Raw genomic sequence first — 288,358 nt, 5'->3', positions numbered from 1 at the left:
GGATGTTATTACACACCTCTGGAGTAGGTGTAACTTGAACCCAGGTCCCTCAGTCCAGAGATAGGGACACTATCACTGCACCACAAGGGTGGGGCGGGCAATAAAATTATGTTATAATTTATTGATTGATGAGTGAACAGCTGTTGTGAGTAGAATTCAAGTTATTTTCTAGCAGCTTGTTGCTACTGGCTTCAGCTTCTTTTGTTCGGAATATCTTGTTCAGTCCTTCTTACAAACTTGAATTAGAGGTTTGATTGGGTCCTCAAAAGTTGCAGATAATGAGGAGGATTGTCAAAGGATACAGCTGGATTTAGACAGATTGCAGATTTGGGCAGAAAAGTGGCAGATGGAGTTTAATCTGGACAAATACTAGGTGATGCATTTTGGAAGATTATATTCAGATGTGAATTATACAGTAAATGACAGAAACCTTAGGAGCATTGATATGCAGAGGGAACTGGGTGTACAGGTTCACAGATCCCTGAGAGTGGCAACATAAATGGATAAGATGGTCAAATAGGCATTCCTTCATGCTTACCTTCATTGGCCAGGGCATCAGACATAAAATTTGGCGAGTCACGTTCTAGCTGTACAAAACTTTAGTTAGACCACATTTAGAATATTGCGTGTAGTTCTGGTTGCCACACTATCAGAAGGACATGGATCCTTTGGAGACAGTGCAGAGAAGGTTTACCAGGTTGTCTGGTCTAGATGGTTTCAGTTATGAGGAGAGATTGGATACACTTGGATTGTTTTCACTGGAAGGGTGGAGGCTGAGGGGTGACCTGTAGAGGTCTACAAAATTATGTGATGCATGGATAGAGTAGACAGCTAGAGGCTTTTCCCCAGGGTAGAAAAGGTCAACTACAAGAGGACACAAGTTCAAACCAGAGTGGGAGTTTATGAGAGACGTGCAAGGAAACTTTTTCACGCAGAAAGTGATAGGGGCATGGAATGCACACCAGTGGAGGCAGTGGTACCGGCATGTTAGCAACGTTTAAGGTATATCTTGATGGACTCATGAACAAGAGGCTAACAGAGGGATAGAAACCCCACATGGGCAATTTGTAATGGGTCCAAATAAGTATTAGGAGTCAGCACAGGCCTGGTGGGATGAAGGGCCTGTTCTTGTGCTGTTTTGCATAGTACTGTATAAGTGAGGAATCTTGGGTGGAAACTAAAGAGTCTGTTTGCACTGAACGAATCCTCTCTTGGCCAGCTCTTGTTGACATCTCTGTAAGAACTGAGCCTGGAAAGAGTAATAAGGTTAGGGCTGGTGAAAGGCAAAGCTGCAGCACCGAGGTCCCTGTTATTCACAACGAAACCAAATAAGAATCGTTGCACTGGAAGCTCGTGACACAGTGCCATGCATGTGCCCACTGGCTTTGTGGTAGATTCCCACCCACTGACCCCAAGAAAACATTTGTACAACATGGACACCAGTTTATCAAGTGAGCGACAGAATTTCTTGATCGTGTTCCAATCCAATGATATCCTTCTGCCCATCTTTGCACAAGTGAGGAAGCTGAACCCTCTAGCCATTAATCGATATCAAGTGCTCTTAGTTGTGGACAAACTAAACAGTCAAAGGAAAGCTGAGCAGCTGCTGAGCTCATAACACAGTTTAACCCATCAGTCACTTGGGTTTTTGTTTCTAAAATGGGAAGTGACACCGTGCTTCGATATTCTTGTTTAATCTAAAGTATGGGACTTGTATATAAAGTTTACGATAAAATTAACCAAATGTCAGATACAAGATCATTGAGGGTTTCAGGAGAGAAGTTTATATTTCTCACCCAGCAGAGTATTATATAAATTTCATATTCTAGGCATTGCACATTGTTTTAGAATTCTCTGTCTAAATTTCTCCGTCTCTCCATCTGCCCCTCCTTCTTTAAGACCCTGCTTAGAAAGCGACCCTTTTTTTTGTTCAAGCATTTAGTCACCTATCTCCAATATATCACTCTGTTTCAAATTTTGGTTGACATGCCTTACAGTTAATTAACTTATGTTTTTTTTGCTATGTTATAACAATAAAACAAGCGCAAGTTGTTTGCTAGAAAATAAACAAAAGATACGGCAACAAGGAATGGAATTCAAACAGAAATTGCTGGAAAAACTCAGGTGGTTGGCAGCATCGGTGAAGAAAAATCAAAGTTAACATTTCAGGTCAACTGAAACAGTATGTCTACCCAGGCAGTCCTGTTTGTGGATTTTTGGAAGGAGGGCTGAAACAATGGGTCTGCCCAAAGAATAGCATAGCCAGCTCATAGTGCCAAAATGTTCACTAATTTTCATTCAGGCAAGGAAACCTTGTCTGGCCTACATCTGACTCCAGACCCATACCAACATAGTTGACTCTTAATTGCTCTGTGAGCAATCATGTAATCCCTACACTGTGGAAGTAGGCCATTCAGCCCATCAAGTCCGCACTGACTCATCCCCCAAAGAGCATCCCACCCACACCCACCCCTCTACTCTGTAATCCTATATTTCCCACGGCTAGCCTACGCGTCCCTGAACACCATGTGCAATTTAGCACGGCCAATCCACCTAATTCACACATCTTTGGGCTGTGGGAGGAAACTGGAACACCCAGAGGAAACCCACACATTCACAGTAAGAATGTGCAAACTGCACAGCGACAGTCAGCCAAGGCAGGAATCAAACCTGTGTTGCTGGTGCTGTGAGGCAGCAATGTTAACCACTGAGCCATTGTGACATTTCATCAATGCTGGCTGGCCAGCAATTCCCACATTGTGTGAATGAATAAATAAAGAGAGAAGAAATCTCTACACTGAGATGATTGTGAATTTTAGGAATTCTACAAACCAGGAAATTCTGCGCTTTCAGAGATAATAGGATCTGCAAATGCTGGAGAATCGGAGATAACAAGGTGTAGAGCTGGATGAACACAGCAAGCCAAGCAGCATCATAGGAGCAGGAAAGCTGAAACATCAGCCTTCCTGCTCCTATAATTCTGTGTTTTCAACTGACATGGGCACATTTTTGGAACACAAGTAGAATTGGAGGTTGCGGTGGGAGCAGGCAATTGGGGTAACAGATACATGTACTTACTGAATGATAGAACTGGAGCCAAATGATATCTGGTCTTCTCCAGCTCTTGATTTGCATGTTCTAATGCAGACTTGTCTAGCTGATGGGCCATAATGTGGGTCAAGAGGAGGAAGTGAGCAGTTGATGGAATGACTGGAGGAGCGGGTGAATGAGTGGTTGCAAGGAGAGGATGAGTGAGTGAATGAGTCAGTTGGATGAATGCGTGACAGTGAGGAGTGGGTGCGTGAGTGAGTGAGTGAGACAGTTGGATGAATGCGTGACAGTGAGGGGTGGGTACATGAGTGGATAGGAAGTGGAATGGGTGAGTGCATTGGACTGAATTGGACTTATCCATTGCTTTTCTTCTCTATTTCTCCCACTATGCCCCTCCCCATGGTCCATAATCAGAGTGTGCTCCTTCAGAGGTGAGCCAAGTTTATTGTTACTTTGACAAAATGCTTTAGTGCGGTCTCCATCCCCACCAAATTCCTTGAAAATCAACACTTAGGATCTTGGTTTCTATCTCTGGCTCTGCTTCTTAGTTGAAAAGAGGGGAAAATTGTTTTATTTGCCAGCTCTGGTGTTTGGTAATTTCAAATGATCATTTTTATTAATCGCTCAGTTAAATGATCAATTTATATTTGTATAATCTTTTCCCCCTGAAATATGTGCTTAATGCTGTGTCAAGCCTTGCCATTTCAGGCGTTTGTTCACTGCCCCTACTCCCCCAGTGAAAAGCAATTTGAAATGTGGCTCCTCCCCTCACTGTGTGAAAATGTTAGAAAATTCTGTTGTTATGGAGCAGAATCACGCAGGAAATCTTCAAGAGAGCAGAGAGTTGTCAGAGATCAAGACGAGGAAAATGTGGTATGCAATATGTTTGATTTTTTTTCTAAAGCCAAAAGAGTTGTCCCTGTATTGCTTGAAAGAAGGAGTGGGCACTGTTATGTAACGTTGGTGCAGGAACTTGATCAATTTTCAACTTCCATTATCTGATTTCAATATCTACACTCTTAATGAACTAACATGATTCTTAAAATGAAAACCAGTGACATAAAACGGCCTCAGAAGCCATCTGACCTCAGATGGAGCCAGCTCATGGATCCGTAAATAAATATGAAACAGTCTGAGCTATAATTGTTGTCACTATAAAAGGGAATTAAAACTCACATCATGTCACTTGTTTGATTGCAACCTTTCTAGACAAGTTTCACAAATTGGGAAGAGAGTTTCCTGTAGATTATCCAGCTGGGGGAGAAAAATGAAGCCAGGCACAGGAAAACAAATGAACTATATTTCAGATAACCACATTTCAGCAGAACAGAAGAGGGTGGTAGAAAAGATTTGTAACAGTCAAACTAGAAGATTCTGCCTTTTGTTTTTACTTGGCCTCTTGGAAGACAACGTCTGGTGAAAGCAAATTGGATCATTTCACAAAGAAATCAAAGTTACCTACAAGCTTTGCTGGTGCTGTTGATGTAAGTAATCAATTAAGCAACTGTGATCTTGGGTTAAAATTTAATATTTTAAGTACTTTCCAATTACACATTCCTTTATCTTCTTGTTTGCACTGGGCACTCTGCCCTTTTTAAATTTTAACAAACTATTATGTGTTTGTGTACACTTTGTTATTGGTACTTTTTTTCAACATTTCATACAAAAACGTTTTAATTGGGTCCTGGATTTTGAGCCAGTGAACTATCTTTTAATCGAAGGGTGATACAACTGCATGTTTAAGTCCTTGCTGTGGTCGGCCAAAAGGATTAAAAATAAAGTGGAATCAATTCAACTCTGTTCACCTGGTCATAACAAATGTTAACATCAAAGTCACTGTGAGTTATTTATTTGCATCTCTATATTGTACTTTACAGAGCAATAGAAATTTGTCACTTGGATGCCTTGCCAGTACTTTTCATTACAAAATAGCACACAGTGCAGGGAGAAATCAACAATTAGTGGGGACAGCATATGGCAATTCTTGCTCCATTCACCCTGAGTCTATTGTACACCCTTTACCAGGTATCCCAGCAGTTCAACAATGCTCCTAGAGAAGGGTCACTGGATCCAAAATGTTAACCCTGTCTCTCCACAGATGCTGTCAGACCTGCTGAACTTTTCCAGCAATTTCAGTTTTTGCCTCTGATTTCCAGCATCCGCAGTACTTTCGGTTTCAATTACTTGCTGCATGACTGTTTTTGTTTGTAGTCACAAAAGAATGGGAAATAATGATTTCTTTGGTGTCAGTGAGACAAATTCATTTCAAAGCTAAATCACACAATTTTTTTGGTAATGTCTGACAGTTGAGTTTGTAACAAGCATTCGTTTTGAAACAGTAACTGGCTGCAGCAGGAGGCTGGCTGCCAATCATGCAGATTGCAAGGTTCAGATAGCAATCCATATTCGGTGCCCTTGAACTGTGGGCCCATTAATGTGGCAGATCAAAGCGCTCCCAAAGAAAAGCACAAGCCAATCAATCATTGAAATTTGGGAGTGGTATTTATTAGATACAAGTAATTGTTGCACCCTTCTTTTCTATCAATGTACTTCCTAAAATCCTAATAATTTCTATCCTGTATTTCCTCCTCTCACTCATTGCTAGTTCATTCTCTCTGTCTTTTTTTATGTCTTCCACGTTCATTAACATTCCATACCTTTTATTTTCTAATACTTTTTTCTCCTTGGCACTCCTTTCTCTCTACCCCTTCTCCACTCTCCCATTTTTCTTTCCTTTTACGTGATCTCTCCTTCCTTTTGCTTTTTCCTGTCTTCTTGCTCCCTCATTCTTCTTTATCTTTCTTTTCCTCTGGATGTTCTCTGTTTTTCTGTTTTCCCCTCATTGTCTCTGTTTCCTTTCTTTTTTCTGTCCGTCATTTTTTCCCTCTTTTTTTTCACTTCCCAGCATTTTCCTTCCTTTTTCTCTCCCACCCTTTCCCTCTATATATAACTTTTTCTCATATAATTGCCTTTATCCTCTCTCTGAGAAAGACTGGGCTTTTTCACAAGGCTCTCAAAAGTTCTCCAGCTATTCGGGTGTGTTTTGGGTGTAATATTCATGTTTGTTCCATCAACAGCAGTGTGGCAATATCCAGGTCATCAGTTGTAGTGCAAGAGGTAAATATTGTCTAGGATAGTGGAGGAGCAGCCAGCTGGGAGGCTGGACAGGACCCCAGATTAACACTTCACCTGAAAGCCAGCATAGCATTCCCCAGTGCTGCATAACAAGTATTAGCTTGGATTTTGTATTCAAGCCACAAGTCGAAACTGAAGGTTACCTGTTTCAAGCCTCAGTGGAAGTTAATAGTGAAAACTGGGCTTTATCTATCTCTCTTGCTGATTTTCAGTCTAACCTCCTAATTGTCTGTCTAATGCACAAAAGGGGGTGGCACGAATGATATGCACTTAGAACCATATTGTGCTGTATCATTTTATTTATCAGTAAACTGCCTAAGAGAGTATAGATGTTTGTGTTAAAAGGAACATTACTGGAGGCAGTTACGCTCTAAACATAATGTTCACTCGACACATAAAGTTATGCAAACATTTCTTCCAGGGATCATTTTATTCAGTTGCTGATGTATGTTTCCATGGAGACCTGCTATTTTTGGTCTAACAGTCAACAAATCTCTCGATTGATGTCATTGGACAGTTCTTACATGGTTGAACGTGCTCTGAGCACTGATTAAAATTCAATTCATTTGATTCTTGCGGATTCAAAAACTACAACATGAGATAATTTTCATAGTTCGCTTTGGCAGCTGCTGTTCAATGAAATAGAACATCATAAGGCCGTGTCAGTAATTGGTGGTCTAACTCTAGCTACCAAGAGTGTGAGTGTTACATTTGAAAAAGAAACAGAAGTGGATCATTTGGCCCCTCAAGCCTGCTCCACCACTTAAAAAACACATCATATCTAATCTGAGATAACAAAGTGTGGAGCTGGATGAACACAGCAGGCCAAGCAGCATCTCAGGAGCACAAAAGCTGATGTTTCTGGCCTAGACCCTTCATCAGAGAGGGGGATGGGGTGAGGGTTCTGGAATAAATAGGGAGAGAGGGAGGGGCAGACCGAAGATGGAGAGAAAAGAAGATAGGTGGCGAGGAGAGTATAGGTGAGGAGGTAGGGAGGGGATAGGTCAGTCCAGGGAAGATGGACAGGTCAAGGAGGTGGGATGAGGTGGTAGGTAGGAAATGGAGGTGCGGCTTGAGGTGAGAGGAAGGGATGGGTGAGAGGAATAACAGGTTAGGGAAGCAGAGATAGACTGGGCTGGTTTTGGGATGCAGTGGGGGGAGGGGACGAGCTGGGCTGATTTTGTGATGCAGTGGGGGGAGGGGAAGAACTGGGCTGGTTTTGGGATGCAGTAGGGGAAGGGTATCAATGTGGACTTCACAAGCTTCAAAATCTCCGCCAAAGAGAACAATTTCACACTTTCCCATATTATACTCCATCTGCCAATCTTTTGTCTACACAATCAGCCAGTCTACACTTGCCTGTAAGTTCCTGTGTCTTGTTGACTACATGTATTTGTACCTGTCTTGGTGTTGACTGCAAATTCAACTAGTGGCCCTTCACTCCAATCATTTACATCACTGTTTAGTAACAGTGTACCAGTGTCAGGCAAGGTGTTTCTGTGAAACAAAAAAAAACTAAAATATCTCCTTAATGTCAACAAGGAAATCCCTTGCAGGGCTCCAAGGGAGTAAGGCTAATTATATCAGTTTTTCAAAAAAGCTAGCACAGGCACATTGGGTGAGATCTTGCAGAGGGATGAAGTCCCCTCTGTTGTAAGAGGTGTCCTCAGCGGGAGCTCAATTTTCTTTGCCATCAGTGTTTGTACTAGTCTACAGAAACTTACTATTATCACAGAATACTGTACAAAAGCTTAGAAATGTAATGGAAAAGGTTTACCATGTAAGAGTAAGACTGTAAGTTCTGATCAAGGCATCATAGTTGCAGAGGAAAGGCAACTGGTGACAGATTAAGCTGAGGGTCAGCACACCTCAGGCAAGGAATGAGGCTGAGAAAGCAGGATCTTCGTGGTAACCTGAATCAGGACACAGGAATTGAACCTGCACTGTCAACATCATTATGTGTTGCAAACCAGCTCTCTAGCCTACTGAGCTACAGATCCCCCCCCCTACCCCCACTCTTGTAGAGTACCACCTGAGAAACCCCAGGCTAACCCCAGTTACATTGTTGTTAGCAACAGAGGATTGCCCAGCAGATTTGAGTGCAACAACTATTAGAACTTATTAGGTCCTCCCAGAAATAACCATTTATAGCCTGATTTGTAGAGCTATACAAAGGTTCCATATCAATCTGTTCAGATTAACTGCTTTATTGAACACTCTGCTCTCCTTCCTGGTTCAAATATCGTGGGTAAACCCTCACTGTGCCAATGGCTATCCCTGAGTAATTTGAGACTTGAAGCAGTATTAGTTACTTTACTGCAAGACCTCCCTACCTTTCTCCCATCATTTTGAATGGTTCTCATCTGATGCTACTGTGATCCAACAACAGTCCAGCTACTCATACTAAGACTCTGAATGTTTTTCTTATGTGTGTTCTCATGCCTGAAGACTTTTCCTTTTTATGCCCTTCAATAGCCTTAGCTGACATACTCCATAAATGGCTCTCAGAGCACATATCTGATGTCACCATGAATTGATGCTACTCGCAGCCGTAGGTAGATAAGGAGTAAACACCATACTACACTGAGGCAAACTGACCAACATTTCTAAGTTATTTCAGTAAGTACAGAGGCATATTTGAGCTAGTCATCAGTAATGCCTGCCACAAAAATCTCCAGTCTTTGTGTGACCTAACAGCATCTGATAACACTGATGAAACAGTTCAGTGATTAACATATAGCCATTAATCGCATATACAACATGGTCCATCAGACTCCCAGACCCCTCCCCATGCAAGCCCAACAACCGATTTAATACTGGAAGGGTCAGAATAAGCTTTTTGGCTGACTAATAATTGGGCCTTAGAGATCCAAAAATCCCAAAAGTGTTTTGAGAAGGTTTACCAAACTAATACCTGGAATGGGCAGGTTGTCATGTGAAGAAAGGTGGGACAGTCTAGACGTGTACCAGAAATAGCTCCAAAGATCTGTACCACCACCTTTTATTTACATATGAACACTCCTTAACATTCGTTTTGCTTCATTCAGTGTCACATATCAGAGTGTTGGTATCTCTGACACTTTTTTTTTAATCCGTCGAACAGGGCTGCCTGCTCGGACCAAAATAACAGTCCTGATAAGGAGACTCATATTCTATGAGGTCTAGTTGGCTGATCTCATTATAATTACTTCGATGGAAGATGATCAGGGAAAAGCAAGATTGCGGATTTGAGGTTACGGCTAGGTCAGCTGTGATCTTATTATATGACGGAGCAGAATTGAAGATCTTAATGGCCTACTCCTGCTCCTAAGCGAAATGTTCATAACAGAGACTGATTACTAGCTCAGCAGTAACCAACTCCTATGAATTATAGCCTAGGCAGTAGATGTAATGTAAGGTAAGAAATGACAGCTCTGGGCAAATAAGATCTTTTGCATTTACCTTTGCGGAAATGTGAAGAGAAAGGATTAAAACAAAAAGCAACTGCAAAGGTGTGTTAGTCTGGCATTCTAATTCTACTGAGCAGTGTGTGGTGTGAAGGTCTTAGCTGAAGAAAATCCACTAGGTACCCTGCATTTGCAGGTATATGAAAGAGTCTGTCTCTTGTTAATTGCTGGAAGGACATCACAAGTCAGCAAAGGTACTATTGAAAGGGAAACAGGATGACTCCTTGTAGTCAAGTTGCAGAACCAAGAAACTCCAGACCAATTGCTGAGATCAGCATCATTAGAAGCATTGCATTTTATTTCACCATCCATTCCTTACTGAAAACCTGAAGACAGATTTTTATATGTTTTTCTGAACATCTGTGTTTCCCCTCTTTTTATTTCTAATTTATATGTTTGCATGTTGTATTTTCTTGTTTCCCTCATTTTTTAGGAAGTAATAATGTAGTAACTAACTCATTATTTCCTTAACTCAAGAAAGCTTGGATAAATTGGTCCTTTTGAATCATAAATGCATTAGTGCTAGCAAGCAGGTCCACATGGAAGCGATCCTCTCTGTTAAATTAACTTTGTTGTGACCAACTGAGGTGAGGGTGAAGTGTTGAATACAGAAGGGGAACCAATTCTTCCCTCCTTATCCAGGACTATAAAGATTTGGGGTTTTTTGTCCTGAATGAAACAAACTGGGGACAAGTTGTGACAATCTATATGCATATATGGCCTCTTGATGGGCTTGAATAGTTTTGATTTGGCACTATCACAGAATCATTGGATTGTTATAGTGTATTCAAACCATCAGGAGACCATTCAGCCCATCATGCCTGCACTAAGTCACTAGTGAATGTCTCTACCTCATGCTAATCTCCTGCTTTGGCCCCATTTCCCTTGCACATTATTTTAATCCAAATAATCATCCAATGAACAATTCTGTTACACACTGCTCACACAGGCAAAATTAGGAAATAAATGTGTAAAAACATCTGCGCCGTTTACCCATAGAAAAAGAAGCATGAACCAGCAATGTGGTATGAGTTTAGGGACAAGGAGCTCCAAGTACAGGTAAATTACATGTTTTTCTATTACAGACTGAAAGTGTTCTGCAGCATCTGTTGAGGTATTTTGGAGAGTGGTTGTATTTTCCTCAGGGAACTCTACTCAACAATGCTGGCAACAGTAGATGGCCAGTAATATGTAAGTGAGATGGAGGGGGAGGGGCTGCAGACGTAGCAGTGCAGCTGGGTCTGCAGTGAGTTCTGAGAAAATGTCGCTTGACCCGAAATGTCAACTCTGCTTTTTATCCACAGGTGCTGCCAGATCTGATGAGCTTTTCCAGCAATTCCTGTTTTTGTGCCTTGGACTCATGCTCCTGCCCACCACTTCCCACTGAGGTTAATGTAGAAGAAGAAGGCCTCCATGATCTCTGAGGTGGGTACAATCTGCTGCTGAGAGAGTTTCTCCTCCTTCCCACTCTGGGCATAGCTTCCTCTCTCTACTCCAACCCCAAGTCAAACTGCAGTCTCAGAGGTACATAGGCTAGAGGACCCTGTAGTGTAATTAGCCTTTCTCTTGATAGATGTTCCAGTTCCTTTGACCTCTTGATCAAGAGTCCCATGCCAATTCCAAGTGAATCCAAAAACATGTGTCAAATCCTGCAATAACATTCCCAAGGTATTTCACTAACTCCACAACAGGGAAAAGAAAGTCAAAATGACCTCACCTGGAAGTCTCTTTTAATAGAGTCAGTCGTTGTAGGGAGACTCAAAGAGTTGTAGAGAGATATACAGCAAAAGGAAAGGAACCCTTCAGTCCAACTTGTCCGTGCCCAACAGGTATCCTAAATTACTCTAATCTCATTTTCTAGCATTAGAAGTCCATATCCCTCTAAACATTTCCTATTTCTGTATCCATTCAGATGCCTTTTAAAAGTTGAAATTGTGCCAGCTTCCACCACTTTCTCTGGCAGTTAATTCCATACGTACATTACCCTCTGAGTGTAAAAATTTCCCTTTGGGTCCTTCTTAAGTCTTTGCCTCTCAACTTAAACCTATACTCTCAAGTTTTAGGCTCCCCTATCCTCGGGAAAAGACCCTGACTATTCACCCTATCCATACCTCTCATGATTTTATACACCTCTATAAGGTTTTGAGGTTGAGGAATATGGCTTCTCCTGTAACTGAACTCAGGTCTATTTGGGAATATTTAAGAGAGAGCATCAGCAGAACCTGCAAGGTCTAACCTGAGAGTTTGAGCTCCAAATCCATGTTAGACACTGTTTGACATAATTGACCATTCTTTATGTCTCTAGTGTTCACATGGAACTGACAGTCGGGATGAATTACACATGCAGTTACAGCTGTTTTTAAAATAATTCATTCATAGAATGCTCACGTTGCTGGCTGGACCAGAATTTATTGTCCATCCCTAGTAGTCCTTGAAAAGGTGGAGCTGCCTTCTTAATTTGCTGCCGTCTATTTGATGTGGCTAGACCTACAATGTCATTGGGGGGGGCGGGGGGTAACAACTCTGAAGGAACAGCAACATATTTCCAAATCATCATTATGTGTGATTAAGAAGAAACTTGGAAGTGGTAGTGTTCCCATACACCTGTTGCCTTTGTCCTTCTCCATGCTGGTGGTTATGGGTTTGAATGTTGCTGTCTAAGCAGTGTTGATCAATTTCTATAGTGCATCTTGCAGATAGTACACACTGCTGTCACTGAGCATTGGTATTGGAGGAAGTGGATGTTTGTAGATGCGATGCTAGTCAAGTGGCTGCTTTGTCCAGGATAATGGCAAGTTCATCAATGTTATTGGAGCTGCACCCATCTAGGCAAGTGGGGAGCATACCGTCACACTCCTGACTTGTGTCTTATAGATGATTGACAGGCTTTGGGGAGTCAGGAGGTGAATTACTGGCAGCATGATTTCTAGCTTCTGACATATTCCTGCAGCCATTATGTTTATATGACTGGACCATTTCAGTTTCTACTCAACAGTACCATCCAAATGTTGACAATCAGTGATTCTGTGATGCTAACAGCATTGAATATCACAGGGCAATGGTTAGATTCTGAGATAATGGGAACTGCAGATGCTGGAGAATCCAAGATAATAAAGTGTGAAGCTGGATGAACACAGCAGGCCAAGCAGCATCTCAGGAGCACAAAAGCTGATGTTTCGGGCCTAGGCCCTTCATTAGAGAGCCTTTCCGTCAGCTTTTGTGCTCCTGAGATGCTGCTTGGCCTGCTGTGTCCATCCAGCTTCACACTTTATTATTTAACTGGTTAGATTCTGTCTTGTGAAGATGGTCATTGCCTGGCACTTCTGTGTGCAAATGTTAATTTCTACTTGTTAGCCCAAGCCTGAAATTGATCCAGGCCTTGTTGCATTTAGGCTTGGACTACATCAGTAACTGAGGAGTCATGAATGGTGCTGAACTTTGTGGAAATCATCAGCAAACATCTTACTTCAGACCCCATGATGAAAGGAATTTCATTGATGAAGTGGCCGAAGATGATTGGGCTGAAGTTACTACTCTGAGGGAATTTTTGCTAAGAATTCCTGAATCTGAGATTGCTGACTTCCAAACACAACAATGTTCCTTTCCGTTAGATGTCACTCTCACCAGTGGTTAGATTTCCTCAGATTCCCATTGACTCCGATCTTGCGAGGGCATCTTTATACCATAAGAGACACGAGTGATGGAAAGGTTTTTGGCTCACAATTTTAGAGTTCCATGTTTGTGTAGCCAAATTTCATGGTTTAAGAACATAAAAACTTGAAATACGATGTCAAAGGAATCATTTGAGATCACAAATTTATCTTTATGAGTGATTTCTGCTAAGTGTTAAAAACATCTATCTCAGTGGACACTGCAACAAGAACCACGACAATATCTGTCAAATAGAACAAGTGCAGATTATTATCTTTGAAGTTAAATGGATTCAAGTCAGGTGTGATTCATTGTTTGATATTTTTAGCACACTGTCTTTGAGACAAATAAATTATGGATAGAAAATCATCATTGGCTGTCTGCAGAAAGGCTTAAGTGGATCCATCTTGATGAACTGAGACAATGAAACAGTGTTCTAAGTGACACCATTCAGGTTTTCCAGAACAATTGTTATTTATACTGCCTTCAGTCTAATAAGATGCCCTCAAATGCTTTGAAAAGTGAAAACAAGTAAACAGCTAACCAGACACTAATCAGCGAGAAATGATAAATCTTTTGACTGATGGCAAAATTGAAACGTTATGCTGTAGGGCAGGTTTTGACAGAGAGATGGAGGAGAGAGAAGCAGAAGAAAAACAGCACGTCGCAGAGCCATGCTCTTCGGAACATTGTGCAAGAAATGCAAAACAAATTCCAGGAATCCAAGGAATCTAAAATGAAAGGGCAGCACAGTGGCTCAGTGGCTAGTCCTACTGCCTCACATTGCCAATGACGGGAGTTTCATTCCATCCTCGGGTGAGTGTCTGTGTGGAGTTTGCACATTCTCCCTGTATCTGTGTGGGTTTACTTGGGGTGCTCCGGTTTCCTCCCTCAGTCCAAAGATGTGCAGGGAAGGTGGATTGGCCATGCTAAATTGCCTGCAGTTTTCAGGGATGTGTAGATTAGGTGTGTTAGCCATGGGAACTCCAGGGTTACAAGGAAAGGGTAGAAGGCTGAGTCTGGGTGGTCTGCTCGTCAGAGAGTTGGTATGGACTTGTTGGGCCAAATGGCCTGTTTCCACACTGTAGGGATTCTATGATTCTAAATCCTACCGTGAATTTTCCAAAACAGTAATCCATCAAGATCCAAAATACTCCATATTTTGGCAAGACAGTGCATCAAATGAATAACAGCAGCACCACCAACAACTGAGATTTAAATAGCAGCTTGAATCTATTGAATACATCCCAAGTCACAGCACATCAATATTGTCAAACAAAATGATTTTGAGCAGGGTAAGGATTAATTGGGCCAGATGACCAAAGCTTGGCCAATAAGGTAGATTTTAAGTAATTTTAAGGAGTTGGAGACTGGGGTTGAAAGATGGAGCGGTGTAGGCACAGACTTCCATACTTTACAGTCTACTTCCCAGGTACAGCCACAAAAGTTGTAGGCTTTTATTCCTACTTTACCTGGTCCATCAGATTTGCACTAGATATCGATAGCCCAACGCAGTTCCAGTAAAGGGATATAGCCGATGTTTTTTATTAAAGAAAAATACATTACAAAGTACTGCAAAAATCTTCACAAAATCACAAAATTACTGTGGTGCATAAGAAGGCCATTTAGCCCATCGTGTCTGCATTGGTTTTATTAACTGGTGTCTGTTTCTTGTCTTTTCCCCACATTCCCACACACTGATTCTATCAAACTAATTAGCTAATGCTTCCTTATCACTGTCCTGACAACATCATTAAGTTGAAGAGAGGCCAGCAATCTTTAATATTAACCCATTCAGAACCTTGTACAACAACAATTAGGGACAAAGGTAAACTTTCCCCGTCACACTTTTAAACCTGCCTGTAACATTTGATAATCGAAGTCCTAAGAAATTAGTGTTGAGCTGCCTTCTCAAGCCGTTGCATCCCATTTGATGTGGCCATACCCAGAATGCTGTTAGTGGGGGAGTACCAGGATTTTCATTTGGGGCATTGAAGGAACAATGTCCCATATATCCAAAGCTCTTTATCTTCTCAATAATAGAGGTTGTGGGTTTGAATTGTGCTAAGGATCCTGTGGAAGTAGCTGTTGGGCTTCTCGTTGTTCTGTAACTATGTCTTACTTCTGCATATCTTCTGGAATTGTTTTACAGATGTAACATTCTTCCTTGAAATAAAATCTCTTCCTTTTCTGCAACTTATTCTGAATAAACCTTGCCTACAGTGAGCTTAAAGATAAGTCTAATTGTTTAAAAGCTTTGCAAGCATGATTTATACTGTCAGCAGAGCTACTAAAATTACTCATTGTCTTAAAATTTTGATAAAATTTTCTGCTTGATTAAATAGTTTCTTTGAATGAGTCTTGGTTTCCAAAAATTTAGTTCATTCTTTTTGCCTTGACCCAGGCTTCAATAATGGATCTCCTTCTCTTAATATCACCTCAATAACCTTTGTACATTCTTCTTTAGATTCTGTTTTGGCTTCTATATTTCCTCTGCGTTACATTAATGTTGCTTCACAATGTTCACATTACTGTGACCTCAATGTAAATTACTATTATCACCGTCTATTTTCCCTATTCAGTCTGCAAGTGTATATAGTTTCTCAAATAAATTTCCTTAGCCCACTAAGGATTTAAACTTTACTCGTGGAACTTCTGATGTCTTTTCACTCTCTAGCTCGATGTTGATCCAGGACCATGCTTATAGCACTTTGACAACCAATGGAAACTGTAGCTGCCAAGAGTGTTTTGTGTGCCAGCTACATGTAGTTTCTAGCGCTCATTGCTTTGCACTTCTCTTACCAGGTCTGAAGTGACCTTTTTTCCCCCCACTTGTTTATAGATTAAGCATTGTAGAATCTTTCCACGCATTTGCCAGATGTAGGTCATTTGATTGTTATGCTGCTGACTATCTGCCTGGGCTATTCTTACCCGAAATTCATTCAGTACAGCAAAATGACATTAGAATTGGCACTAAAACAGAAAAAGCTGGAGAAATTCAGCAGGTCTGGCAGCATCTGTGAAGAGAAAACAAAGTCAATGCTTTGGGTCCAGTAGCCCTTCTCCAGAACACTCTGCTTTCTGCTTTTGTTTTAGATCTCCAGCAGCTGTAGATTTTTTATGTTGGTTTAGAATTGGCACTGCTGCCTAACATTTTGTAATAATGTGACTGAATTAAACTTTGATAAGAGTAATACTAGCATTAATTATATAAGCTGGATAGACTCTCAATCTCCATAAGGGAAACATGCTATCACCCTTCTCGTTTTAGTTTGTGGTATATAGGGTCTGCTTAGTGTAGTATGAGATAGGAAAACCATGAAGTAGTCTGATAAGAACAGGCTCTTGTCTTAAACAAGATGGAGTTTATTGCATAAAAGAAGTTATACTGATTTGATAGACATTGCTACAAAGACTATGAGTCTGTCTCCTTTGAGATTAAGAACTGTGCCACCTTTTGCTACCCAAGTCCTTATCACATCATCAGATTGAGTGGAGCTCAGTGAATTTTCGACATCAACCTGTTTCAAGCTATTACCTTGTTCAACTACGATTAGGGACAAAGGTGAACTTTCTACTGTCCACACTTTTCAAACACATCATACTTTTCCGATACTCCTCTGCTTTCATCCCATAAAGTAAGGCTTTCCTATCATAGCCAAAGACTAACTTTGTCATAATTTGTCTTTCTGCTTTTTCAGTGTTACCCCTAGAATATCCCAAGATCTGGCCTTTTCTCACTGCACCGCCGGCCCCTTCACCCCATCCTCTTTCAAGCACACATGTCGTCCACTCAGAGATATCAGCCAAAAACACAGTCTTAAGTTCCCCATGCACTCTGAAACACAATTCTACCTCAACAATCTTCTTTCTTAACTCCTCTGTTTATCAATTGTTGAGTTGGTGGAAACTTATTGGACTCTACGGGACATGGCTAATGCAAAATTTGAAATGGAATTGGACAAGAAGTGCAGTGAAACCGATTGCAAAATCACATGCTTCTCATCTCTAATGCATTTCACAAGTGGCACAATAAGTTTCTCATTTGGCAATAGTGAGTTGCTAATTAAAGGTATTACTATTTATTAAATTCTATGTTAATGGCCCAAGTCATCTTATTAACAATTAGCTGTCTTTCTTACCAAATTCCCTATAAAAAGTTAGATGCCGAGAAACCTTGTAATGGAAATCAGAATGGGTAGCTGGCAGATTCAGCTTGTCACTTGCTCTGAATGGCCTCCATGTTGGATACTGGGCAGCAACATCACAGGGCACGCAGCATGGAGAGTGGCCACATAGCCTATTTCTTTTGGACATCGGCTCTAAGAACCAGCAGTAAAATGGAGGAATATTAATAGATCTGCCACGATATCACTGAGTTGCAGAGCAGACCTGATGGGCTGAATGGCCTAGCTTCCACTGCAAATCTTACAATCTAATGGCCTAACCCTCATGACATGTCACTGCTTCATGCCCAGGTTGCTCTGCATTTCAATGTTGTACCTCAGGCTACAGTGGACACTCTTCCCAGCTTGCGTCACTGCAATGTTAACTGCAGCCCAAGTTCCCAGCCTGCTTCAGTGCAATATTAACTGCAGCACATTGCTCCCAGTCTGATTCACTCCAATGCTGACTGCAGCACACTAGTGCCAACTGTCATTTTAATTCTTCTGTAAGAACACTGTGCGCTCAGGGATACACAGTGAGCTTGTTGGTTAGAATAGGCCGCATCTCTGAATGCTGATCACTAGCACACCACTCACTCACTCTGGTCTTACCTGGATGCTCACAGCATCCCTGCCTTGCCCTGCCTTGCCATGCCTTGCCTTGCCCTGTCTTGCTTTTAAGCATTTTGGCCACTAAGCTAGGGACACCTGGCTCATATTATTTCTGTCCTGCTATACCGTTTCAGCGCAGACACAAATGAAGGCAGTTTGTCATGATCGTCAGCAGTGCTCAGTCAGGATGATGCAGATAGCCTGAATTCAGTGCTAGATGTCACAGTGAGTCAGCTTCTGGAGGTAATCAGATTCGGGATTGTCTCCTCATCAGGGGTGAGGAGCTGAATTTTGGGCAGCCCACCATCCACCTTGAGTCCTTCTCCTCTTTTTGTGGGCAGTTTTCATTGTGGAATGAAATAGCAGCAGATTTTTCAGGAAATGAAAATGGGTGGCACAGTTGCTACTTTTATAGCAGGTGGGAGATGCCCCAGAGTGAGAGCAGACAATGCAGAGGGCATGCAGAGTTAGTGGTGTCAAAGGTTGTGATGGCTAACAAGTGTGTGAGAGAAAGTGTTGGAGTGAGAGTGATAGGGCATGAACCTTGGTTGGAGCTGCATGCAGTAGCAGAGACAGTGTGAGACTGATTTACAGTTGTTACATGAATTGAGATACAGTGAAAAGTGTTGTTTTTATTTTAATTGTGTCATTTGCATGTTATAAAGACAGATCATGCCATGCAAAGTGCATCAGGGTAGCAGAATACAGTGTTATAGCCACAGAAAGAGCGAGAGATCAGAAGTAATATTTGAAATGTCTGTTCAAAACTTTGATAACTGTAGGGAAGAAGATGTTCTTAAATCTATTCGTATGTGTATTCAAACTTTTACATCTTCGGCCCAATGGAAGAGGTTGGAAGAGAGTAGAACCTGGATAGGATGTGTCTTTGATTATGTTAGCAGCTTTCCTGATGCAGCGGGAAGCGTAGACGGAGTCAATGGATGGAAGGCTAGTTTGCAGATGGGCTGTGTTGTATTCACCATCTCTGTATTTTCCTGCAGTCTTGAGGAGAACAAACCACGCTGTGATACATCCAGACAGGATGCTTTCTATGATGCATCGATAAAAATAGGCGAGAGTTCTTGCGAGAGTTCCTGCTGAGGAAGTGGTTGTTGCACTTTCTTGACCATCATGCCCAAGTGGATGAACTAGGACAGATTGTTGGTGATCATCACTCCCAGGAACTTGATACTTTCGACCATCTCTACCTCGGCACTATTGGTGCAGACAGGGGCATGCCCTCCACTCCACTTCCTGAAGTCATTGACCAGCTGCTTCATTTTGCTGATATTGGTGGAGAGTTTATTGTCTTTACACCAAGTCATTCTTTCCAGCCTCTTTCCTGTATCCCGTCTCTTCATTGTTTGAGATCCAACTTGCAATGATGTTGTCATCAGCAAACTTGTGAATGGAATTGGAGAGGAATTTGGCTGCACAATTGTGGGTATATAAGGAGTATAGTAGGGAGCTGAGCACGCAGCCTTCAAGGGCACCAGTGTTGAGGGTTATGGTGGAGGAAGTGTTGTCACCTATTCTTACTGATTGTAGTCTATGGGTCAGGAAATCAAGGATCCAGTTACATAGGGGGAAGCCGAGACCTAGGTCTTGGAGTTTAGAGTTAAGTTTGTTTGGAATTACTGTGATGAAGGCAGAACTATAACCAATAAGTAGGAGCCTGACATAGACATCCTTATTATTCAGCTGTCCCAGGGATGGCTGTAAGGCCAGAGAGATGGCATTTGCTGTGGACCTTTTGCAGCAGCAGGTGAATTTCAAAGGATCAAGGCAATTTGGTAGACTGGAGTCAATGTGACCCATGACTAACCTCTCGAAGCACTTCATAGTTATGGAGCCACTGGGCAGTATCCGTGGAGGCATGCTGCATGACTTCTCTTTAATACGGGGATGATGGTGATCTTCTTGAAGCAGGTGATGGTTATGGTAAGGAGAGATGGAAGATGCCTATGAATACTCCTGCCAGCTGATCCGCACAGGATCTGTGTGCATGTGCAGGAACTCCGTTCAGGCTAGTCACTTTCCAGGCCAGCCACATTCCTTGGTTTCACCCTTAAGAAGGACAATCTAATGTCTGCAGTGGTGACCATACATAAAGGTACATCTGAGGCTGTTGGGCAGATGACATCATGTCACTAACCTTCTGTTCAAAGTGAGCACAGAAGGTATTGAGCTCATCAGGTAGGCATTTCCAATTGCCCACAATTCTGTTCAACTTTCCTTTGTAGCCTGTTATGTCGTGTAAGCCTTGCCACAAACACCAAGTGTCTGTGTGGTTGGCCTGGGCCTCAAGTTCACCTTTCTTTTGCTTCTTGGCATCTCTGATGGCCTTACAAAGACGCTGACTAGATTTCCTGTATAGGCCAGGGTTGCCCAACTTGACCGCCTCAGACCTCAACTTCAGTAGAGAGTGGATCTCCCAGTTCATCCATGGTTTCTGTTTGGGGTACATTTGGATTAAATTCTTTGGCGCACAGTCTTCTACACACTTACTAATGAGGCCTGTGATGGTAGTGGCATACTCATTTAGGTTGGCTGCTGAGTTCTTGAATTTGCACCAGCCCACCTACTCTAAGTAGTCATGTAGAAGCCCTTCTGTTGCCTAAGACCAAAACTGCAATACTTTCTGTACTGGGTCTTCATGCTTCAATTTCTGCTTGTAAGCCTGGAGGAGGAGCACAGCGTTGTGATCAGATTTTCCAAAATGAGGATAGAGGATGGAGCGGTAGGCATCTTTGATGTATATATAGCCATGGTCAATGATGTTCAGACCTCTGGTGGTACAGGAGACGTGCCGATGGTATTTTGGTAGTGAGTGTGAGGTATCGGAGGGAAGATGGTAGCACTTACACTGACAGAGTGGAGAAGGCCTTTCACCTTTTTCCTACCGCACTGGGCATTCCTCCAGACGGCTGAGACCTGGGCAACAACCTTGGACAAGGGTGGCATGGCCCGATGTTGTGGCATCCACTGCCATTCTGCGGCAGAGCACAACCTGTCTCTGCATTAGCCTGTCCAAGAGGTCTTCTTAATCCCCGCCCACGCAACAGAGTGCTGATCAGTGCACCCTGTCTAACACATCCAGGGCAAATGACAGCAAACATGCTGCTCTGGACTGGCAGGGCCTATCTGAGTGCACAACAAACTTTGAAAGATGGCACAGGTGTTAGTGAAACCCAGGATATCCAGTAAGTGGTGCATCATTCCAAGAACGGCACACTGTAAGATGAAGCAGACATCGGACATATATGATGCCATGGGGCTGGGGTTGTAAGCAATGAGGCATGTTTGCTCAACTATGACAAGGAACCTTCCCAGCTCTTGCAGGGGAAAATCTCTCCAAATGTTCTGACTCAACCAAATGTACATAAGATTCATCCCTGTCTGTTGCTTAGTCACTGACTCCATTCTTTACCTTGGCACCTAACAAGACACCAAACCAGATTGCTCAAAACATTGATGTTAGCTTAATCACATATGATGCATTTAGTACTCCTCTGCAGTGCTATCTTACATTTGTGTACTGGAATGTGATACAAAACCATTTCATACTGACCCAGAGACAAGTGGGCCACTAAACAAGACCAACTGTAACTTGATGAATGCGAAGTTTTGATTCCATGAAGTAAAGATACTTGATCTTCATGTATTTTTAATTGAAAGCAATTTCAATGACAGGAATAGCATGAAATGGTCCATTGCAGGTTTTCTTGCTCCCCACACAGACACTCTCTCAGAGCATCTCTCCCTCTGCTTCAAGTGACAAGGAAATTGTTGTAGAAAATTAGTTTTTGTTTTGCAAATGCTTAGTGATTCCATTACCAATTATGTTGCTAATAACCCAGCATTAGCAGGATAGCGCTCTGTCAGAAAGGATTTGAAATGATTTGTGCATGTTGATACAAGGCATGTGGAAACACTGACATAAAAGTAGCATTTGGAATTGGTCATGCTAAAGTCACAGACAGAGGAGAAATGAATATTCTTTCAGACAAATGGGCCGTTTTTAAAGCATTAAGCTTAAAATGTTTAAATAATAAATTACAATACATTATGACTATTGCTTTCCTTAATATGGAATTATTGCCACATTAGGAACTTGCAGACAGTCTAAACTGAAGGAATATTGTGTTCTTAAATCTATGGTGGCCGTGTCACAGCGAGAATTCCTGCAACAGCATAAAATATGAGAATTTGAGCTCTTTCCCCTCCCAAATTCCATTCTAATTAAATGGACTTCACTCATAACCTGTTCCACAAGTTTCTTACTATGTTGAAATTCTACCAGTTTATTCTTCCCATGGCAAGTTTTCATTTTAAACTTGTATTCTCATTTTTGTTTTGTGAAGGGAACCATTTTCCTTAATCAAATTTGCCAATTTTGAAGCTTGCTATCTGAAGTAATAGCTGCTTCACTTTCGTAATCCATGTTGGAATTGTAACATTTAGAATGATACTCTATTGAAGAATTAGGGGACAAATTAAAGCACAGATCCAGATAGGAAATTAATTAAGGCAATTCAGACGATGCATAGTATCCAAGCTGATTAGAAAATTTAATGTGGGGCTTCAAGACTGATTTTGTTAGCAATAGTTTTGATCATTGGGTACTGGCTCCAGCACTCAGGGATGAGGAGCATAGATAGGCTACACTGTAAAGAACCCTGGGTGAAGGGATTAATGACCAGGGTACAATACAAACTCCAATTTCCCCTCCAAGCCACACACCACACTTACTTGGAAATGTGTCACCACTTCTTCTTCCTAATAGCCATGCGGGTCAACCTATGGTGCATGGGCAGCAGTAGTTCAAGAGGGCAGCTTACCACACCTTCTCAAAAGCAGCTAGGGATAAGCAATAATTACTGGCCTAACCAGCAACATCTATATTGCACTGATGAATCTGAAAAATTATTAAAGTTCCATGTTTGCAAAAGCACTAAAACTTTTGATTATGATGATCTTTGAGCTTCACATAGACCATATGATTTAAATCAGCAAGGTTGTCTCAAAGATGAGTTTGTAGAATGTTTTTGTGCTATTTTTCTGGACCATGATGCTACGGACCAACTAAGAATGAAATAAAAACTGGAAAGTGCTGGAGAAACTTAGGACATCTGGCAGCATCCATGGAGAGAGAAACAGAGCTAGTAGTTTGAATCCTGAAATACTGGACTAATATGACTCTAGTTCAATGAGTTAATTTGGATTAGGAGCATTAGCTCAATTTCTCTAGCATTTTATGATTTATTTTCAGGTCAGCAGCACTTTGATTTTATTACAAGTAGGAAGGAGGATATTTTAGATCTAGTATTATGTAGCAATGCAAAGTTCATTATTAACCTCCTCGTAAAAGATCCATTGGGAACATTCTGAGGTTGATTTATTTTGGTAATAGTGTTCTGCCCAAAGGCAGATCCTTGGCTCGTTATCTGCTGTTGGTTCCTCCTGAACTGTTTTCTTGCATTTTGTCATTGCCTTCTCCCTCACCGCTAGAGGATTGAACCAATGCTGTTGGTGGTATTCAGAAACAGAATTCCACAATAAGTTTGAAATCAAGATATTTCAATCACAAGCAACAATATTAAACTTAACCAAAGCCAATCGAACAACAAATATGAGGAATTCTGTTTTTAGGATGAGGTATTAAAACAAGTCCACTGTCTGCCTTCCCAGGTCCATGTAAAAGATCCCATGACACTGTTTCAAGAAGTCTTGGGGAGTTCTACCTACTGACCTGACCAATGCAGTGACAATTGGTAAACCACCAGATGCTCTGGTCATAGTCATAGTCATAGAAATGTATAGCACGGAAGCAGACCCTTCGGTCCAACACATCTGTGCCGACCAGATATCCTCAATTAATCTAGTCCCATTTGCCAGCATTTCACCCATATCCCTCTACAACCTTTCTATTCATGTACTCTTCCAGAAGGCTTTTAAATGCTGTAATTGTGCCAGCCTCCACCACCTTCAATTGTATTTCATTCCATACATGCATCACCCTCTGCATGAAAAAGTTGCTCCCAAGGGTCCCTTTTCAATCTTTCCTCTCTCACCTTGAACATATGTCCTCTAATTTTGGACTCCTCTACTCTGGGGAAAAGACCTTGGCTATTCACCCTAACTGTGCTCCTCATGATTTTGTAACCTTCAATAAAGTCACCCCTCAGCCTTCAATGTTCCAGGGAAAATAGCCCCTATCTATTCAACACCCTCCTGTAGCTCACACTTTCCAACACTGGCAACACCCTTGTAACTATTTGTTTTCTGAACAATTTTAAGTTTCACAGCATTTTTCCTATAGAAGGGAAACCAGACCTGGATGCCGTATTCTAAAAGTGGCCTAACCAATGTCCTGTACAGCTACAACATTGCCTGCCAAATTCTATACTCAATGCATGAACCAATAAAGCCAAATATACCAAACGCCTTCTTCACCATCCTGTCTACCTGCAGCTCTATTTTCAAGGAGCTATGAAGATGCACCCCATGCCTCTTTTTTTGGCAACACTCCCCAAGACCTCACCATTAAGCGTATAAGCCCTGTCCTGATTTGTGCTACATATTCATCGTACTTGAATTCCATCTGACACTACTCAGCCCATTGCCCATCTGATCAATGTCCCGTGGTACTCTGAGATAACTGTCCACCACACAAACAATTTTGGTGGCAAACTCACTAACCACACTAGCGAGTTTTGAGAAGATTTGTTAATTGATTTGGAGCCAATCTACCATCCTCTGAGAAAAAGAACAGGAAATGACATAACCAACACAGGAAATGATATCACCAACCCAAGGAAACCTAAACAGATAAATAGAAAGCGGGACATAACACCAGCGCTTCGTCGGAGGCTCACTGATGCTGTTACCTAGAATGGTGATGAAACGTCTGAAAACTAACCTTCCAGCTCAGCGAGCAAACTCACATCCATCACTAACCACACCTCCTAATCATTTATATCAACGACAAAAAGCAGTGAACCCAGTACCAATCCTTGCAATGCATCACTAGTCACAGGCCTTGTTAAGTAGATGTCCTTCTTTCTTTATTTCCCTTTCCTTAAATCTTTGTTGAGGCATTTTCTATGATTTTGTTTTTAATCTGAACACATTTAAATCGTCTCCTACTTATTTGTTTTTCCATACTGACAAATGGTAATTGCTGAAACATTAAATTTCCTCTTCACATCGCCTTTTTCAAGGGCAACCAGTAGTGAACAATGGATATACACCTCACCAGCAGTTATTATATCCTGCAAAGGAAGCATTCTTTTTTGATGTAGAAACCTGATGTGCATTTCCAACACACTCTGCTCTTGTTTTCAGCACTCAATCAGCAATTTTTAAAAATAGATTTAGTTAGAATTATGATAGAATCTTGAGATTACTAAATGTGCCAGTGTGATGAGCATGAATTGAAAGAGTATTCATGCTGAGCCATTCCTACATTTGTGTTTTTATCTTGACTGACAATCATTCAGGCTCCTGGCTGTCAGGCTTCATAATATTCTTTAGTCAGTGTTGTTAATGACATCAACAGCATTCACTAGTTCAACCAAACAGTAGTTCAATATTGGCAGAAGATGACTGAAAGTACACAATATTGATTTAGCTATTTACGTTAGTTTGAATTTTAAAAGTGGGAGCTTGATTGGGTCACTGTATTTTTAAAAACAGATGATATAAAGAAAAACGCTCTATCTGAGCTATATGATGTCCTAATCCTGCATATGGTGATCTGCTCAAACCAAGTGCATGTCCATGCCTGGAAATGCAGAGTAGGTTTTAACTGTGATTTCTCGTTGAATATATAATTGTTGCAAGTTTATTCATGAGAAATGGCCTGTCGGCAAATTATTGAAGAAGGAGGACTGATGCCTGTGACGTTATAGCATGCAGAAATATTTCGTGTTTTGCCTTTGTTTTATCATTTATTACAATTGTTGTGCTTAAACTTGTATCAAATACTGTGAACCTGACAGCTCAGCTATGAGAAATAGTTACATCTTCATTGCAAAGAATTGCACAATACTTACAGTCACAATGAACACAATTCATTTATTCTTACTCCACACAAGCTTTCTTCCATCTCACTTTAACTAGCTCTACTAACTAATCCTACTTTTCATTACAGTTTCCAAATGTTTACTTAGATTCCCCTTGAATGCATCCATACATTTAACCTTGATTGTCCCTGAGGTGGTGATATGCTGCCTTCTTGAGCCATTGCAGTCCTCAGCAGGTAGGTACGCTCACAGTTCTGAATGAGTTCCACAATTATATTTTACATTCATTCATGTGATAAGGGCCATCACTGGCTAGGCCAGCATTTATTGTCCATCGCTAATTGCCCAGAGGGCAGTTGAGACTCAGCTATGTTGCTGTGGGTCACATGTAGGCCAGACCAGGTAAGAATAACAGTTTCCTTCCCTAAAGGGCATTATTGAACCAGGTGGGTTTTTCCCCAACAATCAACAATGGATTCACAGTCATCATTAGACTCTTAATTCCAGATATTTACTGAATTCAAATTCTACCATCTGCTGTGGTGGGATTTGAACCTGGGTCTCCGAGACATTATCTGGGTCTCTGGATTAACAATCCAGTGATAATAGCACGAGGTCATTAACTCCCCAGGACCTAGCAACAGTCATGCGCATACTTCCAAGTCGAGATGGTGTGTGACTCAGAAGGGACATTGCAGGGATGGTGTCCTTATGTACTTGCTGCCATTGCCTTTACAGTTGGAAGGGGCTGTGTGTTTGGAAGATGTTGTCAAAGGGGCTTTGATGAATTTTTGCAGTGCATGGTGTAAATGGCACATGCTGCTGCCTTTGTGAAGAGAGTGAATGTTGAAGGTGGTGGGTGCTGTTCACCTTGGATGGTGTGAGCTTCCTCAGTGTTGTTGGAGTTTTCACAGGGACAGTGTAGGAGGGAATGAGTCTGGGTGGGATGATCTTTACAGAACCGGTGTGGACCCAATGGGATGAATGGCCTTCTATCACACTGTAGGGATTCTGTGATTCCACAGTTTCACTTATTCAGGCAAATAGATTATTACATTACACCTCTGACTTGTGCCCTGTTAAGGGTGGACAGACTGTAGGGAGTCAGGCAGTTGGAAGCATTTTACTATAATAAACTCCCTGATTTTCAATTCTATCCCACTAGAAATTAAACCATGCAAGTTTTCCTTCTTTTTAATGTGGCTTTATTAGACATTTCCACCGCTAAACTTATTTCTGAAGGAAAGAGCTATAACATAAAAGATTTGTTGTCTTGCACTCATCATAGCATTCTCCTCCAAGCTAACAAAGCTTTCCAGTTGATTATTATTTCCACATTTTAAAATTATATATCCAATACATTTGAACAACAGATGAAGCTAGATAGCCAATTTGAACTGCTACTATGCTATAGCAACATAAGTGATATTCTTCACTGATAGGATGCTGCCATCTAGCCAAAAGGATATTCTACCCATCACGCAAATGATTAATGTAGTATGTGAGGTTCAGTGCCATGGTAATACTAAGTATAAAAGATGTATGCCCCTTCAAGTGCTGGAGACATCAAGTACCACACCTCTTTGTTTGTTAACAACAGGCAGAGAGCTGATTGTATTCAATTAACACATGACTGCCAAACTCAGAACATAGCATTCAACTTAGATGTGACTCAACAATTGGTCATTTTCTGAATAATCAATGTAGTTGCTCTCAATTACAGAAGCAACCAATAAATGATCATCTGCTGGGCTCACGATGTAGCTCACATAAGTAGAAAGTATATGTGTTCATATATAGAGCCTGCAGCAAGAACGGAATAGTACTTTTTTTCAGTTAAGCAGCATTATGGGGAAACAACTGTTAACAGGTGCGTTTCCCCATAACTGACTAGAGTTCACGTATTTTCTGCATTTAAACAAAAGCTGGAGTGATAGTCGTTCCTGAGAGATTTTTCATGGCAGCATCTTGACCAATCAGCGTTCACTTGCAAACCAATCAGCATCCTTTACTCACGCAATAATAATTATTGCTCCATTCAAAATTTGGTATTCTTGTGCCTATCCTGAAGAGCGCAAGAGGAGATAAAACGATAATATGTTCCTTTTTTTTCACAAAACTCAACTTCTGAACCATCAATCGTCTGTGTTAATGATTTCTCATTTGTACTCCAGATCCCTCTGTTAATCTATGCCATTTGCCATTGTATTCAAGGAGTCTAAAGCTTCCTCATGCTTTCTAACAAAACCTATCAATTCATACTTATCTGTATTGACGCTGATTGATAATTACATGGTCATCCTTCAAACTGATTAATACCTTACAGTACTTTTATTGCTGTTATCCTCCATATTAACTATACTCCTTAAGTTAGTGTCACATTCAAATTTTGAAATAATACGCCTGATTCCAAATCATATACGCAAATGGTGAGCAACTGTGTTCCTTGTGTAATTCAGCCCATAAAATACTTCAGTCTCAATCAATTTCTCCTCTCTAAATAAAGCTTCACACAAAAATGAAAGTGGAGACAATAGGTATTCATCCAGAAGCTATGATTCGTTAATAGCTTCACAGATGTGTGCAGTCTACAGTCAATGAAATCAAAACACACAAAGTGATCGCTAATATCTTATCTAGCTTTTTTTGCTGATCTATGAACATTCCTCTGTTCACCTGGACACCTGATTTGAACTCACAATTCAATGGAACTCTATCCAACTTCAGTGTAATACCTGGAAGCCCTGATCTAGTTCCTGGCACTAATTCATTTTCTAATCAATGCAACTGAAAGACTTAAGTTAGCTGATGTTAATGTGCTTGATAGCGATCATTTCAAACAGGGACAGTTTATCAATATTCACATACTCTCATTGGAACAGAGTATGCTGTAAAATCTCAACAACTGTGACAGCATCTGTGGAGGGAGAATCGAAATGTGTGTTTCAGGTCAATGCCATTCCAGCAGAAACATATAATTTGAGATTTAACTGAAGCTAGGTACATGAACATTCAGAGAATGAGAGGCTAAATCACAGGGTCTGTCACTGGAAAAAGAGGAGTAAGTGAATTACAACAAAAGATGATGGTGCAAGGCTGAAGGAGGAAGGCCAGAGTAGATTTTTGGCTCAGTGCTTCCAATCAGGTTGAAAACCTTATTTCTGACCTCTTTGGAATAAAGATTATCCACTTAGCTTTTGATGGGTTGTACCATGTTGGGTATAGGGCAGATTAACGTTGCAGGGAGGTGAAAGGGGTGTTAGTATTCCAGTTGGGTAAGAAGGGGATAGTGTGCCAGTCTGTTGAGGGGAGGTTAGTGTAACAGGGTAGTGTGGCAGATAGAGTCACTGGGTGAGGGTCAGTGTTCCAGGTGGGTACAGGTTTCATGTATCCAGTCTAAGCTGCAGAAATGACTCCCTGGCCATTGGAATATCTGGGTGATTCGCTTTGTTTCTTGCTCCATAAATATTTCTTTCAGAATACTCTGTTTTTATTTCAGACCTCTAGTATCTGCACAGTTTGTCATTTTATTTCAATGTTAATACACTGCCTCCTGCCCTAACGATTATCCAGAAAGTGGTGCAATCCTCAAAGTGTTTTAAATTAGGCTTGTGCGTTACATCATAAGGTTCAAAGAAGGCAGCTCCGCATTACCTTGTCACGGGCAGGTCGAGATAGGCAATAAACTACGGTCAAGCCAGCAATGCCCACATCACGTGAAAGAATATTAAAGAAATGACACTATTCAAAAGGCAAAAAACAATTATTTCACTCCTATTCCATGACGACTGTCTTCTGTACATGCTTTAATGTCAACCTGTTGTCAATAATCAGTAAAAAATGACAATTACCTCATATTGAACAGCGCTCTATAGATAAAAATCTCAGCAGATTAAACATGTAGGCTGTTTTCTGTGACAGAGCTAACACTAGATTGGAGACAAAAACGGAAATTGCTGCAAAAGCTCACAGGTCTGGCAGAGTTAACTTTTCAGGTTGAGTGCCCTTCCTCAGAACTTGATCAGAAATGTTCATTCTGCTTTCTCTCCACAGATGCTGCCAGACCTGTGAGCTTTTCTGGCAATCTCGGTTTTTGTTTCTAATCTAGTTTTAGTTCTGTTACAGAAAACAGGCTACATATTTAATCTGCTGAAGTAATTATCTGTGGAGTGCTGTTCAATACAAGGTTATTGACATTTTTTACTGACTTTTTTTACTGCTGCCAGACCTGCTGAGCTTTCCAGCAATTTCTATTTTAATCTCTGATTTACAGCATCCATAGTTCATTTAATTTTTATGAACACTATTTTAGAGCTTGATGTCATTCACAGCCTTTAGGAAGAAATTGCAGTCCAATATTTATTCATATTTCTGTGCACTTGCCTTTCTTATATTCATGAGTTTAACTTGCAATAAAAGTTGTACTCTTGACATACAGGAATTGTGCTCCCAGCTGCAACAGTGCTAGACAAACAATAATATAGATTTCCACTGGTCGAGGCAGATTGACATGGAGTGACTGTTCTCCATCTATCACTTTGGCAGGTAATAACCATACTTTTAATAAGTTATAATGATGAGTGAGAAGTTAAGAATGTAAATATTTTCACAAACTTTATAAAGAATCACTAGAATGCAACTAAGACATTTCATCGTCCGCAATTAAAGTTGACCAACCTGTTATCTCGCCGTGAAAATCTGAAAGAACTATGGATGCTGTAAATCAGGAACAAAAACTGAAGTTGCTGGAAGAACCCAACAGGGTTTCCTCTGGGTGCTCTGGTTTCCTCCCACAGTCTAAAGATGTGCTGGCTTGGTGGATTGGCCATGCTAAATTGCCCGTAGTGTCCAGGGATGTTTTGGTTAGACATGGCGAAATGCAAGTGTAAGGGTGGGAGGCTCTTTGGACTAGTTGGGCCAAATGGCCTGTTTCCCCACTGTAGGGATTCGGTGAGGTCTGGCAACATCTGTGAAGAACTATCAGAGTTAATACTTCGGGTTCGGTGACCCTTCTTCAGAACCTGAAACTTTGATTTTCTTCGCTTCTCCGCAGCAAAGATTTAAGCAACAGTCTCTTCTGTTCAGTGCGAAACTGAGCCATTTTGGTTCTGTTAGAAGTGACGTCTTTCAAATGCGATCCTAAAATTAAGGTCTTTCATGCTCTTCAAGGGGAAAAAAGAGATCACTGGGTGTTACTTTGATGGAAAGCAAATGTGCACTTTCTGGTATATCGGCCAATTGACCCCTTTGGACGATTTCACTAAAAATGTAGATAATCTGGTCATTACCATATAATTTTGTTTTCTAGGAGTGTGCTTGCTGTGTACATCTTGGCTGTCTTGCTTCCTTCACTATAGCTGTTTAGACTTCAGAAATATTTAATCGACTATCAAGTGTTCAGAATTTATAAAGGTTATTATGTAAATTCAAGATTTTCTATCCGTAAAAGCTTCAATCATTTTGTCCCTCTATAATGCCATCTTGTACATAACATCTTTTGTTTTGTAATTCATTCCCCAATGCAATTCACCTACAGCGCTTGCTGGTGACACTAACTGTGCCTAAGTGTGAGCTCGCCATATTTCACGGTAATGCAAAATGACAGAAAAGGTGATGTGAGTATGGTAATGGCACCCCAAGTCAAATTCTACCTTCTTCAGCCAGACTAGTTACGCAGGGGCAATTTTAACTTTCTTGAACAACCTCGAGTCGGGGAGGGCACAGGGTGCTGCGGGATCCCTTCTTGGGATGTATATGATCAATGATATTGAGGGAGTTTAGTGCAAGAGTGTACCCAATCCTAGTTTGCACTCTGATGCTGAGGTGTCTGATCCCAGGTAGTGTCCAATCTTTGACCCTGAAGGGATGATGAGGAAAGTGATCATGAACCCTGGGTGAGGTTCCAGTCTGGGATTTGGGGGAGGGGTTCAGATGGTGAATAGATTGAGGGTAAGAAAGGAGTTGGGTGGTGAGCAGTGAGTGTAGTTGTTTTATCTGAGGTTTCAAGCCTCATTAAAATAATTTAAAATGTCAGTCTACTTCTGGGACATGTTTCTGTCCTTTGGCAGTTAAACTTCCAACCTATTACCAATCCTTCTCATTTACTGTGATAAAGCTCCTGACACTGTCCACCTTGTCCATACAGAGTGCTATAAATTATTTACAGTGTGGAAGCAGGTCATTCAGCCCATTGAGTCCACACCACCCCCCTAAAGAGTGTCCCACTCAAACCTACCCCACTATCCTGTCTCTGTCACCATGCATTCCCCATGGCTAATCCATCTAACCTACACAACCCTGGATACTGTGGGACAATTTGCCACGACCAATCCATGTAACATGCATATGCTTGGACTGTGGGAGGAAATGGGAGCACCCCAGAAGAAATCAACACAGACATGAGGACAAGTACAAACTCTACACAGCTGGTTGCCCAAGGGTGGAATCAAACCCAGGTCCCTGGTGCCATGAGGCAGCAGTGCTATCACTGAGCCATTGTGTCACACCAGGTTTATTCCATCGACTTGGCTTTCTTATGGTGAATTCTTAAAATGAGCCTTTTGTTGGAAAAGTTGAATTTGGACTTTTTACACCAGAAGACACATTAATGCTTAATTGCATGTTACTGTCTATTCTGCTTTCTTAACTTAAAAAAAATGCATAATTTAAATTATAAAAAGTTCTATTGTAGTTAAAGTGGAAGATGATGTGTTAACATTAGCCAGTCAATGAAACCATGGCTGGTCTTCTGCCTCAACTCCAGCTTCCCACAATATCCTCATGCCTTTTAATCCCCTTAGTATCCAAAACCAAAATATTAGTCTTGAATTCATATGCGGACTCAGCATTTACATTTCTCTGGGGTATAGAATTCCAAGAATGTACAACCCTTTGAGCGAAGAAATCTGTTTTCGTCGCAGCCTTAAATGGTTGATTCCTTTCCTTGAGATCCTCCTGTCATGGTAAACAGCATCAAACCCTTTGTCTCAAAACCTTATTTTCGAAGTTCCTGGGAGATGACCTTTCAGTTGTCTAAAAAGTATACCCAATCGACTCCATGAGTTCATGAAGAACAATATAATCAGTTGACTCTGTACCTGACATGCTAAGCACAGACTCATTAATGCCTTGTATCTGCATGTTTGGATCTTCCCTGTGCAAATCCAAGGCAGAAAGTGGTGTTGTGGCCATAGAATCCCTACAGTGTGGAAGGAGGATATTCAGCCCATTGTGTCCAAACTGACTGTCTGAAGTGCAGCCCACCCAGACCCACCCACTTAGCCTATCCCTGTAAACCTGCAAGTCAACCGATTCTTCACATCTTTGGACTGTGGGAGGAAATTGAAGAACCCAGAGGAAACCACACAGACATGGGGAGAATGTGTCATCCGTGGGTGGGATTGAACTCAGATCTCTGGCACTATGAAGGCAGCATCTCGAGCTACTGAGCCACTGTAGGCCACCATGTCAGTGGATTGGTCATCCAACAATTCAAGTTAATGTTCTGGGGCCATGCATTAGAATACCATTGTGCCTTGAGATAAAATGTAAAATTCAATAAAAGTTTGCAATTAAAAGCTAGTTTTAGTGATCATGAAACCATTGTCAATCATTGTAAAATCTATCTGGCTCAGTAATGTCCCTGAGGGAAGGAAATCTACTACCTCTATCTGCTCTGGCCTACATGTGACACCAGACCCACAGCAATGTGTTTGATTCTTAACTGTCCTCTGGGCAATAAATGCTGGTCTGGCTAGTCATGCTCACACTCCCTATCAAAGGCTATTACATTAAGAATATCAGTCAGTCAATTTTTTTTACACTGAGCAAAGAAAAAGTGCTGAGATGGGCCTTCCACAATCACTAAACCATAATATACCCATTGTGCTGCACTCTTGCTCACATAGCATTAGCAGGCTTATTTTCACCCTCTACCAGTCTGGGATATGTGGTACATCACACACTGTTCATGAAACAGCAACATGACGTTGGTTATCATTTATACCGATTGCAATTTACTGTACAACTCCCTCACAACTTAAAAAGTCTCCATCTCAGTCTAAAGTTCAGAATGCTATTCGATGAGAATTCTGGCAGTATAGACACTTCTGGACACCAACAGGCAACTCAGAAATGGTCCTCCATCAATGCCCTACAACGGCATCAGGATCTTTGGAGACTCTTTTCCCCTGCTGCCTTGAAGTATGAAATAGAATTCACAAGCTCATTTGCAGATATGAAAGTCTAATTCAACCCTCCAATTTCATTCATCTACAAATTCCTTATACCCCATGCAAACACTTATTGCTCCATCAGAAATGGTAAGACACACAGGTAAAGAACCACATTTATTTAAATGCAGTCAGTGCATGAAAATACCACATGCCACTTACAATTTGCCTCTGGATATGTTGTCAATTATTATAAATTTATGTCCTTTCAATAAGATAAATTAGGACTCATAACAGAGAAAGGAAACAATGGGTGCAAAATAATACACGTTTCCTTTAATGTTGTAAAGGCACCACAGTATGGATGCTATGATGAAGACGTTGTAAATTTGCAAATCAATACAGGTAAAGTAAGTATGTGGCCAGGTAAAACCGACAGATGGAATATATTGTGGGAAAATATGCAATTGTTCACGTTGGCAGGAAGAGTAAAAATCTTGAGCATCGTTTAACAGAGAACAGCTGCAGAATTCCAACATGTGAGAGACCTAGGTAATCTACTACATGAGTCACAATAAGTTAGTATGCAGCTACATCAAAGAAGAAGACCAATAGAATGCTATCTTTCATTATAAGAGTAATTGAACATAATGTGAGGATAGTAATGTCTCGTTAAACGTGGAATTGGCGAGACCACATTTCAAAATCTCACATACTGTGTGCACTATTCGGTCTCCTTTATGCAAGGGAGGTAAGTTTATTGGAGACAATTTGGAGGAGATTGGCTAGGCAGCTGGCTAGAATGGGCAGGGCATCTCATGAGGAAATGTTGGACAGGCTGGGCTTATTCTTACTGGAGTTTTGAAAAATGAGGGATAACTTTAATTAAAGTGTACATAATCCTGAACAATCTGGACAAGGTGGGCAAGGAAAGGGTTTTTGCTTGTACATGAGTCTGGGCCAATGGGCACTGTTTCAAAATCCAAAGTTGACCTCTTAGGGCAGAGCTGGAAGACATTTTATTTGTGAACCAGGAGAATCAAAGGCTGTTGGGGTAGATGAGGAAATTCAGAACACACACAATGATGATTTAACTGAATGGTGATGTAAGTTGAAGGGGTCTCATGGGCTACATCTGTTCCCATTTTCTATTTTGATATGCCTACAGAATCCCTACAATGTGACAGCAGGCCATTCAGCCCATTGAGTCCACACCAACCCTCCAAAGAGTGTCCCACCCAGGCCTACCGCTCTACCCTATTCCTATCAACCCTCATTCCCCATGGCCAATTCACCTAACATGCACATCTTTGGGCTGTGGGAGTAAACTTGAGCACCTGGAGGGAATGCACACAGACTCAAAGAGAATGTACAAACTCCACACAGACTGTCACCGGAGATTCAAATCAAACCCAGGTCCCCAGCACTGTGGGGCAGCAACGCCACAGCAAGAGTGATTATCAAATCACATTTGATTCAGAGCCACAGAAAGTAATGTCAGCCAAGGTGACTAAAAGTTTTTGTCAATGAAGTAGGATTTAACAAGAGTTTGAAAATAGGAGAGAGGGATACAGGTGGAGAGGTTCAGAGAATAAAGAGGACGTGTGTTGGAAAATTTGAGAAAAACTGAAACAATAATTCTTGTAATATTGCTTTAAAATGGAATACACAGTGAGTGTGCACTATCACTGAAACAAGTGAATTCATACATGTGACAGAGCAGTAGAAATTGTGTTGATTGCCTTGTGAGATGCACATGCAGAGGTCTCCTGTAACTGAGTCTTCAATACAAGGACCGCAAAGTATTTGTGACCATTGATCAGAATGTGATTAGTAATGTTGTGTGAAGATTTCAATCATACAACAACATTTGGAGGTGATCTTTCTTCTGAACTAAAAGCCTATTTCAGGCTTAATTTCCTTTAATTATTTTTGAAGCTTCATGTATGGAGGCTGTTGAAATAAAAAGGTGCAGTAATAACAGTCAGATTCTGAAAAGTGTAACAGAGAAGGTAAATTGTGCTGCTGGCATTCAACTGGCTAACAAATTGAAATACCAAGAAAACCTGCTCTACTTAAGGTCAGGGTAAAATTCTGTTTTTGGATGTTATTTTTTGAACAGGAAAACCTATAAAGTGGGAAGTATTGTTGGAATTCCTTAGTTGGATGAGTTTTTTTCTTTCCGTTGGTCTTTATAAAAGAAATTGAAGAGGAATTTGTTCCATTTCTATTCATTTACTTTCTGTTTGCCTTCCTGTTTTAGCAAGCTTGCTGATGTCTAATTGTCCTACACTATACAAAACATTCTGGTCAAAAATAACTAGCTCATTACAACCTGGATTATATACAAAATCACCTCATCTGTCTGTTTGTACCAAGCCTGGCAGTTCATTTATCCATTGCGCTATCAGGGAGTAATAGAGTCATAGAGATGTACAGCACAGAAACAGACCCTTTGGTGCAACTCGCCCATGACGACGATATCCGTCTACATCCTCTCTATTAATGTACCCGTCCAGATGCCTTTTAAATGTTATAATTGTACCAGCCTCCACTGCCTCCTCTGGCAGCTCATTCCATATGTGCACCATCCACTGCATGAAAAAGTTTCCCCTTGGGTCTCTTTTAAATATTTCCCCTCTCACCTTAAACCTATGCCCCCTAGAACTGGACTCCCCTGGGAAAAGATGCTGGCTATTTCCCCATATCAATGTCCCTCACAATTTCATAAACCTTTATAAGGTCACCCCCCAGCCTCCGACACTCCAGGGAAAATAGCCCCAGCCTATTCAGCCTCTCCCTATAGCTCAAACACTCCAACCCTGGCAACATCCTTGTAAATCTTTTCTGAACCCTCTCAAGTTTCACAATATTTTTCCTGCAGCAGGGAGATCTTTAATGAAAACTTTAACCCATCCTGCCTGGTACAGTGCCAGGGATATAAATTAGTAGCTCCCAAGGCACAGCCTCCATGACCTGTACACAAGGGTTCCTTTGATGGCACAGTTACTTAATCAATATTTTGCTTGAGTTTTCACAATGGCAGGCATTAGCACCATTCCAATGGCAACAGGTAATGTAGAGATTATAGAACGGGAGGAACGTGGAGCAATCTAGGCAAAAAGTATTTGCCTTTAAAATGGATCGCCACTCGGACAGCACAATCATTTCCAGGTAGAACTCTATTTTAACTATGTTTTGTTTTCCCTCTGGGAAATCAGTGAGTGTTACAATGAAAAAGGAGTTGAAGATTGTTACTTTTGGATAAGGAACAAGCAGCCTCAGCACAGTGCATTGGCAGATAACCATAACCTAGAGATACTCCAGCCAAATATTTCAACATACAGGGAGCAGTACTAGCTTAAAGAATAAAATAGAATGCCCGTCAACATCTCTTCTTCCTCACTCTTTCTTTTCTCACCTTCTCCCTTGCATTTGTCACTTCTCTTCTTCTGATCATCTTTCCTGTTGTCTCCTGCACTCTTCTCCCTCTTATTCTATTAATGTTACATTCATCCTTACTTCCCTTAACATGCCTCTCTCTCTCCTCCAAGCAGCATTCTATCGTCATGAAATGTAGGTATAGATTTTGAGCTCAAATCTCTGAAGTGGGATTCGGAAAGTGAGAATGCTACCCACCAAGTGATGGCTGGCAAAATGAATCCTAGTGCTGTTCCAAGTGAGCTGAACTTTGCAAAATGGTGATTATTTCATCTATCTTGTGTTAAACAAAGCAAATATCTGTTAATCCTCATTTGAAGTGTAAGGGTTTCAGCTAAGGATATAAAGTTAAAGCCAGCTGTAATGCTTCATTTCCACCTCCCTCCACCACTACTTCAGGCACCAATAATGTGTCCCAGCAGGACTACAGGAACAACAATTGAATACTGAAGGAAGTGGGTGAAACAGCAAGTTTTGTAGATACAACTCCATTAAGTAAACTCAGAAGCGATATACAGAAAAGAACAGGCAGCTGAATAAATTGTCCCTGCTCAGATGGCAAGTGTAATTTATTTTTTAAAAATGATCAAATGCAAACTACCAGTGCTAGTCTCTTGCAGTGTATAACTAAAAGGATTAATAAACTCTGGATATAAATGGTCTGTCTTGTCGTCATAGACTAAACTCTGTTCATCTTGGAGATTTGGACTTTGTTTCCTTGCTAATTAAGAGAAAGCAGTAGCACTTGTCTGGTTGCCAGGCACTGACACATGCATCAGCAGAGATTACTTAGATGGTGTATGCTGTCACATTACCTCCCACATGCAGTATTGTCACTACGCACATTTGCAACAGATGAGGCATTATCCATATAATGAAAATTTAGTTCAGAATTGTGTGCCATTTGAAGTGACAATGACCCAAAGACATCAGTTGGAGTACTTAGTAATATTCCTGTGGTCACACAAATCTTTCTCCCGTCCTATGGTTAGTTTGCATACTAATCTGTAAATAGTTTCAAGTATCTAAAGAAATAGTCTGACCCAACATTGAACAATTTGTACCCTACATGGAGATGTATAAGGTGAACATCTCATCCAGAAATTATTTTATAAATAGCCTGACTACTCATGCAGCCCTTGCTCGTGATGCCAAACATCATAGCATTAAGGCATTTTGTTGGTTGGCGTTTTGAACCGCGCTAAGAGCAGTCAAATGGATAATGGCAAAATACTTGACCAACCTCAAGCTTCAGCAAAATAAACAAATTATGGAGAAAGACAACTCGAACTCTGAATTGTTCATGAAAAGTGGAATGATGCAGCTGTTGGCCATGGAAATAACCTTGTGTTCTGGGCTGAAACATCTCAACAAAAGTAAATGAGTTATGCCCAATAAACTGTGGTCCCTCTGTATCCATTTTGGACATGTATCTCGAAGTGGCATGAATATTACTTGCCACTTTTCAGCCCAAGTCTGGATTTATTTTTCAATTATTCATTTGAGTGATATAGGCAATGCTGTCTGGTCAGCATTGTTCATTGCTTATCCCTAGTTGCCCATGAGAAGGTATTGGTGAGTTGCCTTCTTGAACTGTAACAGTCCCACCTGCTATGGTTGACCCACAATGCTATTTTTCTAAATGTTACATTTGGACATGGATTGTTAAAGTATCTGAGGAGTCGCGAATGGTGCTGAACATTGTGCAATCATCAGGAACACCCCCACATCTGACCTTATGACGGAAGGAAGATCATTGATAAAGCAGCTGATGATGGTTAGGCCAAGGGCACTACCCTGAGGAACTCCTGCAGAGGTGTCTGGGAACTAAGACAATGGATCTCCAAAAACCACACCTGTCCTCCTTTGTAATAAAATGTGAGGCTGGATGAACACAGCAGGCCAAGCAGCATCTCAGGAGCACAAAAGCTGACGTTTCGTCCTAGACCCTTCATCAGAGAGCTCTCTGATGAAGGGTCTAGGCCCGAAACGTCAGCTTTTGTGCTCCTGAGATGCTGCTTGGCCTGCTGTGTTCATCCAGCCTCACATTTTATTATCTTGGAATCTCCAGCATCTGCAGTTCCCATTATCCCTGTCCTCCTTTGTGCCTGGCTACCCCAACTCTCCTGCTCTTTCAATATGGCCCTTCAGATTGCTGGCTTTCAAGCACGTACGTATCTCTTCCGAAAACACCTGTGGATCTGAAGAGCTGTAAATATCAGACACTTGACAGTGAAAGAGCACGCTGGGTGTGTGATCACAACTGCATGATGGGAAGGAACGGTTCTTAACAGTTGCTTAATTTTTTCTACTTTAATTTAGTTGAATTGCTGAATGGCCGAACAAGCCTATCATGAAGCAATTTTGCTGATTGTTATCTGGAACTGAATTAAGATCTTGGTATTTAACCTAATCGGGCACTAGGAATAAAGATGTCTTGTCAAACTATTATGTGTGTTGATCTGGATTGAACATAAACATGGAATTAATTAATATTCAGCCCAGCGGGCTATACAGCCATTCACTGGGAAAAGACACAAACTTGCAATTGAAAGAATCATTAATAACCAGAAAGTATGAAGATGGCAATGGGAGTGACGTTCAGCCTCTCCAGCCTGATATGGTACTTCCTTCACTTATGGCTGATCTGCATTACTGATCTGTTCACCTCTCTTAATTTCATAATCCCTTACCTGACATTATCTTCTTGTCCCAGTTTTTAAATCTTCAACAGACTTCCAACTGTTGATAGGGAAGCAAATTTGAGATTTTCCCTATCCTTTTTTATGGAAAGATGCTTCCTGACATCATCCCTGATTAATCCAACTCTAACTTTAAGCCTATTACTTCTTGTTTTGGATATCACTGTCGAGATCATGTCCATAACATGCCTTTCTATGGACTCAATGAGCTGACTTTTTCTCTGCACTTGTTGAAGCACTGATTGTTACAATTTGGTTTTCATTGGAAAGCTATTTACATAACAACTAGTTCCTTACGTTTTGAGCACTTGTTTATATTAAAGCTGAGTAAATCCAAACTTTTGCCAATGTAAAACACCTGTTCCATTATTGCTAAGAATATTCTGCCAAGCAAATACATTCAATGAGATATTAAAAGAAGTTGGACTGAAGGGAGATGAGATAGGTTGAGGCTGCTTCTCAGAAAGCTGAGGGGGATCATATTGAGATGTACAAAGTCATGAGGGCCATTGACAGGGTAGATACGGAGACACCTTTCCCTTTAGGAGTGAGCTCAATAGCCAAGGAGCACAGTTACAAGGCAAGGAGCAGAAGCTTTAGAAGGGATTTGAAAAAATAACCTTTCACTCAGAAGGTATCTGGAAATCACTGCAATGAAAGATGAGAAGAAGCAGGAGTCCTCAAGATATTCATGAATTATTTAGATGACCACTTAAAACGTCATGGCCATAAAGCTACAGGCCAACTGTTGGAAAATGAGATAAGAATATATAGATACTTTGTGACCGGTGCTGACACAATGGGCTGAAGGGCTTGTTTTTGTGCTGTAAAACCTTCATAGAATTTGTTTAAGAATGTATTGGCTCCTATGGACATCCTAAGCAAAAAATAAAACATGATTTTAGAGTGATCAGCCTGTAAGTATTTTTAAACCAACCTGTTCTGACACATATCAGGAGTAAGTAGAAACTGAACCTGGACTACCGGCTTTGAGGTAGGGACACTACCACCACATAAGAACCCTCAGAATCAACTTGTACACTGAATCTGATTACCACTTGCTGTTTGCACCTTTGGTCTTCTCTCCAGAGCTTCTGCCACAGAAAGTGAAGCCTTGTACACAAATTTGGACCAAGAACAAATGGTTTTGGCATATCTGGAGCACATCTGACATCTCCACATCACACCTAGCAGCTGAATAGATTGGTAAGGATAGAAATAGGAACACATGAAGCTCATTTAGCCCCCTTGCACTTGATCTGCAATTCATGTGTCTTTTTTCCTGTGAATATTTATCCAATTCACTTCACTTATTATTATTGACAAAGTATTCTGACGCAACACTCCAGGCTAAAGCTTTAGTAGTCCTGCAGACTCTGTCACTTAAATCCCAGTGGCAAGCTGACATGAATTAAAGGTAAAACATCATACCTGTTGATTGGAACTGAGAATTCAATTGTTTCATCCAGCACTGATTGCCACAACAAGTTGAAAATTCCAACACAGCAGGATATTGTTTTTGTGCGAAGAAAGTCAAGGGCACACAGGTAGAACATGTCACTTGATGGAACTGAGCTAACCCCCACCCCTCCGCATGGTAAAACTAAGCAGTGGTCTCAGACCAATGCCAGCTATCCAGTGAAATGAGAAGAAATCATACATTTGAGCAGCAATAAGACATTGTGATGGATTGCTTTTCACCTGATGAACTGATTAACTTATGTTTCTGATCTTCCAAGTGACAACCTGGATTGATCCCAAGGCAAAAATCTGTTTGCAACTTTGACAGCAATCAGCCATTGAAGATTGACAAAACAAAATATAACAGAACAAATCTGCTTTGGCTTTCAGTCTCTAAATGAGTTCTTCTGCTAACCTTTTGTGCCTTTTATGTCCTGCCTTTAATTTTCACCCTTTTAACTGCCTAATTACAACAAAAATCACTTGCGTCTTGCTGCAATTACATTGAAAATGGATGATGAATATTCAACATTCATCATTTGATTTTAATACCTGAGATTTTCATAAAGTAATTATTGTTTTGAAAAGGACACTACTGACATAAAATGGCTGCTGTGAATTCCTAACAAATAGTCTGGAATATATTAAACCAGTTGCATTGGAAGACAGCAACCCAATGGGGTGTCAAAATTACCTTGACACTTCTCAGCTCAAGCTCAAAAGTTGTGCAGATCATGCTGCATTGAGGCTCAAACTCCTATCTTATCTGAGGCTTTGAAAATAGAACTATATACTGCAGTCATCAATCAACATTCCCAGTGCAGAAGTTTAGATTAGAATAGACTAAAATAGAGTTAGTTGCTAGTTTTGACCAGTGCAGTCTCAATGAGCGTAAGGGCTTTTCTTCTGTCCTGTACATTTCTATAACACTATGATGGAGGGTAGGTCACCGACAAAGGAGATTAAAATAGTTGAGGAATGTAAGTAATAATGTGCAACAATCTGTTACCCTCTACCTAAATCTATGTCAATTAATCTTCTTCAGCAATCTTCTCTATGGAACATTACCAAAAATATTGTTTGACCATCCATGCATACCGGATTGTATTTCCCGATTTACTGTGTCTTCAAAGGATTCTATCAGGTTTGATAAACATGGTGTTCCTTATTTAACTCCAGTTATTTTGTATTCATCTAGATATTTTGTTATTTCATTAGCTTGATTCCAAAATTTTCTCTTTTACAGAATTGAAGCAAATTGGTTTGTCATTTTTCTTGGTAATAGATTCTTGCATTGGGCCCACTCCAATTCTCTAGTGGTAATCCATTCTTACCAAAACCCTGAAATATAATTTTGTGGTTCTCTACTATTATTTATTCATTGCCATTACAACCTTTGGATATATTCTGTCAGGATTCGACACCTTGCCTTCCTTTAGTTTAATTAATTACTCATACTTTTTTGTGATCCATAATTATATCTGAGCTGGTTTCCAACCAATTCCAGATTTACCAACTGTTCAATGGTGTTTCTGCTGCGTAAATGCAAATTAAGTGCTTGTTGAGTATTCCTACCAAATTTCTGTTAATCCGCTGCTGAATCATTCTCTCCTCTCAGGAGTTCCACACACTTCACTGACTGATATATTTGTATTATATTTTACAGCCCCACTCCAGAGATGTAAGCACAAAGTCTCCAGTGACGTACTGAAAGAGTGCAGTATTCTCAAAAGTGTTGTCTTTCAGATGAGATGTTAAAACTTAAAAACACAAGAAATGGAAGTAGAAAGACCTTTAAGTCTTTTGAGCCTTCTCTATCAATCAATGAGATCATAGTTGATCACCTTGATCAAAAGATCCCTTGGAACTGTTTCAAAGAGAACCAAAGAATTTTTCCCTGGCATCATGACTAAATGTTTACGCCTCAACATTATCAATATACTAGAATATCTGGTCAAATATTTTTAACTTATTTTTAACCTTTTAATCTTTTAACCTAATTCTCTAACTGTTATTAGCTGTAAGGATTTTTAAACTTGAAAGCCTATCCTGTTTTAATGCTCTCTATTTAGTTGGAAGAATTAAAAGTCCTAGCTTGATCTCACTATGAATCATAAGTGCCAATTTATTTTCCAGTTCATCTCCATTAGGTTGGCTGCTGGTGACCTGCAATGTTGTGTACAACAATATTCTTAGGTCATAATTTCTGAAGCAAAACGTCCAAAAGCTCCAAACTCACTTCACCAATAGCCAGCTATGAAATGTTGGTGAACTGGTTTATTAGCTGGTGTGCTTCCATCTGTTGTCTTCAGTAAAACATGGATTCAGGAACTCTTAATTTGGCTAGCCTTAGACACTGACATTGTACTTACTCTCCCTCTTGGTCACGTTCAATATTCCAGTAAAACTCAAATCAGTGGCCATTGTCATTTCAGAATAAGTTACATGGGGAACCTGAACTGATGGTCAAGATATCCTGAGAGCACACACTGCTTATGTTTCCTTTTCTCTGTGAACACTATGGCACAGACTGGGTGAGATCTTAGAAGATAGAACATAAAACAGCACAGCACAGGAACAAGCCCTTCAGCCCATGATGTTGTTTCAAACATTATGTCAAATTAAACTAACCCCTTTTGCCTGCCCATGGCCCATATCTATCCATTTCCAAATGTCTTTTACCCTTTATCTCTATCGCATGAAAATATTTATTTCTCAGATGTTACATGATCTTTGTTGCATAGATGTTTAAAACACTGAAAGAGGCCATTTCATTCACGTAATATGCATTGGCCAGCAGAGATCTTGCTGCACAAATTTTCTAGCTATTGTCCTGTAGCCCTACAGGCAATGGCATTCAAGTATATATCCAAATATTGCTGCAATGTTGCAAGAGTTTCTGACTCAATCATCCCATTAGGCAGTAAGTTCCAGGCTTCAGCATTATGTCAATGAAAAGAAATCCTCCTCAATGTGCCTCTTAGTCTTCAACCTCTTACCGTAAAACAATGTTCACTATTGACACTTCTACTGATGGAAAATATGGCTTTCTATCCATCCCATCTATAATTAACTACCCTAATCTTATACATCTCTATCAAGTCCCTTCTCAACCTTTACTGCTCCAAGAAAAACAACCCTAACCTTATCCAATCTTTCCTCACAGCTCTGACCTTCCAGCCCAGGCATCATCCTGATAATCCCCTTTTCGCCCTGTCCACCTCAAACAGATTCTTCCCATAATGTGGTGTCCAGAACTGCATGCTTTATACAATTCCTAAATAAACTCCTTGCTCTTAAATTCTTTGATCACAGCTAATTAAGAAAAAAATACATTTCAGTGTACCTGCCCTGCTACTTTCAGGGATCTGTGAATATGCACATCACATTTATTATCTCCTGAGAAGAGGTAACAAGGCAAGGGGTTACACAATGAATGGTAAGATCCTGGAAAGTGCTAAAGATTAGAGCGACTTGATGTGCATACTCACAGATCTTTACAGGAGCTCATATGGCCCTGTACTCTCACAGTTTCTTCCTTGAATGCCTCTCATTTTCCTGAATGTTTTGTATGGAAGTACATAAAACAAAGAACCACGGATGCAGAAGATCTGAAACAAAAATATCAAAAAGTGATGGAAAATCTCAGAGGATCTGGTAGCATCTGTGGAGAGAAAGCATCAAAAGCAAATCAGATCTGCTCTATAGTCCACATGGCTCAGGGATTAAATTCTCACGAGTGAGTGTATAGCCCTACTCCAAAGATATCAGCTTGGGCCAAACACTGCTTAACCTAGTTAAAATTAGCCTTTTCCCAATTTAGAATTTATACTTCCAGCCCATCTTAATGCTTTTCCATAACTATCCTAAATCTAAGTACTGAAATGCTCCACAACTAAAATGCTTTCCACCTGCTGGATTAATTTCCAATTATTGGGCCCCAGCTGCTCACTACCTTCTTGCACTATTATTACCTTGCTATTCTTATAATTCTAAACTTGAGTAGACATTTGATCCTCTGTCTCTCCCTGATTGTTTGCCTGGGGATAGAAGTAGGAGCGGGTGTATAATGCATATTCAACAGTGTCTCTTTTTTGTTTTTTAATCCTTCACATATCCTCACCGCTGTAATTGATTCCATTATCAAAAATGCAATGATACCTCCCCTCCTTTCCTATCCATCTCTCTGTCTTGCCTGTGTCCTCTATAAACAGGAAAGTTGAGCAGCCAATCCTGCACATCTTTTAGCCAACTCTCGGTTATAGTTCTGATATGACATTCCTATGTGCCCATCTGTGCCCTCAACTCACCTTATTGCTCCTCAGGCCCCTTCTATTAAAAATATATTTTATTTAGCCTCGCTGGACTCACTTCTTACTTATCCAGTGGTTGCTGCCTCTGCCTTCTAGCCTCTCTTACTCATATTTTAACTTCTTATTCTATCTTCTCCTTCTCTGTCCTCTAATCTTCTTGCTAGGATCTGCTAGGTGGTCTTTCCCCACCGTGCCTTGGCAGCAGCTGCCCCAAGCTTTACTGGCTCCCTAAGCACGTAGTTCTGGATGTTAGAACGTGCCAGTCTGCAACACTCAACCATGGTCAACTCCTTTGTTCTAGAAGACCAACATGTTTCAGGCAGACCAAAGAGTGTCATTCACCAAGCTGATGGTCCTTTTGGCACAATCGATGTTGGTCTCAGTGCGTGTCCCAGGGAATAGACCATTGAGCACAATGTCCTGCATCATGGAGCTGCTCAGGGTGAACCTTGTTGGCAAATCTTATTCTTACTTATGTCTTGTGTCCTATTCAGGATGGGCGCTCATCTTTCTGCTTATTTGCAAGGGTCCTCACCTTACATACTCCTGTCACTGATGCTGACTGCCTCTCACAGGGTCATCACTTGAGGAGTGATGTAATCAAGGTCTTTCAAACATTAAAAGTATTTGATAGAATGGATATGGGGAATACATGCCCTCTGGTGGGAGAGTCCAGAACAGTGTGTCAGAACCACTGAGTTCACTAGACAAAATTTATTTTTGAAGGTGAACAAATTTAGTTAACATATGCAGCAAGCAAAGTGCCTATTTATATTCCATAACTACTGGCAACTAATGCAGTATTGACTCACAGTTCACAGGAATCTTGGGCACTCAGGCCGTGTTGGCCCACAGTTTGGAGACTCCACCCAGTAAGAACATGTTGAGTAACAGGAATTCTTGGAATTGATTTAAAATAAAAACCGACAGCAAATGTATTCTGAGACAACCATCTGTGAATAGTCGTAATGTCAAAATGTAAAGGTTATATTGAAGAATGGATGAGCTGAGGGCTTTTATTTTGTTTATGCAGCATTAAACAAGCCCAAGGAAATTCTAAAATAAAACAAGGAATTGCAGATGCTGACAATCTGAAACAGAAACAGGTCTGGCAGCATCTGTGTAGAGAAAGTAGAGTTAATGTTTCGGGTCCAGTGATCTTTCCTTCTGTCAGGTCATCTTTCAAGGTTCAATTAAGATTGTCACAGGCAGCAGCCAATGTGTGAAAAAGAAGGCAACTACTTGATACTCAGCTCAGGGAATAGCACCTTCAATTCTCAGGAGTGGGTGTACAGTCCTGCTCCAAAGATATCAGTTTATAATCGAGGGTAATGCTCTAGAACTGCACAGTCATTGAAAATGTTCAGTGTGTAGACAGGCCCATCAAGTCTGCACCAACCCTCTGAAAAGCCTAACCCAGATCCCTAGGGGTGTGAAGTAGCAGTGCTAACCACTGAGCCACTGTGCTACCAAGTCACAGATGCTGTCTTTCAGAGGGGCTGATTGTCTTCTCAGGTGGGTGTGAATGCTGCAGTACACCATATCAAAAAAAGTGCAGCCAAATTCTCCCCATGTCCTGGCACATATCCCTCAACCAACATCAATAAAAAAAAATTATCTCATTGCTGTCTGTGGGAACTTGCAATGTACACATTCGTTGTCAGTTTAACAGCATTGCACCAGTGACCACAACATAATGTTTACCTCATTGGCTGTAAAACACACCCTGAGATCATGAAACACAAGTTAGTACAAGTCTTTCTCTGTTACTTATGCTGCTTATTTGCAAATGAACCCTTTAATATCTCCGCAGCTTTGTGAATAATTCAACTTGACTGCTGCCTCCCTAAAATTAACATATTTGTGGGGTTTTTGGCAACAAATTTATGCTACGAGGGACAACATGTTCTGCACTTGCAAAACTTTAACAAGACTTTAAAATTAGAGGCATTATTCGTTACAGCTTGAATCAGTGTAATCTTAAAGAGGATCTATATTTATACATGCTGATGTTTATAATACACAATCACATGTACTCTTCATTGATAATTGATTTAACTTACAAGAAAGTTCGAGTGAAGAAGACACTGTACTCAATCTGACCTCACTCTTCGTGAATACCAAAGTTCTTCTCCCAAGAGCCATTTTTTCTTCTGGATGAGCCCGGCACCACAAAATAGCCCACTTGATTAATACCACATCCAAAAGCATCCAATCTCTCCACCACTGATGCATCTATAAAATGCACTGCAAATTTCTTCAGGTCTCTACGGCCAGCAGCTTTCAAATCCAAGATTATGTAGGACAAGGCCAGCAGATACATGGGAACACCACCGCCCGCACGTTCCCTTCCCAGTCACTCACAATCTCAATTTAGGGAGAGGCAATGGCCTAGTGGTATCATCGCTGGGCTGTTAATCCGGAAGACGCAGATAATATTCTGGAGTCCCAGGTTCGAATCCCACAACAATAGATGCTGGAATTTGAATTTAATAAATATCTGGAATTAAGAGTCTAATGATGACCATGAATTCATTGTCAATTGTTGGAAAAACCCATCTGGTTCACTAATGTCCTTTAGGGAAGGAAACTGTCATCCTTACCTGGTCTGGCCTACAGGTAGTATGTGAGCATGTGACTCCAGACCCACAGCAATGTGATTGACACTTAACTGCCTAATTAGCAATAAATGCCATCTGGCCAGCAAAGCCCTCATCCAATGAACAAAGGATACAAAGTAAAAGACAAAGACATCATCCTGGTTATAATGTCGCACTAAATACTGGTACTCTAAAACTAGATACAGCCTCAGCTGTGCAGTTTCAGTACACTCACAATTTAGCACCTCCTTGAAAATTACTCAAGTATGTTCTTCCCACGAGAAACAGGAAAAATACAGCCCAATAATTAAAGTTGCCATAGTCCCAGAAAACTACTGTCACATAACAAGGAGATGATTGGTGGTGGTTTAATCTGAGGATCACCATGCCTCAGACAACGAGAGAGGGTGAGAAGGAGGAACCTTCACAGTAACCTCAGCTGGTGTAAAGATTGAATCCCGCTTTGGCATCAGTTTGTATTGCAAACCATCTATCCAGCCATCTGAGTGAACAAGTAATTACCTCATGATCAATCCACTCTCAATGTATGTAAATGGTATATCCAAATGGCATTTATTCAGCAATAATCTGACTATTGATGTTCAGTTAGAGTTCAGGCAGGGATATTCTTATAATAGTCTAAATTCCAGATGTTAAACAGGAATGAATGCCTTCACTATCAAAGCAGCAATTGAGGATTGTGGTGTCGAGAAGCTGTAGAAAAAAATAGAGTCAATGGGAATCAATATAGGAACACTGCACAGGTTGGAATGATATTTGGCACAAAGAAAGGTGGTTGCGGCTTTTGGAGGCCAATCATCTCAACCCAAATAAGTCACAGCAGGAGTTCCTGTGGGCTGTATCCTCTGCCCAAGAATCTTTTGCTGCTTATCAAAGACATTCCCTGCATCATAAGGTTAGGATTGGGGATTTGATGTCTGCAAGGTGTTCAGTTCCATTCACTCCTCATAAGCTAATGAAAACTGGTGCAAGACTTGGACATGATTCAGACATGGGTAGATATATAGTAAATCATTTTTATACCATGTAAATCATCATCTAAGTAGTGTCTAAACATCATCCTTAACAGCCTATATCATTAACATTTCTTAAACTCCCCAGAACAACATCTTAGCTGTCACCATAGACTACAAAGTGAACTGGGCCAGTTCCTTAAATATCCTGGTTGGAACAGAATGTGGGTTTTCTGTGGCCTCTTCTGAATTCTTCTCTCTCAACCTCTTCACCATTTATGAAGCACTTAAGGGTATGATAGAGCAATACCCATTTATCTGGATGAATGCAGCTCCAACAATATTCAAGCAGCTTGATACCTTCAAAATCTGCATGACTGGCACTTCACTAAACCTCAAAAATTCTATCCCCCGACAAATGTTGCATCACGGTTGCATTCTGTACCATCTGCAACGTGCATTTCAACAAGCCACCAATCTTCCTTTGGCAACACCTTTTCAAATCTCTAACTGGAAAAAGGCAAAAGCATACGTGAGAATAGCACTGGGTCCAAATCTCCAAGTTTCTCTCCAAGTCACATACAGTCCTGATTTGGAAATGCCTATCTCAGTACCTTCATTGTCAGAAATCTAGAGTCATTGCAGTAACATCATTGAATTGACAGCAATGGTTCACGTAGGTTTCTCACTGCCACCTTCCCGTGGATAATTTGGTGCAGCTTTGCTACTGATTCCCACGACAAAAGAATGAATAAATTAAAAAGTTTCATGGGTCCTCTCCTCAACCATAGTTTCAGTTTTAGCAAAGCAGGGAAATACAGGCCGCCATCTGAAATAACTATTGACAGGGACTTTAGATAATTACAACAACGAGGTAAATTCACATTGTTTTAGAGAAAAAAATATTTTTATTTTACAACATTTTTTGAAGATTTAGCAAGCAGGATAGATAACTAGTAGATTAGGTACATTTAGAAGCTCAGGAGGCAAACAACACATTGCCACACAAAAGGATGTTGCACCAAATAGATGCTCATGTGTTTAGGGCTAAGGCATCAGCTTGGGTGGAGGATTAGTTGAAACATTGAAAAGTATAGAATCAGAGAAGGAGTACATAGATCATTTACAGACTGGCAGGCAGTTAGCCGGATCATTGCCTCAGCTTTCTGAATCTATATTATTGGCTTCATAGAAGCGGTTCAGTGACCCTAACCAAGTTTGTTGATGCTACAGGGTTAAATGAGAAAGCAAACTGTGAGAGAACACAAAGAGTCTGCAAAGTGATATAGAGAGGTTGATTGAGAGATCAAGTAGGTGACAGATGACGTGGAGAAATGTAAGGTTATTCATATTGGTAGGACGAATCGAAGAAGACCATATGTTTGAAATAATGACTGACAATTAGTATTTACAAATATCTGGGTCTCTGTGTGCATGGTACACACTAAGCTACCATGCAGTTCATAGCGAGCAAATAACAAGGCAAATACCATTGTTGTTTTTTACTGCTAGTGATGTTGATGCGCAAGAGTAACAAACGTACTGGGCTTTGGTGAGACCACAGCTGGCAGTGCGCGGAAAATTTTGGGCTCCAAACAGATGCTAGGGTAGAGTTCCCTTAGAGGTGTTTAATTAGAGTGATTCCTGGGATTTAGAGGGTTATCTTCTAAGAGATTGAGAATAGGTTCATTATGCTTACCAGTGTTTCGAAGACTGAGAGAACATGTCATTGAAACATATAACATGTTTCTCAGAGGAATTATCATTATAGAAATTGGATGCCACAGATGAAGAACTGGTAGCTGGAGGTATAGTTTCAAGTAAAAGATTGGCTACTTATGAGGAGAAATTTCTTCACTCTCTAATGTTGTAAATCTTTAACATTTCTGACACCAGAGGGCTCTGAATGCTCAGTTATTGAGGGTATTTTTGACTACTATTGATCAATTTTTGAATTTCGGGGGAATTCACACATATGGGGACCAGTCGAGAACATGGGGTTAAAATTGAACAGCAAAGCAGGACAGAGGGATCATATGACCCTCTGCTGCTGCTAATTCTGATGTTTTTAATGTCCACTTATATGTAGCAGTGGGAATCCTGTTAAAGGGCAAGTTTAAAGAAAGATCTCCCAAATGTAAATTAGTCCAAATCCATATTCATTTTTTGCTTCAGCAGTTTCAGTTCAAAACAAAAATTGAATTGATTTCAAGATACATTAGTTAATCCATCACTGCAAGGCACCTATCGTAGAATGTTGCATAGCCATGCACAGCATTTCCTCTGCGGTCAAACATATCTTTAAACATGCCTTGGACTCTGTGATAAAAAGATGGTGAAGTCAACACGGCCTCAGCTGTGAGGAAGCCAAAGAATGTTGCTATGGAGAGAGAATATGATTCTGTAAATCTGGACAAAGCCTCAATAACCTTTATTCTTCACACTGGATTCCAAAGAAATCATTGACATTTAAGGACTTATTGCCATCCAACCAACAAGTGAACAGTTTGGATGCCCCCTGTTATTTTACACAAGCCTTCATGGACACTATGAGCCATTACTGTTACCAAACCTAATACCTCCTTTGACATGCTGCCAGCTGTAATCTTATTCTTCAGATAGTTTGGGTCCTCAATTAAATGCTCACACAACTAAATTGATTACTTCAGTGCCTGTAATGTGGGAATTGTGAATTTGTCAGTAATTTTAATTCAATACTATTTCTTTTAATATTCTATCCTTCACTTCCCTGTTATCTTCTGCATTTGTTTGGTTATTTTTGCTATTACATGATTGTCACGTGTTCCCATGTTTTAAACTAGATTATGCAATCAAATCTGAATTTTATGGTTTTTTAGATGCATAACACTCATTCAACCTTTAGGTTGCAAAAGGTGTTCCTTGAATAAAATGTCAATAATGAAAAGAACATAGTTAATTGTACACCATAGTTCCATTTACTATGATAAAGTTGCTATATTTATAAAAGTTATTGTTGCTCTCAATGTTTAGCTGCTTCCACATTCAGATTTCTTCGCAGTGAAGTCTTTATTGTCCTTCGCTCTGGAAAGATATTGTACTGGCTGTATGATTTATAGAGCTATTTCTGCTGAGAGACACTCCAGTGCAAGATGACGTGTATGTCTTTTCATCTACAACAAGGCTTAAATTAGTAATTGCGTCAAATCCAACAGAAAATTCACAGGTTTATAGGTCTGTATTGCAGAAGAGAAGAGCTAGGTGTTCTCAGGCAGTCTGTGACTGGGGGCCAGATATTTCACTTGGTGTTTCACTAAAAATAGATTATCTGGGCATTAACACTTTGACGGTGTGGAATCAATCTGTGCACAAGTTGTCTGTCACTTTTCCTACATTACACCAATGAACTTCCTTTACACAAACTCCATTAGTTCTGATATGTTTCAGGATAGCCCGAGGTTGTGAAAGTCACTGTAGGAATGCAAATTATGTACTTTCTATACTGGGAAGGATAAGGAATGATTCAGCATTTCCAACACTGGCCCATCCATCAAATTGTGTTTTCTTTAAAGTTATGCTTCCAGTAGCTACCTGCACTTGTTTCTATCCCCATGGCTGGTCTCTTTTCACCGCACCCCTGAATGTGGAGTTTACTGAAATCAATAATCAATCAAGTGTTTTCTCCGGTAATATATGAGAAGTTGGACCTTCAATTTGGCACATTGAGTTTTGTATGATCGAAAGAATGAGGATATAAATCATTGCCGAATTCACTAGCTCAATCAATACCTGAGAAGTGTTCTTCATAAAGCTGACAGTTTCTAAATGCTGTATAGGTTAGAGCACAAGTGGATCAGAAAGGACATTTGGACTGTATAGTAACTTTTGCTGAAATGGTGCTTAGGCTGCTTCGAATTACTTGGTCCATTATTTCAAAGGTCTCATTATCCAGTTTACCTAAAAGAAGGTTGTGTTTCCATCAAAATTGTGCGCAGAGATATCTTACACTTCCATGTTGAGTGCTCATGTTACCGCAGTCAGCTTATTTTACACTGATACCTTGTGCATTGAGATTGTAATGGGATTTTGTGTGATAGCTTTTTGTTTTCACTGAACGTATTTTTTTAACCATGGAACCTTGGATGTTTACAGCTAGAGGAAGGTCAATACATGGGGAGGCAATGGCCCAGTGGTATTATCTGGACTGTTAGTCCAGAGACCCAGATAACATTCTGGGGACCTGGGTTTGAATTCTATCATGGCAGATGGTGGAATTTGAATTCAATAAAAATATCTGGAATTAAGAATCTGACAATGACCATGAATCCATTGTCAATTGTCTGGAAAACCCATCTGGTTCACTAATATCCTTTTGGGAGGGACACTGCCACTCTTACCTGGCCTGGCCTACATTTAACTCCAGACCCACCGCAATGCGGTTGACTTTGAACTGCCCTCTGGGCAATTAGAGATGGACAATAAATGCCAGCGATTCCCTGATCCTATTATTGAATAAAGGAATTGGCCCGATGTGTCTGTCTTGGATCTTCACTGCAATTGTCAAAAATAATCCCACTGGGCTGTCCTCTCTGTATATCCTTCTAACTTGTCTCAGCCAGTTATTTCAGTTGTGTCATGGGTAAGATCACTTACATAATCTCAGTGCAAAAATTACAATATGGGCTGTGCCATTCTAAATCACTAACAATGAGAGTGACAGTTTTCCAGAGAGCACAGATTTTATACCTTCATAGTAATAGCACTGTCCTCTTAATCCATTCATGTTAACAGTAGTAGCCTTCCAAAATCATTGCAGCGCTGTTAGTTGCCTATTAATTTTCACTATGGTAACAATTCAAGCGTTACCAAAAAAAGTACTTTTGCTCCCATCTTTCCATTGTTTTCTCTGACATTTGACAGTACCTTAAGATCTATACTGGTTCTGAAGAACGGGCACTGGACCAAAACATTACCTCTGTTTCTCTCTCCAATGATGCTGCCAGACATGCTGAGCTTTTCCAGCAATTTCTATTTTGGTTTCTGGTTTCCAGCATTGTCAGTCCTTTGGTTTTCTTTAGCCTCAAGATCTATGGTCTGTTGGGTTCATTAAGATATTAATACAGGCACATTCTGTTTATATTCACTAGCACGATAGAAAAAAGATTTGTTACATGATTCAAAATGGCTCATACATTACAAAAAGGTAAATAGTGCATTAGATTACACATTATTACGCTGGTTTTTGGAAGCAAAACACTGATAGTTATAATGAAAGCAAAATTCTGTAGATTCTGAAAATCTGAAACAAACATGTAAAATGAGGAGAACCTCAGCAGGTCTTCCAGTTTCTGTGGAGAGAAAAGCAGAGTTAATGTTTCAAGTCCATTCTTCAGAACAGTTCAGAAGAAGGGATAAACTGGAATCAAAATTTTAACTCTGCCTCTTTCTCCAATTATGCTATGAACTTTAATCTCTTTTCATTAAATTCATATTATCGTTGTTGACTCCCTTTTCATTATCTGTTGCTTGCTCTCTCAAATTTTCTGAGTTATGCTTGAATCTGTCTTCCATAGATACTGGGAGCTATTTGTGTGGAATGGCCTCCAATGTGTGATGAAAATTAGCAGGCTATTCAACCATGGGAGGCCATAGTAAATCAAGGCTCTGTTTTTCAGACGATGGCAACAGAAATACACTTTTCAACTGGATTTATTGGGTAACAGTAGGACAGACAAAGCTTCGTCAAATTCTTCCCAATCTATTTTCCAATGTAATGTCATTTAAACCACTTGAAAATCATGCAACTCCAGACTCCAATGAAAGGAGAGCTACAATAAATCAGCATAATAAAATTTAAGATACAATTGAAGGTCAGGTAATTGAGATCAACATCCAACAATAATAATGGTGTATCACAGAAGTTTGAAAATGTTTAGGGGTTTTAAATTACTTTGTCAAAAAATACTATTATTCTAGGTACTAATGGGCTTTGTCAATGCTGTCACATTTCCTGGTGAAACCTTTATCCTCTTACTGTAAATACATGTTATAATTAGACTATAATTAGACTATCTTCCCCACCACACACACATCTTCTCAATCACTGCTAACACAATCCTACCCTCAGTACTCCTTCTTCTTTGTGCCTCAATTCAATGACTCACTGAGCAGCTCTTTTTCCAAAGCTCCTTATGTTTGGTTACTCACGTCAGAATGCTAGTATACTTTAAGAAACATGCTCGTTATATTATCTATACCAGTGTACGTGACCCAAGGGTATAATGGGCTCATAATCCATTTTATCCCAGGATGACTTGAATCATGCTGCTCTGTTGCAATCTAATAGTTAGTCTGAGCCAAGACAATTATGTGACTGTGAATGTAGTGTCGGCATCTAATAATGAACTATAATGAATGTCTGTTAGATCCTTCAATACCATGATATCCACATCCAACTTCTCATCTTCCAGAAAATAGCACGAGCATTGTTGTTTCTGGTAATATATCTTGCCAAATGCAAATTTACCAAACTCTGCACATCCCATTAATGGTCCTTCTTTGTAGCCTCTGTCCCCATTCTCATGCGGAGTGTGATCAAATTCATTTCATTGCTCCATTTCTTCTTTTCCAGGATTTTTGGAAGTTTATGCTCTTCCATTGCTTTTTCATGTCAGTGGAGAGGTAATGGCGTGATGGCCAGGCAGGGTAAAATGCTCCAGTCTGAACTCCTCTGCTTGCCAATTCTTTTCGCCTTTTCCTTTCTTTCATTCTTTCACTCTCCATCTCACCTTTGCAGTATTCCCTCCACAACCTTTAACTATTTTGAACAACAACTATTTAACTCTAACCTGAAGAAAGGAGTCACCTCCGGTGAACGGGTGGGAGCTGAGCACATGGGCCGTGTTCTGTAGCAGCAGCAGAGTGAGCACAGGCTGGAGCAACGTTGGAGGATCAGAACAAGTCCCTGGAGCGACAGAGGGGCCACGACTCAGAGCAATGGTGAGGCCACCTACCTGGGACATCATGGAGGCCATGTCCTGGAACAACGGATGTCCAAGAGAGGTTTTCAGTGGCAGGCGACTTCAATAAGCTCTGGAGTGCCAGCAGCAGCTGTGTCGGTCGGTTGGCCTGTGAGGCTTGAAGCCTTTGTTTTGCACGTGAAGTAGGCCCCCGACAACAGCATGGCGAGGACTGGTACAGCACAGAGCAGGGCACTCTTGGTGGCATAGTGTAAGCTGGACTCTGGCGGTGGTATAGCAGTGAAGAAGGAAAGGTGGATTGTCTTTGAGTTATCATGGAATCCCTACACTGTGGATACAGGCCATTTGGACCTTCAAGTCCAAACCAACCCTCCAAAGAGTATCCTTCCCAGGCACAGCCCCTATCCTATCTCTGCTTTTCCCACTCTAGACACCATAGGCAACTTAGAAGGGCCAATCCAGCCAGCCTGCACATGTTTGGACTGTGGGAGAAAACCCAAGCAGACATGGAGAGAATGTGCAAACTCCACACAGACAGTTGCCCGAGGGTGGAATCGAACCAGGGTTCCTGGCACTGTGAGGCTGCAGTGCTAACTACTGAGCTACTAATCTAGCGGTTCTTTATTATATTCTGTGATTGGCGCTTATTTAGGTGTGATGTTGCATACTTTTTACTGCATTTTATTTTGAATGGGCATGACAATGAAGGATATTCAATTCAATATTATCATTAGACTATTAATCCAGAGCCCCAGAGACCCAAGTAATGTTGTGGGTCCAAAGCTCCTACCCCCTTCACCCCATGGTTAGTGGTGGAATTTAAATTCAGTTAAAGAAATCTGGAAATAAGAGGCTGATGGTGACCATGAAACTGGTGTCAGTTGTCAGTGGAATAACTTGCCTGGTTCACTAATGCCCTTCAGGGAAGAAAACTGCCATTCTTACCTGGTGTGGCCCACATGTGACTTTTAGCTGCTTGCTGGGAATTTAGGGGTTGGAAATAAATATTGATCTAGTCAATGATGCCCACATCTTGTGAGTGAATTTAAACAAAAACTCATTCTGAACATACACCTCTTTTCCTTCCACCCACTGCTCCACTGATCCTTTCTTCCCTAATTATCTTAAATCTATATCCTCCACAGAATCTTAGAATCTTATTGTCACATTTATTCAAATGAGTGCAGTGAAAAGTTTACAAGTTGCCACTCCAGCGTCATTTTAGGTACAAAGGTGTGTCGGTACAGATTCTTACCTACAAATTCTTAGTGAAAAAAATAGAAAAGAATAAGAAGTAAGAAGTCCACCATTGTGGATCTTGGGAATAAATTCTAACAATAAATAGGATATATAAAATCAATGTCCTTCACTGTGAGCCTCCTACAAGCGAAAATAATTTTCCTTATCCATTTACTGAAATCCCTCATAATTCTGAACACATATACAAAAAAAGCAAACTTGAGTTAAAAAAATTAAACTCAGAATTGCTCATTTCAAGTTGAATGTCTGTTTAATTTAGGGTTGTGCAAAATTGTTTCTAATATTGTACATTAGTTCTAATAATGCTCACAGAGAGCAAAACACTTCAAGTTTCAAGTCTATAATGTTTTGAATGGATGAAAGATGAGTGATCCGAAACATTGTTGGTCTCCATTGATGCTGTCAGCCCAGTCGATTACTTCACGTTTTTCCTGTTTTTATTTCAGGTTTACCCAAAATACTTTACAGACAATGCAGTAACTTTTGAAATATAGCTATGAGTGGGAGACAGCAGCTAATTTAAATAGAGAAAATGACCAAATCATCTGTTTCTGTGATATTGGTTGAAGAATAAATGTTGGTCAGGACAATGTGATAAACTATCCCTTTGTTCATAAAAAAATCTAATGGTGCTTTTAATGGTGCCCTTTAAAGGGCACTTATGTCTCATTCAGAAAATTGTTCCTCCAACAGGGCAACAGTAGATTGTCAATCAAAATGACACGCTCCTGTATCTGGAGGAATGGGATCTAGGATCAGGACCTTGCAAATCATAAGTGGGAATGCTGACCCCCACGCCACAGCCAATACCCAAGAGACAAAATGGTGGCTCCATGGTTAGCATTACGCCTCACAGCACCAGTGGCCCGGGCTCAATTCCACCTTCGGGCAACTGTGCACAGTTTTCTCCCTGTGACTGCGTGAGTTTCCTCCGGGTGCTCTGGTTTCCTCTCACAGTTGAAAGACGTGTACATTTGGTGGATTGGGCATGCTAAATTACACATAGCCTCCAGGATGTACAGGCGAAGTGGGTTAACTGTGGGGAATGCAAGTTTACAGGCATGGGGTGAGTCTGGGTGGGTCAGAGGGTCAGTGTAGACTTGAGTGGCCAAATGGCCTGCTTCCACTCTGTGGGATTCTATGAAGACAGGAGGGGTCTTTGTTTTGCTTATCTATATTTATTATCTTCTCCACTTCTGTCTTAGGAACTTCCTTGGGATTGAGGATAACTTGTTCCAACTCTGGTTCAACATAATATTTTTCCAGATGATCAATTCTGTTCACTTGTAGCATTTACCATTGCTGCCACCAGTATTCCTTTGATATTGCTTTGTCTTGGGTCTAAATATTAGTGATAATGGATACACCACCACAGAGTATCGACAGAGGAGACATGTTGGCTTTGGAGAAGATCCTGTAATTGAATCACCTTTCACTGCAGTGAGATTGAGGGTCTTGCACAGGCACCAATGTTGTTACTTCTTCAGTGTTTTGACTTTCCTGCTGTATAATCCAAATGTCCAAAGTATTTAGGAACATGGGGATCTTTGCTGCCCATTAAACAAAACCTTAGACTTTAGCACAAGATTTTAGTCCTCAAACATTCTTCTCCTGAGTCTACAAACGGCTGAGCTTTCGCATGAGGAGTGGCAATGAATTTTGTTGTTTCCATGTCTGCATTGTTGAGAGGAAGCTTGCGAGATACACAAAATGATTTTAAAAATTCCAGGATCTCCCCTTTGACTTTAATTAATAGAGGAAGATCTTCAACTTTGAGAGCTTTCTTATTCTTTTCTTTTGTTTTTTATTGTAATCTTCTGAAGCTAAATTGTATGGAACAACTGGCCTACAAGATGTAATTTAGGTGAAAATACATAATCGGACAATTTGTCTAGTCATGAGAATTTTTGTTGTATCTTTTAGAAGAACATAACCTTCACAAATGGAGCATGGCTGCTCAAGGAAATACTAGGAATGAAGAACAATTCTGTGCTTTCCCCTCCCCTGATATTTGTATGCTCATACTCGACAAGTTTTTCAGATCTCAATAGGCATACTGATTGAAGTTTCATCTAAACTGTTCCCTTCTGTTTGGTCAAAAAGATCAGGTGAAGTTTGGCATTGTATATCATAAAGAAGGTGCGGCATGTAATGTCAGCACTCCCCATTCCAGGATGAATCTCATATTGGTGATGGAGGAGACTGCACCACCATATTCTCAACTTGAAGGGACAAAATTGTTTTAGCAAAATAACAACCAATAAAATTATATACAATTTAGCTCAAAATTGATCTATTCACTTTTTTAGTCAAACACCTAAAGTTTTCTTAAATATTGTTGTTTTCATTTGAATGAAATACTTGTATTTACAAACTGTGAAAAAATTGGATATGCCATATTGAAAGGGGCCTGCCCATAAATTTGTTCTAAGTGTAGAGGCTAGATAGCCAGAGAAACCCCTTTGTAACCTGATTTACCTGCAATCATGCTCTTTGTAAAAAACATGAAAACATACTGAAGCTGTAAATATCTGAAAATATATCTTCAGTTTTCAAACTGTTCACACTCTACAATGACGTAACCTTGTAGAGTAAAAGACATGACAAATATTGGGAGTAAGATCTGGAAAGACTCAGTTATCTTTTTTCTGCTTAGTGTGCTATCTTCAGACGAGTGCCACACAGTCTGCTATGCCATCAATTAAGTCAGAAGGTTTTCAGCACTGCAGTGAGAAATCCCAGAGGATTTCTATGGGCCTTGCAGTTTCAGACAGGGAGACCGGTCATCATTCATCAGACTCTTCAAGCTGACCAGCTTTGTCAGTTGAAGAACATCATTCTCTCGACAGTTAGATCCATTATCCATTACAGTGGCGTCCACCTGGCTGTCAGGTCTTATGATTAATTCCAATGGCATTTCCAATCTGAGCCCCACAAGCAAGCCAAAAGAGGTCTCATCAACAGGGTGGTCATTCTCACCTCCTTCCTCCTCATCTTGCACAGTTTTAGCCCATTGGAACGCAGCCCGGCAGAAGCAGCTGGTAAGAGTGGCAATCCATCAATATCTGCCATGTCTCTTTCACCAGAGCACAGCCTCCAGAATTATACTCCTGCTTCTTAATGATGGCCTCAACCACCTGAGACATTAGTTGCTATTAGCAGTTGTGTTTTTAAGTTCCCAATCACTCTGTGATTCATTGGCTGGTGCTTCACCATGATATTGGGAGGCAAGAACATCAGTTTGACAGTCTTGAGGCCAGCGAAGTCAGGATGCACGAGGCAGTTGTCTGCAATGATGATAATCTTCCTTTTCTTCCATTGGTGCATTTTGTCCATTTTCCTGATCCACACTTTGGAGATCATCCTGGCAATTTTGTTAGCCTCATAGTGGATGGGTAGTGCCTTTACATTTGCAAAGAAACAAAGCTTGTTGAAATGTCCTGTCATGAATGGTGGCAGCTTTTTAAATGGCATCTATGTTGGCACAGGCCATAGCAGTGGTACATTCCTCGCTTTACATCATTGAGCAGCACTCCAGTTTTATCTGCTTTTAAGAAAATGCCTCATGGTGGTAACTTGTTTAGGATGTGGGTGAGATCGTTTTGCAGCTAAGTGACGGTCATTGCTGTTAGAATGGCTGTACCTTCACTGCTAAGCATGCAGAAGACACTACAATGCTTTATGTTGAATTATCTATCCTCACAGATGGACTCATGTGGCTCGCCCTTATCTCATTGGTGCCTCAGCCTAGATTTTAGACTCCGGTCTCTTGGAAAAAGGTTTAAACCAATAACCTTCCAGGCATAGAAGATCTACCGAATGAGATATGGTCGATATCTTTCTGCTGATCATTATCTCAGCACGACAATGATGTATCACATCACAAACCATTACCACTCCTTCAATTGTACTTTGCAAACCCCTGACTGGATGGATCGGGCAATTAGCCAAGATCTTTTCCCCAGTAGGGGAGTCTAAAACGAGAGAGCATAGCTTTTAGGTGAGAGGGGAAATCTTTAAAAGGGATCTAAGGGGTAACTTTGTCACGCAGTGTGTATGGGTTGAGCTGCCAGAGGAGGTGGGAAGGATAGTAAATTACAACATTTAAAAGGCATCCGGACTAGGATATGAATAGGAAGGGTTTAGAGGGATAAGGTCCGAATGCTGACAAATGGGACTACGTTAATTTAGGATATCTGATTGACATGGATGAGTTGGACTGAAGGATTTGCTTCCATGCTGTACGTCTCTACGGCTTTAACAGTTAGAAGGGCAAAGGCAGAAGATATATGGGAAGCCCACCACCAACAATTTTCCAGACCACTCAGCATTCATACTGAAAAAATGTCATCATTCCTTCAGCATGGCTGGGTCAAAATCCAGGAATGCCCTTTACGACAGCATTGTGGATGGCTCTGCACCCCGAATGCAACAGTTCAACAAGGCCACTCCCCTCCACATTCCTAAGGCTGATAGAAATGGGGTGTCAATGCTGAGCTGGCCTTTGGCAGTCAGATCCCATGAATGAATGAATAAAAAACACACAATCTTGCAATTAAATCCTTTGTGTATGAGCCAATTGGTTAATGCTATTAAATTATGTGGGTGGGGGGGGGATCCATGGGTTGAAAGCAATATCTATCCCTGGGTTTCCTATAGCCTGGAGCATGCTTCACCTTTAACTTTTGCTTTTGGTATTTTTAGCCAACCTACTTAGGGTTGTTATTAGAGACAACAAGGTGTAGAGCTGGAGGAACACAGCAGGCCAAGCAGCATCATAGGAGCAGGAAGGCTGATGTTTCGGGCCTGGGCCCTTCTTCAGAAATGGGGTAGGGGAAGGGGGTTCTGAAATAAATAGGGGGACAGGGGGAGGCAGATAGAAGCTGGATAGAGGAGAAGATAGGCGGAGAGGAGACAGACAAGTCAAAGAGGCGGGGATGGAGCCAGAAAAGGTGAGTGCAGGTGGGGAGGAGATAGGTCAGTCCAGGGAGGACGGACAGGTCAAGGGGGCAGGATGAGGTTAGTAGGTAGGAGATGGGGGTGGGGCTTGAGGTGGGAGGAGGGGATAGGTGAGAGGAAGGACAGGTTAGGGAGGCGGGGACGTGTTGGGCTGGTTTTGAGATGCAGTACAAGGAGGGGCGATTTTGAAGCTTGCAAAGTCCATGTTGATACCATTGGCCTGCAGGGTTTCCAAGCGAAATATGAGTTTCTGCTCCTGCAACCTTCGGGTGGTATCATTGTGGCACTGCAGGAGGCCCAGGATGGACATTTCACCTACGGAATGGGAGGGGGAGTTGAAGCGGTTCGCGACTGGGAGGTGCAGTTGTTTATTGTGAACCGAGCGGAGGTGTTCTGCAAAGCGGTCCCCAAGCCTCCGCTTGGTTTCCCGATGTAGAGGAGGTCACAACAGGAACAGAGGATGCAGTATACCAAATTAGCAGATGTGTTATTAGACACACGTCTGCGGAATGAGAGGTGGAAGGGGCTTGAACATAATGTTTTCTGGCTCTGAGGTATGGAGAACAGTCTGTGCCACAAGAGCCCTCCCTCCAAATGCATTTGCACCTCCTTCTGAATAATCCACCTGGTAATCCTGTGGTGTAACTGCAATCTATATGGCTTTATACAATCTCACATTGCTAGAGACCCTACTAAGAATATCAGTGTCTCCCAAAACAAAACCTACCGCACACAGGATCAGCCTGGCAGGAACATATAAAAACTGAACAAACTGCAGATGCTGTAAATCAGGAACATACACATAATTGCTGGAAAAGCTCTACAGGTCTGGCACCATCTGTGAAGAAAAAAGTCAGATTTAACGTTTCGGTTCTGAGGAAGGGTCACCAGACCTGAAACGTTAAACTCTGATTTTTTTTCGACACACATGCTGCCAGACCTTCTGAGCTTTTTCCAGTAAATTCTGTTTATGTGGCAGGAATATATAATTTTGTGAAACATGTGGTTTGTGTGCAAACAAGCGCATTGGAATCCTAATACAAGCAAAACAACATTACTTGGCCCACCAGCCTGATCTTTGGGCTGGACAAGTGACGCAGACTTTCAGTTTCCATTCAGAAATGAATCGCCGTTCCCACATTTCTTGCTGTCCCGAGTCGACCGCTGAATGACAACAGGAGGGGGTCTGGTTCAAGTGGCGCTAACTGGATTCATTTAGAATCTCGAATGGATTTGGCACAAACCTGGAAAGAGATTGAGAAGAAAAAAAGCAGTAGAATTTTTATGTAGCAACTCCCCACATATGAAACACAAATTGCAACAAATGAAATGATGATTAAATAGAAACACATACACAGACAGACACGTGCAAATCGCGGAATTGTAATTAACATTCCTCACTTGTCTGACTTCACAGTTTGACTGGTTGACGTGGGGAAGGACGTGTCTGATTCGATCCTGCCAATTGATCGCTTGAAACTTGTTTATTTTGTTTTTTTTCCCTCTCTGGCTCTTTCCGTGCCTTGAGTTTGAATGTGCGGAAGCTGCTCATTGAAAGTTTTTTTTGAGGATTGTACATGCGTCAGCTTGTGTTTGTGGCTCTAGTCTGCAGAGTTGACGTTTGTGTGTGTGTGTTGGCTGGAGTGTGAGTTGAAACGGTCCTCTTCACTACCTCAGGACCAGAGAGCGCTCAGGAGCGCAGAAATGGTGAGATTCTCCGCAACTGTGTGAGAGATTATCTCTGACTAGCCCTGGGCTATTGGTAGTGACATGCCATGCACTGATCATTGCAAGGGCTGGTTCAACGTAAGTACATCAGCGATGGAGGAATACCAGACTCTAGCGTATGATACCGCCTTGAGCACATTAGTGGCGGTGCTGGTCTACGTGCTGCTCAAAGTGAGTGTAGACGGTTACCGGCAGTGGCGAGCCCGGGTCAAGGTGCTGATCGTGGGCTCGGGTCCTGTAGGGTTGACCGCCGCTCTCATCGCCGCCCGCTCCGGAAAAGTGCAGCGCCTGGTGCTGCTGGAGGAGCGCGGCCGCACCGCTCTGCTGGCCCGACCCCAGCAGATTGCCCTGGACCCCTGCAGCGTCCGCTTCCTACTCGAGCTCGACGTCGATTTTGACAACATGGAAGGGTGCTGGCACAACGAGCACTTCTTCACCAAGGTCGGGGTCTTCCAGGAATACCTGCTGAGCCTCCTGGAGAAGAAGAAACAGGAGATGGACATCCAGATCTTGCTGGGGACCAAGGTGAGAGGCTACTTTACACTCCTCGGGATGAAGGGCAACTGTACACTTATGGCTGTGGAGCTGGGAAGGGAGAGTGTCAGTCTGGGATGAGTTGGTTGAGGGATGTCAATCAATGGGATCTTTATCTGTCAACAAAGTTAGCGTCTGTCACACCTTCACCAGGCTGTTTGATTTTTATTTTCCAAAAAAAAACCTTTTCTTCTTGCAGTCTTTTTTCCATGTTAAACTTTATTTTTTAAAGTGGGCTTCATAACCGCCATTAGGGAACGAGGTACCTTTTTTTATTCCCAAGAGCCCTACACTCTAGACCCCAAGTGCTACAGTGACCTAGGAGGGAGGCAATTAGGGAGGAGCAATAAATACTGCCTTAACCAATGACACAACCTGCCCATGAATTGGGAAACTAACTTATCCTACTTCTGCTACTAATGTTCACCGGTCCCCGTCAACACTGGCAATGGTGAATCACTTTCATTCCTTGTGACTATACCATGGGTTGTTTTAGGAAGATTGCTTTTGACAATCAAAACGTGACTAATCCATTATCTTGCCTTGTTCGTCAATACCGACCCAATGACTGGATCAACTAAAACCAGTTTTAAACCAGGTGGTGGTATGGGAAAGTGGATTATAAGTGACCTCTATCTGCAAGTTCTTATGGTACCAGCTCTGATCCTGAGGGAGTGAAGTGATTAGACCAAATCGGAATTGCTTTTCCGGTTTTGTTTGAGCTGGGCCACAGGACTGTCTTTCCTGTGCCCTGGATCAAATATCTAACTAGTTTTTGAAATGCAGTGAATACTGTACAGCATCTTCTGGTAATAAATATTGTAATCTACCTTTAGTGAAGTTAACATTTTGCTCAATAAACAGTAAAATTTGAAGAGTGACAGTATTTGCATTCATAACAAGCTATTTGAGTTATATCACTGCTTTAATGTCTCAGCCCTGAAGGGACAGGGAATTACATTATTTTTTAATGATCCTTTTTGACTGTAAACAGATTTTTTTTTTCAAACTGAAGTCAGCCTATTCTTAAAGGGGAATTTTTCTTCCAATCCCACTTCAAAATAACCCACAGCAAACTCTTGAGAATTAAAACAAAATAAGATTTATTAATGCGCACTCAACCTCTGGGCAGGCCTGGCAGCATCTGAGAAAGCTGAAAAACAGTTAACGTTTCGGGTCCAGTGAATCTTCCTCAGAACCTTCACAGGTGCTGCCAGACCAACTGAGTTTATCCAGCAACTTTGTTTTTGTTCCTGATGTACAGTATCTGCAGTTCTTTCGGTTTTTATTGTAGACTGGGAATTAGTTCCTTTTTCAAATCAATACATGATTCTTCCTCGAAATCCGGTTTCAACAGTGGTGATATCAGAGGCGGGCTTGCACCGAGCTTATAACTACGTGCTTTTCCCTGTTCCAATGTTGAAAGCAGACACATTCAGAAATGTATAATTACCTGTAATGCTATTTAAAGACCAGCCATGTGACATGGCTCCAGAATGAACCGGTATGGCTAACTAGGTTATTTTGATGTGTTGCATCAGAGCTACTATGTTACTGGCAATATCTGGGGCCTGTAGCACCACTGTAGGCATGATGATACTTTCTGACTCTCCCTTCTTCATTTTGGGACTGGAGATGAAAAGTCTGTACCCTCGCTGTCTAATTGTCTTTGCAAATTTGTAGCTGTGAAATTCCACAGGAGTGAAGGTTTCTACAAATTGCTGAACATTAGCCCACTTGCACATTCAGTCCTGCTAAAATCAAGTTTTGTTTTAAATGGATCTATTTTCAATGCCTTGAGGAGTTGGTACAACATTGTGGGAGCATGAACGGTAGTGGTTCATGAAGACCTCTCAAGACTCTCTTTCTCAAAGGTAATTAGAGATGGGTATCAAAATGTTGGCCTTTCTAGCGACAGCTACCTCCATGAGCAAAACTGTAGTTAAAATGCTTGCTACATCGTTATAAGCAAGTCTCAGTAAATTGTGCAATGTTGCTTTATTGTCGCTTATCATTACTATCTAGAGCAACTCAATTATTATATTCACAATCAACTGATTTGCTGTGAATTACGGAAAGTTTTTGCAATGTCATTCAAGCACCTCAGCCTAGAAACATCTAACTACATACTTTTCCCTGTTCCAATGTTTTATTTTCATGAAAGCAAAGTATCATGGATGCTGGACATTGGAAATTAACAACAAAGTGCTGTACAACTATAATCTCTGTGGTGGAAGGACCAGTGTTAACATTGAGACCAATATGATTTTTTTTATTTGGAACTGAATAGGGTTGAAAATTAAGAGGTTCTGAGCTATTGGCAAAGGAGGGTGAGTGAGTGAACAGATGATAAATCCAGAGCAAAAGACAAAGGCAGTGATAATGGTTATAGAGGAGGACAGGATTGGAGAATAGGTGTTAATAGTAGAAAGTAGGTCTACTCCATTGAGACATGCCCATTGCAAACTAGATGTGGATGTTGGGGAGAGGGCATAATAAATGGAGAATTGAGTTCATGGCCTGAAATATTTTTAATGCCTTTACTGTAATACAATATTTCAAGGCACTGCAATGTGTTATAAAACAAAACATGATATCAATCTACATCGTGCCAAACTTCAAGTACTTTAAAGATTGTATGGAATGTCTGAAGGAAGACAGATGGGTGCAGATATAGAGTAAGGAAATTCTAGAGTTTTGGACCTGGGCAACTGTGTACAGAAACCAGAGGTTGAGCAATTCAAATTGGGAATGTTCAAAAGGCTGGAAATATGAGCAATTTCAAATCTATGGTTTGGGAGCTGGAAAGGGTGAGGCTGTGATGAGATTTGAAAAATTAAATGAGAATGTTAAAATCGTAAGGGGCTAAAATTGTCATTCCTGAACTCTTTAGGTTTATGAAATACCTAATTTTCTTCTCCTGTCTAATCTATCTTTCTCTTTCTGCTTTTTCATCAATTTGATGCTGATTGAATCCACTTCCTATCCCTTAATCCTGTTTCCTTTATTCTTAAAACTAAGATTAGTTAAGGCAAAAGCCTGTTGCTTAGAACATTCACCCAGAAGTCTCGTAGAGCTCACTGTGCCATTTTTTAGCTCTCATATTCAACAAGTGTGAAGAAGAAACCTAATAAAATTTCTGACCTGTGAAGTGTTCAGTGGGTCAGTTTAAGGTTTCATGCAAGTTTTGCCTGAGCGTTTTGGCCCACCAAATTAGCCTCGCCCTGCACTTCTCCAATGCTTTTGTCATTGCCTAAGCTAGAATCGAGTTGAACAGAGACCACAGTGTGAAAGTGCCAAAACTTAACTGTGAAATCACCAGGAATGGTGCTGCTTCCCATATTGTATTAAGGTAACACTGAGGCTTGCAATTTATAGGGGTTGAAAGACCAGTAATGGTGAGTGTGATAAATTGGCACTTTTTAAAATAACCAGTGCTACTCACTTAACTTTCTAAACATCTCCAGAGCGTACTGTTTCTCGGTAGCTTAGATGTGGCTCTGAATAATTTTAGGAGAAGCGTCCAGGAAGGAAGCTGTATTTATATAATGCCTTTTAAATTGTCCATGTGAAATGATTTGTCGTGTTAGCTGCATTTATGTTAGCAAAATTTGACATTTAGTAAATGGGATGAACGGCCTGATATTTATTTTATAGTTCATTTCGGAAAATGTTGAAATGGAATGTGCTTTGCTGTTCCAGTTTCACTTTTTTCTGATCTGATCCTGGCTTAAAATTTCATCATATGTGTAACATCTCTGACAATTCAGCACCCTGTCGAAATGAATCAGCCTAGATTATGTAATTGAGGGTAGGGAGTTGGCTTTGTACCCACCACCTGCTGAATCATAGGCGCATTCTACTACTGAACCAAGGCTGACACTTAATACATATGTTACAGCATTCACTTCCGCCAGAGTTTTTCATGGAAATGTTGCTCTATAAACACTGTTTGTATCTTCACACTCTTCCGTTAGATAAAACCAACAATAACTCTGTTTGTGCCTTTAGATGGAAAAGACTCCAGGAGAGAAAGAGGTGCTCATATAGGTTTCTGTTTAACATTTACCCCTCAACTGTATTTCTTTGTTTTTTTTAAAAGGCGCTGATCCTTTGTGCCATTGCTTGCTCACATTGCCTTTTCACATTGCCTCCTTCATTTCCCTACCTCATTGTGACTGCGTTTTTGTATGTATATGTGTGCAAGTTAAGGCAGTCCCTGAGATACAAACTAGTCCCGTCCTGGAGTTAGTTCATAAGTCTATCTGTATGCAAGATGGAACACAATACAGTACAATGTAATATAGTCATTCATAAGTATGAACAAATGTTTGCATATCATATCCTTTGAAATAGATATATTCTAGACACCAGATGGTCAGTATACAGACATCTGACTTGGGAAAGAGATTCTACATTAATTTTAAAGGATATCGCTGACAAATTTACTTGGATCATTTTGTATTCTTTTTAATTTCCTTTTCAGAATTTTGAAAGACTGCAATTCCTTTTATTGCTTACAGCCTTCTCTTCCTTTTTAAATTACAAGCTTCTTTTAAAGCCCTACTCTTGTGTTATTTAACTGCTAAGTCACTACCCCTCCTTGCTGGTGCTCCACATTGACAATCTCTGTTCTCAATAAGTAAAGTTGCCTTTGCCTTTGCTAAAATAAATTACTTGGAATATGATATGGCATATTAAGCTGTGACAATGTTTTCTTTACTTACAATGTAATTGGCTAATAGGATTAGTAGCATTTTCCCGAATAAGCAGTTAATTCATTGTTCAGGATCTGGAGGTGGAAAAAGGCATGATTATTTTACATTGGGCAACAATTTTGTGTACCGTGTAAATAACCAGCTCAGGTTTACACAGTGTCTGCTGACTCTTTTTTTTCCAGAAGGGTTTAACTCAGTTGTGGTGAATCTTCTGTATACTGTGACGTGGTTACCTGGCACTGTCATTTTTTAATATGAGCAACATATTTGCCTCAATTTTTAATTGTGGTTCAGTTAGTAGCCAGCATGGAATCAGAAATGACACTCCAGTGCAGAACAGGAGGAGGGCTGCACTGGCACGTTCAAATAAAAAAAAATACATCAAGGAATTATCCCTGGTATGCAGGTAAATATTTATGTCATCCAACATCATGGAAACAGATTATCTGATCCTTGGCACACAGCAACTTGTGAAATATTGTTTTGCGCAAGTTAACTGATGTTTCCTGCATTACAACAGTGAATGTATTTCAAAAGAATCTTCATTCATTGTGACATGCTTTAGGAGGGATTTGATTGGGATCTGCATACTGAATGGATTCTGCAAACTTGCAGGAACCTCTTATCCCTCATCTGCTTTCTTCCCCTAAACTAAGGGAATCTGGATGGTTTCTTTGATATTTGAAATTCCTTGCCTGCACCACCATGCAATAGATTCATTTTCTGATCTGGTATATCCCAAAACATAATGGGAAGCTAGGGAAGAGATTGTGAGACCCCTAGCACAAATATTTGTATTATCAATAGCCTTGGGTGAGGTGCCAAAAGACTGGAAGATGGCTAATATTGCGCACTAGTTGAAGAAAGGCTGCAAGTAAAAGCCAGAGAACTACAGACTAGTGAGCCTGATTGTCAGTGGTTGGAAGGGCTTGAGGGAGGCAGAGACCATTTACACATGGGAACTCGTGTCTTATGAACTTGATTGGAGTTTTTTTTTGAAGAGGTAACCAAGAAGATCGATGAAGATAGGGAGTTGGACGTTGCCAACGTAGGTACTGATGGACTGTGAAGAAGGTTGCCTAAGAGAACCAAAGGATCTTGATCCAGAGCTATTAAGAACTGCAGGAAGCCAGAGTGCATCGATGTGAAGCTGAAAAAGCACAGCAGGTCAGACGGCATCTGATGTGCAAGAAATTCAACATTTTGGGCCAAAACCCTCTCTGAGCTGAGGAGGGGGAGGGAACCCAAAGCAAATGATGGGGGGTGGTGGGACTGGGGGGGAATGGTAGGTGGGATGGTCATAGGTAGTTGCAGGTAGGGATTTATTGTGATTGGTCAGTGGGAACGATGGAGCGGATAGGTGAGTAGGAAGATGGACAGGTTAGGGCAGGTCATGGGATAAGGCTGGGAGTAGAGGGATTTTGAATCAGGCAAAGTCAATATTCAGGCTAATGGGCTGTAAGTTTCCAAGGTGAAATACAATTAGGTGGTGTTCTTCCAGTTTACATTCAACCTCATTCTGGCAGTGGAGGAGGCCAAGGATGGATATGTTGCTATGAGAGTGGCATGGGGAATTAAAATGAATGGCAAGTGGAAGGGCGGGTTGGTTGATGCATGCAGAGCACAGATGTTCCACGGACCAGTCCTCGAGTCTGCGTTTGGTCTCCAACATCAGGAGCAACAGATGCTGTGGATCAAGTTGGATGAAGTGCAGGTGAATCTCTGGATCTGGAAAGATTGTTTGAGGCTTTGGACAGAGGTGAGAAGGGAAATGTAGGGGCAGGTGTTGCACCTCTTGCAGTTGCAGGGAAAAATAGTGGGTGTGATGGAGGATTTGCTAGGGAGTGTAGAGCTGATGAGGGATTTGTGGAATGAATGGTCCCTGCAGAAATTTGATGGTAAGGTCTGATTGTCGGTGGCCGAAATGTCGGAGGATGGTGCATTGGATTTGGATGTTGGTAGTTTGGTACGTGAGGACTAAAGGGACTCTTTTTTTTTTGCGGGGAGGGGTGTTGAGGGCAGAAATGTAGGAAATGGAGATGTGGTTGTCAACATCTTTAATTTCAGAGGAGGCGAAACGATGGTCCTTAAAGTAGGAGGTTATCTATGATGTCCTGGAGTAGAAGCCTCATCCTGGGAGCAGATGTAACAGAGGCAGAGGAATTGAGTATGGGATAGTATTTTTGCAGGAGGGGTGGGTGAGAGCAGGTGCGGTCTTGGGAGTCAGTGTATATGAAGCGGATGTCAATGTTGAGTCAGTTTCCGGAGATGGGAATGGAAAGGCCCAGGGAGGGGAAGGATGTATCAGAAATGGCCCAGGGGAATTTGAGGGTGGGGTGGAAGGTGTTAGCAAAGTTGATGAGCTGCTCAAGCTCCTTGGGGAGCACAAGGCAGCACCAGTGCAGTAAAGTAGAGAAAGAGGTGAGGGATGATGCTGGTGTAGTTGTGGAAGAGGGACTATGCATCAAATCTTACAAAGAGGCAGGAATAGATTGGACCCATGTGGGTGCCCGTGGCCACCACTTTTTGTTTTTTTTTGGAAGTGGCAGGAATCAAAGGAAACGTTGAGGGTGAGGACCAGTTCTGCCAGGGAAATGAGTGTCAATGTATGGAGAAGGAGGAGCAGAGGGCTTTTGGTCCCTCTGTGTGGGGGTGCAGGTGTAAAGAGACTGTATGTCCAAGGTGAAGATAAGGTGTTGGGGACTGGGGAATTGAAAGTTTTGGAAAAGTTGGAGGGCCTGGTTTGTCACGAATGTAGGAAGGGAGTCCCTGGACCAAAGGGAAAAGAACTGAGCTGAGGTAGGAGGAGATGAGCTCGCTGAGGCAGGAGCAGGCAGAGACAAAGGGTCAACAGGGGCAATAGAGTTTATGGATTTTAAGTAGGCCCAGGGACTCCTTCCCAGCTCCCGCAGAGATTTACCTGCATCTCATCCAACCTGATCTGTTGTATACATTGCTCCCGATGTAATCCCCTGTATACTGGGGCAATCACAAAGCAGACGCAGGACTGTTTCAAGTAGCATCTGTGCTCTGCATGCATCAGCCATCCTGACCCTCCCCTTGCCATTCATTTTAATTCCCCCTCCCACTGCCCTGTTGACATGTCCATCCTCGGCCTCCTTCATTGTCAGTGAGATCAAATACAAACTAGAGGAACAGCACCTTTATACTTCACCATGGGAGCTTATAGCCCAATGGCCTCAATATTGACTTCTTCAGCTTCAAAATCCCTCCAGCCCCAGCCTTATCACATGCCCTCTGTCGCTTCCTCACCTCCCTAACCTGTCTTGACCAGTCCATCTTTGTACTTGCCTGTCTGCTCCACCCTTCTTACTGACCAATCACAATAATTCCCAACCTGCATCTGCCTGTCACCATCCCACCTACCCTTCTCCCAATGCTTCCTCACCCCTCTCCCAACCCTGATGAAGGGTTTTGGCCTGAAACGCTGGCATCTCCTGGTCCTTTAGATGCTGTCTGACCGGCTGTGATTTTCCAGCTTCATGGCTGTTGACTCAGGAAATTGATCAGCTGGGTTAATGGCCTGGGGGAGTGGTAGATCGAGCTCAATTTAAATTAAATGTGAGGTGTTGCACTTTGGCGAGGTAATCCAGAGCAGGACATGCACAGCTAATCATAGGTCCATGGGGTGTGTTGTTAATTAGGAGGATCTCTGAATATAGGTTTATAGATCCTTGAAAGAACCATTGCAGGCACACAGGTTGGTGAAGAAGGCATTTACCGCTGTTGCCTTCATTAGTGTTGAAACAACATGTTGCAGCTGTATAGGATATTGGTCAGGCCACTTTTGGAACACTGCATACAATTCTCGTTGCCTTGTTAATAGGAATGTTGTTGTTAAAGTAGAAAGGGTGCAGAAAACATTCACAAGGATGTTGCTGGCAGGCTTGAGTGAAAAGGACAGGCTGGTTAGGCTGGGACCTTTTGCCCTGGAGTGTCGGAGGCTGAGGGGTGATCTTAGAGGCTTATAAAATCATGAGGGACGCAGATAAGTTGAATGGCGGGTGTCTTCTTCCCCAGGGAAGTGGAGTCCATAACTAGAGAGCATATAATGGTTTTGAGAAGATTTGTAGCTTGGGTTGTGGATGAGGTTGTGGACATGCTTGCCGAGCTGGTGGGTTTGGTTGCAAATGTTTCATCGTTCTGCTAGGAAACAGCTTCAATGTGCCTCTGGTGAAGAACCGGTGTTCTGCCCCACATGTTAATTATATGCTTCTGTTGTCTATATGTGATTTCCCTTCCTGGACATAATGGTAAAATGCAAAAACAATGGGGATCTCCAGGCTAGCGTATATACAAAGACCACATGAATGGACCAAATACTCAATTACAGTGGCAACCACCCCAATGCCCACAAACAGAACTGTGTCAGGATACTACTTAAACAAGCCACAATACATTGCGGCAACTTGGAACCACTCAAAGCAGAACAGGAGCACCTTTACGGCATCTTCAAAAGGAATGGATACCTGAAAAACGCAGTCTGCCGTTACCTCCGAGACAGGCCACAACAGGAAAACACAGTACGATCAGAATCACTAATCACCCTAGCATACATCAAGGACACTTCAGAAATGACGACTTGGACCCCTAGGTATCCGAGCCCACAAACTGCCACCCTACGACAGCTACTGACCAACTTAAAGAATCCCATACCCAAAACTGGGGTAATATACAAAATACCATGCAAGGACTGTGAGAAACACTGCATAGGCCAAACCAGAAGGAAACTGACCATACAGATACATGAACATCAACTGGCCACCAAGAGAGACAACCAATTCTCACTTGTCTCACCACACGTGAACAATGAGGGACACAAATACAATTGGGATAACACATCGATAATCACACAAACCAGACAGAGAATTCTGTTGCCAGGGAATTCCTGGAGGCCTGGTATTCCAACCAGAACTCCATCAACAAACATTGAATTGGATCCTGTGTACAAACCACTGTGAAACAGAACTGGTAGTATTAAAAATCACCTCGGCAAACCGAGGAATATAAATAACAAGTGGGACGGAACACCAAAGCTTCACCAGAGGTGCAGTAGCTAATTTTTTTTTTCACTTGTGAATGTGTGCGGCACTGACTGGCCAGAACGTTACCTAGCAGGGTGACTAAACGTTTGCAACCAGAGGGCATGTTTTAAGGTGAGAGGTGAAAGATATAAAAGGGACCTAAGGAGAACTTTTTCACACAGAATGGTGTGTATGGAATGAGCTGCCAAAGGATGTGGTAGAAGTGAGCGCAGTTACAATATTTAAAAGACGTTTGCACAGGTATATGAACCGGAAAGGTTTAGATGGAAATGGGCCAAATGCAAGCAAATGGGAATAGTTCAGCTTGGGATCCCTGTTTGGCTGTAATAGGATAATGGCAGCACTGACACTCCTGATGTCCACTTTCCTACCTTTTCATGTAAGCCTTGATTTGTTTTTTTCCCTAATTGCCAAGAATCTATATATCTGTGTTTAAATACACATGAGGACTCTGCATCCCCACAATGCTCTGTTGCAAGGAGTTCCAAAGTCACTCTACCCTCCAACAGAAGTTCCTCCTCATCTTAGCTTTAAATTTGTCTCAGAATAAAAGGGAACCGTGCCACCGGTCCTAGATTCTCCCATGAGGGGAAACATCTTCTCAGCATTGCTGTCAATCTCCTTAAGAGCTCTATATGATTCAATGAGATCAACTCTCATTCTTCTAAACTCCAGTGAGTAGAGGCCAAACCCATTTAGACTTCCATCCTGTCTTGGTTTTGTGTTGTTGTTTAGCTCCAAATTCAATGTGTGTGGCCAGATCATGCCATAAGAGTTGACTAACTTGTTACTGCAAGGCATAAAAGTTTTAATGATACAGCAATAGTGGCCTTTTGAACTAATAGTAAAGATATGTTATCAGTGCCTAACATGGAAGTAGCTAATTTTTTTTTCTCATTTGTGAAGGTGTACGTCACTGACTGGCCAGAATTTATTGCTGGTCCTTATTTGTCCTGGAGGGTGGTGGTGAGCTATCTTCTTGAACCGCTGCAGTCCAGCCCTTAGGGATGGAATTCCAGGTTTTTGACCCAGTGACCGTGAAGGAATGGTGATATGTTTCCAAGTCAGGATGAGGAGCGGCATGGAGGGGAACTAGCATGTGGTGGTGTTCTGATGCCCTTGTCGGTTGCCCTTGTCCTTTTTGAGATGGAAGTGATTGTGGGTTTGGACCACAGATGTTTGAACTTTTCCATTGCATCTGGTAGTAGTAGCAGCAGTAGTGTGTAGTGAGCATCGGTTGTGGAAGGAGTGGATGCTTGTGGATGTAGTGCCAATCCACTGGGATTCTATGTCCTGGATGTTGTCAAGATTCTTGAGTGTTTGGGACTGCACCCATCCAGGCAAGCGGGGAGTATTCCAACACACACCTGACTTGTGCCTTATACATGGTAGATAGGCTTTGGGGAGTCAGGAGCTGAGTTACTTGCCGTAATATTCCTAGCCTCTGATCTACTCCTGTAGCTGCTGTTTATCTGGCAAATCTGTTGACTTTCTAGTGACTGATAATCCCAGGATGTTGATTTGTGGGAGATTCTGTAATGGTGACTCCATGGATCATCAAGGGACAGAGTTTGTTCCTTATTGGTGATGGTCATAACCTGCCATTTGTGTGGCATGAATGTTACTTGCCACTTGTCAATCCAAGCTTGGATATTGTCCAGATCTTCTTGTTGCATTTGGACTTGTATCTGTGTCCTTTTGTATCTGTGGAGTTGGGAATGGTGCTGAACATTGTGCAATCATTGGCAAATATCTCCAATTTTTATGATGGAGGGAAAGTCATTGAAAGTAGCTGAAGATGATTGGGCCTGGGACACTACGCTGAGGATCTGCTGTAAAGATGCCCTGGAGCTGAGATGACTGACGTCCAACAACATGACCATCTTCCTATGTGTCGGGTATGACTTCAACCAGCAGAGAGTTTGCCCCTGATACCCATTGATTCCAGTTTTGCTCAGGCTTCTTGATGCCACACTCAGTCAAATGCAGCCTTGATATCAAGGGCTGTCATTCTCCCCTCCCCTCACCTCACCTCTGGAATTCAGCTCTTTAGTCCACATTTGAACGAAGGCTGTAATGAGATCAGCAGCTGAGTGGTTCTGGCAAAACCCAAACTGGGTGTCACTGAAAACTGCTGCTTGAAAGCACTGTTGATGACACCTTCCATCACCTTTACTGCCGATCGAGAGTAGACTGGGGAAGTAGCTGGTTGGGTGGGATTTAACCTGCTATTTGTACACAGGACATACCTGGGCAATTCTCGGGCAATATAATTGACAATGTATTTTATTTCGCAACTGAGATGCATCCAGGAGTATGCCCCTCCCTCAACTTGATTGAAGCACCAGAGTCTCATACATTGTATTAATGAATCAGTTTCTTTCAAAAGAAAGGTAAACCTAGCGACTGCACATCTGAGGAGAGAGACGAGTTCATTGTCCAGTCAAGTCCTATATTTTATTACAACAAAAGTCTTTGCTTCGGACCCAGCCTATGTATTTTGGGAAGGGTTGTATTTATTTTCAGAGCTATTTTTACCCAAAAGGTCAGCCCTGAGAGATCTATTCATCAATGTGGATTTCAGCAGCTGCTGTTTGTACAAAACTTGAATATTGCTGAAAAGTGATATGTTGAATCATCGTTTAGCCTTGGAGAATTGCCTTTTAAGCGCTGGTCTCTGGCTCCAAGGTCTCTGTAGGATAATAGCTGCCATCTGTTTAGGAGAGGTGATCGGCCTTAGATTTCTAAGAATGAAAAGGATAAAGGATTGTTTGTGTGGGGAAATGTAGTTGGGCGTAGTTTTCTGATACACTTATTGGGGAAAGTGAACAGACTGGACTGTCTCTGTCACATTGCAGGTAGTACTTGAGACTGACCTTGTTTGATTGGAATAAGCAAACCTCTGAATGTGAAAGCATTGAAGCGCAAACCTAAGCTTATCCTCCTTTTTAAAAACAGCCTTGCATTAATTCTCCTGAAAGCAATTGTGCTGGTAATGTTTCCATAACCTTAGTTCAACTAGCTATTATTTCAGATGATATCTGCACTAATCTGTGTAATGTAGCTCTCCCACGTGTTAACATTGCTCTGGCTGTGCAATAAAAAGCCTTCTGAGCCGATCCACAATGATCATCAACTTTTGAAAGTTCTGAGAAGTCATCACATCCATTGTTCTTAGTTGAGAATGATATTTACTGGTCACGAATAGTGAGTTTAACTTTCTAGACGTGTGAGCAATAAGTTGTCACTGAACTAAATTGTTGTGTATGATCTTTAATTGTCACATGTCGTGGAGTTTGTGCCTGATGATGAATAAGTCTTCTAGTTTCTTGACTTCAAAGGGGTAGTTTGATTTTTTTCTTCCTCCTCTCATGAGGTAAGCTGTGTTCTCTAAAGTTATGATGTTGAATGGAATGATGACCATTTATCTGGCAATCAGATAGAATGAGATAGGAGTACAGGAAGCAGAGTTTCACACTCATACACTTGCTGGAACATGTTCTTGTGCATTATAATTGTGAAGAGAAGGAATGTTCCCTAATAGTTGTCACGTTCTACTATTCATGAATTCTGATTTTTGCTTTTCTCTGAATGCCTTTACATTATCATTGAGTCTTATCATTCTGGAATTTACAAGTTAATTGTTAACAAGGAAGTAATCCTGGATAACAATCCAGGCTTTCTGTGGTTATGAGCCTGAGCAAGGTCCCAATTTGGTCTTGTACTTGTTTGTACGGTAATCCCTTTTTATAAGTCTGGATACTGTTGCTTTCTGAGAGACTGCACTAATTAGTGGAGAGCGACTGGGTCAGCAACAATATTCCCTTTTAAAATGGTATTTTTTCTAATTCATTTTACCTTCTCACATTTCTCTGCATATGGCTACAGACATGTATCCAGTAGTTAACACAAAAGGCATGTGTTTTACTTTCCAGATTGCTGCACCATTGTGCAGTGCAGCAGGAATTTCCGTGAGCAGTAAAAGCATTGATTGCATTTATGGTTTTATTTTAATTTGTACAATGGGAGATTTTCAATGCACATATTCACAGTTCAAAGTGACAGCACATACAGTGAAATCCTGCAGTCCTCAGACTGCCATTCTTCTTTCCAATAATTTAAGTAGAAAATCAGGTTCCAAGGTTGCATGTTTCTTAATATACTCCTATTTTGTCAGGAGTATTGAATTGGAAAATATCCCCTATTGCGGTCTTGTATCTTGTACCATGTTTATGACTCAAATGTAAGCCAAGACATATTGGAACTCCAGATTTTCATGTGTACTTCACAACAATCTGTCGTGTTGTTAGGTTAATTAATTTATGAAAGGGCAGAGACCAAATGATTCAGATTGTAAAGGCAGTTTGAATGCGAATATGGTAATAATTATAATCTTCAATCAGTGTTCCTTTGCTTGTTCAGACAAATTGCAAAAAGCAATTCTGTTAATGAGCTTCCTTTTGGTTATCCTGAATCTCATTGACTTATTTATTGTGAATGCCAACCAGATAAGATCTAATTTGTAGAAAAGAATTTGAACTTGATGGTGTCAGGGTACAGAATTAAGATGGCACCAGATCTAATTTTTTTTTTGATTTACGGTGACATTAGTTCATCTCCATAACACTGGAGCTGAATATCTGCAGAAAACTGACATTGATTATGTTATTGATAGTCTCGATTTAAATCAAGTAATTAAACTATTTAGTTTGAATTTTATTCCTTTGCTCCACTCCTTTTCTAAATACTGGAGTAAGGATTTTTAAAAAAATTACAAAATGGTTTACCTACCAAGACGGTGTCACCAGGCCATTTAGTTGCTATGAGCTTTGCAGTTGATTTCTGATCCTCAGCTGAACTGGTGTGCCTACCTGTGGCTGGACAGTAGTCAGATGCAGCAGTAAAAGTCAGATTTTGTTTTCTTTTTCACTTCTCAGTCTAGTTATCCTGAACCTAGAAATTTCATCTTGCGTGAGGGATTTCAAGATGATGGGGTGTATTTTTCAGGTGAGAGGAAAAAGATTTTAAAGACATATATGGGACAAATTCTTGACAGAGGGTGGTTTGTGTGTGGAATTAATTTCTGAGGAAGTGGTGGGAGCAGGCACAAGTACAAGATTAAAAGACATTCGGATAAGTGCATGAATGAGAAATGTTTAGAAAGAGATGGGTCAAGTGCAGGTGGGCAGGGCTAGTTTAGTTTGGGATTACGTTTGGCATGGACTGGTTGCATTGAGGGGTCTGTTTCCCTGCTGTATGACTCGATGACTCTAAGTGGCTCCGATAACACCATTGATTTTGAAATAAAATTGCACATAATAGCACAAGGATTCTTGGTTAGAACGGAGAGGATTGGGTAATTTCTTTGTCAGTCAGCCTTTGAAACCACGTTATTAGGCATGATTAGATTTGATTACATAAGTTAAGCAGATAGAATCAATGATCTGGAGGCATAGCTGGTTAACTCTTTACTACATTACTACTGCCTTCAATAATAATGGCATATCTTTAAAATTCAGTTTGTTACTGTTATAGCTGTTCATTCTCTACATCTCCAGTTCGTCTGGAGATGTTCGTCTCCAGATGTTGTGATTGTTGAGTCAGTTACAATTTGAATTTTGAAGTAAGCTTGGAAGTGGGTAGTGCGAAGCTGGGAGTGCCGGTAAGTGCACTATTACTTTTCTGAAGACCCGAAACGTCAATTTTCCTGCCCCTCTGATGCTGTTTGTCCTGTTGTGTTCATCCAGCTTCACACCGTGTTATCTCCATTATATTTAGTTTGGTTTCAAAACTGATGATACCTAATTATATGCTTGTGATGGCCTGATAATTTAGATCATTGAAGGAGAAAAAAAATTTGAAGGGTTGGTTGTAGATGAACAACTTAGCATTAGATTTAAGCAGAAATATTCACTCTCTTTGATTAGAGCATTGATTTTATGGATATCCTTGAGCCTTCAACAATCATTTAACTGCTTAACGTCATGCACAGGATTTGAAATTGACTCTGTCCTTCAGCCCATAGTTGGAAACCCAGTAATGTCTTTAAACAAAATGTCTTTCTAATTGTTTGGAAAAGTCATGACTGAAAAGAGATCAACTGTTTAAATACTTTTCTAATTGCAACAACCTGTCACAACCTGACATTATGTAACAGGCAAATGCTCCCATCAAGTGAAGGAAAAAGAAACTTCTACATGCACTAAGTAAATCATTCAGAATTTATTGTGACCACTTTCATTATTCACTACATTTCTGGCAGATCCAAGAACAAGTCCGAAGTTACTTCTGACTATCCAACCGGTTCATTTTCCTGTTGCCTCATAAGTTCGTAACTTCTAACAGTCTTTAAAAGAAACTTTCTTTTGTCTTTTTATGGTGCCTGTGCAGCCTGTTTTCCATATCTGACTTTTAATCAGCAAGGTTCATCTTCTTAGCAACTTGTTCCTTTAAATCTCAAAGACCCGTCTGTTCAGTTCCCTTCCCTTTCAAACAGAAAACAGCCACTAACTCAACTCCTGGCTCTTATTCTGTTTCTCTCAAAACAGTTGTCTCTTTTTCTGTGTCAAGTATGGTATGGAGCTGGAGGAACTGTCAGACTGACTCCAGCATCTGCAGCTCTGGTTATGAATGTCTCCTTTTCTGCTAGTTATTACGCACTGTATGAATGTGGTCAATTGAATTGTTTAATCGTTTTCTGTTTGAGTTTTACTCACATGGCAATATGATCACATAGGCAGGCACTGAAACTAAATGCTTCCACAATTTCTAATTTTGTGAGGAGTGAAGAACCATTTAAATATCTCCCAGTCATCTAAAGGTCAGCAATTTAACATGGTTTAAGATTAATATCAATGTTTCTGTTCTGTTTGCAAATTGTGCTAATTTTGAGTCACGTACCCATGACATGCAGGACCAACGTAGTTGACAAAGTACTTTCCAATGACTGCAATGAATATTACGTTGGCCAGACAAGAAGAAAACTAGCCTTCAATATACATGAACATCAGCTAGCGGCAAAACAACAAACTTTCCCTCATCTCAGTGCAGTCGGACAATGACGGCCATCAGTTTAACTGGGACAACATTATCACCTTAGCTCAAGCCAACCATGGACATATATGGGAGTTCCTAGAGGCCTGGTTTTCAACCCATACTGCAATCGACAAACGTGAAATTAGACCCCATACACAAAGCTGTGCGAAAAAAAAGAATTGGAAATGACATAACCCATCCCAGCAGGCCAGATCATATAAACACCAAGTGGAGTAGAACAACATCGCTTCGTCGGAGGCCACACTGATGATGATACTTACAGTGAGACAAAAAGATGAGAAAGTTGCAGGTAAAGGCAACAAGAAAAAAAAAATCAGAATATCAAGTTTAGACAAACACAATCTGCAATTACAAATGTGCAGTGTGAGTTTTGCAGGACAATCTAATGTCTAAGACCTCTTCTACCTGTACTGCAATTCCATATTACAGAACCCACCACATGCCACTCAAGAACATGTACATCTTTCTGCTCCTGCCTCAAAATGTCACTGGGATATCCTGCACTTGAAGTTACAGACTGTGTCTTTTTGCCAAAGTTTTTGTGTGCAGTAAATCAAGTCTATTTTGTGCCTTTTTGTTTCAAGAAGAAACGTCAGTATGATAACGAGCCAGCTCAGTGAGCAATAAACTCATCCACAATCCGAGCTACAAATCTTCACAAGAATCTTAAACTTTATTTTCTCTGGTTTCTGCTTGAGCTTTTTTTCCTGGTGCTGAATTCTAACAATTTTCCTTGAAGTATTCCTTTTGTTAGGTGGTCCAATTTCATGAAGTTGAAAATGGCCAAATCACAAACAAATAACTTTAATATGTATCTTGTCCACCAGTGAATAATCATTTTTTTGACAGACTACAAAAAAAACTTTACAGGTGTATTTACTGCTTGTTTTGGCATGGAGGAGTCCATTAATTTTAAAAACAAGCTTTTCAAACATCCCTACTGATATCCTTACGTCAAATGACCACATTGAATTGAAACCTGCGAACAGGAGAGATTAGTGGAACATGAAATGATGTCTTTGAGCTGGGAAACTTAACTGGAATTTGGTGATTCATTTGTGTTTCGTCAATTTTGTGTAACTGTGTTAGCACTTCTATATCCAAGCAAGACTTCTCCTCTAAATAAAAGACCAAGAGAACTATGGATGCTGTAAAACAGAAATTGCTGGAAAGGCTCAGCAGATCTGGCAGCATCTGTGGCGAAAAATCAGCGTTGACATTTTGGGTCCAGTGACCCTTTTTCAGAACTGGGCTTCTGCCGTAATGTTTGGTGCGCTATATTGCCATTTTTTTTTTGTTTTGTTTGCATAAATGTGTGACAGCTGGAGTCACTTCAGATCCATTTCCTTGTACAATTCATTTCAATAAGTCTCTTTTGGAACTTTTGGAAAATCAGTCAGAAGTGAAAATATTGTGGAAATCCACAAAAGAATGAGAATTAAGCGTGATTTCAGCAACTGCAAATGGCACACAGTAATGATTCCTGGGAGAAGAATGTTAGGAAATTCTTCTGTCAGAATTGCAGGCTTGTCTGATTACATCCATGTGAGCATGTTGACATTATTTGACATGAAACAAAAAGGCGCAAAAATAGACTTGATGTACTGCACACAAAACTTTGGCAAAAAGATGGTCTGTAACTTCAAATGCAGGGTATCCCAGTGACATTTTGAGATAGAAGCAGAAAGATGTACATGTTCTTGAGTGGCATGTGGTGGGATCTGAATATGGAATTGCAGTACAGGTAGAAGAGGTCTTGGACATTAAATTACACTGCACATTTGTAATTGCAGATTATTGTTTGTCTAACCTTGATATTCTGATTTTCTTGTTGCCTTTACCTGCAACTTTCTCATCTTTGTCTCACCAGCTTGGCATGCCACATTTAAAAGTGCTGTGACCCATGTTCTCTCACACTGCCCTTTCTTCCAGTCTCCTCACTTAACTCAATTGCACAAATTCTTACAGTTCAAGAGATGAAACCCTATTTAGAACACAGATTAACCAATTGTTTGTAGGATCTAACTTCTGACCAAAATGCTGCTGTATATGTAAAGTTTAACCTGGTATTCACTACATTGGGATATTGGTGAAGGCTTTGCATTGAAACAATGGGCTTGCTGTTGAGACTAGCACTTGATGATGTTTGACAAAGGCTGCAGCAGTGATATGAGAGAAAACCATTGTTAATGTGGTGAATTGTGTCTGGAATACACTGCCTGAAAGCACGATGGAAGCAGATTCAATCAAAAGATTTGGCTGAGAGCACAATCAATATTTAGAGTGGAGGAGTGGGCAAAGTTGAATAACCAAGCTGATATGAGCAAGATAAAACCAGTCATCTCTCTTGTGTGGTCTCTGCCCTGCGCACTTGAATGGTTGTGGTTCTTTTGGATTGGGAGATTTTAAACCAAGTTCCAAGTTGCCTGTTGATCTATGTTTCTTCTTTGAAAGGCCTGATGATCCCCAAGTCGTCAATGCTCTTTCAAACAACTTCATTTTGAAAAGGAGACCAGACCATTCCAGTCATTATTGCTCGAGGGCCAATGATACAGAAGGGCAGTTGTCATCTGTTTACTAACAGCAATCCTTTGTGAACATTGGTGAAGGATGTTTCTTGACATTTAAGACTGTCCATGATAACTTGAGTTCCCCTTGTCTCATGCAGAATGACAGACTCCAATTCAAAATAAGAAAGATTTTACCTTTGGAACATTTCTGGAAGTCTCAAAGTATTTTACAGCCGGTGAGGTGCTTTGGGTGATCACTGTGGCATGTACAAAGTGCCTGGTGCCAATATATATGCAGTAATGTGGAACTGGCCACATTTTTATATTGTAAGTGAAGGACCAACTAACAGTAACTCTCCTCACCTTTCAAATGATGCTGTAGAACCACTTTTTTATTTCTATTCAAATCAGGGAGACAAAATGAGCCAGGGTTTAACATCCAAATGATGACTGCTACAATAGTGCAGTACTTCAAGTGATCAGATCTGGATAACTGCTTACTAACAATGTTTGCCAATTAAATAATTTGTTTTGAGGCACCTGGGTTCCCAAATGGATGTCTGGCTCAAGTAAGGAATGCCTTTGCTTTGTTTGGATAGAGCCAAACTCCATTATTTTTTCCTTGTTACTGTACAGAACTGAACTGCTTTTGTGACACATTTTATTCATAAAGAAACAATTTGACATAAATCTGTTTGGCACGTCCTTGGGACTTGAATTTGTATCAGAAATGGGCCACCCCCTCTTTCCCCGTCCCATACTCCCGCTATTGTGGCAAGTACTAGGTATATATTCACAGATTGTGGTGTAAATGTTTGCCTCTGAGGAGGGTTGGAGACCGTTGTTTTGATGTTAAGGCTTTCACCACCAATAACCCAGTGTCGTAAATGCCAGGCTGAACTTTATATATACAGCAGTGTTTTGCTCAGAAACAAGATCCTGCAAAAAAATGAGGCGCGCAGTTGGTTAATCTGTGCTCGAAATGGGGTTTCACCTCTCGGATTGTAGGAATTTGTGCAATTGCGTTGTGAGGAGACTGGAGAAAAGAGCAGTGTGGGAGAACATGGGTCGCAGCTCGAAGTTTTAAAATGTTGCAAAGTGTCATAATGACAAAGCACAGGCATTTAACTTCAGAGATAATGGGAACTGCAGATGCTGGAGAATTCCAAGATAATAAAATGTGAGGCTGGATGAACACAGCAGGCCAAGCAGCATCTCAGGAGCACAAAAGCTCAATAGCTTTTTCTGTGTTTTTTTTATTCTGTAAATTTCTCTGCAGTTTCTCCGTCTTATGCATTAAACAAATAGGTGAGAGTTGATCGCAAAATTTCAATGTAATGACTGCATGGAGTTCCTGATTGTGACGGGAAGCTGAACTGACGTGCGCTGGTGTACGTGTGTGTTTGTATAGCTGTTGACACAGCAATGTTGTTGAAGCTATCTGGTAATACAAGCTTCTCACGTCAACGAGAGAAATTTCCAAGTCTGGGTCCTCAAGGGGAGATTTTGTTTGTTTAAAACAAAATTTAAAAAAAACTCTGCTGATGACTCAGCGAATTTATAGTGCATGGCTAATTAAGTCATAATGGATGAGGATGTTTCCGAGGCTGCTAGTTGGGTCTGTGCAGAGTTCGCTGACTCTCATTTCTGCAGGTGCTCATGGTCATGACAATAATTGTTGCTGCAATTTGGCATGAAATCAGTAGCTGGAGATTCTGACCCGTCACCTCTCTCTTAACAAAGGCGGGAAGGAGCAGTAAACTGTGATCGATGAAATACTCGAGATATTGGAGTGAGGGCGATTATGCAATTTCATTTTAGCAGCATAAGATATCCTTGTTTAAAATATTCCGTTAGCCTTCAAGGAGTCTCAGATTCATGTTTCTCTTTTTTTAAAAAAATGCCTTTTAGTCTGCTCCCAGACTGGTGCTAGGCACAGTTCTGTGCTAGCTTGAACCTCTCTTGCTCTCATCGGCTTTCCGCTAACGCGTACACTTGTGGTTAGCTCAGTTGGCTGGACACCTGATTTGCGATGCCAACAGCGCGGATTTAATTGTTGCACCGACTGAAGCTACCTCGAAGGACCTACCCCTGGACTGCGGCATGGTGCTTCTCCGTTTATGCACTGTCACTCTGCCACAGTTGCTCGATAGGCATTGTGAATCTTCGTGATTTACTTTCGTTTATTTCCCCACCTCCCCTTTGCCTGCCTCCTTTCCTAAGAAGGGATCGTAGGACCAGTTTTTTTGTTTTATTTTGTTTTGAGTTGGTGGAAGTTTTTTTTTAGCTGAAGATCAGAATTGGGCATTTTTTGTATTCAGTCTCGGTCAATATGTCACCACCCTAATTATCATGTGTAACCAGAGGTGTAAAGGTCTTGCATTTCAGCCTATTCGGGAATCACTTGAAGCATGGCATTCTCCACTAAACTTGCTGCTCTGTTTTATCCTAATAGTTTAATATTAGACTAAGGAATGAAATGTTTGCACAGGACAGCTGTAACCAGCGTTTCCTCAAAGGAGAATGGGCTGGGCATCGGTTCTTATCAAGTGTCATACTGCTTCATGACTTCCACTTCCGGAAGCCGCTTGCTGTACATTTTTCTTGGAAGTCCACGCGGAATGAAAAGAAATAGGAGGGAATATTGTTTGTACTAAATATCTGGATGCCTTTAATACTACAATATCCACACCAGTTTATGTTATGGGAGTATGTTAGGACTTCTGCATCAAGATAAATCTGTTGGAGGTAAATTATTAACTTGCCTACACGTTTTTCACGATAGTTTAACAGCTGTTGAAGAAATGAAATGCTCAGTTTAGAAACAGTCTAGAGGTTTCCAGATGCAAGACCTTTATTTTACTACTCACTCTCTTGCTCAACCAGTGCCCTCCCTGGCATTGAGGCACAGCTCAATGCAGTTGAAATTTGTGCTACATTTACCAAAAAGACAGCTTTTAGGAAGTTTTTGTTTGGCTGTTGAAAGTGTTTTAGTCCTGCACGATGGTCCATGAAACACTAAAGTACTTTTTTGCATTGCCTCACTATGGACAGGGATAGACTTGCACTAAATTTCATTCCCATTTATTCTGCGGCCTTTCTCCAATCTGGTCTGTCAGGGATGGAGAACATGCTGAGGAGTACTTCCTTATTTGGGTGTTTTTAGATGAGGAGAAATCTTTCGTAAGTTCACCAAGTAACAGTTCTAGCATCTCATTGGCATGAGTACATCGGCTTTCTTCCCAAAGCAGTGAACTACCTTACAAGGATTCCATCTGAATGATGACAGACCACATAATGGGAGTTGAAATCAACCCAGTAAAAAGTACAAGTACAGAGAACAGCCTTCCCTTGTTTAACCCTGCTGGACCAAGGAGATTTGGAGATGTGTAGTTTCATAATCCAAACTGCCATTAGTTTTCTATCGGTTATTTGAGTTGTATTTGGAGTAACAATGAGGATCAGGAGCCTTTATTGATTCATTTTGATGGGTTATTGCTGGCTCAGCTGGCATTTTATTTCCTGTTTTTAATTACTCTTCTTAGCTGATGGTGAGCTGCCTAAATGAATCACAACAGTCCTTCGGTTTAGAAACATCCACAGTACAATTAGGGACTTCCAGGAGCCAATAGAACATAGAAAATGGAACATTACAGCACAGTACAGGCCCTTCGGCCCTCGATGTTGTGCTGACCTGTCATACCGATCTCAAGCCCATCTAACCTTCACTATTCCATGTACGTCCATATGCCTGTCCAGTGACGACTTAAATGTACCTAAAGTTGGTGAATCTACTACCGTTGCAGGCAAAGCGTTCCATTCCCTTACTACTCTGAGTAAAGAAACTACCTCTGACGTCTGTCCTATATCTTTCACCCCTCAATTTAAAGCTATGCCCCCTCGTGCTCGCCGTCACCATCCTAGGAAAAAGGCTCTCCCTATCCACCCTATCTAACCCTCTGATTATTTTATATGTTTCTATTAAGTCACCTCTCAACCTTCTTCTCTCTAATGAAAACAGCCTCAAGTCCCTCAGCCTTTCCTTGTAAGACCTTCCCTCCATACCAGGCAACATCCTAGTAAATCTCCTCTGCACCCTTTCCAAAAATTCCACATCCTTCTTATAATGCGGTGACCAGAACTGTACACAATACTCCAAGTGCGGTTGCACCAGAGTTTTGTACAGCTTCACCATAACCTCTTGGTTCTGGAACTCGACCCCTCTATTAATAAAAGCTAAAACACTGTATGCCTTCTTGACAGCACTGTCAACCTGGGTGGCAACTTTCAAGGATCTGTGTACATGGACACCAAGATCTCTCTGCTCATCTACACTGCTAAGAATCTTACCATTAGCCCTGTACTTTGCCTTCCAGTTACTCCTACCAAAGTGCATCACCTCACTCTTGCCTGCATTAAACTCCATTTGCCACCTCTCAGCCCAGCTCTGCAGCTTATCTATGTCTCTCTGCAACCTACAGCATCCTTCATCACTATCCACAACTCCACTGACCTTAGTGTCGTCTGCAAATTTATTAACCCTTCCTTCTACGCCCTCATCCAGGTCATTTATAAAAATGACAAACAGCAGTGGACCCAACACCGACCCTTGCGGTACACCACTAGTAACTGGTCTCCAGGATGAACATTTCCCATCAACTACCACCCTCTGTCTTCTTTCAGCAAGCCAATTTCCAATCCAAACTGCTATATCTCCCACAATACCATTCCTCCGCATTTTGTACAATAGCCTACTGTGGGGAACTTTATTGAATCAATGTGGAGCGGAACAAACAGCTGCTCAGACAGTTTCAGAAGCAGGAAAGTCAGTGTTCTGGGCTGAAACCCCTTTTTTGTCCAACTCGTTTCAGACCTCACCAGCAGAAAGATATTTTCTTCCCCACCCCTATCTGTTTCTCACAGGAACCGTTCACCTTCGCAACTCCCCTGTCAACTCTCCCCTCCCCACCAACCTCTCCTCCATACCCAATACCTTTTTCTGCAACAGTAAGAGGCACAAAACCTGTCCCCCCCACCCCAGCTTCACCTCCAACCAAGGCCCAGACAATCCTTCCAGGTCTGGCAGAAATTCACCTGAAGCTCATCCAATCTGATTTATTGCATTTGTGACTCCTGATGTGATCTCCTCTGTATCAGGGACATTACACACAGACTGGGGGAGCAGTTCACTGAGCATTGGCTCTCTGCACACAGCAACCAACCTGACCTTATGGTTACCGTGTATTTTAATTTCACCTTCCATTCCCTGGTGACATGTCCATCCTTGGCCTCTTCCACTGTCAGAATGAGGGCACATCTAAACTGGAGGAACAGCACCTCATATTTCATCTTGGGAATTTATGGCCCACTGGCCTGAATATTGACTTCACCAGCCTTAAAATCCCTCTGTCCCCAGCCCGATTCCAAGTCTGGCCCTCCCTGACCTGATGTAACCTGTCCATCTTCCTACTCGCCTATCTGCTCCACCCTTCCCACTGACCAATCACAATAACCCCCTACTGCATCCTCCCATTAACCACCCCACCTACCTATCCCAGCTCCACGCACCACCCCCCCCACCCCCCCGTCCCCTTTTTACTTCTGGGCTCTTCACCCCCACTCCCTAGTGCTGACAAAGGGCTTTGGCTAGAAACATTAGACTTTCCTGCTCCTCTGCTGTCTGACCTGCTGTGTTTTGTCCAGCTCCACGTTCATTCACTCCGTCTTCCAGCATCTGCAGCCCTTACTGTCTCCCAGGGATTTCTGTGATTTTTTTTGATCTGGTGAAGGTGAAGTAATGGTGGCACATGCCCAAGTCACAATGATGAATGGCTTGGAGGGGAACTTGCAAGTAGTAGTGTTTCCATAATCGTCTTGGTGTTGGAGGTCATGCCTTTGGAAAGTGCTGTGGAAGGCGTCAGGGTGAGTTGGTGCAGGCATCTTGTTATGGCTCGCATTGCTTTCACTGTGTATTCATGGTCGAGGTAGTGAATGTTGAAGATGTGGCTGGGGTGCTAAGAAAGCAGTCCTGGATGATGTCAAGCTGCTTGAATGTTGTAGCAGATGCTCCTGTCCAGGTGCCACGCTCCTGACTAGAGCCTTTGAGGGTTAGGCTTAGGTTTAGGCAAAATGGCATAGGAGTTTTGCGCTATAGATTTGCTCACCTCTAGTTTTGTAGTAATTGTATTTATGTGGCTAGTTCAATACAGTTGCTGATCAATGGCAACCCCTAAGATGTTGACAGAGGGGACTCTGACAGTGACACCATTGAATGTCCGGGAGAACTGGTGCAATTCCTTTCTGTTTGAGGTGCTCGTGGCCTGAATCTTGCATGGTGCAACCATATCTTTCCACTTAGCAACTCAAGCTTTGATATTGATCAGGTCTTTCTGCATTTGGGCATGGATCACTTCAGGATCTGAGGCATTGCACAATGTTCAGCACTGTTTGCAAACAGTGGCGAATATCCCCACTTCTGACCTTTATTGTGGAGGGAAGGTCATAGAAGCAGCAGAAGGTGATAGGCCTAGGATGTTACCCTGAGGGATTCCTGCAGAGATCTCCTTGGATTAAGATGATTAATCTCCAAAAATGACAATCGCCAACAGAGGCATGTACCTGTATGATAAGAATAATTAAATGTTGCTGCAGTTAGTCACCCTGTGAAAGGCTTTGGGCCGAGCAGAAAGAGATCCTGCAGTTAGATTCAGAACATTTTACAAGGTATCCGAGAGCACCACTTTATTTCCTCTGATGTTGCCTGGCCTGCTGTGTTCCTCCAGCTCCACGCTGTGTTGCATCTGCAGTTCTTGCTGTCTCTGGAAGGATATTTTGATGTTTTATGGTCGTTATTTGCCAGGATGTGAAACAGAAGCCAAATTGGAAATTTATGAAACTGGAGGACTCCTGCACATACTGATTCTGAACAAAACAAGTGTCGGTGGAAAGACAATAGCTCCGCTGCTCTCACTCAACGAACATGATTTAATGGCAATGACCAATGCGCTGGTGCCAGTATTTTACTGCTAGTAAATATTTTCATTCGTTGTCACTTGTCACTACAAAACAATCTCCAGTACCTATAGGGCTATGATATGAAGATCAGAAACCCTTTTTCTGGTGCACCAGTTGGGTCTCTTTTTTTTTGTTCTTTTTTTGTTTTTGCATTTAATGGAGTAAAATTCCTCACCTGTCACAACTTAAATTCTGGACATACTCAGCAGGTCTCTTACTCCTCATTCCGACTCCTTTTTTTTTCCCTCTCTCTCTGCAGAAGCTGTCATCCCTAGTTTTCCATGATCTGTGTTGCCTTCCCTTTTTGTTTAAGCAAAGACCTGTAAAACCTGGGAGTGAAACCTACTGGTCTCAGTCGTCTTTGCACAATTCAAAACGTGGGTCTAGCATGAGCAAAACTTTTATTTGCAAGTATTACTCGTTGATTTTCTTTTTCCTGCTTTTACGCTGACCCTGCAGACGTGAATAGTGTGAAGTCAATTTTGTTGCACAAATTTTTCTTTGGAGTTTGAAGGTTTTTAAAAAAATGCATTGTCTTTCTATTCACTGCAACAAGAGTTCACAGTTTCGCTGATTTGCTTTTACTATAGTGCTTGCTGGGGTAACCCTGTGTAATAGTTTGCAGTAAATTAGCTGGAAAGAAAAATGTGGATGAAAATGAAACTTTGAGGTTAGCAGTAAACTGCAATTCTATATTGATGTCTCCAGTTGAAGGCAGCAGAGCACAGTACCTGTACGGTCCTCGTTTGTTTCAGGACATGTTGTTAACCTGCACAGACAGTGGACAGGTTTAGTGCATGCAGGCTGTTAAAAAAGAAGCAACAAATACCCATGTGGCAGGAGCTCAAAGAGTGCAATTTCTTTACAGTGATGTTTCTAAGTGGGAATTTCTTAAAAGTGGAGTCCCAGGTAGATAGGACAGTGAAGAAGGTGTTTGGTATGCTTGCCTCTTATTGATCAGTGCATTGAGTATTGGAGTTTGGAGACCATATTGTGGCTGTACAGAACGTCGGTGAGGCCACATTTCGAAAACTGTTCAGTTTTTTGTTTTCACTACAGTATGAAGGATGTTAAACATGAAATGGTTCGGAAAAGATTTGGAGGGACTTTGCCAGGATTGGAAGGTTTCATCTGTAGTGAGAGGCTGAATAAGTTAGGGCTATTTTCCCTGCTGTGTCAGAGGGTGACCGTTGAAGTTTATAAAATCATGAGTGACATAAACAAGGTAAACAACCCAATTTCTCCCCCCCCCCCCAGGGTAGGGGAATCCAAAACTAGAGGACGTATGTTTAAGGTGAGAGGGGAAAGATTCAAAAGAGGCAATTTTTTTTCATGCAGAGGGTGGTGTATGTCTGGAATGAGCTGCAAGAGGAAGCGGTGGAGGTGGGTACAAGTACATTGAAAGGTACCTGGAGGGGCTTAGAAGGATATGGGTAAAATACTGGTAAATGGAACTAATTTAAGATATCTGGTTGGCATGGATGAGTTAGACTGAAGAATCTGTTTCCCTGCTGTATAGCTCTATGCCTCCGTGGAGTACTTATTTAGCTTCTCTGCCATAATAATTATTTCCTAATTATAAATTCCCCTGTTTCTGCTGTAATGGACTCCGATTTGTCCTTGCTAATCATCTCCATTTTTATTTTATCGTAGAAGATTTTAACAACCCGTTAATTTGTTTTTTTTTTGTCACGTACTGAAATACAGTGAAAAGCATTGTTTACAGGTGTTTCAGGCAGATCACAGCAAGCAAAGGATGTACATAGCAAAATGACTTAAAGGCATACGGGTTACATTGCAGGGTTTGAGGCTACAATCCATTCAACAATCTAATAATGGCCAGAAAGAAGCTGTTCCTGAATCTGCTTGTGCATGTTTTCAGGCTTCTCTATCTTCTGGCTGACAGAGGTTGTAGGAGGAGGTCATTACCAGGATGCGATGGGTCTTTGATATTGGCTGCCTTTCTGTGGAAGTGAGCTATGTAAATAGAACCCATGGATGGAAGGTTGGTTTCCATGATGGTCTGGGCTGTGCTCACCACCTTCTGTAGCTTCTTGTGGTCCTGGGCAGAGCAGTAACCATACCAGGCCGTTATGCACCCAGACAGTATGCTTTCAATGGTGCATCTGTAGAAGTTGGTGAGGGACCATGGGCTGTGTTCTCCTCCATTCCTTCTGAAGTTGATGATTAGTTCTTTAGTTTTGCTGACATTGAGAGACAGATTGTTCTCATTGCACCACATCACCAAGCTCTCTATCTCCCTTCTGTATTTTGACTTGTTGTTAGCTATCCGTCCTGCTCTGGTGGTGTTGTTGGCAAACTTGTAGATGGTGTTAGTTCAGAATTTTGATAAAACAGTTCTGTGTGAAAAGGGGAGTACAGTAAGGACACATCTATGGGGGGCTCCAGTGATGAGTGATATTGTGGACGAGGTGCAGTTTTCTATCCTCACTGATTGCGGGCTGTGGATCAGAAAGCTGAGAATCCAATTGCAGAGCGTGGAGCTGAGACCAAAGCCTAATCCTTTGAACAAATAATATTCGTTACTTCAGTTGTCAGCATTGTTCTTTTTTTACTCTGGATGATTTTGCTGAAAGAAATGTACAAATCATTAATTTTTTAAATACTGTCTAAACCTTCTAATACATTTTTCCAGTTCACCATAGTCATCCTTATTCATATATCTTCACAATTACTCTGTTTAGATAAAACACAATTGTTTCAAATGGAAAATCACTTTGTGTTCTTGTTGGTCAGGTTCACTTGATCGGATCGGGGCAAGATCATTTGGAGCTAGTGTCAATCTGATTTTTAATGCAGTGAGACCTTTTTAAACTGATTAAGTTTTAAAATTGACTGTAAGTCACTATTGTTATCACAGATTTGTAATAATTGTCCAGAAAGCATCAGCTCTGTCTCTATTATGCAATATTAAAAATAGAGTAATGAGTTTCATGTACTTTGCCTATAAATGATGAACTGCACTCCACAAATTATGCATTTTGGGTCACTCGACCCAAAACGTTAACTTTTTTTTTCCTTCACAGATGCTGCCAGACCTGCTGAGCTTTTCCAGCAACTTCTGTTTTTGTTCCTGATTTCCAGCATCCACAGTTCTTTTTGGTTTTTCTTAACTATGCGTTGTATGTGCTTTCTGCCCCTCTTGCTCCCAATTATTAATTCATTGGGAAGAGACAGTAATCCAGCTGAGTATGAGTTCAATTAATAATTTGTTAGTGTACTTTTTTTTGTTCTGTAATTATCATTCCATAGCAGAGGTGGGAGGAAGAAGTGACTTGAATAAGCAGAGAATATTAGAACATGAAATTAGTTTGTGAGGACGTACAATTTTATTTTTTAGACAAATGGCACCTTTCTTTAAATTTCAAGTGCTTTGAGAAGAGATTTTGGGTTTTAGCTAGTGTAAGATGAGTTTGGCTAGAACTTAATGCCAAAGTAGAAAAGGTTATCGTAAGTTTGATTGACTTGATGTTCCATGCTACATGAGAGGGAAAGGGATTGCCTCGATCGTGCTCTTTATAAATGTGTGACCATATAAGCTTTAGTTGATCATGAATAGGTGAACTAATTTAGTATATTAATTATTCAGTGTTTAATTTGTCAGCTGCCTTCTAAAGTATGAGACCCAAAGTAATATCATCACTTTTGTGGTCTCAGGCATTGGTTTCTGCTGTCACTAAGACTCTGATTTCATTATTGTTGACTGTCAAGGACACATTGAATTGTTTGGATTGCTGTTGTACTCCATCGTAAAATAGTCTTCCCTTAATCTAATTACTCAAATAGTGTTAATGCTGGAGTAATGAGTTTCGTGGACTTTGCACATTTGTATGCAATGCGCTGTGCATGACCTCCTATGGTCTCCCCGCTCCACCTAACCTGTAAAGAAAGGGTTAATTCACCAGGCAGAGACAGTAATCCAATCGAGCATTAATTTTTATTTTCAATTTCTTAAATGTACCACCATTTGGAAGTTGAGTCGGGAGCATTCAAGGATAGCAAGTGAAACCGCGACACCATACTAGCTAAGTCAGAGCCATAGCCTAATACAGTATGGAAACAGACCCTTTTGGTCCAACCAGTCCATGCTTAAAGTACTCCCAAACTAAACTAGTCCCACCTGCCTGCTCCTGGACCATATCCTTCCAAACCTTTCCTGTTCATGCACTAATCCAAATTAAATGTCATAATTGTACTCCCATTCACCACCTTCCTCAGGAGGTTCATTGCACATGTGAACCACTGTCTGTTTTTTCAAAAAAACAGGCTGTCGTTTTTTTTATTCTTCTCACCTTAATCTGCCCCTTAGTCCTGAAGTCCCCTATCTGGGGAAAAGACAATTACCGTTATCTCTGTCAATGTCCCTCATTGTATTGTGAAACTCTACAAGGTCACCCGTCAACCTCCTGTGCTCCACTGGGGTGGGGGGAAAAGTCCCAGCCTGTCCAGCCTTTGAAAACTCAAAACTTCCATTCCTGTCAACATTCTGGTAAATCTGTTCTGAACCCTCTCCAGCTTAACATCCTTCCTATAACTAGATGACCAGAACTGGACACGGTATTAAAGAAGAGACCTCACCAATGTCCTTTACAGCCTTCCCAACTGCTGTGCAGAAAGGATTGCACAATAAAGGCAAGTGTGCCAAATGCTATTTTAACCCCGCTGTCTAAGTGTGACACAAACTTCAAAAAATATGTACCTGCACCCCTAGGTCCCTTTGTTCTACAACACTATGCAAGGCCCTACCGTTAATGGTATAAGCCCTGTCCTTGTTTGTTGTACCAAAATGCGATGCTTCTCACTTATTCAGATTGAGCTCCAGCTACCTTTTTTTTTCAGCCATTAACCCATTTGATCCAGATCCTCTCTAATTTTAGTTGCCTTCACTGTCTACCATGCCAACAATTTTGGTGTCATCCATAAACTTACTAAAATTCTCATCCAAATCATTAACATAAATGACAAACCAAAGAGAACCCAGCATGATCCCTGTGAAACAGCGCTGGTCACAGATCTCCAGTCCAAAAAGCAACCCTCCACCATCACTCTGTGCTTCCTACCATTAAGCCAATTATGTATCCAATTAGCAAGTTCACCCTAAATCCCATGTGACCTAACTTTACTAATTCATCTACCATGGAGAATCTTGTCAAAGGCTTTGCTAAAGTCCAAGTAGTTGATGAGTTATTTAGTTTGTTATATTCATTGGCTCACAAAATCAATACCCTTGCAGTTATTTTGAAAGCCATGTAAAGCAGAACATGCTGAACCTAACCCAAAATGGGCAGTGCCGCCATCGCCTTGGTCTGCAGAATCAGAATGGCCGATCTGTGTTTAAAGAGACATCTGTCTCAAACTCCATAAGGTTTACTTTTGATGCTGTTTGGAACTGTGTTTTGCTATTCACTCAGCATGTTGTCAGTTCTCTCTCAAGTTTATATGACCTCCATTATTTCATGGATACTTCCAACTTTGTTGAATCTGAATAAACTTCGTCTGTTCCCTCATCAAAGCTGTGAAGTTTTTTTTTACCCCTGTGTACAATCCCAAATAGGTGAGTAAACCTGAACATAAGGTAATTTAAGCAGAATGCATGCACAATAGCCTATATCTCAGTTATCTAGTTCACAAAAATGCATATATGTCTATTTCGAATGGAAATGCAATTCTTGCCTGACACACTTGCTTTTTCAGGAATGCAGTTCCATAAGGAACGTAAGGACAGAAATGAGCTTGTTCTTTGACCTTTGTTGGATTGAAGTTACTGCTTAATGGTTGAATCTCGGAGTATGATTGTAAGTGATGCTACGGAGGGACTAAATCATATTAGACCAACAAAAAGCTGTGTCTTTTGTGCAGTTGGGATGATTGTGGTAGCAAAGGCAATAATCTTTGACATGTGATAATGGGAACTGCAGGTGCTGGAGAATCCAAGATAACAAAGTCTGGGGCTGGATGAACATAGCAGGCCAAGCAGCATCTCAGGAGCACAAAAGCGGCCTAGGCCCTTCATCAGAGAGGGGGATGGGGTGAGGGTTCTGGAATAAATAGGGAGAGAGGGGAAGGCGGACCGAAGATGGAGAGAAAAGAAGATAGGTGGAGAGGAGAGTATAGGTAGGGAGGGGATAGGTCAGTCCAGGGAAGACTGACTGACAGGTCAAGGAGGAGGGATGAGGTTAGTAGGTAGGAGATGGAGGTGTGGCTTGAGGTGGGAGGAAGGGTTGGGTGAGAGGAAGAACAGGTTAGGGAGGCGGAGACAGGCTGGGCTGGTTTTGGGATGTAGTGGGTGGAGGGGACGAGCTGGACTGGTTTTGGGATGCGGTGGGGGAAGGGGAGATTTTGAAGCTTTTGAAGTCCACATTGATACCATTGGGCTGCAGGGTTCCCAAGCGGAATATGAGTTGCTTTCCTGCAACCTTCAGGTGGCATCATTGTGGCACTGCAGGAGGCCCATGATGGACATGTTGTCTGAGGAATGGGAGGGGGAGTTAAAATGGTTTGCGACTGGGAGGTGCAGTTGTTTATTGCGAACCGAGCGGAGGTGTTCTGCAAAGCGGCCCCCGAGCCTCCACTTGGTTTCCCCAATGTCGAGGAAGCCACACCGGGTGCAATTGATACAATATACCACATTGGCAGATGTGCAGGTGAACATCTGCTTGAGGTTGCAGGGAAAGGTGCCGGGTGTGGTGGAGTTGGAGGGGAGTGTGGAGCAGAGAAGGGAGTTGTGGAGAGAGTGGTCTCTCTGGAAGGCAGACAAGGGTGGAGGTGGAAAAATGGCTTGGGTGGTGGGGTCAGATTGTAGATGGCGGAAGTGTCGGAGGATGATGCGTTGTATCCGGAGATTGGTGGGGTGGTGTGTGAGAACGGGGGGGATCCTCTGGGGGCGGTTGTGGCGGGGGGTGCGGTGTGAGGGATGTGTTGCGGGAAATGCGGGAGCCGCGATCAGGGCGTTCTCAACCACTGGGGGGAAAGGTGCAGTCCTTGAAGAACTTGGACATCTGGGATGTGCAGGAGTGGAATGCCTCATCGTGGGAGCAGATGCGGCGGAGGCAGAGGAATTGGGAATAGGGGATGGAATTTTTGCAGGAGGGTGTGTGGGAGGAGGTGTATTCTAGGTAGCTGTGGGCGTCAGTGGGCTTGAAATGGACATCAGTTTCTAGCTGGTTACCTGAGATGGAGACTGAGAGGTCCAGGAAGGTGAGGGATGTGTTGGAGTTGGCCCAGGTGAACTTGAGGTTGGGGTGGAAGGTGTTGGTTAAGTGGATGAACTGTTCGAGCTCCTCTGGGGAGCAAGAGGCGGCACTGATACAGTCATCAATGTAACGGAGGAAGAGGTGGGGTTTGGGGCCTGTGTAGGTGCGGAAGAGGGACTGTTCCACGTAACCTACAAAGAGGCAGGCATAGCTGGGGCCCATGCGGGTACCCATGGCCACCCATTTTGTCTGTAGGAAGTGAGAGGAATCGAAAGGAAGTTGTTGAGGGTGAGGATGAGTTCGGCTAGGCAGATGAGGGTGTCAATGGAGGGGGATTGGTTGGACCTGCGGGACAGGAAGAAGCGGAGGGCCTTGAGGCCATCTGGCATGAGGAATACAGGTGTATAGGGACTGGACGTCCATGGTGAAAATGAGATGTTGTGGGCCGGGGAATTGCAAGTCCTGGAAGAGGTGGAGGATGTGGGTGGTGTCACGGACGTAGGTGGGGAGTTCCTGGACCGAAAGGGGAGAAAATGGAGTCCAGATAGGTGGAAATGAGTTCGGTGGGGCAGGAACAGGCTGAGACAATGGGACAACTTTACTGAAGAAAAAAGTTAGAAGTTACAGTCAGCAAGTGAAAGAAGGAAAAGATGTGGACTTCATGTTTGGGATTCTGCAGTTGGCTATGCTTCTTTGAAGGCAACTGCGCTACATAAATTCTGTGTAGGGGAAGCTGAATAGCCAACCGAAGCTGAATGGATGTGTACTGTCAAAACTAGGAAGGGAGTTCTATGAGTTAGTGGACACTTAATTTGGAGTTGGGATTCAGAAGTCCTGGAAAGAGAGCTGTTTTTTCTTGAGGGACACCATGAGGGGCTCAAAAGACCTGGAAGCATTCATACTTTAGCACAGTTGAGAAGGGAATTGAGAAGGTTGCAAGCTGTCACTCGATCTCAGTTCAGTCACTCTTCTGAACGGTCATTGCAGATTACTTAGGCTTCAACAACAATGATGATGCATTTACCAGACTGTCTGATTGAATTAAAGCGTACAACTTGAGTGACACAGTAACAACTGGTTAAATGGCACTTTACAAGTACTATGTCTGAACATGCTTCACAGGCATGGCAAAGAAAAAAAATTAACACCTACCCTTGCAAGGTGTTATGTAGATTGTCTGATTTTATAAACTGGGCAGGGTGGATCTTAAAGTCAATAGACAATAGATGCTGGAGTAGGCCATTCGGCCCTTCGAGCCAGCACCACCATTCATTATGATCATGGCTGATCATCCACAATCAATAGCCTGTTCCTGCCTTATCCCCATAACCCTTGATTCCTCTATCTTTAAGAGCTCTATCTATCTCTTTCTTGAAAGTATCCAGAGAGTTGGCCTCCACTGCCTTCCATATATCCCCCACTCTCTGGGTGAAGAAGTTTTTCCTCCACTCTGTTCTAAATGGCCTACCCCTTATTTTTAAACTGTGTCCGGACCTGCCCATCAGTGGAAACATGCTTCCTGCCTCCAGAGTGTCCAATCCCTTAATAACCTTATATGTCTCAATCAGATCCCCTCTCGTCCTTCTAAACTCAAGTGTGTACAAGCCCAGTCTCTCCAAACTTTCAACATATGATAGTCCCACCATTCTGGGAATTGACCTTGTAAACCTATGCTGCACTCCCTCAATAGCAAGAATGTTCTTCCTCAAATTTGGAGACCAAAACTGCACACAATACTCCAGATGCAGTCTCACCAGGGCCCTGTACAGCTGCAGAAGGACCTCTTTGCTCCTATACTCAATTCCTCTTGTTATGAAGGCCAGCATGCCATTAGCTTTCTTCACTGCCTGCTGTACCTGCATGCTTGCTTTCATTGACTGATGTACAAGAACACCTAGATCTCGTTGTGCTTCCCCTTTACCTAACTTGACTCCATTGAGATAGTAATCTGCCTTCCTGTTCTTGCCACCAAAGTGTATAACCACACATTTTATCCACATTAAAGTGCATCTGCCATGCATCCGTCCACTTGCCCAGCCTGTCCAAGTCACCCTGTATTCTCATAACATCCTCCACACGTTTTACACTGCCATCCAACTTTGTGTCATCAGCAAATTTGCTAATATTACTTTTAATGCCTTCGTCTGTATCATTAATATATATCGTAAACAGCTGCAGTCCCATCACCGAACCTTGTGGTACCCCATTGGTCACTGCCTGCCATTCTGAAAGGGACCCATTTATCACTACACTTTGCTTCTTGTCAGCCAGCTAATTTCCAATCCAAGTCAGTATTTTGCCCCCAGTACCATGTGCCCTAATTTTGCTCACCAATCTCCTATGCGGGACTTTATCAAAGGCTTTCTGAAACCCCAGGTACACTACATCCACTGGTTCTCCCTTATCTATCTTCATAGATACATCCTCAAAATATTCCAGAAGATTAGTCAAGCACGATTTCCCCTTCGTAAATCCAAGCTGACTCTGACCCACTCTGTTACTGCTATCCAAATGAGTCGCCCACCACTGTCAGGCTAATAGGTCTATAATTTCCTGTTTTCTCTCTCTCTCCTTTCTTGAAAAGTGGGGCAACATTTGCCACCCTCCAATCTGCAGGAACTGATCCAGAATCTATAGAACCTTGGAAAATAATTACCAACGCGTCTACAATTTCTAGAGCCACCTCCTTAAATACCCTGGGATGCAGACCATCAGCTCCTGGGGACTTATTGGCCTTCAGTCCTAACGGTCTATCCAACACCATTTCCTGCCTAATATAAATACCCTCCAGTTCGTCCATTACCCTCGGTCCTTCAGCCACTATTGCATCTGGGAGATTGCTTGTGTCTTCCCCAGTGAAAACAGATCCAAAGTACCTATTCAACTCTTCTGCCATTTCCCTGTTCCCCATAATAAATTCACCCGTTTCTGACTTCAAGGGCCCAATTTTAGTCTTAACCATTTTATTTTTCTTTTCACATGCGTAAAAAAGCTTTTACTATCCTCCTTTATATTTTTGGCCAGTTTGCCTTCATAGCTCATTTTTTCTCTGTGTATTGCCTTTTTAGTTATCCACTGTTGCTCTTTAAAAGCTTCCCACTCATCTTTGCTATGTTATACTTCTCTTTTATTTTTATACAGTCCTTAACTTCCCTCGTCAGCCACGTCTGCCTCCGCCTCCCCTTAGGATCTTTCTTCCTCTTTGGTATGAACTGATCCTGCACCTTCTGCATTATATCCAGAAATACCTGCCATTGTTGTTCCACTGCCATCCCTGCTAGGGTATTGAACCACTGAACTTTGGCCAGCTCCTCCCTCATAGCTCCATAGTTCCCTTTATTTAACTGCAATACTGACACTTCGATTGTCCCTTCTCCCTCTCAAACTGCAGATTAAAACTTATCATATTACGGTCACTACCTCCTAATGGCTCCCTTACTTTGAGGCCCCTGATCAAATCCGGTTCATTGCACAACACCAGATCCAGAATTGCCTCCTCCCTGGTAGGCTCCAGTACAAGATGTTCTAAGAATCCATCTCAGAGTCAATCCACAAACTCCCTTTCTTGGGGCCCAGTACCATCCTGATTCTCCCAGTCTATTTAGTCACTCTGGCTTGATCAACAAGTTTCATTTTTGCAAGTCGTTTACTGTGGTGGTCAGTCACTGGACCACCTTTTATAAAATGCTCAATATACTTTAATGAAAGAACATCAAAGTTTATTATACTATACACAAGAACTCCTTGAAACAGTCTAATTATAAATGTTAGAAATTAAGATTTCAGTAATTTTTACCCTCGGCAACAATTTCAAAATATTCAAATTTCAGTGAAGGGTCACTCTGTTTCCACTTCTAAAATTCAAAAGGCATGACTGTAACTGTGTTTTGGCAACTTTTGTTTTGGCATTCACATGCTGCAACTTCACTGAATGTTTCTTCCTTAGACGTTCTCTTAAATTACTAACGCAGCTCAATTTTGTCTTCATCTGGGTTCTTTGAACTCCTGCCACATTTTTCTGACAGGCATTAAGGAACTTGAACTGCTGAATTGCACTGCTACTTCTGCAGGCCATTTTATCTCTTAATACTGTGTTCCTCTTGCTGAATGAAACCTGAATGCTGTCTGACCTTCTGGATGATTCTGCCCTTTTTTCAAAGAATGTGTTTTCGCCTTTGCCATTCGACATCCATTAGAGTTTTGTTTTTCTCTATCGTTGTTTCTTAGCGTTGAACTACTCATGGTGAGGATTTCAAAGTATCATTCAAATGCATATTAACAAATTTCCGGACAACTTTCCTAACTTTAAATTTAAACTAAAGTTCTCTCCCTTTCTTAAAGTGTACGACACAAAATTGGAAATCAAACTTAAACAGGACAGAACTATGTACAGTTTTAAAACCAAAGTTTCCAAACATTAATGATCGTAAGACTTCATAGAGGCAAATTTAGGGCTGATGGCCAAAATCTTTGGTCTTTAGAAGTAGGATTTAAGTAGCGTCTTGGCAAGGTTCAGAGAGAAATCGAAGGAAAATAAATATTTTATACTCATGAAAGGTTGAATTTTATGTTAGTCAGTAAACACTGTTCAAAAGTAAAGTACTTCCCAATGTGATACAAAACTGGAGTCGAGAGATGTCTAAAATGTATTGGCAAATTTGTCTTGTGCGCTGCTGCTTGCTCAATACGGAGAAATCCTTTTGGTTTGACTGAAAGATACTAATCCCATGAGCTACTATATGGATACTTTTGATATATTAAAGTCTTTGTTTTACCGCTGTCTTATCTCGTCCTTTTGGAGCAAAGGACGAACCAGTTTTAGAATTATCCAAGTCATAACAGAATTGTGTGAGAGGTCTGTGAGGAGGAGGGGAAGGTGTGAAAATCATAGCTAGTATAGATCTGACTGTGGGCCAAGAGTTGCAAATATTTAATTTCCTTCCAAAGGAGCTGGTTGACTAGCAATCCATCAGTGGGGTCTGCCATATCAGTGTGTGCTGCCCTAGTGATCTCAGAAAATAATTCTATCATCCCAACAAAGAGAATAAATAGAAACAAGACTGTAGACCTTTCCTTTAAACTTGGAGTAGCTCCAGTTGGTTGACCTCAGTTGAAAGCTGGAAAAGAACAAATTATTCTGCGGCTTGGTGTGCTTGCTTGTGGGCTACATCAGCTGTTTTTAATTTTATTTCTTTAGCTTTGAACTCAGGAGATTGTATAGAATAGAGGTAAATACCAAGTTGGTCACCAGCTGCAATTTATGATTCTTCGATTTGCCTTTAAATTCTTTTGTGGGATGTGAACATTGCTGACAGTATTTTATTCATCATCTCGAATTGCACTTGAACATTGTGCTACAAGTCCATTTCAGAAGGCAGTTTAGAGTCAAGTACACTGCTGTTGGTCTGGATTTGCATACGGTCAGAGTGGGCAAGATTCCTTTCCCAAAGGGGCATCTGTGAGCTGGAGAAGGCTTCGCAGTAAATAAACATTAGTTTCAAGTTTCAAGTTCTTCATTTTTAAGACTAGTTTTCAATTCCAGATTGTTTTGGAATTAATAAACTGGATTTAATTCCCACCACTTGCCATGGTGCGATTGGAACCAGTTGGGTGGACTTTTAGCTCACTCATCAAATAATGTTACATCACATTCATCCCTCCTGTAAAAGAATGAGTGATCAGCTTTACCATATTATAATGCAGATACAAATTTACCCACATCTGGGATCTGACCTGTTTTCCCATTTTCTCCATCCTGGTTTTCTTTCAACGTCACCTCTTTAAATGATCACACCCCGCTTTCATTCCGTCCCTATTATGTTCTATCAGTCTTTGTAATAGAGCATTTGTGACAGCTGGACTAGATTATGCCATTTCACAAGCAAAGGAGAACATATGAGTAAGTTTTATAATGCAGAAACACTGGGTTTCAAATCTGGGTTTCTGAATTACTAGGCCATCACCTCCCCCATTGGTAGAGAAGAGGGGGCAAGCCATGTGTATATATGAGATAACAAGGTAGAGCTGGATGAACACAGCAGGCCAAGCAGCATCAGAGGAGCAGGAAAGCTGATGTTTCGGGCCTAGACCCTCCTCCAGAAATGGGGTAGGGGAAGTGGATTCTGAAATAAATAGGGAGCCGGGGGGGAGGTGGGTAGAAGATGGATAGAGGGGAAGATAGGTGGAGAGGAGACAGACAGGTCAAAGAGGTGGGGTTGGAGCCAGTAAAGGTGAGTGTAGGTGGGGAGGTAGGGAGGAGAGAGGACAGACAGGTCAAGGGGGCGGGATGAGGTTAGTAGGTAGGGGATGGAGTGGGCCTTGAGGTTGGCGGGAGGACAGGGTAGGGAGTCGGGGACAAGCTGGGCTGGTTTTGGGATGTGGTACGAGAAGGGGAGATTTTGAAGCTAGTGAAGTCCACATTGATACCATTGGGCTGCAGGGTTCCCAAGTGGAATTATGAGGTCCTGTTCCTGCAACCTTCAGGTGGCATCGTTGTGGCACTGCAGGAGGCCCAGGATGGACATGTTATCTGAGGAATGGGAGAGAGAGTTGAAGTGGTGCGCGACTGGGAAGTGCAGTTGTTTAGTGCGAACCGAGCGTAGGTGTTCTGCAAAGTGACCACCAAGCCTCCGCTTGGTTTCCCCAATGTAGAGAAGGCCACAACGGGAACAGTGGATGCAATGTACCACATTTAGCAGATGCGCAGGTGAACATCTGCTTGATGTGGAAAGTCGTCTTGGGGCCTGGGGTGGGGGTGAGGGAGGAGGTATGGGGTCAGGTGTAACACTTCCTGCGGTTGCAGAGAAAAGTGCCGGGTGTGGTGGGGCTGGAGCGGAGTGTGGAGCAGACAAGGGAGTCATGGAGAGGGTGGTCCTTCCGGAAAGCAGACAAGGATGGAGAAGGAAAAATGTCTTTGGGGTCAGATTGCAGATGGTGGAAGTGTCGGAGGATGATGTGTTGGATCCGGAGTTTGGTGAGGTGGTTCGTGAGGATGAGGGGAATTCTTTTTTGGTTGTTATTGCGGGGAGGGGGTGTGAGGGAGGAGCTGCAGGAAATGCGGGAGACACAATGGAGGGCGTCATCGTCTGACACTTTGGAAATCTGCGATCCGACCCTACCACCAAAGACATTTTTTTTCCTCCCACCCTTTTCTGCTTTCCGGAGGGACCGCTCTCTCGGAGACTCCCTTGTCCACTCCACAGACCCCTCCATCCCTGCCACACCCAGCACTTTTCCCTGCAAACGCAGGAAATGCTACACCTGCCCCCACACCTCCCCCCTCACCCCATCCCTGGCCCAAGAAGACTTTCCACATCAAGCCAATGTTCACCTATACATCTGCTGATGTGGTATACTGTATCTGCTGTTCCTGTCGTGGCGTCCTCTATATCGCGGAACCTTGGGGACCGCTTTGTGGAACACCTCCGCTCGGTTTGCAATAACCAACTGCACCTTCCAGTTGCGAACCATTTCAACTTCCCCTCCCATTCCTCAGATGACATGTCCATCATGGGCCTCCTGCAGTGCCACAATGATGCCACCCGAAGGTTGCAGGAACAGCAACTCATATTCCACTTGGGAACCCTGCAGCCCAATGGCATCAATGTGGACTTCACCAGCTTCAAAATCTCTCCTCCCTGTACCGCATCCCAAAATCAGCCCAGCTTGTCCCAGCCTCCCTAACCTGTCCTTTGTCCCACCTATCCCCTCCTCCTACCTCAAGCACCACCCCCATCTCCTACCTACTAGCCTCACCCTGCTCCCTTGACCTGTCCGTCCACCCCGGACTGACCTATCTCCTCCCTGACTCCCCGCCTCCACTCACCTTTACTGGCTCCATCCCCGCCTCTTTGACCTGTCTGTCTCCTCTCCACCCATCTTCTCCTCTATCCATCTTCTATTTGCTCCCCCCCCACTCCCTATTTATTTCAGAACCCTCCTCCCCTTCCCTATTTCTGAAGAAGGGTCTAGGCCTGAAAAGTCAGCCTTCCTGCTCCTCTGATGCTGCTTGGCCTGCTGTGTTCATCCAGCTCGACATCTTGTTGTTTCAGATTCTCCAGCATTTGCTGTTCCTACTATCTCAAATATTTTTGTAAAACTACTCATCAAAATAACAACATTTAAGACTCCAGTACTTTTTTTGGTCGGTTTTTCACATCTGACTGCCGCACCAAGTTTAGAATCATTGTTATTATTTCAGCAAGTGTTTAAATGCTGTTCCTCATTGACATTCCCTTTCCTGTGTCAGAGGTTTGTGGATTTAAGTCTGAAACTGGAGTCCTGAGGGCAAAAGCCGTCCCTACTACCTACCATGAGGGTTCACCTCTGCCATTCTGACAGCAGTCTACGTACCACCCTGTGCAGATACGTAACCTGTCCTGGATGAGATTTACATCACCACAAATCACTAGAGACAAAATTTCACGAGACTCTGTTCATCCTGATCGGTGACTTCACCCAAGCAAGTGATGTCAAAGTACCACCAACGCATCCCCTGCCCTACCAGGGGACCGAATATTCTGGACCTCTGCTCAACAACAATCACAGAAACCTGCCGCTCCATGCCCTGCGAACAGTTCGGGAAATCGATCACAGCACTGTGTTCCTCCTCTCGGCTTCTGTTCATCAGCAGGAATGGGAGAAACCTTTGCAAAAAAAGCACAGTGCTGGTCCGAAGCAGCGGAAGACAATCTCTGGGACTGTTCGGAATTGGAGGACTGGAACGTGTTCAAATATTCATTGGAAAACCTAGACGAGTATGCCACCACTGTCACTGACTTCATGACCGAATGTGCGGAAGACTGTGTACCAAAGAAGTCAATCCAAGTGTTCCCCAACCAGCAAACCTTGGATGAACCAGGAAATCCACTCCACACTGAAGACCAGATGTGCACATTCAAGTTGGGTGACCAGGACCAAAACAAGAAAATCCAGATATGGCAAAGCCATCAGGGAGGCCAAGAGACAGTACCAGACCAAATTAGAGGCTCAGACCTACCAAACAGACTCTCGCCATCTGTAGCAAGGCCTAACCAACGTTATGGGGTACAAAATGAAGCAGAGCATGACAGTAGACAAAGACCCATCCCTCCCTGATGCTGTCAGTCATTTCTATGCTCTGTTTGAGCAGAATGCAAGCAGCGTGGTCATGCCTTCCCTAACAACCCTGGATACATCTGTTCTCTCCGTCACTGCTTCAGACGTCAGATCAGTTCTTCCTGGGAGCCACCCCGAGAACAGTGATGGATCCGGACAGTGTCCCGGCTAAGCACTCTGATCCTGTGCGGACCAGATGGTGGAGGTATTCACTGACATCTTCAGCCTCTCCGGCCGATGAGCCGAAGTCCCCACCTGCTTCAAGATGACCACCATCATCCCCGTACCCAAGAAAACACATGTATTGTGCCTAAATAACTGCTACCCCAGTAGCTTTGACTTCAATAATCGTGAGGTGCTCCGAGAGGTTGGTCATGGACTGTATCCACTCCAGGTCTCCAAGCCCACTTCGAACCCCTACAGTTTGCTTACTTTCATAACAGGTTCACAGAGGATGCCACATCCCTGGCCCTGCACTCATCCCTGAAACATGTGGACAACAAAAACACCTACGTCAGACTACTGCTCGATGACTACAGCTCTGCCTTCAATGCTGATCTCAGTTCCACCTTCCAACTGGACCCTCAGCTTTCTGACCCTGAAGAAGGGTCATACCCAAACCGGTGACTGCTCCTTTCCTCCAGATGCTGCCTGGCACACAGGCAGTTCTTCCAGCCTCCTTTTTGACTACCTTGGGTGGAGACTGTTGGGATGCGCTATGACTTTTGCGTATCAGTGAATGTGAGACTTGTTGTTGAACGTAATGGTTTTGAAGGGGTTGAAGTTCACGTTATATTGGACCCATTCATTCTAGTGATATTTCACAGTCTGATGGGCCAGAGAAGGTGTTCGAAGAGAGCAGATGTATCTGTACCAGCTGACTACTGTCTTGGCCATAATGCCTGAGCAAACATTGTTCTTTTCACCATCATGCAATAAACCAGGCTGTTATCTAAAACATTGACTCTTCTGTGAATAAGTCAATGTTGGCATATCTCTACTGATTATAAGTAGACAGGCCCAAGACAGAAGGATAACTGGCAGCAAACTACGTGAAACAACTCTACCCATTCACATACTAGTAGAGGCAGCAAATAGCCTTGTGTACTGGGAGTGGTCATCAGGGAAGGTGTCACAGACTATGTTGTGGACCAGTTGTATTCGTCAGCGGTGGACAACATCATAGTTCACTCTTTGAGTGTGTTTAAAGTAGGTTGGTAGATTTCTGATCATGTGCCATGCAAGGTTATGGCGATGGGGTGGGTAAAAGGCATCAAAGCTTTTGATCTTGCATGCTTGATGGGCTGAATGGTTAACTCCTGTGTTGCTGTGTTCCTAATACAGGAAATCTGGGATGCCAGTTTCTTATTTCAACTGGGTGACCTTTGGTCATGTTTCCTGAATTAGCGAAGATGTTTGCGGTATATTCATGTTTGCACAGATATGAGCAGGATTCAGGAATCAGCTGAAAGTAGCACTCGCTCTCCCTCTTCTCCTGTATGACTGTATGTTTATGTTTTAACAGTAATGTTCTAGCAAGTCTGAAAATAAAGGCCAAACCTCCCAATTGAATATATTTTGAAACTTGTACGTGGCAACAATTAATTAGTGCAATCATTCCTGCCACTAACTTTTTTTCTTTTGTTTGTCTTCCCACTTCTTGTACCTCCTCTTTATTTCAAATGGGAGAAAATTTGTTAGTCCTTCTTGTAATCCATCTTTATCTCCTGCTAAGGTTAGGAAATCTGCCCACCCCACTGTGGGAACCTGAGAAATTTTAGTCAGATATTTTGTGAGCAAAATTATTGTTGGAAAGATTAGTTTCCAGAACCACCTTTTATCAGTAACTTACTGGCAAAGAAAGTTGTTTCTGTCCTCAAATGTGCTGAACCATTGAGAACTAGATTCAGCTGGATAAATAAATGTGAGGAGGGCACAGCTGAGATTCAGAATTGTCAGCCTGACTGATTAACAGCTTGTGTTTCTGACCAAGCAGGATGGCCACGTAAGATTTAAATAATTGGTCCATTCATCAGGTTACCAAAACTATTTATTTATAGAGGAAGAACCTCCCTGGAGCCCTGATCAGTAAGTTTACCTCTGGCAACATTGCTCTAATTGAGCAATTGTCCTATTGCCGATTTTGATCTTGTGTTCAAAATAGTGGCAGTATTTGATTACAGAACAATGCTAATGCATTTGAGTTGTGCCAAATGATTAAATTCTAAGTAATTTATGTAAATTCCTGATTGACTTTTATGTTATTGCTGCAACTAAACTCATTAGTTTCTCAAAAAAATGAATTATTGGGGCCAAAAAAGTTGAATTTTTTTTATGGACCTTCACAATTTATTAGGGAGGCAGTGGTGCTGTGGAATTGTTGCTGGACTGCTGATCTAGAGCACCAAATAATGTTCTGGAGACGCAGATTCGAATCTTGCCATGGCAGATGGTGGAGTTTGAATTCAATTTTTTAAAAAATGCCTGGAATTGAGAATCTAGCCATGAATTTATTGTTGAGTTGTCAGAAAAAAACCCATCTGGTTTAATGCCCTTTTTTAGGGAAGGAAACTGCCATTCTTATCTGGTCTGGCCTATATGTGACTCCAGAACCACAGCAATGTGGTTGACTCTGAACTGCCCTCTGGGCAATTAGGGATGGGCAATAAATGCTGCCTTGCCAGTGACGCTCTCATCCCATGCCGAATGTCAAATTTCAAAAAAAATTCAATGAGCCTCCAAACTGTTCATTAAATTTGAAACTCAAGGAATGAGGTCAACTCTTTTTAACGTGATTTGAGTGGTAGAAGACATTAGAAATAATGACTTCAAAAGACAGTCTAAATTGGACAGAAGATACTGGACATCATATTGAGATTTAGGGATCTTATGCAGTTGTAGTGTCCCTACCTCTGATCCAGGAGGCCTCTGTGTTCAACCCCCACTTGCTCCCAGTAATATGTAATAAAATTTTTGAACAGGTTAACTTTTTTTGTCCATAATTGATCTAAACTAAAACAAACCGATTTCCCCTAAGGATTTTTTTGAAAGAAACCATATTCTTGGAACAGTGGAACAGTGGGTAAAATTGTTATTTCCACACCCCCCCCCCCCCCAAAAAGTCAGATTATACCTAAACAAGATGGTTATTTTTATATTGAGTGCCTTTTGTTTTGACGAGAATGTTCAGCTTTATCTTATGTAGAGAGATTTTTCAACAAAACCATTTTAATGTACTTCCCTTTCAAAAGATGAGTGCCCCTTGGGTTGGGGAGAAATTGGTTTTCAAACTGAGTAGCAAAATTATAGAGTGACAATGGGAACTGCAGATGCTGGAGAATCCAAGATAACAAAGTGTGGAGCTGGATGAACACAGCAGGCCAAGCAGCATCTTGAGCACAAAAGCTGACGTTTCAGGCCTAGACCCTTCTTCAGAGAGGATGATGAAGGGTCTAGGCCTTTTGTGCTCCTGAGATGCTGCTTGGCCTGCTGTGTTCATCCAGCTCCACACTTTGTTAGCAAAATTGTAGATACTGCTTTATAAATGTAGAATTTTCCTGCGGCACATGTAGCTATTCTCTTTTGCTTTGTTGAAGTCTCATTCTTCCTCTGCACTGTGTGGAAAACCAGCTTTCACTGAAAATATTTTGCCCTTATTTCCCCTGTTCCACCTTTTGTCAAACTAGATAGACACACGCAAACCTTTCAGTTTGTCTTTTCTGTAGTGACCTTGGGATAACCCAAAGTGCTTTTCAAGCGATGAAGCGCTTTACAATCAAATCACTGATGCAGTGTAGGGAAGTGACATCCAATTTTGACACAGCAAGCTTCCAGAAACGTCCAAGTGATAATGCCAACATGATCTGCTATTTTTATTGGTGTTGGCTGAGGAGTAAATATTGACCAGGGAGTGCACTGTTTTGTTCAACACTATCCAAAAGGCTTTGACTTTATCTTTTGACTTTATCTTCTGTGAAAGGTGGAGGGAATTTTACAAGAAGTCTTTAGGCGAAAGAGCTAAGGTACCAGATTCATAGAACAGGCATGTCTGATTTGAAACCTCATCTCCTTCTCAAAGTCCTGCTCTACATTTAATGATAACCCTTAATAAACAATGATGCTGAACTTATCTGATTACAGCCTTCCTTTTTTGTAACCGCAGCAAATGCTGATCAGTTTTAATAATATATGCCAACTGGCATGGTTGCCATGGAGATTTGGATCTGAGTTTGACCCTCTGTTTCCAGAGACTGCAGTGAAATCTGATGATTTTAATTTCTTTTGACAGCTGACTGGATCAAAGGCCTTTCCACAGCTTCTTAATAAGCAACTGAATTGACATACTTTCATCCGATTTTTATTTTTTGCTTTTTTTTGGTGGTAAATATGCAAGTAACATCTGTTTTGTTTCTCCTTGTCCTCCCCCACTCTCACCCCCAAACCCTAACCACCTTCATCTAGTTCACTGAGGAATACCTGAAGAAGATCCCAACGTGTGAGCTGCCCCGTGTGATTGTGGTTTGTGATGGTTCCTGTGGTGGTTCAAGCTCTGTACTTGGAGTCAGCTCAGACTACATTGTGGAGTCCTGCAACGCTTATGGTGCTAATGCAGCCATAGAGAGAGCAGACCAGCGACAGGTATGGAATAATTTCCTGGTGACTTTTATTTTTTCATCCCTGTTGTTTCAGCAAGTTCACAATGGCTTCTTTCACTCTACTGTCCTGGTACACAGCTAAAGACTGCCCCCCCTTCTCAGAGACACCATCACGTTTTTGTTTTGGTTCCTGTCTGATGTCTCCCATGCAATTGCTCACTATACCAGGAGATGCAGGGATAACTGTAGGGGTCTTCTGGAACAGTGGTAATGTCCCTACCTCTGGATCAAGAGTTCTAAGTTAAAGTCCTGCCTGCCTAGGATGCAAGACCTACTAAGTTGATTTAGGAGCATCCACTGATTTTGAAGTATGATGGCTCCATAGACTGTAGAAAGTAAAGAAGCCACTTGCAACTGTGTAGCTTGAGGTCTCCTCTTTATGCGTGCTATGCAAAGCTGGTTCACTTGATTTGCTTCCCCTGTGAATAGTTTAAAAACTGCCAACTACACACACACCAACAAGCTGTGACCCTTTTTCTAAATCAACTTAGTGTTAGCTTGGGGCATTACACTGAGTACTGTCGTCAGCTTGGTCAAAAGAAGCAATATTAAAAGGATCGAGTGGAAGAAATAAGTCATGCATAGTTCCCTGTCACACCCATGTGATTGTGTTCACCTCTCTCGCCCAAACACATCTGATTTCCACCTCCTTTCCCTATTATGATCATTTTTCTTTTTATCCCCCCTCACTCCTTGTTGCCCTCCTTCACTTTTTTAAAATTCATTTGTCGGATGTGGGTGTCGCTGACTGGTCAGCATTTGTTGCCTGTCCCTCGTTGCCCTTCAGAAGGTGGTGGTAAACTGCTGTGGCCCCCTAGCTGTCGGTTGACCCACTGCTATTAGGAAGGCAATTCTAGGATTTTGACCAGCGACAGTAAAGGAACAGTGACATATTTCAAGTCAGCATGGTGAGTGACTTGGAGGTGGTGGTGTTCCTATGTATCAACTGCCCTTCTCCTTCTCGATGGAAGTGGTCGTGGATGTGGAGGGTGCTGTCTAAGGATCTTTGGTGAATTTCCATAGTGCATCTTGTAGGTAGTACACGCTGCTACTGCTGAGCATTGGTGATGGAGGGAGTGGATGCTTGTAGTGTCAATAAAGCGGGCTGTTTTGTCCTGGATGTTGTCAATCTTCTTGAGTGTTGTTGTGGCTGCACTCATCCAGGCAAGTGGAGAGCATTCCATCACACTCCTGACTTGTGCCTTTATAGGTGGTGTGACAGGCTTTGAGGAGTCGGGAGGTGAGTTACTTGCTGCAGTATTCCTAGCTTCTGAGATGCTCTTGTAGCCGCTGTGTTAATGTGGTGAGTCCAGTTGAGTTTCTGGTCAATAGTAACCCCCACGATGTTGATAGTGGGGGATTTGGTGATGGTAACACCATTGAATGTCAAGGGGTGGTGGTTAGATTGTCTCTTATTGGTGATAGTTATAGCCTTACATTTGTGTGGTATGAATATCACTTGCCATTTGTCAGCCCGAGCCTAGATATTATCCAGATTGTGTTGCATTTGAAGATGGACTGCTTTAGCATCGGAGGAGTTATGAATGGTGCCGAACATTGTGCAATCATCGAAGAACATCCACGCTTCTGGCCTTATGATGGAGGGAAGATCATTGATGAAGCAGCTGAAGATAGTTGGGTCTGAGACACTACCCTGACGAACTCTTGCAAAGATGTCCTGGAGCTGAGATGATTGGCCTCTGACAACCACAACTGTCTTCCTATGTGTTAGTTATGACCGCAACCACTGGAGCGTTTGCCCCTGATACCCATTGATTCCAGTTTTTCTAGGGCTCATTGATGCAACACTCTGGTAAATGCAGCCTTGATATTGAGGCCTGTTACACTCACCTCACCTCTGGAATTCAGCTGCTTTGTCCATATTTTACCCAAGGCAGTAATGAGGTCAGGAGCTGCGTGGCCCTGGCCAAACCCAAACTGGATGTCACTGAGCAGATTATTTCTGAGTAGGTGCTGCTTGATAGCACTGTCGATGATATCTTCCATCATTTCACTGATTCTATCAAGCTAGTACAGCTCAGAGTCACCATGGTGCACCTTTTATCTTTAAGGTGGTATATGAATGAAAGCTTATGTTCCAGTACACTTCAGTGACTTTTTCAATCTCACATAGTAAACCAACAAATACAAATGTAACTTTCCTCTTATTCCTGAGATGGCTCTTCGCCTTTAAGAAAAGCTGGAACTCATCAGCTTGTTCTGGGAAACAAATTTTAATTATATTAATGATATTGGCAGCCTGTGTCTCTTCACCTGGATTTACGCAGGCTGTTAGCGCATTCTTAAACCATTCTATTTAATCCGATTACTGAACTCTTCGAAATCTGAAGGCGGGAGCGCATGTTAGTAAGATGGTGGAAATGGGACACTTGCCTTTATCAGTCAAGGCATATCTTCCACAGTCTGCTTTTGTGATTTATGTTGGAGTTGTACAGAACTTTGAGACCACAGCTGGGGCAGTGTGTGCAGTTCTGGTTGCCACCTTACAGGAAGAATGTGTTTGCACGGTAGAGGGTATAGACAGAAATTCACCAGGATGCTGCCTGGGAAGGAAAGGTTGGATTGGCTTTGGTTGTTTTTATTCAAGCAGAGAATACTGTGACTTGAGGTGAAAATGATGAAGAGGGGCATGGACAGAAAGTGTAAGGAGCAGCTGTTCTCCTGTAGTCGAAGGCTTAGTCTTGGGACACTGGGCTCAGGGTGAGGTGTAGGTGGTTTTGGGGGAATGTGAGGAAAGGCCTTTCCACCTGGAGGGTGGTGATAGCTCGGAATGTGCTGCCTGGGAGGATGATGGCGGTGAGTCACCTCACAGCCTTTAGAGAGGACTTGGATGAGCACTAGGCATTCCATTTCAAGTCTGTGGGCCAAGTGCTGGCAAATGAACCACTGCATTTCAAATAAAAAGTGTGTCGTATCTCTTTATTTAAATCTTTCACCTCTTGCCTTTTAAAATTTAAAAAAAAATGCCCCTGGCTTTGAAATCCCCTATTTTAGGAAAAGGACACAGGGTGGCAGAGTGGCTTAGTGGTTAGCACTGCTGCCTCACACGCCAGGGACCTGGGTTCAATCCCAGCCTCGGGTGACTATCTGTGTGGAGTTTGCACGTTCTCTCTGTGTCTGCGTGAGTTTCCTCTGCAGGTATTCCAGTTTCCTTCCACAGTACAGAGGTGTGCAAGTTAAGTGGATTGGCCAGAGATGTATAGATTAGGTGGGTTATAGGGGAATGGGTCTGGGTGGGATACTCTGAGGTTCGGTGTGGACTTATTGGGCTGAAGGGCGTGTTTCCACACTGTAGGGATTCCATGATTCTACAACACCTGCCATTCATTTTATCTTTTGTTTTGAAATTTGAACTTAATTACTGACTTATTGCCTAAACGTTGGTCCAAACTACAAATTGTACATAACATATGAAGTAAAACTACCACCTAATGAATATAACAGGAGGAACTACTCTGCAGGTGAGGGGCACCCCAAGGAAAGTCTGTTGGAGCATGATGAATTAGTTGGTTCAAAAATTGCTAGTATTGCCAATACAAGTCCATATCTATCGCAGATTGTGAATATTGGGTCAAGTTGTTTTATGTGCCTTTGCAGAGGAAGACAAATTGAATGTGAAAGAGAGTAGAAAGGCAGATGAATTAAAGCAGGAGAGTAGGGGGTAGTGAAGCAGCAAGTAAGTCAGTAATATTTTGTTACATCAATGTGTCAGTTTAAATTACACCCTACAATACTTTGTGACATGTCTTTCTTCCCCACTGCCTTCTCAATATCCCATTGATCAGTAAATTGTCGGTATGATTTTGGCTGACAGGTCAATGTGGTGACAGCTTCCTTAGATGCATGTTTCCTTTCGATGAAGTGGGGGAAGTTCTGTTGGGTTTTCCAAAGACCCACATTTGCTACATTTCATTGAGAGGCATTGGATCAGCTTTCTATACACTGAAAGCTAGCTGTATCAATTGTAGCACTTTTGAGCTCTCCACTACTTCTCTGTAATAGCACCTCGGCTGGTATTCTGGTTTGAACCAATAATTAATTCCAGCTAAGTTTGAAGAGCAAAGACATGATGTCACTCCCTACTACAAGTTGCATCTCCTTGCATCCAGTTTCGCTCTGAATCTGCCCTTTCCAACATCTGTTGGCCATTTAATCTGCCTGAACCTGATTAGTCACAGCCGTTGAGTACCCACGAGCCATGCACTGACTTTGCAATCTAACATTGCACCAAAGGGTTTTTGTGTTTAGTTCAATAAAGAGCAAGAGAATAACTAGGAAATGAGCAGGACCCATGAGGGAACATAGGAGTCAATGTGTACGTGGGCTCACTCCTCCACGAACATTTTGAGTTGGTCTTCACAGTGGGGGAGAAAAACAACACTGATAACTGCAGGACCAAGACACTTAGGAGAGAGAGTAGTAATAGCTGGATTAGCAGATTTAAATGTGGATAAATCTGCAGGCCAGGATGAGCTGTATTCTAGGCTTTTCAAGCAGTTGATGTCAGGGGCTTTGCAGCAATTTTTAAAGCCAATTTCGAGCCATAAGTGAGGTGTTGGTAGATTGGTGGGGACAGCAAGCATTGCCCTGCTACTTTTTTTTTAGAAAGAAAGATAGACAAAGAAGTTCCAGGCCAATTGGTCTAACTTCAATATTAAGGAAGTTAGTGAGTTTTGAGAAGAATTTTGGCTCAGGTTGAGGTTCTGGACGTGAGTTTGCTCGCTGAGCTGGAAGGTTAGTTTTCAGACGTTTGGTCACCATTCTAGTTAACATCATTAGTAAGCCTCTGACGAAGCGCTGGTGTTATGTGAGAGATAATGAGAACTGCAGATGCTGGAGAATCCAAGATAATAAAGTGTGAAGCAGGATGAACACAGCAGGCCAAGCAGCATCTCGGGAGCGCAAAAGCTGACGTTTCGGGCCTAGACCCTTCATCAGTCTGATGAAGGGTCTAGGCCCGAAACGTCAGCTTTTGCACTCCTGAGATGCTGCTTGGCCTGCTGTGTTCATCCAGCTTCACACTTTATTATTACGCTGGTGTTATGTCCTGCTTTCTATTTATATGTAACACAAACAGATAATTAGAAAGTGGGACATAACACCAGCGCTTCATCGGAGGCTCACTGATGATGTTACCTAAAATGGTGACGAAACGTCTGAAAACTAATTTTCCAGCTCAGCGAGCAAACTCTCATCCATTTAAGGAAGTTTTTTGAGCTAATTCTGACGCGCAGAGCGTATATGTTTTGGAGGGGCGTGGATTAATCAAGGTTACGAGCATGGATTTGCTAAGGGAAGCCTGTGTTTGACAAATTGCATCATTTAGTTTTTCAACTAGGTAATCCATTTGCTGTTGTCTATTTAGACGTTAGCATTTAAAGAAGGTTCTCCATAGCAGTTGGTCAAAAAGAATCCAAAATTGCCTGAGGTAGGGTGACAATAGTAGATGGATGCTTCTGTGACTGGAAGTCTGTTTGCGGTGTGGTTCCACAGGGTTTGGAGCTGGGATTGTTTGTGTTGTGCATTATGGTTTGAAATTTAAATGTCAGAGATTTGACCATAATGTCAGTGGATGATCCACATCGGTAGGGTGGTAAACGATGAGAAAGATAGCCATAAACTGCAGGAGGGTATCAACAAACTGGTCAAGCTTGCATAACACTGGCAAATGGAATTCAACTCCAAGACTGAGATATAATGCACTTGGGGAGGGATGTGGAAGCAAGGGATTACACAGTGGCTGATAGGACCCTCAACAGTACTGAGGTTCAGCAGGGCTTTAAGGTGCATATCCAGAGATCATTGAAAGTAGCAGCACAGGTAGATGACGTGGCTAAGAAGGAATGTGGAATATTTGCATTTGTTAGCCAAGGCACAGAATACAAGAGGAAGGAGGTTTATTGCTAGAATTGTTTAAAAAAAAAAGCACTGCTTAGTCCATGACTCGAATACTCTGTGCCGTTCTGCTGGTTACTTTTATAGGAAGGATATAATTGCATTAGAGAAGGAGATTTACCAGGATAGTGGCCTCGGCTGAAGGGTCTGAGCTAGGGTTGAAGATTGGGCTTGTTTTGCTTGGAGTAGTAAAGGCTCAGGAGAAACAGAAGAAATACTGATAGAGGTGTATATGATTTGAGGAGCATTGATAAGGTAGCCAGGAAGGCTACCTTATTATTTTTCATTTGAGGGGTCAATGACCAGAGAACAAGTGGCTTTGTTTTGAAGAGGTAGAAAGTTGAGAGACGGTGCATTTCTCCTCTGGTAGGAGTCTGGAAGTGACTGCCTGAAAAGGTGGCTGAGTCAGAAGCTGTTGTAACTTTTGAACAAGATTTAGATATCCCTTGTGTTGACACTGCTTCCAATGCTATGGGCCAAAAGCTGGAAATTTAGATTATTGTAGTTAGATCTTTGATATGGACATGATGGCATGGGCAGCCACCTCTTGTACTGCAAAATCTTGCGAGTCTAGACTAAAAATTCTGGGATATTTTTTAATACTGAAAGTGTTGGAGGTTGAGGGGTGATATTATTGTGGTGTAGATCAAGTAAGTGACAAAGGCCTCTTTCCTAGGGTAGGGGAGTGCAGATATCGAGGGCTTATTATAAGGTGAGAGGAGAAATGTTTAAAAGGGACAAGACGCTGAGACACGCATGCAACACCATACACCACGCACTGTCTGTTAAATGAACTGCCAGTGACAGTGGTACATGCAAGTGCAGTGGCAGCTTTCACAAGGTAGTTGGATAAATACATAAATAAGAAAGATTTGGAGGGAGGTGGGACCAGTTTAGTTTGGGAATGTGGTCGGTGTGGACTGGTTGGATCCCCAGAGGGTCTGTTTCATAGAGACATAGAGTAACACAGCACAGAAACAGACCCTTTGATCCAACTTGTCCATGCTGACCAGGTATCCCCAAACGTATCTAGTCCCATTTGCCTGTGTTTGGTCCATATCGCTCTAAACCATTCATAATCATGTAGCTGTCCAAATGTCTTTTAAACCCAGGCTGTATGACTCTCTCCGATGCTAAATTTCAACACCACCTCAAACTTAAAAACCAGGTGAATGAGAACTTAAATTCCCTTCCTCTTTTAAATTTCTTCCGGCTCAAAGACGATCACCTTCTTCCTTCCTCACATCTCTCCATTCTTCTATTCTAACCTCTTGTGAAATGCTCCTTGGTGTTAGCTGGCATGTCTTCAGTTGCTGAACTCTGGTGTTGTCAGGCACTGCTTCTTCGCAGTAAAACTGAACCAGAAATCCCCAGTTGAGGCACTGCAGTTTTGAGGGGAATGTTAGCCAACATTTCTGACAGCGCATTGTTCTACTAGCACTGTGCTGAAGCATTCCTTCACCTCATATCCTGCAGTCCTCCTGCAGGGCTTGAAACCACAGTCTTCTGACCCAGAGATTAATGGTACCAACACAGACAAAGGTTTGGCAGACCTTTCCTTGTGCAGCTACATGTTTCAAAAGAACAAATTGACACAGATCACATTTTGAGGGTTACTTTGTTTTTAAATGTGTTTCTTTCTAAGCATCTTATTGTCCATTGTTAGTTGTTCTGGGAAAGTGGATGTGGGATTTGTGGGAGGGGGAGGTACTGGCAATGGCTTGAAACATTCTAAGTTAGTGGCTTGCCAGGTCACTTTGGAAAGCATTTGGAGTCGGGGAAAAAAAACCATTTAAAATATGGACTATGATGTTGACCCAAACAAGTAGAACCACACGCTTCTGATCCTGACGATTACAATGAACAAGTTGAATTCTCATGACATTTCAGCCGTCTTGGCCATTTCCTTGGATTAGTTGAGGGTGACGTTTCTGTGCCAATTGCACTCATAAATTGCAAATAATGCTGCCTTACTCCAAACAATGTTTTAAGGAGTTTTGTTTTTAAATATATATCCCCATCAAGGCTCAGCTCTTTGAAACAAGGCTTTGAAGATGAACTTTAGAATGGTTGCAGTAACACAAAAGGTTTCCCAGGATTCTGGCATGTGGATCCCCCTGATCATTTAGTCTTCTCACATCAAAGGTGTTTCATGCACGGTTGGCAGGTGTAGAATTGCTGCATGTTGAGGTTTGGTCCAGAGTCCAGTTGGAATTAATTGGGCTGTCAACTGAAATCTATGTGGGACCATGTTTGGAATGGTTCTTTCTCACCTAGCATAAAGCTGCACATCTGGTTTTATGATGTCCATGACCTGTTCTCTACTATCTCTCTCATCGCCACTTGCCAAATCTGCCTGTGTTTGACACCCAGCCAAGTGTAATATGCAAATTGCACCTTTCTTCGATTAAACTCTGAGAAAACCAAAGACATTCTCTTTAATTCACGTAATAATCCCCTGTCTCTGTTCCTATTCTAGCAGCCTGGCCAGCGTTGCTCATTGAAGCTGGATGTTTGCAAGCCTTAACATATTAAAGGACATGGGAGTAGGAAAGGGCTGGAGCGTGGCAATGATTTGTAATGCTCATTTGGAGAGCTGGGGCAGACGTGATCAACCAAATGGCTTTCTTCTGCATGGCAATACTGCTGTGATTCAGCTCAATTTGACCCTGCTGAACCATTCGATAATATCATGGTTGATGTATTTATGATCTCAGCCCCACTTTCCATTTCCCCTCCCACCTTGAGTCCCTTTTCAAACGAAAACCTATCTAACTCATTATTGAATAAATTCAATGACCCTGCCTCTACTACTTTCTATTAAAGAACTTCACAGATTAACTGTCTTAACTGAGTTTTGTACCCATACTCACTTTGCCACAAAGACCACCCCCTTATACCTCACTAACAATGAGCTGTTCTCTCCCAGCCTCAATCATCTGTCCAATCTCAGACTTGTTTATCTCCAGACTTGATTACACTATTAGCAATGGAACAGGATATTCTCGTTCTCCAAACACCTCAGCGCGCATAAAACTCAGCTGCTAGTATTCTGTGCCGCATCCCCGGGCTTTTAGTAACCCCATTTTAATGCTATTCCTTTCGGTTCAAAGTTAGTAATTACCTATTCTGATTCTACTAATCATCTTTGGCAGATTTTAAATGATAAAGAACACAAAATATGCAACAGCAAACTGATACTTATTTGATTTCCATATGATGCTAACCTGCATTTATATGGCTTGATATGTAAAATTGTTCTTCAATTTCATGACATTTTGTACACTTCTGAGTCTCATCATGTGGAGTCATTGGTTATCTTAAATAACTAATCCTAGACCATTACATGAATAGCAACAATGCATATTTAGCATCTTTTAAAGATTTTTGCAAGAAGAATAGATACTGATCAGCCATTTGGAAAAGAGTAAAAAGATGGAAAGCATTGAAATTGAGGATAGTGCTAGCCAGAAGGGATTTGATCATGAGGAACTGGAACAGGAATAGACTGTTACGGCCCTTTGAATAGCAGTGTAGACTCTAGGATTATGGCTGATTTGATATTCCTTGCATCCTCTCCGATTTGGTGAGCATTCTGGAGACTGGGGCCAAAATATCTCAAGATTGGGCCCAAAGTAGACATTTTGAAGCATTTAAATGCAACAGTTTTGGAGAGGTGAAGCTTCTGTCAATGAGGGCGTAGCTGCCCAAGATAGAACAACTGAAATCTGGAATAGAGGAGGCAAAATTGAAGGTAACTGCATTGAGTAGTGAACTGGGAGGGGTGAGGCCAGGTGGGGATTTGAAAACCAGGCTGACTTTGTAAATTTAGGGCATGGCCTGACAAGGAGCTGGGTCAGTGCATAGGTATGAGTGGGACTGATGCAAGATAGGATAGGTTTTGTGGGACTTCGGGTGATTTCCAGTTTAGTGTCAGATGGTAGGCTGACCAGGAAACATTGGAGTAGCCAAGTCTAAAAGTAACCAAGCCACAGTTAAGGGTATTCAAGGAATTTGATTTGAATGGTTCATAAACTGTTGTAGTGCACTAGTAGTTTCCTCACCTCTTGAGCCAGGAGGCTTGAGTTCAAGTCCACCTGTTCTAGAAATGTTGCACGACATCTCCAGACAGGTTGATTCCAAAAAAAGTTGGTGCCTAACGACACTTGTGGTAATGTCACAGGCTGTGAGCCAGGAGGCCTTTGCTGAAGACCCACCTGCCACCAAACAATACTAATGACCTCTCTGAACAGACTGATTTAATAATGCCTTGATAGTACATAGTTCAACCTGTTCACATCAAGTTCCCTGCGTTTGACATTTTCACAAAGATAAAGTCTTAGCTCTCTGCCAAATGGTAACTGAGGTGGAATGGTAACACACTCTGCAAGATGAATAAATTTGCAGGTTTTTGAACTGTTTTGAGGTTTGCTAAATCATCTGCAAAGCCTGATTTATTATTCTCCTGCAGCATTTGCTTTGAGCGACTTAATAAAAGACACTCTCCACGAGGCAGCATTTGTTTGACATGGATTCAAGTTGACTTGTCTGTAGTGAATACAGACCAATGGTTAACCAATCATTAAACAAACTAGAAAGGTCCCTTCCATGTTTTGTCACTGAATTACGTACAGCTTTCAGTGAGATTTTCGTCAGTGAATTTGTCAGTTTTTTAATCTCTGGATTCCAAAAGCCAGCAAAGAGACTTGACATCGCCGCTTGTGTGTCAGCGTGGCCTTCAGCTATATGAAGAAAATTCTTTGTTAAAAATCTTAAACTCGATACCAAGCACTGGTACTGTATGCATCGGACACATGGGAAACATGCAACAGATCCCTTTAAATCCCTTGAGAAATATCACCGCTGATGATGCCGCGGCAAAACCCTTTAAATTTAAATGCATTTTCCCCTTCCTAGCCAACGCCTGACACTGATTATGGTCAGTCAGCTGTGAAGAGTGAGTCACGTTGTCCATGTCTGTGTCTGTGGGAGTCGGTGTGGTGGCGGATGAGGAGGAGACGAGAGACAACCCACACCAAGAACATCCTGAAAGTCTTCCCGAAAGTTGAAATAACCCATTCATTAAAACTCTTGCCAAGTCTGCATAAAATGGAGAAGCATCTGGAGAATTGACTTAAACTTGTTGCCCAGGAGAGATTAGGGTATTTAAAAACCTGCTCTAACTATTGTATAGCTATTAAACTGAACCCCTGCTTCATTACTGACTGTAATATCCCTAACTAAATGTCCCTGGCCTTAAGAAGTCATGGACCCTGAACAACCAAGAGCTGATAAACCAGAGCAGAAAGAAATCAGCTATTGGAAACATGATGGCTCAGTGGTTAGCACTGCTGTCTCCCAGTACCAGGGACACTGGTTCAGTCTCACCCTTGGGCAACTGTGTGGAGTTTGTACATTCTCCCCTTGTCTGCATGGGTTTCCTCCCACAGTCCAAAGATGTGAAGGCCATATGGATTGGCCATGCTAAATTGCTCGTAGTGTTCAGGGGTGTGTAAATTATGTGGGTTTATAAGGGGGCGGAATGCTCCAGGGGTCAGTGTGAACTTGTTGGGCTAAAGGGCCTGTTTCCACACAGTAGGGATTCTGTGATCTATGACATGATAAAAGTTGCTGGAAATCACAGTAGGTCAGGCACCATCCATGAAGAGAGAACAAACTACTTTTTCAAATCTAGATGACTATTTATCAGAGCAAGAATTGGGATATGATGGACTGAGAATCCCCAGCCGTCGCCCAAACCCAAACTGACAAGCTGCATAGCCACTGGGCTGACCACTGTAGGCCCTAAATCATTTACTGCCATCTTGTCCACTTCTCACATCCGTCCTAGTGCCATGCTGGCCTGTTTCCTCTTTCACAGGAGCTGTCCGAGTGCACTGTTGAACATTGAAATCATAAAACTCATCCCACTAACTGCTTCTAAAAGGGACATGGATTTTATTGATACTCTGACAAGTTCACAACAGGAGGCCCTTGTCAAGGAATCTCCAACTGTAGAACACATCTAAAAATTGTTCGTTGACCAGGGTTCTTCCGAATAATTGAGTCCCTCAATATATTTTGCCTTGCATATAACTACAAATCCTAACTTCAAGATCCCATTAACCTGATTTGGCAAAAGTTGAGCTCTTGTCGGGGTGGAGGTAGGGTGCCAAGTGGATGTTTCATTGGCTGGACTGTTCTGTGTTACAGACTGTAGCTCCAAAGTTTAAAATTTTGTTATTACTGAATGGATGTGGATAAGAACAAGTTGACCCATCATTGGAAGTTCAGTTGTTTTCCAGTCTTCTCTATTAATTTGATCTGTCCATGACTTACAGGATCACTTGACTCTGATTTTGAAGTGCGGCTCATCCATGAAGCTGGTGGCTATTTCAAATGTGTTAGTGCTGAAGGAATTAGAAATGGAGAAATCCAACTTTTTTAAATTTGTTATTGCATTCGTGTCTCTTGAACTGATCTCCCTGGTGATGCTTTTATCTTGGTTTGACAAGGCTGAGTAGCAGCGTTGAAATATAGTTTGTGCATTCAAGGGCCTAGTGCCATTGTCTTCCCAATCTCGCTAACTGGCAGGTGAGCTATTTCATCGCTGTGTGAAAAAAAATTGCGAGTATGAGCTAAAGCAAGAGTTGATAATTCCTTGACACTGACTCTGTTTCCTGGTTTTAATGTCTTTACGTTTAAAAAATGGTAATTTCTGTCTGTAGATGGTGTTGTTTATTCCACATGTCTCCTGGAGTTCACCTCAATCTGTGGTCAGGTGATCATTGCTGCTATTTTAGATTCATGTTTTAAAGTGATGAGCAAATGAAGCAAGCACGGCGTGAGAGGGAAAAATCCCTTAATGAGTAGTTATGGTATGGAATGCACTGCCTGGAAATGTGGTTGAGCCAATTCAGTTGACTCATTCAAGAGTGCATTGGACACTTACTTTCAGTGGGAAAATGATTTTCTTGTTTTTATTATTTTTATCATTTACTCTAACCTCTCTAGCTGCTACATGAGCCTCTGAGGTCTGTGCACTGGGTGTTTGGAGAAATCAGAAATGAATGCAGTTGCTCAGCTTAGGGCGAATGTTGATCGCAGCTCACTTGTAATGCTGTAGGAGGTTTGTGAAATAATGAAGTTTAATTCTGAATAAAATTTTAAGACGATGGATAAATTAGATAAATAATTACATCGAAGAGATTTATTTAGTGTAAACAAGTGACTACTTAATAGAGTTTTCTATCTTTAATAAGACATGATATAAATGCAAATCTTTTATAGATCCAGAATTTGCTGGAATAAGGCATGACTGTGATATTCCAAGATGGACTAATTCTTGTACACTTCAACTGACAATATTTTGTTTGAGTTGCTGTGTGATAAGAGCAGCAACACATCTGACCCATTTTTCTAATCAATCTGTTCAGAGATTTGAACCCATATCTCAATTTGGGGGTGGGGATACTGCCACGTGTGCCACAAGAGAACCCTTTAGCAAAACATCTGAAAGCTTGGTAATAATGGGACCAACAGTGTACCCGCTTAATCACGAAACTTTAAGAATTGATAAATTCACATAGGAGGGAAGACAAATATAAGCTAGGTAGAAAGAGAAATATGGGGGAAATGAAGTTTTTGGTTTAAGTGAAGAGGGTCAAAGGAAGCCTTTATTCAATTTGTGTTTGTTTTAACAGTTAAAACCATCTTCAAGAAATTAGATGTCTCACTTAAAATTATGCATTTTCTAGATGGAAGAAGTTTGGCAGTCATTGAAATTTGTAACTCATTAAAAAGGTACTTGGGCTTTTATTTAGCGGCATTTGTGCTCTTTAAAAGGTAATTAAAAGACTAATGCAGCACCTTAATGAATCTGTGTTTGGGTAGTAAGATACGATCAACATCTTTTGAGTGAACAACAATTGACTTTTTCAAATATAACAAGAGAAATTCTTAATCAACTTGTTCAGACATATTATGAAACACCGCTGCAGGTAGAACTCTAAACTGGGGCTGTTCACCCATTGTTGGATCCACTACTATGCTGTCACGAGCTCTCAAACATAATTGTATCCAGATGGTGGATGTGAGGACGTTTTGCTTGGAGCCTTGTTGAGCCTGGTAGTTCCAGATGATCAGATGTTGCTACGACATAGCTCCTTGGTTGGTAGCTTTAAAAAAACTCTCACGGTGATAGTGAAATTCAGTCAGTTGTGAGTGATAGCACTTCCAGATATAAAAGAAGCAAAAAATAAGACCGCTCCAATTACACACACTCATTTGCTTTACTACAGTAAAGAGACTTGCACCTTTTCCTGTTGCAGGATTGAGGGCAAGCTGCCATTATTCTCACAGCCACTGGTGGATTTCTGTAAATGTGTCAACAGCTCGTTCATTCACAGAGTATCTCTCCCTCGTTACAAGTTGTGGCTGATTGTTGTACCTTAACAGCTTAAATGCTATTACTGGTCCAGATTTCACTGAGTATTTCTGTTTGGTGATGTGCACTTGTTGAATTTTCTGCTCAGTGGCCTCTTGGAGAGAAGTATGACATAGGGAAAGACTTGCTTGAGAGAGGAATGCTGTAGAATGAGAAATCATAAATTAAGCACAAAATTTAGGCTGACTCTACACTGCAGAAGCCACAATGCTGCATCTTAACACTCGCTGTGACTTTGGACTGTTCCAAAAGTTCCTCTTCAACTCATAACGTACATTTTGAACAGTTATTAGCAGGACTGAATTTGTCCCGAGCAAGGTTAGTGTAACAATAGCAAGGTCGCCTTCTCTTTTTTACTGATGCGTTTTGAGACCTAAGTATTGACGAAAGCAATTTTTTCTGCGCTTCTTTGAATTATCCCTCTGCTATTTCCTGTCTACCTTGCGCTTCTATTCGGGGATCAGTGGGGGTAAGTTGTTGGAGGGGATTCTGAGAGGTAGGATATACATGCGTTTGGAGAGACAAGGACTGATGAGTGTGGGAAATTGTATCTTTCAAACTTGATTTAGTTTCTTGAGGAAGTAATCGAAAAGATTGGGGCAAAGCAGCAGACATTGTTTACTTGGACTTTAGTAAAGTCTTTGACAAGGTTTTGCATGGTCGACTGATCAGTAAAGTTGGATCACGTGAGATCCAGGGGAGCCTGCCAATTACATACAAAATGAGCAACAATAGAAGACAGAGTGCTAGTAGAGGGTTGTTTTGCAGACTGGAAGTCTGTGACCAGTGAAGTTCTGCAGGGATCGTTGCTGGGTCTCCTGTTGCTGCCATTTATATAAACGGTTTGGATGAGAATTTAGGAGGCATGGTTAGTAAGTTTGCAGAAGACGCCAAAATTGAAGTAATAGATAGTGAAGAAGGTTACCTAAGATTACAAAAGGATCTTGATCGATTGGGCCAATGGGCTGAGGAATGGCAGATGGAGTTTAATGTGGATAAATGTGAGGCATTGCATTTTGGTAAAGTGAACAAGGTCAGGACTTGTACATTTAGTATTAGGGCCCTGGGTAGTGTTGTGGAATAGATATTTGGGGCTTCAAGTACTTGGTTCTTTAAAAGTTGCAAACAGCTAAACAGAATGATTAAGAAGGCATTCGGCACGCTTGCCCTCACTGCTTCATTGAGTATAGGAGTTGGGATGTCATGCTGAGGTTGTACAAAACATTGAGGCCTATTCTGGAGTACTGTGTGAAGTTCTGGTCGTTCTGTTATGGGAAATGTATTATTAAATTAGGGTGCAGATTCAGCACTGAGTTGAGGAAGAACCCCTTCACTGAAAAGGTTGTGAATCTGTGGAATTCCCATCCAGTGAAGCAGTTGAGGCTACCTCAATGAATATCTTTGCGTAAAAAGCAGATCTTTGAACCATAAAGGAATTCAGGATTGTGGTGAACAAATGGGTAAGATCAGCTATGATCCTATTGAATGACAGAGCAGGCTCAAGAGGCAATACTTGTGCTCAGACATGTTTTTATTAAAGGAATTAGCTCAATATTTCTGGAACTGGAGTGTTTTGAGTTATAAGGAGAGGCCGGAACTGTTTTTACTAGAGAGTAAGAGGTTGAGGGGTGACCTTGTAGAGGCTCATAAAATCATGAGGTATACAGATAAGGTGAATGGTAGGTGCCTCTGTCCTAGCGTAGAGGAGTTCAGAACTAAAGAGTTGAGAGGAGAAAGATTTAAAAGGTACCTGAAGGGCAACATTTTCAGACGCTGGTTCGTATGTGGCATGAGCTGCCAGAGGAAGTGGTAGATTCGGGCACAGTTACAGCATTTGAAAGACATTTTGAGCAGGCTCACGAATAGAAAAGGTTTAGAGGGATATGGGCCAAATGCAAGCAAGTGGGGCTAGTTTGAGAAACCTGTTTGGCATAGACAATTTGGACGGAAGCGTCTGTTACTGTGATGTATGAGTCTGAAAGCTTGGTTGTAGTTGAACATTCCTGCTGTTGAAGATTAACTTTCAGCTGTGTAGATGACAAGATTGTGCACGAGGCTTCCACTGAGAACCATTTCCCATATGACCTCTCATAACTTGTGCAGACTTTACAGTTAATAGTTAATATTAATCAATGAGTAATACTGTGCTACTTGTCAACTTGCATCCAGTGCATAAAAGTATCAGGAATTGAAATAACGGTCTTTTGTCTGAAAGATTGCCTGTGGATCCATTGCATTGTTCAATGAAGGAGGAAATCCATATTATGTGCACACATTTAAAAGCTCTGCAGCTTACCTGGTTCATTTCAATTCTTTCATGCCTCCCACCCCTTTGGAATTGGATTGAGAAGCTAATAATTCTCCATTATAACAGACAAATTGCTGGCAAAACTCAACAGATCTGATAGCATCGTGGGAGGAAGCAGAGTCGATATTTTTAAGTATGGTGACTTTCTTTGTCATCTAAAGAGTCACCAGATGTTGTTAACTCTGGTTCCTCTCCACCCCGATGCTGTCAGACCTGATTATATTCAGCAATTTGTTTCAGTTTCAGATCCCCAGGGTCTGCTGTTCTTTTTGTTTTATATAAAAATTCCATTCTGTAAGGATAAGACCCATTTTTCTTCGTACTGAGAGGCTAAACATACATAGAGTCATTGAGTAATACAGCATAGAAACAGGCCCTTCGGCCCCAACTGGTCTTTGGTGGCCACTCAGCAAGTTCCAGTTGCCTGTGTTTGAGCCATATCCCTCTAAACCCTTATTGTCCATGTATCTAACCAAATGCTTTTTAAATGTTGCTATTGCACCTAACTCAACCACTTTCTCCAGCAGCCCATTCCACATGTGCACAAATCTCTGCCTGAAGGAGTTGTACCTCAGGTCCTTCTTAAATCTATCCCCCTCACCTCAAAACCGTGTCCTCTATTTTTCAATTCCTGTCTCCCGGAAAAAGACTATATGCATTCATCCTATCCATGCCCTTCATGGGAGAAACAAATGGAAAAAATGCAGGAAGCAGCTAACTTGGAATGTTGCTGTCCGAGGTGCACAGGAGTGGTAAATGAGTTTGGCATGTAGAAATTCTGCAGGACATGTCAACCTGTGGGAGGAAATGATTCATCTTTGGGCAAAACTGCAAGAAACTAAATTTGTGTATTTTGCCTAAAAACTCCAAGATGCTTCACTGGAACTTTGAGATTTTGAAAGGTCCTCCGAGGGTAAAGATAAACCCTTTTACATCATCTCATTTTTGAATAGGTATCAAAGCTAAACTTTCCCCCAGTAGTCTTTGCTCACCACCAAAGTTGAAATGAAATCCACGAAAATTTCAATTCCCTCCTCGGATGACTGTCCGTGTGGAGTTTACACATTCTCCCTGTGTCTCTGTGGGTTTCCTCTGGGTATCCACAGTCCAAAGATGTGCAGGTTAAGTAGATTGGCCATGATAACTTGCCCATTGTGTCCAGGCCATGCAGGTGAGGTGGGTTAGCCATGGGAAATGCAAGGTTACAAAGGGTAGGGGTGCCAGCCTGGGTGGAAGGGTTGGTGTGGACATGGGCCAAATGGCCTGTTTCCATACTGTAGAGATTCTATGATTTTGAAATATATCTGTTTTACATTTTTTAGGGCAACAGGAAACAATAAATAGCTCAACTCCAAAGACTCAATTGATAAATTATTACTCATTGTTTATCCATGCTAGCTGATGCCACTGTAACCTTCCAAATGCTTGGAATTGAAGTGGTGACAGCTGTAGAAACCCTGGTGATGGCCTTTTTCAGAAAATTATAAATTCTAGCCTGGCTTTAGCAACCAGAATCACTCATTATTCACATTGCTGCTTCTTTTTTTTTTGAGTGATTCACAGCTGCATTTCAAGAGTGTAACATTAGGCAGAACATCTAGACAATGCAATAATATTGCGCTTTTCTTTGAACTTGTGAATTATTTCACATTTTGATCTAAATTGATGAGACAAAACCATTCTTTGCTTAGGGGATTTTGGCTTAAATAATCTTCCTGTGGAAGTTATTGGATTTTGGGTTGCTGGCTCTGATTTTTGTGCAGCATTAGCGAAAACCCAAGGCGTACACTTGCACTGTTCCGTGACTGAAATTAAACAAAATATAAACATTAAACCTCATTTTTAGCAGCAGGCATCAAAGAGACATAAATTATGAACTTTCTACCCCTGTCACAGCATGGCATTGGCCTGAATCAAAGTTTAAACATTTCCGAGATAACCATGATACACTGTTCTGTGTGTGTTTGGATCTCCCTGCAGTTTTTAACGTGGTTGATCGTATCATACCACACCCTCTTCCACCCTGTCTCGCCTCTGTGGCCCAGCTGGGAGGAAGATTTCCCTTGCCTGACTCCATTTTAATCAGAGAATCTTGCAATGGATTCCCTTCCCTCTCACTACCTCAATACAATATGTTCTTGACTGCTCCCCTTAGGTCCCGCTCAGCAAAAGTCATCCAAAGACATGACATTTAACAATTGTTGTTGGCAACCACTGGCTAAGGAGTCCCATTGCCCACCTAGGACATTTCGTGTCACTAGGAATGGGTTCAGTGGGTCCTTGTGTGTCCAAAGAACCTGATCCTAAAGCCGCATCTCTGTCCTTGCATTTGGCAGGTATTACCGGGAAGTGAACTCGGTCTTTGGCCTTGAGCGCACTGGCATTCCTTTCTCTGATTCCTTGTCTGTACTTTTTCTGACTGATTTGGATTTATTATTGTCACGTGCGCTGAGATAGTGAAAAGTATTGTTTTGCATGCTAACCAGACAAATCCCAAGAATGCCAGGTAATAGGCCAGAATCCAGAATATAGTTTTATAGCTACGAAGAAGGCCATAGGCTCATACAGCATGGAAAAAGAAGCTTCAGTCCAAATATTCCACAAAAACCATGTTCTAAAACTAAACCAATCCCATTTGCCTGCATTTGGCCCATATCACACTCTAAACATTTCCTACTCATGTACTTGTTCAAAGTCTCTTAAGTGTTGTAACTGTGCCACATCCACCACTTCCTCTGGCAGCTCATTCCACAGAGGAACCAATCCATGTTTTTTTTAGAACATAGAACATAGAACATAGAACATAGAACATAGAACATAGAACATAGAACATAGAACATAGAACATAGAACATAGAACATAGAACATAGAACATAGAACATAGAACATAGAACATAGAACAGTACAGCACAGAACAGGCCCTTCAGCCCACAATGTTGTGCCGACCATTGATCCTCATGTATGCACCCTCAAATTTCTGTGACCATATGCATGTCCAGCAGTCTCTTAAATGACCCCAACGACCTTGCTTCCACAACTGCTGCTGGCAACGCATTCCATGCTCTCACAACTCTCCGTGTAAAGAACCCGCCTCTGACATCCCCCCTATACCTTCCACCAACCAGCTTAAAACTATGACCCCTCGTGCTAGCCATTTCTGCCCTGGGAAATAGTCTCTGGCTATCAACTCTATCTATGCCTCTCATTATCTTGTATACCTCAATTAGGTCCCCTCTCCTCCTCCTTTACTCCAATGAAAAGAGACCAAGCTCAGTCAACCTCTCTTCATAAGATAAGCCCTCCAGTCCAGGCAGCATCCTGGTAAACCTCCTCTGAACCCTCTCCAAAGCATCCACATCTTTCCTATAATAGGGCGACCAGAACTGGACGCAGTATTCCAAGTGCGGTCTAACCAAAGCTTTATAGAGCTGCAACAAGATCTCACGACTCTTAAACTCAATCCCCCTGTTAATGAAAGCCAAAACACCATATGCTTTCTTAACAAACCTGTCCACTTGGGTGGCCATTTTAAGGGATCTATGTATCTGCACACCAAGATCCCTCTGTTCCTCCACACTGCCAAGACTCCTATCCTTAATCCTGTACTCAGCTTTCAAATTCGACCTTCCAAAATGCATCACCTCGCATTTATCCAGGTTGAACTCCATCTGCCACCTCTCAGCCCATCTCTGCATCCTGTCAATGTCCCGCTGCAGCCTACAACAGCCCTCTATACTGTCACCGACACCTCCGACCTTTGTGTCGTCTGCAAACTTGCTGACCCATCCTTCAATCCCCTCATCCAAGTCATTAATAAAAATTACAAACAGTAGAGGCCCAAGGACAGAGCCCTGTGGAACCCCACTCACCACTGACTTCCAGGCAGAATATTTTCCTTCTACTACCACTCGCTGACTTCTGTTGGCCAGCCAATTCTGTATCCAAGCAGCCAAGTTCCCCTGTATCCCATTCCTCCTGACCTTCTGAATGAGAGTACCATGGGGAACCTTATCAAATGCCTTACTGAAGTCCATATACACCACATCCACAGCTCGACCCTCATCAACGTTTCTAGTCACATCCTCAAAAAACTCTAAGGTTTGTGAGGCATGACCTACCCCTCACAAAGCCATGTTGACTGTATTTGATCAAGCCATGCTCCTCCAGATGGTCATAAATCCTATCCCTCAGAATCCTTTCTAAAACCTTGCAGACGACAGACGTGAGACTTACTGGTCTGTAATTGCCGGGGATTTCCCTATTTCCTTTCTTGAAGAGAGGAATTACATTTGCCTCTCTCCAGTCCTCAGGTACGACTCCAGTGGAGAGCGAGGATGCAAAGATCTTCACAAGTGGCGAAGCAATTTCATTTCTCGCTTCCCAAAGCAGCCGAGGACAAATCTGGTCCGGGCCTGGCGACTTGTCAATCTTAATGTTTGACAAAATTTTCAGCACATCAGCTTCCTCTATCTCTATCCATTCCAGCATGCACACCTGCTCTTCAAAGGTTTCATTCACTACAAAGTTTGTTTCTTTCGTAAAGACAGAAGCAAAAAACTCATTTAGGGCTTCCCCTACCTCCTCAGACTCCACACACAAGTTCTCTATGCTATTCCTGATCGGCCCTACTCTTTCTTTGACCGTTCTCTTATTCCTCACATAAGTGTAAAATGCCTTTGTGTTTTCCCTGATTCCTTCTGCCAAGCCTTTCTCGTGCCCCCTCCTGGCTCTCCTCAGACCTTTTTTGAGCTCCTTCCTTGCCTGCGAGTAATCCTCTCTCGCTGAACTTGACCCTAGCTTCCTTCACCTTATGTAAGCTACCTTCTTCCTTTTCACAAGAAGCTCCACTGCTCTCGTCATCCAAGGTTCCTTTATCTTACCCCTTCTTGCCTGTCTCAGAGGGACATATTTACTCATCACTCGCAACAACTGTTCCTTAAACAGTCTCCACATGTTTATAGTTCCCTTACCATGGAACAATTGCTCCCAGTCCATGCTTCCTAGCTCGTGTCTAATCGCGTCATAGTTTCCTCTTCCCCAATTAAATATCCTCCCATTCTGCCTAATCCTCTCCTTCTCCATAGCTATGTAGAATGTGAGGCAGTTATGGTCACTATCACCAAAATGCTCTCCCACCACAAGATCTGATACCTGCCCCGGCTCGTTTCTGAGCACCAAGTCTAGAATGGCCTCTCCCCTCATCGACCTGTCAACGTACTGAGTTAGGAAACCCTCCTGAACACACCTTACAAATACAGCTACATTCAAATCTTCTGCTCGAAGCAGGTTCCAATCAACATTAGGAAAGTTAAAGTCACCCATTACAACAACCCTACTGCGTGCACACTTTTCCAAAATCTGCCGACCTATGCTTTCTTCAATCTCCCTGCTGCTATTGGGGGGCCTGTAGTAAACCCCTAACGAGGTGACTACTCCCTTGCTGTTCCTAATTTCCACCCACACTGACTCGGTAGGCAGATCTTCCTCGACAATGGAAGCTTCTGTAGCTGTGATACCCTCTCTGATTAGTAGTGCTACACCCCCCTCCTCTTTTTCCCCCCTCCCTATTCTTTTTAAATGTCCTAAACCCTGGAACATCCAGCAACCATTCCTGCCCATGAGAAACCCATGTCTCTGTTATGGCCACAACATCATAGCACCAGGTACTGATCCATGCTCTAAGTTCATCACTTTTATTCCCAATACTCCTTGCATTAAAGCAAACACACTTTAACCGATCCCTTGGTTCCTTCCCACTAGCTGGTCTACCTCTTGCTACTGCCTCACCTGCATCAACTCTCACCTCCGGTATACAGCTCAGGTTCCCACCCCCCTGCCATACCAGTTTAAACCTTCTCGAACTACTCGAGCAAACCTTCCACCCAGGACATTGGTCCCCTTCCAGTTCAGATGCAACCCGTCCTTCTTGTACAGGTCCCACCTTCCCCAGAAGGCATCCCAATTATCTACATATCTGAAGCCCTCCCTCCTACACCAGCTGCGTAGCCACGTGTTCAGCTGCGCCCGCTCCCTGTTCCTCGTCTCGCTATCTCGTGGCACTGGTAGTAAACCAGAGAACACTACTCTGTTCGTCCTGCTCTGCAGCTTCCATCTTAACTCCCTGAAATCACTTTTTATATCCTCAATCCTACTTCTGGCTATATCATTAGTGCCGATATATAACACGATTTCTGGCTGTACCCCCTCCCCTTTTAGAACCTTATACACCCGATCGGAGCCGTCCCGGACCCTGGCACCAGGGAGGCAACATACCTTCCGGGAATCCCGATCCTGACCACAAAATCTCCTGTCAATTCCCCTAACTATCGAGTCCCCTACCACGAGTACTTTTCTATTCTGCCCCCTTCCCTTCTTTGCCACAGTGTCAGGCTCAGTGCCAGAGAACTGACTACTATGGCTTTCCTCTGGTAGGTTATCCCCCCAGCAGTATCCAAAACGGTATATTTATTGCTGAGGAGAATGCCCACAGGGGATCTCTGAACTGTCTGTCTGTCCCCTTTCCTCCCCCTAACTGTAACCCATCTATCCTTGTCCTGAGCCTTAGGAGTGACCAACTCCTGGTAACTCCTCTCGATTACCCCCTCTGCCTCCCGAATGATCCGTAGTTCATCCAGCTCCAGCTCCATTTCCCTAACACGGTTTTCAAGGAGCTGTAGCTGGGTGCACTTCCCGCAGATGTAGCCAGCGGAGACGTGTGCCACGTCTCCCAACTGCCACATTCTGCAGGAGGAGCAAGCAACTGCCCTAGCATCCATACCCCACTTATCTGAACACCCACTCAGTACTAAAGTTAAAAACAAAAAATCTGCCAAGTCCTTTTTAAATCATTTTCCTCTCACCTTTTTAAAAATATGCGCCCTTGTTTTGAACTCCCCCTTTTTAAGAAAAAGATCTTTGCTGTTCGCCGTTTCTGTGTTTTTCGCGATTTTATAATGCTCTAAGGTCACCCCTCAACATCCTACACTCCTGCGGGGGAAATGTCCTGTTCTATATGATTAAATCAAACCTTCCATTCCTGGCAAATCTTTTATGGGCCCTGTCCAGTTTAATAATGCTGTAACAGGATGACCACAAGCGTGCACAGCACTCCAAAGGGGCCTCACCAAAGGCCTGTTCAATTTCAACATGACGTCCCAACTCCTATACTCAAAGGTCTGAGCAATGAGAGCAAGCATGCTAAACACTGCCTTGATCACCCTGTCTATCTGTGACACAAATTTCAAACAATTATGTACCTGAACCCCTAGGTCTGTCTGTTCTATAACACTGCCCAGGGCCCTACCATTCATTGTTTATGTCCTGGCCTTGATTGTTTTATAATAACGCAATACCCCATGTTGATCCAAAATAAACTCCATCTAGCGAGTTTTGAGAAGATTTGTAGCTCAGGTTGAGGTTCTGGATGTGAGATTGCTCGCTGAGATGGAAGGTTAGTTTTCAGACGTTTCGTCACTTTTTTTATTTGAAAAAGTATACTTTATTCAAAAGATGTACATAAAATAAAACATTTATACACCTACCCAGTCGTGCAAGCCGCTCCGGGTTACCCAGGGGGTATGTACACCAACTAAAGGAAAAAAAACAAAGAAGGGAGAAAAAACAAAGCAAAGAAAATACCCGCTGGGGAAGGCGCCAGCTGGGCCCAGTTACCAGATAGGGCCCTTTTTCTGTTCTGGACGAGGGGTTTCATACGGTCGTCTTTCCCCACCGTGCCTTGGTGGCGGCTGCCCCAAGCTTTAGCTCATCCCTCAGCACGTAGTCCTGGACCTTGGATTGCGCCAGTCTGCAACGTTCGGTCGGGGTCAGTTCTTTCAGCTGGCAGACAAGCAAGTTGCAGGCAGACAAAAGAGCGTCCTTCACCACATCGATGGTCCTCCCAGGCACAGTTGATGTTGGTCTCGTTGTGCGTCCCGGGAAACAGCCCGTAGAGCACGGAGTCCCGCGTCACGGAACTGCTCGGGATGAACCTCAACAAATACCACTGCATCCCCCTCCAGACCTCCTGCGCATAGGCACACTCCAGAAGGAGGTGATCGACAGTCTCATCCCCCTCGAGGGCAGCGTGCAGTGGCGCAGAGATTCCGGGCATGCATAAAGGATCTCACCGGCAGAGCCCCTCTCACCGCCAGCCAAGCAATGTCCTTGTGCTTGTTTGAAAGTTCTGGCGATGAGGAATTCTGCCAAATGACATAGGCAGTCTGCGTGGGGAACCACACGACGGGATCCACCCTCTCCTTTTCCCGAAGGGTCTCGAGGATACTACATGCTGACCACTGCCTGACGGCCTTGTGGTCAAAGGTGTTTCCCTTCAAAAATTTCTCCACGAAGGACAGGCGGTACGGGACGGTCCAACTACTCGGTGCGTTCCGCGGCAACGAGGCCAGGCCCATCCTTCGCAACACCGGGGACAGGTAGAACCTCAGTAAGTAGTGACACTTTGTGTTTGCGTGCTGAGGATCTATGCACAGCTTGATGCAGCCGCACACAAAGGTAACCGTCAGGGCGAGGGTGGCGTTCGGTACGCCCTTTCCCCCATTTTCCAGGTCTTTGTACATGGTGTCTCTGCGGACCCGGTCCATCCTCGACCCCCAAATGAAGTGGAAGATGGCCTGGGTGACCGCAGCGGCGCAGGTCCAGGGAATAGGCCAGGCCTGCGCCACATACAACAGTACCGAAAGCCCCTCGCACCTGACAACCAGGTTCTTGCCCGCGATGGAGGGGACCGGAGCGTCCACCTGCCCAGCTTCTGCTTCAATGTGGCGATACGCTCCTCCCAAGTCTTAGTGCACACCCCAGCTCCACCGAACCAAACACCCAGCACCTTCAGGTAGCCTGTCCGGACGGTGAAGGGGATGAAGGAGCGGTCGTCCCAGTTCCCGAAGAACACGACCTCGCTCTTACCCCTAATGACTTTGGCACCCGAGGTCAGTTCAAACTGGCCGCAGATGTCCAACAGCCTACTCACCGACCGACGATCATTGTAGAAGACGGCGACGTCGTCCATGTACAGGGTGGTCTTGATGTGAAGTCCTCCGCTGCCTGGGATAGTCACGCCCTTCAGGCTCATGTCCTTCCTGATGGAGGCGGCGAAGGGCTCCACACAGCACACGAACAAGACAGGAGAGAGCGGGCAGCCCTGCCTGACTCCAGATCTGATGGGAAAACTGTCCGATTCCTACCCGTTGATCGAGACTGCGCTAACTATGTTGGTGTAGAGCAGCCGGATCCAATTGCGGATGCCCTCCCCGAACCCCAATTTGGAGATGACGTCCCTCATGTAAGCATGAGAGCCCCTGTCGAAGGCCTTCTGGTGCAGGCTGACGAGGCAGGTGTCCACTCGCCTGTCCTGCAAGTGGGCAATCGTATCCCTGATGAGCGCGAGGCTCTCAGCGATCTTCCTGCCTGGCACAGCACAGGTTTGGTCACGGTGAATCACCGACTCCAGGACAGACCTGACCCGGTTGGCTATGACCTTGGCCAGGATTGTGTAGTCCATGTTCAATAGTGAAATGGGACGCCAATTCTTAATTTCTTCCCTCTCCCCCTTCCTCTTGTAAATGAGGGTGATGATGCCCTTCCTCAGGGACTTGCACATTTCCCCTGCCCGAAGCGCACTATCGTACACCTCCAGCAGGTCCTGGCCGACCAGGTCCCACAGAGCGGAATACAGCTCGACCGGTAAGCCCTCACTCCCGGAAATCTTATTCCTCTCCAAGGACTTGAGGCCTCTGGTCAGCTCGTCCAGGGATATCGGCCGGTCCAGCCACTCCCTCGTGCCGTCGTCTAAGACCTCCATGATAGACGACAGGAACGACTCGGAGGCCGTGCTGTCCGTGGGTTTTGTGTCGTAGAGTCCGGCATAGAAGGATCTGCTGATCCTCAAAATGTCGGGCCGAGACGACGTCACCGAGCCGTCGTCCTCCTTCAGCCGGCTAAGCACAGAGCTCTCTTTGTGCACCTTCTGAAAGAAGAAACGCGAGCAAGTCTCGTCCTGCTCCACGGAGCAGACCTTGGATCGGAAGATTATCCTGGAGGCCTCCGCGGCGAAGAGCGAGGCTTGCTGGCCCCTCACCTCGCGGAGGTCCTCTGTGACATCAGCCCCCATCAACTGCAGAAGGAGCAGGTTCTGCACCCTTTTCTGGAGTCGCGACAGCCTTCCCCGCCTCTCTCTCGCCTTCCAAACACCCTTGAGGACAAAGAACCTCTTGATGTTCTCCTTCACCATCTCCCACCAGTCACCCAGAGACTCAGAGAGGGGTTTCACGGTTCTCCAACCGGCGTACTCCCTCTTAAGCTCCTCAACGTTCTCTGGGGTCAACAGAGTCGTGTTGAGCTTCCACGTCCCCTTGCCGGCCGGCTGGTCGTCCTGTAAGTGACAGTCGGCCATCAGGAGGCAGTGGTCAGAGAAGAACACCGGCACGACGCCAGTGGACCTGACCGAGAACGCCCGTGACACAAACAGGAAGTCTATCCTTGAGCGAATAGAACCGTCTGGCCGCGACCAGGTGTACCTCCGCTGCACTCCGTCTGCAGGGGTGCTGGAGACGTCGAGCAGCTTGGCGTCCTTCACCGTGCCCATCAGGAATCTGGACGTGACGTCCAGTTGACGCCCCCCACCCGCTGTCCCCACACCGGATCTCCCATCTGCATCGATGATGCAGTTGAAGTCTCCACCTAGGACGACCGGCCTGGACGTAGCCAGCAGGGGTGGAAGCCGCTGCAGGACGGCCAACCGCTCACTCCGTACCACTGGGGCCTACACGTTGATCAGCCTCAGGGGAGCGTTCCTGTAGGTGACGTCAGCCATTAGGAGGCGCCCCCCCCCCCCCCCCCCCCCCCACCACCTCCTGAACTTGAGAGATGGTGAAGTTGCGCCCCCGCAGCCGAATAGCCAGGCCCGAGGAGCGACAGTCATTACCCCCCGACCAGATCCAAGGCCCACAGGTCCAGGCGCCGGACCATTGCCCGTACCTGCTGAGGTGCTGTTTCCTGCACTCCTGCAGAAACAGGAGGTCTGCCTTGATGGTGGTCAGGTAGGCCAATGTGGACACACATCTCGCGGTTGACTTGACGCTGCGCACATTAATGCTCGCAATTCGTACCCCCATTGTGGGCAGTGACCGCAGTACCCTCCCCACGTACAAGGTCCAGCCCCTCTATCTGTCCCTTCATGCCCATTGCCCGGGCTAACTGCTGGACGCTTTCCGGGCTCAGGAAACCGTCCGTGCTGCCTTCCGGGTGGCATCCCCCCGACAGGGGTGCGGAGGCAGGAGGGTCCGGCTCTGGGTCAGGCTGGGTACGCGCTGTTTCCTCCTTCCTGCCTGGAAGTTCCGGGGGGCTCTCCAGGGCCCCTGCGGCACGTGACTGGGTGTCGGAGGGAGCCTCAGGACGCCTCCCGTCACCTGGAAGCGGGGTGCTGCTTTCCTTCTCCCTTGAGATCTTTAGCTTCTGCTTTGGGCGGGCCCTCTCCAAATCTCCCTCGTCAGAAGAGCTCTTATAGCCCCCCTGTAGCTGCCTCTTTCCCCCCCCCCGCCTGATGGTTGCGTTTCCTGGGCCCGCCGACGCGCCTACCTCCTCGCTTTCCGGACCATCGAACACTCCCCTGGGTCGCCTGTCGCCGCCTCCATCACCTCCGGGTTGTCGGGGGGTGGGGGGAAGCGGAGCCTGGAGGGGCGCTTTGCAGGCCAGATGCCAAAGGGGTCCACGATGTCAGTTAGGTCCCCTTCCACCTTCACGTACCTTCCAAGGAAGGTCAGGACATCAGCTGCTGGCACATGCGGGTTGTACATGTGTACAGTCACCATACGGCTCCTCTGCGCTGGCATCACAAACAGCGGGACAGCGGTCAATACAGAGAGGGGTTCGTGATGCCAGCGCAGAGGAGCCGTATGGTGACTGTACACATGTACAACCCGCATGTGTCAGCAGTTGATGTCCTGACCTTCCTTGGAAGGTACGTGAAGGTGGAAGGGGACCTAACTGACATCATGGACCCCTTTGGCATCTGGACCAGCAAGAGGCAGGTCAAGGTGACGCTGAGGATGGGCGCGGACGGGAACATCGTACACCCACCGTCCAGCTTCGCGATCGGCGGGAGCAAGGGCTACCTGACCTACGCAGGGCAACCTAAAGTCTGCCATGCCTGTTTTAGGTCAGGTCACGTGGCGGCCGACCGCAAAGCCACCATCTGCAGGAACTGCAGGGAGGAGGGACACCTTGCAAAGGATTGCCCACAAGAAAAAAGCTGCAACCTTTGCGGGGAGGTGGGCCACCTCTATAGGGCATGCCCACGGCGGGGGACCACCTACACCCAGGTCGCTGGCAGGGGCAATGCGGGGCCAGCCCCCCCCAGAGGAGAGGAAGGCACCAGGGCCCTGCAAGGACCCCACTAATGTGCAGGAGGGTCAGGTCGTGCAGGATGGCCCAGCCCCGCAGGATGGGCCCGAGGCCAGCAAAGCACCCCTCCAGGCTCCGCTCTCTCCCAACAACCCAGAGTCGATGGAGGCACGACAGGCGACCCAGGGGAGTGGACGTCGTTCCAGAAAGCGAGGAGGTAGGCGCGTCGGCGGGCCCAGGAAACGCAACCATCTGGGGGGGAAGAGGCAGCTACAGGGGGGCTATAAGAGCTCTTCTGACGAGGGAGATTTGGAGAGGGCCCGCCCAAAGCAGAAGCTAAAGATCTCAAGGGAGAAGGAAAGCAGCACCCCGCTTCCAGGTGACGGGAGGCGTCCTGAGGCTCCCTCCGACACCCAGTCACGTGCCGCAGGGGCCCTGGAGAGCCCCCCGGAACTTCCAGGCAGGAAGGAGGAAACAGCGCGTACCCAGCCTGACCCAGAGCCGGACTCTCCTGCCTCCGTACCCCCGACGGGGGGATGCCACCCGGAAGGCAGCACGGACGGTTTCCTGAGCCCGGAGAGCGTCCAGCAGTTAGCCCGGGCAATGGGCATGAAGGGACAGATGGAGCGGCTGGACCTTGTACGTGGGGAGGGTACTGCGGTCACTGCCCACAATGGGGGTACGAGTTATGAGCATTAATGTGCGCAGCATCAGGTCCACCGCAAGATGTGTGTCCACGTTGGCCTACCTGACCACCATCAAGGCGGACCTCCTGTTTCTGCAGGAGTGCGGGATACCGCACCTCAGCAAGTACAGGCAATGGTCCGGCGCCTGGACCTGTGGGCCTTGGATCTGGTCGGGGAGTAATGACTGTCGCTCCTCGGGCCTGGCTATTTGGCTGCGGGGGCGCAACTTCACCATCTCTCAAGTTCAGGAGGTGGTGGTGGGGGGGGGGCGCCTCCTAGTGGCTGACGTCACCTACAGGAACGCTCCCCTGAGGCTGATCAACGTGTACGCCCCAGTGGTACGGAGTGAGCGGTTGGCCGTCCTGCAGCGGCTTCCACCCCTGCTGGCTATGTCCAGGCCTGTCATCCTAGGGGGAGAGTTCAACTGCATCATCGATGCAGATGGAAGATCCGGCGTGGGCACAGCGGGTGGGGGGAGTCAACTGGACGTCACGTCCAGATTCCTGATGGGCACGGTGAAGGACGCCAAGCTGCTCGACGTCTCCAGCACCCCTGCAGATGGAGCGCAGCGGAGATACACCTGGTCGCGGCCAGACGGGTCTATTCGCTCAAGGATAGACTTCCTGTTTGTGTCACGGGCGTTCTCGGTCAGGTCCACCGGTGTCGTGCCGATGTTCTTCTCTGACCACCTCCTCCTGATGGCCGACTGTCACTTACAGGACGACCAGCCGGCCGGCAAGGGGACGTGGAAGCTCAACACGACTCTGTTGACCCCAGAGAACGTTGAGGAGCTTAAGAGGGAGTACGCAGGTTGGAGAACCGTGAAACCCCTCTTTGAGTCTCTGGGCGACTGGTGGGAGATGGTGAAGGAGAACAGCAAGAGGTTCTTTGTCCTCAAGGGTGTTTGGAAGGTGACAGAGAGAGGCGGGGAAAGCTGTCGCGACTCCAGAAAAGGGTGCAGAACCTTCTCCTTCTGCAGTTGATGGGGGTCGATGTCACGGAGGACCTCCGCGAGGTGAGGGGCCAGCAAGCCTCGCTCTTCGCCGCGGAGGCCTCCAGGATAATCTTCCGGTCCAGGGTCCGCTCCATGGAGCAGGACGAGACTTGCTCGCGTTTCTTCTTTCAGAAGGTGCACAAAGAGAGCTCTGTGCTTAGCCGGCTGAAGGACGACGGCTCGGTGATGTCGTCTCGGCCCGACATTTTGAGGATCAGCAGATCCTTCTATGCCGGACTCTACGACACAATGCCCATGGACAGCACGGCCTCCAAGTCGTTCCTGTCGTCTATCACGGAGGTCTTAGACGATGGGACGAGGGAGTGGCTGGACCGGCCGATATCCCTGGACAAGCTGACCAGAGGCCTCAAGTCCTTGGAGAGGAATAAGACTCCCGGGAGTGAGGGCTTACCGGTCGAGCTGTATTCCGCTCTGTGGGACCTGGTCGGCCAGGACCTGCTGGAGGTGTACGATAGTGCGCTTCGGGCAGGGGAAATGTGCAAGTCCATGAGGAAGGGCATCATCACCCTCATTTACAAGAGGAAGGAGGAGAGGGAAGAAATTAAGAATTGGCATCTCATTTCACTATTGAACGTGGACTACACAATCCTGGCCAAGGTCATAGCCAACCGGGTCAGGACTGTCCTGGAGTCAGTGATACACCCTGACCGAACCTGTGCTGTGCCGGCCAGGAAGATTGCTGAGAGCCTCGCGCTCATCAGGGATATGATCGCCTATGTACAGGACAGGCAGGTGGACACCTGCCTCGTCAGCCTGCACCAGGAGAAGGCCTTCGAAAGGGTCTCTCATGCTTACATGAGGGACATCCTCTCCAAATTGGGGTTCGGGGAGGGCATCCGCAATTGGATCCGGCTGCTCTGCACCAACATCGTTAGAACAGTCTCGATCAACGGTTAGGAATCGGACAGTTTTCTCATCAGATCTGGAGTCAGGCAGGGCTGCCCGCTCTCTCCTGCCTTGTTCATGTGCTGTGTGGAGCCCTTCGCCGCATCCATCAGGAAGGACGTGAGCCTGAAGGGCGTGACTATCCCTGGCAGTGGAGGCCTTCAAGTCAAGACCTCCCTGTACATGGACGACGTCGCCGTCTTCTGCACCGATCGTCGGTCGGTGAGTAGGCTGTTGGACATCTGCGGCCAGTTTGAACTGGTCTCGGGTGCCAAAGTCATTAGGGGTAAGCGCGAGGTCGTGTTCTTCGGGAACTGGGACAACCGCTCCTTCATCCCCCTCTCTGTGAGGACAGACTACCTGAAGGTGCTGGGTGTTTGGTTCGGTGGAGCTGGGGTGTGCACTAAGACTTGGGAGGAGCGTATCACCAAACTGTTTCAGAAGCGGGGCAGGTGGACACTCTGGTCCCTCTCCATCGCGGGCAAGAACCTGGTTGTTAGGTGCGAGGGGCTTTCGGTACTGTTGTATGTGGTGCAGGCCTGGCCTATTCCCTGGACCTGCGCTGCTGCGGTCACCCGGGCCATCTTCCACTTCATTTGGGGGTCGAGGATGGACCGGGTCTGCAGGGACACCATGTACAAAGACCTGGAAAATGGGGGGAAGGGCGTACCGAACGCCACCCTCGCCCTGACGGCTACCTTTGTGTGCGGCTGCATCAAGCTGTGCGTAGATCCTCAGTACGCAAACACCAAGTGTCACTACTTACTGAGGTTCTACCTGTCCCCGGTGTTGCGAAGGATGGGCCTGGCCTCGTTGCCGCGGAACGCTCCGAGTAGTTGGACCGTCCCGTACCACCTGTCCTTCGTGGAGAAATTTTTGAAGGGAAACACCTTTGACCACAAGGCTGTCAGGCAGTGGTCAGCACATAGTATCCTCGAGACCCTTCGGGAAAAGGAGACGGTGGATCCCGTCGTGTGGTTCCCCACGCAGACTGCCAACGTCGTTTGGCAGAACGCCTCATCGCCAGAACTTTCAAACAAGCACAAGGACATTGCTTGGCTGGCGGTGAGAGGGGCTCTGCCGGTGAGATCCTTTATGCATGCGCGGAATCTCTGCGTCACCGCACGCTGCTCTCGAGGTGGCTGCGGCGGGGGGCGGGGGGACGAAACTGTCGATCACATCCTTCTGGAGTGTGCCTATGCGCAGGAGGTCTGGAGGGGGATGCAGTGGTATTTGTCGAGGTTCGTCCCAAGCAGCTCTGTGACGCGGAATTCTGTGCTCTACGGGCTGTTTCCTGGGATGCACACCGAGACCAACGTCAACTGCGCCTGGAGGACCATCAATGCGGTGAAAGACGCTCTTTTGTCTGCCCGCAACTTGCTGGTCTGCCAGCTGAAAGAACTGACCCCAACCAAGTGTTGCAGACTCACGCACTCCAAGGTCTAGGACAACGTGCTATGGGACGCGCTAAAGCTTGGGGCAGCTGCCGCCAAGGCGCGGTGGGGAAAGACCACCGTATGAATCCCTTCGTCCAGAATGGAAAAAAGGGCCCTATCTGGTAACTGGGCCCAGCTGGCGCCTTCCCCAGCTGGTCACGGGGCCAACTGGGACTGTGCGGGGTGACGACTGCCGGGGTATTTTCTTTGCTTTGTTTTTTTTCTCTTCTTTTGTTTTTTTTTCCTTTAGTTGGTGTACGTACCCCCTGGGTAACCCGGAGCGGCTTGCATGACTGGGTAGGTGTATAAATGTTTTATTTTTTGTACATTTTATGAATAAAGTTTTTTTTTCAAATAAAAAAAAGTGACGAAACGTCTGAAAACTAACCTTCCAGCTCAGCGAGCAATCTCACATCCATAAACTCCATCTGCCACTCCTCAGCTCATTGACCCGGTTGATCAATGTGTCCTTGTAATATTTGATAACCTTCCTCACTGTCCATTATACTACCAATTTTGGTATAATCTGCCAAATTACTAGCCATTGCCTCTTATATTCTCATCAATTCATTATATAAATGACAGACAAAAGTGGACCCAATACCGATCCCTGTGGAACACTGCTGGTCACAGCCCTCCAGTCCTCTGCCCTCCACCACCACCCTCTGTTTTGTGCTGTTAAACTAATTTTGTATCCAATTAACAAGCTCGCCCTGAATCTCATGTGATCATGCAGAACCTTGTCAAATGCTTTACTAAAGTCTGAGTAACAATGCTTGCTGCTCTGCCCTCAGCATTCGTTTTGGTTATTTCTTCAAAAACTCAAACAAGTTTTTGAGACATGATCTCCCTTGCACAAAACCATGCTGACTATCCTTAATCAGTGCATGCCTCTCGAAATCCTATCTTTCAGAATCACCTGTAACACCTTACCCAGCACAGAGGTTAGACACACAGGTCTATAGTTCCCAGTCTTTGCTTTACAGCCTTTCTTAAATAAACACAGGATGTTAGCCACTCTCCAGTCCTCCAGCATCTCACCCATGGTTATAGATGATCCAGATATTTCTGTTAGAGGCCCTGCAATTTCTTCCGTAACTTCCTACCTCATCCTGAGGTATGGTTGATCAGGTCCTGGAGATTAATCCATCTTTACTTTTCTGAGGCCTCCAGTTCTTCCTCTTCTGTGATGCAAACTTTTTTTTTAAACATCAGTATTTATTTCCCTGTGTTCTCTAGCCTCCATTTCTTTCCCAACAGTAAAAATGATATGAAATATTCATTTAATACCTCTCCCATCTCCTGCGTGTCTGCACAAAGACAACTTCTTGATCTTTAAAGGCCCCTGCCTCCTCTCTAGTTGCTTCTTTGCTCTTAGTGTATTTGTACTTGTAGAATCTCTTTGGAATGTCTTTAACCTTATCTATCAAGGCTATCTTATATCCAGTCTTTGACTTGCTGATTTCCCTCTTAAGAATGCCCCTACACCCCTTATACTCTTCAAGAGATTAGTTTGATCCCGGTTTTTTATATCTAACATGATTTTTTTAATTCTTGTTGAGAATCTCAATATCTTTATTCATCCATTAATCCCTAATCTTACCAGCCTTACCTTTCACTTTTTAACAGGAACATAATCTGTCTGAACTCTCATTGTCACACATTTGAAAGCCTCCCACTTGTTGGTTGTCACTTTAGCTGCAAGCAGTCTACTCTAAATAACTTTAGAAAATTCTTGTCTCATATTATTAAAATTTGCCTTGTTCCCTTCAGTAACTTTAAATTTTGTAGAAGGCATATCTTTGTTAACTTTTTTAAAACTAATAGAATTATGATCACTAGTCCCTCCTAAAGCTTCAGTCTTGAACCACTACCATTCGTAGTCCCACAGTGTCATGTCATGCCCTCAAGGCATTGAAAGGGATCCATTTTTTTTAGGAAAAGCCTTGACTGTAAAGTGGATACTTGCTGGAATTAGAATGTGCAAGGTCCAGCTTTAAAGCTAACTCTTTACTGTTGTAAAATTTCACAGCTATAATTGCTGAGGCAATGTAGACACAACTAGACAGTGAGGGCACAGATATCTCATCTCATCTCTGATCCTGAACTGATAAAGGGAGAGTCTGAAAACCTTGCTAGGCCTACAGTGGTGCTAGAGGCCCCAAGACACTTTTTTTTTGATACAAGTTGTTAAAACTATCAAGTTAGCAATACTGATTAATGATCCATGTGACATGACTGGTCTTTTAAATAGCATGAATTATATTTTTCTGAACCCATATCTGTCGGCTTCCAGCATTGGAACAGGGAAAGGCAGGCAGTTACCTGTTCAGTGTAAGCCTGCCTCTAATATCACCACAGTTGAAACCTGATTTCTAGGAAGAAACTTTATTGATCTGGAAGATGAACTAATTCCCAGCCTAAACAAATCATTCTGTGTGTATACTTGATATGCGTCAAAGCTCTTACAAGTAATAAAGGAAATGTGCAGGATCAGTCTACCACAAGAACTGTCACTGGACATTGATTTATTGTGTTTTAATTCAAGCAAATGAAAGCTTATCTCTCTGATTCAAGTTCTTCCAAATAATTTTTATTAATTTTCTCCCTTTCTATGTGTGTTGCAGTAACTTTCCAGAGTTGAGAGCACATTAGTATTAAGATGAAATAGGATTTGTTAAAGAGTTTGCTGTGGGTCATTTTGAAATAGGACTTGAGAGTTTTGAGGAAATATTCCCTTCTGAGAATCGGCTGAGTTTTTGTTTTGAAAATGTACACCTTGGTTACTGTCAAGAGGACTGCCACAAAATAATTTATTTCACTGTCCCCTCTCGTCATTCCTCCCCAGTTGTAAACCTCGAATTGAGACACGAAAGCAGTCATTTAGTTCGAATTAGTTCCTACTATCTCTAATTCAAATTAACTGTTTCTTGATTTAAAAAGTTAACTTCAGCAAAGATGGTGACAAAATTTATTGACAGAAGATGCTAGTAGAGTATTCACTGCACATTAAAAGCAAGTTAGGTATTGAACCAGTGTACAGGAAAGACAGTCCTGTGGCCCAGCTCAAACAAAACAGGAAAAGCAATTCCGATTCAGTCTAATCACTTCACTCCCTCAGGATCAGAGCTGGTACCATAAGAACTTGCAGATAGAGGTCACTTATAATCCACTTTCCCTTCATATGCAGGTCCCATACCACCACCTGGTTTAAAACTGGTTTTAGTTGATCCAGTCATTGGGTCGGTATTGACGAACAAGGCAAGATAATGGATTAGTCACGTTTTGATGGTCAAAAGCAATCTTCCTAAAACATCCCATTGTATAGTCACAAGGAATGAAAGTGATTCACCATTGCCAGTGTTGACGGAGACCGGTGAGCACTAGTAGCAGAAGTAGGATAAGTTAGTTTCCCAATTCATGGGCAGGTTGTGTCATTGGTTAAGGCAGTATTTATTGCGCCTCCCTCCTAGGTCACTGTAGCACTTGGGGTCTAGAGTGTAGGGCTCTTGGGAATAAAAAAGGTACCTCGTTCCCTAATGGCGGTTATGAAGCCCGCTTTAAAAATAGCCCTTGTCTAACTTCCATGGAAGGAAGACTGCCAGAAGAGTGTTTTTGTGGGAAATAAATCAAACAGCCTGTGGCAGAACATGTGGCAGATACTAACTCAGTTGACAGATAAGGATCTCCTTGATTGATTGACATCCCCCAACCAAGTCCTCCCATCCTGGTTCCAATGCACTCTGTTTATTCTCCAGGAAGTTGAGTGCATATTCCTAGAAGACCCTGACCCTGGTGAAGAAGTGCTTGTTGTGGCAACACTCTTCCATGTTCTCAAAATCGATGGTGGCCTGATTTTGGATCTCTGTACAAGTTTTCTCCTCCATTTCCCTCTGACTATTGGTGAGCCCACAGCACAATCCCATCAAGTTGATCTTCGGCTTCGTATTTCTCAGTTCCACCTGTATGGCTTCATTAATGATCCCTCAAACATCAGAAATAGGTTGCTAAAAGACATGAGTCTTTTTGAGGCTAATGCCAAGACTAATTGTTCAGTTTGCTTCCTTGAAGTTGTGTTTGAGGCTTGAAGATTCTCTTCTGAAATTGCTTGATAGAGCTGTCCTTTTTCACCACCCTTCTCAACTCCCTTCATCTAGTCTGTCTTCTGAGACTGTTCTTCAGTGTTGGGATAGGACCATAGTGACAGGCATAGACTGTACCACTCCAAGTTAGCCTGTTCGACCATTAATGATTAATTGTTGATCTGTACTGAAACCCCATTTCTATGACTAATTCACAACCTTTGCTGTCTTTACCTATATTTTTAAAACAACTGCTGGAGTCTGTCCTGAACATTTCACGATAGTTTGATGCACAGTTTTCCAAGAATTGTTGGCAGAGGTTTTTGGTGATGAGATGTTTTGTGTCCTAAAGGAAGATTTTGCATTTTGAGCTCCTTGGCTGGGCGTCCAAAACAGGCCCAAGGAAGTCATGTAGCTGAAGGAGACATTGTGGCCAGTCTGTGCTCATTGCTATTTTGGACACTCAATCTGTGGATCATGACATTTCATGAGGGATTAATATTGGTTCCTACTACTTGTTTGAAAATAACAGCATGGGTTTATTCTACATCCATCTCGTATTGTTGCTGGTTCCCAATTTCATGTCTCATCTGGATGGTAGTAATGCAACACTGCAGGAACCCTTGTTACTGCACTAGTTGGGTGCACGTGAAAAATATGTTACTGTCTGTGAACTGCATTTGAACCTATTATTTGACTCTAACGCGAAAGTGCTACCAACTGAGTGATGGCTAACAATAGTATAGCTTTGAGAGTTGTTTCTCAGGCAGTACAACATACTTGGAGCAATAGATCTGCTGAAGACCTTTTGCAGCAAAGGTATTGACGGTTCCAGTTTGCAAGTAATTTCTGCTTAAATTTGTAGAATTGTTTTTGCAGCTGCTCACCTCAGAGGGCAGACAGCTTGATGGTGTTCTAGTGCCTATTTTAAATAGAAATAAGATTCACTGTTATCCATGAATCTCAAATTCCTTAATTTTCCTAACCCTTATCTCCTGCTTTGAAGGTCTCCCTGACCTTGTCATTCTCTATCTGTAATTTTCACTAGGCCTATGCCCCTCATTTCTTTGTGTTTCTCTAATTTTAGGCTATTGACATCCCAGAATTTAATTGGTCTTTTGCCAACATCCTTACTCTGAGCAGTCTTGACCCTAACTTGTGGAAGTCCCTGGCTTCACCTCTCTGTGCTCCTTCTCATGTTTAAAATTTTGCTCCTTGAAATTTACCTCCTTTTAAACAGGCTCTTGGCCACCTGTCCTCAATGCTCTTTACGTACCCCATTCTCGATGTGGTTTGTTTTTAACTTGTGGAGTGTATGGGATGTTTTACTGTAACTACTATATAAATGGGAGTTGTTGAGGGTGATACCTTGGCCAGAACACCTTTTTTTGTGTGTTTCTGGAGCCATTAACCTTCGGAAGAGCAATGGATTAAAACTGGGTAAAGTGTGTGTCAAGCTCCTTCCTCAGTGGAGCATGCACAAATATGACTGTGATCTGAACTTAGTGTCAAAGTTTGAAGCAACTTGCTCTTTTGCCAAAACTATAATGTTGTTCCCTGCTAAAATGGGTCACGCAGTTATAACTTAAATACGTACAGTACATAGCGTCCTCTGCAGCTTCCAAAATATGCTCTTGTACTTCGTCCCGTGACGCACCTATGACTGGACATTACAAGTGGAACACCTAGAGAATGACATTACTATCCTTCGCTCATGGCTTTCTCAAAACAGACAGAAGGGAACCTTGCTATCTGTTTTCAGCACATCGGGCTGTATGGCTGCCCTGACAAAGTGGAGTGCTGTTCCTTTGATCTTCCATCACAGATGTCCAACTGCTGGTAGATCAAAGACCACAAGGGGATATTAACAAGCTCGAGATATCAACTCCTATTCTCAAGCTGTCTCGGAAATTAACCCTGTTCGCACACGGATGCTTCATCTTGCAATGTATTAAACCAGTCCACAATTGTTGTTGTGTTGTATTTTGTGGATTTTTTAAAATTTATTGCATTGCCATGATTTTTTAGGAGGCAAACCCAGTTGCTCTCTGAAATATATTCTGGCCTTGTCTCAATGTTAAGCTTCTGGGCTGTTGGCAATCATACACACCAGTAGCTGGGTGCAGTGTGGGGAGTTGGGATTGTGGTTTAACACATCTTCCAGAAAGAAGAAGCAGCAAAACTTGAAAGTGATGAAACTGGCTGAAATTTGTCTTGTGTACCTTAATGGAGCTTCATTTCAGACTTGCACTGTTCAACTTTTACTCAGCCTTTTCCTCTCTCACCTTCTTCTCTGAACCCTATTCTGAAAGTTTGAAAATTCAGCATGGAGAATTCGTAAAGCTGAGAGAGAAATCAAGTTGATTGATCTATAATTGTGCATGTTATTATAACATGAGCCAAAAGAAAGAAGCATTTTTACCTTAAAGACTTGGTATGAAATCCAGAGGTGCAAGATTGTCCTGTGATGGGAGCCTTAGGCAGTCTATGCTCTGGTGGGTGCCCACAGCAAAAAGTGCTTTGTGTTTGATATTAAGCTACTTGATTCAAAGACCACACCATGATTTGCGTAGAAAATGGAGACACAATTAGCCACTGGTGCTGCACCCAAATTATTAAGTCAATGAAACACTTTAAGAATACATTGTCACTGTTAGCATGTGGAAATTGCAGCAGTGAATTTTCATCTAACGAGATCCACATTCCTTGCACGTGGTATGGTGACTCTCAGACGAAACTCACCACCATTTATCTCGCTCATGAGAGAGCAGCTCTAAGATCCTCCAGGACTATTGTGAATTTACCTTTATTTTTTAAACCCTAATGAAGGGTAAGAACCTGTTCAGCTGATGTTTGTTCGTAGCCTATCTTCTACCACAGACTACTGAACAGCCAGTTCGAGTAGTATAGGACTGAGGATTTGTGGCAGCACTCTACCCCAAACAAAAGCCATTAATATCCAGGCATTTCATCACCATTATAATAACTCTTGCCTGCCTTGCTGGAGTCTAGATCAGCCTGTTAGACTCAAGAGTAGAAACCATATTGTTGGCTTTGGAGAGGATTTTCTTTCCTGTTTGACTTTAACTCTTGCCAGCACTAACACAGTAAGGAGGCAATGGTCTGGTGGCATTATCGTTAGACTATTAACGCAGAAACTCAGCCAATGATCTGGGTACATGTGACTCTAGACTGACAGCAATGTAGTTGACTCATAACTGCCCTCTGGGAAATTGGGGACGGGCAGTGAATGCTAGCCAGTGACGCCCTCGTCCTATGAATGAATAAGAAAAAAAACTTGACCGTATACTTTAATCAGCAGCCGAGGAAAACTGCACAAAACCCAGCATCAACAGAGTTAACATCTGGTCCAACTGATGCGTTACTAAGATATGACATGAAAGCTTAAGAGAAAGTTAGTTTTTGCTGGAAGGGCTCTAACATGCAAGCATACTTTCCAGTGCCTCTGATTGCGGACAGTTTTTAACTTGTTTAACTATGGTGAAGAAACCCGGTGGAGGTCTTTTTCTTGAAGAAAGGCACTTATGATTACGCTCATGAGCATTTTGTCTGGCAACTTGCCTGTTGGCAGCAGAGCCAGTTAAATTACAGAAAAATAAATGATAAATAAGAGTTGATTTTGATCCATGTTAATTTATTATGCTCTGGATTGTGAAAGAATGGCACTTTTGGCTTTAGTAACTGCTTGTTAGACTGTCAAAGAATGAGAAAGATATTTGATCGACAGCAGTGGGAGCAAAACAGTGAGAAATGTTTGAACATTTTTGCTGACGGAAGATAATGATCAACACACATGATCTGAGACTAACTCTATTTGTAATCTTGTTTCGAGCCAAAATTCTTGAACACCTAGGGTGCTGTTTACTCCTGTTTCTATCTTTTTTTCCACTTAGCTCCTTAAGTCTATTCTGATACTCAGTTAGATTTTGTATTTATCTGATTTGTGGGATGAGGATATTGTTGGCTGAGACAACTTTCATTGTCAATCCCATGTTACACTTGAACTTATTAGATTGCTAGGTCATTTCAGAGGACAGTTAAGAGTTAACTGCATTGTTGTGGGTCTGGTGTTGCATATAGACCAGACCAGACAAAGATGGTAAATTTCTTTCACTAAAAGACATTAATGAACTAGATGAATATTTATGATCATGGTTATACTATCCCCATTATATTATCTATTTTGTTTTCAATTTGCAGATTTTATTGAGTTCAGGTTTCAACAGGATAGCACAATTCAGAAACCCCAGATGGCAAGAGATGTCAAATGTTTCTTCAAAAAGGAGAAGGAATCATATGTAAGGTTTAGGAAACAAAAATCAAACAAGCCTTCATAAAATAAGCAAGAAAGACTCAAACAAGGAATTAGGAGGGCTAAAAGAGGCCATGAAATGTCCTTGGCAAGTAGGATTAAGGAAGATCGCAAGGTATTCTACTAGAAGCAAGAGGGCAGCTGAGGAAAGGTAGAGGACATTCAAGGACAAAGGAAGAAATTTTATGCATGGAGTCAAAGAAATTGGGTGCCATCCTTTTAATGAATACTGTGTATCAGTTTTCACCAAGGAACAGGTCATGGATGGTAAAATTAGGGACAGTGTGTTGATATTCTGCTGCATTTGGATGTTAGAAGGTGTTAGTGGTGGATGGCTGGATTCAATTCCCAGAACTTGATGGGATCTATCCCAGGATATGAAGGAAGGTAAGGGAGGACATTTCTGTGGCATTGACTGAGATTTTTGTATTCTCCTTAGCTACAGATGAGGTCCCATAAGTCTAGAGCATAGCCAGTGTTGTTCTTTTGTCTAAAAAGGACAGCAAGATAATTCAGGAAATTATAGACCAGTGACTACTTGCATCAGTGGTAGGGAAGTAATTGGAGAAGATTCTTATGGACAGGATTTACAAGCATTTGCCAAACAAGGGACTTCTTAGGGGTAGTTTTCGTGGTTTTGTGCAGATGCGGTCTGATTGAACAAATTTGATTAAGTTTCCTTTGAGGAAGTAAAGGAGATGATTTAGGGTAGGGCAGTGGTTATTGTCTATGTGGACTTTAATAAAGCATTTGACAAAGTAAATCATATGGGATTCATGGTGAATAGGTAAGTTGGATGCAAAATTGGCTTGGTCATAAATAATTTTTGAGACTAGCTAAGAGGAAAAAGGAAGCATACGTAAGGTCTAGGTGACTGAAGACAGACAAAGCTTTGGAAGAATATCAGGAATGTAGGGCAAATCTGAAATGAGGAATTAAGAGGGCTAAAAGGGGACATGAGATATCTTTAGCAAGCATAGTTAAGGAAAATCCCCAAGCCTTTTATTCATATATAAAGAGCAAGAGGGTAACTAGAGAAAGGATTGGCCCACTTAAGGACAAAGAAGGAAAGTTATGCGCTGAGTCAAAGAAATTGGTGACATTCTTAACGAGTACTTTGTATCGGTATTCACCAAGGAGAGGGACATGACGGATATTGAGGTTAGGGATAGATGTTTGAATACTCTAGGTCATGTCGCCATAAGGAGGGAGGAGGTTGGGTATCCTAAAAGGCATTAAGGTGGACAAGCCCCCAGGTCCGGATGGGATCTATCCCAGGTTATTGAGGGATGCGAGAGAGGAAATAGCCAGGGCCTTAACAGATATCTTTGTAGCATCCTTAAACACGGGTGAGGTCCTGGAGGACTGCAGAGTTGTTAATGTTGTCCCCTTGTTTAAGAAAGGTTGCAGGGATAATCCAGGTAATTATCAACCAGTGAGCCCGATGCCAGTGGTAGGGAAGCTGCTGGAGAAGACACTGAGGGATAGGATCTATTCCCGTTTGGAAGAAAATGGGCTTCTCAGTGGTAGACAACATGGTTTTGTGCAAGGAAGGTCATGTCTTGCCAACTTAGTAGAATTCTGAGGACGTGACAAAGTTGATAGATGAGGGAAGGGTTGCAGATGCCATATACCTGGACTTCAGTAAGGCATTTGATAAGTTTCCCCATGGGAGGCTGATGGAGAAAGTGAAGTTGCATGGGGTCCAGGGTGTGTTAGCTAGATGGATTAAAAAAAAACTAGCTAGGCAATAGGAGACAAAGTAGTAGTAGAAGGGGGTTTCTGAAATTGAAGACCTGTGACCAGTGGTGTTCCACAGGGATCTGTGCTGGGACAACTGTTGTTTGCGATATACGTAAATAATTTGGAGGAAGGTATAGGTGGTCTGATCAGCAAGTTTGCAGATGACATGAAGATTGGTGGAGTAGCAGACAGTGACTGTCAGAGATTACAGAAAAATATAGATTGGAGAGTTGGGCAGATAAATGGCAGATGGAATTCAATCTGGGCAAATGCGTTTTGAAGATCGAATTCAAGAGCGAACTATACAGTAAATGGAAAAGTCCTGGGGAAAATTAATGTACAGAGAGATCTGGGTGTTCAGGCCCATTGTTCTCTGAAGGTGGCAACGCAGGTCAATAGGGTGGTCAAGAAGGCATACGGCATGCTTTCCTTCATCAGACAGGGTATTGAGTACAAGAGTTGGCAGGCCCTGTTACACTTGTATAAGACTTTGGTTCAGCCACATTTAGAGTACTGCGTACAGTTCTGGCCACCACATTACCAAAAGGATGTGGATGCTTTGGAGATGATGCAGAGGAGGTTCACCAGGATGTTGCCTGGTATGGAGGGTGCTAGCTGTGAAGAAAGGTTGAGTAGATTAGGATTATTTTCATTAGAAAGACAGAGATTGAGGGGGGACCTGATTTGAGGTCTGCAGAATAATGAGGGGTATAGACAAGGTGGATAGCAAGAAGCTTTTTCCCAGCGTGGGGAACTCCATTACTAGGGGTCATGAGTTCAAAGTGAGAGGAGGAAAGTTTATGGGAGATATATATGGAAAGTTCTTTACCAGAGGGTGGTGGGTGCCTGGAATGCGTTGCCAGCAGAGGCGGTAGATGCAGACACAATAGTGTCTTTTAAGATGTATCTGGATAGGTACATGAATGGGCAGGGAACAAAGAGATATAGACCCTTAGAAAATAGATGACAGGTTTAGGCAGAGGATCTCGATCAGTGCAGGCTTGGATGGCCGAAGGGCCTGTTCCTGTGCTGTAATTTTCTTCGTTCTTTGTTCTAATTATGGAGGGGTGTTTTCTCACCGGGGCTCTGTAATCAATGGTGTTCTGCAAGGATCAGAGCTGAGACCTCTGTTTGTAGTGATATATAAATGATGTTGATAGCCTGATTAATAAGTTTGCAGACAACACAAAAATTGGAGTTGTGGATAGTGAAGAAGATTGTCAAAGGATTCAACAGTGTATAGATGAATTGGAAAGTTGGTGGAGAAGTGGCAGATGGAATTTAATCCAGACAAATGTGGGGTGACATGTTTTTGGAAGGTCAAATGCAAGCGGGAAGTACACAGTAAATGGCAGGATCGTTAGGAGCATTGATAGAGATATCTTGGGGTACAAGTCCATAATTCCCTGAAAATAGTCACCCAAGAAGATAAGGTAGTGAAGAAGGCGTACGAGATGCTTGCCTTCATCACTTGTGGCAGTGAGTATTAAAGTTGTGAAGTCATGTTGCAGCTGTGTAAAACTTCGTTTAGGCAATGGTTGGAATATTATGTGCAGTTTGGTCACTATGCTTTAGGAAGGATGAGGAGGCTTTAAAGAGGGTGCAAAAGAGGTTACCAGGATGTTGTCTGGTTTGAAGTGTTTAGGCTGTAAGAAGAATTTGGACAAACTTGATTTTGCTAGTATGATGGAGGCTGAGGGATAACCTGATAGAAGTATATAAAATTACGAGCGGTATGGATAGGGTGGACAGTTGAAGTTTTTCTCCTCGTGTGGAAATGTGAAAAACCAAGGGGCATAGGCGTAAAGTGTGGGGTTGGGGGGACGGGTGTTGGGTGTGAGTGGAGTTTAAAGGAAATGTGCAAGGAATGTTTGTTTTCAATGTTACAGGTGGTGGAATCAGTGATGATAACCAAGTTTAAGAGACATTTGAGCAGGCAGAGAATAGAGGGATATGGACCATGTGCAGGAAGATCGGAATTAGTTTAGAATGGCATCATGGTTGGCATTGAGATGGTTGTCTGAAGGGCCTGTCACTGTGTTGTATTGTTTTATGTTCTGTGTTCTATTTGCACAACTTTTTGTTGATTGGAGGAAAACATTGTGCTACGTGGGTGGCAGGGCAACGGAGAGCTGGGTATGGGGAGGTAGCAGGGGAGGATTGGATGGTAGAGTTGAATGGCCAGGCACGAATCCGATCCACCTTTGGTTTCAGCCATTGATAATGTAGGATGGATGTGCCAGGAAGTTGGCACTGATGGGTCCCTGTGGAACCTCCATCTGTCAAGATCCTAAGAGGCCACATGCTGTTGGAGATTATCAAATCCGAAGGGACAATTGCCATTGAACAATGGATCTAACTACCATTGTGAGTTAACTGCACCAGCCTCTGCTATCAGATAAGGAAATGGTGTTTACTCATGATCAGAGTCTGGGAGAAAGTAGCATTGAAAGAAGTTAGTGGAAGATCATGTTTCCATGCCTGTACAATATTATAATGAAGTTAATGTGTCAATGTATGAACTAATAGACTTATTTGATGTAAATATTTGTGCTGTTTTTTTCTGCATACCCGGCTGCTAGCTGATAAACAGGCAGGAAGCGCCAAAGCTGAAACTTTGACTTTGGTCAAACAACACCAGCATATGCATTGATTATTTCCCCAGGTTATTGTAGGCCCACTTTAATGTTGTTAAGTATTCCATTTTGATTTTGGAACATGACGTATTTGTATCTCGGAATTCATCCGTCTTTTTTTTTCTTCCCTGCACCTGGAATTGAGCATCCTTTAAATGTAAGAGTGAGCCATGCAGATTGTGATTGAGAGCTGCATCTGAAGGGAGACCCCAAAGCGACCTGGTAACATTGGCTAACTCACTTTATACCCATCACAATAAATCATCACTTTGTAAAATCTGCACTTTTAATATTTTAAAAAAGCATACCTATCTAATTTTCCTATTGATGGCATTAAAATCTGACAGACAACCTTTACTGTCTTGCTGAGTTCATCAGTTCCTGTTGCTGGCCTCAACATGGTGTCACAAGAGTATATTTGATCAGGGATACTTGTAGAGGAAGATGCAAGTCTATTGGGCAAGGTACAGGAGAATGTAAGTGGTTTTGGATTGCTCTGGCACAATCAGAACGGCCAAGTGCCCTCTGTGCTGGGAAACAGCTGTAACATCTCTGAATACTTCTCAAAAGGATTAAAGTTCCAATTCATCCAGATTCATCAAGTATTTAACTGATATAGTGTTCTTTGCTTTTTGTTGCCATTCTTTCCACTCATCTACAGTTGTGGGGGGTGAAAACTGAGTCTCTCATGACATTTGAAGCCTGCCAATTTTGCTTTCATCCAAACTTGAGCAGCATCTTTCATTCTAGAAATATATACACACACAAATAAATCCTGCAAATATGCATTTCATACATCTATTTTTCCATGGTTGCTCCCTTTTTAGCTTAATTGAACTGTCTCCAAACCCTTGCCATGTTCCCCATGTGTTTGCTGTCTCTGTATCATTTGGCTGTCATTTGATGTTATTTATATTTTGTTCTGTACATCTGCACTGTTTCACTCTCTTCTGCACCTCAATCAATGCAGTGATGACCTTGGCATCCCATACATCCACGTGTGCGAAACAAGATAATACTTGTAAAAAGTGACATTATTTCTTGTTTCTGTTCTATAAATAGAGCTAGCAACAAATAGATCATACTTCTGGAACTTTGTGTAAATATTATGTTGCATGGAAATCTGTGTAAAGAGCCAAATGTAGGTATGACCTTGTCCTACTGCAGATATAATCTAGTCCGGTTTGTAACAATTTATGATTCTAAGCTCATGTGGCTCGGTGCTCCTAAGTACGCTACTTTGAGGCATGAGCGATGTTATGTTCCACTGGTTGGAAATCTACACAAGTCAATCCCATGCCAGCTTGTTACTCAAATCCATTCCAATCTTTCTGGTCTGTAGCCCAGGCACTTAGACCAGACTAGACGTTGGAGTAGAGATTCTAATTACTCAAATGATAAACCGACTCTATTGACTGAAACAGCACTTTTGTTTAGTCATGGAATGTAAGCATGACACAGTGGCCCCAAATGTGCTGATGAGCTGCTTTATTGAACCATTGTAGTCCTTGTGATGTACTCCCATAACAGTGACTTTGAAGGATAGTGTATGATTTGAAGTGGAAACTTCTTTACTGCTCATTTTCCCATGTGAATTCAGTTCTGAGGAAGGATCACCGGACCCAAAATGTTAACTCTTTCTTTTTTTTTGTTTTCCTTCGTGGATGCTATCAGACCTGCTGAACTTTTCTAGCAACATTGATTTTGTTCCTGATTTACAGCATCGGCGGTTCTTTTGGTTTGAATTCTGCCCTTTATCATTTTATGCAATAGAGTTTGCGGCTTTGACTTGAACGAATATGGAAGTAACTATTTTAGCCATTTACTGCCAGAGGTGACAGGATAACATAAAATACATTTTGGGCCTTGCTTGTGGCAGCCATAAGTGTTCCCTATTCCACTATCACCCTGCAATGAAAAGAAAACTTGCTGCTGCTTTTTTTCTTCCTTGACTCTAGCCCTCTACACCACTATCGTGCGGAGACGATATCATGAGCATGTCTTTTGAATGAAATATGTTAATTGAGGAAACAAAACATAGTAGATCAGCAATAATAAAATGTGAGGCTGGATGAACACAGCAGGCCCAGCAGCATCTCAGGAGCACAAAAGCTGACGTTTCGGGCCTAGACCCTTCATCAGAGAGGGAGATGGGGTGAGGGTTCTGGAATAAATAGGGAGAAAGGGGGAGGCAGACCAAAGATGGAGAAAAAAGAAGATAGGTGGAGAAGAGAGTATAGGTGGGGAGGTAGGGAGGGGATAGGTCAGTCCAGGGAAGACAGACAGGTCAAGGAGGAGGGATGAGGTTAGTAGGTAGGGGATGGAGGTGCGGCATGGGGTGGGAGGAAAGGATGGGTGAGAGGAAGAACAGGTTAGGGAGGCAGAGACAGGCTGGGCTGGTTTTGGGATGCAGTGGGTGGAGGGGACGAGCTGGGCTGGTTGTGTGGTGCAGTGGGGGGAGGGGAAGAACTGGGCTGGTTTTGGGATGCAGTGGGGGAAGGGGAGATTTTTGAAGTTTGTGAAGTCCACGTTGATACCTTTGGGCTGCAGGGTTCCCAAGCGGAATATGAGTTGCTGTTCCTGCAACCTTCGGGTGGCATCATTGTGGTACTGCAGGAGGCCCATGATGGACATGTCATCTGAAGAATGGGAGGGGGAGTTGAAATGGTTCACGACTGGGAGGTGCAGTTGTTTGTTGCGAGCCGAGCAGAGGTGTTCTGCAAAGCGGTCCCCAAGACTCCGCTTGGTTTCCCCAATGTAGAGGAAGCCACACCGGGTGCAATGGATACAATATACCACATTGGCAGATGTGCAGGTGAACATCTGCTTGATATGGAAGGTCATCTTGGGGCCTGGGATGGGGTTGAGTGTGGAGGTGTGGGGGCAAGCGTAGCACTTCCTGCGGTTGCAGGGGAAGGTGCTGGGTGTGGTGGGGTTGGAGGGCAGTGTGGAGCGGACAAGGGAGTCGCGGAGAGAGTGGTCTCTCCAGAAGGCAGACAAGGGTGGGGATGGAAAAATAGCTTGGGTGGTAGATTGAAGCCAGTTTTTTTCTCTTTGCATGTCAAAACCTGCTCCCGATCTACTGAAAGGGGAGAGAAAATAGCTGAAGCGTAGTTTTTCTGATCCATGAGTACATCTATGTGAAACTTCGAAGATGATTCAGTAACAGCATTTGATAATCATGCCTGTTGCAGCTGGAGTGAACATTTTGGGCAGTTAATGGGGATGTAATGACAATTCGTTTTAGAGAGTCAGTTGATATGTTGCTGAGTAAATGTTTGAATTACCGGCCCAGACTCCCAAATTTGTGCATATTATGACAATTCATTTGATTTGCAGTAATTTACTTGAGGAAGTTCATTACATTGCTAGCCAGACATTCCTAGAAAACATCCAATTCACATCAAAAGATAAATGTTATAAGTGATATAGCAATTATTATTGAGGAAGGAAAATAAAATGTGGCTCACAATAGCAGATGGTGTTCCAATCCCGTCAATGACAGGCATTTTAGTATAAAACTAAAATAAAACTGCATCAATGATTTAATATATGGAATTGAGTTTTAGTGATCACTGGAGTGGGAGTAGGCCATTCATTCCCTTGACCCTGCTCCATAAAGAAATCCCAAGTGGATGCTAAATGGGCCAATTCCTGTGAAGATTTTGCAGTTTTCTTCTGAGAAAGCAAAAAATTTGGCTGTGTAGCAAAATATTTGGGCCTTGGTGAAGTTGAGCTCAGAGTTGAGTTTGCACAAATTTGCGTCATGAACCAAAGTGCTGGTTTCCTGCTATCATCCTGCCTTCCTATCAATTTTCTCCTGGGCAGGATGGGATAGGTGTGGGGCACAGCCGGGCTACCAGGCTACAATTTGTAGATAATTAATTCAGTTTGTCTAGAGCCTATTCTCAGAGGTCAATTCAAATTTCCAGTGTCCAGGTTCTCTGAGCAACAAGGAACAATGTGCAATGAAAGGAATGTGACCGTCATTGACTCAGTGGACACTGTATTTTCAGTTTATTCACTGCCCTAGATGGGGAGCTGTCCCTATCATATCAATACCCTGCTAGCTACAATCAAATGGCCCAGTGGGATGTATGGTACACCCTAGTCAATCATTGACAATCAAGGACCAAGCAACAAAGCAAGACTTCATTGGTGTTTCATAAAAATGCAGCAATGGAAAGGACTTACAAACCTAAGTACAGCTAATGCTCAGAACACCAAGCATGACTGATATTGCAAAACAACCAATTGTCTAACTGATCTGGGGACAAGACAGCCATCCTTAAACCAATGAATGAGCAGTTAGAGAACTGCCAAAATTGTGCACAGGCCAGAGAGTGCGAGTTAGAATTACAAGTACTTTAATACTAGCAGTGTTTTCTAGAATATACAACCAATTCAGATCATGTGTCATTATGGGTCATGGTGATACATTGTGAAGGTACAAAAGCCAACTTGCAACAATATTCAATGTACCATTCTCTCTGAGAGAATGGGCAAGAAGAATCAAACTATGACTATGTGGTGATGTCGAGGGGCAGCAACTGACAATAAGGCAACTAGATTGTCAAAGGCATGCAACACAAAGCAACATCAGATGCATATATGATCACCAGATCAGGATCAGTTGTCAAATCTCTGAAGCATTTCATTTGAGGTTTAAGGTCCTAATCTTGTAATCTTTGTTTTGTATCATTTTTAAATTGTTGACACATGCCTGTGTACAACCCTGTGTATATTTTGGGATAAGTTTCTGTCACGTTTATTTTTATCAAATTTGGTATCCCTTTAAAAGGCGGGCTCATCACTGCATTGTAGTGTGAGATTTAAAGGTATAAAAGTCTTTCATTCCACCTTACCTCTGTTCACCTGAAGCATGCCACTCTACTTGAAGCCTGCTCCTCTTTTATAATCCAACGTGCGTATGTGCCTGAGGAGAATGGAGGATATCCTATTAACAATCCAACTTCATGAGGCCATCTGCGATTCTCCATTCAGTGGCAAACTTACCCTGTGCCTATTAGTTTAAATTACTTCCAGGAAACACTACCCATACTTCACCCTAGCCTACCCCAATCATCAACCCTTCATTTAAAATTAAAGCAACAGTACACAAAGAAAATATTTAAGCTTGCATTAGACAATGGGTATAAATTAATAATTTTTTTTAAAAAAAATTCAAAATAACTGGTGTACACATGCAGCTACCGTCCTGAGCACAAGGAACTAGATCAGATTGAGATGTTTGGTCAGCACAGACAAGTTGGACCAAAGGGTCTCTTTCTGAGCTGCATGACTATAGCAATGACCTCACCAGCCATAATGCATTTCCATTGTATACATACAAAACTGGAATATTTGAATCAGGGAAGTTACTACCCTACTTAATGCATCTGAGATCACAATCCCAACTTCCAATTTAACAGTTGACTGTGTTCATTATGGGAACATGCACTGTTTCTCCCCCATATGCTAGCTCATGACTTTAAGCTAGAGATTGCATGTTCACTTTGAAGAAATTCACTACCTGTGATATTGTGTTTTTCTGTTTCCCAGATGCTTGAGTATTCCTGTGTTATCAGTTTTAAACTGTTGTGCCTCTTCTTTCAGCCTGTTTTGTTTCCTTTCCTCTGTCCACTTGCAGCTAGGTCTACCATACTGTCCTACCAGTGAAGATTGAAGACTCCAGGAGCAGTCCTTTCTCTCCAACTAGACATTGAGCAAACGCTGCCAATTAATCTTTTCCTCTTGACCTAACTGTCTCATACAACATAGCCAAATTAACTGACATCAAGTAAGCCTTGTCTATCTGGATGGAAAGGACTGTGTTTCCATTGACTCACTCAACTCAGCCATTTAGTTTCCCAGCATTTCCCTAACCACAGGCTGGTTGTCTCCCTAGATTGCTACCTAGATGACATTTCCTCACATATTTGCTTCCTCTTGCAATAAAGACTAATGTGGCATTTGACATACCAATTGCTTCTCATGCCAACATGTTAGGTGTCAATGCTTTATGAACAAGAATACCCTGATCTGTCTCTAGAACGATTGATTTGGATCCAGCCAAGAGAAAATGCAGAGGATGAAAGTCTGTATGATTATTCTCTGGAGGTTGCTTTCTGTGCCATCCTGTTGAGCCAATGCCTTCAAAATCATTAAGTTCCTGCACGCACATCTCCCTCTTGACAATATCAAGCAGAAATATTAATAACCTTACCGTCCCTTAATCTGCCTCAACAGATATAGATACAATCCAGATGCTTCTCCCATCTGTTTAGTAAGCAATCTTAAATGAACCCAGTTGCTGCAAATGTCATGTATGTTTAACTGTGGTCATCTGGTTTACTGCAGACTTTATCTGACAAATACAAGAAAATCATTTAATTTCACAAATGTCTGTGAGACAAAATGTAATTGTGTAGACTTGGAGGAAGCCAAAAGGTAGCAACAAATCTATTTACCTTTTTATCTGTTCTAAACACTGAAAACTTTGACAAAATTTGGCCACTTTGGTATAAAAATGCTACAAGCAACTTCCGTGGGTTAATGACAGTTCTAACATTTTATTATCTTTCTGCTTCTATGCAGGTCCCCACTCCAGAGATCCGTGCTCACAGTTTGTACTTTGACCTATCTGCTTATGGGGTGGAGTTCTCCTCCAACAACAAGGAAGGCTCAGAGTCCTCCACTTTGAGGCCAGGCTCTCACCTAAAGATCTATGGCACTTTCCGCAACCGCTATATGGCTCTTGCTTGCCCAATGTCGGACTCTAAAGTAGTTAAATTTCTCCGTCACACACCTAACTCATCGGTGAGTGGAATGTGTTAAGAAGCTTCTTTAAAATTTTAGCCAGTACCTGACATTGTGCTTGTTTGCCACCTTTTTACTTTGTGTTCTCCTGGAGTATTTCAAGTCGTCTCACTGCTTTACTATCTCTCATGTCACGTTATCAAATTTTTAAATTGCCCAGCTCTGAAACTTACTTTGCACTTAAGCGTATGGCACCAGCCCCTGATTTTAAACCTTCTCCAAATTGGCCAGTATTTGTCTACTGTACATCTTCATTGTATTTTCTTAAAATCTTTAATTGGATGTGGGTGTATTATTGCCCTCGGATTGAATGGCAGCAAGACCATTTCAGAGGCAGTGAAGAGCCAACCATGCCTCAGTGGGCTTGGAGTCACTGTATAAGCCAAACTAAGTATGGATGACAAATTTCCCTGCCTAAAGGTCACTAGTGCAGATATTTCCCCACCAACCTGGTCAGAGTTGTTATTGCACATATGTGGCTTGAAGCCAGGCCTTCCACCTTAGAGGTGCTACATCACAAGGGCCAGGACATTAGTGAATTTCACGACAATCAGCTAAAGTTTCATTGTCACTGTTGCTACGAATAATTTTCAGTTCCAGATTTTATTGATTGATTAGGATTGTTTTTAAATTTAACCAGTGGCATAAGCCTAGGCCTTTGGATTGCTAGCCTAGTAACGTTGCCATCAAATTTTTTCTCCAAATTTCTGACAAACAACTGTCTCCATTATATAGAGACAGCAGGAACTGCCGATGCTGGAGAATCCGAGATAACCAGGTGTAGAGCTGGATGAACACAGCAGGCCAAGCAGCATCAGAGGAGCAGGAAAGCTGACGTCTCAGGTCTGGACCCTTTCCTGCTCCTCTGATGCTGCTTGGCCTGCTGTGTTCATCCAGCTCTACACCTTTTGTTATCTGTGTCTCCAGTATTTTGCTCTACTCTGAGAAATACTATACATTCAAAAGGTTGTCAAAATGGCTTCTGAAAGTCCATTTATATTCCTTAGAAATTATGAAGTTATAGAAAAGTTACAGCTTGGAAAAAGATCATTCAGTCCATTGCATCTTCACTGGCTGAATAAAACAGCTTTTTCATTCTAAAACAAAAACAGGAAATGCTGGAAAAGCTCAGCAGCATCTGTGAAGAGAAATCTGAGCCGATGTTTCAGGTCCGGTGAGCGATCCTCAGAACGCTGAGGCTTCGGAGGAAGGGTCACTGGACCCAAACTATCAGCCCTGATTTCTCTTCACAGATGCTGCCAAATCTGCTGAGTTTTTTTTCTAGAAATCCATTTTTGTTTCTGATCTTACATCATCCGCAGTTCTTTCTGTTTCTCCTTTCATTCTAATCACACTTTCCAGAACCTGATCTGTAGCTTTGCAAGTTATATCACTTTAGATATAGATCCAGGTTCCTCTTTTTTTTGAAAGGAGTTGAAAATTCCCACCTCAGACCACTATACTAGGCAGTAAATTCCAGACATCTGCCGCCCTCTGGGTGGAAAAAAATGATTCCTTATGTTGCCCCTAATCCTTCTACCCTAATTCACCTTAAATCTGTGCTTTCCAATAGTTTTCCCAGGAGATAATGTTCTGCTAAGGAAAATAAATCTTCCCTTCACACTATATCCAAGCGCGAGATGACAATAACAGCCTTTGTCACATCAAGGGCACATTTGACAAATGGCGGTCCAGGGAGCTCTGGGAAATCTGGAATCTGTAGGTATCAGGGGCACATCTCTGCTGTTTGGAGTCATACCTGACACATTGGAAGATGGTTGTGGTTATTGGATATCTGTCATCTCCACGCCAGGGCTTCTCTGGAGGAGTTCTTCAGGTAGTATTCTAGGCCCAACTGTCTTCAGGTGCTTCATCAATGACCTTCTCTCCTCCATAAGGTCAGAGGTGGGGATGTAAACCGATGATTACGCAATGTTCAGCGAGCTCCAGAGCTTACCTTGGAGCATCTGAGTGCAGGGTCGGAGTGGACTGAAGGCTGGACGGAAGCTCTGCACTGAGCTGCTACACTAATGTCTATTTGAAATTTCCTACTTTAATTTCAATCCTTTAATGATGTTTTATTTTTAACTTCTTTTCAATTCTGTTTATTGTTCTGCTGCATCCAAGATTGTACCCAAGTACTTGTCACCATAAGAAGGCAGATATTGTGAAAACTTTTCATTGTACTTGCTCAAAGAAGCACATGTGACAGTAAAAGGATATTCTATGTTCTATTCTATATTCAGAGCTATTTGTAACTCCTCAGATACTGAAGCAACCCTTGTTCAAATGCACACAAGATTTGGACAATATTCAGGCTTGAGCTGACAAGGGGCAAGTAACATTCGTGCCACAGAAATGCCAGGCAAAGACCATGTCCAATAAGAGATAAGGTAATTCCACCCCTTGACATTCCATGGTCTTACCATTGCTGAGTCCCCCACTGTCAACAACCTTGAGTACACCACTAACTAGAAATTCAACTGGACTTGCCAAACACATTAGTTACAAGAGCAGGTCTGAGGCTAGGAACACCAAGGTGAGTGACTCCCCAAAGCCTGTCCATTATCTACAAATCACAAGTCAGGATTGTGATGGAAAACTCCCCACTTGCCTGGATTCATGCAGCTCTAACAAACACCCAAGCTTGTCACCATGTAGGGCAAAGCAACCTGTGTGACTGCCACCAGATTCCCAAGCATCCGCTCCCTCCACCAACACTCAGTATCAACAGAGTGTACTACTTACAAGATACATTGCAGAAATTCACCAAAGATACTTAGACAGACAGCACCTTCCAAACCCCAAAACCACTTCTGTCTAGAAGGACAAGGGCAGCAGACATATGGAAGAGCACCTGCTAGTTCCCCTCCAAGTATTTTGCCACCCTGTCGTGGAGATACATTGCAGTTCTGTCACTAACGATGGATCAAAATCCTGGAATTCTCTCCCTAAGGCCATTTGGGTCAACCTACAACATGTGGACTGTAGCGGTTCAAGAAGGCAGATCACCACCACCTTCTCAAGGCCAACTTGGAATGGGCAATAAATGCTATCCCAGCCAAGGATGCCCATATCCCTTGAGAGAATTTGTTTTTTAGAAACCCTTATTTTGCGCACCTCAACTAAATCACCTCTCCACCTCCTCTGCTTTAATTTCTAGCCTGTTCCATTTTCCCTCAGTGGTAGTTTTCAAGCTCTTGCAGTATTCTAAAGATTCGCTACTCCCTTTTGTTCTTCCTGCAATGTGACCAGAACTGTGCACAAAACTGTAGCTGTGACCTAACCATAATCATAGCATTACGTCCGTGTTCTTGTATTCACTGATGCAAAACATTCCATGTGCATTCCTTACCATCTTACCTACCTTCCTCCCAACTTTAGATAGCCTGTTGATATGCACTCCAAGGTCTCTCACTTCCTTTATCCCTCTCAACATTTATTCTGTATAGCGTATCTTGCTTGTTTTGTTTGTCCCTTCCCAATACGTAACTTAGCGTTTCTTTACATTGAATTCAATCTGCTGCTTTTCCATTCACTCAACTATACCATTGATATCTTCCTGCAAACAACAGTTCCTGCCTTCGCACTTAACTCTCTAATTTTTGTCATCTTCCAACATTTCAATCATATTTCACACATTTTAATGTAAACCATGAATATCTACCATAAACAGCAAAGGCTAAACACTGAGCACTATTAAACACAACTGGAAACTGCATTCCACTTACAAAAACATCTGTCCACTAGTAACTTTATTTCTGTTTACTGCCACTGGGCCAACTGGCCACATTCCCCTTTATCCTAAGGGCTGTAACATTTCTGGCCAATCTGCCATGTTCGACCTTGCCAAATGTCTTACTAAAATCCATGTGGAACATATCAATGGCAGTACTGTCCTTGTTGATCTGGGGGGAAAAAAAATTCAATGTTAGTAAGGCACAACCTTTCCTTACCAAAACTCTGTTGACGATCCCTGATTAATCTGTAACTTTCCAAATAAAAGTTGTGATGCAAAGTGCTTATATTACGAGCTTTTGTTTTTGGAATTTTGGATTTTGAACAACTGGCAAATGTATTCTTTGTATAGCTTAAGCATTTCTACAGCTATGATTTTTTTTTCAAACGTAATGATTTTGGGAAACTTGCTGGACAGTAATGTAGTTTTTTATATATATTAGGAGACTCTACAAGAATGTAAGATAACTCTGTAGTCCATTAGGCTTTCAGATAGAAGATTCTGAATTTTTCTGGGGCTGAGGCTAAATACCCATACCTTGAAAACTTATAGGTTTCAGTTATGTACATTCAGAAATTTTGACAGAAGCTGGATTTGTAAAATAAGTACAGGTGAGAAAGCCATGTAGTTAAGAGATTATCTCTGTGTAAGGAGTTTAATTTAAATGTTCCAGACCAGGATTGTTTGGTTCAAACCATGAAAGGGTAATGTGAAGCTGAGAAAGTCTCAGCTCAGTTTTAAGAGGACATTAGGAAGAGGCTATCACATTCTCAAAGTTGGGCATTGAAGTCACACCAAACTGAACCTTGATGTGAAATAGAAGTGTATTCTCCCTGGTGTACTGTAGAGGACGGCTTTTGGAGTAGGTGGGATTTATCTTACGTGACTTTCAAATTCTTCAAAAATACTTTTTGATTTTATTATCATTTCTTTTGCAGAGCAAACTTCTTTTTCATTGTTAAAACCATATCTACAGCATTGCATGCTTGTTGTTCAATGAAAGACAACCTTGTAAAAACAAAACAAAAAAAATCCACCAAACCTGGGATTTGACTTGCCCAGTAACAACAACTGCTATCATTTCCTTGTTAATCCCAAGAAGTTACCCAGAAGCATTATCAAACAAAACCTGACACTGAGTCACATCAGGAAAGTTTGGGCAGATTTCACAACATGTCAGAATTTAACTATTATTTAAAGGACGGACTGGATATTTATAGAGGGAGTTTCTTACCTGAGCACCTGCGAATAATGCAGAGTTTAAAATTTGGCAATCTCAAAGCCAGAATTGGAGGACCATCAGATATTTCTGAGCTTTTCTGGGCTAGAGCTGATTAGAAATGTGGAGAATCTAAAAACAAGACATTCTTCATGTTGGATACTTTCACTGTCTGCATCTGAGATACAGAAGGCTCACAGACTGATTCCCGGGATGGCAAGACTGATAAATGAAGGCAGAATGTACCAACTGGGCTTGTATTCACTGGAATTTAGAAGAATGAGGTGGATGGCTTAGAAATATATAAAATCCTGAGGGGACTGGACAGGCTAGATGTGAGACAAATGTTCCCAGTGTTGGGGAAGCCCAGACCCAAGGGTTATAGCCTAAGAATAAGTGATAAACCATTCAGCGCTGAGATGAGGAAGAATTTCTTTATTCACTTGTGAACTTGAAGAATTCTCTACCATAGGAAGCTGGGGCTGGTTTGTTACGTATAGTGAAGTGGGAGCTAGACATAACCCTTGCAGCTAAAGGGATCAAGGGGTACAGAGAGAAAGTGGGAGTGGAATACTGAAATTACATGATCAGCAGTGATAATGTTGAATGGTGGTTCAAGCTCTAAGGCGAATGGCTTACACCTACACCTGTTTTCTATGTTCCTTCATTTCCAAAAATTTCTAACACTGATAAAGTGAGTGTTTCTTCATAGCTGTTAGAGTGGGATGCATAGTTACAGGATTGTAGATGGTCTTCCATTGCTATTACAAAATACAGATTAAATGTCAAATTATCATTTCACAAGCAATCACTGCCCTTGCCATGATGACCCAGATGATTCATCTCTTTAAAAAAAAGTATCTTTGCTGCAGTTATTTGTCCTGAACTTTCAGTACAAATAAGATGTTACGAGTACAGCACAGTCACTGCCTCATGGTAAAACATAATAAATAGGAGCAGATGTTGGCCATTCAGCCCCTCAAGTCTGCCTTGCCATTCAACAAGATCAAGACTGAAATAAAACCGCAAGTGCTGGAGAAACTCAGCTGGTCAGGCACCTCATTAGAGAGGAAAACTGTTAACATTGTTGAGTCCAGTGACAATTCAGAAGAAGGATCTGTTCTGATCTAGGGTCACTGGACTTGAAATGTCAACTTTTTTTTTCTCTATACAATTCCACCCTTTTGTGCTAGCTCCCCTCAACCCTTAACTCCCACAAGAGGAGAAATCAGCAGAAATTCTACTTGAGTTGTCATTGTTTAACTCGCAGAAAAATGCAAGCAGCAGTGGAAGTCTTCTTGAAATGGGGGGAACTTCCTTCACCCAGAGAGGGTAGTAAACTTGTAGAATTCAATACCACAAAAAGTGGTGATGACCAATCAGTTAAATGTTTTCAAGAAGGAGTTAGATATAGCTCTACGGGCTAAAGGGACTAAAGGCTATAGGTGAACTAACTCCACAGAGGCTGGTATCTACCAGGTCACCATTTATTGACACATGCACTGTACTTTTGACAATGGTCGAGCTTCCTCAGAGCCAGCTCTCAGTGAACAGAACCCCCAACACTCCTATTTCTGCCTGTCATCCAGGGCACCCTGATTGGGGCTGTTAACCTGGTCCAATCAGGGAACTCATTCTATGAGGTCCACCTGGCTGACCTTGTTACAAGTTCAATGGGTGGCACTGGAAAGTTGATTAAATTGCAACAGAAAAGTCTTTATATTAACCAATGTTCTGCCCAGTGTCAAGACGGCCACTATCCCATTTCAAAGTTCCAATCCACTGTTCTAACTCACTAACCAAAAAATTTCTAAAATATACTTGTGTCACCTCCAGGTTTGGTTTCTCTCCTTTAGAATCATAAGTAGAAAACACAGATAAAAGAAATAGAGAAACTAGGGTGGTGTTTCAAATTAATGGCCTCTCACCAGAAGTTTTAAGTTTCTTTAATATTGTCTGTCAATTTGATGATTAATACAAAATTTCACATTCTGAACCCTGTCTTGCACAACCTTCAGCTGCACTCCCGATTTACTTTCACCTTGTAGTGATTCAACTTCGAGGTCTTTGTCTTAAAATCACTTCACATTCTGCCTCCTCCATTACTTCCCATGGTACAAAATTGCAGCTTAAATGGTGTTCCTTCTCCAGCACCATTTATTGCCTGCGATTTCATCTCTTCTTCCACATCTGTTTCATCTTGGTAGATTTCTTTCCTGCTTTCAAAAAGTCTGTTTCTTTGATTATGCATCCTGTCTCTCTTCTAGAATGCTCCAGCATGCTTTAAGTGATGGGGTGCTATCAAATTAAGCAATTGTTATCTACACACCCCAAATATTTACAATGTTAAAACTATCCATCTTGCCCTTTTCTCCTTCTTAGAAGAAGGAAGCTAAATTACTGCTCTGGTTGTCATAGGCAGCTCAGTGTTTGATGTTACAGCACGCTTCTGTCAAGCTTTGAAGTGTTTTTGAATAATATTTAGCTCTTGAGGGCTGTTGCATGAATAGTGAGTGACTGACAGGAGTTAACACAATATCTGCTTTTAGTTTAATAAATATTGCAGCTGCAACTTGGATTTTGTTGGCAGCCTGCCTAATTTTAATTTCATCTCTCACTGTTAAACTAATGTGACGCTAATGCATAATGAATTGATTAAAGACTGGTTCCTTTTCTTTTCATTTAACTCACTGATGCGCGTAAAAAGTAAATGCAGCTTATTTTCATCCACCCAGCTTGACAAATTTGTTACTCATTTGTCAATAATGATATCTTCCAACCTATTCAGCACTAGATTATTGATATTCTAGTTACAAATTGGTCTGTGACCAGTTCCCTAGTTACCAGGCAGCACTCAATACTTGGGAAGTGACGCAGCTCGTGATGGTCAAAGATTTCTATAATTCGGGCTACACGATGTTGAAGGTTGTGTTTGTTTGTGGTAAAAGAGAAAAGTTGATTGATCTGTCATTTAATTAATCGCGCCAAAACCCTGGTCTTGGGCTCTTGTTGGGAGTGCTCAGCATTTTGTGTTGTGAAGTAAACTCAACAAATTAACCACTGGCCTTGATTTTTTGAAGGTATGTGTTGTGGCCCCATACTGGCTTTGTTCCCAGCATTTTTTTTCAGGGCCTCAGTGACTGATGTTCTTCATGCTAGGCACAGACTTTTCTCCCCCCTACTTGCTTGTCAGCAATGAAATAGTGATCTGTGTGGCGAATGACCACAGCACACAAATGGAAGCAAGCCGCTCATGATGTTTGTGTGTATGCCTCATGCAGTGTTAATTTTACTAATCAGACAGTTAACAAAGCCTATAAAGTGGCCCTAAGGTGCTTCTTGCAATACGTAACCACTTATGGATCATAAAATCCAAACCTCACCTGGGCCCAACTGACCAGATGTCAGCTGATGTGTCTGAGTGAACAGTCAGTGAGGTCAAGGAGAGAATTATTTTGTCATGGCTAGATCTCCAAACATAGATAATAACAATGGGAATAGGCCATTTGGCTCTTCAGGCCCGCCCCATCGTTCAATATGATCAAGGATGATCATCCGTTTCAGTGCCATGTTCCTGCTTTCACCCCATTGTAGTGATTGTAACGAGGCCAGCCAGGTGGACCTCATAGAGTGAGTTCTCTGATTGGACCAGGTTAACAGCCCCAATCAGGGTTCTCTGGATGACAGAAATAGGACTGTCGGGGGTTCTGCTCTCTGAGGAAGCTCGACCATTGTCAAAAGTACAGTGCATGTGTCAATAAATGGTGACCTGGTAGATACCAGCCTCTGTGGAGTTAGTTCACCTATAGCCTTTAGTCCCTTTAGCCCGTAGAGTAATATCTAACTCCTTCTTGAAAACATTTAACTGATTGGTCATCACCACTTTTTGTGGCATTGAATTCTACAAGTTTACTACCCTCTCTGGGTGAAGGAAGTTCTCCCCATTTCAATCCTAAATGGCATACCCTGTATTCTTAGACTGTAAGCTCTAGTTCTGGATTCCTTGGTCATTGGGAAAACCCGACCTGTGTTTGCCCTGTCTAGTCCGGTTGGAATTGAACAGGCTTCTATAAGATCTGACCACCTCCTCACCCAATTCTTTGAATTGCAGTGAATGTTGTTTGTCTGGGGCGAGCGGGTAGCTATCAACGCCCGGTCCAAAAATATCTCAATGAAGTCAGAAGGACAGGGCCATTGATGTAGAAAGTTACAAAATATTGAAGTGGTCTTTCAATGCAAGACCTGTTCATTAAAGGTGCTGAGTGTTTTGAATTTCACTCAGGCATTTTCTTTGATCGTGATATTTCCACCTGTATTTGAATTCATTTTCTGAATTTATTTATTTATTTTTGATTACTTTTAAAAATTATAACCACTAGCTTTGGTCTCCTGCATTAAAACAAACCTCTTCTCAATAACTACTTTGAGTTTCTTCAAAGTTCTATTTTCATCCTGAAGTAACACTTCTAATCATAATGTCTGACAAAGCCTGAACCACCCCTTGATCTCTTACATATTGCCTACTTGTGTGACTTTGTGTATATCTCTATGGCCGTGCGGTTTTCCAGCATTATCATCAGGAAATCACACTCTGGAGTCAAAGAAGGTGGTTTGATGTGCTACATCTGCTTATAAGATATGTGCTACCTCCCTGGCTTCAAACCCATTTTTCTCTGTCCTAATGGATTCTGCTGATCATGACATTTGGATGTCAGGTGTTGTGCTACTCTTCTTAGCTCCGAGCCTGCTATACCTCTGTCCTCACCTGACCAAAGGGAATTTGTTACAAACACACAGGATGCTGGAGAAGCTCAGCAGATCTGGCAGCATCTGTCAAGACCAAAACAGAATTGACATTTTGAGTTAGCATAATTCTTCTTCAGAAACTCTGCACTTACGAGGAAGCCTTCTACCAGACTGAGAAGATTAACTCTGATTCCCTCATCGCAGATGCTGCTAGACCCTGCTAAGGTTCTTCAACATGTTGTTTCAGATTTCTACCATCCTCAGTATCTCGCTTTATAAAACAGTTTGTGGTCTGACTCTACTTAGTCCCAATAACTATTTACTTCCACATGTATAGAACACTGATGACTGTTCTCTTGTGCAGTTCCTTCATTACTCTTGTGAGTGTCTCAGTATCATGAGACTGTTGTCAGTTTCTCCATTATGCGTATAATCATCATTAACATTTTCATTCTCATTGTACTACCATTCAAAAGTTAATTCTCTGAATATTTAATGACTTCTGCAAGACATTCAACAAAGTGTCTCTCAGGAGGATTGATAGTTCTATGAAATACTAAGAGGAAAATTACCGTATTATTATTGACTCATACAGGAGGCATAGGGTTTTAGTGAATGGTTATTTTTCAGATTTAATGATGGTTTGCAGTGCTTCTCCCCAGTACATCCTTAAAGGTGACTTTGTTGTTTATAAAACCATATGGATTACTTTGCTTTTCAAATAGTGGAACAGAGCATAAATGTAAAATGATTGTAGCAGAAAAATTCACCTTGGAACGTATAAGACCAAAGAGATGGTTGATTAAAGATGCTCAAGGTGAAGAGAGAATTGCAACAGGTGGAGTATTTCTTTTTATGATGGTGTCCTGGTATCAAAATCATTAAATCAAATCAGTGTAGTACGTAAATGAGAGTGCCTAGTGTCCAGGGCTGGAATCTGGACTAAAAGGTTGGTGAAAGTTGATTCCATTTATCACGTTATAAAGAAGTTGGATGGGTCCTTTAGGTAGCTTATCCATTCTGGCCAAAAAGTGGGAACGTTGGACTACCTGCAGCTCCTCTGCAACCAGAACAGTTACAACTGTTTGTGTGGTCTCTCGTTTTTTTTTCAGCTGTAAGAGCTGGATTCTTATCCCCAAAGTGAAATGAAGTAATGGGAATATTCCCAGCTTGATCTACCATCCTTGGAAGAAATTCCTACAATGGTGAAACTTTCATTGTGGAGAATGATGTGGGTGTGAGTTATAGTCTTCTAAGGCCAGTTGACTCTGGAAAGAGATGAGCACTGTAAGAAGGTATGTTACTTCAAAGGAACAAAAACAGAAGTTGCTTGAAAAGCACAGCAGGCCTGGCTGCATCTGAGAAGAATAAAATCAGAGTTAACGTTTCAGTTCTGGTGACCCTTCCTCAGAGCCTGGAAAGAAAAACAGAACTGGAAGACGTGTCAACCACCTAAGCAAACTGAGGCACTCAACACTAACAATCGGGACAGAACACCAATGCTTCACCAGAGGCGCAATAACCATGTTACTGAGCAGGGTCTGCAGTCAAATACACTGTCTCGGCGAGCAACTCTACAACTTCATGTTGTGTTAATTTTTCTTCCTAAAAGCAATTCTCTCCCTGATGTAGATTCACAAGATTAAGATGCCTCCAATCCAAATGATGAGTAACTGGAGAATCTCTCCAACTCTACCTGTTGGTGCAGTTTCAAATAAGCTTATGTGCTGGATATGTAATTCCAAATTTTCATACAACAGGAATTTTCTTTCAATACTCCTTGTAATGCAGCCTCCCCACTAGCAGATTGCTTTGTTATGAGTTATTCTGCAGTGCAAAGGAACCTTGCCATTGTAACCAGATTGCATACAGTCTGCAATATGTTTCATTTGTTCTTCAGCTTTTCAATACATCAGTGTGTTTATAAGGAAAGTCAGTTGGTACATTGATGTCTTTTTAATGATCAACCCACTTCCTTGTGAACACGGACGTGCTGAACCAGTTTGACTTTTAAGCGCCAGATTTACTTAAACAAGCTACGTGGACAGCTAGTGTGAAAACTGTTGAAATGGAGCTTATCCATTAAAAAGGCACAAACAAAATTCAGTTTTGTACATTGTGTGAACATTTAGAGGATGGAAACTTTCATAAACTTTCTTAATGCAATCAGTACTTTGTTATTGGTAATATTAAACCTCTCCCTGTGTTTCAAGGGGAGGCATTCGCTCTAATGAATTTATAATGTCACTGGTGCACCATTGTCTAACTCAAAGCAATCCAGATAGATTGTGTGTGAATGCATGTGCATATGTAGCAACTTTATTCGCAAGCATCTAAGTCTGTGCTTTGAAATGTCTTCTCCATCTGTCTTGCTCAAATATCCAGCTCTTTCAGATTTGTTATTTCACTGTTTTATTGTTATTGATATTGTTATTTGTTATTTCACCCAGCAGGGGTGAAATTTAATTCCATTACACTGAATAAATAGAGGGAGTCTTTCCCACCTCTTCTAAGCAGTGGCCCCTTAATGTTGTAGAAGCAAGAGGCTAACAGGGTTCAAATAGTACCACAAGATCAGATAAACTCTTGATTGTCAAACTATGAAAACCAAAGACCTTGCGAGCAATCCACCTTTCGCAACTTCAGGATGCCCCAAACCATTTTGTTCCTAATGAAGTTGCATATATTTTGTTCACTTGGAGCTTTCGTACACCTGTACCAGCAGAGAGAGTCTGCACTGAGAAATAAAAAGGAACCATTGCTCTCACATGCAATTAGGAATTCAGCCTATCTCTGGTTATTTCTGTTCCATGAACATCACATGACACACATTTCTGCTGTAGTTAGTGCTTATATGTAACAAATGTGACCGCCAATTTCCAGACAACAATATCCCACAAACAGCAATGCACAGAATGAGCAGATAATCTCTACAACTAATCCAATGTTGTCATTTTTGTTCAAGCATAAATACTGATAAAGAAGTCTCCTACTCGTCCACAAAATAGTGTCATATTTCACAAGCATCTCCGGGCTAGATGAGGATCCCATACAGAAAATAAGTGGATTTGATTTCAAATCCTCTTGATAAGAGTGGGGCTACATTTGGAGAAGTACATTTTTCTGGGTGGTTTGATAGAGCGGTCCAAAATGATCAGACATCTGGACAGATTAGAGAGAGAATGCTTCCCACTAGTAGGAGGATTGAGAACCAGATGAAACTGAGTTAATGCAATTAGCAAAAGACACACTGGTGACTTTTACATGTAACGAATGGTCAGGATCTGGAATGCGTTACTTGGTGGATACAGCAGAGGTAGAATCAACAGAAACATTCAAGAGGGAATTGGATTATTATCAAAAAGAAAAGAAAATTGCAGGCCCAACTGGAGAAGGTGTGGAAGTGGGAGAAAGTGTGGAAGTGGCACAAGGTGATTTGCTTTTCAGAGGGCCAGCACAGATGCAATGGGTTGAATGGTCCTCTACAGTACTTCAAGCATTGTGATTGTGAGATTTCACCCTTTTGCCAACACACCTTTCCCTAGTTTACATTTTCATCTTTCAGCCATCAACTCACCTGTGCACACCTGAAAAGAATAAAAGTTATTGCAGGATTTTCATATTATTTTTAACACCATGCAAACCGCATGCTTAGAATTCACGGACTTCAAGCTTGACACGGTCACCGTGACCAAGTCAATCGTTGTTTTGTTTTTGCAGATCAAACAAAAAAAAGAGGCAATATCATAGTATGATACAGTGCAGAAAGTGGCATTTGGGCTACTGTGTTTTCTCTACAACAGACAGCCAAAAAAGGTCTTTAGTTGCTTGTTTTGGGTGTTTGGTTAGGTAAAGGATAGAGTCAACTTGTCTATTACAGGATGGTGAACTCTAATTGCATATTGTAAACAGAGCCAGTTTCAGCTTAGACACATTGCTTAAAGTAACTCTCTTTGCAACATCCTAGTTAGATTGAAAAGCAAATGTTTACAAGAGGCAGAGGAGGAGGAGGTGTGGGGAAAAGGAGGGAGGTGGAATATGCATTTGAAACTTGACTGTAACGACATTCAACTTGGACATTCCCTTTTAAATGATTACTTGTCTCAACTAATTGTGCAGAGAAAGTGTATCACTACAAGTGTGGTCCACCAACTGTAAAGCTCCTTATCCTAGAGTGAGCCAAGCAAGTTACAGGATACTGCTTAAAATGCTCAAATCCCCCAACGTAAATGGGCCTAGCTTTCTGATACATCCTACGCACAGGTAATTTCAAGTCCTAGAGTAACAATATTCCCACAGTGGGGTGACTTAACATGTATTAACATGGGATTTCCCACAGCACGAGTGTGGATGCAATGAATGATGACATGGATAAAGTGTAAGCACGTGTACTGTTAAAGCGGAGAAAGATCTCGGAATGATAAGCAGTCTTGCGGTCATCTCTGATGTGCGGTAGGGTGACTTGTGGGTCTGGCCATGTTCTGTCTGTCACGGAGATAACAGCGGATTGTGCTTTTCATGTATCTATTCCTTCTCGGTCCACTAGATATCAGGATAGCCACAAATCAACAACCACCCTGCAACAGCTGATGACAAATGTAAAGGATCCCATACTCGTTATCAGTAAAACTAACATGATGTACAAAATACCATACAAGGACTTTGAGAAACACTATATAGGCCAAACAGGAAGAAAACTGACAACGATGATACACGAACACCAGCTAGCCACCAAGAGACATGACCAATTCTCACTGGTCTCAATACACACAGACAAAAAAGGACACGAATTCGACTGGGACAACACATCCATAATGGCACAAGCCAAACAGACGTGCCAGGGAATTCATGGAGGTCTGGCATTCCAAATGGAACACTATCAACAAAGACATTGAACTGGACCTGATATACAAACCTCTGAAAAACAGGACCGCAAGTAATACCAACCACCCCAGCAAAACGGGGCATGTAAGTAACAAGCTGGACAGAACACCGATGCTTCCCTGGCGATGTACTGACGTTGTTACCTCACAGGGTGATGAAACATCTGCAACCAAACACACTGGCTCGGTGAGCAAGTCTACAACCTCATCCATGATCCGAGCTACAGATCTTCTCAAAAACTTTAACGTAGCATGTCAATTACGAGGACAAAACGAGAACTGGCAATTACCCAACCTCAAGCTAGAGGTGTAATTAGAAGTTTGTTTTTTTTCCCCCTTATTCTTTTTTGATGGGATTTGAGCATTCCCCTTTTCTTATTGCACATGAACTGACAGACTTGTTAGGCCATTTCACAGAGCATCTAAGCAGTAACCAAATTTGTGGAATTGGAGTCACATGTAGGCTAGACTAGGTAAGGACATTAGTGAACCAGACACAGTTTTATGACTCTTGGTGATAGCCTCACTGAGACTAGTTTTCAATTCTAAATGCTTATTTATTGGCTTTAAATTTCACCAGTTACCATTGTGAGATTTGAACCTGTCCTCAAGTCATTTGATTGGGCATGAGAATTAATAGTTTTGCAATAGTGCCAATATGCCACTATCTCCCCAAAAGATTGGTCTTCTACACTGTTGCAAAATCTCTCTTACACACTGCTCTTTCCTGCCATGTTCGCTAGATCACTTGTTGAGACGTTTTACCTTAAATATTGTCTCCTTTCATGTTCAGGGCATTGTGGCTACAATGCATATTATGTGTAGGATGCACAGCAGGGTTTTGCCGTCCCCCATCAACACGTTCCAAACCCATAACCTGTACCACTCAGATGGGTGAGGATAGCAGACATGTGGGAAAGCCATCACCTCCAAACTCCACACCAAGTCACATAGCTCCATCCAGTTCAGAAAAATGAAAGGTAATAATATTCAAAATTGCAAAATAGATGCAGAAAAGGATGTTGCCCCTCATAGAGTGGAGAGGGTGTCCAGAACCAGGTGACACAGTCACAAAATATGGGGAAATTTCTTCACTGGGATACTGGTGACTCCTTGGAATTCTCTGCTCTGGATTATCGTGACTTCCGCTACAGCATAGTGGCCCGTGGAGTCTGCACCAACCCTCTGAAGAGTATTCTACACAGACCAATGCCCCCATCCCCATAAACCAAACCCTGCATTTTCCACACGCTGTGGAAGAAAACTGGAGCACCTGGTGGAAACCCACGCAAACACTGGGAGAACGTGCAAACTGCACACAGCTGTCTGATGCTGGAATGGAACCCGGGTCCCTGGCCCTTAGAGGCAGCAGTGCTCACCACTGAGCTACTGTACTGCACCAGAGGTGTGCATAGAGTAAGTTGTTACGTACGTTCAAAACTCCAAACAATGGATTTATACATAGTGAACAAAAAGGGTGAAAATGCTTGCTGTTCCCATTCCCCACTTAGTGGTTCTTGGGCTGTTTGTGCATTTTTATTCATTTCAAAAACAAAATCAGTCAGTGTTTTGGCTCAACTGCAAACTTATTGTTTATTAAAATAAACCACCTGATGCCCTGATTAAAAACCTCTGAGCTGGTCAGAATGACACAATAGCTTAGTTGATTTGTCCGATTATAAATCCCTCCTCATCTTAAACCTGGCTCCCACCAAAAACCCACCAAGTCACCGTAATTTGTAAGAAAACAAAACATATCCCAACAGATTGTTTTTTTTTTCTGCCTAAATCTTACTCCATTCAGACCCGGAACACTTAGATTTGGTTGTTACCCTTAAATTACTTTGCGTTTGCAGCCAGTTTTCTCCCACAATGTGTGGAAAATGCAGGGTTTTGTTTATGGGGATGGGGGTATTGGTCTGGGTAGGATACTCTTCAGAGGGTTGATGCAGACTCCATGGGCCACTATGCTGTAGTGGAAGTCATGATAATCCAGAGCAGAGAATTCCAAGGAATCACCAGCATCCCAGTGAAGAAATTTCCCCTTATTTTGTGACTGTGTCACCTGGTTCTAGACACCCTCGCCACTCAATGAGGGGCAACATCCTTTGAACATCCCTCTGAATTGGCTCTTTTCTTAAAACCAACCACATTGATGGTCTTTGTGGAGAGAATTGTAGCACTGTCAGCCAGGTTGACCATTCCTGACCTTCCTATTTCCTGCAGACCCTTCCAGACCAAGATCACTGTGATTAGGCTGGCACACGCGGATCGCAATATGGCTGGGCCATCCAGCATTGATTGTAAACCTGGATCGGGCTGACCAGTCCTGACCCTTCCTCCAACTGTAGTGTGAAAACTTTCACCTTTTTTATGCTGGGTGGCATATGTGGGAAGTATGCTTTGTCTCTGAGTCAGCTATCAGGCTTGCGTCTTCCCCCTAAGGTTTAATGGCCAAGGAAGATACATTCGTAATCTCGCCAGGCATTTTGTGTATTGATTGGTGAATCCTTCAAACACATGACAGTGGTAAGCAGCCAGATCCTAGAAGATTCTTGGTCAACGATGGGAACCTCTTGTCCCCATGATCTATACCTATACTACAGTACAGGTTGTTACACACCCATTCCACCACCCCACTGTAAATGCCCTGGGGACTAGCCAACATGCAAATTGGAATGGACTTGGAAGTATATCGCTGTTCCTTCAGTGGGGTTTGGTGATAATACTGGAATTTCCTCCCTAACAGCACTGGACAGGAGACTACAATTATGCGAGAAGGCAGCTCACGACTTCACTAACCTCTATTTCCACACCATTTGCCTGCACTGTCCACTTAAAACTTGTGGGATTGACATTCTCTGCAGCTGGACTGTGCAAAATATGATGGGAAATTTAAAAAAAACTTTCTCAAGGGAAACTGAGGACAAGGAATTAAGGCTGACCCAACTGGCAGCACTGATCTGCAACGAGTGAACAAGAAATTGTGTTGGGGGCAAGCATGTTTTTGTTGGAGGGATGAAAATTAAATTGCTAATGACTATCTATTGCCATTGAGGCCCAAAATATATTGGAGCTGAGCCTTCTGCTCACAATCTGTCATAGAGACTCCTTTGAATTTGGACTGTTAGTGTTGTTTAAAGTAATGCATTGTGAACATATAAAATCTGCAGCCTTCAGAGAAATTAGTATATTTAAAATTTATATCTTCATTTCACAAAACAATTAATCTTCAGTTTCTTTTCAACATTTTAATAAATTGCTTCATTTTCAAGTTTGCAAATATTAATCTGATAATTGGTTGTATAAGAGAGCTATTTTTCAGCCATTGTTTTTGTTGAAGTATTTCAAATTGTTGCTGGATGCTTCGGGAAGGAATAGTATTTAAAACAAATGTTCTGGCTCTCATTTTGAACCTCTATTAACACGCATGTAGATTTTTATTCTTGTGTTGCTCCTGGACAATAACTGAACACAAGCAACAGCATGTGGCTTTTTTTAAAAAAAATCCATTCATGAGGTGTTAATGTTTCTGGCTGGGCCAGCATTTGTGGCCCATCTGTAATTGCCCTTGTGATGGTGACCTTCCTTCTTCAACCACTGTAGCCCATTTGCTGTAGGCAGGCCTACAATGCCATCAGGGACAGGGTTCCAGGATTTTGTCTTACCTGCACTGAAGGAATAGTGATGTATTGTGAAGTCAGGATGGCCAGTGGCTTGGAACGTGCAGTTAGTTGTATTAACATGTTACTCTTGACCTTCTCAATGGAAGTGGTCGTGGATTTGTAAGGTGCTGTCTAAGGAGCTTCAGTGAATTATGTTTGTAGATAGTGGACTCTGCTGCTACTGAGTATGTTTTGGTGGAGGGAGTGAATGTGATACCAGCTAACTGGACTGTTTTGTTGTGAATGGTGTCAAGCTTCTTGTGTGTTGTTGGAGTTGCATCCATTGAGGCAAGTGGGGAGTATTCCATCACAATCCTGACCTGTGCCTTATAGAGGGTGGGGTAGGCTTTGGGCACCAAGAAGAGAGCACTTACTAAAGGATCTCTTGCCTCTGACTTACTCTTGTACCAAAGTATTTATTGGGTTAGTCCAGTTCACTTTCTGGTCAGTGGAAACTCAGGATGTTGATAGTGGAGAGATCAGAGAAAATCATTGAATGTCAGGGAACAATGGTCAGATTCTCTCTTGTTGGAGATGTCACTGGATAAGTAAGACAGAGACCCATTCAAAAGCTCTGTTGTCATTGATTCAAATCTCACCATGGTAAATGATGATGTAATTTGAATTCAATGAAATTCTGGAATCCGCTTAATGGCAACCACGATTGAAAGGCCCCAGCGGGTTCAGTATTGTCCTTTAGGGAAGAAAATGACCATCCTTACCTGGGCTGACTTACATATGACTCCAGACCCACAGAAATATGGTTGACTCTTAACTTGTCTCTTGGCAATTAGGAATGGATGATAAGTACGAGCCTCAGAGCAATGCCTGCATCTCGCAAATCATTTTTTTAAAAATTGAGATTGCCTGGCTTTTGTTCATCATGAATGTTTCGTCGAATCCCTACAGTGTGGAAACAGGCCCTTCAGCCCAAAATGCCCACACTGACCCTCAGAGCATCCAACACAGATCCATCCCCCTATTGCCTACCTAATCTACACATCCCTGAACACTATAGGCAATTTAGCATGGCCAATCCACCTATCCTATACATGTTTTGGACTGTGGGAGGAAACTGGAGCAAATCCATGCAGACATGGGGAGAATGTGCAGACTCCACACAGACAGTCGCCCAAGACTGGAAGTGAACCCAGGTCCCTGGTGCTGTCAGGCAACAGGGCTAAACACTGAGCCACCATTCCACCCCCTTATCAGTTTCTTGCCACTTGTCAGCCAAGACTTGGCGTTGTCCTGGTCTTGCTGCATTTTACATTTGTAACGTGATAATGCTCCTCTGGATCAGTGAGTTAGATTATCAAACACAATTTACCACTGCTAGATATGGAAATATTAGGACAGGTGACCAAAAGTTTAGTCAAAGGGATGCGCTATAAAAAAAGAGAACTCAGAGAGGCATAAGGAGACAATTTCAGAGCCCTTGAAACATTATTTTTCTTCTGTGACCTGATTTTAAAGCCTCAGACCTTGTGGAATCCAGTTTGGAAATTTTGGAGGTTGTGACTGTTGTTTGGGTGGGAGGTATTGGGGAAAGTTGGGATTTGGGAAGTTGAGTACACGGGTGTGGATAGTGGACATGATGAAATGATAGATTTTCTCTACCACAGGCACCAACCTAATCCTAGGTGCTTTCAAACTAGCAATCAGCTCTGGAAGAGGGCATCTGAACTTTCAGATATTGGAGTCGTAGAGTTGCACAGCACAGAAACAGACCCTTTTGTTCAACTCATCAGTGCTGACCGCTTAGCCCTGATTAATCTTGTCCCATTTGCTAGCATTTGGCCCATATCCCTCTAAACCCTTCCTGTTCATGTACCATCCAGATACCTTTTAGATGATGTATTTGTACTAGCCTTCCAACACTTCCTCTTGCAGCTCATTCCATACAAGCACTATCCTCCGCATGAAAAAGTTATCCCTCAGGCCCTTTTTATTATTTTTCCCATCTCACGTTAAAAGTGTGCCCTCTAGTTTTGGACTCCCCCATCCCATGGAAAAGGCCTTAGCTATTTACCCTGCCCATGACCCCTCATGATTTTATAAACCTCCATAAAGTCACCCCTCAGCTTCCGACGTTCCAGGAAAAGTAGCCCCAGCCTAGTCAGCCTCCCCCTATAGCTGAAGCCCTCCAATCCTGGCAACATCCTTGTAAATCTTTTCTGAACCCTTTCAGATATCATAACATCCTTCCTAAAGCGTGGAGATTTGAGCTTTGTGGCAGCCAACACCATCTTGAAGCTCATCATTCAACGACCTTGTCTCATTGCCAAGTTGATCGACAATGGAGAAGTGAGGAAACTTGAGAATTTGCCTGAATTGTAAAAGTATAGCACCACCAAATAACACTACCTGTTGTGGCAGGAGGTTAGAGAGACTGAGATTGGAGGAATTTAAACATTTAGGTGTGCATTTTCTAATGGAGGCACTTGACATGCTCAGTTTAGACAGTTCATTTTCACAACTTATTAAAATACAAACTCTGAAATGAATCTTTTTCTTAAAATGAATGTTGTGCTTTTGACTGAAGGTCAACTGACCTAGCGTGTGTATTCAAAAGCTGTTTTACTGTCTAATAGAGGCAAAATAAGCTACATTCCAGATGAAAAGATGTGAATTACATGTGCCCTGATAGCATCAGGGCTATTTAGCAAGTGTTGTCCAATTGTACTGTTTAATCAAACAGCAGATGTATTGCTTTGGGTTTTGTAATTGTGGCTTAGTATAGTTTATACTCCGTTTTTTTTTACAAACTATCACAGGAAGGTGTTTTTGGTCTGTCCAGTGTCTTATCTGAAATGTAGTCATTACAGTCAAAAAGGCAAGTTTCAAGGACAGAGCTGTGGAGAAGTTTCGGTTGGGAATTTCTATCATTAGGACCTTCATTGTTTTGCCATCATCGTGTTAGCAATGTGCTACCAAGTTAATCGAAGTAGATGTGTAGCTTTCACGTCAATCTGCAAATCCATTGATTTGGAGTTGCCAACTATCAAATTTTGTCAGAATTTGTCAGGAAATTGGCAATGACGACAGCTGTTGATAGAAGTGCCCTCTGTTTTTGTATCTTTCCGTGTTTGTCAGTAAGTGACTGAAATAGCTTCACAAGACACAACAGCTTTATCTCTCCCATGACTGTGGCAAAAAGAGTCAAGCCGTTGTGAGTAGTTGTTTGCTTTTTAATCTTCTTTGCTTTCTCTGCAAACTCATTCCAGATATGGAGCCCCAAAGGGCTCAGTGTAATTTTATAATAACTGCCTTTCCCAAAGTTCATTGGTTCAATGACAATTCGAGTAGATGGAAACTTTGCCTTAGCAATCAGCCTCCATGCAATTTATAAATTAGACATTGTTTGAAATAATTGGCTTTTTGGCAGACCACCCCAGCAAAGGCACTGAAGATGGAGCATTTTGGCTGAAGATCTCTGTGTAATGGTTCTAAGATCAAACTTTTCATCTATCCCAAGATTGCAAAGAGCACTGAAGTAAAAGCTTCACTCTCTCAAACGCTCAAGCAATAAAGAGAGGCTTACATTTGTATGCTATCTTTTCGTGATGCAGAAAGCCATTCCAAAGCGCTTTACATTCAGCAAAGTACTTTTTAGTTGTATCAAAGAAAAAACCACAGCCAAGTTGTGCACAGAGTCATCCCAGAAACAGCAAAATGTCAATGGACATAATCATGGTGTTGGTTGTGGAATAAATGTTGGAGCTGGTACACTGTGGGAAAGCCGAGAATGAGAGGTCAGACCCCTAGATGAACAGGGGACCAGTTAGAGATGGAGCGTTTCGGGTTAGACTGGAATGTGTGGGCAGGTGTCTGGTCGAGCAGGGTGAGGAATGGGTGCTTTCTCTAACAGGGTATGAGGTCTAGTGTCTGGTCTTGTGGATTGGGAGAAGACCAGGTTTGTAGGTCACAGCCCATCAGGTACAAGGAGTCAGGATGAGGTGCATACTTTGAATCTACTTGATCCTTCTTAATAAAGGATCATCTGAGAAAGTCAAATCACGCCTACTTTTACAAGCCAGTCAGCCTTCAGACTTTTTTCTGGGATAATATTAAATGCAGCAGGACTCCCAAGAGTCTCCAATTTAAGTGGATATTTTTGGAGAGTTTCAGGAATGTGAGAATTCCCACTGAAATCTTCAGTTTCTTAGAAAACTCTTCAGACTGCTGTGTCAAGAATTTCACAGGGTCCCAATGCACAACTCGAGTCAGTGTTGCAGAATCAGTTGTTTAGCTGTCAGAAAGCCCAGGTCCTAGTTTCTTTTGCAACTAAAGCTGTTTATTTTTGTCTGTTACCATTGTGATGGTTTGTGATGACTAGGCTATTAGAACAGTTTGACTTCCACTCAGCTGCAGATCATTGTAATAGAATGGGTGTGCGGAAAAAAAAAACTCTAAATTTGAAAATCCATGCCAAAGCCCCAAACAGTTTGCAAACTGCCCTGTAAAGCTATTTCTTCAACTGTTTGGAGAAGGGTCGTCGCTAACCGCAAAAGTGGGTGTGTTGTGCTGTAATGGTTTCTGATTGAGAAGATTAATTTGCATTTTAATTTCTTGTTCGAACTTAAAGATTAACTTTAGCTCCTGATGTACTTAGGGGAAAATTTACACGAAAAGAAGTCACTGACCTGTCAACTCCGTTTTGCTTTGAAAGTAGTGCCCATTTTTGATATTGTCCAAAGACAAGGTATCCATTTTAACGTTGTATTTTATACACCTACAATGAGTGAAAATAGATTAACTTTATTACTTGGAAATCTTTACAAGAGTTACGCCAAGAGAGAATTCTCACAAACAAAATGCACTTTTCCTTCTTGCAGATAATGAGGAATATATTCCATCAATCATTCAATGCGTACAAAACCGATATAGAACCCAGGGTGAATGACTTGACAATCCACCTCCTGCAGTGCAGCCGAAGACTATTTGAGATCATGCTGTCACATAGAAGGGTCACAGCAGCCTACATCGAAGGAGATAATGTTGCAGTCACCATAGAGGGAGAAGCAGCTAGAGTCTTAAACTTTGATACAGGTAACGAGACAACTGTAAAGTTGAGGGGGGAACCATCATATCTCTGTGTTTTCCTTAGGGTTCTGCAGTCAAATGCAGAGCCGGAAGATTGTGGGGACAGTCTGATTCTGAATTGGGTCAGTCTATGTCAGTTGATGCAGTTAGAAATCTAAGGCTGGCTCAGGCAAAACTAATTTCCTTCTTTCTCACCATTCCACTGGCCCCATCTTCAACCAGTGATCTTGCCTTTTTGGGACACATGGATGTTTATTTGATGGCATGACATAGCTTCATTTCATAGGTCGAGTGAACCGCACCATCCTGGGCTCATGCGCAAGGGGGAGAAAAGCAGTATGCTTTCGGGGGGTGGGATTCAGAATCACCACTGGTGTCAAGTCCACTGTGTAGAGGTGGGATTTTAATCCTCAAGGGTTTGATTCAATGAGAATTCTTTGTTTAAAAAAAAAACCGAACTAGCTGCGGATAGGCTACTGAATGCTTTCATTGGAGAGACAGAGCAAGTGAATTTGAGGTAGCAGAGTAGCATCTAACCTGCTCACAGCAGCTGGTTCAATCAGTAACATCTTTTGAGGGGGTCTCTAGTGAGATAGTTACTTCTAACTTTCTTAACACTTAACTTGGAAGATAATATTGGGAGGAAATCTGTTGAAGATGTTCATGCATCTGGACAGAATGTTTTGGGGGACGCCTACAGTGATGGAGCAGACGAGAATTGGAAGACCATTGATTTAATTGGGAATAAAGCGATGGTGAGGCGAATAAAATTTTAAGTGTGTGATAAATTAGAGTGTGGAAAACATCGCCTGTACAGTGATAAATTCAATAGTTATCTGAAGAGGGCGTTTTTTTTTGTGGAATGTGTATGTCACTGACTGGCCAGTATTTATTACCTGTCCCTAGTTGCCCTTTGGAAGGTGGTAGTGATCTGCCTTCTCAAGCCACTGCCAGCCGTATGCTGCTGTAGGTGTATCAACAATGCCTTTAGGGAGGAAATTGCAGGAATTTGACCCGGAGGCAGTGAAGGGACGGTGATATATTTCCAAGTCAGGATGGTGAGTGACTTGAAGGGGAACTTGCAGATGGTGGTGTTCTTATGTATCTGCTGCCCTTGTTCTTTTAGTTGGAAGAGGTGTTGGTTTGGAAGGCGCTGTCTAAGTGGGACCAGGTGAATTGTTTTTGCAGAGAATTATCATGGACATGGTGGGCCAAATGGTCTCCTACTGCATTGTAATTGGTGGTCCCTGGATTCCCAGACCTCCGGTAGGAGGAGCAAAGATTGGTGTGATCCTGTGGTTATGTGGATTAGCAGCTCAGCTGTGGGCCAAATCAAGCAGGGACTTTGCAGGAATTTGGGGAAGTCTTGAAGTCCATTCACCAGTCAAAAAGCAGAACAACTGTGTCTGAGAATGAATCAGTCAGCCATTTAGCTCTGAAGAGTGTGCTTGAGTGAGCAAGTTGATTAGTGTGCACTAAGATAGTGATTGATATTGAAAATATAAAACACAGTCTTTACCCAAGTCATTAAACGAAGCTCCTATCCCCAAGTTCCTGTTAGAGCTTTGGGGAGTTCCTCTGGTTTCCTCGCATAAAGTTATGTCACATCACTAAAGCAAATCTCTTGGTCATTTATCTCATTGTTCTTTGGGGAACTTTACACACAAAGTAAGTCTGAGTCCAACCTTACCAGGAACTGCTGATGCTGGAGAATCTGAGATAACAAGATGTAGAGCTGGATGAACACAGCTGGCCAAGCAGCATCAGAGGAGCAGGAAGGCTGGCGTTTCAGGTCTCGACTCTTCCTGCTCCTGTGATGCTGCTTGACCTGCTGCGTTCATCCAGCTCCACACCTTGTTATCTCATGAGTCTAATCTACAACTGTTTGGTTTTTTATAAAAAATGCAATTATCTGTTCAGGCTTTTCACGGGATAAGCAGGTGCTATATTAATAGTGTAGAATGTAATAAATAATGTTTTTATTGTACATGAAGTCTTGATCCGCATACCTTTGATAAACTACTTTTGTATTAATGGGTAGTATCGTCTGTTGCATACACCTGTCTGATCATTGTCATTTTGCTCTTGATTTGATAGAGACATATCTTTCTGCTTGGTTGCAGGTTGTGGAGTGAACCTTGGATTGAAAGGCTTGGAGTCCTTGGATGAATTTATTCATAAAATGGCAACAGCAGTTGACCAAAGTGATGTTTTCGAAGCACTCTCTGAAAAGATAAGACACTCAAAACAAATTGCGGAGGATTTCCGCCTGAATGGCTTGACTGCGACCATGTTTCAGTGAGACAGCAGGGAGGAACATGGCCGTGGAGATGTTACAACTGCCAGCATGGATCAAGAATGAGCAACATGCAAGAAACTTTTGAGCTTGTCGTCCTATAGCTCGTGAAAGATTGTCGACAGAAGCAGTCAGAGTAAAGTGGGTAGGCTTTGGCCAAAGTGTAATGAAGCTTAGAGGCTTCATTTTGGGTTAAAAGCACAAAGCTAAGAATATAACTGGACACCCAGAAAGTTATTCACATTTACATCTAGTTGCAGGAGAGCATCGATTGTGAAGTGCTTTAACCTAAAATTTTCAGAGTTTACATTATAATGTTACTTGCTAATAAAAAGATTCTCTAGACCTGGAGGTTGGTTCCCTAATGATTAGTTCGTGAAAAGCTCATCCATGTGAGGGTTTCTGAATCTCATTTTCTGGTACTCATGAATTGGATCAATCAGTAATAGCCGTCAACTTTTCCTCAAAATCCATAAACCTCAATGTTTTATTTGCAAGGTCCTGCAGTCTATTTGTAAGACATTGAGGTGTCCAGAGACTTAGTATTCCAAGATGTACGTCTACGGCATATCCTCAAGAAAATCCATCATGTAGAGTCTAATGGGTTGACAATGCTGATTGAGGTTACTCAGTTTTATGTTGTATTAGACTAGAGGATATAAGAAATAAGAATCATGGGATAATTGTGTGATTGAGAGCATGGGGTCTGCATGTTATGTATTAGGATAAACTAGTTGATGTGCTTCTATTTATTCAAGAGGACCCCATGTGCTAGAATAAGGTGAATACTCATGAGATATGTACCATCAACATGCTTCAAAGCACAACACCAAGAGCTTACATTTGTATCGGACTTGTATTATAAAATGTCCTCAGACATTTTTGCAGGTGTAATGAAAAATAAACTCCAAGTCAAAGAAATAATGGAAACTTTGGCGGGAAATCTATGTTTTAGAATGGGAAGGGGTAAAGGGTATAAAGAGTTCATTCCAGTTTAGGCAGCAGAACAGGTGCTGTCAACAACAGGGCAAAAGAAGAGGAGAATGGACAAAAACCCAGTTTTAGGAGGATGGTGGGATATCAGAAGGGGCTTTGAAAGGCTGGCAGAGGCAGTGGTTAGGTTTGGGGCTAGGACAACAATGCTATAACTTGAACACTAGGATCCGAACTTAAAACTGAGGCATGGGAGTCTCTACAGGACAGTGAGAATAGGAACGGTGATCCAGGACATGGATAGCCGAGTTTCAAGAGTGTGGAAGTGGGATGATGACCAGGAAAGCATTAGAACCGTAGAGTCTATAAGAAACAAAAGTGTGGATAAGTGTTTCAACAGATGATGGACTGTGACAACTCATAGCAGGTGGTAGAAGTAAGTCATCTTTTGTGTTGGAGAAGGGATTTCCCCACAGTTCTCAAGCGTTCATTGTGGTTCATACCTCATTAGATCAAAGTGTTTGGGGAAAAGTGTATCTTCGCCATACAGCCAGCAGCAGCTCAAAAAACCTGTTCTCACGATACGTTCTCAGGAGCAATGAATACTCAATTTACAAAAAAAAAAATGGTCACAAGATTAAAACTCAGCTGAGACCAGGATTTCAAGGTGGCAAATGGTCCAGTTCAGCACAAGATGGTGGCCAGGGTATAAAGCTTGCAGCAGATGTTCAAGGCGTTGGTTTTTCCAACAGGTACGAGAATCAAGGAGAAAAGTCGGATCACTATTTAAGTGGGAAAGGGGCCAAGGATGCATAAGGCGGGACATGAATGGAGTTCCGAGAGGGGACAAAGAAATGTCCTTATTCAGGGCTGGAATAGGAGCAGGCCTCAAGGGAGGTTTGACGTGATAGGGAAAGAAATCAGTAAAAACATCAGAATGGATGGATTGGAGAGTGCGGGTTGCAAGTTCTTCGTTTGTTGAAGGAAAATGTTGGTAGTGAGGGGAAGTTGAAAATAAGGGTATTCTTTGTGATTAGTTTTTATGTTAATGACTCAACTCTGTGGTGGGAAAGATCTCATTTATTCTCCAGCACAATGTCACCACATTCCACCTCCATAACATTGCTACCCCACACAAAATCAGGCCCAGTCTTCTCGTCCAGTTTTATTTTCAGGCAGAGCTCAACATTTTTTGTCAGGAGATTCCAAACAAGGCTACATGAAGTGTGGAGCCATTTTTAAAATATCTGATAGTTCCTTGTAGTGCAGAGTAGATGCAGGAAGACAAACCTAGCCATCCCCTACCATTTCTCACAGCAGTCAGTTGCCTCTATTCTGTGTGATGTTACACCTTGAGCATCACAGATATCACAGCTTTTGTGAAAGGATAAGTGTAGAGTTGGTGTACCAGCTGGATAGGATGCCAGGAAAGTACAGAGTCTGATGTGTGGATTTCCATAAGGTTAGGTGACCAAGTAGTTGATCATGTGTGAGATGACGATGAGAAGATAGATATTAGATTTGGCTTTGATCTAATGCTATTGGAGTTGGGTTGGATCCTCTGATAGTGCAGGATGCCCCAATTCAGGGAGATGTAGGTTTCTAGGAGAGGTATAATTGGGGTGATTATGGAAGGTTTGGGGGCGTGGGTTCAATTTAATGATTATTTTAAAGTTATACCAAGTTTTCAATAGTCCAGCCTTTCCTGAGGAACTATGTGCATAACTGTGGAGGAGCCCTGTGAATTCTGTGATTGCATGGAATACTTTTAAAGTATTCATTTCATTTCAAGATTTGCCTTAGGAATCATAATTCTCTGGGCAATTCTCCTGGAGCCTGCAACATTGGGGATTTCATGGGATCCCAATGAGCAATTTCCATCTACACTGCAGATTGGAAAACTGAGGTCAGTATCCGCTTCAGGATGCGCTTGGAGCCGTGGAATATTTAGACAGAGGGATAGTGAGTGTAATATTGTTTGATGTGCCTGATCTGATGATGAGTCGGCTTAAACTAATACAGCATTTAGAAAATAGGTTCAAACATTAGCCCCTTCAAACCTGCTCCACTATTTAGTATGTTCATCCATCTTCTCGATTTCACCCCACACACTCACTTTGTTACCTTTGGATCTGAGAGCTATACCTAACTCTTAGAAAACGTGCAATGTTTTGGTCTCTACTAGTCTGTGTGGCAAAGAACTCCACAGACTAACCATTCTCTGGGTGAAGACATTTCTCCTCCTCTCAGCCTGAAATGGTCTACCCTACATCTTTTGATAGTGACCCCTAGCTCTGGACTCCATGGCCATCAGGAACATCCTTTCTGTATTTACTTTGTCTGGTCCTGTTAGAAGTTTGATAGGGCTTTTATGAGATCCCTCCTCATTCTTTTAAACTCCAGGAAATACAGTCCTAACTGATTCAGTCACTTCATTCATCATGTGCCAGCACCAAATGAAGTGATACTGAGTGCGTGAACGTAGGTACCAAGCCAGTGATGTTGGCCAAGCTTGGACAAAATAAACATTTTGAGCACGTGGTTGGGAATGGATGATGAAATACAGCAGATTTGTGGGGATAAAAAAAAGACGTTGAACTATTAGATGAACAATATATTGAATTAATAGAATTGAACATTTTCGTGGGATGTCATATGGCAAACTGTTATTGTCCATCCCTTGTTGCTGTTGAGAAGGTGGTGGTGAGCTGCTGTTGATCCACCGTGCCATTCAGGAAGAAATTCCAGGATTTTGACCTTGCAAAAATGAAGGATTGATGATATGTTTCCAAGTCAGGATGGTGATTAGCTTGAAGGGGAACTTGCAAGGGCTGGTCTTCCTGTGTGTCTACTGCCCTTCTTGTTGGTAGCAGTTGTGGATTTGGAAGGTGCTGCCTAAGGAACCTTGGTGAATTTCTGCAATGCATCCTGTAGCTAGTACATACTGCTGCTGCAGAGTGTTGCTGGTGGAGGGAGTGAATGTTTGTGGATGTGACGCCAATCAAGCGGCTGCTTTGTCTAGGTGGTGTCAATCTCTTCTTGAGTGCTGCTGGAGCTGTACTCATCTAGGTAAGTGGCGAGTCTTCCCTCACACTCCTGACTTGTGCCTTTGTAGATGGTGGACAGGCTTTTACTAATCAAAGATTCCGAGCCTCCGACCTGCTCAGGTAACCATAATATCTATGTGGCTAGTCCGAGTTCAGTTTCTAACCAGTGGTATCTTTCAAGATGTTGATAATGAGTATACTTAGTAATGGTAATAGCATTGAATGTCAAAGGGAAATAGTTTGAATATCTCTTTTTGGAGATGGTTATTACCTGGTAATTGTGTGAATGTCACTGGTAATTTATCAACCCAAGCCTGGACATTGTCAAAACTTACTGCATTTGAACACGGGCTACTTCAGAATTTAAGGAGTCATTTGCACATCATTGGCATTCATCAGCAAATAGAAAACACATCTCTCAAAATCTGGAATGATGATCAGACCTTTTCTTGGAAAAGCAAGCTTCCTTCGTCAAAATTTCACTTGATTGTAAAATGGAAACCAAAAGAACTGCGGATGCTGTAAATCAGGAAAAAAACAAAGTTGCTGGAAAAGCTCAGCAGGTCTGGCAGCATCTGTAGAGGAGAAAACAGAGTTAACGTTTCGGGTCCGATGATCCTTCCTCAGATGCTGCCAGGCCTGCTGAGCTTTTCCAGCAACTTTGATTGTAAAATGATTTGTTACAAATATCGCTCATTTCTTGTCACCCTTTTATGAAAATGAGAGTCTTAGTTCAGTGAAGATGAATCATTGCCCTGCATGTGGAATGTAAGTACAGATGGATTTGAGGGTTGGATGTTAACTGGCAAAAGACACAAATGATTGAAATTAAAACCAATGTTGACCTATTGTTGGTAATGACACATTAAATGGTATTTTTATTGTAAAAAATGTGTGTCAGCTAATGCTATTTGCAAATTGACAACATGGCGCTCTTGTTTTTCATCTCCACTCTTCCTCTTCATGATGACTAATTAAATCATAAGTGAAGTGTAATGAGGGGCAAGCCCCTTGAACATAGCTGGTTGAGGGCACAGATTTGAGTGGTTAAGACTGGCAATGATATGAAGGTACTGATGTTGAACTGGGGTAGACAAATTCAAAATCACACAATACCAGGTTCTGGTCCAACAGGTTTATTTCAAATCACAAGCTTTTGGAGTGCAGCCCCTTCGCCAGTTGCGGTGAGAGGAGAGCACACAGACACAGAGTTGGTAGGCAGAAAGATGAAGGGCAGAGAAATCAAAGGATCATACAACTGGAGTGAGTGGAGTGACCATACCTAAAATGGCGGACTGACTGTCTCCTTTCGAATCTTTAATCATTCACACATTCCTACATTCTAGAAATTGCAAAAGCAGGATATGGAGAACTCTGTTAAAAAGGAGACGCAAATTTCAGTTGATTAGGATGCAAATCTGTTTCAAGCCACTACCCCGAGATAATTAAAGATTTCATCAATGTCTGCTTAACTTTCCAAATTTTGAACCGGCAGAGCAATAGTATACAAAGGGTGACGTCTCAGGCCAGACACTGAGTTGTAGGTGAGGTCTTGTCCAGAATCTGTGTCCATGTTTTAACCTGGAATCAGGCTGGTTTTAGTTTAAAAGCAGGAATTTATAAAATGACACATTGACTGTGACCACAAATTGTGTATTTCTTGAACAAAATAGAATGTATCTGCATCTTGGATGAAATTATTCACCCCATAGGTTTGTGTATGTGTGTGTTTCAGACACAAACAGTTTCCCTACAGCATGGAAACGGACCCTTTGGCCAACCAAGTCCACACTGACCTTCAGAGCATCCCACCCAAACCCATACCCTTGTAACCCACCTAATCTACACATCCCTGAGCACTATGAGCAATTTAGCATGGCCAATCCACCTAACCTGCACATCTTTGGACCGTGGGAGGTAACCGGAGCACCCAGAGGAAACCCACACAGACACTGGGAGAATGTGCAAACTCCACACAAACAGTTGCCTGAGGGTGGTTTGTTTGACAGGCAGTATGTGTGTATGTGTGAGTATGTAATGCCATCCATGCTGTCAAGACCAATCCAAACATTGTCTTCTGGTTTACTGACAAGGGAGGGACCATCGTCATACAGAATAGTACAGACTACTGCAAGGAAGTGTACTGACAGCTGAACAGCCAGGATCACTACAGACAATCACCAGCTGATCAGACCAAAGAACATTCCTGCCAACTAAACAGATTGATCAAGACTTTTGATCCAGTTCTTCAGAATATCTATACACTCTCATCCTGTGTACTTCCTGCGTTGGGGACTTCTACTGCCTTCCAAAGATACACAAAGCCAACACACCTGGACGTCCCATCGTATCAGGTCGTGGGACCCTCTTTGAGAACCTCCCTGGCTATGTTTAGGGCATCTTAAAATCCATCATACAGGGAAACTCCAGCTTCTGTTGCAACACATTTTACAGAAGCTCAGTACCCACAAACCAGTCGAACCAGGAACATTCCCCATCACAATGGGCGTTTCAGCGCTCTACACCAGCATCCCCCATGACAGCAGCATCACTGCGCCAGCCTCAGAACTCAATACCAACAACTGCCAATTTCCAGACACCATCCTAAAACTCATCCAATTTATCCACGACCACAATGCCTTCACCTCCGACAGCCAGTTCTTCATCCAGATACATGGATCAGCCATGGGGACCAGATTTGCTCCCCAATATGCCAATATTTTCATGCACAGGTTTGACCAAGACTACTTTGCTGTACCGAACCACCGAGCAACGCTATTCACCAGATGCATTGACAACATTTTCTTCCTTTAGACTTACGGCGAGGAATCACTGAAACAACTACACAGTGATATCAACAAGTTTCACCCCACCATCAGACTTACCATGGACTGCTCTTTAGAATTAGTCTCATTCTTGGACACATGCATCTCCCTCAAGGACTGACACCTCTGTACCTCGCGCTACACAAGTCCACAGATACCCTCACTATGCTGCACTTCTTTAGTTTCCACCTTAAACGTATTTTAAAACAGCCATCCCCTACAGACAAGCACTGTGCATACACAGGATATGCTCAGTTGAGGAGAAACATGATGGAAACCTGAGGGCTTTGAAGGAAATCTTCATAAGAATGGGATAAGATGCAGAACTCATCAATTGTTAGTTCCGATGGACCACAATGAAAAACTGCAATGACTTCCTCAGAAGACAGACACAGGATACAACTGATAGAGAACACTTCATCATCCAGTACTTCCCCAAGACAGAGAATCTACACCTTGGTATTCGCAGCCTTCAACATGTCAGAGATGATGATGACCATCTCTCCAAGATCATCCCTACGCCTCCACTTCTCACCTTCAAACAACTGCCAAACCTTAAACAGGCCACTGTTTGCTGCCAACTGCCCAGCCTTCAGGACAACTTTGACCACAACACCACACAACCCCGCCATGGTAACCTCTGCAAGACATGCCAAATCATCGACATGGACACTTCCATCACACATGGGAACACTAGCCATCACGGGCAAAGGAGACACTCAAGTGACTTGGCCAGTGTTGTCTATCTCATACGCTGCAGGCAAGGATAACCTGAGGTGTGGTGTATTGGTGAGACCATACAGACGCTACAACAGATGAATGGACACCACACAACAATCACCATACAGGAATGTTCCCTCCCAGCCAGGCAACACATCAACTATCAAGGACATTCAGCCTCCGATCTTCAGGTAAGCGTCGGCTAAGATGATCTCAAGATACACAACTCAGTCACTGAGCAGAGACTGATAGCCAAGTTCCATACCATGATCAACCGTGATCGTAGGTTCATGACATGCCACAGGTCACCCCACCACACTATTGTATATCTGTGAAATTATCCTGCGGTCCTGTTTTGACACAGCCACCTTGATAAATTGTTATGCTTTTTTTACCTAAATTAGTTTGTACCATTTTGAAGTACTTATCAGACGCTTGCTCTCTCTCTCTTGCGCACACACACACACACACACACACACACACACACACACACACACACACACACACACACACACACACACACACCCTATGGGCCGAATCATTTCATCTGAGATGTTTGTTTATTTGCAGATGCATTCTATTTTGTTCAAGAAACACACAATTTGATGTCACAATTAGTGTGGCATCTTATAAATTCCTGCTTTCAGTCTAAAACCTGCCTGATTCCAGGTTAAAATTTTGACACAGATTCTGGACAAGGCCTCACACCTACAACTCAGTGTCTGACCTGAGATGTCACCTTTTGTATGTTTCTATTGCTCTGCCTGTTCGAAGTTTGGAAAGTTAGGCAGACACTGGGAGAATGTGCAAACCCCACACAGACAGTCGCCTGAGGGTGGAATTGAACCTGGTCTCTGGCGCTGTGAGGCTGCAATGCTAACCACTGAGCCACCGTGCTGCCCCGGGAGTTTATAAGCTCTGTGTCTGCGTGTTCTCCTCTCACTGTACCTGACGAAGGAGCAGCGTTCCAAAAGCTTGTGATTTCAAATAAACCTGTTGGACTATAAGGCCAGCAATGGGAGAGAGGTATCTCATCCTCATCAGTTATTATCAAGAACACTGCTTCGGTGATTGAATAATACACATTCTATGTTTAGTGTATGCTATCAGAGGGATAGTCTGTGATTCCTGTCTGTAACTGGCTTATGCTACAATACGTGTATAAATCAAAATATGTTTCAATTGCATGTGCTAATGGAAATTTTGCCTGGTGTTTTTGGTAATCCCAACTTTTCCATTGCTGTTGAAAGTCATCGTTCTGCAGTGTGATCTCCTATCAATTAGCCATTGTGAGTTCACCTAATGTTAAGGCATCAGACAAATTGCAGGTTAGCCTGTATGACAGAAACATTTGCAAATCATCAAAAGACTGCTGAAAGTTGCTGTAAGAAAAATTCGTTAATTTTTTTTGTATCCCCCATTAAAATTTTTAGATCCAGACTGGCAAAGATCTGAACATAAGATGTTCCTAAAAATAAATTACAAAACTATTTCAAGTAGAATCATAGATTATCTACATTATAGATAGAGGTCGTTTGGCCCATCGTGTCTGCACTGACTCTCTGATAAGCATCACATCCAGAAGCACACCTCCACCCTAGTAACCCCCAGGAGGTTAGCTCATCCACCTAACATGCACATCGTTGGGCTGTGGGTGGAAACCTGACTGAAACCCTCCCAGACATGGGAGAATATCTGTCTGTGTGCAGTTTACACATTTGCGTAGGCTAGAATCAAACCTGGATCCCTGGCACTGTGATGCAGCAGTGTTAATCATTGAGCTATCACTCTGTCTGAGAAAGGCATGGGAAAGAATTTTAAATTGAAGCTAACCTCTATAGTTTGAAGATATTAAAGTGTGATTTGAGTGGGTGGTGCTCTAAAAATATGATCATTTGCATAATGCACGTTTTACTGCCTAACTTTCAAACTAGAACTGGATTTTTATCTCCAAGTTGCCTCACAAACCACTTTAAGAAACTGTTCTTCCAAGGGAAGGAGATTGAGGGAGATTGGGTATTGGAGACATTTTTTTAAAAAAATCACAGGACATGAGTTTCATTTGCAAACCCAACATGTATTGACCATTCCTAATTGCCCTTAGGTGATGCTGAGTCATCATCTTGACAACAAAGTGGCTTTTTATCCATTTCACAACATGTGGATTCACTAATAGGCCAAATCAAGTAACATTGGGAGATTTCCATCCCTAATTGGCATTAGCGAACCTTGAGTTCCACCCAAAAATTTTGCGAAGTGATGATCTAGTGATTTACATCAAAATTGCTACAACAACAGTTCTTTGATATTTACTCAAACCCACTAATGAGGTTAAAAAGTTAAAGTTACCACCAGAGAATCCATGTGGGCTTTAAAGTCCCTGTAATATTGCATTACTGCAAAATAATCAGGTACTTAAAAGTTTGAGTGTAAATAGAAGCACACACAAGCATGTGCACATAAATTGTTATTTAAAAAGAAATGCTTCCATCTTTCTCTCTGATATATATCAGCAAGTTATGATGTTGACCATAACTCTCTGTTTTACACTGTAAAGTACCTGCTGATAGGGCTTCAGTGTGGAGGTGCATAGTCTTAAATTGGACTCAATGTTTCTACTATTTTTTTAAAAAGAGCCTATGTACAGTTAGCAGATCTCAAACACCTGAGAATGTACTTCGGTTTAGGGAAGAAAATCCATCCAAGTATTCCCAATCACAAACCCGGATTATTTGTTCCAACTGCAAGCCAGGAATGATCTGATTTGGGAAGGGGTGTGATGATCTCTGCTGCTGTATAGTCCCTTTCAAGACATTGCAAGTGCAGTGGTCATGAGGAGATGTGCATGAGGGCAGCAGCCATTAATTTCTAATTTCAGTTGTGAGCAAAAATGTGCCAGACTCAAAATATTCCCCTCTCCGTAGATGGTGTCAGACATGTGAGGTTTCTCAAAGCATTGTTTGTTTCAGATTCCTTGCATCCATAGCACATATTTGGTCATTTTTAGAACTAAGTTTCACAGAAGATTTAATTACTTTGGCAATTCAGTTCAGACAAGCAGTCGTTAACCTGAAATGTTAACTAAGTCATTCATTCAATCAATTCATATGACATTATAATATGATCATGGGTTTCCATGTCACATTGTACATCAAAGAATTCCCAAAACATGCTGTTGAAATATCAGTGCATAATAAGCTATTGAAGCATCAAAGTACTCCCACTAATTTAGTTAACATTGCATGGAATGTGACTGTCAGCTGCTTGTGCATCCCTATCTTTGGCATTATCCAGTGAGAGCTACTTTGATATTAGACAGCAGCCTTTCCATTGCAAAAAAAATTCTTGAACAGCATTTTTTGCCTTGGAAAATTTTCTGTGTGCAGTGCAGCTGTTGCGTCTTAGTGCCAGCTGGATTTGTGGTTGTTTAGCTTTAAAGTTACAGGGTTAGGGTGGAATTATATGTCACTGCCAGGCCCAACTTATTTATAGATAGTGGACAAGGGATTAGAGTGTATAAAACAGAGCAGCTGGGAAGCCATTCTTACCCAGAAACAAGAACAGAAATTACTGGGAAAGCTCAACAGGTCTGGCAGCATCTGTGGAGAGAAGTCAGAGTCAATGTTTCAGGTCGAGTGACCCTGCCTCTGTAGCGCTCTGCGGTAGTGACTCTACCTCTGAGCTATGAATACAGGGTTCCACCAGCTCCAGAGATGTATAATAACATCTCTGATAAGATTAATTAGAAAGTATCTAAATGGATTCCAACTGCCCTAGACTGTCATGAGCCAATTAAAATGACTATAAAAACAGTTAGACTACCAAGTACACAACACTGCCTCAGGAATCAAGTTTGAAAATGATTTACGTGATGAAGTGGGGTGTAGTAGAGTGGTAGTGTCACCAGCTCTGATCCAGCAAGGTTTTGGTTCAAGTCCCACCTGCTCCACAGTTAAGTAATAACATTTCTGGGGGAGGTTGAGTAGAAAATATGTAATAGTTCAGGTTGAAGCAGATGAAAGAGGCCAAGATGAAAATGCTTAAGGAAGGGACTGGTAATCTTTCTGTCTAATATGTGCAAACCTCCAAGATGTGACCCCGCTGTATCCCTCAGTTTGTAAAGCCAAATACCCTTGTCTTTTCCTTAGGGTCCCTGCCCTTCTCTGAACAATGTGAATGGACTCATTTTAGTAACTATATTGTCTTCTTCCTTGGACTTCCTTATTGAGGCCATTCCAGAAATTCTAGTTCTGCTGGAACTACTCCACTGTTAGCCAATCAAATTGATTTGTAATCCTTGAGGGGGAGACTTCCATAGCATGAAGAGTAGAAGCCTTTCTCTCAGCTTGTTAAGGCAGCCCCAAATATATTATTGCAAAATGGTAGCCTTTCTTTAAAGTCAGCCAATAGAAATGATGGTGGGGGTCAATTTTACAGTTAACCAGGAGCTAGTAAAGGTTTTATTTCTACATTTTACTGGGTAGCTCTCCAGGTAGTCTTTAGAGGGTTCTATCTGACTGACAGTTCTAAATCAAAATTGGAAGCTTTCTGGGAGGGTTTTGGATGCCAAGAAACTGCCCCCCAGAGATTTAAATGTCCCAAGTAATTGCCATGCAGTCAGTGAGTTAGGAATTCCAAGGTGTCCCAGTGCTCATCTGTCAGGTTACAACTCGACTCCAACTATGACACATAAAGATTTGGGCCAGTGGTGCAGACATAGAATTTGCAAGCTTAATACAAGCTGAACTTTTACTTGAGTATTTGACATTTTAATCTGAAAATTAAAAAAATGGAGTTCAGAGATCATTAAAATCACTGAAATGTAGCAGGATCAATATTGTTGAATGAGAGAGAGCTCAAAATGGGACATATCGACCCAATCCATAAATTGTCGGGTCAATTGGAATAGAACTTAGTGACAAGGACATAATACCACTGAATGTCAACATAGATTGTTTGCAAGAAAATCTCTGTGCTTGTCTGTCATCACCTTAAATTGACCCAATCTCTCTTGAGTTTAACTGTTCTTTACAGGAAGATGTCAGATTGTGCCAATGTGCTTTGAACATGCACAAATCAGTGAACTCCTCAAGACCTTCCAGTTTTTCAAACAAGATAATAATATCTGAACACTAAGAATGCTCTTGGAGGTCAACATGTTCCCAACAATGTCCACAGTTTAATATCAACCTTTGCCAACTTTATGCTTCATGTGATGTGATGTCCCTCATTTGGGGCTGTATTGATCAACTGATACATAGTTTTTGACCATATTGAGTAAATTGTATGAATTTCACTTTCTTCTTAAAGGGCCATGATTTATTTTGCTCTCAAACCCAATTGAAACAAGACTATTCTCGTTTCTAGCTGAGATAATGGGAACTGCAGATGCTGGAGAATCCAAGATAACAAAGTATGGAGCTGGATGAACACAGCAGGCCAAGCAGCATCTCAGGAGCACAAAAGCTGACGCTTCGGGCCTAGACCCTTCATCAGAAGAGTCTAGGCCCGAAACGTCAGCTTTTGTGCTCCTGAGATGCTGCTTGGCCTGCTGTGTTCATCCAGCTCCACACTTTGTTATCTCGTTTCTAGCTCATCCACTTTAAGTACTCATCAGTCAGCAATCCTCAGGTGCTTATTTGTGCTTTCGCTCTCAGCTTCTCACAAGGTGACACATACAGTGCCTCAAATGAAATAGTTTCCAGTCACAGGTGGAATCATGTGCAGCATCCCACCTACCCCCCCACCCACCATCCCCACACCACCTCTGAAATTGATGATTTGGTCATGGGGTACTAAATCTAGTCATTCTAATGCTCATAGTCAGGAGTTTACCATGTGTCTGCTGCTCTTAATCCAGGGGCCATTGGTGGTTTAGGGTAGGGAAGAGGAGTTCTCACCATGCAGGAAGCCACAACAGGCAAACCCTGGCATTTTTGTATATAGGCCCCTGAAGGGTGTTCCTTGTTCAAAGGATTTAATGTCTGATCAAAGAGTACCGCATTAGAAAGAGGAGTAAAATTATCTCCCCCATTCACATTCCATAAAGTGACTTTTTACTGTTAATAGGTGACTCTATGATTGTGCTTCAGGAATCTCGTAACCAAACCTGCCTTCATTTCATATGACCTTCAGATCTAAGCATAGGAGGAACTCTTACAAGCCAATTACAGTAATCAGTAAGATTATGGCTGAGCTATGAATGACTTTACCTTCACTTCCCTGCCTGTTCCCTATAGCCCTTGACATTTTTCACGACCAGCTCAATCTTAAATATATTCAATGATGCTTCTTTTTGCAGATCTTTTGCTGCATTCCCCTTTGCAGAGGAGAATTCCAAAGATTAATGACTCCGCGTGAGAGGAATTTTTTTCTCAACCCCATCTTTAGTGGCAAACCCTTTATACTTAAACTGTGTCCTGTGGTTCAGAGATCCCACAATGACACACTCTCAGGCCTGTTCCAGATCTCGCAGGTGTCAGTAAGAACATCTCTCTCATTCTTCTGCTTGAAGAATCTTCTCAACTTTTCCTCATAAGAAAACTCTTTCATCCAAGGAATTAGCCAAGTGAACTGTCTGTGAATTTTCCAATACAAGCCTCTCCCTTGCTTTATTATTTAAATATTAAACAGCAAACACACTAATCCAGGTGTAGTCTCTCCAGTACTCAATACAGGTGTATCAAGATTCCTCTATTTGTCCATCTCTTATGCAATGACACATGGCATTCTATTTGTGTTCCTTTCTTCTTGCAGTAGCTGCACAATGTTTTGTGTTTCATGTACAAGGAATTCCAAATGACTCTGCACTTATTGAGGGGTGCACGTTTTATCTATAAAGGCAGTGACTACAAATATATCTTCCACATTGTGCAAAGCCTTGTTGAAATGTCAGAGGATTGGCTTTACAGCTGGAAGCTGGTAAGAGACCCACGGTAGTGAACTGCCATCCCCTGGAATCCAGGCCCTGGGGAGTGATACCACTTTTTAAGAGTTGTAGGCCTTTTGAAGGCCAATAGTTATTGCACTCGAGTGTCACTGTGGGGTCTGTACCTGCAAGGTCAACTCCACTTCTGCAGTGTCTCAGACTTGCAGAGGACCCAGGACACAATGGATGAATGGAGGAGGGGGAGCTTTGTGAGGTGGGTGTCGGGAGATATTCTGGTGCAGCAGGAGCAGAGGTTAGCTATCACTTCCCTGCTTCTTCCCAGTGAGAGAGGTTCCTCCTCTACCTTGGGGATGATATGCAACCAACACACGCCACAGATGTCATATACGACAGGCCTGTCTGCAGCTGGGATAATCCTCGCAGAAGTAGGATGAGACTTTTAGGAGGTAATCAATTCACCACTTCTGGCCCTCAATTGGCAGTGGGCAGGGAAAACAGACCCTGAGACTTCCCAGCCAAAGGTTACTTCTAGTGGAGGTGGATATTTTGAGCATTTCTCACTGCTCACCATCATGCTCCTTAGGGATCTCTGTACAATTGCTCATTGTGGTGTAGCATTGCTGCCAGCATCTGCTTTTAGGGTAGGGATCTAAGGATCTACAGAACTTGCAATCTTTGATGTGGGAGAGGAAAAACACTTCTTAGTCATAGAGTTGTACAGCATGGAAACAGACCCATCTGTCCAACTCATCCTTGCCGATCAAATAGCCTAAATAAATCCTCTAAACCCGTTGTATTCACATACCTATCCAGACACTTTTTAAGTGTTTTAATTGTACCAGCCTCCACCACTTCCTCTGTTAGCTCATTCCATACATGCACCACCCTTTATGTAAAAAAATTTGCCTCTTAGGTCCCTTTTAAATCTTTCCCCTCTCACCTTAAACCTATGCCCTCCAGTTTTTGACTCCCAACCCAGGGAAAGCGCCTTGTCCATTCACCCTATCCATGCTCCTCATGATTTTATGAACTTCTATAAGGTCACCCCTCAGCCTCTGATGCTCCAGAGAAAATAGCCCCAGCCTACTTCTTGCTTTCAGCGGTGGCAGTGGAGAGAACGCGAGCCAGGGTGCAGTTGGGAAGGTAAGGCTCTTCCCGATAAAATCTTATCCCATGCAGCAACAGCCTTCTGGCTTTCAGTGGCAAGCATGGAGAGAACACGAGCCAAGAAGGAACTAATATATTATGGCATTGGCGAAACCCAAAACACTACACGTGTAGTGTCTCCCACCCACCCATCCTCCTCCTCTAACAAAAAAAAAGACTGTGTGGAGGATCGATAAGATGTGGCTTTTTTTTCATTCTTCTGGAAATCCAGGGTAGAGGGAATGGAAGCTAGGACAGTTGCATGCTCTTCTTGCAAGATGTGGGAGGTAAGGGTCACTGCTGGTGTCCCCTCTGGCTTCACCTGCGAGAAGTGCACACAACTCCAGCTCTTCACACACCGCATTTGGGAACTGGAGCTGGACCTGGATGAAATCCAGATCAATGGGGAGGCTGAGGGGGTGATAGAGAGGAGTTAGAGGGAGGTGGTCACACCCAAAGTGCAGAAAAAGGGTAGCTGGGTGACTGTCAGGAGGGGGAAAGGGAATATGCAGACAGTGCATGGATCTGTGGCTGTTCCCCTCAATAATAAGGATACCGATTTGGATACTGTTGTGGGGGATGACCACCTAGGGAAAGGCCACAGTGGACAGGTCTCTGGTACAGAGCCTGGCCCTGTGGCACTGAAGGGAAGGGGGAGAATAGGAGATCAATTGTAGTTTGGAATTCAGTGGTAAGAGGCACAGACAGGCAGTTCTGTGAACGTGAATGAGACGAACGGATGGTACAGATGTCAGAGGTAGTTTCTTTACTCAGAGAGTAGTAAGGGAATGGAACGCTTTGCCTGCAACGGTAGTAGATTCGCCAACTTTAGGTACATTTAAGTCGTCATTGGACAAGCATATGGACGTACATGGAATAGTGTAGGTTAGATGGGCTTGAGATCGGTATGACAGGTCGGCACAACATCGAGGGCCGAAGGGCCTGTACTGTGCTGTAATGTTCTATGTTCTATCTATCTAAATGTAGGTTGCCAGGATCCATGATGCCTTGGATTGTGTCTACAAGATCCTTAAGGGGGAGACAAACAGTCATGGTACACATCGGTACCAATGACATAGGTAGAAAAAGAACTGAGAATGTGAAAAATGAGTACAGGGAGTTGGGCAACGTTGGATTTGGTGCTTGGCAATGGACTGGGCCTAGTGTTAAGCCTGTTGGTAGGAGAGCATTTTGGTGGTAGTGATCATGATTCTACTACTTTTACAATAGTCAATGAAAAGGGAAGGTACGTATAACAGGGTCAGGTTTATAATTGGGGGAAGGGTAATTATAAATCTGTTCGGCAAGAACAGGATAACATAATATGGGAACAAATACTGTCAGGGAACAGCACTATTGAAATGTGGAAATTGTTTAAAGGAAGGCATACTGCGTGTGCTTGATATGTTTGTCCCTCGCAGAAAGGGAAGATGCGGTCGAGTGAGTGAGCCTTAGTTCTCAAGAGAAGTCGAATGACTGGTTGAGAGGAAGAAGGATGCTCGTGTAAGGTTGAGGAAACAAGGATCGGAAAAGGCTCTAGGGGGATACATGTTAACCAGGAAAGAACTGAAGAAAGGGTTCAGGAGAGCTATAAGGGGTTATGAGAAAACCTTGGCGGATAGGATCAGGGAAAACTCCAAGGCTTTCACACGTCCATGAGGAAAAAGAGAATGACCAGAAAAAGGGTAGGGCCAATCAAGGATTGTAAAGGAAATTAGTGCATGGAGTGTAAAGAAATAGGAGAAGTCCTTAATGAATACTTTTCTTTGGTATTCACAACTGAGAAGGACCTAGTTGTAGAGGGGGATAGTGTAAAACAGGTTGGTAGGCTAGAGGAGGTGGATGTTAGCAACAAAGATGAATTAGGAATTTTGTGGAACTTGAAGATAAATAAGTCCCCAGGGCCTGATGGGATTTATCCAAGGATTCTATGGGAAGCGAGGGAAGAGATCACAGGGCCTTTGGCAATGATCTTTTTGTCCTCGCTGCCCGCGGGGGTAGTGTCGGAAGATTGGAGAGAGGCAGACGTCACTCCCTTGTCCCCAAAAGGGGATAGAGCTAACCCCGGAAATTACAGGCCAGTTAGTCTTACTTCAGTGGTGGGCAAATTATTGGAAAGGGCTCTGAGAGATAGTATTTATGATCACTTGAATAGGCACAGCTTGATTCATGATAATCAGCATGGATTTGTGAGGGGTAAATCATGCCTCGCAAACTTTATTGAATTCTTTGACGAGGTGACCAAATACGTGGATGAAGGTAGGGCAGTGTATGTGAGAAACATGGATTTAAGTAAGGCGTTTGATATGGTTCCCCATGGTAGGCTCATGCAGAAAGTAAGGAGGCATGGGATAGGGGAAATGTGGCAGATTGGATTCAGAATTGGCTGACCCTTAGAAGACAAAAGGTGGTCGTGGACAGAAAATATTCAACATGGTGCTCAGCTACGAGTGGTGTACCACAAGGATCTGTTCTGGGTCCTCTTCAATTTGAGATTTTAGTAAATGATTTGGATGTAGGAGTGGAAGGGTGGACTAGTATGTTTGCGAATGATACAAAGATGGGTTGAGTTGTGGGTAGTGTGGAGGGCTGTTCTAGGTTACAAAGGGGCATTGATAAGATGCAGAGCTGAGCTGACAAGTGGCAGATAAAATTTAACCCTGGAAAGTATGAGGCAATTCATTTTGGAAGGACAAACTTGAAAGCAGAATACAGAGTTAACGGAAAGATTCTTGGCAGAGGGATCTTGGGTTCATGTCCACAGTTCCCCAAAAGCTGCAACCTAGGTGGATAGAGTTGTTAAGAAGGCATATGGTGTGTTAGCTTCCATTAATAAAGTGATTGAGTTCAAGATCAGTGAATTAATGCTCCTTGTTACCTCAGCTATACAAAAGCCTGGTTTGGCCACATCCGGAGTACTGTGTCCATTTCTGGTCGCCTCATTACAAGAAGGATGTGGAAGCGCTGGAAAAGGTGCAGAGGAGATTTACCAGGATGTTGCCTGGAATGGAGGGAAGGTCTTACAAGGAAAGGTTGAGAGAGCAAGGGCTTTTCTCTCTAGAATGATGAAGGATGAGAGGTGACTTGATAAAGGTGTTTAAAATGATCAGAGGTATAGATAAACTGGACAGCCAGAGACTTTTTCCTGGGGTGGAGGTAGCTATCATGATGGAGCATAGTTTTAAAGTGAGTGGAGGTAGATATAGGGGAGACATCAGAGGTAGGTTCTTTACTCAGAGAGTGGTAGGGGTGTGGAACGCGTTGCCAGAGAGGGTAGTGGAGCCGGCCTCATTAGAAGCATTTAAGCGGCTATTAGATAGGCACATGGATGATAGTATAAGGTGGGGGGGGAGGTTAGATAGACCTTAGGTTTAGGGTAAAAGTTTGGCACAACATCGTGGGTCAAAGGGCCTGTTCTGTGCTGTACTGTTCTATGTTCAATGTACTCAGCATTTCCCCTATTAGTCACATCCTCCAACACTAGCAACATCCTTATAAATCTTTTCTGAACCTTTACAACATCCTTTCTCTAGCTGGGAGATCAGAATTGCATGCAGTATTCCAAAAGTGGCCTAACCAATGTCTTGGATCGTCACAACATGTCCTCCCAACTCCTAAACTTAATGCACTGAACAATAATGGCAAGCACACCAAACCCTTCTTCACTATCCTTTCTACCTACTTTCAAGGAATGATGAACCTATGCTCCAAGGTTAAATCAAATTCCATCTGCCACTGCTTGGCTCATTGGCCCATCCGATTAAGATTCTGTTGTACTCTGAGGTAATCATCTTCACCATCCATTTCACCCCTAATTTTGGTGTCATTTGCAAACTAACTAACCATACCCTGTATGTTCATACCCAAATCATTTTTTTAAATGATAAAAGGCAGTGGATCCAGCACAGATGCTTGTGGCACTCTGCTGGTCGCAGGACTCCAGTCTGAAAAGCAACCCTCTACCACCTCTGTCGTCTACTTTTGAGCCAGTTCTGTGTCCAAATGGCTAGTTCTCCCTGTATTCCTAGTGATCCAATCTGGCCAACCAGTCTACCATAAGGAACCTTGTCAAGTGCCTGACTGAAGCCCAGATAGATCATGTCCACCGCTCTGCCCTTATCAATCCTCTTGGTTACTTCAGAAAACTCAAGTTAGTGACACACGATTTCCCACACACAAAGCCATGTTGGCTATCCCTAATCAGCCCTTATCTTTCCAAATACATGTAAATCCTATTTCTCAGGATTCCCTCCAACAACTTTCCCACCACTGATGTCAGGCTCACCAGTCTATACCTTCATAGATACCTTTTCCTTCACAGATGCTGCCAAACCTGCTGAGCTTTTCTTGCAATTTCTGTTTTGTTTCACCGGTCTATAGTTCCCTGGCTTTTGCTTACCATCTTTCTTAAATAGTGGCACCACGTTAGCCAACCTCCAGTCTTCTGGCACCTCACCTGTGGCTATCGCTGATACAAGTGTCTCAACAAGGACCCCAGAAATCACTTCCCTAGTTTCCCACAGAGTTTGAAGGTACACCTGACCAGATCTCAGCGATTTATTCACCTTTATGTATTTAATTCATCCAGTACTTCTTCCTCTGTAATATGGACATCTTTCAAGATGTTGCTGAGATAATAGGAACTGCAGATGCTGGAGAATCTGAGATAACAAGGTGTGGAGCTGGATGGACTCAGCAGGCCAAGCAGCATCAGAGGAGCAGGAAAGCTGACGTTTCGGGTCTAGACCCTTCTTAAGAAATAGGGGACGGGAAGGGAGTTCTGTAATAAACAGGGAGAGGGCAGGAGGCAGATTGAAGATGGATAGAGGAGAAGATAGGTGGAAAGGAGACAGACAAGTAGATTACAAGAGAGTTGCAGTGGGAGAGATCCCCTGAGGTTTGTCTGGAGGGTGGACGGTAACCTATTCAGGTAGGCAGATGTTGCTGTTTATTTCCCCATATTTGAATAAGAAGAGACTCTGAAACTTTATTTCATGCTAGCAACTAAGTACAAGTTACACTGGTGTGATGCACACTGTTCAAAAGACAATGTAGAGGACCTGGATAGTAGGTCTTACTCTTTTCAAGGTCTTAAGTAGTCCTCCTGTTTGCCCACGTGACATCATTAAGATGGGTGGGTACTTAAAATACTTCCCAGTATTAAATCGTTCCTATCCCTACACTCTTACACAACATTTTTCCCCACTCCCCAGCATTTTTCAATCACTAATGTAATAACAATTGCATCTCCTATTACCCGAAGTCTTACACTTCACAAATTCACACTGTCTGGAAATTTCACTATTCTCCCAGAGTTTGGACTGGAAGCTTGGTAGGGCTTTGGGTTGAAGACCGTGGGCTTTGATCCTGTTTGTGACAGTGTGAGGTTTATGATTCCCTTTAACTTGGAGGACCAGCCATCTCATGTATATCCTTCATGAAGGGCAAATGGTTCTGCTGAAAAACATTTTCTTGTTGCTTTTGCAGTTTCCTGAATCACCCAATCAAGTAATTTCATCTTTGTATTGCCCTGGATCTCTGAACAAGGCAGATTCCTCGTGACTACGGCATGGTGGCTCAGTGGTTAGCACTGCTGCCTCTGAGCACCCAGGGACCTTGGTTTGATTCCGACTGCAGGTGACTGTCTTTGTGGAGTTTGCATATTCTCCCCGTGTCTGCATGGGTTTCCTCTGGACGCTCCGCTTTCCTCCCACTGTCCAAAGATTTGCAGGGTAGGTGGATTGGCCATGCTAAATTGCCTGTAGTGCTCAGGGATGTTTAGGATAGGCAGGTTAGACTTGGGGAATGAGTCTGGCTGGGATGCTCTTTGGAGGAGTGGTGTAGACTTGTTGGGCTGAACAGCCTGTTTCCACACTGTAGGGATTCAATTCAGTGGAGACAATGTTCCAGCTGGGCGGCATGGTGGCTCAGTGGTTAGCACTGCAGCCTCACAACACCAGGGACCCAGGTTCGATTCCAACCTCAGGCGACTATCTGTGTGGAGTTTGCACATTTTCCCCATGTCTGCGTGGGTTTCCTCCAGGTGCCCCAGTTTCCTCCCACAGTCCAAAGATGTGCAGGCTAGGTGCATCAGCCATGCTAAATTGCCCGTAGTGTTCAGGGCTGTGTGGGTTCTAGGGGGATGGGTCTGGGTGGGATGCTTCAAGGGGCAGTGTGGACTTGTTGGGCCGAAGAGCCTGTTTACACACTTCAGGGAATCTATTCTAATCTCTGAACATTGGCTGCTCGTTCTCAGTCTTGTGTCAGCTTGTATCTATTCTCAATGTTGTGTTGAAATGTGAAAACTCTTTAATTTAACCTGTTGATGAGCTTGAATGCTTTCATTCAGCCTCAACAATGACAGGATTGAAGAAACCATTGTGTTCTCTTCTTCTGTCCTGTTCTTTGAGAATTGCTTGGTTTGATCTCTATCAATTCTGCTGACAATTCTTCCTGAAAAGAGAAGGAAATAAAATTCTCTGATTGAATTTATATCTACCAATTCATCTCTGCATTGGAAATCAGGCCAGAATATGCCAACACAATAGGCCAAGCAGCATCTCAGGAGCACAAAAGCTGACGTTTCGGGCCTAGACCCTTCATCAGAGAGGGGGATGGGGAGAGGGAACTGGAATAAATAGGGAGAGAGGGGGAGGCAGACCAAAGATGGAGAGAAAAGAAGATAAGTGGAGAGTAGAGTATAGTTGGGGAGGTAGGGAGGGGATAGGTCAGTCCAGGGAAGACAGACTGGTCAAGGAGGTGGAATGAGGCTAGTACGTAGGAAATGGAGGTGCAGCTTGGGGTGGGAGGAAGGGATGGATGAGGGGAGGAACAGGTAGGGAGGCAGAGACAGGCTGGGCTGGTTTTGTGATGCAGTGGGGGGAGGGGATGAGCTGGGCTGGTTGTGTGATGCAGTGGGGGGAGAGGACAAACTGGGCTGGTTTTGGGATGCAGTGGGGGAAGGGGAGATTTTGAAGCTGGTGAAGTCCACATTGATACCATTGGGCTGCAGGGTTCCCAAGCGGAATATGAGTTGCTCTTCCTGCAACCTTCAGGTGGCATCATTGTGGCACTGCACGAGGCCCATGATGGACATGTCATCTAAAAAATGGGAGGGGGAGTTGAAATGGTTCACGACTGGGAGGTGCAGCTGTTTATTGCGAACCGAGCGGAGGTGTTCTACAAAGCGGTCCCAAAGCCTCCGCTTGGTTTCCCCACTGTAGAGGAAGCCACACCGGGTACAATGGATACAGTATACCACATTGGCAGATGTGCAGGTGAACCTCTGCTTAATATGGAAAGTCATGTTGGGGCCTGGGATAGGGGTGAGGGAGGAGGTGTAGGGACAAGTGTAGCACTTCCTGCGGTTGCAGGGGAAGGTGCCGGGTGTGGTGTGGTTGGAGGGCAGTGTGGAGCGAACAAGGGAGTCACGGAGAGAGTGGTCTCTCCGGAAAGCAGACAGGGGAGGGGATGGAAAAATGTCTTGAGTGGTGGGGTCGGATTGTAGATGGCGGAAGTGTTGGAGGATGATGCGTTGTATCCGGAGGTTGGTGGGGTGGTGTGTGAGGACGAGGGGGATCCTCTTTGGGCGGTTGTGGCGGGGCCGGGGTGTGAGGGATGTGTTACGGGAAATGCGGGAGACGCGAGATCCCTCACACCCCAGCCCCGCCACAATCGCCCAAAGAGGATCCCCCTCGTCCTCACACACCACCCTACCAACCTCCGGATACAACGCATCATCCTCCGACACTTCCGCCATCTACAATCCGACCCCACCACCCAAGACATTTTTCCATCCCCACCCTTGTCTGCTTTCCGGAGAGACCACTCTCTCCGTGACTCCCTTGTCGCTCCACACTGCCCTCCAACCCCACCACACCCAGCACCTTCCCCTGCAACCGCAGGAAATGCTACACTTGCCCCCACACCTTCTCCCTCACCCCCATCCCAGGCCCAAGATGACTTTCCATATTAAGCAGAGGTTCACCTGCACATCTGCCAATGTGGTATACTGTATCCATTGTACGCAGTATGGCTTCTTCTACATTGGAGAAACCAAGCGGAGGCTTGGGGATCGCTTTGCAGAACACCTCCGCTCAGTTCGCAATAAACAGCTGCACCTCCCAGTCGCGAACCATTTCAACTCCCCCTCCCATTCTTTCAATGTCATGTCCATCATGGGCCTCGTGCAGTGCCACAATGATGCCACCCGAAGGTTGCAGGAAGAGCAACTCATATTCCGCTGTGATACCATTGGGCTGCAGAGTTCCCATGTGGACTTCACCAGCTTAAAAATCTCCCCTTCCCTCACCGCATCCCAAAACCAGCCCAGTTCATCCCCTGGCCCCACTGCATCACACAACCAGCCCAGCTCATCCCCTCCCCCTACTGCATCCCAAAACCAGCCCAGCCTGTCTCTGCCTCCCTAACCTGTTCTTCCTCTCACCCATCCCATCCTCCGACCCCAAGCCGCATCTCCATTTCCTACCTACTAACCTCATCCCACCTCCTTGACCAGTCCGTCTTCCCTGGACTGACATATCCCCTCCCTACCTCCCCACCTATACTCTCCTCTCTAGCTATCTTCTTTTCTCTCCATCTTCGGTCCACCTCCCCCTCTCTCCCTATTTATTCCAGAACCCTCTTCCCATCCCCGTCTCTGATGAAGGGTCTAGGCCCGAAATGTCAGCTTTTGTGCTCCTGAGATGCTGCTTGGCCTGCTGTGTTCATCCAGCTTCATACTTTATTATCTTGGATTCTCCAGCATCTGCAGTTCCCATTATCTCTAAAATATGTCAACTATTTGTTCATCCAACAGTATCGCAATCTGATGCATCTTCCACTACAGCTGAGTGAATTACGTCAGTTTGGTATATTGCTCATCTCTCATTCCTGTTATCTGGTCACAAACCTTGTTGATCCTTACAGTCTGAACTCTCCTCAGTCTAGGATAGCAGTGGAAATATTTCTGCCAACTCACTGCAATCACAGCTTTCACAATGGGTGATGAAGCTCTCAATGACTGCGAAATTCCTGGCTAGCACAACACTGACTGAACTCTGGCTCTACCTCTGGCAAATCCCGGGTTTCCCTGATGTGTCCTTTCTGGGGCATTTCCCTGAAGTATTAAAGGGGACAGACTTAGAGGAGATCTAGCAACTCAAAACTGGGCATCCATGATACTCTGTGGACCATCAATAACAGCAGAATTATGCTCCAATATAATCTGCAACATCATGGCCTGCTATATCTCTCCCGTAACCATACCCTTCAAGCCAGGGGATCAAACCTCATTCAATGGAGAGTGCAGGATGTCCATGATAAGAACTGCACCAGGCATACATGAAGATGAGGTATTAACCTAATGAAGCCCCCAAAAACAGGACTAATTGCGCGCCAAACAGTGTAAGCAGCAATTGATAGACAGAGCTAAGTGACCCTGCATCCAACGGATCGGATCTAAGCTCTGTCGTCCTGCTGCCTGTGGTTATAAATGATGGTGGACAATTATAATCAACTTACTGGAGGAGGAGGCTTCATAAATATCCCCACCTTCTGTGATGTAAGTGTCCAACACGTCAGTGCAAAGGACAAGGCTGAAGCATTCACAGAAGTCTTCTGTTGCAAGTGCCAAATGGAAAATTTACCTCAACTTCCTCCAGTGATTCCCAGCATTACAGATACCAGCCTTCAGACATGTCAACTCATTCCAGGTGATATCACAAAACAGTTGGAGACACTGGATACTGCAAAGGCTATGGGCCCTGACAACGTCCCAGCAATAGCACTGAAGACTTGTGCTCCAGAACTTGCTGCTCCTGTAGCCAAGCTTCTAGTACAATTACAACACTGGCATCCACGTGACAATGGGAAACATTTCCCAGGTATTTCCATATCCAAAAACAGGACAAATCCAACCTGGCCAATTACTGTCCTGTCAGTTTACTTTCGATCATGAGTAAGGTGATGGACGGTATCATCAGTGGTTCTACTGAATAGCACCTCCACTGCAACAACCCGCTCAGTGACACCTAGTTTGAGTTCCACCAGGGTCACTCTCCTCCTGACCTCATTTACAATCTTGGTTCAAACATGGACAAAAGATCTAAATTCCAGAGGTACATTAAGAGTGACAGCCCTTGACATCAAGGTTGCATTTATCCAAATGTGACATCAAGGAGCACCTAGAAATAGGAATTGTGATCAAACTCTTCACTGGTTAGAATCACACGTGGAACATGAGAGGATGGTTTTGGTTGTTGGAGGTCAGTCACCTCACCTCAGGACATCACTGGAGGAGTTGCTCAGGGTAGTGTCCTAGGCCCAACCATCTTGAGCTGTTTCATCAATGATCTTCCCTCTATTGAAAGGTCAGAAGTGGGCATTTCTACAGATGATTGCACAATTTTCATCAACATTTGTGACTCCTCAGCTCCTGGATCAGTCCATGTTCAATGCAACAATATTAAGGCTTAAACTGAAAAATGGCGTGCAACATTTCATAGAATCTCTATCGTGTGAAAGCAGGCCATTCAGCCCATCAAGTCCAAACTGACTCTCTAAACAGCACCCCACCCATGCCCACTCCACTATCCCATCATTTAACCTTGCATTCCCCATGGCCGGTTCACCTAGCCTCCACATCTTTAGATTGTTGAGGGCAACTGGAGCAGCCAAAGGAAACTCACGCAGACCCGGGGAGAATGTGTAAACTTCACACAGATAGTCAGCCAATGCTGAAATCAAACCCTGGCCCCTTGCCCTGTGAGGCAATAATACCAACCACTGTGCAACGCACAAATTCCAGGCTATTACCAACACCAATAAGGTACAATCTCACCATCAACCCTTGGCAGTCAATGTTATTACCTTCATCTGAGCCCCAACTATCAACAGTCTTGGGGTTACCATTGAACAGAAACTCATCTGGTGTAACTACATAACCAGAAAGATTACAAGGGCATCTCAGAGGTTAGGAATATTGTGGCAAGTAACTTACCTCCTGACTCCCCAATACCTGTCCAGCATCTACATGGCACAGGTCTGGAATGTGATGCAATACGGCTAACTTGCCTGGATGGGTGCAGCTCCGATAACATTATCTTCCCGCATTATCTTCTCAGGATGAACCCTGTTACTTACAGCCAAAGTAAACAATTCCCATTTCCTAAATGGCTTTACTGAATGAATTTCACTGGCTGCAGCTTTAATAATAAGGCTTGTTTCTCTGGTTGATTCCCACTGCCCTAGAAAATGCTTCCCACTTTTATTCTGGTACAAGTCATGGATCTCCTAGATTTTCTGCAGTATTAATGAAGTCTGCTGACTTTTTTTCTTCTGTTGGATATTGTCTGTTAATGCTTCCAACATGTCCCTGTCTGGCTATGTGATGCCCATGGGCCTGTGCCCTCAGTTTGAATTGTTTTCATGGCCTTTGCTTTCCCTTGCTGTCACCGTTTCTTGTGGTGTATTTTCTTGCTGTGGCAGCAGTGCTAGTTCTGAGCTGTAAGCATGATGTGGACGTGCTGGCGTTGGACTGGGGTAGACAAAGTCACACAACACCAGGTGTTAGTCATAAGCTAATCACAAGCTTTCCTAGCATTGCCCCTTCCTCAGGTAAAGTCTGACTTTGCCTGACGAAGGGGCAGGCCTCCAAAAGCTTGTGATTTCAAAGAAACCTGTAACCTGGTATTGTGTGACTTCTACCCTTGAGCTGTAAGCATTATTTTTTTTCTCATCTAGCTGTACCAGCCTGTAACTCTGTGCCACATTTTTGTCAAGTTGACCTTTGCCTAGCAGTGATCCTAAATTTACTCACAGAGCCTTCAATGCCCATTTGCTCCATGGCTGAACCTCTATTCATAACAATCTCTTACAGATCACTGGCACCCCATCCTCTGTGTAGCTGCCTAGGAGAGACAGTATTCGAGCTTCAGGGTGTTTCTGCCTCTCCTGCTACAGAGTATCTCTCAGCAGGTCTGAAATGTTTTTAACCTCGACTGTAGATTCTACCTTTGTTGAACCTTGCTATGAAAGTTTCTTGTGATGATGCTTCGGCTTTAAGAGGGGTGTTTTGTCCTGGTTTCTTTTAGGGAGAGATTGGAGACAGGAGGAAAGCAGTCTATGAGGAGATAAACAACTTGTGAGGCCTTGGTTTTTTTTAAAAGTTGGAACAATAGAAGCAGCCTGAGTAGGTGTGGTCAAGCCCTCACGGAGCCAGGAATTTTAGTTGGCTATTGGCAGTTGCTGTTGGCATCGTAAAGAAATCAAAGTTTTTTTTCCCCTGTCTCAATTACAGCCAAAAGCTGGAGTTGGGGTGGGTGTCTTCTCTGGCTGTTTTCTGAATTTGCCTTTTTGCCAAAGGGTGTGGTTGTGGGATTATTTAATAATAGTTGCTGTATATTGTCCTCTTAAGTTTTCCAACAGAGTCACATTATTCTAATGTCTTTGTTTTGTTGTATTTTAACTAATGTGTTTGAATAAATTATGTTTTGCTTAACATCAGGTAGTTTGACCATTCAAGTTCCATCTGAAACACAGCACTTTACATGTGACTTTAAAATCAGGAAAAAGTTAGGGTCTAGGCCACCTTCTTTTTTGAGGGGGTCTATTCTGATCTATAAAATGTCTTTTGTAAGGTGTTTTGATGTTCAGCTCTTCCTGTTACTGACTTTCTGCGTAAGCAGGATTCTTAAAGCTGTAACTGGAGAAACTTCCAGGCCTGTAGTACTGCTAGGATGCGGAGATGACTTGGAATCCACCATCACTCACCATGTTGTAGGGGCAATCTGTACCATGGACCACAATGTTGTATGAGGTTCTGCACAACTGCTCACCATGGGATAGGCTTGTTGCCACTCTCTTATTTTAGGTTATGGATTTACTGGACCCACTTGTCCGATGAAACAAGGATCTTGTCTAAAAGAGGGTGTCATTTATTGCATACGAGAGCTGGCTGCAGGCTACACCAATTTGGAAGTCTCTGCAGCAAGATCTATGAGGGGACCTTGGTCACAGTTCCTCAAGCATGGGACCCAGTATAAGACCTGGTGGCATCAGCAGTAGATGCATCAGTGAGGTGGGCCTGAAGAGGACTCATGGTGGTGGCACAGTCGAGTTTGGGACAGTGCTGTATCCGGCAGCATCGGTGGCATCTGCATTGGTGAAGTCCAGCGAGGACTCATAGTGCCAAGGGTGTACTTGAAAGCAAGATGATGCCAAAGAGTGGTGACAATATTTTACAGAGACATGGCGAAAGGGCCCCGTGCTTGTTCACCTGGCCTTTGATCCATGATGGAGCATCTAACAAAAAGGGCTTTAAAGTTGGATACTTCCTTTATTTCTTTTTTGCCTTCATATTCTATGTTTTGTTTATTTTTCTTTAAGATTGTGCTGGAGAGTGGTGACACTATACAAGAGTTTTCACTGTATTTTTGTAACAGGATACACATGATAATAAATAAATAAAATCAAAAGGTGTTAAGCTCTTGCCTCACCAAGTTAGTGGGGGATCTCAAAAGTCAGTGCTTAAGGCCCTTCTCCGGGCTAGCACTTTCAGATTCTTATACCCTTACACATCACCGAGGAGGTGCCAGCGTTCAAATAGGATACAGCCCACCTAAATAAGTGCCTTTGCCCCCTCTAAGCTCCTCATCAACCAGTAGGTTCTACCTTAGCTCTCAGTCAAAGCTTCTTTCATCACAGTTAATTCATGTTGTCTTGGGCAGACTGAGTGCGTCGCTCAATTTTGCTGATGCTAAATCTAATGGAGACCTTGAAAGTGAGAGACCCAGGACCTGTGTGACCCTTTAAATAGCCCAGACAGTGTAGCAAACAGGCTGTGCACAGAAATGAGAAAACATTGACTATTATTTGAATAAGGCAAAGAACTGTGGATGCTTGAGATCTGAAATTAACAAACACTATCATTAGATTATTTATTTTTGATAAATAAAGGTTTCTAAAGAGATTTTGCAGCAGGAATAGTTCAGTTGTTGCTATAACAAATAATACTGCAGCAGTGAAACCAATGCTCATAGCATGGATCAAAGTCCACTTAACGACCTTCACAATTACTGTACCTTTTAAAACATTATTCTAAGGAAAATTGTGAATTAAATTTGAATGCCATGTAAGCTACCTGTTACTTGTGATTAACTAATGTACCATATAAACATGCCTTTAGCAACCAATGTTTCTCCATTATAATCATTAAATTCTCATAATTTCCTTAATTTGCCTGTAAGGATTTAATTAATCGTCTCCTTCAAACATTATTCCTTACAAAGTGCAGAGCTAACAGTGTGAGGACCCAGAAAAGCCACGTGTGTGCTGGAAAACTGTGACATACTTGTTACCGCAGAAAGAATACTAGGCCTTTGGCAATAAACGGGTAAGCAGCATGCGAGAAAAATGCAGAACTCAGCCTCCAGGATTATTCCCAGGGATGGAGCTGGGTCTAGTGCCTGCAAACTGACCATCAGAGATGGGATAAACAGTCAATAAATTGCAAAACTTCCACCAACATTGGAGTTGTCCCAGTGCGTCATGGGCTCTCACCCAGATGGAAATAAAAAAACAGTAACGTTAAAAATGAACACACTGGCCATACTGGAGCACTCTTCTAAGGTATGCCAGACTAATCAGACCAGTATGTCTCTTCGTAGGTTCCACTGGTTTTATCTCCTGGGAATGATGGCTGTCCCTCAGTAGTATCATAGAGTTATAGAGGTGTACAGCATGGAAACAGACCCTTCAGTCCAACTTGTCTATGCTAACCAGATATCCTAAATTAATCCAGTCCCATTTGCCAGCATTTAGCCCCGTATCTCTTTCTATTCATGTACCCATCCAGATACTTTTTAATTGTTATAATTGTGCCAGCCTCCACCACTTCATCTGGCAGCTCATTCCATATGCACATCACCTTCTTCATGAAAAATATGCCCCTTAGGTCCCTTTTAAATGTTTCCTCTCTCACCTTAAACCTATTCCCTCTAGTTTTGGACTCCCCCACCCTGGGAAAAAGACCTTGAAACTTCACTGTAGCCATGCCCCTCATGATATTATAAACTTCGATAAGGTCACCCCTCAGCCTCCAATGTTCCAGGCATACATATTTTCAAGCCAGAAAGGGGCATGTCTTGGGGAAGGCGATCTTGTTGTTGATGGTGCTTCCATGTAAATGCTGACTTGGCCACTCTGGACAGTAGACATTTTGGAATGAAAGGTGTTCTGGAAGGACCCTTTGTGTGTGACTGTTGTGAAGCCTATAGATGGTACACACTCAGCCATTGCATATCTGTGGTGACAGAAGTGAACATTGGAGGTAGTGATGGCCAGCTTTGCCCTGGGTGATGTTCAATTTCTTGTGTTGGTACAGCTGTTGTAATTCAGGCAACTGGGAATTAGAGGAGCTAAAATTATTTTTCCATGGGACATGAAAATCAATAACAAGGCCAGAATTTGTTCTCCATCACTAACTGCTTTTTAAGAGAGTGGCTCTGAAGTAACCCATTTTCAGAACTATAAGCAGCTAGGAAAAGGTGGTATCCATGCTGATGATGGGAGGACAGAGGTGAAGGAGAGAGGAGTCAGCAGATAGGTAGAGATGGAGCCCAGAGAAGGAGAGAGAGGTTCCTCCAAGGCTCTGATTCCATTGCACAATAGCGCTAATGCTTGATTCCCTGGCCCAACAAGAATCTATCTATCTCAGCTTTAAAAATATTAAATCATGCTGCCTCTATTGAATGCTGAGGTAGAGCATTTCAAAGCTGCAAGGCCTTCTCAGAGAAAATATTCTTCCTCATCTTTGTCACAAAAGGACAACTCCTAATTCTAAAGCTACGTCCTTGGACATGACACAGGGGAGGTGCTGGCCTTAGTGGTATTATTGCTGGACTGTTAATCCAGAGAGCCAGATCATGCTGTGGGGGCCTATGTTCAATACCTGCCCTGACAGATTCAGTAAAAATTTGGAAATAGGAGTCTAATGACTGTGAATAGATTGCCAGGAAAAAAACACATCAGGTTCACTAACGCCGTTCAGGAAGGGAAACTGCTGCCTTTTTCCTGTCTGACCTCTATGTGATACCAGACCCACAGCAATGTGGTTGATTCTTCATTGCCCTCTGGATAACAAAGGATGGGTAATGAATGCTGGCACCTGCATCCTGTGAATGATTGAATAAAAAGGAAACATCCTTGCCAAATTCCCTCTTGTCAAGTTCATTTAGGATCTTATACACTTGAATCAAGTGAGACCTCAGTCTTCTAAACTCCAGTGCAAGTCCAGCTTGCCCAATCTATCCTCCTGATGTAACATCTGGTGAGAAAATAACAGAACATTTTGCAGGTGGAGTCAGTGGAAGTTGAGTGGATGCAGAAATTTGTTGAATATTTGCACCTGCAAAGGTTAGTATGTGTGAATGGCTTTTCCTGCGATGTAATTTCTATTATGCAATTTTGAGTGACCTTATGAATCAAATAAACAAATAAAGCAAACTAAAGCACTGACCCAGGTTGTCTAAGTTAACATTCAGAGCTAACTGCAATTTGAGTCTTGTTTCGGCCAAATTAACAGGGCTGGATAGGCCAGGCATTTATGTACTAAATCAACACTCAAAGCCGCGGAGTGTCTTTGTGTGTGTTGATTAAACATGAATATATGAAAAGCACTTTGTGATTTTCCAAAGCCTATCGTATTTATGCACTGCTTTGGTTTTGACGATGTGTACTGCTAGTCTGACAACTTAATTGTACAATAGTCAAGAGGTTTTATTATTTGGGTTGCCTGTTACACAAATATACTCAATATTTAGATTCAAGTACACAGGACAAAAGTAATATCAACATTATGCTGTGCAGGCTCTTCAAAAATACTACAAAATTAACCCCATTTACCTACTCTTCCCATATATTTCAGCAAAGGTTTCCTTTTTAAACATCTATACAATTCTCTTTTGAACATTTTTGTTTCTGCTTTCACTCACCCTTCATACAATGTATTTCCAGATCATTATAAGGGGCTGAGACAAAGAAATACACCTCATCTCCCCTGTCAATTTTCCCTATTATTTTATCTTACTCACCTACCAATAGAACCAGGTTTTCTTATTGACTTGTTATTTTGAAAATTTCAGCCTCCTCTTAACCCCCTTGTTTCTCCATTTAATTTGAAGCCCCTTAGTTAGTCAGGAGGGTGACCTACCCAGATGAGGGCAGCTCCAATTACATTCAAACTTGAAACCATCCAGGACAAAGCAGCCCACTTGGCTGGCGCCACATCCACGAGCATCCATTCCCTCCACCACTTATGCCCAGTGTCTACCATCTACAGAAGGCACTGCAGAAATTCAATAAAGCTCCTTGTTTTTAAACCCACAAATACCACTGGCTGGAAAGGCAGCCGATGCATTGAAATGCCACCACTTGCAAGCTCCTCCCTAGGCTAATCACCACCCTGCCTTGGAGAATATAGCCGTTCCTTCATTGACACTGTTAGAATCCTGGAACTCCTTTCCTAAGAGTAGTGTGTGTTCTACACCAAATAGACTGCAGTGGTTCAAGAGGATGGCTCACCACCACCTTCTCCAGGGCAAGTAGGCATAAGAATTTAATGCTGGCCCAGTCAGAGGCAGACTTAGGTCATGAAATGAAGGTTAAGGTAAATTTCTGTACCAGTTGGGCGAATCCCATTTGCTAAGTGAATTGTGTCAATTCTCAGAAAGACCATATTCCTCATTTCAGAACATGATAGGTATACTTCTGCTATTAGTTATTTGGTAGAGGTTACAGTGAGGGGTATGACTTATTCTAGTTGATTTCTGTTGTTGCAAATTACCTCATGGAGGTAAACAATTTAAAAAAAAAGACCAGTTGGTGTTCATGAGTTCACAAGCAAGTGGATTTTCAATTCAGTTCACCATTATGACTGCTCGCAGATGCTCAATGTTGTTGTCAGGTCTGGTTTTATGTTTGAACTTATTAATAGGCAAAGATTTGAAGCACAGATTATCTGGTCATGCTCAATGCTATTTTTAATAACCAAACAAATGTCAGCTGAGGCTCTGTTCACAGATGACTGGATCTGGAGAATGCATTACGCGGACACATGCACTTTGCTCCTTCCCTCCTGTTTTAAGTGAACCTATCACATGAGCAAAGCCGAAGGGAAGACCATAGAAATGAGAGTCCCTGGAGCTAATCTCTGATTTGATAACTTCAATCATTAGCAAAGCAGAGAAGCAGCTTCTTGTCAGAAATGTAATATTCAATAACCAAATGCACTGTATCTTTTGAAGCTGCTGTACTTTTAATAATTATGTAATCATGAATTTGCAAAGCTGAAAGAAACTAGCAATCACCTTTGGCCAAATTCTAACTGGAATTGCAGCTGAGGGTTCACTTGAAAACAGCAGAGAGGTATGACAATGTAATAAAATGTGAGGCTGGATGAATACAGCAGGCCAAGCAGCATCTCAGGAGCACAAAAGCTGACGTTTCGGGCCTAGACCCTTCATCAGAGAGGGGGATGGGGAGACGGAACTGGAATAAATAGGGAGAGAGGGGGAGGCGGACCGAAGATGGAGAGTAAAGAAGATAGGTGGGGAGAGTATAGGTGGGGAGGTAGGGAGGGGATAGGTCAGTCCAGGGAAGACGGACAGGTCAAGGAGGTGGGATGAGGTTAGTAGGTAGATGGGGGTGCGGCTTGGGGTGGGAGGAAGGGATGGGTGAGAGGAAGAACAGGTTAGGGAGGCAGAGACAGGTAGGCAGGCACTTCACCAACACCTTCCACCCCAACCTTCAGTTCACCTGGGCCATCTCCAGCACATCCCTCACCTTCCTGGACCTCTCAGTCTCCATCTCAGGCAACCAGCTTGTAACTGATGTCCATTTCAAGCCCACCGACTCCCACAGCTACCTAGAATACACCTCCTCCCACCCACCCTCCTGCAAAAATTCCATCCCCTATTCCCAATTCCTCCGCCTCTGCCGCAACTGCTCCCACGATAAGACATTCCACTCCCGCACATCCCAGATGTCCAAGTTCTTTAAGGACCGCAACTTTCCCCCCACAGTGATCGAGAACGCACTTGACCGCGTCTCCCGTATTTCCCGCAACACATCTCTCACACCCCGCCCCCGCCACAACCGCCCTAAGAGGATCCCCCTCGTTCTCACACACCACCCTACCAACCTCCGGATACAACGCATCATCCTCCTACACTTCCGCCATTTACAATCCGACCCCACCACCCAAGACATTTTTCCATCCCCACCCCTGTCTGCTTTCCGGAGAGACCACTCTCTCCGTGACTCCCTTGTACGCTCCACACTGCCCTACAACCCCACCACACCCGGCACCTTCCCCTGCAACCGCAGGAAATGCTACACTTGTCCCCACACCTCCTCCCTCACCCCTATCCCAGGCCCCAAGATGACATTCCACATTAAGCAGAGGTTCACCTGCACATCTGCCAATGTGGTATACTGCATCCACTGTACCCGGTGCGGCTTCCTCTACATTGGGGAAACCAAGCGGAGGCTTGGGGACCGCTTTGCAGAACACCTCCGCTCAGTTTGCAACAAACAACTGCACCTCCCAGTCGCAAACCATTTCCACTCCCCCTCCCATTCTCTAGATGACATGCCCATCATGGGCCTCCTGCACTGCCACAATGATGCCACCCGAAGGTTGCAGGAACAGCAACTCATATTCCGCCTGGGAACCCTGCAGCCATATGGTATCAATGTGGTCTTCGCCAGTTTCAAAATCTCCCCTTCCCCTACTGCATCCCTAAACCAGCCCAGTTCGTCCCCTCCCCCCACTGCACCACACAACCAGCCCAGCTCTTCCCCCCCACCCACTGCATCCCAAAACCAGTCCAACCTGTCTCTGCCTCCCGAACCGGTTCTTCCTCTCACCCATCCCTTCCTCCCACCCCAAGCCGCACCCCCATCTACCTACTAACCTCATCCCACCTCCTTGACCTGTCCGTCTTCCCTGGACTGACCTATCCCCTCCCTACCTCCCCACCTCCCCACCTATACTCTCTCCACCTATCTTCTTTACTCTCCATCTTCGGTCCGCCTCCCCCTCTCTCCCTATTTATTCCAGTTCCCTCTCCCCATCCCCCTCTCTGATGAAGGGTCTAGACCCGAAACGTCAGCTTTTGTGCTCCTGAGATGCTGCTTGGCCTGCTGTGTTCATCCAGCCTCACATTTTATTATCTAGGAATTCTCCAGCATCTGCAGTTCCCATTATCTCTGACAATGTAATAGTTGTGTCACTGGACCTGTAATACTGAGCCTGAGGGTTTAAATCCAACTATGGAGCTTTCAGAGACTGTAATGGAATATAGAAGTAAAAAGCTTGTTGTGATAAAACAATGAATCAATCAAATTACCGTAAAGGGAAAAAAGTTTACCTGTTTGTTTCTTAGGATGGCAGGCCTGACCTATAAAGAGAGATTAGACTGGCTAGTACAACATTTACAGCAGTGTTAAAAGAATGAGGGGAGTCACATAGAAACCTATAAAATTCTAGCAGTATAAGACATGATAACCACAGAAAGGCTGTATCCAGTGACTGGGGAATTCCAGAACCAAGAGTTAACGTTTAAGAATACGGAGTTGGCCATTTAGAAATCAGGCCAGGAGAAATTTCACACAAAGCAGTAGATGCTAAAACATTGCATGATTTCAAGAAAGAGTTAGATAAAGCCCTTAGGGCTGAAGGGATCACAGGATATAGGGGAAAAGTGGGAAAAGGCTATTGAGTTGGATAATCACATTGAATAGTGGAACAGGCCTAAAGGGCTGAATGACCTGGCCTACTCCTGTCCTTTTCTTTGCGTTTCTTCGTCACCAAGGAGCCTTTTGAGTATCAGAGTGGTGCAATTTCTCTTCTTGTTAACCATTTGTATTTTTGTGAATGCCTTGAAGGAATGATGAACATCAAGTGTTCATGAACAAATTTGCAAATCACCTAGGATGTACCTTCAACGTAACTGGCCTACAATTATGTCAGGAGGCAATTTTTTGCTCTTCTTGTGGGGAGCCTTTGACATCTACAGCGGAATACTTTCATTTGTACATGAGGATGTATAAAGTGTGGAGTGAAATTGTTGCATCACAAAAGGGAACATTAGATCCATCATGAACATTCTGGCTAATCACTCCTAGGTCATTCATAATTGACATATAATTAGTAAATCTTGAAGTCTTCTTTCCCCTTCACTACCTCCAGCTATTAATACATGACTTTTAAACAGCACTAAATTCTTTCTATATTCTCAAACTTCCCCATAGGGCTGCCCTCGAACCTTTGCCTTCCTAATTGCTTATTTGCCGAAATATTTTTACAAACAACACGGTGTGACTTGCTATATTTTCTAAATTTTCTTAAGAAGGGTCCCGACCCAGAATGTCAGCTTTCCTGCTCCTCTGATGCTGCCTAGCCTGCTGTGTTCCTCCAGCTCCACCCAAGTTATCAATGATGATCATGCTGTCTAATGCCATTGGAATATTTTCCCTTTCAAACTCTGGATGGCTTGTCACATACACAAATGCTAGCATTGGCAGTGTATGTGTGTGTGTGCGTGAGCATGATTGCATGAATGAGTGTGTGTGTAAGAGTGTATTGTGCGGTGGGTCATCTGTTATGTTGAAGCCATCGTTATGGGTACCAAACTTGACTATCATCCTCTGCTCTGCGACTCTGTGCTTTGTGTATCCCGAAGTTGGCTTTGGAGGACACTTACCTGAAGACCTGAGACCAAATGTCCTTGACTGCTGAATTGTTCCCCCAGTGGGAGGGAACATACATGTCTGCGATTGTTGCTTGGTGTCCATTCATCTGTTGTCATACCATGTGCATGGTCTCGCCAATATACCATGCCTTGGGGCATCATTGCCTGCAGCGTATGAGATAGACAACATTGGCCGAGTCACACAAGTATCTGCTGTGTATGTAGTGGGTGGTGTTCCAACGTGTGATGGTAGTGTTTAGATTAGATTAGATTAGATTCCCTACAGTGTGGAAACAGGCCCTTCGGCCCAACAAGTCCACACCACCCCTTGAAGCATCCCACCCAGACCCATTCCCTATAACCCACACACCCCTGAACACTACAGGCAATTTAGCATGGCCGATCCACCTAGCCTGCACATCTTTGGACTGGGGGAGGAAACCGGAGCACCCGGAGGAAACCCACGCAGACACGGGGAGAACGTGCAAACTCCACACAGACAGTCGCCCAAGGCTAGAATCAAACCCGAGCCCCTGGCGCTGTGAGGCTGCAGTGCTAACCACTGAGCCACGATGATCTGACATGTCTTGCAGAGTTTGCCATGGCAGGCTTTTGTGGTGTTGTGGTCGATGTTGTCCTGAAGTCTGGGTAATTTGTTGCAAACGATGGTCTGTTTGAGATTTGAAGTTGTTTGAGGGTGACAATTGGAGGCGTGGGAAAGATCTTGGCAAGGCATTCATCATTGTTGATAATGTGTTGAAGGCTGTGAAGAACATGGCATAGTTTCTTAGCTCCCAGGAAGTACTTGATGATGAAGGGTACCCTACTGCTCTATTGTGAGGTCATCCTTCAAAGCCTTCAGGTGTCTGTCTTATTCCTCCTCATCCGAACAGATCCTGTGTATGCACAGGGCTTGTCTGGAGTAGATAGCAATTTATTTAGGGTGCAGCTAGAGAAATGCAGCATCATGAGGTTATCTGTAGGCTTGAGGTAGAGTGAGGTATTGAAGTGTCTGTCCCTGATGGAGATGAGTATGATCAAGGATGAGACTGATTCTAAAAAGTAGTCCATGGTAAGTATGATGGTGGGATGAAGCTTGTTGATATCACTATGTAAGTTGTTTCAGTGATTCCCCACCATGAGCCCAAAGGGAGAAAATGTCACCAATGTATCTGGTGAATAGCATTGGTTAGAGGTTCTGTGCAGCAAAGAAGTCTTGGTCAAACTTGTGCATGAAAATGTTGGCATATTGGGGAGCAAATTTGGTCCCCATGGCTGTTCCATGTATCTGGATGAAGAACTGGCTGTCGGAAGTGAAGACGCTGTGGTCAAGGATAAATTGGATGGGTTTTAGGATGGCGTCTGGAAATTGGCAGTTGTTGGTATTGAGTACTGAGGCTGGCACTGTGATGCTGCTGTCATGGGGGATGCTGGTGTAGAGTGCTGAGTTTCTGTAAGAAATCTATCGTGTTGTGACAGAGGCTGGGGTTTCCCTGTATGATGGATTTTAAGATGCCGTTGCAATAGCCAGGGAGGTTTTCACAGAAGGCCCCGTTGCCTGATAAGGCAAGATGACCAGGAGAGTTGGCTTTGAGCATCTTCGGACAGCAGTAGAAGTTCCCTACATGGGAGGCACACGGGATGAGGGTGCATAGGGTACTCTGAAGGACTGTATCAAAAGACTTTGACCAGTCTGTTCAGTTGATGGGTGTGTTCTTTGGTCGGATCGGCAGGTAGCTGTCTGTGGTGTTCTGGGTTGTTCAACTGGTGGCACGCCTCCTTGCAGCAGCGCGTTCTATTCTGTATGACGATGGTTTCTCCTTTGTATGCTGGTTTGATGACAGTGTTGCGACTTGTCTTGAAAGCACGGATGGTGTTGCGTTGTGCTTGGGTGATGTTTTGCATTGGGTGCACGTTTTTATGAGTGCAGTTGATGGATCTGGTATTCATGCATTCTCTGATGGCTTGAGCATACCTGCCCGGTCCCCCATGGATCTCTCTGTCAACTAATCTGGTTTATGTTTCATTATGCCTGCTGCTGACATTGGAGCCTCACTCTGAAAGCTTGTGTTTTCAAATAAGCCTGCTGGATTATAACCTGGTGTTGTGTGACTTCTGACCTTGTCCACCGCAGCCCAACACCGGAATCTCCACACCATGCAGAATGAGAGCACTAAAAGAATGCAAAGTGTCAGAACCACTGGTGCTAAGGGAAAAGCCATGAGCGTCTCTCTTTGTGAACTAACTGATGACTATGCAAACGTGGAACTTTCGAAGGTAAGGTTCAGGGCATACAATGGAATGATACTCAGAAGTGAGCACCTAATACAATGGGAAGGTCAATTGTCTGCAGCTCCAGGTGAGAGACAGTCAGCAAAATTCACACATCTCAGGTAAAACATGTCTAAAACTGGGACTAGTAATTCTGCTCTTCCCAGCAGAGTTTTGTAACATTTAGCTGGGTGTCAGGCCTTTGGTGCTAATGCACATATCCGGAAAAAGTACCAATATATTGGTGCTAACACCCAGATCCTGAAAAAGTACCAAGACGCCAGCACAGGTTTTGGATGCCTGACTGATGAAGAACATTACAGCCTGAGGCTAACTCAGCACTTGCTGAGGAGAGTTTCAACTGCCCTCAAATCCAGCCTGAAAGATTGAGAACCTGAAAAACAAGGTGACAGCTCCTCTAGGCTGAATTAGCAGTATGATAGCAGTAAAGAGAACTGGGCTTGCAGTATAAAACACTTTTGTGCTTTTTTTTCCCCTTAATCTTTCATGGGATGAGGGCATTGCTGGCCAGGTGGCACTCATTGTCCATTCCTAATTGCCCAGAGGGCCATTGAAAGTCAGCCACATTGCTGTGGGTCTGGACTCAAATGTAGGCCAAACAAGGGAAAGATGGCAGTTTTCTTCCCTAAAGGACATTAGTGAACCAGTTGGGTTTTTCCTGACAATGGATTCATGGCCATCATTAGCTTCTTAATTCCAGATATTTTAGTGAATTCAAATTCCACCATCTGCCGTGGTGCGATGTGAGCCCAAGTCCCCAGAATTGGGCCTCTGGATTAACTGTGCAGCAGTAATACCACTAGATCATTGCCTCCGCTTTCACATCTGTCTGAGCAGGTAGATCCCAGTTTAATGTCTAATCTGGAAGATGGTACATAGACCTGCACAAAGATCCCTCAGTACTGCACTGATTTCTGTGAGAAGGACTCGAACCCAAAACTTTGTGAGCAGGAGACCAAAAGCTCTGTTATGTGCAGAAAGCAGTTACATGCCATCATCCCAATGTCTGACAGGGTAGTTTAGGAGGAAACTTCGCAGCCTTTAAAAAGTACCTGTATGAACACACAAACTGTCATTAAAGGCTATGGGCCAAGTGCTGGAAATTGGGGTTATTGTAGATAGGTCAGCACAGACCCAATGAGCTGAAAAGCCTCTCCTTGCTACATTACTTTATGACTCTACAGCCCCAGTCTTAACAGGGAACATGTGGGCACGCACTGTGCCTGTATCAATTCAACTGAACAGATGATGGTGACAAACTGCTCCAGCTCTCAAACCAAAGATCTGATCAATCTGAGTCAACCACTCTGGCTGTTAACTGTCAATTATTATTTGGTGTATTCTCGAGACAAGAATCCACTTGCTAACCAATGTAGTATAAATCTTGGTTTCTCTTTTGAGCTGGTATTCTTTGAGCCACAAACTTATTGAATGGTGGAGCGGGCTTGAAGGGACAAATAGGATACTCATGCTTCTAAATCCTGTATTCTTGAAACATATAAAAATACAAGCAGAAGTAGGCCATTCAGACCCTTGAGCCTGCTCAATTATTCAAGATGATCATCTCTTATGGTCTAACTCAATACCCTGTATCTGCTTTTCTTTCATATCCAGTGATCTCTTTAGCCCTCAAAACTATATCTAATTCCTGCTTGAAAACATTTGGTGTTTTGACCTCAACCACTTTCTGTGGCACGAATTCCATAGGCTCACCACTCTCTGGGTGAAGAAATTTCCCCACATCTCAGTTCTGTTTTTAACCTCATACCCTTAGACTGTGACACCTGGCCCTGAGCTCCCTGGCCATCGGAAACATCATCCCTGTGTCTACTTCATCTAGTCCTGTTAGGTAAAGCTGCCAGGGTTTTATTAAAACACCAAAGAAAGTCTATCCCTCTAAATAAATCATGTTCAGATTAATTCGCAATGTTCAATATGCTGCAGACAGCTGCAAACTCTCAGTAAGATAGGAGTCAAAAGCGATGGAGTAATTTAGTAGCAAGTTAACTTTTTGACAAAAATTTGGTACATGATCAATCCTTAATTTAACATTGGAAATCACTTGTGTATTGTCATTTGATATCAACACCATTGGGCAGACTATTCCACTCTCACTCCAAAGAATTTGAAAGTGTTGCTGACTAACCAGACTTGCAATCCCGGATGAGCAAGAACATATTTGCTGAATGTTTTCAGTGTTACAAGGGACTTGTGCCAGCTGTGATTAATGCATATCTCCTTAATCCACATTACTTTCTGTTCCTCCTCACTTGGATGTTGGGGAGCCAGGGGAAGGGACTGGGGATGAGAGGTCAGGGCCAAACAAGGGTGGGCTTCCATTAACATGCAATCTGCACATTCCTATCTGACTTACCGTAGGTATACCAGAGATAGGCAGGGGGAACCTTCATCCCTTTGTCGAGGGCGCCCTGTTTCAAAAGTTCCTATCATTTGTAAAAATAAAATACACCCGTGCCTCTAACCAGTGGACTTTTGCCAAACTGGACAGAATTTGTCTGACGAACGTGATTTTTTTTCTCTCGCGCTGAGTTTAGATTTAATGAGGCCCAGCTGGCACACTCATAATATCGTTTCAGACCTCAGTGCAGTCAGTCAGAATGAGTTAGCACTATGTTGTTAATACTGGAAGAAACAGGGGGAAATTAATTGCATATTACAGATACATGACGCGCAAGACATCCAAATCTGCATGCGCTGCGACATTTTGATCCTGCTTACAGCTATTGAGTTATTTGATCTTTTGAGAAGGAGTATAGTTATCTTAATGAAGGAGTTGTTTAACTTAGTTGGCTAGATGGCTGCTTTGCAATGCAGAATGATGCCAACATTATGGATTGAATTCATGTACAGGCTGAGGTTACCATGACAGACTATATGTGGTGATTCACAGTTTAAACCACCACTAATTGTGTCTCTCTGATGAGAGAGCAGCCCACTGGTCTCCTAATATTTTGGTAACTTTATTCAACTTAATTTGCAAACGGTACTGTTAGTACGATGCAGATTTCTGTCTGTTGTACGTTGCCCATATTCTTTCATGGGAGAAGCAATGGGAGCTGTATTGAGAAGCTGCTCCCTCATCATTTTCCCCAGTACACCCTAACCATGGCTGCCACTCATTGGCAAAGATGATATGTTTTAGAAGGTAATGGCTCTCAAAGGTCGAATGCTGGAGACTGCTTTAAGCCCCACCCAAACTAATAGTGTCTTCAGCAGAGGATTGAAGTGTCCAGCCTTAGTTCCAGATGGGGTTAGACACATTGCCCCTGGCTTCTGTTGGTTGAAGCGAGAATGTTTAATAGGCCATTGTGACCTTTGCCTATGGAGACAGAAACAGAGTTAATGTTTCAAGTCCAATGACTCTTCTTCAGAACAATGTGGTGGCAACTTAATTGTGGATTTGAAACATGAAATGGGCAAGCATCCGCTGATAAAATAATCCAGGAAAAAACCAGAGGAGTTGGGCTAGTTGAATTGCACTTGTAGAGAGCCAGCATAAACTCAGTAGGGTGGGTGGCTTCCTTCGATGTTGTAATAAATTATGATTCAATTGATGAGGAAAGTCTCTTGAATAATTGTGTGGAATTTGAATTAATCCCTTTCAGTGTAAAATGATACAGATTATATAGCCATAGAGCCATAGAACTCTGCAGCATAGAAAAAGCCCCTTGTGCCCAGTGATTCTGCACCACTCAAAAACAACTGCCTAACTATTCTAATCCTATTTTCCACACTTGGCCTATAACTTTGCATGCCTTGGCATCGCAAGTGCACATCTAAATTTATCCTTCAATGTTAGGAGAATTTCTGCCTCCATCACCCTTACAAGTAGTGAATTCATATTCCCACCACTCTCTGAATGAAAAATCCTCTCCTCACATTCACCCTTAACTTGCTACCCTTTACCTTAAATCTATGTCCTCCAGTCATTGATCCCTCCAACTGGGGAATAGTTCCCTCCTGAATGTCCTATCTATGCTCCTCATAATTTTATACACCTCAATCGTTATCCCCCTCAGTTTACACAGCTTCATGGAAAACAATTCCAGTCTGTCCAATCTGTCTTCTTATTTAAACTTTCCAGCCCAGGCGACATCCCAGTAAATCTCCTCTGTACCCTTTCCAGATCAGCAAGGTTAGTCTTTGAATATTTGTCCCTGTATATCCAAACTGGAGTAAGCAGCCATGCATTTAATTGTTATTTGTGGAACCTTTCTTATGTAGAATGACTGTTGTGTTTACCTGCCTAACCAAATAAACTATAATTTATGATACATTCTTTCCGAATGAGTCTGGAGGACTATATATTGTGAAGGGGAAATTATTGTGAAATCTTGCTTTATGACAAATAACTTTATGAACTTACTGGCTGTACACCACTGATTGAATTGTGAGAAAGGTTAAAGCCTTATTTCAGTCACTTAAAGTCATCATCAACGATGACTACATATTTGTATCACTGTACCTTTAACATTATGAGGTCACTGCATGGAGTTTAACTGTCTGTAAAGCCTTTCATGTGAAAAATAGCCTTGAAGGAGCCTGAATAAGGGTCAACTCCAATCTCATTAATAAGACCATAAGACATAGGAGTGGAAGTAAGGCCATTCGGCCCATCAAGTCCACTCCGCCATTTAAATCATGGCTGATGGGCATTTCAACACCACTTCTGTGCACTCTCCCCGTAGCCCTTGATTCCTTCTGAGATCAAGAATTTGTCGATCTCTGCCTTGAAGGCATCCAACGTCCCGACCTCCACTGCGCTCCATGGCAATGAATTCCACAAGCCCAACACTCTCTGGCTGAAGAAATGTCATCTCATTTCAGTTTTAAATTTACCCCCTCTAATTTTAAGGCTGTGCCGATGGGTCCTAGTCTCTCCGCCTAACGGAAACAACTTCCTAGCATCCACCCCTTCTAAGCCATACATTATCTTGTAAGTTTCTATTAGATCTCTCCTCAACCTTCTAAACTCTAATGAGTACAATCCCAGGATCCTTAGCTGTCCATCGTACGTTAAACCTACCATTCCAGGGATCATCCGTGTGAATCTCTGCTGGACACGCTCCAGGGCTAGTGTGTCCTTCCTGAGGTGTGAGGCCTAAAATTGGACACAGTAGTCTAAATGGGGCCTAAGTAGAGCCTTATAAAGCCTCAGAAGCACATCGCTGCTTTTATATTCCAACCCTCTTAAGATAAACGACAAATAAACCATCAAGACAATCACCTGGCTACTCAACAACACGGAGGGAAACCATGAGATGTAATCACTTAAATTTTAAGGCTCTAGCTAGGAATGGAGTGTGTCTAGAAATTTCATTCTGATCACATAAATCAGGTGTCTGAAACTGATTAGGCCACATTTTGATATGGTAGTGTAGTGCTAATGGCACTGGAATAGTAACCCAGAGGCTCAGGCTAGTTTTCTGGGACGTGGATGCAGATCCCAAGATGGCAGCTGGTTGAGTTTAAATGAATATATGTCTGGAATTAGTTTCAGTGATGCTAGTCGTGTTGACCACAAAACCATCATCGATTGCTGTAAAAATTCATCTGCTTCACAGACATCTTTAGGGAAGGAAATCTGTAACCTTAACTGTTCTGGTCTACCTATCATTTCGGACCGGCAGCTGTTCAGTTGCCTTTTACCTCGCCAGCAAGCCACATGGTTCAGGAGTAATTAGGCCCTGCCAACAATGTCCAAGTCCCGTGAAAGTATACTGGGGGAGAAAAACATTTGAAGTAACTCAGCAATTGAAATGAAGTGATGTGATAAACCAGCTAACACTCTGTGTGTTAAGACACCATTTTTTAATTGATAAGAAAAAACAAATGAGACTTTGAAAAGTAAGAAATATTTGCAGAGCTCTATCCCTCTCCAAGCTACTTAAAAATTTTGAATTAACAGTGTGGAGCTGGAGGAGCACAGCAGGCCAGGCAGTATCAGAGGAGGAGGAAAGTTGACGAAAAATGGTCCAGACCTGAAACGACAACTTTTCTGCTCCTCTGATGCTGCCTGGCTTGCTGTGCTCCTCCAGCCCTACCCCGTGTTATCTCTGACTCCAGCATCGGCAGTTCTTACTATCTCTTACAAATGTTGAACTTTTTTTTCTCCTTTTTATGTGCCTCAGATAGAAACTTCACAAAAGGTTACCCCAGTAGCTGCTATCTTCAAAAGAAGGGATAAAACATTCATCTATACTTTAAATTGCCTCAACATTGCATTCAGGCGAACTTCAAAACTCACCTAGAGAAGTCATCAATCTTGTAGAGTCATATATCTTTTGACTTTAGTGTATTTAAATTGCTTAATCTATTCTCCAAGTTGGTAATCTACTTGCTTGTGTGTGAACAATTAGCTATCGGTAAAAGATGGAAGGAAAAAACAGAACATACTGGAGAAACTCAGCAGGACTGGCAGCCTCTGTGACGAGAGAAGTAAAGTTAACATTTTGGGCACAGTGACCCTTTGTCAGTTGATCCCCAATACCCACTTTGTTTTATTTTGGTGTTTAATTCACAGACATGTTTCCTCCAGGTATATTCACCTTGAAGATGTCCTGCTCCTGTCTCCAAGATTTCTGTTTGAATCTTTCAGATAAAGGGTCACTGAACTCAAAACGTCAACTCTGTTTTTCTCTCCACTGGTACTGCCAGATCTGTTAAGGTCCTCCAGCAGTTTACATTTTCGGTTCCGATCTCAAGCATTTGCAGTTCTTGTTTTATTTTAGTGAAATGCAGTTTTTTTTTTCTTTTTTTGAAAAAAAAAGCAACAAATACTTACAAGATAATAAAGTGTGAAGCTGGATGAACACAGCAGGCCAAGCAGCATCTCAGGAGCACAAAAGCTGACGTTTCGGGCCTAGACCCTTCATCAGAGACGGGGATGGGGTGAGGGTTCTGGAATAAATAGGGAGAGAGGGGGAGGCAGACCGAAGATGGAGAGAAAAGAAGATAAGTGGAGAGTAGAGTATAGGTGGGGAGGTAGGGAGGGGATAGGTCAGTCCAGGGAAGACGGACAGGTCAAGGAGGTGGGATGAGGTTCGTAGGTAGGAAATGGAGGTGCGGCTTGGGGTGGGAGGAAGGGATGGGTGAGAGGAAGAACAGGTTAGGGAGGCAGAGACAGACTGGGCTGGTTTTGGGATGCAGTGGGGGGAGGGGAAGAGCTGGGCTGGTTGTGTGGGGCAGTTAGGGGAGGGGACAAGCTGGGCTGGTTTTGGGATGCAGTGGGGGAAGGGGAGATTTTGAAGCTTGTGAAGGCCACATTGATACCATTGGGCTGCAGGGTTCCCAAGCAGAATATGAGTTGCTGTCCCTGAAATCTTCGGGTGGCATCATTGTGGCACTGCACGAGGCCCATGATGGACATGTCATCTAAAAAATGGGAGGGGGAGTTGAAATGGTTCGCGACTGGGAGGTGCAGCTGTTTATTGCGAACCGAGCGGAGGTGTTCTACAAAGCGGTCCCAAAGCCTCCGCTTGGTTTCCCCAATGTAGAGGAAGCCATACCGGGTACAATGGATACAGTATACCACATTGGCAGATGTGCAGGTGAACCTCTGCTTAATATGGAAAGTCATGTTGGGGCCTGGGATAGGGGTGAGGGAGGAGGTGTGGGGGAAGTGTAGCACTTCCTGCGGTTGCAGGGGAAGGTGCTGGGTGTGGTGGGGTTGGAGGGCAGTGTGGAGCGAACAAGGGAGTCACGGAGAGTGTGGTCTCTCCGGAAAGCAGACAATGGTGGGGATGGAAAAATGTCTTGGGTGGTGGGGTCGGATTGTAGATGGCAGAAGTGTCGGAGAATGATGCGTTGTATCTGGAGGTTGGTGGGGTGGTGTGTGAGAACGAGAGGGATCCTCTTTGAGCAGTTGTGGCGGGGGCGGGGTGTGAGGGATGTGTTGCGGGAAATGCGGGAGACGCGGTCAAGGGTGTTCTCGACCACTGTGGTGGGAAAGTTGCGGTCCTTGAAGAACTTGGACATCTGGGATGTGCGGGAGTGGAATGCCTCATCGTGGGAGCAGATGCGGCGGAGGCAGAGGAATTGGGAATAGGGGATGGATTTTTGCAGGAGGGTGGGTGGGAGGAGGTGTATTCTAGGTAGCTGTGGGAGTCAGTGGGCTTGAAATGGACATCAGTTACAAGCTGGTTTCCTGAGATTTAGGCTGAGAGGTCCAGGAAGGCGAGGGATGTGTTGGAGATGGCCCAGGTGAACTGAAGGTTGGGGTGGAAGGTGTTGGTGAAGTGGATGAACTGTTCGAGCTCCTCTGGGGAGCAAAAGGCAGCGCCGATACAGTCATCAATGTAACGGAGGAAGAGGTGGGGTTTGGGGCCTTTGTAGGTGCGGAAGAGGGACTGTTCCACGTAACCTACAAAGAGGCAGGCATAGCTGGGGCCCATGCGGGTGCTCCTGGCCACCCTCTTTGTCTGTAGGAAGTTTGAGGAATCGAAAGAGAAGTTGTTGAGGGTGAGGAAGAGTTCGGCTAGGCGGAAGAGGGTGTCGGTGGAGGGGGACTGGTTGGGCCTGCGGGACAGGAAGAAGCGGAGGGCCTTGAGGCCATCTGCATGCGGAATACAGGTGTAAAGGGACTGGACGTCCATGGTGAAAATGAGGTGTTGTGGGCCAGGGAATTGGAAGTCCTGGAGGAGGTGGAGGGCGTGCGTGGTGTCACGGACGTAGGTGGGGAGTTCCTGGACCAAAAGGGAGAAAATGGAGTCCAGATCGGTGGAGATGAGTTCGGTGGGGCAGGAACAGGCTGAGACAATGGTTCGACCAGGGCAGGCAGGTTTGTGGATTTTGGGAAAAAGATAGAAACGGGCCGTGTGGGGTTGGGGAATGATGAGGTTGGAGGCTGTGGGTGGGAGGTGCCCTGAGGTGATGTGGTCATGAATGGTGCTGGAGATGATGGTTTGGTGCTCGGGTGTGGGGTCATGATCGAGGGGGCGGTAGGAGGAGGTGTCGGAGAGTTGGCGTTTGTCCTCGGCGATTTAGAGGTCAGTGCGCCATACTACCACTGTGCCACCCTTGTCTGTGAGTTTGATGGTGAGGTTGGAGTTGGAGCAGAGGGCTGCCCGTTCTGCAGGGGAGAGGTTGGAGTGGGTGAGAGGGGTGGAGAGGTTGAGGCGGTTAATGTCTCGACGGCAGTTAGAGATGAAGAGGTCGAGGAAGGATGGGAGGCCTGGGGGTGGTGTCCAGGAGGAGGACTTGTGTTGGAAGCGGGTGAAGGGGTCAATGGAGGGAGGGTTAGGCTCCCGGTTGAAGAAGTAGGCATGGAGGCGAAGGCGGCGGAAAAACTGCTCTATGTCCAAACGTGACTGGTATTCGTTGATGTGTGGTTGTAGGGGGACAAAGGTGAGCCCCTTGCTTAGGACTGACCGTTTGTCCTCAGTCAGTGGGAGGTCTGTGGGGATGGTGAAGATTCGCCAGGGCTCAGTGTGGCTGTCTCCTTTGGGGTTGCTCTGGGGTTACACGGATGGAGACCCCACCGATGACGTCACATCCGCTATCGCCGGGCACACCACTTCCGGGAAACTGCTCAACCAACAAATACTTACAGTACATTTTCTTGAAATAAATGTTCTTACCATAAATTTGCTTTTATTAAATACTGTTCAAATTCATCGTATAAATGCAAAGGAACCTGCCTGTATGTACCTTTTATAGCCACCATCTATAAACAGTCATCGTTCAGCAAATTACCAAATGGAACCTTTTAAAAAGTGAAGTGGAAAGCCGACTGCCATCAAATGAGTTGTGGGAATGTGGGGCACCCATCACAACACTCCTCAATCAATCATACTAAGCACTTTTGTCTGATTCTAATTGCCAAACAAATATGTTGTCGCTGAGTGGTCTGGAAAAGCCAGTAGATAAAAGATAAAGTCTCTTTGTTTGATTCCAAGAGTTACAAACATGTCAAATTCAAACATGTACCCAGACTCGAAGATGGAAGTATCAGCTGAGTACTTCAGGTCAGAGCAGCTGTAAACTTTGAATTGTGACATGTAACTGTATCATGGAGGGACGGCACTGTGAAATTTAATCCAGGCAGGCATTTAACAATGTGTTAGTTTATTACCAAGCTTATTCGCTGTGTTTTGAATAACTGCTGGGTGGCCTCATCAAGATATTGCTATGTAGGAAAGATGCCTTTCAACTCTTAAAATAAACCTGATGGGGAAAAGACATATTGACTACAGTTGTTATCTCAAGAGCAACTATCATTGTTATGATTGCAGCTGATGCAAATACTAAACAAGTCTGGTCTCTCAATAAAGCCTGGCTTGATAAATTAAGTGTTTAAGTTTTGCATTTGCTTCCGGTGCTGGTTAGTCACTGAAGCACAATGGCATGAGGCTGCTGATGTTCTTTAACAACAGAATACAAGTTTATTATGCAAAGAAAGAAAAAGCAGTACAGTTGGAAAGACCTCAACACAAACAGCAAAACAATGTTTGAACCTCGTGCCCAGACTCATCATTTTACAGATATTCAGTTACAGAGAAATTTCACACCTATCTCAGTTCTTTAAAACTTTACTTAGCTGACACTTTCTGTTATCTTTCCTTTGGATAGTCAGACCATCTTTGCTTTATAGTTCCTTTCTTGGTCTGATGGTATGAATAATTCACAATTCTGACAGCTAATACAGGTATTTCTCCAATAATGCAATAATTGTGTTCTTGAGTGACCTCACGCTATAGAAAATCATGTTAAAAGAAAATCACTGTAGAGAATCACTATACTGTACAGGAGAGAGTTTGCATTGTTGAAACGGCATCCACTACTCATCAGACACGTGACAGCCAATTCTTTTTTACAAAACACGTGATATAGCAGAAATACCTGTAATTGTTTTCAAGATTTCTCATCTGTGTAACTTCATGACCAGAATTCATTTCTACTGACGTGACTGGGATTCTCTGAGCTGAACTGAAAAATGTGGACATCCTCGGGACGGTGGGGGTGGGGACATCTTGGGGGAGAGAAAAATACTATCTTCTGAACTGAACTCTGGGTCCTTCTGAAAAATAATTTTGAAGCTTTTGTACTGAAGCCAAAACTAAACTAACCTAAATACCTCAATGCATTCACTTGTGATGCTGCTGTGGCTTTAATTGATGTGTTTTGTCCTGGTCTTGTTTAGAGAGAGATTGGGGAATAGGTGAGAGCAGTCTATAAGAAGAAAAACAACTTGTGAAGCTTTGGGGTGTATTTTTTTTAATGTAGGAACAATAGAAGCAACCTGGATAGATGTGGTCTAGCTCCCACAGAATGTGGAATGTTAGGCATTAATTTTCAGCTGTTAGGCTCTTGAAGAGGTGGAAGCTACTTTCTGTCCCTCTCTCAGTTACAGCCAAAAGCAGGGGGTTCTCTGCCTGCTGTGGGGTTGCACGTGCGATAATCTGTTTCTGCATTTGCCTCTTGCCAAGGGCGTATTTGTAGGATGTTGCTATATTAGAGCAGCTAATTAATAATAGTTATTGTATTTATTGCTCTGTTAAGTTTTCCAATACAGTTGTTAGTCCAATTTCTTCTTTACTGTATTTTAACTAAAGTGTGTTTTGCTTTAAATCTGATAGTAGACTAATTGCATTACATTTGGAACACCACGCCTTACATTTACCTTTAAAATAAGAAAAAGAAAGGGCCTAGACTATCTTCTAAATATTTTGAGGGAGTTTGGTCTGGTCAGCACATTTTATCTGTCATTAACTCAGCTTATAAACATTTTATTTATTAACACCACAGTGGATTTTTCACGTACTTAACTGCTATCACATGGTTTCTTAGATGAACTTACGTCACTGACACTGGCTTTCTGAACTGTTGGGAAAAAAAATTGCCTTTACATTTCTCCTGTACAAGAAGGACAGGTTGCACCCAAACTGGGCGGACACAAATATCCCTGCAGGAACATTTGCTAGTGGCATTTGGGAGGGTTTAACTATTGTGGAAGTGCGGATGATAGCCATAGCAGGAGGTTAGTATGTGCAGTGACTGAGGACAAGTTAAAGGATAAGTCAAATAACTCTAACAGGAAGAGTAGGCAGTTCCAAGTTAATGAATATTGTGAGGCCAGTTGTCTGATTTTTATTTGTTTCAATGTGAGGAGTGTAATGGTTAAAGCAGATCAGTACAGCCTGGATTAGTACATGAAGCTACAAATATGAGGTCATTGAATCCCTTCAGTGTGGAAACAGGGCCTTCAGCCCAACAAGTCCACACTGACCCTCACAGCATCCCACCCCCCATAACCCACCTAATCTACACACCCCTGAACACTACGGGCAATTTAGCATGGACAATCCACCTAACCTGCACATCTTTGGACCGTGTGAGGAAACCGGAGCACCCGAAGGAAACCCATGCAGATATGGGGAGAATGTGTAAATTCCACACACACAGTCGCCTGAGGGTGGAATTCATATGGAGTAATGTGAAGCATTTTGGTGCAAGGGCCAATGAAAGACCAGACAACATGGAAGGTACAAATCTAAAGGGATAACATGGGGTGAAGCTGGATGAACACAGCAGGCCAAGCGGCATCAGAGGAGCAGGAAAGCTTGACATTTCGGGTTGAGACCCTTCTTCTTTCTGAAGAAAGATCTCGACCCGAAACTTCAAACTTTCCTGCTCCTCTGATGCTGCTTGGCCTGCTGTGTTCATCCAGCTTCACACCATGTTATCGCTGATTTTCCAGCACCGGCAGTTCCTACTATCTCCATAACAAATCTAAAGGGATGCAGGAGTAGTGGGACCTGGATGTATATGTGCACAAATCATTGAAGATTGCAGAACAAGTGGAGAAATCAGTAAGTAAAGTTTACAGTGTCCTCACAATGGGGTGCAACAACAAGGAGGTGATATTGAACTTAAATAAGACACCTGATAGACATCAGCTGGCTTGTAGTGTACAGTTCTGTGTACTATATTATTGGAAGGCAGTGACTACACTAGATAGTGTACAGAAGTGATTTGTAAGAATGGTTTCAGGGTTGAGGAACTTCAGTTAAGAGGAAAGATTGGAGAAGTTGGAATCGCTCTGCTCTGAGAGAAGAAGGCTGAGAACAGGTCTGATAGAAGAATTTCAAAATCAAGGGTGGGTTGATTGGAATAGATTGGGTGAACCCATCACCACTGATAAAAGGAACAAGAATGAGAGGGCACAGATTAAGTGATTTACAAAACAATCAAACGTGATATGCCTAGATGTCTAGTGGAGGCAGTTTCAATGGAAACATTCAAAGGTGTTGAATAAGTATTTGGAGATAAATGATGTGTAAGGTCATGGGTTTAAGGCACTAATTCATGATGCTCATTTAAAGAGCAGACACTATGGGCTAAATGAGATAATGGGAACTGCAGATACTGAAGAATCCGAGATAACAAAGTGTGGAGCTGGATGAACACAGCAGGCCAAGCAGCATCTCAGGAGCTCAAAAGCTAACGTTTTGGGCCTAGACCCTTCATCAGAAAAGGGTCTGATGAAGGACCTAGACCTGAAACGTCAGCTTTTGTGCTCCTAAGATGATTCTTGGCCTGCTGTGTTCATCCAGCTCCACACTTTGTTATCTATGATGGGCTAAATGACCTATTTCTGCACTGTAATGCTTCTGGGATGTTGAATCTGATCCAGACTTTGTAAAATGTGTCTGCACACCAGAGTATTTGAATGTTGGTCACTAAGCTTTATCATAGCAACATCTCCTTCTTTCCAAATTGCAAAAAAACTCAAACAATGGAGGATGTTCTACTGTCTCTAATGTTACTCCCAATGTATTCATTTTGATTGATGGTAAAATATGAGTTTCCTTCTGTGTTGAAACTATAAAAATGCACTCTTCTAAACCTATCATTATTTTACAATGATGGTATGAATTGAGTGAGTGAAAAGTTTAGTTCAGTCAGCAGCCACAATCTGGGCAATGACTAGAGCCTCACATTTTATTATCTTACAAAGTTAATCAACAGGTTTGTATGCCCAGGCTGTAATCTAACCAAAGAGAATAAGTTGATGTGATCAACAAAGAAGAAAAAAGTGAAAGTTGTTTACTAAACTATAAGATTAGATTGGATTACAATTCTGAATCCCTTTGTTGGTACCTATTTTTAACACAATACTATTTGCACTAAAACTGCTTTTATCAAACAACATCTACCTGTTTCTTCCTGACTTGGCTAAGCAATAGTTTGTTCAAAACTAGATTTCTTACTTCTAGGATTACCTGAAAGAAGATTAATATATTCCTGTTCTTAGTGGACTAAGTTCCTTTCTTTCTTCTCTAACTTTTGATTTGTAGTTTATGGACCAAATTCATGACCACATAACCATTGCACAAGGCTGATTGAACTAGAAAGGAATACATAGGGCAGAATTTTGCCCTCCTTAGAGAGTGGTGAGGAAGGATTCATTTTCACTCAAAAGCCAACTCACCCCACTAATTTCCCTTATCCCCTTTAACTTTTCCCCTGCAGACTGTTGGCACCGGAATAAAACTGAACCCTCACAGCATTTCTTCAATGGCTAAGAATACTCACTGGGGATGTTAGCCATGCCCCCCAGCAGCAATTGAAGCCCTTTAGTGGTCAACTAAAGAATACTTAAGAGCCTCAACGGAACATTTTCCCGACTTTGTAAAATGCTCCATCTAGTTGCTGAGATAACAAGGTGTGGAGCTGAATGAACACAGCAGAACAAGCAGCATCAGAGGAGCAAGAAGGCTGATATTTCAGGCCTAGACACTTCTTCAGAAAGGACTTAAATTAAATAAAGAGACTGCAGAAACTAAGCTTCTACTATTTAAGAGATTTTTCAGAGGAAATTTAATCAAAGTGTTCAAACTTAATAAAGCATTTCAACACAGTCATTAGGGAGAAAATCTTTTGACTGGCAGAAGGTTTGGTCATAAGAGGAGACAGATATCATGTAACTGATAGAAAGACCAAGGGAGGAGATTAGTTTGTTTTATACAGTAAATGGTTATGAGCCTGAATGCTCCAAAAATGACAATGGAATCCAATTTAACAAGAAATTTCAATCAGTCCATCAATAGAGTCTTACCGTCATACAGCACAGAAACAAACTCTGTCAACCAAATAGTCCATGCCAAACATAATCCCAAACTGAATTAGTCTCACCTGCTTGGTCCTGGCCCATATCTCTCTAACCATTTCCTATTCATTATATCATTAAACATTTCAGAAGAGAACTCGACAAATATTTGAAAGGAAAAGATGGGTGTAGATGTGAGAGTAGGAATGGGGGACAACTCTTTCAAAGGACCAGTACAACACGAAAAGTTAACTGCCTTCCTTGTGTGCTGCAACATTCTGGGATGGTTTATGACAATGTTGCTGATTGATTTAAAGATGTGTTACTGCTACAAAGGCTAGTTTAATATCTATCATTAAACTTTCAATGGATTCTGGAATTTCCAAAATCTAGAAATTCTAGAACATCCAGTTGCTGTTCTCTAACACGATCATCCCTCAATGAATTTGCAGCTTTGTGTAATATAAACAATGGCTACGTTTTTTAAAGAAGTTTAAATATTTGATAATAGAGAAGGAGAAATGACTTGGCCTTTATTCAAACTTGCAACAAACATTTGTTCCAAAAGCTTTTTAATGCTGCCATCTTGTGGCTGTACAAATCTTTACTACTGGTACAGGATTTGGACCAGCATGTTTTGCAAAACACTTAAGGACATGGGAACTCAGGAGCACAAAAGCTGTACTCCTGAGATGCTGCTGGGCCTGCTGTGTTCATCCAGCCTAACATTTTATTATCTTGGACTCTCCAGCATCTGCAGTTCCCATTATCACAGGACATGGGAACTGGTGTTTCTTCACCAATCCCAAAATCCAGAGTCGTAATGGCACGGTGGCTCAGTGGTTAGCACTGCAGCCTCACAGCGCCAGAGACCCGGGTTCAATTCCAGCCTCGAGCGACTGTCTATGTGGAGTTTGTACATTCTCCCCGTGTCTGTGTGGGTTTCCTCCGGGTGCTCCGGTTTCCTCCCACAGTCCAAAGATGTGCAGGTTAGGTGGATTGGCCATGCTAAATTGCCCATAGTGTTCAGGGGTATGTGGGGTGTAGGTCTGGGTGGGATTCTTCAAGGGGCAGTGTGGACTTGTTGGGTCGAAGGACCTGTTTCCACACTGTAGGGAATCTAAAAAAACTCATAAGTCATAAAGTCGTACAACATGGAAACAAACTCTTTGGTCCAACCAGTCCATGCTGAATATAATCCCAAAGTAAACTAGCCCCACCTGCCTGCAATGCAATCATACAGTTATATAGCACAGAAACAAACTCTGTCATCCAAATAGTCCATGCCAAAGATAATCCCAAACTGAATTAAGTCTCACCTGCTTGGTCCTGGCCCATATCTCTCTAAACATTTCCTGTTCACTACATCATTAATCGTGTCAAAAGGAAACTTGACAAATATTTGAAAGGAAAAGGTAGGTGTAGATGTGAGAGTAGGAATGGGGAACAACTCTTTCAAAGGACCAGTGCAACATGAAAAGTTAACTGCCTTCCTTGTGTGCTGTAACATTCCATGGTGGTTCTTTGACAATGTTGCCGATTGATTTAAAGATGTGTTACTGCTACAAAGGCTAGTTTAATATCTATCCATAAACTTACAATGGATTCTAAAATTCCCTCTGTAACACCATCAAAGGTACATGGCCTTCAGAAGGACAGTGACGGAACACATCTTCATAGAAGACCATAGAATCTCTATAGTGTGGAAATAGGCCCTTCAGCCCAGCAAGTCCACACCGATCCTTGGAACATCCCGCCCAGATCAATATATCCCACCTATTGTACACATCCCTGAACACTACAGGTAATTTAGCATGACAATCCAGCTAGCCTGCACATCTTTGGACTGTGGGAGGAAACTGGAACACCCAGAGGAAACCCACACAGACACAGGGAGAATGTGCAAATTGCATACAAACAGTTACCCGAGGCTGGAATCGAACCCAGGTCCCTGGTGCTGTGAGGCTGCAGTGCTAACCACTGAGCCACCATGTTGCCCTATTCTTCTCAGGACCTCTAGAGGTGCGATGTATGAGGGAGAAGTTGCCATCTTCATTGCTCTATTTTAAAAGTATGATGCCCTGGCACCAAAGCATTCCTACAAACACGGTGAAATGTTTGCTCAGGTGAGACTTCAGAGACACAGTGGGGCAGAGAACTGCAAGCGAACGTGTGAGAATTCAGAGAAATAGTCAGAGATGACTGTAGCTGGTCTGTGAGTTCAGAGCCTGCGTTCGTCACAGGGAGTCAGACTGATTGACTATTTCCAACTTTCTGAGGCAAACTAGTGAACTTTCATGAGGGCAAATAGATCATTCATTAAGATAAAAAGAATACAAGTACAGGCATGACTTGAGACATGAATAGAAATTTAATCAGAAAAATAATTACCTAATTACATATTGTAGAGATGGTAGGCCAGGTGATATGTAACTACTGCTGAATATGGGAGTTTGTGGACATCATTGTAATTCAAGGCAAACAGATCTGCTGAAAGGGTCTGAAGCTGTGCTCACCAGCTCAGTCAATGAGATACTGATATTTGCATCCAGGGACTGGTCACACCCCAAACGCTACATTCATAGAATCCCTGCAACACGGATAGAGTTATGCCTTCGGCCCTTCTAGTCTGCACCAACCTTACAAAGAGCATCACATCCTATCCCCATAATCTCGCATCTTCCATGGCTAACCCACCTTGGCTCACACCCTTAGACATCACTGTGCAATTTAGCATGGGCAATTCACCTAAACTGCACACCATTGGGTCATCTTGTTTGGTCCATGGGCAGACAGGATGGTATGACTGTGAGTGAGGCTGGTACGTTGTTCAATAAAGTAGAAAAGGCGGGGGGGCTCCTTAGTTTTTGCAATTGCCCAACAGATTCTGGGATCTTGCAGTGGGGTAAGTGAACTGGCCATGTCACTGTGGTGCACAGAGCCATTCAGATGAGAGAGTGGTGGGGAATTAACAGAAAATTAATGGTAAGGGCTGTTATAGTTAGAGGATGACAGTTCTTTAGCCAAGACTAGGTGTCTAGAAGGGTCTGTTGCCTGCCTAGTCCTAAATGTTAGCACATTTGCTTTATACTGAAGAAGAACTTGCAGTAGGAGAGTGAGGATCAGGTTGGCATGATCAATGTAGTTACCAATAATATAAATATGGCTAACAAAGAGTATGCTTGCAGAACTTGGGAAACAAGGGGTGGCATTAGAAGTCTGAAGCTCAAAGGTATTTGGATGTTTACCACAGCCATGAGTAAATTGGTTTGTGGTAAATGAGATCAGAGATTCAAATACTAGGCTTAAAGTTGGATGTTCAAGAAATGGGTTTCGTATCATGGGGGATTGGCACCAGGAGTGGGGCAAATGGAATATGTTCCATTGGGACAATCTATGTTTGAACTTCATCACTGCTGTGACCAGTGTTATGGTGAGGCAAATAATCGGTGCAGTGAAGAGGATTTTAAACTATGTGTGAACAATGATCGATTGAAAGAAGATGTGATTAAATATAAAGGATAAGGCAAGAGATCCAGTTAGCAATAGAGGATATGATAATTAAAGCATGGCAACAGTAGTCCAGGAGACAACAAAATTGTAAAAAGACAGAACCTGAAGGCTCATCCTATGCTATGAACATGTGTCATTTGTTAAAAAAAACAGATGAATTGTCAACTCAATAGGAATTTACATGTATGGTCTAATAGCCATTATAGAAACAGACTGTAAGTTGATAAAGCCTGGGACCAGAGTATTAAAGGGAATGGGACAGAAAACTAGGAAATGTTCTGTTAATGAAGAATAACATTTATACTTAACGGAGAGTTGGTCTTCATTGTAAAGATGAAAATGTGGAATTAGTTTAGATAAACATAAGGAATGGCGAAAGAAAGAAGTCAGTCATGAAAGTAGCTTATAGAGCCCCTAATAATACCTGCCATGTAGGATCGGCTATACAGGAAGAAATGATAGGGGCTTGTGAGAAAGATATGGCAATAATTGTGTATAATTTTAATCTACATATAGATTGCAGGAATCACATTGGCAAAATCAGTGTGGCAGATGAAATCATAGAATGTACATAAAACAGTCTACATTCTAGACCCACGTAAAAGGAAAGTAGTGGTGTGACAGAAGATTGGAAATAAAAACTAGAAAATGCTGGAGAAACTCAGCAAGTCTGGCAACATCAGCAGAGAGAGAAACAGAAGTTTCAAGTTCAACATGATTCCATTTTGGAACTCAATTCTTGAGCCAACCAGGGAGCAGAATGTACTGGGTCTGGCAATGTGCAGTAGGTCAGGATTAATTGATGACCTCATGGTACAGGGTTGTTGAGGTAACAGGGATTAAAATAGGATGACAATTTGCTTTCTTTTTGATAGAGAGCAGAATGGGTTTAAAACTATTGTTTCAAACTTAAATGAGGACAATTATGACAATGTAAAGATAGGGTTAAATTGACTCATGATTAACAAGGCAGTCAAAGGGTGTCAAGGGTAGGTAGGCTAACGGAATTGATGCTACAATCACATTAGCAATGATATTATTGAATGGCAAAGTACTTGCTATGGGCATAATGACATACTCTTGCTCATGCTTCACATTTTTGTACATTTCAGGAATGTCTCATTGCCAGGTTTCCTATGGCCTTTCTCAGTGTACGGAGAATTTGTGGGGGTTAAGGACATTGGAGGGGTGTAGATGCAGGATGAGGCTGGTAGTCAGTATATGTAAGCCAATGGGATTTGGGAATTTGAGTTAAAGCACAGAGATCAAGAGTAAGTTGGTAGTAGGGATTCAAGAATGAAATACTCGGCATCAAAATAAGGGTTTGGAAGGTTTGTGGATGTGGAGGAAGGTGGGGGCTGGGAGAATAGGAAGGCAGGTCAAATGGGGACTGTCGGTTAAGCAGGTATTGAGATAAGTGATTTGTGCAAGGTGCACAATCTTCAAGGTGGTATCACTGTCAGCTTAGAAGAGTAAGCTTCCCAATGTACATTACAGATATATTGCAAAGTTTTAAGCCCCTTGACCAAGTCAACAGTGCTGTATAACTAGGCTTAGCAGAGAAGGTGTAACTGAAAAGTTAATTTCATTGTTGACAAAATGCTGTAAGCTATGAATTATATATGGAATGCTTTAAACCAGATAAGCTATTAACCATAAATAAAACACAACTCAAACAGCAAAATTACTTATTTACAACATCACTTCACTATTAAGCTCATTTACAGTTTCTGGTATTTTCCCAGTAATTGGGAATTTTTAATAATTAATCAAAGTGTTTCAATATCCTATCAACTGTACCAGTAATAAATATAAGTAATAGGTCTGTGTATAACATGAATATTTACAGACAAGAAATTACCACTTAAAGAGGCATTACTATCAACAAATTTACAATTTGAAGGCACATTGACTGGTCTATTGCAAGAGTGAATCTGCGCTTACCTTATTGTTAAAGTCCCGATGTAATGATATCAGTAATGTGGTCACACTTTGAGAAAATAGAAGACATAAAAAAAATTCAACAACATATAATGTGGGGAAGAAAGTAGTTATCTGCTTTGGAAGGAAAATAGAAAAGCCTATGTGGCAATGCTGGCATTCAAAAGGACATGAGTATTCTTGTACCCAAATCACGGAAAGTTGTAGGTACAGTGAACAATTAGGAAGACAAATGACTTTTCTTGCAAAGGGATTGGCGCATAGGAGTGAGTACTTCTCTTGGAATTTTAAGCCCACTGGACAAATAGCTTTGGTTATGGTAAGAAATTGCAGAAGAAATAAGTCCATTGTAGAAGTAGCTTGTAGGTCCCCTAATAGTAACTGCAATGTCGGATGGGATATACAGGAATGAACATACAAGAATTTATACAGGAAGATATGATAATAATTGTTTGTAATTTTAATCTACATATAGATTGCATGAATCATATGGCAAAATCAGCATGGCAGATGAGTTCATTGAATACAAATGAGACTGTTAGAGCAATGTTTTTGAGCCAAATAAAAGCAAGAAGCTGTTGTTACAGGGGATTGGAAATAAAAACAGAAAGTACTAAAGAAACTCAGCAGGCTTGGTAGCATTTGTGGAGAGAGAAGGAGAGGCTTCAAGTCCAATATGATTCTTCTTTGAAACTCAATTCTATAGCCAACCTGAGAGCAGAATGTAGTGGGTCTGGTAATGTGCAATTCTGGACTGATTCCTGGAATTGGGATAATTTTATGAGGGGAGATTGTATAGGTTAGGTCAATATTCCATCGAATTTAGAACAATGCGAGGTGCTTTGTTTCTGAATCACTTAAGGGACTAGGAAGGGTAGTTACTTTCCATATTGATGCTCCGATGGGCTTACCTATTATACGCTGGTCAATTAAGAGATTGCAGTTGAAGAAATAATTTGAAAGTGGCATTCTCAATGGTGGAACTTGTATCTGAGCTTTACCTTTCACATCTCAGTGTGCTACAGACTTTCTAAACAATCCCATAACATTTGTGAGATAGTAGGAACTGCTAATGCTGGAGAATCTGAGATAACAAGGTGCAGAGCTGGATGAACACAGCAGGCCAAGCAGCTGCTCTTCTGATGCTGCTTGGCCTGCTGTGTTCATCCAGCTCTACACCTTCTTATCCCATAACATTTGTAAATTTTACACAGCAGTATCATTAGCTGTGACAGATGATAAATCCCATTAAAACTAAACGCAGTTCCTTTCAGAGAATTTATAGTCTTTAATTGGTTATCAAGTTGGTTGTATAAATGTCTAACTGTAGCTATTGGCAGCTCTGTTCTCTTTCTCTTCAAGTGTTAAAGATTAAAACTCAAATTCCACCTTCCATATACATGTTAGTGTCTTCATTTTGTTTGGGACTTGTAAGCCTCTAGCTTTATGATCTCTCAGCCATTGTCCTTCTCTGTCTGAAGTATGGGAGATTGGTGGTATTCAAAGAATCCCTACAGTGAGGAAGCAGATCTTTCATCTCATTGAGTCCACACTGGCCCTTTGTATAGCATCCCACCCAGACCCACACCTGTACCGTATCCCTGCATTTTCCATGGCTAATCCACTTAGCCTGCACATCTCTGTACTGTGGGAGGAAACGGCAACACCCAGAGGAAATCCATGCAGACACGGGGAGAATGTGCAAGCTCCACTCAGAAAGTCTCCCGATTGTAGAATCGAACATGGATCCCTGGTGCTGTGAGGCAGCTGTGCTAAACACTGAGACACTGTGCCATATTCTTTTACAGAAAATTCTTGCAGGGTTCAAGATCTTGCCTCTGACTTGAGACTCTGGGCATCCAGAAATACAGTCTTACAGTAATAGCCAGGTCATTTAAGGCTGAGTTGGAGTGGAATTTGAGGGATGTGTGGTTTAAGTGGTTTGGCCATGGTAAAAACCCCATATGGGGTTGTGGAAATGGGATGGGGTTTGGGTCTGGGTAGAATGTGCTTTAGAGGGTTGATGCAGACTGGAGGGACTGAATGGTCTCTTTCTGCACTGTAGAGAGAGAGAACAGTGGAGATCTTCACGTTTGGGAGACATAAAAATTCAGAAGTGTGGCATTACGGGGAAATAGCCTCAAGGAGAGGTGGGATTGAACAGGAGGGGCAGCATTTGAAAATATTCAACAATGACAATGCAGAGAAAACAGAAACTCATCAAGTGGGACTGCTAGTCAGTGGGGCATGAGTGATGAACTTCACAGGAAAGGATAAGTGAGTATTGCTACTGTCGGAGCAAATTACTGCAGATGCTGGAATCTGTACTATTCTGGAGATCACAGTGGGTCAGGCAACATACATGGAGAGAGAGTAAGCTAATGTTTTGAGTCACGATAACTCTTCATTAGAACTGAAATGAAGTGCGGAGGGGGCAGCATTTAAGCTCTGGTTGGTTGGTGGGATAGGTAGACAGGTGTTGACCTTGGGGAGAAAAGATGTTGATTGTTCAGGTTAAATGACTGGAATCTAATCACTAAATCTGAAATATTGACATATTTTCCCCACCAGCATTCTGTATCCCACCAGCGCTCCCACAACTCTCACATAAATGCTTCCCCCTCAACACTTCATTTCAGCTCTGATGAAGAGCTAGCTAGACTCAAAACGTTAGCTTACTCTCTCTCCATGTTTGCTGCCTGACGCACTGTGATCTCCAGCATTTGATTTTGAAAATATTTCTACTGTTCTAGAGTTTAAGGTAACAATTCCTCTTTAGATTAAAACTGTTTAAAATATGGCCCTTGGAATATAACTAATTTTCCTTAAAGTAGTGGAAGTAAACATAAAAAAACTAGTTTAAGGGTGCTTCATGGCAAGGCAGCTCGGCTTGGTGGAATGCTCCTCCTATGCTGGAACATCAGGGGCAATTCCAGTTACGGGGTGTCTACATGTTCAGGAATTGTGTCTGCTACAGCTATTGAAAATCTGCAGATTGGGTATGGAGCAGCAATTGGAATCACTATGGAAGATTCACAGGGCTGAGATCTTTGAGGGTGGCTGATAGAAAGACAAGGGTAAGGGAAACAAAGATATTAATGAAAGGTGGAAAATTGGAAAGCAAAAGTGTAAGGCAGAAGAAACAAGAATTGCCTCAAATTGGCCCAGAATATAAAACAAATGTGTCAGACAGGGCATAAAAGCCAATTCCAAAGGTAATGAATGTACATCTGAATCTGAATGCATTCGCAATAAGATGGAAGAAGTAACAGTGATTACAGCTATTTTAAGGGTCTCCCACATCCACATCAGGTATTTTGTTCATTGGCACCCAACTCTATAAATTACCTTATACTTTCAAAGTAGTATTACAAGTTCTTCCCATTGGCCTTTCTCTAAATATGAGGACACAGTATGTAACTGTCCTAATATTTCTATGTTAACTATTTGATGTTACAGGATATTTGTCTTTGGGAAAGTTTACATCTCCTTCAACTCCATTTTATTATCTCTGTCATCTTCCACCACACTTACCACAATTGTTCCTCTTTATTCACTTCCTGACACTGATATCTTTCCACATCTCAATGTGACATAAGTGGCTCTTCATCCTATGATAAGGAATATGTATCAGACAAATCACTTCACCGACTCTCCTAACTACTTTGTATGGACCATTGAATTTCACTTTCAGAGATTCACCTTATCAGAGTCACTGGACTTGAAACATTAACTCTGCTTTCTTTCCAGAGACACTGACAGACATGCTGAGATTCTACAACATTTTCTTGTTTTGCTACTGATTTCAAGCATCTGGAGATCTTTGTTTTATTTTCTTAACTTTTCCACTACTACCTGGCCTGTAATTGTCATAAAATAAATAGATTCTGGAACTTGGGTTGTCATATTTATAAGAGTAAAGATAGACTTACATTCTGCTTTTAACTCTGGTAATGGTGTTATACAATCAACAGAATGGCTCTTCAAAAATTGATATAGGCATCACTGGTGCTGGTCAATTACATGTTGAAGTTTTCCTACCACCGGACATGTGCGACCGCATATTACAGAACTGTACTACATCTTCAAAAAGTCCCAGGCAAGTAAATTTGTCTATTTATTGATATTTGTGATTTCCATAATCCTATATATCCTGCCATAGAAATGTCCTGTGTTACCCACAGCATGTTATTTTGTCTTTACACTATTTGATAACAACTGTTTATTTTTGAGTGCAAATCCTTGAAGGTATCTCTAATTTTGTCATCAGAACTCCTTTATTAATAGTACTCTGGAATTTTTTCAGCCTCACTTGCTGATGCATTTAACTCCAAATTTGATTCCTGAGTCGCAATAAATGATGTTATCCCAAACATGTTTTGAATAATCCTCATTCTTAAATGGTTACAGTCACGTCTGTTTGTGGTGTCATGTTGATTTCTGCTGATGGGCTTTGTTTAGCCATTGCATTGGTTATTACACACAGTGAAAAAAAAATCTAGAGCTTTTTCTTCCAGTTGTTTCATTTCTTTAAACTAAATGGGACTTTTTATGATTATAGTCTAAACTAAAACTTTCACTCCTATCAACTTATTGCCCAGAGGTAAATCGACTCCATCTACTGGCAGTTTCCTAATGTCTGTGACTACCACCAATCCAGAACATAAGTCACACTCTACTTTAACTTAGCACATTGGAATTGGAATAGACTCTCCATCTACCCCATTATTAATCATCTTGAGTGACTTTGAACTCTCAGGGGGTTGAGGGAGAGGGTGTGGTGGTTTTTAGGGAGGAGGAGGAGAAATTAAATCCCTCTCCAGCAAAAGATTTTAGGTAACGCATGTATCTCCTACTATAGATAATAAGGTGAAGAGCTGGATGAACACAGCAGGCCAAGCAGCATCAGAAGAGCAGGAAGGCTGATGTTTTGGGCCTAGGCACTTCTTCAGTTCCTACTATCTCCTACTATAGTCATGACTTGGCAGCATCATTTGAAGAAAAAGGAATTATCTTCTTTCCAAATGAGGTCATTTCTATCTCTCACCTACGGTATACACTTCCACTGCACTCACAGCAGTATGCACCACTGGCAACATGTCAACACAACTCACAATAGTTTACAAAAGTACAGCAATTCCTTCCACAGTCTATTGATTTAAACCAGCCCTTTTCCTACTGCAGTCCACAAGCAAAAGTAAAGAAATCATATAAAGATGTAGTCTTTACACTTGCCATAGGGGTAATGCAGATAAGGCTCACCAGACTGACTCCTGGGATGGCATGTTTGTCAAATTAGGAAAGGTCGGATTATCTGGGCTTGTATTTACTGGAGTTTAAAAAAAAGAAAAGAGAACTCATGGAAATATATAAAATTCTGACAGGTTTGGTCAGACTGGATATTGGGATGCGATAATGGGAACTGTAGATGCTGGAGAATCCAAGATAACAAAGTGTGGAGCTGGATGAACACAGCAGGCCAAGCAGCATCTCAGGAGCACAAAAGCTGACGTTTCAGGCCTAGACCCTTAATCAGGAAAAACTCAGCAATTTTTGGTGGGGAGGTAGCGAGGTTTTCCATTTCCTCGTAGAAGAGACCGACTAGAGGTTTCCTTTCTTTCACATTTTCTGGATGTTGGGATGATGTTTTCCCTGGCGGAGAGATCCAGATGAAAAGGCCTGAGTCTCTGGATAGGTCATTTTGAACTGAGAGAGAAGAAATTCCTTCACATCTTCACTGGTCAACTTATTGAATTATCTATCACAGAAAGCTGCGGACTTAAAATCATTGAATATATTTCAGAGAGAAATGGATAGATTTGTAGAAGTTAAAGGTTTCAAGACGTATGGGGTGAGAATATGAATATGACATTGAGATAAATGGCCAGCTGTTTACTATATTGAATATCCAAACAGACTTGGTGGATGAATGACATGCCTTTTATTTCTATTTTCTCTGTTTCTAGTCTCATATTCACCCTTGTGAGAATGGGGCCTCCATTTTAGAGTCTTATCTGAAAGAGGCTGACTCCAATAATGCAGTCCCTCAGAACCGAAATGGAAAGTCAGCCTGCATGGCTTACTCAAGCCTCCAAAATGGTACTAAACTCTCAGCTGTCCATTGCAGAGGTGAGAACAGTAAATTATCAGTTCAAGGGGGCATGGAAATTAGGGAAGTATCAAACTGGTAACTATTTCTACAAGTGACGCATATGTATCCCAACAACAAGCTCCACCCTAAATATGAGCCAATAATTTAACTTGATTTCATTTGAATTTTTACGACAAATAACTACGTCATAACAGCAATTAATTAGCAGTTTGCATTAGATTAAAAAAATGTTCTACAGAGTTATGAATCCTGAAGAAATACAGTCGTATATCTGTTTCAATATTCAGACAGTTTTATGGATAATGATGTATATGTCAACTTAGCTGTGAAAGGAGAATGTTGATGGGTGGCAGGCCAACCTATAACTGAGGATCCGCGAGTAATGATTATACAGTGTAGCAACTCAAACAGGAAACTAGAGGTAGAAGTGCTCTTATGGTACTGCCAATGATGGAGTCAGGATGACTCATTATTTGACTGGCCACTGTTCGCCACAAAGCTAAACATCTAAATAGCGATTCTGTCATCATTTTTGCTACTTAATATTGCACTTTCCCTTGGCTTCCCCTGTATTGGTAGGCGTAGAGCATTCTCACCTGTGCAGTACGTTATTTTAGTGCCATGTCTCAGCTTGGATGCCAGTGACAAGTCTAGCTTTAGTATCTCATCCCTGGTTTGCCTTGAGCAGATGATAAGCCACTTTCCTGAATGGTTGATATCTTTGTGATGAAGGTGGTCTCACAGTGGAATGGCAGAGGGATCTCCAGGCTAATTATCCACATTACCTACACAACTGCTACTGCAATAGCAACTGCCACCCCAGTCTTCCCACGCTTCTTTGTTTATTCACTCATGGGACGTGGACAATGCTGGCTGGCCAGAATTTATTGTCTATCCTTGTTGCTCTTGAGAAGGTGATGCATCGCTTTCTTGAACCGCTGCAAGAGGTTGACCCACAATGTTCTTAGGGATGGAGTTCCAAGATTTTGAGCCACTGACACCAAGAATATATTTCCAAGTCAGGATAGTGACTGGCTTGGAGGTAACTTGCAGAGGGTGTTGGTCCCACATGCCTGCTGCCCTTATCCTACCTGATGGAAGTGGTCTTGGGTTTGGAGGGTGCTGTCTGACGAACTTCGGTGAACATCTGAAGTGTGTTGCATAGATAACAGACACTGTTACCACTGAGCATTGGTGGTGGAGAGGATGAGTGATTGTGGATGTAGAGCAAATCACGTGGGCTGCTTTGCCCTGGATGTTCTCAAGTTTCTTGAGTGTTGTTGGAGTTCTACCCATCCAGGCAAGTGGGGAGTATTCCATCACACTCCTGACTTGTGCCTTGTCGCGGGTGGGCAAGCTTTGGGGATTCAGGAGGTGAGTCACTCATTGCTGCATTCTAAGCCTCTGACCTGCTCTGTGGCCATTGTGTTTATGTGGTGAGTTCAGTTAAGCTTCTGGACAATGATAATCCCCAGGATGTTGATAGTTTCAGTGACGGTAACACTATTGAATGTCAAGGGGCAGTGGTTAGATTGTCTTGTATTGGAGATTGTCATTGCCAGATATTTGTGTGGCACAAATGTGACTTGCCACTTCTCAGCTCAAGCTTAGGTACTGCCTGGTTTTGTTGTGTCTGAACATAGATGTTCAGATGCAACAACAATATCTCAGGAGTCACAAATGGCACTGAGCATTGTGCAATCACACTCGGTTGAATGCAGCCTTGATGTCAAGGGCTGTCACTCTCACCTCACCTGTGGAATTCAGCTCTTTTGTCAATGTTTGAATCAAGGCTGTAATGTGGTCAAGACCTGATAGGTCCTATGGAGCCCAAAACGGGCATCACTTATTGCTGAGCATTTTCTACTGACACTAATGTTGATGACACCTTCCATCACTTCACTGATAGTCGAGAGCAGACCGATGGGGCACGGGTTGGCTCAGTTAGTTTTTTTTCTGCTTGTTGTGTACAGGACATAGCTGGGCAACTTTCCACATTAGAGAAAACAAGGTGTAGAGCTGGATGAACACAGCAGGCCAAGCAGCATCAGAGAAGCAGGATGGCTGACGTTTCGGCCTAGGCCCTGCTTCAGGAATGGGGGAGGGGAAGTGGGTTCTGAAATAAATAGGGAGAGGGAGAGAGGGAGGTGGATAGAAGATGGATAGAGGAGAAGATAGGTGGAGAGGAGACAGACAGGTCAAAGAGGCAGGGATGGAGCCAGTAAAGGTGAGTGTAGGTGGGGAGATAAGGAGGAGATAGGCCAGTCCGGGGAGGACGAACAGGTCAAGCAGGCAGGATGAGGTTAGTAGGCAGGAGATGGGGGTGGGGCTTTGAGGTGGGAGGAGGGGATAGGTGGGAGGAAGAACAGGTTAGGGAGGCTGGGACAAGCTAGGCTGGTTTTAGGATGCGATAGGGGGAGGAGAGATTTTGAAGCTTGTGAAGTCCACATTGATACCATTGGGCTGCAGGGTTCCCAAGCGAAATATGAGTTGCTGTTCCTGCAACCTTCGCATAGCATCGTTGTGGCACTGCAGGAGGTCCAGGATGGAAATGTCGTCTGAGGAATGGGAGAGGGAGTTGAAATGGTTTGTGACTGGGAGGTGATGTTGTTTAGTGCGAACTGAGCGTCGGCACCCCCTCCCCACAGTAACAACCAAAACAGAATCCCCCTCGTCCTCACGTACCACCCCACCAACCTCCAGATCCAACACATCATCCTCTGACACTTCTGCAATCTGCACTCCGACCCTGCCACAAAAGACATTTTCCCTCCCGGCCCTTATCTGCTTTCTGGAGGGACCACTCTCTCTGTGACTCCCTTGTTTGCTCCACACTCCCCTCCAGCCCCACAACACCTGGGACTTTTCCCTGCAACCGCAGGGGGAGTTATACCTGCCCCCACACCTCCTCCCTCACCCCCATCCCAAGCCCCAAGACGACTTCCCACATCAAGCAGATGTTCACCTACATATCTGTTAACGTGATATACTGTATCTGCTGTACCCGTTGTGGCCTCCTCTACATCAGGGAAACCAAGCAGAGGCTTGGGGGCTGCTTTGCAGAACACCTACGCTTGGTTCGCAATAAACAGCTGCACCTCCCAGTCGCGAACCATTTTAACTCCCCCTCCCATTCCTCAAATGAAATGTCCATCCTAGGCCTCCTGCAGTACCACAACGATGCTACACGAAGGTTGCAGGAACAGCAACTCACATTTCGCTTGGGAACCCTGCAGCTCAATGGTATCATTGTGGGCTTCACCAGCTTCAAAATCTCCCCTCCCACTACCGCATCCCAAAACCAGCCCAGCCCATCCCCGCCTCCCTAACCTGTACTTCCTCCCACCTATCCGCTTCTCCCACCTCAAGCCCCACCCTGATCCCCTACCTACTAACCTCATCCCACCCCCTTGACCTGTATATCAAGCCTGGACTGGCCGATGTCCTCCCTACCTCTCCACCTACACTCACCTTTACTGGCTCCATCCCTGCCTCTTTGACCTGTCTGTCTGCTCTCCACCTATCTTCCCCTCTATCCATCTTCTATACGCCTCCCCCCTCTCCCTATTTATTTCAGAACTCCCTTCCCCTCCCCCATTTCTGAAGAAGGGTCTAAGCCCAAAACATCAGCTTTCCTGCTCTTCTGATGCTGCTTGGCCTGCTGTGTTCACCCAGCTCTACACCTTGTTATCTCAGATTCTCCAGCATCTGCAGTTCCTACTATCTCTGAAACAACTTTCCACATTGTAAGGTAGATGCCAGGGTTGTATGTGGACTGGGACAGCTTGGTGAGGGGAGCAGAAAGATCTGACATATGTCTTCAATATTATTGCTGGAATGTTGTCGGATCTCATAGCCTTTGCAGAGTCCAGTGTCTCCAACCATTTCTTGACATGATGCAGTGTGAATTGGCTGAAGATTGGTATCCCCTCCTCCCACCTCAAGCCGCTCCTCCATTTCCCACCTACAAACCTCATCCCACCTCCTTATGTGTCCGTCCTCCCCGGACTGACTTATCCCCTCCCCACCTCCACACCTACACTCTTCTCTCCACCTATCTTCTCCTCTATCCATCTTCGGTCCGCCTGCCCCTCTTTCTCCCTATTTATTCCAGAACCCTCTCCCCATCCCCCTCTCTGATGAAGGGTCTAGGCCTGAAATGTCAGCTTTTGTGCTCCTGAGATGCTGCTTGGCCTGCTGTGCTCATCCAGCTTCACACTTTGTTATCTTGGTATCTGTAATGTTGGGGACCACTGTGGGAAGCCAAAATGGATCATCCACTCAGCACTTCTGGCTGAAGGCTGTTGCTAATGCTTGAGCAGGTGAAGATGCCAGATGTCCTTCCCTGGACAACATTAGTGAGACTGAAGTTTCAAGTTGGGAGCAGCTGCTGAAGGACCTGTGCTAACTTACTTGAGATAAGTGATGCGTTGTGTACCACACAAATATCATGGCTGCAGAGTACAAATGGTGCAATGCGCTCCTGCTCATTAGGGGATAGAGACAATGCACATGGATCAGAGCTGAACAAATCTGCCTTCCATTATTGTACCAGAAGATGGTGGCACAATGATAAAACCACTGGATGATTAATCCCAACACCGAAGCTATTGCTTTGGGGCCACGTACTGAATTCCCATCATAGTAGCTAGTGGAATTTAAAATCACTTAATCAATAATTCTGGAATGGAAAACGTTTGAGTTATAATGACCTTGAAACTGTCATAAACTGTTGTTAAAAATGTGCCTGATTCACTAATGTCTTTCAAGGAAGGAAATCTACTCTCCTTATCTGATCTGGCCAATAGGATTCGAGGACCACAGCAATGGGACTGACTCCTAACTGCCCCCTGAAATGACCTAACTCAAGGGCAATTTGGAAAGGGTAATAAGACATTTAGGAATGACAGGAAAGTAAGAAAAGGTAGAGGAGTGGCTCTGTTATTCAATGATGGTGTTACCACAACAGAGAAGGATGACCTGAGTTCAGGGAACCAAGATACAGAAACAACTTATGTCAAGATGAGAAATCATAAAGGGAAGAAGTCACTTGTGAGAGTAGTGCACAGGCCCCTTACCATTAACCATGCAGTGTGAGGTGAAACAATGGCATTCTGGTATTCTCACTGAACTGGTAACACAGAAGCCTCGGCTGAAAGTTCTACTGATATGAGTTCAAAACACACCTTGGCAAATGGTGAAATTTGAAGTCATTAAATAACAGCGCCACTCCTCCACCTTTTCTTTCATTCCTAAACATCCTACTGCCCATCCCTAATTGCCCTTGAACTAAATGGCTTGCTTGGTCTTTTCAGAGGGCTGGTAAGAATCAGGAGGAGGAGTGGACCTGTGACGAGATCTTAAAAGTTCATAAGGGCAATTATGAAGCCATTAAGGAGAACAATGCAGTAGCAGACATTTATGAGGGTGTTACACAATGTATAAAATAGATATATTCAAATGAGCAAGAAACATTTCAAGGGACAGACCCACAACCTGTAGTTAAATAGAAATGTTACAGATAGTGTCAAACGTAAAAGTAAAAACATATAATTGCAAAAAGGCTGGTGAGAGATCAGAAGATAGAACAGAATATAAAATAAAGCTAAAAATGACCAGAACATTAGAAAGCCAGTCAGGAATATTTTAAAAAAGACATATTTTAAGAACTTTTATAAATGTTTAAAAGATAACATTAACAAAGTGAACATTTTTCCTATAGAGAGTCAGGCTGGAGAATTAATATTGGAATATAAGGAAAAGGCAAACAAATTGAACAAATTAATTGCATCAGCCTTCACTAGAAAGGATGCAAGTAACATTCAAAAGCAACAATAAAACAGGAAGTGGGGGGAAGGGCAAATCAAGGGAAAATCACAATAACCAGGAAAATAGGACTAAGTAAATTGTTGGAACTGTGAGCTGACAAGTTCCGAGGTCCTGATGCAATTCATCCTATTGTCTTAATAGAAGTGAGATAGTGGATAATTTCATTTTAGTTTTCCAGAGATTCATTGAGTCAGGAACAGCTCCATTAGATTTGAAGGAAGAAAATGTAACTCCTTTTTTTAAAAAGGGAAGGAGACAGAAATGAGGAAGCTGTAGGATAGTTATTTTTTCTGTCTTAGGGAAAGTGTTAGAAGCCACTTTTAAAGAGGCTATAGCATAACACCCAGATAAGTTCAAGGTAATTAGGCAGAGCCAACGTGGCATTGTGAAAGGGAAACAATTTCATTACAAACTATTGAAGTCCTTTGAGGAGATAGTGTGTGCTCTCATTAAAGGGGAACTGGTGGGGGGAACTGGTGGATGTACTGCATGTGGATTTCCAGAAGGCATTTGATAAGGTGCTACATCAAATGCTATTGAAAATAAAAGCTCATGGTATAAGGCTAATGTATTGGCATCAATAGAAGGTTGAATAACTAACAAGAAACAGAAATGAGGTGTAATGGGTCTTTTACAGCTTGCCAAAAGTTAAGATATGGTGTGTCATAGGAATCGGGGTTGCGACATCAACTGTTTGCAGTTTATGTAAAGGAAGTATTTATAGATTTATCAATCTCTGTTCAATTTCTACATCTTTCTCACAGCTTACCCTCACACCTAGCTTTGTGTCATTTTCAAATTTGGAGATATTACTTCTCACACACTCACATAAATCATTGATATATAGAATGATAGAGTGATCTCAAAACTCACAGCAAAACAAAGTTTCACATTTTTTCTCAATATTATCCATTATAGAGGCTCAAGTCCAGAGAAGTTATACCCTTGCCTTAAGTCTTTAGTCCTGAGTTCTGATGAAGGGTCACCGTACCCGAAATATTAACTCTGACTTTTTCGTCACGGATGCTGCCGGACCTGCTGAGCTTTTTCCAGCAATTTCTGTCTTTGTTCCTGATTTACCGCATCCACAGTTATTTCGGATTTTAATGAGTCTTTAGTCCTCTGTTTAATTGTCTTATTCCAGATACTATCCCACGGACTGTAAAGGCAGTTTGACATGCCTGTTCCATGAACTTTTCACAAGTTTGAGAACTTAAATTTTGTCAATTCTAGTAACCTGAAGATTCCTAAACAAATGCTCCTGTTTTGTTTTCAAACAACCCTTACTTAAGTTGAGGTAATTTATACCCTATTATCAGCCTGAGTCTTTTCTCCAGGAGATAAATTATTCTGGTTTCTAAACAGTGCTGCCTTCTGGGCTGAAATGGAAAACTTGCTTCTGAATTTCACTTTAAAAATATATTTTGTCCATCTTAGATTCTTCTGAGCTTCAGTAAAGCTAATGGCATTATTTTAAATGTTGACCTGTCAAAAGCACCACAGTATTTAAGTATCTTTCCTTTAACACCATAAGGACTTGCAGTCACCTGTTCTCTGATATATTCTGCTTTATGCCACTATTCCAGAGAACTAACTATATGGCAATGTTTTATTTCTAAGAGAAAACAAAGGCAATAAAGACTCATGTGTCACTATTATGAAATTAAACCTTCAAAAATATTTAAACCTATAAATAAATAAACCTATAAGTCTATTGTCTTCAACTCAGAGCCCTGCCAATCTTCCAGGTTCGAATAGAACACAGTTCTGAAATACTGAAACACTCAGACCTCCCGAATTTATGAACTCGGAGACCTGGTAGGTGATCAGATAGTGGCAAAGGTAATTTTGCACAGAAATGTACAACTATCAATAATTGTGGGAAAAGCATAGGTGGAGATGTTGTACAAGGCTATGATAATAATGCAATGTGGACATGGTGGGAGAACAGATCACAATTTAGAAAGTGTAAGACCTACCGCCTCTTACTCTTGTAACAATATCCATCACATCAATGTAATTTGTACCTAGCTGCTACAAGCCCAAAGAGGCAGTGTAGATCCCCAACAAGAAAAGCTATAGAGACAGCAAATCTACCAGATATCTCCAACAATACGATGAGCGATGGTGAAGATTCATCTTACATCACAGCCCAAGGAGAAAAAGTGTAAGGACATTAAAATTTCTTGTACTTGTACATTTTTAAAAAATGTCATTGAACACTTTCTTGTTCTAATTACAAGATATATTGGAATTGGAGTTAAAAGGTTATGCAGATGACTTTAGGTGGTCAAACAATGAAGAATTCAATCATTTTTCAAAGGCCACTCGAGGAGGTTCATTGTAACAATGAGCAATCTAAGATGTGAATGCTGGCTGGGCGGGGGGCGTCAGAGGAAGCACAGTTGAGGTGAGAGATCATAGAATGAAACAACATGGGATAAATTCCCACAATAGAATAGGTAAAGTCACTATAGTCCTACTGGACCACAGTGCTGCTCTCTCATTGGAGAGAGGTGACTGGTGGTAGTTTAACCTGAGGGTCCCATACCTCAGGTGAGGGGGGAGGTTGAGAAGGAGAGCCCTTCATGGCCTCCAAGCAGGTACAGGAATTGAACCTGGCATCACTCTGCATTATAAACAGCCAACTAAGTTAACCAACATCCTGTACAATGTAATGCAGTCGCAACTATGGAAGTAAAATTCACAGCTCCATCAAGTTCCATGATCACACTTGGACACATTTACCACCAGAGGGCAGCATTGGCACATCATGATCAGCGAACAGAGCTTGTCATGCAGAATGATCTGAAAATAGGGTGATTATGTGGCTCACTTTAGACTTTTAGTTGGAAATAAATATCACTTATGTAAAATTATTGAATTCCTGCATTTAATCAAGTTCTGTGGATTAAAAACATCTTTCTGTAATGTGCCCCTGCTCAAAGATTGTCCTTCTTTTAAAATTGTATTACACAGGAATCAAACTAAATAAATTTCAACACTGGCACTCCTGCAATCCTTCTGTATCTAATTAACGCCAACATGCCAGAAAACAGCTTAGCTTTTTAAAGGTAGATTTTAGCTTTCCTTGTTTCTAGATGAGACTACAGTAAAGGGGAAGAGATACTGGGTTATTTAAGGCATGAATTATTCTGTAATGATTCCTTGGGATATGTCAATACTTGTCATTTCCTTGAGGTGGATTGGTTAAAGAACGGTACCCTGTGTTATGGAGATAGTAGGAACTGCAGAAGCTGTAGAATCTGAGATATCAAGGCGTAGAGCTGGATGAACACAGCAGGCCAAGCAGAATCAGAGGAGCAGGAAGGCTGACGTTTCAGGCCTAGACCCTTCAGAAAAATTTTTCTGAAGAAAGATCTAAGCCTGAAACATCAGTTTTCCTGCTCCTCTGATGCTGCTTGGCCTGCTGTGTTCATCCAACTCAACATCTTGTTACCCTGTGTTATGGCTGCTTTTGTGTCAAGTAAAGTATTCTATTAACCTCCACATTTTTACTCCCGACAGAGATAAAGAAAGCAGGCATTTTGTTCGTTCATAACTTCACAATGTTCCAAAGCACCTTCTGGCTAGTGAAGAAGTTGGGAAGGGATTCATTGTTGGTACGATAGAGTCAGAGAGTAGGGACTGTACAGAAGAAAGCCATTCAGCCCATTGAATCAGTGCTGGCTGATTGTGATAGTGATGCACCTTGAGCCACGTTCCAAAGCCCCACGATTTCCTTTCCTTTTCAGTAATGATCCAATTCTCTTTTGAAAGGCAGCATTGCATTTGCTTCTAACTGCCTCTCAGGCCGTGAATTTCAGATCCCAAACTCTGGCTACATTTGAAGAATTTTCCCTCGCCCTGTCACTGCCATTTCTACCTTTAACCAGTGTCCACTGCTTCTCAGTCTCTCTCCGAATTGGAACAGCTTCCTCCCATCCATTCTTCCTGTAATTCTGAGCACTTGGATCGAATTTCTTCTCAACCCTTTCTTCTGTAAGGATAACATCAAACATAGAACATAGAACAGTAGAGTACAGTGCAGGACAGTCGGCCCACGATGTTGCGTCAACCTATTATCCTACTAAGATCAAACTACTCTGCATACCCTACATTTTACTATCCTCCAGGTGCCTATCCAAGAGTTGCTTGGAAGTCTCTAAAGTATCTGACTCCACTACCACTGCCAGCAGTGCACCCCACATGCACACCACTCTAACATTCAGGTTTCTCCAATCTGTTTATTGACTTGATGTTTCTCACCCTTTGAGCCATTGTCATTGTGCAGAGCTCACTTTGATGATGGGTATCTATTGACAGAAGTGGTAATTTCTCAGTGAAATTACATTTGTAAGATCACGTGGAACGTTGACATCTGTCTCCACAGCTGGCAATGAGATTGTTACAAATGTGGATGTCATGCACCCACTAACAGGATCAGCCTGCACTAACGAAAGCAGATGCAACCACAGTGTTCTTAGAACAACATCGACTTGAATTTCCATGTTATTTTTAATATAGTGATGCATGCATGACAAAGGAGCATTAACTTTAATACTGAAGCATGAGTGCTAACATTAGCACAGATGTCCATAAGTAATAGGAACAGAAGCAGGCCATTCAGCCCCCTTGAATCTGCTCTGCCATTTGATGAGGCTGATCTGACTGCAGGGATAGATTTTGAGGAGTATCTTACACAGGACACAAAGATGAAGGGACAGAAAGATTTAGGGAGCGAATCCCATTTTAATTAGAATCTTGACAGCTCAAAGCACTAATGATGGAGCGATTCAAATTGGGGATGTGCAAAGAAGTCAAATTTGGATGAGTTCAGATACTTTGTAACAATAAAGGACTAGCTGTGATTATAGGGATGGATTTAAGGGCGAGGATGAGAATTTTAAGATTGACTGTAATTTGACTTGCGGCTCATAAGTCTGGACACTGTTCAGGATTTCATTACTGTGGTTTCTGGCCCCAGACAAGACAGTCTGCTTTGCGTTTACATTTCCTATTTTGCTGCTATTGTCCTGCGTGTCTGGAGAAGAGACTGTGCTGTTGCTGCTGATCAAATCATCTGCTATAGCTCACTGTGTAGTGATCTCTTCTGAGTCTGAAAGCTGCAGGTTCTAAGCCATTCCCTGCAATTGAAGCACATATTCTCAATCTATACTGCCAGTATAAGCCTGATGGCATGTTGTACTGTCAGGTGCACAGTGCATTTTAGAGGCATCTTTAAACTGTGCCCCTTCTGCCCTCTCAGCTGAATACAAATGTATATTATGGGAGACCCCAGTCAATGTTTATCCCTTAAGACGGGTGAAACCGATGATTTGATTTTTAGTTTATGGCCGTATGAGATTTTGTCATGTTTCCTACATTACACTTAAAATTAAAAAGTTTTTAATCATCTGTGAAGTAACTTCAGAATGTGCTGTGATCATGAAAGGCACATAGAGCATAGAACATAGAACATAGAACATTACAATGCAGTACAGGCCCTTTGGCCCTCGATGTCACGCCGACCTGTGAAACCAATCTGAAGACCATCTAACCTACACTATTCCATTCCATGCACAGCAGCAGTACCACACACTCTTTCACCCAGTTAGATAAGTAACAAAAATAACTAGTGCTTCGTCTGAAATCATTAATCATGGCGATCGTCTGACTTGTTTATCCTGGGCACTTGCTGGTGTCATTTGTCAAACGTGGTGCCTCTCCCCCGTGCCACTTTACCTCACACCATCCACTTGGCCCGTGAAGACTTTCCTATCATAACTGCTGTAAGAGAAAGCGATTGGTACTCGGGCAGGAGCTCCCAAATCAGGCAGCACTGCCCTCTATTTGACAGGGGCCCAGTTATTTTTAACACCCCTCCCCTCCACTTGTTTGAAACCACAGCAGAGGCTTAAGACATAGCTGACATTCTTAGGGATTTGTGAGCCTGCCCACAAACAGGTGCAGCACGACGGAGAGGGGGTTGCTTGCTGGGGTCAGAGCGAGCTACTTGTGTTCACATGACGTAAGATGTCTAATACAGGCCTGAGAAGAGGGTAAGCCTTAAAATCCACCTTCAGATACTAAATTGCATGGGAAGCATACCTTTGAGTCTCTTCATCAATTACTGAGGGGACAGCTTTAGTCCGTCACAAAATTAGATGCTGCAGCATTCTAAATCCTTCCTTAAGAATTCAAAGTAACAGCTTAGCCACTTTGCAGTGAAGTCTTTTTGGCCAGTGTCATAAATTCATTTTTGATGCCAGGAATTAAACTCAATTGGTTTTAAAACTTCGGAAATGTTTCTGTGTAACATTAATTTATTTTTCTGACTGCGTACGCTATTTCTTTTCTCTTGCTGAACTTGAGCCGAATCTCACTTTTCCCTTGGCTAACTTCAAGTTGCATTGTGGTTTTATGGAGAGATTTTCACAATGAGGCTTCATGAATTTTCCCACTTTATCATACAAAACTCATCTCCTTAGCTACCCACCCCGTCCTTATGGCATTCTTCATGTCAGATTCTGGGCCTCTCTTACCACACATTTATTTCATTGCTAGAATGACACACCATTCATGGATTGCCATGAATTCACTGCCATTCCTTTTGCCCAAAGCATCATTAAATTCCCTTTGTGAACCTGGATAAGCACTATCACTTTCAGAGACACCCTGTATGCGCACTAAGATTTGTTCCAGACATGGTGCCCAATATAACTCTGAGATCTGTTTTGCAAGCAGTAGCTCTGAGGTTCTGCTGGACTGGGTGGAGCAGTGGGGGAAATACCTTTTTCCACAGGGCTAGCAGTGGAGGTCACGGCACAAAGTAGGTTTAGCTGTCTGGAGAATGCTGTAGGTAAAATGTAAACGGTTTTCTCCACTCCCCCAGTGTAAGTCCCACCGTTGTCTCTCCGATACCACATGCTCACTCTGTCTCTGCTACTGCACCCACCTCCCATCAAGGCCCATGCGCTGCCTCTCTACTGTTGCCTGCAACATCATTCATCCTTACTTGGTATCACTCACCCCAACCCCTGACACCTCCAACCCTGCACGCCCTCATCACTATCTACTCACCCAGTCAAGACACTTCTCCACCTGTACCAAGAGTCGTAGCAATCCCACCCATTTTCGCCTATCCCTCATACCAGGAGGAAAACAGCATATAATGGGGCAGAAAGAGTTGAGGATGGTAGTGGGTTGCTGGCTACTCAGCTCCTCACCAGTTAAGTGGAAAACTTGCTGAGTCACTCCAATGTAATTTCTTGCGGTTGTGGTACTTATTACAGTTCAATTTCCATCATTGCGTTGTTTTGAACATCTGGCCCTGAGGTTTGTTGTCAGTGAAGGAGGTGAGTTTGTTTCTTCTTGATCAGCCAAGCGCTGTCTAGAGCAATTTCTGTTGTGCATATGTGCCTGGAGTTGCAATAGCACAGCTGGTCATTCACTTACACTCTATACATCAAGGTGATGACTGCTCCAAGCAGTTCCAGGTTGTGAACTTGTCTAATGCTTTTTGAGAGTGCTGAAGGTTTGTACTCTGACTGGTTCTCCAATACTCACCTCTGAAAATGGCTTGGCAGTTCTTTACCTTTCTGCCATTTCATCTTGATTTTGCCACTTGCAACATGTTCTGACTTCCTGCTTCAGTTGCTTTTTAGCTGTTGGGAGTGCCGTTTAGGTGCGACATAACATTAGTCTTTGTGCTGGACTGCTCTCCATCCCTACAATAGGTATGCTTCTCCAGTCAAAGATTGTCTGGTACACATCTGTGTAGAATGTGCTCAATTTCTTTATGATACCTTTGGTGATATTCACTGTCATCTCAGTCTTTCCATGTGGCTAAGATAGTGTCAAGGTGATGTGCAGCGTTGAATTTCCTGACTGTCTCTGAAGGAGCTGAATTCTTCACTCTTGAGCTGAGGATAATTTTTGCTCATGGCAATGTTGGGAATACTGCAATGGCTATATTGGAATTGACAATCTCAGTGGCAGTCATTGAAGCAACTGTTCCAACTCAGAGCAGTCAAAATAGTAGTCGATATTAAGGAGATCCAGCTCACAGCTTCATCCGTGTTATATCTGAGTCCTGAGTCATCATTGACTACTTAACTTGCTTATTTTGTTACTCACTATAAATGCTGTACCAGCGAATGTGGTCCTTGACTTTTCTCCATGTATTGGCCAGTAGCAGCACATTTCCTGCATCTCTCAGATTTTGGGGTTGGAGGATCTGTCAGCTAGAGCTGGTCTGTTCTGTCATCTATGTGTTCTAAGCTGATGTACAACCTTAGCATTTGTGCACATATTGATCGCTTTTCTGAGAGTGAGCTTCCCCTCTCTCAGCAGATGTGCCTTCAATGCAGAATCACTAATATAATCCTCTCTTTAATTAGATTGTATTTTAATTATGCAAATGCTCAGGATTCTGCAAACAGAGTGAATGAAATCATACTGTTGGACTCTTTAATGGACCCCTTTTCAATACGGGTCCCAGCATTGGAAATGTATGATTACATTTACTTGGGGTTCAAAGTATGTCTTCATGTTATCACGAGACTATTAATCCAGAACGTCAGCTAATGTTCTGACGATGCAGGTTCACATTCTGCCACTGCAGATGGTGGAATTTGAATTCAAGGAATCTGGAATTAAGAATCTAATGATGACTGTGAGTCTATTGTCAATTGTCGGAAAAACCCAACTGGGTCACTAATGTCCTTGAGGGAAGGAAAATGCCATCCCGACCTGGTCTGGCCTACACGTGCCTCCAGACCTACAGCAATATGGTTGACTCTTAACTGCTCTCTGGGAAATAAATGCTGGCCTAGCTCTAGTCTTGTGAATAAATGAAAAACATTAAAAAGGTAAGTAAAAGAAATTGGCCATTGAGCCCATCAAATTGTTTTTCTATTCAATAAAGTCATGACTGATCTATTTAATGTGACTTCATCCTCCTGGCAATTCTCACATCGCTGGATCCCCATAGTATCGAAATTCCATCAATCTCAGCCATGAATATGCTCAACCACTAGGCATCCATGGCATCCCATCTTGAGAATTCCAAAGACAGAAAAAAGGGGGTGGTTGTTAGTGATGCAATAAGAGGAAGGGAGACAGCATGAGGTCATGTGATGAAACCTATGGGAATATCTTCGCAGGCCCTTGCAACCCCCAGCTGAGTAGGGTGACAAATGTCTTCTTACCCTATCTAGTTCTTGATGGGAGGAGATGGAAGGTATGTGGAGAGAAATTGAGGGCTGGTTGTCAATTCGATTTTCTTTCCGACTATGGAAAGAGCTGCCTGCAACGATAGAGAGGACCGCTGTTGGCCTGCAGCCATGTGAAGCATCTGCAATCTCTATTATTATAGGGGCCGAGCCTGCATGGTAAGATGAGCTGCTGAACCAAGAGTCTAATCATGCCATGATGTCACTGTGTCTCCTATTGGGTGTCCTGGTTCTAAAAGAAAAATTCACAGTAAGAAAATAGTCTGTAAATAGATATGGCAGGGGTTCTGGCTGCAATGAGTACAACATCCACTGCAATACAAGCTCTCTCTCTCTCTCTCTCTCTCTTTCTCTCTCTGTAACCAGGTTGATAATGTCAGCGCAGTCTTTATTGACTAATTTGTCCTGCAATTTGAACTGGCCCGATAATCACACCAGAGGGTGACTGATGGTCTGTTTAATGAAGCAGAGAAGCAAAAGATTCAAGGGTTGCCCAGTACAAAGGTGGCATATGGAACCATATGGAACTGGGGTACAAACTGTGATCAGTGAAATCCAATGTTGGCGAAGGTTTTGAGTCAAGGAGCCATGTAACTGGAAGATTGGTAGGACTTGAGGGATCATCCAGCTCAGATAAAATGGGTCGAATGGCTTCCTCCTGTGCTGTACCATACTCTGACCAGAATGTTGCCTGTGGTTGTAAACTCACATATTAGTAGCTCTGAATTATTTTGACTATATTTGTCAACAGGCCGACAACAACAGCCTGCGTTCCTAAATCATGTTTAACAGAGTAAATCATCCCTGTTTATTTTTTATAGCATCTTATTAGATAAGATTTGACACCAGGCTATATGGGGAAATGTTTACAACCATTTTCCTTTCTCCACCTTTAACAACCCTTTTGCACTGAGCCTCCATTCCATCTGCCCGCTTGCTCCTCCTCTGCTCCTGTCAAAATATTTTAAAATATCTATTTTCCAACGCTTTTCATTTCTGAGCAAGTGTCATACTGGGCACAGATGCTGGCAGACCTGCTGAGTTTCTCCAGCAATTTCCATTTTTGTTTTAAATTGCGCAAGGTTTAGACATGCAATGAGTTAAAAAGATTAGGAATGAGGCAAATAAACAAACAAAAAAAGCTGTGCCTAGAAGAGCTGTAAATGGCATAGACAACGTTTGTTGTTTTCTGGACTTTTGGACTCAACGTCAAGTTCAAAAATCTCAGACCACTGTCCCATTTGGTTTCTTTCTTCTCATAGAGCCATACAACATGGAAACAGACTCTTTGGTCTAGCTGGTCCATGCCAACCAAATTTCCCAAACTAAACTGGTCCTATTTGTCTACATTTGGTGCATATTCCTCTAAACCTTTCCTATTCATCTAACTGTGCAACTGCCTTTTAAGTCTTATAATTGTACCCACCTCTACACTTCTTCTGGCCGGTCTTTCCATACATGCACCATCCTTTACGTGAAAATGCTGCTCCTCTGGCCCCTTTTAAAACTTTCCCCTCTCATCTTAAGCCTGTGCCCTCTAGTTTTGAACTTCCCTATCATTTGGAAAAAGACCCTGGCTATTCACCTTGTCCACGCTCCTCATGATTTTATAAACCTCTGTAAGGTCATCCCACTGCTTCCGAAACTCTCCAATATAAAGCCCCAGCCCATTCAGTCTCTCCTTATAAATTAAACTCCTCAGCCCCACAAACTTCTTGTAGGTTTTTCTCTACACCCTTTCTACTTCAACAACACCCTTCTTGTAAAAACCGAAAAAAAGACTGCGGATGCTGTAAATCAGGAACAAAAACAAAGTTGCTGGAAAAGCTCAGCAGATCTGGCAGCATCTGTAAAGGAGAAAACAGAGTTAGCATTTGGGGTTCAGTCACCCTTCCTCAGAATTTCCACAGTTCTGAGGAAGGGTCACTGGACCCAAAGATTTAACTCTGATATTTTTCTTTGCAGATGATGCTAGACCTACTGAGCTTCTCCAGCAACTTCTGCTTTTGTTCCGTGGCTAATCTTATCCTGGTCTCAGCTCTGCTTTCCTATGTGCTCCCCAAAGCCCTTTATCCTGTTTTACATCAGAAACATATCTATTTCTTTCTTGAAACTGTTGATTAATTTTGCCTCCACTGCACTCAGGTTCAGTGAGTTCCACAGATTCACAACCCTCTGAGAGAAGTAGTTCCTCCTCATCTCAGTTTTGAACCTACACCACTCACTGTATGACCTCTTGTTCAAGACTGTCCCACAAAGTACAACACTGTTCCATGTCCAGCTCATCAATCCCCTTTCACATTTATACACTTCAATCAGATGCCCCCTCATTCTTCTGAACTCCACAGCGTGCAAGACCAAGCTATTCAACTGCTCCTCATAAAACAGCGCTTTCATCCCTGGAATCATTGAGCCGTTACCTGGAAATTATCTAGATTTTAGATTCCTAACCTCAGGTTGAAGATCCAGCCCTCTGACTGTCTCTGCTTGGTTTTATGCCTCTCTGCTATTCCCTTTCTGTTGCTCAATGTGACATTCACTATCTTTCTCTTTCTCTTCTTGAATTCCCTTCATGTATTTTTCTCTCTAATTTTCTGTCTCTGCCTGTCTCTTTCTCTCTCAGTTGCTCCTGTTCTCTGTTTCTGTCCCTCTCTCCCTTCTTCCACCAGTTCTCCCTTTTTATTAGTCTTCAATGTGAGCCTAAGTTGGTCCTTTTTCAATTTTCAATGACATTCAGGGTCAATTTGAGGTGGTGTCCATCCTCATAATAGGGACATATACCTAGTAATAATAAGACCTTAAAATAGCAGGGGTAAAAAATGTCATACGCAAGTGTTAATATCATATGAACATAGTGCAGCAAAATTTCAACTTAAGCCTCACTTCAGCTTAGACTCACTAATAAAACTGTAATGGGAATGATTAACCTTTTAGTGAGTGACTTTTACACAGCAGTCAGATTGAACTTTCCAGTTCATCAAAGGCCTTAGCTGGGTTATCCACTGAGTTTCCCTGTTTGCAGTGAATGGCCTGATTTCAAATTTTGGACATTTATAACCAGTTTTCTAACATGACTTTATGTCCTGCTGGACTACTGACTTTACAGTGGAATGCAGCAACACTGATTCCGATTTAAAACCAGTCCAGTAATTGCTTTACCATGGCTGTGCCGTTTAATATATAAAAGATTTGTTCTGGCTGCTGAAGTCATGAAAGCCTGCCTCCTCACATTGTCCCTTCTGTGTGTAGGATTGCCAACATTGGAATGGCTAAGAATGTATCAGTTGCTTCATCAAATCGCCTGGGGGCTTTTGAAAGCAAGCAGTTAGATTTTAAAAGGCAAACAGGTTCACCTGGTGCTGAGAAAGCCTCAGGTCAGTCAATGTGACCAAGCTTCAAGATTGGACAATAACAGTGAGTGGGTTCTCCAACAGGGGAGACCCAGACCAGGCTGACAGACAAGAATCACGGTCCTGAGCTGTCATTGCACCGAGGATTCAATTGGTGCACTGAACGTTTCCACATTTCCCTCTCTCCTATTTCTGAAGGAGGGTCTTGGCCTGAAACGTCAGCATTTCTGCTCCTAAAATGCTGCTTGGCCTGCTGTGTTCATCCAGCTCCATACCTTGTTATCTTGGATTCTCCTGCAAATGACAGACAGGGCCAGAGAAGCTGCCGGCTTTCCATCATTTCCATTGGTGTTCCCAGATGCCTGTCAAGCCAGCTTTATGAGTTTTCATGCAGCCATAGAGGTGTACAGCAAGAAAAAGGCCCTTCAGCCCACCAAGACCCTGCCAGTCAAAAACAACCACCCTTTGACCTCCTTCTGTCCGATGCTAACCATTCTGTATTCAGCAAAGGTCTTAGATATATCACTCTGCATTCCAACCTGAATGAATTTCAAGCATGACGTGACGTTAAACACTTCTTCTGTTGCTTCCTCCTCCTCTGTGCCTGTACTCTCTCTATCCTGCAGATCCCTTCACTTACTCCAACCCTCTCCCTCCATTGGACCCCTCCTCAGGCCTTTTTAGCTGCACTCGACCTGTTTGTAAGAACTGTTGTTGTGACATCAGTCGCCTCCTTTGCCCCTTTGACTTGAAGAAAATGAGAGGAGTTAAAGGAGAAGTCGTTCAAAGTTATGATGCGCTAGGCCAGGCAGAGGAGGTTGGTGGTGGATGGGGATGTTCACTTCTTTTTTCCAGGAAGAAGTGGAGAGCCTTTTAAACATATCTTCCTTTGAACTGGTCCCACTCTCTGCTCTCAGATCCAACCCTGACTTTGTCATCAAGCCTGCCAACAAGAGTGTGCTGTTGTTGTCTGCTACACTGACACCTACATTGCGGAGGCTGAGTGCCCGCTCTCAGACAGCTCCTCCAAACTGTCTCTGGGCCATGACTCCACCATGATATACCAGGCCATTGTGTCCACAACTGTCACCAATCTCATCTCAGATGAGGATCTCCCAGTGACAGCCTCCCACCTCAGAGTCTCCCAAACCTGCTTCTGCCTTCCCCTCAAAATCCACAGACAGGATTGCCTGGCTGACCCATTGTTTCTGCTTGCCTCTGACCCACGGAATTTATCTCTTCCTTTCACGACTCAACATTTTCTCCCCTTGTCCAGTCTTTCCCACTTCTTCTGAAGCTTTATATCAGTTTCAGACTTTCCAGTTTCCATGGTGCAGTTGCCCCCCTCTTCACCAGAGACATCCAATCCCTTTACACTTCCATCCCCCATCAAGATGGCCTCAAGGCTCTCCACTTCTTCCTGGAAAAAAGAAGTGAACGTCCCCATTCACCACCAACCTCCTCTGCCTGGCCTAGCTCATCCTGACTTTGAACAACTTGTCCTGAGGCTCCTCTCATTTTCTTCAAGTCAAAGGAATCCCTAAGGATACTGACACAGGCCTCTGTCATGCCTGTCACTTTGTGGGTTACATGGAACATTCCTTGTTCCAGTCTTATTCCAAGACCCACCCATGACTTTTTCGCTAGCATCATCAGTGCTACTTCCTGCTCTCATTTGGAATTGGAAAAAATGATCAATTTCGCTTCCATATTCCACCCTGTCCTCACCTTCATCTGGTTTATCTCCTCCCTTCCTGTCCTCTACATCTCTGTTTCCATTTCTGGGAACACACTGGCCACCAATACCCAGCTCAAACCCATTGACTTTCACAGTTACCTTAACAATACATCTTCACATCCTCCTTCCCTGTAAAGACACTATTCCATTCTCCCAGTTTTTCCATTTCCATTGCATCTGTTCTGATGGTGCCACATTCCTGAGATGGCCCTCAGCAACACCCACTTTTTCTTCAACTGAGGATTCCCCAGCAGCGTGTCTAACAGGGCCCTCAGTTGTATCCAACCCACCTCCCACATTTCTACCCTCACTTCTTCCCTTCCCTTCCCACAACAATGATCAGGTCTCCACTTCTGATGAACCATCCCACCAGCATTTACATCCAAAGTTTTGTAAGCCAGCGTTCCCATCACCTCCAGTGGGATGCCACAACCAGAGACAAATTCCCCTCCTATATCTTGTCAGCCTTCCACAGGGACTGTTCCCTCTGGAGCACATTGGGTCACTGCTCCTCCATTCTCAACATCGCCTCACACCTCCATGGCACCTTCTCAGGCAATCGCAGAGGGTGTGATATCTACTCATTTACCTCTTCCCACCTCACTACCTAAGGCCCCAGACACACCTCCCAGTGGAAGGTGCATTTACCGGTGCTTCATTCAATCTAGTCTACCATATTCACTGTTCACAGTTGGTGTCCTCTACACTGGGTAAGAAAAATGCAACATGGGCGACTGCTTTGTGGAACACTTATATTTTCCAACATTCAAAATCACACTGAGCTTCCAGTTGCCTGCCATTTCAACACATCACCATGTTCTCCCTGCCAACATTCCTGTTGCAGGTCTGCTGCAATGGCCCAGTTTTTTTTCAGCACAAGCTTGAAGAACAACATCTCATTTTCTCCCTGGGGTCCAGACAGCTTCCAGGACTCAATGCTGAGCTCATTAGCTTTAGAGCCTGAGCCCATCTCTCCATGTATTTTATTAAATCCCACACCCTGTCCTGCTATGACATGGACAAAAACAGAAGTTGCTGGAAATGCTCAGCAGGTCTGGCAGCCTCTGTGAAGAAAAAAATCAGGGTTAATATTTTGGGTCTGTTGACCCTTCCTCAGAACAGAAATGTTAACTCTGATTTTTTTCTTCACAGATGCTGTCAGACCTGCTGAGGTATTCCAGCAATTTCTGTTTTTGTTCCTGATTTACAGCAACCGCAGTTGTTTCGATTTTTATCTGCTATGACATGGGTTGTTTTCAGCACGGTCTACCCACTCTCTTCTACGCTCAGCTCTCCTTATCACTCGTTAAAGTTTTGTTTTCAGAAATTGATGGCAACTAGGATAAAGTTCTTTCCTGATGCAGAAGATAGGGTGGGAAGAACGGGTGAGGAGTAAATGGTACGTGGAGATACAGGCCAAAGAGAGAGAGGAACAGTTGGACAGACAAAGGAATGGATAACAATCAGCCTGGGAGAATGAATGGCTTCCAGATGAAGCTGCACTTCACTCGATCTAGTCTACTGCATTCGCTGTTCACAATGTTGTCTCCTCCACATTGACCTAATGGAATGTAGATTGGGTGACTGCTTTGTAGAACTCCTACGTCTTGTTTGCAAAAGAGGCCCTGAGTTTCCTGTTGCCTGTCACTTCAACGCACCACCTTGTTCGCTGGCCAACATCTCTGTCTCAGGCTTGCTGCAGTACTCCAGTGAAGCTCAGTACAAGTTGGAAGAACAGCACCTCATTTTCCATAAAGGAACCCTATAGCTTCCTGGACTCAATATTAAGTTCAATAATTTAGGGGCTTGAGGCACCTTGTCCCATATCCCTACCACAACTCCCACACACAAGGTAATCACATGGTCTATTAAGCAACCCATTGTTAGCCACTAATAGTCCCCATTAGTCGCTATTCTTTGCCCTAGGCTGATCATTATGTACTCCTTTGTGTGTTCAACTGTTCTTTTCTCTCTTTGGGTTCTATCTCCACCTATTATTTACTCCTCACTCCTCCCCTCAGCCTATCATCTGCGTAAAAATAATCTCTCTCCTAGCTCCAGAGATGGCATGGTCTGCCGATGCTGGAGCCAGAGATAACACAGTTGGGGCTGGAGGAGGACAGCAGGCCAGGCAGTGTCAGAGGAGCAGGAAAGTTGGAGTAGCTATCATCAGTTTTGAAGAAGAGTCATTGGATACAAAACGTTAACTCTGATTTCTCCCCACAGATGCTGCCAGGCCTGCTGAGCTTTACCAACAATTTCTGTTGTTTCTGATTTACAGCATCCATAGTTCTTTCGAATATTTTCTCAATATCACTTGTCTTCTATCCTGGCCTATTATGAATAATTCCATTGTTTGCTAATTCCTTTCAAATTTCTCTGTCCCTGAGCTCTGCCTCCACCTATCTACTCAACTCTCCCCCAAACTTGTCTTCAGCAGAAGTACTACCTTCTTCTAGCTGCTATCAGTTCTGATGAAGAGTCACTGGATTTCTGACTCTACTTCTGCTCTTTCCCCACAGAAGCAGCCAGATCTGCTGGGTTTCTCCAGAAGTTTCTACTTTTGTTTCAAATTTTCAGCATCATTAGTTCTTTGTTTTAAGACCTTGCATTGCATGTTTGTTCCAAATACTCTAAGACGTCATAAACTGATGGTAGGGGCCCCAAAGGCAACAAGCAATCAAAAATGTACAACAGTGCTACCGTATTTAACCCATCTGTCTTGCCAGTTTAGCCAAGCAGCATCAGAGGAGCAGGAAGGCTGATGTTTCGGGCCTAAACCCTTTATCAGAAATGGGGGAGGGAAGGGAGGTTTCTGAAATAAATAGGGAGAGAGGGAGAGGCAGATAGAAGATGGATACAGGAGAAGATAGGTGGAGAGGAGACAGATAGGTTAAAGAGGCTGGGCTGGAGCCTGTAAAGGTGAGTGTAGGTGGGGAGTTAGGGAGGAGCTAGGTCAGTACAGGGAGGATGCACAGGTCAAGGGAGCAGTTTGAGGTTAGTAGGTAAGAGATGGGGGTGGGGCTTGAAGTGGGAGGAGGGGTAGGTGGGAGGAAGGACAGGTTAGGGACTCAGGGACGAGCTGGGCTGGTTTTGGGATGCAGTTAGGGGAGGGGAGATTTTGAAGCTGTTATTTGACTCATTTGTAGGATACATCTTTAATTGTATCACAAGTCCCCAGATGTTAACGAGGTTGCCTTTGCAGGATGAACTGGGCGGGATGTGCCATTCCCTTTTTTTTGAAAATGTGCTTATTTATCTTTTTTGTAGAGTAAAATAACTTTGAGGCTTACTAGGTAACTTCAGAGTCAACTGTAATGCTAAGGATCAGGAGCCACCCATTCAAATAGACCAAGTAAGGGGCCAGTAACCAGCCAGGCTTTCTTAACAAATTAAGTGTTTTGTGGTCGTTTATTATTGAGACAAGCTTTTTAGCCTTGATTTATTGATTAAATTTAAATAGTCCCAAATACCTTGTCATCCAATACAGACAGAGTCCAATAATTTTATGTGTTTTTCCTAGCTTTGATCAAGTGTCCTCTCACCTCAGCAATATTTACCTCAGACCAAATCCGCTTAAGCTGGACAAACCTTCCTTCATGTTTGTTCAGAGGTTTTGAGAAAGGGAGGGACGGACTTGATAGAAAAGGTGGAGAAACTCCAATGTCTGAATCAATCTGAATGTATTGGAAGACAGTACAGGAGCAATTGCACTTTGCTGAATGCTGCTGTTTGGAACAAAATGGAAATGATAATTTTCAAATGTATTCTGTTGCACTGGCAAAATCGCACAGATAGGCTGGAGATGGCTATTACAAGTGACTTTATTATCAACGTATAGCAGCTCATTTAAAAAAAACTCTGTCTCATCATGTGCCACGCAAAAGATTTGGAGCAATGTTCTACAATAGTGATGATAGCTTAATGATCACTAAATTGACAAAATCAATAGAGCTCAACAGAGACACATTGTTTCTGTGGTCATACAATGGAGGAGTCTATAGCCTTTTAATATAATTATACTTTAATTGATTAAACAGTGATTGTAATGTTTCACCAATCTAGCTTATGAAATCTGAAAAATATTTAGTGTGAGAGAAAGAATGTGAATACTGGGCTTTGACCGTTTTTTAATGGCCACCTTTGAGATGTGGAACTTGATGAAGTTTAGAACGATGAAGCGGGGGGATCTCATTTAGACTTACAGGGGAAAGGTGGGCAATGGAATATCATCATCTGCCTGGCCTCCTTGTGAAACCTGCTATTTTATCACTTGAGACCCAAGTGGCTGTAGTAATCAACAAACTAGGGGTTATTCATGACTAATTGTTTTGTTGAAGAGGTAGAGCTTATTCCTGAATTAAAACCAAAAGAACTGCGGTTGCTGTAAATCAGGAACAAAAACAAAGTTACTGTAAAAGCTCAGCAGGCCTGACAGCATCTGTGAAGGAGACAGCAGAGTTGATGTTTTGGGTCTGGTTTCTATTTTCTTCTTCACAGATGCTGCCAGACTTGCTGAGCTTTTCCAGCAACTTTGTTTTTCTTATAGAGCTTATCCCTGATCTGTCCTGACTCTCTGACTTATAGCTGGATGTATTACAATCTTCCAAATATTTTGTTACAAAGAAGTTTTGACTGGCATGGTGAAACAATTCCACATTTCCTTGGGAGGCCTTGTATCTTTCCCAGCACTGATCTGTGTATTTTTAAAAAGGTCACAGCATCCAACAGTGCAAGGAAACCTTATTTACATCAATGGAACTAATAGCCATTTACATAACCGGGATTCAGCATCAAATTCAGGCCTGTGCTTTGAAGGTTAGGGCTAAATTCCAGATAATCATCTCACAAGAAAACAGTTGTGAATCTATGTCATTTTCTGACCTGAAAGTTTTAGATGTTATGTGATGGAATAAGGCTAGGATCACGAGTGTTTTGATCTACTGAAGAATCAAACTACATGGAGGTGTTGCACGAAAATGTTGAAGAAGATCAGTCTTTTTTTTAATTCCTTCATGGGATGTGGACATTGCTGGCTGAGTCGTCATTTATTGTCCATCTCTAATTGCCCTGGGGAAGGTGGTGGTGAGATGCTTTCTTAAATCACTGTAGTTTTTGAGGTGTGGATACATCTGGAGTGTTGTAACGAAGGGGCTTCCAGAATTTGACTCCATGACAGTGAAGGAACGGTGATAGAATTCCAAGTCAGGATGTAGCTGACTTGAGGGACCATGTGATCTACTCCTATTTGTCATCTTGTGTTGTGCTTACTGGAATAAAACTGTTCTGACAAATGATGATGGAATTGAAATCATTACCAATGAAAATATATCTTAACAAATTGGGTCAAAGACCTTGAATATCTTCCCAAACAGCACTGCGGCTTTAACTATGCTAGGGTTAGTTTAGAGGGTCCCTTCCTGTTAACACCCCTGACAAAGATCTTTAATTCTTTTTAGCAGCTCGCTAAATTACACTTCAACTAGAATGTACCACTCATCAAAATTAAGGAGCCAGTTACAAGCATTTTTCTCGAGCAAAAGTACAGCAGTTCTATTAGAATTAACCCAGACTAAAGTAATAAAATGAAAAATCAAATGCAGATTTCAAAGAAGGGAGAGTACCTAGTACAAAAAGGAAGACAAAAATTAGGCTCAGAGATAATGGGAACTGCAGATGCTGGAGAATTCCAAGATAATAAAATGTGAGGCTGGATGAACACAGCAGGCCAAACAGCATCTCAGGAGCACAAAAGCTGACGTTTCAGGCCTAGGCCCTTCATCAGAGAGGGGGATGGGGAGAGGGAACTGGAATAAATAGGGAGGGGGGGGGGAGGCGGAACGAAGATGGAGAGTAAAGAAGATAGGTGGAGAGAGTATAGGTGGGGAGGTAGGGAGGGGATAGGTCAGTCCAGGGAAGACGGACAGGTCAAGGAGGTGGGATGAGGTTAGTAGGTAGATGGGGGTGCGGCTTGGGGTGGGAGGAAGGGATGGGTGAGAGGAAGAACCGGTTAGGGAGGCAGAGACAGGTTGGACTGGTTTTGGGATGCAGTGGGTGGGGGGGAAGAGCTGGGCTGGTTGTGTGGTGCAGTAGGGGGAGGGGGCGAACTGGGCTGGTTTAGGGATGCAGTAGGGGAAGGGGAGATTTTGAAACTGGTGAAGCCCACATTGATACCATTAGGCTGCAGGATTCCCAGGCGGAATATGAGTTGCTGTTCCTGCAACCTTCGGGTGGCATCATTGTGGCAGTGCAGGAGGCCCATGATGGACATGTCATCTAGAGAATGGGAGGGGGAGTGGAAATGGTTTGCGACTGGGAGGTGCAGTTGTTTGTTGCGAATTAGGCAGTGTGAGTCCTTAGGGTCTTGAGGTTCAAAGAGGATGCAATTGTTCAGTTAATGTCTTGTATCCTAGTAGCGAAGAAATTTGATATTTTTGGGTTTTGCTGATGGGCTTATCACCAGATTCTAATTCTAGAGCTGCTGAGAGAGGCAGACAAGAAAGTGGGAGAACAAGCAGTCTGTCGAATTCTGCTGTTACACATCTGTTTTCTTCGCCCTCTGCCCAAAGGTTGTCTGAAATACACTTTCAACCTGAGTAATCTGTGTTCATCCCAATGTGTAAAATGTCCAGAAATGTGTGAAACAAGAAAAATGTCATTCTGGGTATGAATGTCCTCTGAGTATTAAGGCCTTTTAATAACAATATTAATTCGGGCTCAAATGATTCATGCCCAGAGGGAAATTCCAGTAAAAAAGAGCCACTAATACTTTGAAATTAATGTTTTAGTTGTTCTAGAGCATTGTTCTGCAAAACAAGTTGGACCAGAATGCATTATTCGCAAGTCTTATTCACCTGTCCTCCTGGGTGTTTATTGGTGATTTGATCAGGTGACCACTGCAACCATTTTAAGTCAGTGTTTTCCCTTTATGTAAAACCATTTTAGACTTAAGGTCACAAGTTATTAAAATCAAATGGTGGAAGATGAAAACTTAACACTACCATAAGACTTACAACACATGGACTGCATCAGTTCATGAAGATGGCTCACCACCACCTTTAAGTACACTTAAGGTTAGACATAAATGCTGGCCTTGAAATCTATAACCACATCCCACAAGTGAATAATAAATATAAAACAAGTGTGCATTATCCAATCTAAGTTACAGGCTTGCAATTTTACAGAATTGTTGTCTTTTTAACTGGTTGATAGTAATTATGTGCTATTAATGACATGATCAGGGAGCAAACAGTTCCATTTCCAAACAGAAATCAGTTACTAACTGCCCTTATTGCCTTATCTATTGTTTGATGTGGCAGGGTAATATCAGATGCACCACGCATTCAGTGCACTGTCTCAATTTTGGCAGTGTCACTTATGGCTCAAAGTATAGCATTCCTGAGTCTAAATTAACCAGTCATGAGTTCAAGCCTTACTGTTGATATTAGGCAATACACTCTACTGAAGCAATACTGGAGATATAGTCTTTGGCATAAATTGAGGCAGAATTGACTGAGGCCTTTGATTATTTCTAAAAAATCCCAGGAAGAAGATAATAGCAATTCTTGAGTCAATATATACCTATCAACCAAGATCACAGCAAATTATTTGACCATTTCTATTGTTGTTTGTGTGTACATTGGCTATTGTATTTCTGTCACAACAGTAATTTAGAAAAGCATGTCATGGATGTATAGTGCTTTATGATATTCTGAGGTCGTGAAAGGTGTTATAAAATTGCATATTTCCTTATTTTATGTCTTTAACAAATTTGTCCAGCATTCCATTCCAGATGCTTAATGGGCCTGAGGTTTGTGAAAATGAGAAGCCTAACACGTCCAGTCCCTAGATACCTGCATTCCCCACACAGGTGGCCTAATAGCCCTCCATTTCTTCCTCTCCCACAGACCCGACCATTCCACCTCCAACGACACCCTTATCTGCTCAACTAACTTGTCCCTACCTTTAACAACTTCTCCTTCAATGCCTCCCACTTTCTACAGACAAAGGTGGTAGCCATGGATACCCTCATGGGCCCAAGCTCTGCCTGCATCTTTGTAGGTTACGTGGAACAATCCCTCTTCCATAGCTACTCTGGCCCTATCTCCTGCCTCTTCCTCCATCACATCGATGACTGTATCGGCACCATCTCGTGCTCCCATGAGGAGCTTGAACAGTTCATCCACTTCGCCAAACCTTCCACCCCAGCCTTAAGTTCACCTGGACCACCTCTGATACCTCACTCTCCTTCCTGGACCTCTCTGTCTCCATCTCTGGTAACCACCTGGAAACTGATATCTATTTCAAGCCCACCAACTCCCAGCACCCACCCTTCTGCAAGAATGCCATCCTCTATTCCCAATTCCTTCACCTCCACCGCATCTTTTCCCAAGATAAGGCATTCCACTCTCGGACACCCCAGATGTCCTTGTTTTTCAAGGACCGCAATTTCCCCTCCGTAGTGGTTGAAAACGCCCTCAACCGCCTCTCTCGCATTTCCCACACCTCAGCACTCACGACCCCTCTGCACAATAACAACAAAGACAGAATTGCCCTTGTCCTCATGTATCAGCCCATCAATCTCTGGATGCAATGCATCATTCTTCGCCACTTCTGCCACCTGCAATCTAACCCCACTACCAAGGGTATATTTCCCTCCCCATCCTTATCTATCTTCTGGAGGGACCTCCCTTTCCGTGACTCCCTCATCCACTCCAGACTCCCCACCAGCCCTGCTCACCTCCATCCCAGGCCCAAGTAAACCTTCCACATTAAACAGATGTTCACCTGCACATAAGCTAAGGTGGTATATTGTATCCGCTGTTCCTGATGTGACCTCCTCTACACTGGGGAAACCAAGTGGAGGCTTGGAGAGTGCTTTGTGGAACAGTTATGCTCGTTTCGTGACAAACGACAACACCTCCCAGTTGCAAACCACGTCAACCCCCAAGCCTGACTCCTTGGACGATATGTCCATCCTGGGCCTCCTCCTGCACCACAACGATGCCACCGTAGGCTGGAGGCACAGTGCCTCAGATTCCTCTTGGGAACCCTGTAGCCCAAGGGTGGTCATTGTGGTCTTCACAAGCTGCAAAATCTTCCCCCCACCACTGACCTCATCCCAAAACCAGCCCATCTTGTCTAGCCTCCTTGACCTGTCCCTCTTTTCTCCCATCTATCTGCTTCACTATCTACCATCTATCATCGCCTCCCCCTCTCCCTATTTAATTCAGAGCCTCCTTCCCCTTCCCCATTTCTGAAGAAGAGTCCAGACCCGAAACATCAGCTTTCCTGCTCCTCTGATGCTGCCTGGCTGCCATGTTCATCCAGCTCTACACCTTGTTACGTCAGACTCCGGCATCGGCAGTTCCCACTATCTATCAGCCTAAAGTCAATCTGTTAAGATAGTAATTAGCTGTCAGCGGTAAAGATTGTAAGTCCTTTTTCACCACTGAATCTTTTGCAGAAAAATACTTTTGGTGATACTTCAATTTTGTTTCTAAGGAATCAGTCCCACTCAACAAAACAACCAATGCAAGGGAGCCATCCAAGTGGAGACAGTGCCAGGTTTAGTGCTAGATTGTGGGTGTTGCTGAGTTTATGGCACTCTGCAGGATTATGGTGTTTGGCCACTACAATTTGTTGCAATGGTAAAATTAGCCAGGGATGGAACAATGATGCTGGTTCCAGTTGTTGGCTGGATGTCTCTGCTGGTGTTTGTGTGTTAGTAGGAAAAGGATCAAACTTTTCTGAGAATTTTCGGTAATTTTGCTTTATGCAGTTTGGGAAGGAACTATTGGAAGGCAATGGTTTGGCAGCAGTGTGACTGTGCTGGTAACTTAGAGGCCCAGACATGTTTTCTATAGACCAGATTTTAATCCCCACCATGGCATCTGGTAAAATTTAAAACCAATTGAGGAAAAAAAATGGAACTGAAAGCCAGTCGCTATTACGTTGACTATCAATTATTGTTGAAACACACACTTTAGGGAAGGAAATCCATTGTTCTTACAAAAATAGAAATTGCTGGAAAAAAACAACAGGTTGGGGTGGCTTCGTGGCTCAGCGGTTAGCATTGCTACCTCACAGAACCAGGGACCCAGGTTCAATTCCACCCTTGGGAACAGTCTGTGTGGAGTTTGTACATTCTCCCCGTGTCTGTGTGGGTCTCCCCTGGGTGTTCCAGTTTCCTCCCACAATCCAAAGATTTGCGGGTTACGTAGATTGGCCATGCTAAATTGCCCATAGTGTTCAGGGATGTGTAACGTAGGTGGATTATAGGGGGATGTGTCTGGGTGGGATGCTCCAAAGGTCAGTGTGGGCTTGCTGGGCTAAGGGGCCTGTTTCCACACTAAGGGATTCTCTGAGGTCAGGCAGAAAAAGCATTTCACATCCAGTGACCATTCTTCAGTTCAGCAATTTCTGTTTTTGTGTCTGATTTCTAACATCCACAATTCTTTTTTACATTGTCATTGTCTGGCATACATAATAGAAGAAAAACAAATGTAAAAATGGGATATACAAATCCAATTTGCCTTGTTCACGTAAAAATGGAGGATGGATGTATTCATTTTTAAGAATGGCTGATTTTCCCCTGGGGTGTCAGTCAACCCCAAAGCAATGTGTTTGACTCTTAACTGCTCACAGAAATGGCTTGGAAAGTCACTCAGTTCAAGGACAATTAGGGACAGGCTACAAATGCTGATCTTGTCAATGATGCCCACGTGCAATGAGGAAAAGCCACCTCCACAATATTCAACATTCTTCAAACCATTGCTCCCACCATCTTCCTGAGGTTGATAATTATTATCCCTTGCCTCACCTAGCTTCAAATAAACTGTTAAACTCTCTAATGTCTTCCAATTTAGGCAGACCATAACTGTCCCTCTATCCACTTTTGTTTCCTGACCTTCTGAGTACGTTTTGCAGCGTTTATTTCAGATTTTTGCTGTATTTTGTTTTCGCTATAATTAAATGACCAGTTGAAGTTCACAAGCTGAGCATATCACAGTCTCCACCAACGTCAGCAGCTTTAGAAAAGGAGGAGTGAAAACTTTACCGTGCAAATCAATCAATCTCCTTTTTTTATCCCTCTTTTATCCATCAACTGTGTGTAAAAAAAAGTTCATCATTTAATTCTCTTAGGCTTTGAAATTACACCACAGGATTCTACTGAATGCACACTTAGTG

At 42.9% G+C, this 288,358-nt stretch overlaps 1 protein-coding gene across 2 annotated transcripts; it reads left to right on the top strand.

Annotated features, from left to right (window-relative positions):
* The first annotated feature begins 64,364 nt into the window (after positions 1-64,364).
* si:dkey-234i14.6 (uncharacterized) lies at positions 64,365-195,356 on the top strand. 2 transcript variants are annotated; one of them, XM_048546192.2, is made up of 5 exons: positions 64,365-65,181; positions 112,326-112,502; positions 164,960-165,181; positions 188,272-188,485; positions 190,603-195,356. In XM_048546192.2, exons 1-5 carry the CDS (start codon positions 64,699-64,701, stop codon positions 190,779-190,781), a joined length of 1,275 nt encoding a protein of 424 aa, XP_048402149.1. In that variant the 5' UTR covers positions 64,365-64,698; the 3' UTR covers positions 190,782-195,356. The 2 variants fall into 2 exon arrangements, with proteins under 2 accessions (XP_048402149.1, XP_059507752.1); XM_059651769.1 differs by lacking the exon at positions 164,960-165,181.
* The last annotated feature ends 93,002 nt before the right edge of the window (positions 195,357-288,358 follow it).

Source organism: Stegostoma tigrinum, chromosome 16 (assembly GCF_030684315.1).
Source record: "Stegostoma tigrinum isolate sSteTig4 chromosome 16, sSteTig4.hap1, whole genome shotgun sequence".
NCBI classification, from domain to species: domain Eukaryota; kingdom Metazoa; phylum Chordata; class Chondrichthyes; order Orectolobiformes; family Stegostomatidae; genus Stegostoma; species Stegostoma tigrinum.
Note: the sequence above shows the minus strand (reverse complement) of the source record. Positions and strands in the feature narration are given on the sequence as shown.

Excerpts from the sequence above, each read along its gene's own strand:
- si:dkey-234i14.6 (XM_048546192.2), top strand. The coding sequence starts at position 64,699 with ATGCCATGCACTGATCATTGCAAGGGCTGGTTCAACGTAAGTACATCA. Across the intron at positions 165,182-188,271 it reads GTCACACACCTAACTCATCG|ATAATGAGGAATATATTCCA; the intron begins GTGAGTGGAATG and ends TCCTTCTTGCAG. Across the intron at positions 188,486-190,602 it reads AGTCTTAAACTTTGATACAG|GTTGTGGAGTGAACCTTGGA; the intron begins GTAACGAGACAA and ends GCTTGGTTGCAG.